General features: G+C 46.9%; 17 protein-coding genes and 1 long non-coding RNA gene across 22 annotated transcripts in view; 10 read left to right on the top strand and 8 right to left on the bottom strand.

Moving 5' to 3' along the window:
• The window catches only part of EFCAB11 (EF-hand calcium binding domain 11), a 19,679-nt gene extending 8,974 nt beyond the window's left edge, over window positions 1-10,705 (bottom strand). Inside the window, exons 1-5 of the mRNA XM_053475197.1 lie at window positions 10,592-10,705; window positions 8,532-8,627; window positions 7,543-7,585; window positions 6,961-7,062; window positions 6,563-6,653 (exon numbers count right to left, since the gene is read on the bottom strand). Of these exons, the coding sequence (XP_053331172.1) occupies window positions 6,563-6,653; window positions 6,961-7,062; window positions 7,543-7,585; window positions 8,532-8,627; window positions 10,592-10,666 (407 nt within the window). The 5' untranslated portion in view covers window positions 10,667-10,705. The remainder of the gene's footprint in view (window positions 1-6,562; window positions 6,654-6,960; window positions 7,063-7,542; window positions 7,586-8,531; window positions 8,628-10,591) is intronic.
• Window positions 10,706-10,889: 184 nt separating this feature from the next.
• Window positions 10,890-35,754, top strand: TDP1 (tyrosyl-DNA phosphodiesterase 1). The gene is made up of 16 exons (XM_053475195.1): window positions 10,890-10,943; window positions 12,732-13,249; window positions 13,680-13,723; window positions 13,950-14,005; window positions 14,411-14,507; window positions 15,064-15,098; window positions 15,416-15,508; window positions 17,976-18,146; window positions 18,737-18,815; window positions 18,901-19,074; window positions 19,265-19,313; window positions 19,502-19,568; window positions 19,747-19,854; window positions 25,779-25,881; window positions 26,699-26,813; window positions 35,537-35,754. Exons 1-16 carry the CDS (start codon window positions 10,936-10,938, stop codon window positions 35,608-35,610), a joined length of 1,791 nt encoding a protein of 596 aa, XP_053331170.1. The 5' UTR covers window positions 10,890-10,935; the 3' UTR covers window positions 35,611-35,754.
• A 6,111-nt stretch (window positions 35,755-41,865) lies between these two features.
• Window positions 41,866-57,590, top strand: KCNK13 (potassium two pore domain channel subfamily K member 13). Its single transcript, XM_053475196.1, has 2 exons — window positions 41,866-42,202; window positions 56,668-57,590. The coding sequence occupies exons 1-2, from the start codon at window positions 41,866-41,868 to the stop codon at window positions 57,558-57,560; spliced, it is 1,230 nt and encodes a 409-aa protein (XP_053331171.1). The 3' UTR covers window positions 57,561-57,590.
• A 19,221-nt stretch (window positions 57,591-76,811) lies between these two features.
• Window positions 76,812-79,302, top strand: LOC128505159 (acrosin-like). The gene is made up of 5 exons (XM_053475458.1): window positions 76,812-76,890; window positions 77,129-77,327; window positions 77,605-77,873; window positions 78,173-78,318; window positions 78,499-79,302. Exons 1-5 carry the CDS (start codon window positions 76,812-76,814, stop codon window positions 79,300-79,302), a joined length of 1,497 nt encoding a protein of 498 aa, XP_053331433.1.
• Window positions 79,303-82,319: 3,017 nt separating this feature from the next.
• LOC128505158 (acrosin-like) lies at window positions 82,320-85,276 on the top strand. The gene is made up of 5 exons (XM_053475457.1): window positions 82,320-82,398; window positions 82,637-82,835; window positions 83,146-83,414; window positions 83,714-83,859; window positions 84,419-85,276. Exons 1-5 carry the CDS (start codon window positions 82,320-82,322, stop codon window positions 85,274-85,276), a joined length of 1,551 nt encoding a protein of 516 aa, XP_053331432.1.
• Window positions 85,277-89,768: 4,492 nt separating this feature from the next.
• On the top strand, window positions 89,769-92,263 carry LOC128505157 (acrosin-like). The gene is made up of 5 exons (XM_053475456.1): window positions 89,769-89,847; window positions 90,086-90,284; window positions 90,566-90,834; window positions 91,134-91,279; window positions 91,460-92,263. The coding sequence occupies exons 1-5, from the start codon at window positions 89,769-89,771 to the stop codon at window positions 92,261-92,263; spliced, it is 1,497 nt and encodes a 498-aa protein (XP_053331431.1).
• Window positions 92,264-96,596: 4,333 nt separating this feature from the next.
• On the top strand, window positions 96,597-99,202 carry LOC128505155 (acrosin-like). The gene is made up of 5 exons (XM_053475455.1): window positions 96,597-96,675; window positions 96,914-97,112; window positions 97,451-97,719; window positions 98,019-98,164; window positions 98,345-99,202. Exons 1-5 carry the CDS (start codon window positions 96,597-96,599, stop codon window positions 99,200-99,202), a joined length of 1,551 nt encoding a protein of 516 aa, XP_053331430.1.
• Window positions 99,203-103,405: 4,203 nt separating this feature from the next.
• Window positions 103,406-107,983, top strand: PSMC1 (proteasome 26S subunit, ATPase 1). Its single transcript, XM_053474829.1, has 11 exons — window positions 103,406-103,499; window positions 104,787-104,840; window positions 105,129-105,225; window positions 105,427-105,551; window positions 105,778-105,963; window positions 106,067-106,195; window positions 106,367-106,463; window positions 106,578-106,767; window positions 106,940-107,091; window positions 107,203-107,357; window positions 107,565-107,983. The coding sequence occupies exons 1-11, from the start codon at window positions 103,497-103,499 to the stop codon at window positions 107,697-107,699; spliced, it is 1,323 nt and encodes a 440-aa protein (XP_053330804.1). The 5' UTR covers window positions 103,406-103,496; the 3' UTR covers window positions 107,700-107,983.
• An 89-nt stretch (window positions 107,984-108,072) lies between these two features.
• LOC128504681 (epithelial cell adhesion molecule-like) lies at window positions 108,073-111,493 on the bottom strand. The gene is made up of 9 exons (XM_053474830.1): window positions 111,242-111,493; window positions 110,758-110,928; window positions 110,040-110,286; window positions 109,875-109,946; window positions 109,659-109,719; window positions 109,230-109,331; window positions 108,949-109,131; window positions 108,410-108,463; window positions 108,073-108,158 (listed from the first exon to the last, which is right to left on the bottom strand). The coding sequence occupies exons 1-9, from the start codon at window positions 111,318-111,320 to the stop codon at window positions 108,096-108,098; spliced, it is 1,032 nt and encodes a 343-aa protein (XP_053330805.1). The 5' UTR covers window positions 111,321-111,493; the 3' UTR covers window positions 108,073-108,095.
• A 149-nt stretch (window positions 111,494-111,642) lies between these two features.
• Window positions 111,643-121,605, bottom strand: NRDE2 (NRDE-2, necessary for RNA interference, domain containing). The gene is made up of 14 exons (XM_053475516.1): window positions 121,475-121,605; window positions 120,345-120,447; window positions 119,560-119,763; window positions 119,131-119,274; window positions 117,845-118,301; window positions 117,232-117,637; window positions 116,510-116,643; window positions 115,737-115,860; window positions 114,878-115,053; window positions 114,272-114,658; window positions 113,101-113,981; window positions 112,762-112,900; window positions 112,194-112,265; window positions 111,643-111,853 (listed from the first exon to the last, which is right to left on the bottom strand). Exons 1-14 carry the CDS (start codon window positions 121,533-121,535, stop codon window positions 111,728-111,730), a joined length of 3,414 nt encoding a protein of 1,137 aa, XP_053331491.1. The 5' UTR covers window positions 121,536-121,605; the 3' UTR covers window positions 111,643-111,727.
• A 15,122-nt stretch (window positions 121,606-136,727) lies between these two features.
• Window positions 136,728-141,001, top strand: CALM1 (calmodulin 1). Its single transcript, XM_053475028.1, has 6 exons — window positions 136,728-136,855; window positions 138,317-138,347; window positions 138,668-138,811; window positions 139,072-139,178; window positions 139,454-139,589; window positions 140,043-141,001. Exons 1-6 carry the CDS (start codon window positions 136,853-136,855, stop codon window positions 140,069-140,071), a joined length of 450 nt encoding a protein of 149 aa, XP_053331003.1. The 5' UTR covers window positions 136,728-136,852; the 3' UTR covers window positions 140,072-141,001.
• Window positions 141,002-148,212: 7,211 nt separating this feature from the next.
• TTC7B (tetratricopeptide repeat domain 7B) lies at window positions 148,213-168,199 on the bottom strand. Of its 2 annotated transcripts, XM_053475019.1 has the most exons (21): window positions 167,888-168,199; window positions 167,073-167,227; window positions 165,189-165,357; window positions 163,697-163,827; window positions 163,365-163,486; window positions 160,977-161,055; window positions 159,846-160,018; window positions 159,162-159,225; window positions 158,374-158,511; window positions 157,270-157,353; window positions 156,920-157,024; window positions 156,485-156,602; window positions 155,989-156,046; window positions 155,200-155,272; window positions 154,962-155,122; window positions 154,381-154,497; window positions 154,128-154,225; window positions 153,369-153,518; window positions 151,858-151,998; window positions 150,528-150,730; window positions 148,213-148,446 (listed from the first exon to the last, which is right to left on the bottom strand). In XM_053475019.1, the coding sequence occupies exons 1-21, from the start codon at window positions 168,006-168,008 to the stop codon at window positions 148,225-148,227; spliced, it is 2,682 nt and encodes an 893-aa protein (XP_053330994.1). In that variant the 5' UTR covers window positions 168,009-168,199; the 3' UTR covers window positions 148,213-148,224. The 2 variants fall into 2 exon arrangements, with proteins under 2 accessions (XP_053330994.1, XP_053330995.1); XM_053475020.1 differs by lacking the exon at window positions 153,369-153,518.
• A 13,038-nt stretch (window positions 168,200-181,237) lies between these two features.
• Window positions 181,238-199,533, bottom strand: RPS6KA5 (ribosomal protein S6 kinase A5). The gene is made up of 17 exons (XM_053475022.1): window positions 199,313-199,533; window positions 192,299-192,370; window positions 190,690-190,908; window positions 188,012-188,127; window positions 187,731-187,838; window positions 186,997-187,080; window positions 186,794-186,897; window positions 186,482-186,632; window positions 186,122-186,283; window positions 185,497-185,622; window positions 185,066-185,199; window positions 184,453-184,546; window positions 184,200-184,370; window positions 183,431-183,622; window positions 182,246-182,405; window positions 181,625-181,788; window positions 181,238-181,508 (listed from the first exon to the last, which is right to left on the bottom strand). The coding sequence occupies exons 1-17, from the start codon at window positions 199,368-199,370 to the stop codon at window positions 181,275-181,277; spliced, it is 2,349 nt and encodes a 782-aa protein (XP_053330997.1). The 5' UTR covers window positions 199,371-199,533; the 3' UTR covers window positions 181,238-181,274.
• A 286-nt stretch (window positions 199,534-199,819) lies between these two features.
• Window positions 199,820-202,283, top strand: LOC128504808 (uncharacterized). The gene is made up of 3 exons (XR_008355490.1): window positions 199,820-199,857; window positions 201,554-201,685; window positions 202,232-202,283. It is a non-coding gene; the product is annotated as an uncharacterized LOC128504808 (long non-coding RNA).
• Window positions 202,284-204,631: 2,348 nt separating this feature from the next.
• DGLUCY (D-glutamate cyclase) lies at window positions 204,632-215,926 on the top strand. Its single transcript, XM_053475023.1, has 14 exons — window positions 204,632-204,676; window positions 205,496-205,560; window positions 206,492-206,603; window positions 208,403-208,556; window positions 210,013-210,211; window positions 210,619-210,769; window positions 211,149-211,271; window positions 211,405-211,602; window positions 211,941-212,201; window positions 213,017-213,116; window positions 213,407-213,555; window positions 214,062-214,181; window positions 214,510-214,661; window positions 215,329-215,926. Exons 3-14 carry the CDS (start codon window positions 206,501-206,503, stop codon window positions 215,467-215,469), a joined length of 1,851 nt encoding a protein of 616 aa, XP_053330998.1. The 5' UTR covers window positions 204,632-204,676; window positions 205,496-205,560; window positions 206,492-206,500; the 3' UTR covers window positions 215,470-215,926.
• Window positions 215,927-216,504: 578 nt separating this feature from the next.
• Window positions 216,505-217,620, bottom strand: GPR68 (G protein-coupled receptor 68). Its single transcript, XM_053475450.1, has one exon. It carries the CDS (start codon window positions 217,618-217,620, stop codon window positions 216,505-216,507), a length of 1,116 nt encoding a protein of 371 aa, XP_053331425.1.
• Window positions 217,621-232,962: 15,342 nt separating this feature from the next.
• On the bottom strand, window positions 232,963-268,770 carry CCDC88C (coiled-coil domain containing 88C). Of its 4 annotated transcripts, XM_053475013.1 has the most exons (31): window positions 268,408-268,770; window positions 264,264-264,364; window positions 262,040-262,148; window positions 250,791-250,860; window positions 250,337-250,395; window positions 249,762-249,845; window positions 249,219-249,359; window positions 247,861-248,045; window positions 247,381-247,462; window positions 247,030-247,188; window positions 245,451-245,597; window positions 244,844-244,988; window positions 243,826-244,007; window positions 243,488-243,625; window positions 242,324-243,394; window positions 241,757-241,884; window positions 241,474-241,615; window positions 240,645-240,815; window positions 240,026-240,187; window positions 239,625-239,902; window positions 239,384-239,527; window positions 239,101-239,287; window positions 238,444-238,589; window positions 238,098-238,187; window positions 237,675-237,907; window positions 235,321-235,512; window positions 235,136-235,204; window positions 234,977-235,045; window positions 234,620-234,897; window positions 234,089-234,310; window positions 232,963-233,878 (listed from the first exon to the last, which is right to left on the bottom strand). In XM_053475013.1, the coding sequence occupies exons 1-31, from the start codon at window positions 268,465-268,467 to the stop codon at window positions 232,967-232,969; spliced, it is 6,156 nt and encodes a 2,051-aa protein (XP_053330988.1). In that variant the 5' UTR covers window positions 268,468-268,770; the 3' UTR covers window positions 232,963-232,966. The 4 variants fall into 4 exon arrangements, with proteins under 4 accessions (XP_053330988.1, XP_053330989.1, XP_053330990.1 ...); XM_053475014.1 differs by lacking the exon at window positions 234,089-234,310 and having other exon boundaries at window positions 268,408-268,769; XM_053475015.1 differs by lacking the exons at window positions 232,963-233,878; window positions 234,089-234,310; window positions 234,620-234,897; ... (1 more) ...; window positions 235,136-235,204; window positions 235,321-235,512 and adding an exon at window positions 237,134-237,378 and having other exon boundaries at window positions 268,408-268,764.
• A 3,801-nt stretch (window positions 268,771-272,571) lies between these two features.
• On the bottom strand, window positions 272,572-285,537 carry PPP4R3A (protein phosphatase 4 regulatory subunit 3A). Its single transcript, XM_053475021.1, has 15 exons — window positions 284,634-285,537; window positions 280,654-280,709; window positions 280,400-280,498; window positions 279,490-280,107; window positions 278,131-278,208; window positions 277,792-277,908; window positions 277,329-277,445; window positions 277,046-277,177; window positions 276,636-276,738; window positions 276,240-276,398; window positions 275,721-275,890; window positions 275,394-275,536; window positions 274,092-274,282; window positions 273,613-273,839; window positions 272,572-273,374 (listed from the first exon to the last, which is right to left on the bottom strand). The coding sequence occupies exons 1-15, from the start codon at window positions 284,773-284,775 to the stop codon at window positions 273,258-273,260; spliced, it is 2,469 nt and encodes an 822-aa protein (XP_053330996.1). The 5' UTR covers window positions 284,776-285,537; the 3' UTR covers window positions 272,572-273,257.
• Window positions 285,538-286,419: the final 882 nt, after the last annotated feature.

The raw sequence follows: 286,419 nt of genomic DNA, 5'->3' as shown, positions 1-286,419 counted from the left end.
ACTCCTGGGTTCCAACGGCCCTTTATCACTCCCATCACTCCTGGGTTCCAACGGCCCTTTATCACTCCCATCACTCCTGGGTTCCAACGGCCCTTTATCACTCCCATCACTCCTGGGTTCCAACGGCCCTTTATCACTCCCATCACTCCTGTTTTCCAATGGCCCTTTATCACTCCCATCACTCCTGTTTTCCAATGGCCTTTTATCACTCCCATCACTCCTGTGTTCCAATGGCCCTTTATCACTCCCATCACTCCTGTGTCCCAATGGCCCTTTATCACTCCCATCACTCCTGTTTTCCAATGGCCCTTTATCACTCCCATCACTCCTGTGTTCCAATGGCCCTTTAAGTTAAGTTTGAAAGGATAATTGATGTTAGAAACACTTTTGTTATTATGTTACAGCCAGAAATGTCCTTGTTTTCATTGAAAACAGCTCAGTGACCCCAAACTTTCGGACGGCAGTATGTATTTGAAATCCGCCTTATGTGTAAATATCCAGTATTGTTAAGTTGCTGATTGTTGCTGGAGAAGGCAGAGTGATTTATATAATGCTAGTTCTGCCACATTCTGCCACAGATCTCAGCTTCCTGGAGATAAACTTTTAAAGCAAATCACTCCTAAACAATCGGAATCCAGTTTTAATATTTAAATTTGCGTTGTCCTCTTAACGCCATTAAGTAGACAGGGGCAGCAGTCCCTACATGACAACCTACATTATTTATTATATTCTTGACAGTGAGGGCAATAAAGATCTGGAATGCACTGCCTCTAGAGGTGGGGGCCACGCGTCTTAGAGGCTTACGAATGTAAATATCGGGTGATTTGTGGTTGATTGGCGGCTGATTCACGCAGCCCTTGGAGTCATAAAGGGATTTAATCCCGTAACCGGCGTGATCTTAACGCTCTGTGTTTGTCTTCGTTCTGCTATTAGGGACGCTGGGAAGATGGAACTCAAGGATCACCCATGTAACTATACACCGGGGGCAACAAGACCACAGAAACACCATTTACAACACTAACCTGCCCTACTCTGTACCCTGCAGCAAGCATGACACTTTAATGATATAGGGGAGAGTGCTGGGTCTCATAAACCGCGGGATCACCGTCTCTGAGGACGTCTCTTCTCCACAAGCAGACAGAACGCTCATAAATCCCGCCACGCTTTGCCAAGCCCAGTGTCGGTATCCCTTTAAATCGGGTATTCTTTCCATATTAACAGATACCGGTTCCGGGGCTCTCCAGGAACAGGCAGCCCTCCGTACTCCGCTCCACGGACGGATCTCTTCTCTAAACAAACTCTGCCTGTAAGAATATGTTAATTCCTCGTGACCGACGAGCAGCCTAATTTTACCCGGCAGGAATTCATTTAACGGTTTTGTAACCCGCGGGGTAATCTGCTCATCTTCACCGGAGTCCTCGTGATCTCTCCGCTGCGGGTATCGCCGGCGTAACCCCGTTAACGATGAGTTGGTGCCGCCGTCGATACGCGAGGTTATGGAAAGCAGACGGGAAGAGGCTGAGGTCAAAAACTCAGCTAAATAATTACTTTATCCCTTCACGTCTACTTCATATTTATTAAACATCAATATGTCGACGATCAGACTTCTTTACCTCTCTGCGTTAATAAAGGAGTCGGTGGAACGCGTCGGACGCAGACTGCGAAACGGAACGGATTAAGTTCTGTTTTCCAAAAACAAACAGATTCATTTGTGGGAGGGGTGTGACAAAATTGGGCGGAGCTTACCTGGGAACTGACAGACCATTAGTATGGGTGGGGTCACTATTAGGCCCCTCATTTTGCAGCACACCTAGAAATATGGAGCTCCCCAAATCTTTGAATTTTGGAATACGAATCATCAATAAAGATTACAAATAAATCTGTTCTGCTGATTGAAAACATTTTCCAACTGGCAGAAAGGGGCAGCTGTCAGAGCTACAAACACACGAGCGATATACCTCATCAGCGCTACAAACGCACGAGCGATATACCTCATCAGCGCTACAAACGCAAGAGCGATCTACCTCATCAGTGCTACAAACGCACGAGCGATCTACCTCATCAGTGCTACAACACAACACAAGAGAGATCGACATCATCAGATCTACCAACACAAGAGAGATCGACATCATCAGATCTACCAACACACGAGAGATCGACATCATCAGATCTACCAACACAAGAGAGATCGCCATTATCAGATCTACCAACACAAGGGAGATCGACATCATCAGATCTACCAACACAAGAGAGATCGACATCATCAGATCTACCAACACGCGAGATCGACATCATCAGATCTACCAACACCATCAGATCTACCAACACAAGAGAGATCGACATCATCAGATCTACCAACACAAGAGAGATCGACATCATCAGATCTACCAACAAAAGAGAGATCGCCATCATCAGATCTACCAACACAAGAGAGATCGACATCATCAGATCTACCAACACAAGAGAGATCGCCATCATCAGATCTACCAACACGCGAGATCGACATCATCAGATCTACCAACACAAGAGAGATCGACATCATCAGATCTACCAACACGCGAGATCGACATCATCAGATCTACCAACACCATCAGATCTACCAACACAAGAGAGATCGACATCATCAGATCTACCAACACAAGAGAGATCGACATCATCAGATCTACCAACAAAAGAGAGATCGCCATCATCAGATCTACCAACACAAGAGAGATCGACATCATCAGATCTACCAACACAAGAGAGATCGCCATCATCAGATCTACCAACACAAGAGAGATCGCCATCATCAGATCTACCAACACAAGAGAGATCGCCATCATCAGATCTACCAACACAAGAGAGATCGACATCATCAGATCTACCAACACAAGAGAGATCGCCATCATCAGATCTACCAACACAAGAGAGATCGCCATCATCAGATCTACCAACACAAGAGAGATCGCCATCATCAGATCTACCAACACAAGAGAGATCGACATCATCAGATCTACCAACACAAGAGAGATCGACATCATCAGATCTACCAACACAAGAGAGATCGCCATCATCAGATCTACCAACACAAGAGAGATCGACATCATCAGATCTACCAACACAAGAGAGATCGACATCATCAGATCTACCAACACAAGAGTGATCGACATCATCAGATCTACCAACACACGAGAGATCGCCATCATCGGATCTACCAACACAAGAGAGATCACCATCATCAGATCTACCAACACAAGAGAGATCGACATCATCAGATCTACCAACACAAGAGAGATCGACATCATCAGATCTACCAACACAAGAGAGATCACCATCATCAGATCTACCAACACAAGAGAGATCGCCATCATCAGCGCTCCCCCTGGTTTCTCCCCCATGATTGATGAAGGTATATCGTCTAAACGAGTTTCCAAATGGCTTCCCTATAGGAGACGTGAAAACGTGAGAAGCCGCCTCGGATGCCGTATTTTTATCTGCTGAATATTTATGAGGTTTGGGAGTCTATGAGCCGAGTTTCTATTCAACTTCCCTGGAAACACCTGGAATCGAGACCGAGCCGCTCATCGTCAGGGTTCCTCTCTATTTACACCACATAAGCAGGATTTAATATACGCTGCCGTTAAATATTTGTGACAGATCCATCGAGCCTCCACAGTTTCAATAAACATAGTCTATTGTGTGTGTGCGGGGGCTGACGTTATGCGCGTAAGCGGTAATCATCTCGAGACGCAGGTTTCCATCGCATATCTCTGCGCCTTGTCTTCTGGTAGATTAAGAATCAGCTTCTCGTTGGGAAATGAAGGTGGGACGGGGCGGAAGGAGACCAGGTGCTACCGAAACACATCGTAGCCAACCAGAGGTATAGAACCTCAGGCGTTCTTCAGTACAAGGACATCTGAATCAGGCGACATTTGGTTTATAACTGAAAGGGCTTCCCGTTCTTGTTGCCCAAAATCTGCGTGGGGCCGTCGTTCATCAAACGCTGCGCCCCGGAGCCTTCGGAAGCTCAATATCACGCAGGGAAGTTTTTCAGCCACCTGTCTTAGTAACTCTTTGGCCGAGTGTCATTTCTGCCGGACACGATGATTAGAATGGGAAAAATTTTTTGTTTGTTTTTTTAAACACGTGAATTTAGAAATCAGGCACCACAGTTCACTAAGATTAGACGCTGTACCCCTAAACTCCGCTTTGTCTTTATACCCCAGGGGGATCCGGCCGTAGCCTGGGGTGGGTAGTTAAAAGCAGATCTACAATAAATGGAATAGCAACAGGAGACAAAGACAACGGACCAAAAGACAAGAGATGAGAATACTTTTATACATATGCAGGGGTAAGGTGGACGGCCGCTGTTCTAGGTGGGTTGCCTATGGGCCAGTTTGCGTTGAGCTGGGAAGGGTTAATGGGGAACAAACTTCATTTGTGATCAGCTATGCCCTAAATGTGCTTTTATCAGATGTCTTTGACCCATTTTTGCCATTAAACGAAACTTCCTCGTTATTATAAACTGTCTTTCTTTGTCCTTTCCCTGTCTTCTTTTTTTTTTTTATGCGGAAGAGAGATTTGTGAATGCGTTATGAGAAAGATGAATTGTAAAAACTCGTAGCAATGATTAATTGTCTGGCGATGAAAGATTGCGAGACGGCTTCTTAAGAATCCAGAAACAACAAAGGAGGAGAGAGAGAAAAAAAATCAACTGCAGGAATCAGCGGAGGTGAAATGACACGGTACTGTGTATGGGGTTTCCATGGTAACTGGCGCTCGCAAGACAAATGCTTCCTATTCATTTGGATCCTCGCACAGGTTCATAAATCTAACTTGCAGAGAAAGCACAATCTCGAGGCGGCTCGGCTGCGCCCGCAGATAATTTTCTCCTGTTTCTAATTATGGCGCAGAAGCACAAAACAATGAGGTCATTATTAGCCGACGATGAACTGAAAGACTTAGGAACGCACCTGCCATGCGACCTTGTGTTTATCTAACAGAGCAGGAGCTGGCGGGGCAGCCGGCGACCGGATAATAACGCGGTGGAAATGGTTTAATGAAAGACCGCGCCGCAGCCGCCTCTGTAGGAAGCTAACGAGCGCGCGGTACAAACGCCGATGAATTTATCGGGCCGTGCATTTTCACCAAAATTCTGGACTGAACGTGTTTAAAATAAATTTTATGCGAGTTCCAATCTGGCGCCTCGAGTGCTTATCAACCGACGACTGGTTAGCGGATGATTCTGTGGCTTGGATATTTTAATTGGAGCAGAAAGAGTGAACCTCGCGTGCCGTACTTTGTCTCGCCCTGGCAGAGATCTTACGCGGCAAATTTAACCCTTTGAAGGCCGCTCAGGGGTGAATTAGACTGACTTCCAAAGGGTTAAAGTGTTTCTATGGAAATACAGCCCCCCCCCTCCAGAAAGTGCAACCTAAAGAAAGAAAAAAGCTGCTATTACCTGATTCACACATTGGCAGGAAAATGTTAATAAAACACAGCAATATAAAATATAGCTATTCTAAAAAAAAGATTTTAGTAAATAATTTAAATAAAACAAATAAATAAAACGGTAAATGAACAAAAATCATTTATAGAAAAATAATTTTTTTTCACAATCTAATAACAAGAATAGAATAATTAAATAGTAAAAAAAAATTATATATATATAAAAAAAATATATATATATATATATACATACACACACACCTTGAACGTTGAACTTATTGCCACCTGTATAGGAACAATAAAACTTTATATATATAATGCAGTGATACCTTTATTGGACTAACATGATATTTAAAAGACAAGCTTCTGAGAGTTATCCTCTTTTCTTCTGGTCTGAAGCAATACTGATCAACATGATAGAGGTTACCACTTAAAACAAGTGATGGTATAAGAGAAGGGGGGTTGAGTGGGGTGTCAGAGAAGGGGGGGGTTGAGTGGGGTGTCATAAATGATGGGCCTTGAAGTGGTTGAGAGATAACCAAAGGCCAGAACAAATAAACATAGGATAACCAATAAACACATTAACACATCCGAGACAAGTAAAAGGGCCATTGGAGCACAGGAGCGATGGGAGTGATAAAGGGCCATTGGAACACAGGAGTGATGGGAGTGATAAAGGGCCATTGGAACACAGGAGTGATGGGAGTGATAAAGGGCCATTGGAACCCAGGAGTGATGGGAGTGATAAAGGGCCCCTGTACGCCTATGAAGAGATTCCATTAAAAATCAACATTAACCCCGTCTGCACTGAATTTCTGATCCATTTTGCGTTATTTTAATGGACAAAATGTGCTTTTCTTTGAAAAACAAGGGCATTTCTAAGCGACCCCAAACCTTTGAACGGTAGTGTATATATTTATATATATATATTGGTTGCCAACTACAAAGTTGTATATCTAGTTCTATCTTACTTTACATATAAAGAATTTCTTTTTTACAGCTCACAACGTGCTTCTCTTGACCATAGTAGTCAGGGCCATGGAGGTTACCGGCGGTGTTGGTAACAAGCTGCAGACTTCATTTACTGATAAACGGGTTTGTAATCACCCAAAAGAAGAAACGGAATGAATCTTACCGGAACGCCTCCACCGCTGTCTGTTCACACATGTGTGGGCACACGTGTTTGAAGGCGCGTTTAAAATCATCCGCTGTTAGATAACCACGACCTGACCGCAGAAATTAAACCGTGATCATTATGTCAAATATTAAGTTATTTGCAGTCATTTATAGCTAACAGAAGGGGCAGTTGCAGGTTTTAATGCACCCTCAGAGTAAACATACAATAAAGTAAGCACTTTCTACAATAAAGTATAAAAGTAAAAGTTAATCTATTTAATTTAATTTATTTCGAAATATTAAACATATTTAGGGGCTCGAAGGGCATAGGGGGTCGGATGAGGGTCCTGATGTGTGGGCAACATTTTGGAAAAGGTGTTCCTTTTTTCAGAGACTCGATCAGGAATAAATACTCACAATGAGCATCAAACATCGAGAAGATCTGTCTGTGGTCTCCGATGCTTAACTGGGCTGCTTTCTTTATAGTCATCATTTTCAGAAAGTCATCAAGAGTCACCCCTAAACAAGAACAAATTGCGCATTATAAAGAGACGTGAGATAAAGAGATGTGGCAACGTGACTAGCGAGTGCGTGGCACAACAACAGAGCTCCCCAAATTCATACGTCAGGGCCATAGCTAATAGCCAACTGACTACTGGACATTTTAAATGCCTAACGGCCCTTGGGCCACTACAACAAGAAGACGAAGTAGACAGGAATGTTGGGCAGACCACGACAGAAAGCCCAAAGAGGCAAGAACGTTGGGTCAGCAGGGTTCCCTGACTAGAACTTTGGATACTTTTTAGTAACAGCACGGGCCAAGCAGCGTTCATTAATAACAACGTCTGGAACCCCATTCAAATAACAGGGTATGGCTTTTTCAGACACATTATTAATATCATCACAAACATACACATTAAGGCAAAAAGGGACCTGCTGTTAAGAGGGGAAATAGAAGTTTGTCAGGTTGAAGCATTTACTCCCGTCTCGAAGAATTACCTGCAGTGTCTGGCAGAGAAGACGTCATGGAATTCACTTCCAACTGAAATGAAAATACAGAATGTCAGCATATGGGGCCAGTAAACACAGGCTAAATGTGTCGCCCATAAGCATGACAAAGGATCCTGGGATTATTATTCTTAAAAAGGAAAGAATGTTAGAGAAAAGATCCCTTTTGGGGAGGTAAGTAAAAGAAGTAAATATAGTGCTATGGTTGAAGTGTGGTCTTATCACCATAGCAACCGGTACTGGCACCAAAAGCACCCAAACATAAGCGTCCAAAAGCAAATTACGCGCTAAATTGTTACTTCAGATGCCTTCCCTGCCAACATAAAGGATTTCCTAACTTAATTTAGGCAGAGTCATAATCATAATCCACGATCAACCCAATGACCCTGATTAAAGTCAAATAGTTGCCTCTGTCACCTAGTGTCGGTTACTGGTAAGCGAAGCAGCGGGGCATTGTGGATTAGACCAAGGGGTTCGGCTATTTCTAGCGTGAACCTAAAGGCAGTATTAGATTCAGCAACACATTCTAATCGCACCATTAAGGCTAGGTTTCCAAAACATTTTTTTCGTGATAATAAAAATATTTTATTACTGTGTTTACAAAAATATTACAAATAATAAGACAGAAACAGATCAAATCATTTGCAGAGCTCTCTGCTGACATCTTGTGGTTGAAACGCAAACAGCAACAGAAAGAAATCACTTCGGCTGAAAGAAAAACAAATCAGCTAGAAATATTTAGCATGAAGCCCCCCACGTTCCTGGAAGGGGATAAAACTCCATTGTAAACTGGATTGGGGGAGGGGCTACAGATTTTAGGATGCCTGTGAGGTCTAAGGTGTCTCGATTTATCTTTAATGGGATCTGCCTGAATCGTGAAATTAGTTAAACATCTAAAATTAAAGGTGTCGCAACTGGAATTTGTCTGCAGCAGGCATAGAAACATTTTAGAAATGGGTTATATACGCACAGAACATTACCTTGGAAGGCTTATAGCCAAACAGCATCACCACTGCCACTTTCAGATCTTCTCTGTTTAAACAGCCCTTGTTCTCGCGATCACAGGCGTGAAATACCTGCGGTAAGAGAAGAAAAAGTATTTACACAGAACCTGCTCCTCGGACTGATCCTCAGGTTTCTACGTAATAAAAAGCTTGTGTGTTATTTGGTGATCAGCCGTCGCATTCTCATGGGTTACTCTTATTAACTACTGAGGAATTCCCTGCTTGTTTTATACCTCCTGTGCTGGGTAACTGTTCCATGAACCCATTAGGTTGATGGTCATTATGGATCTGGCCTGCCTTTGCCTGCATTATCATTAGATTCTATACAATTAAAGCTACACGCTATTGATTTGGCATCCGTCACATAGACAGCAAGTCAATGGAGAGTAGGGTGGCCTGCGTTTGCCGGGTGATAACATCATCAGGATGAGCGGAAAGTGCGTCGGGAGTAAGTGAGAGGGACACAGAGGGAGCAGAGGTGTCTCGGAGAAACACAAAGCGAAAGGCAAAGAGCGGGACGGGAACATTTCTAGCTGGAGAGTGGGGAAGGGTTTTGGGGGAACACGGAGGGCTTAGTAGTCAGAAACATGGAATCTGCCGGCACTTCAGCCCCGTTCAACCCATCTAGTCTGCCTGTTTTTCCTGATGTAAGGGATTCAGACCTTGGTCTGGTCCCATAGTGAGAAAAGCTTCATGTCTATCCCATGCATGTTTAACCCCCCCCCCACACACACACTGTATTAGCCTCTACCACCGCTGCTGGGAGGGTGTTCCACTTGTCTACCACCCTCTCAGTAAAGTAAAACTTCCTTCCATTCCTCAGCCTCTGACCCTCTTGTGTTAGATTCTACTTCTTTGAAATAAACTCCCTTCTGTCCTTTATTAAACCCCTTTTATGTATTTAAATGTCTCTCTTTTCTCCCATCTCCTCCCTTTCTTCGCCCCCCTCTCCTATACCCTCTCTCTCTCTCTCTCTCTCTCTCTCTCTTCTCTCCCCCAAGCCAGAAATATTGAGGCCCCTCAGACTTTCCAGATAATTTTTTATCCTGCAAAATATTCCCCATTTTTGTCTGTCGGTCTGTCAGTCTGTCTCTGTCTCTCTCTCTCTATATACATATATATACATATATATATATATATATATATATATATATATACAGTTACTATATAGACGAATGGGCAGGGGTAGGATTTGGGGGGCAGGCATAGCATTTGGGGGTCATGGCTCTGTAGTGACAGCTTACAGGGGTGGGAAGATGTACGCTTTGAATTTTTGCCTTTCCCCTACAATTTCGGGGTAATACAAATATAGCAAGCGGTAAATCCTTATAGAGAGCTTCTCACGGGTGAGATAATATAATTTTAGATTAAGGTCATTTTTCACTTCCTATCAAACCCGATCCTCCAATAGCCCCATAAGAAATATTTCTTAATATTAATCCTCACCGTAAGTGATGTACACTGTACGACGACCATTCATTTTACACAAAAACGCATATATTATAATAAACAAGGGAAAAAAAACTTCACCTGAAACCAAATATACAGAATGAGATAAATAATTGTTAATAAACACATCGGGTGCGTTGGGGAAAAAATGAGATGAACTGAAATTCTTTATTTATAATGAAATTTTGATAAAGTTTGAAAAGCGACGCTAAGTAACCATAGTAACCGATGGAGCACCCCATTGCTTGCTATGATGAAGAGAATGCCTCAGAATTGTTTCTTTGTATTGAATTCTAAAGTTAAAATGAATGGGGGGCTAAAAAACGATGTGGTGCAAAGTTTGACAAAGTGGTTACCATAACAACCGATGGCGGGGTCCAATCGCCAGAAACAGTCTAGTGGTTGCCATAGTGACTGCATCACTTCTCGCCAGATTTTTCCCATAGTGCCTGGGTGTAGAGAGTACCCCACTGGCACATGAATGGTTACAAGCAGAAGGGTTCGTTCTGCTTCAAGTATCTTCTCTTTCTAACCCTCACTCCCCAGGGAATTACCCCTGCCCTTCTGCCCTCGCAGGGGCCACTCACTTTAATAAGCTTCTTTCGGTCATATTCAGTGACTTCCCGCTCCGGCCGGAGAGACAGACCCACCGCGCGAAACATCACAGCGAGAACCCGGTCACTGGAGTCCGGGGATGAGACCGCACAGTAGGGCCGCGTTACCATAGAAACCAAGACACATCCAAACCACCCGCCACAAAAAGAGGAGGCTCCGGATTGGTCAGGGGTGATGACGCAGTCGAAGTGTTTACATTCTACTGGCTACAGCTGACAGCAGCGGTCACCGTACCCACCTCCTTCCTTTGACGCGTTTCCCTGCGCCGACATGTGACGTCATCAGATCGCAGCCGCATGTGCAGCTGAGACGCAGAATGCACAGGTGACCGGGAAACAGAGACAGGGGGTGGGGGGAGTGTGAGCAGTGTGACAGGGGGATCATAGCTGACAGGTGTCCCATGTCCAGTTTGCCCAGTCCCTTTTTGGTCCCTATGGTCCCTTGCACGTTGTCCTTCCCCTGATGCCCCTCTTTCCTCCCCCCCTGATGCCCCTCTTTTCTAGGAGATCAGAAAACGGCTTTATAAATTAAACGGGGTAAATAAAACCCATTATTCTTGAGGTACACTAATAGCCCCGCCCCAGTCACACCTCTAACCACACCCACTAAAACAAAAGTGCCCCCTCTTGGGTGAGTGGCGTGTTGGTTGGCATGGAGAGTGGCCCCGTATATCAGATTTGGGAGCGTGTTGTGTTTGGGTCCCGACGCGTGATAACCATCTGTGTATTATTAGCAGTAAAGTAAACTTGATTATACGCGTTTTTGGCTATAACTTTTTGGTATCAGCCGTCGACGGCACAAATATCCTTGGGAAATAATTGAAGAGAATGCTATCGAGCGTAGATCACGTATAAATAAAACATTTAATGAAATAGTCCAGACCTCCTATTATCAAAGTGTCGGCATTTCTTTCAGCATTAAATGTATATCCTATTGTACAGCACTATGGAATATGATGGCGCTATATAAAACAATACATAATAATCTCCCATATGTTCGCGCTTACTTTGGCCTCGGTTGCTTATCTGTAGTCTGGACGTAAACCCGCACAGGATCCGGTACAGACTTCCGGCCGTTTGCGAACTACGACTCCCATGAACCTTTGCTGCGCAGAATCAAAAGCGCCATTTATTTGAAGATTATGGAGATTATCGGACGAGCTGTAGGTCTGCGCTTCAGGGGTCCCGGCTGTTGTGCCGTTAAAAAAACAGCCCTCAGAGGAGGGCAACTATAGTGTCGATTGGTTTGTAGGATATAAGGGATCTGTCCGGTTTGGAGGAGAGAATAAGTGGAACAGCCTCCCAGCAGAAGTGGTGAGGGTAATACAGTGATAGTCACGTTGCGTTTTTGTGGGGGGGGATTATTCTGCGCTGCGCATGCCGCTGGGACCAATTACCGATTGACGGAGTTTCTGTAAAGACGCCGGCAGATGGTGCAGCAAATCCTGAACATTATTTTGCTTCTCGGCGGAGTGAATTATGCACAGAAACAGATGCTTGTTATTAAAATGATAGTCAGGGGGAGGTTTGATGTTGTTAGTCGGGTTACTTCGGGATTTCAAATGCAAATGAAAGTTCTGATGTCAGCGATGGAGGCGATTAAAGGTGCCGTTCCACTTCGACAAAGCGTTAATTGCCTTTGCAGAGCCTGTCAAACGATTGCCTCCGCCGAAGGTTTAATCAACATAAAGCCAGCGCGGAGCATTTCAGGAGGCTTTCCTGGTTTCCGTGGCAACAACCTGTCAGTGCGTGAGTTTGTGTTACGTGATAAGTGTTCGTGGCATTAAAAAAACATGAATAAGATTATAAATGGATGAATAATTACGACATTCACAGATCTAGCGATTAGACGTCTAATGATGCGTTTAGGTATAAAAGTCTTAAATGAAGTAGAGTAGATGGAACAGCAGCTTTAGGATATTACGATGCTGATTTATCGTAACGGGTCATCACGGTGATACATTTTGGTATTTAAAGACCAGGTTTTGTGAGCAGCCGCACTCCGCATTTTATTAAACACTATTGGGTTTTATAGATATATTTTTCTTGTGAAATCCTGTATTTAGTTAATTCTCGCTGATTTACATGTGTTTATTTCTTATTATTTCGGAAGGGCTACACACTCCCAGGAGAGTAACCACGGTAAATGGACGCTGTCTAGCAGCGACGATGAACCAGAGGAAAGCGGAAAGCCGTCCCGGTCACCGACCGGAGCCAGCCTGGACCCTTTGCCCCGGTACAGCTGCTCCGAAGCCAGGAAGGCTTCCCACAAAAGAAAGGCGAACCCGGTGAGCTTCGAAGAGGAGGAACAAGGAACTCGCCAGTCGCCTGTAAAGAAACTGAAACTCGACAAAGACGACTCAGGTTGGTGCCTGTCGAGTAGCGACGACGAATCAAAGCCATCCCAGAAGATTAAAGCAGAAAGAGAGGGACCGGGGAGGAAACCAAGACCACCGCAAACTCAGGACGATGAAAGGGGGCAGAGCACGAGCGGACAGGACAAGTATAAGACCCCAAGTGACTCTCAGGATCCGTGGGACCTCCTGCATGCTGGAGAACCCTTCTGCTTCTACCTCACAAAAGTCAGGGGGATTAAACCCAAGTACAATTTTGGGGCTCTCCACATCAAAGGTAAGGAAGGTACCAGCGAAGGGTCATACGTTTATTTATTTTAATGATAATTTATTTTATATTTTTTATCTATGAGACCCTCACCTTGTTTCCAGGGAGAGAGTAAAAACATTGCGAACGCACCGCCCGTTATAAAATGCTTTCCTACGCCGGCCCTTCTGACTCCAGCTTCATGCCCCAAGCGCTGGCCGGGGGGGGGGGGTTTCACCTGACTTGTATCAAAGAGTGAAGCCGGTTAACAAATACTTATTATTCTATCAGGGGATTTTCACACTTTACAGTGAAATCATAAACGTGTCTTTTAATAAGACACAAATAAGTGAGTTTTATGGGTACCGGATCTCCAAGGGCCGTGGTTCCCGGCACGAGTGCGAGTTGTCAGTTGTTGGGGTAGAATATTTGATCCTTGGATCTCGTTTGCTCCCTACAGATATTTTATCTCCTCTCTATGGTACGTTGGAGTCCTCCGTGCAGGTGAGTGTCGCCTGCCGAGGCCTTTTTCTTGTTTCACGCGTTACCTGATTTGGACAGATATAGCACCCAGCTGTCCCGAGAATCCATGGCGTCTTGGATCGCGTATGCTCAGTCTTGCCCTGTTGTGGATGTTGGGGACCCGTGAACAGCCCTGATGTGTGTTTATAGCGAGGCGCTCCTCAGCATCGTCTCTTCACCGAGCTCTTTTTACTTTGTGTTTTAAAAGTTTAACTATTGCATAGACGTGCCGTGGCTGGTGAAGCAGTACCCCGAGGAGTTCAGGTGAGCCGCTTTCCTTTTTCATCTTATTTATATAGTTTTAGCTTTAAGCAACTTCAAAATGTTGTAACCGGCAGCAATTTGTGCCGACCTCGTGTTTCACACTGTAAGCAAAAGACGTTGTGTATATAAATACAAATTAAATAACTTTTGTTTACTTTTTTAATCGTAATACGGTCTGGAAGTGGCCTGTAATAGCGTTATCTGTGTCCGCTAGAAAAGTTGTGTTATCTCAGCCCTCTACGACTCCTTCCCTTCTGTGACCGAGCGGAAAAAGCACTGCATATTCCGAGGGGCCGCACCGGCTTCAGAAGCCACCGCGGCTCCGTAAATGCGAGGCAGGGGGGATTCTGTGTCTTAAATCCGGGTGGAGAGACCCCCAAACCCGCTCTGTCTGTTCTGTAAAAGGAAGAAGCCGTTACTCGTCGTACACGGTGAAAAACAAGAATCGAAAGCGAAGCTGCACGAGGCTGCGCACCCGTATGAACACATTCGCTTGTGCCAGGTATGATCGCGCCGCCAACTCTCTTACGTTTTTCACTAATAACCATGGGGCCCTTTTTACTAAGCTGTGCTAATCCTCCCATCAGTTCTAATCAGCTGATGACTCTTGTTATATGTTGTTCGCCTCGAGAATTTATCCGGACCGTGTCTGCTGAAAGGCTGTTCCAGGTGCCTGCCGCCTTTACTCTTCCACCTTCCAACTTTATATCGTGTCGATATTTTTCATCAGACGCTCTCTAAACTTTCTGTTTTTATAAGTTCTGTTTCCGCTGCGAGAAGATAACCAGCCAAGGGATACCTTTTAGCTACCAAGAGTTCATAGAGTTAAACGTAGGGTCGCTTCAGCTTTTAACACCTCAGGGGTCCCTTTGATTATACCCCACTCTGTGAGCCCTGCATCGCTAACAGGAATCGCTCTCCTTAGTCTTTGTAGCCTTCAATAATGTACTAAAAGCAGACCCCGCCGTCTGTCCCGTGCTGCATTATCTCAGATGACCTCTAGATGGCGATATAGTGACCTGTGATGCAAACTAATTCCTTTTATTATTCCCCCCCAGGCCAAGCTGGACATTGCGTTTGGGACTCACCACACGTAAGTTCTATTCTACGTATAGAAAAGATGTAAATACGTCTCCCGGGGGCCAGCGGAATAAAAACATGCAATCCAAAAAAATAAAAATGCTACAGAATTGCACCAAACCAAAGTTACTGCCCTGCTCTGGTCCTGGCACGAGACCTCCGGACGTTTATCATGGAACGTTAGCTCTTGTGTTCACCTACGTGTTGGATTCGATGTCATTGGGACTGCCTTAGTAGCGGTTTTAACGTATTTAACTCTTTCTAAACTGTATTCCAGTGGGAATCTGAATGCAGAATATTTTACCCAGGTTTTTTTTGGTTTTATTGAAGGAAAATGATGCTACTTCTCTATAAAGAAGGGCTCCGAGTCGTGATCCACACCAGCAACCTCATTCACGGAGACTGGGACCAGAAAACACAGGGGTACGTGGAAAAAAAAAAAACCAAAACCTTTTTTAGACAAAACCCCCTAAAAAGCAGCGTGTCCTGTCCTTTTTGGGTTTTTTTTTTAATTGTTTAGTTGTTAGAGAAGTCCAAGACGGACGTTAGTGAAGGCGATCCCTTAAAAAAATAAATTCTGGAAGCCATTGGCAATAAGTTATAAAAAATATAAAAAAATGAAAATATCCCACATTTGTGTAAATCTAAAGCGTTAAAAAATAATAAAAAAAAAAACATAGAAAAAGATAAACGATAAAATAGCGATGAGATGTCCCCGCGGCGCGCGTTGCTCCTGATAACGCTCCTGATCCATCTATAAGACGTGTAATGTCCGTGGCCGGCGCCCGGGCTGTCCGTCTCCTGGGAGCGAGCGCATTAATACACGGAGACGTGTAAAGCTTTTGTGTGGATCCTTTCATTTTATACACCGTGTTCTCGGTCTTGAGTGTTTCTTCCCCTCGGGGAGTGCGCTCTTCCTCCCCGTGAGTGTTTTGCGCTCGGATCTTCATTGTCCTGCGAGCTCTTTACCTTGATGGCTGTCGTGTCTAAAAGCTTTCTCCTCTTCTCTCTGCAAGCTGTGGCTGCGTATAAAGCCGCTCGCTGCCCTCTCCTGCCCGTCTCGTCTCTTGCTTCGTGCGCGCAGGTGCGTTCTTCCTGTACATTTGTCCTTGTGCTATAACAGCGATGCTCTGGCTTTACGTTTAACCGTTTTATCACCAGGAAGAATGAAGAACCCAAAGCAATAATTCCATTACGTTGTCCTCAGCAATACAGTGAGGGCATTAAACATGCGCGGGATAGAGATACGGCTCCTGAATCTAAGACGAGACCAACGACCGATTAAGCAGGAGAAACGTACGACTGGACGGGGGGGCCGAATGGGGCCGATCTGCCAACCAGTTCTGCATGATAGAAAAGCTTTTATATTTGGGTGCTTAGGGCCCCTTAAAAGTTTGCAGTTTAGAAGAATTGTCGTTGGCTACTAAAGTGTATCATTATTATTATTATAAACCAGAGAAAATCAGACAAAACTTCCCTAAGCGCTGCCACGCAGACCAGCCTGTATTCCTTTCAAATAAGATGTGAAATTATTGTTTATATACTAACTTGTCAGTCACTCGTATCGGGGTAAAACAAGCAAAAAAGAAAATTATCGGTTTCTGTAACAAAAATGGCATTTTCCGCTCCAGGCGTGTTATTAAATTTAAGATGGTTTGCTGATACGTTGCATTCTTCTGAATATGTAGATTATTTAATTTTCATGAGAAAAGCTTTATGATTGTCTGTCCAGATTTCCCTAGAACCCGGTTAAGTATTTAATTTCCTAAATTTAAGTTCACTATATATATTTAAATATATATATATATATATATATATATGTGTGTGTGTGTGTCTTGGGAATTGGAACACAGGAGTGATGGGAGTGATAAAGGGCCATTGGGACACAGGAGTGATGGGAGTGATAAAGGGCCATTGGGACACAGGAGTGATGGGAGTGATAAAGGGTCATTGGGACACAGGAGTGATGGGAGTGATAAAGGGCCATTGGTACACAGGAGTGATGGGAGTGATAAAGGGCCATTGGAACACAGGAGTGATGGGAGTGATAAAGGGCCGTTGGAACACGGGAGTGATGGGAGTGATAAAGGGCCATTGGAACACAGGAGTGATGGGAGTGATAAAGGGCCGTTGGAACACGGGAGTGATGGGAGTGATAAAGGGCTATTGGAACACAGGAGTGATGGGAGTGATAAAGGGCCATTGGGACACAGGAGTGATGGGAGTGATAAAGGGCCATTGGGACACAGGAGTGATGGGAGTGATAAAGGGCCATTGGGACACAGGAGTGATGGGAGTGATAAAGGGTCATTGGGACACAGGAGTGATGGGAGTGATAAAGGGCCATTGGTACACAGGAGTGATGGGAGTGATAAAGGGCCATTGGAACACAGGAGTGATGGGAGTGATAAAGGGCCGTTGGAACACGGGAGTGATGGGAGTGATAAAGGGCCGTTGGAACACGGGAGTGATGGGAGTGATAAAGGCCTCTGTACGCCTATGAAGAGATTCCATTAAAAGTCGTTTACAGCTACTATAGTCATTTACAGCATTAACCCCGTCTGAGCTGGATTTCTGATCCATTTCATGTTATTTTAATAGACAAAATGTGCTTTTCTTTCCAAAACAAGGACATTTCGAAGTGACCCCAAACTTTTGAACAGTAGTGTATATATTTTATTTTTTTATTGTGTTACGGATAAATTATTTGGGTGTTATATACACATAAATCTATTTGTAACGCAGTGCAGGAAAGATGTTCTAAGGCAGAAGTTAGTTAATCAGAACAGGAGACTAAACTCAGGCGGCTTGTTACACGGCATTAACGCAGCGAGTTGCGCCCTCGTTCTCGCCTTTGGGAAATGCGTTAACGATTGCATCTTTTCCCCAGGATTTGGCTGAGTCCTTTATATCGTCGGATACAAGAAGGAGCCTCGATTTCTGCAGGAGAATCAGCGACAAACTTCAGGGCTGATCTCATATCTTACTTGGCTTCTTACAACTCGCCAACCCTGAGAGAGTGGATGGAGATCATCAAACAGCACGACCTCTCGGAGACCAGGTCTGTGAGCGGGGGGGGGGGCGGTTGGGGGGCCGCCATCGTATTTAGTATTCACGCTGAACCGCTGCCAAAAGAAGGTAACGGGGCCTGATCACCAACGTGGCTTCCATAAGCATCGCCGGGTCACCCATATGTATAAAGCGCGTTTGTGATCTTATCGCATTAACATTGGCCCATTCCCTTGGATCATTCCCTTGGCCCAATCCATTGGATCATTCCCTTGGATCATTCCATTGGATCATTCCCTTGGATCATTCCCTTGGATCATTCCCTTGGATCATTCCCTTGGATCATTCCCTTGGATCATTCCCTTGGATCATTCCATTGGCTGCCACGGTGACCCCTTTTTAAATGTTTCACCTCGATTGCTTTGGCTCCGTAACCTGAACCGGTGGAATGTTCTGGAAGGCTGTTCGGCATTAAGTAGCGTGAGCTCGGATACCGTTTCTGATGGAAAGCGGTGCAATCGGTTCAGTCTGTCAGCTGAGTTAATAATAGATTGTAATTGAACGTTTTTTTTCACAGGCACAGAGCGTGTGAAACGTGGAGGTAAAGGAAAAACGCTAACCGCCTGTGAAATGTGATTGCAGGGCGTACCTCGTCGGCTCGACACCAGGGAGATTCCAGGGCGTCGAAAGAGAAAAATGGGGTCACTTGCGTCTGCGAAAGGTAACAAAGGATCACGTGGCGTCTGGAACGCTGAGCGTGGCCCATGGCCCCCGTTTTATTAACTAACCCTGTTTTGTTTGTGTAGCTTTTAAGAGAACACACGACGCCCGTCCCGGGGCAGCAGGACTGGCCCGTAATCGGACAGTTTTCAAGCATAGGGTCCATGGGGGCCGACAAGACCAAGTGGCTGCACTCCGAGTTCAGGGAAAGCCTCGGGACTTTGGGAAAAGGCGCGAAGGCGGATATTCCCCTCCACCTGGTAAGTCCTGCCTGGTCTATGACTTTAGGGTGAGAAATTATACCGTCTGGGGCTTAAAGGGTTTGGAAAGGAAGATTTACAGGAGGAGGTGTAAATGTAACCTTTTCACACCCGGAATCCTGGTCACCGCAGTTGATCGTTGAGTAAATCCTGGATCCCTTAATTAGTTGTCCTTTTCTTCCATCTCCAGATCTACCCGTCGGTGGATAACGTCAGAACCAGCTTGGAGGGATATCCAGGTAAGCCGATAGATCCAACTCCCAGCAGGCGCTATAACTATAGAACTCCCATGACCCTCAGCAGCAGTGGCGATATGGATGGCTACGTATAATCCGGCCCGTGTCTCTGTTTTCATGTTTCCCGTGTATGATATTAGCGTGTTGCTGAGGTCTAATCCATTATTCTCGTTACCATTTTTTTCTTCTAGCTGGTGGCTCGTTGCCATACGGTATCCAGACGGCACAGAAACAGCCGTGGCTGCACTCCTACTTCCAGTGAGTAACCCGTTTCTGGGATTATTCTGCCTGCTAGTGAAATAACTCAAATATACAAATATATATGTGTATGTGTTTATATACATATATATATATATTTATATTCATGATGTGGTAAGACGATGACAGCGGTCTCTCTTCTTTCTTCTCGCCTGGCCCATTTTAATCGTCTTTACAGCAGGTGGAAAGCAGAGACGTCCGGCCGCAGCAGCGCGATGCCTCACATCAAGACGTACATGAGGACCTCTCCCGATTTCCAGGAACTCGCCTGGTTTTTAGTAACGAGGTAAATTAAGAAACGCATGGTACGGGGTTTCCGTAATGATCGTATCTCTTGACGCGACATGCCGCCCCGTCACGGAGGATTTTGAGAGGTGGGCTGGCGTGAGCGTGCGCTGAATTACTCTTACGTTGAAAGGGCCAGTGGTGTTTATGGCGGCCGCATCCAAGCCCCTCTATTCCAGAATAGGGAGTTGCTTCAGATCTTTCAGGCAGAGGTCAGCTCATGCGGAATATATAACCACGATAAGTTTAACCCGGCTGTCCAACTAGGGCTAGCGGTTATGGCCTCATATACTACCTGACCTGATAAAACCCCCGCCAAGGCTAAAGGTCGTTAAAATTGTACAGCGGCCCCGGCTGGCAGAACTGAATCTGAGAAACAATAAAATAAAATCCATCCCAGTTGATGCGTCGGGAAAGATGAATGCGTTCCGTGGACCTTTGACGGGAGCGCTGTTTAGTATCCGCGCCCCAACCTCTGACCCGGCCCGGCGTCTGCTGCGCTAGCGACCTATGGTATGGGATACAGCATTGTTACGGCATCTTTTCTGTGCATGTAGATAGGATATTTAAGGGTTAAACGGGTTAAAGCATTCCGGGTCAGGAGCAGATTAAAACCCCCTGTTGCTAAGCTACGCCAACAGGTTTCGTCACCCAACATGGAGAATTTCCTGATGGAACCACGAGAGTTATAACATCAAACACTCTGCGGGGTTCCCGGACCGGCGTGAATGAGGCCAGCGGTGAGCTGCGAAGTAATAGCGGGGTCTGCGATCTCCGGGGCGAGGGGGTTAAAGGGTTAAGCCTTTGGAAAGAAGGCCATTTTTATCCTTCTGCAGGTAAAACGATTGAAGAGACCGTTAGACAGTCCTAGACGGTCTCGCGAACGAAGAAAGCATATTAAAGTGCCTGCCTTAACCTGCAGCCCCGCGGCCGCTCCGTGATTCCACGATCGAAGGCGGCAGCAAGCGACAGGAAAGCGCTCCCGTTAAATGAATAGGAGCCCTTCCTGCGTATGTTCCCAGGGGGTTTTAGGATTTACCCCCCACAATGTTGGCTGAGCTGGAATGTGTGAAGCCGCGCATACAGAGAATACTTAACTGTTTACTAGTTACCTCGGGCACGCTAAGCATGATGGGAGTCGTAATCCAGCCTGGTGTGCATGGGCTTAGAGCCTTTCCCCGGTACTGGATCCTCTCTACTTCCGCAGGGGCCTCTAGTGCTCTGAGGGTGATAGGAATTGCAGTCCAAACAACTGCTTAAGAACCACTATTCCCTATGCCCTTATCATAAAGACGATGTAACTGTCTACAGTAGTTTCCATGGCGATGGCTGCTGCTTGCTTTCTGTGATCTTCATTTAAAATGCCTATATTTAGTTTTTTTTCTAATTGAAAGATTTTAAAAGAAGGGAAAATAAGCCTTTTTCCCGTGAAGTGTTGTGAGCTCGTTATCGGCGCGTTGGCCGCGCAGGTTGCTAGGAGGCAGAGATTAAAGTCACTTTGTATAAATATGAAATATGCATTCGATCAACAAGCCTAAGGCTGTATGACTGGGGACGGCTGCCCACCTGGGACCCCCAGATCATCGACGCTCCTCTACCTTATTTTAGGGAACCTTTTATAAAGAGCCGTCCTAACGCCGATATAACCTCCCCCTACTTCATCCGTCCCTGACCTGCCAACAGGTGAGAAACGGACTCGCGAGTTCTAAGCACCAGACTGATCGCTTCTGCGCTCAAAGAGACCAAAAACTGTAAGCGTTTCGGGACCCTCGAGGTCGGAAATCACCCTTTTACAGCATTTCTGCCTCCCGCTGAGACAAATCGCCCTCATCTGACGGAACGTCCAACTAGTCGTAGGGTCAGGGCTTTGTTAATATGAACGTGTATGCTAGAGGCCTAGTCAAAGCGAAGTTAGTTGGGTTTCTTCAGTGGGGGGTCAAGGAGGGTATTCTGGATCTTAATAGTACGTCACAAGGCTTATAAGATGGGCTGCTTGCTGAGGAAAGGCGATTGCAGGCGCGTTCTTCTTCGACTGTTCGAAACGCGGTTAGAATGTCGGTTATATTCCGTAAACCTCACCAAGTCAGTCTGTTCTAGACCGGTGGGGATGGGGACATCTCCGGGGGGCTTTGCTGACCCCCTAGTGTTAATTGGGTTAATGAAAGCTGGTTATGGCTCTGTATGCGCTCTACTGGAAGAACGTCCGTGTCCCGCTTTCCTGCACTTTTTCCTTCTTTCCTCTGCACCCCGTCAATGCCAGCCGCGGGAAACTCTGTGACGGTTCCTTAGCAACCAGCCTGCTGACTTTATCCCTGCGGAGAGGGCTCCGGGTGGGTGGGAGTCCTCTAATTGCCGGACCACCGAGCCGGCGTCTTTTGCCGTCTTAAATCGTGGGAGTTCTCATGAGATGTGAGTAAGCGTTTGATTGGTTCGAAGTGTTAGAACTTCTAACAGTTTTACTTTTTGCGGTTCGCTGTTTCTAGTTAATAGAAATAAACAAGATATACACCTGCATTATTTGGGGGGGGGGTTGGTTTTCTTTTTGGGTTAAACCATTTATTTCCAGCGTCCTGTTACCTATCCTGCTAACGTTCCACGTCTGGAATGATTAGTATGATGATGATATATATATATTATATTATATTATATTACCCCTTGCGTGTAATACTGATGAGTACAGGGGGTTCTTGTTCTTTGATCTGTCTTTGTGACATCATCATGATACAGTAATAACATCGTCATGACATCATCACAAAGTCTTAAGACAGATGTTTTAGATGTTTTAGATATGCTTTGTGTGGATATATTGAGGTCTTCACAGCCTCGGGGACCCTACTGAGACAACTCTTCCACGTTCCGGGGTTCTTCCAGTCACTCCCCACCTTCTTTCTCTCAGATCAGACGCGGCCGAACTCTGCCTCTCGTGCTCTTGGTAAGGAAGCAGAAGATGACCCCGGCTCGGCCGAGCTTTGTTCAGCATTCCGGTCGCTCTTTTAACGTCGCGCTTGCTTTGTTTGGCTCATTGGAAAGCCGATGCCATTAGTGTGGAGTTTTCCGACCCCTGAACCCCGTTCTGCTTCGTGTCATCGATCAGGTGCTTTAAAAGCCTTCTGCAGAAGACGCTTCTTACGCTCAGCTGAATTCCTTTGAACTCTCGAGTACATCTAATGAATCGTCCACACGTAAAGCAACATGCGCAGCCTCCGCGTCTCGTGAAAGAAGTGATCCTCTGTTACAGGGAAATCATATCCAGTAACTAATGGAGGCTTTATTTACGCTGAAATTAAACAACCGCATTACTCCTTCCGAGAACCCAAACCATGCCCCCCCACACAAATATTTAGCACAAAGGTTAATGGTCCAGAGAAGATGAGACCTCTGAGGTCTTCAAAGCTTCTGTGTGTCTTAGCGATAACTTTTAGTGGAGGAACCTTTATAGAGTAGACTGCCGAGTGGAGACGTAGAACGGGCTCGGAATTCTGCCGATCCGGCCCTGAAAACAAGTAGTGGAACCCATTTATTATTCTTATTAAACATCCTCGAGGCTGGGCAGCCCTGATCTCAGCGTGACCTGCGAGGTCCCTTCTTCATGCCCAACGTTCAGAAGGTTTGGATGATCGGCACACGACGTCTACGTAAACTCTATATACGAGATATATTCCCTGTGACGCCACAGAGCCAAACAAAAGTAAATGGCTCACAATGGATCTCCCAACATGCGCGGCTGTTTGATTTATTTATCGGGGGTTCTATGTTCCCCGTGACCGGCAAACAAAACAGTAGATAATCTAGAATAAAAAAATACGGAGAAGAGCTTTGATTTTCCACCCGTTGCCAAATCAAGCAGAATCCCCCCCCCCGATACACTGGCTGGGGACCCCTCTCGGCTATCGCATGCGTTGGGTTGGGGAGCCCCTTTAAGTGTCGGTGATTTTTCTTCTCATTCCTTGTCCTGCGCGGCAGCTCCTGGCTTATCGAAGCAGTCCTGGTTTATGAGCGGCGATAGCGGGGCCGAGCGCAGCTATTTATAGGGCGTCTGCCCCGTGGTTCTCTGTCGTAAAGGCTTCGGCTGAGTTCTTAAAAGTATCGAGCGAGCTTCCATCGCTTGTCTCAGAAGGATTTAAACTTTCTGACCCCGCTCCCTGATGATTTCTTCCATCCGTTAAAGACCGTAGTGGTTACACAGCCCTCCAGCCAAGCCGAGGGTTAGTCCGGAGTTAATGCGTTGGGCAAAGTGATAATCGCCCCGGCTAGTGTCAGAGGGTTTGCTTTGTGCGTTTGCACCGGTTCTGGGTCCTTCTTCCTGTTCGTTGCTCGTCATGCTTTATGTTTCTCGCTTTCCTCTGTTCTGGCCGAACGCAGTCCACAGATCGATCTGTTTTCTCCGACTCGGATCATTGTGCGGGGGGGGGGCGCGGTGAGCGCATGCTGACTTTGTCCTGGCAGGGATGTGTTAAATGGAGACGCAGCTGGTCGGACGATCTGTTACCGGCCCCCGGGTGCCATGCTTCAAATCCGCTACGTAGTAAATATCTTAAACCTTGAACACTCGTGCGATTGTTAGATTATTATTACATGTCGTACAAAGAAGTAAATATTGGGGTGTGGGGTATCTGGCGATGGTCGAGCTACGTGCTGAGGGTGTGGGGGTTTCATGATTATTAACAGACTGGGGTCCTCGCCTTGACTGGTATATTTGGGGGTTGGTGCCCTAAACCTGACCTGGAAATTGCCCCTGGCTGCCCCCCTAGTCCTGCCCCGAGGAAGGTCTTTCACTGAGAAACGGCAAACGGGGAAACTGGTTTCCTACTGGCTGCTGCCGCGCCGAGCCGTATCCGGTCGCGTGTTTCAGCCCTGACATTGGCCGTTCCTGACGTCATCATCCCGGCCCCCCTGGACCGTCCATTTCTTTATACGTCATCATTATTATGCTTTTATGTGTGTGCTGCGTAGCGGGACCTGAGGAGAGAAGCTCCCCGTAGGCCGAGACCCTAATTCCTATAGAGAGGAAAGGCTTTTATCCCACGCCAACTGGGGAGTCGCGTGGGAGACCGCGCTGCGCATGGATCTATCGCAACATCGATGGGCTCGAGGAATTAAATAGCGCGCAGGCTGGAGCCCGTTAACCACGCGAGCCGTCGGTATCGGGTTGTGATTATAGGCCTTTCATTCGTAGATCAAACAAGCGTCTGAGCGGAGTCATGGAATCGCCGCGTGGATTAAATGGTCCCGCTGAGTAATCCCCCCAACTCCGCAACTTTAAATCCAGATTTCTGTGAACCCCCCAATGCAAACCTTAAAACCGGCATCCATCAAAATAAAGCCCTTATCGCGCACGTCCAGCGAGCGCCCGCATTAGGGCCGATAGCGGGACGTGGCTTTGTTGCCGCCCGGTATCCTCGTGTCCCGCGTGCTTTGATCAGAATGGACTTCAGGGACTGAGGGGCTTCAGAAGTGATATATTCAACATATTACATGGAACATTAAACTGATCGCGCCCCCGCAGTGACGAGCTGGTTATTGAGACGCCACTCACCAAAGGCGTTAACCCTACATAGCCAAGAAAGCTAACAATCTGTGGCTCGTAGCCCCTTCCTTTATTTCTGTAGTCCTGGGGGGCTATAGCTTTCCATGAGCCCCAAGCAGGGAGGTTTAGGGACCCCCGAAACACAGGAGATAGATTTCATCCGACAAAACTCTTTTAACCAGATCCTAAATATCGGCCAAAACTGGCATTCACCCCAAATCCTGTAAAGGGGTCCCCGTGATTCAACGTAACGTAAAAGCCCCCGCCGCGTACGCATTGTTCTGGACGTAGTTCGGTTCCGCTCCTGCGCAGAAGCGCGTGCGTTGCGGCTCTTTAGGATATAAACGTATTAAAGTTCCCTGCCGTATGTATAATATATTCACTAATATTTTTTCCAGTGCTAATCTCTCCAAGGCTGCGTGGGGCTGTTTCGAGAAGAGCGGCGCCCAGATGTTTATCCGCTCCTACGAGCTGGGAGTCCTATTCCTGCCGTCCGCTTTCGTAAGTTGAAACCTGTAGTAAATCCTGTGTGGTCCCCGTATCCGGCCCGTATCCGGCCGCTCGCTCGTTATAAGGCTTGTTACATTCTTACCTTTATTCTTATTGTACGGTTTATGCCTCGTTCCGGCATCGCAGGTTCATGCGTCGTCCGTGGCTGGCGGCCAATAATGAGGATTAAAATCATATTTTATTTCTTTTTTTTGTTAAAAACGGCTATTTACAGAAATCTAGGTTATTAGAGGTCTCTGCCCGCCGAACGTTCAGAAAATACCGTTTTCATATTATAATCGCAGCTTTTCTGTGGCTTTTATGCCGAGTCCAACCAAGGCGATTATTGCTTTGGCGGCTTCTTAACGGCAGGTAATTCCGCATAAACTCGTGCTTGGTGAAGCCGCCGCACGGAGACCCGCGGGGTCGGACCACCCACCGTGTTAATGGAGCAGCATCTGCCCCCGGAATCGCGGTCTCTGATTTCCCGGGGTCCGCGCTGAGCCGCTGGATTTATTCATCGCCTTCGCTGCTAGAAAGACCGGCTCGTCGCTGTAATTACTGGCCGGGCGGATCGCGTGCCGGCCGGTCCGGACGTTAAGGGTATTACTGGTATCCGTTGAAATTAGCAGAGAAAGCGTCCGGAATATTCTTTCTCGTTATCCCGGACCTCCGACTTTTATCTTTTCATCTTAATTCCGACGGCCGCCGCTATCCGCAGTTCCGCTTGCGATTGCAGCGTTGTTTCCCGTGGATGAGCGTTTAGGTTAGCGTCGCCGTTTATTTATTCTTTATAAATATATATTATTATTATTCCCCCCCCCCAAAGGGTTCGGAGACGGGAACGTTCAGCGTCAAAGAAAACATCTACGCTAAAAGCGAGAATCCCCAAAGCGCCTTCCCGGTTCCCTACGACTTACCTCCGGAACGTTACAGCGGCAAAGGTAAGCAAGCGCTCGGGGTGAACTAGATCGGCCCCATTCGGCCCCCGTCTAGCTTCTCCTGCTGCAACAACTCAAACATTAATCAGTCGTTGGTCTCGTCTTAGATTCAGGAGCCGTATGTCTATCCCATGCATGTTTAAGCCCCTCTACCACCTCTGCTGGGAGGCTGTTCTACTGATCTACCAACCGCCCGGTAAAGTGGAACTAATTTACATTACATTCAACCATTCTGGTAAAGTAAAAACTTCCTTCCATTCCATCACACCCGGGGGTTTTAGATCATGGCGTCTGTCTGACATCCTTCATCCTTGAATTAAAAATATTCCCCAAACGCCGCGTTGCGGGGATTTGCCGGGCGGTGCGGGCAGAAAAGAGCGAAGAAACCCCTTTCCCCGTAACTTTCTCTGTACTTGTGGTTGGCGCCGCCGCGCGGCCCTTTCTCAGACTGGGCATAAAAGGAGATCTTTAAGGGAAAAGCCGCTCGGCTACCAAGCGATAATTACAGATTTGGGTTCTTTTTTTTTATTTACTGTCACCGGCTTGGCCAAAAAACCCTGTTTTCCTCTCAGTCTGGGGTCTTTGCAACCTTTCTCGGCTGCGACGGGGAATGGGGGCTTCGAGAGCAGATACGTTATTAAAGAAAATACATTATTCCGGGCGCCAATTTTGGGAGATTGTGCGGAAATTGGATGGATTCTCATTCCGAAGTCATTATGTTTTGGTTGAGTGTTTTTCGCCTTCGCGATACATTATGTTTTATTTCGGAACGTGTTGGGGGTTTTTTGTGGGGGGGGGCTCTCCCTTTTTATTCCATAGAGGTGAAAATAGGATTTTTGACATTTTTTTGCCAATTGTCAAAAATTAAATAAACTGAGATCTCATTTTCTAGAAGTCCTACAAAAATGTAACTTAAAAAAAAAAGCAGTCAACCTTCTATGTAAAAAAACCGATAGGTACGACTCCTCCTCCTCGCTGAGCTGCCCCTCCCTTTTGGTGGAAGCAGATTGGCCACGAGAGAACCAGTGGGAGGAGTGAGGGAGAGGAGTTCAAGATATTTAATTAGCGGATGGTCCTCTTTAATTGCGTGGAAACCTTTACTACGATGCGGCGTTTGTTTTTGGCGCATGCGGGGTTAATGGCGTCACCGCTGGAAGGAGAATAATTGGCGACCGTGGGAGGTAAAACTCACTCTGCGAACGCGGGGAGCGCGGAGCTCGTCTGACGGGCTTTCAGCGCAACTGGAAAACGAATGGAAACGTTCCGCCGAGTGAAGAAAACCTTCAGCGCCGCAGCGGATCGCGTGATTCCACGTAAACGCAGCGATTCTGTATCTACGGAGTCTCTAGAAACGGGTTTCGCTGTTAAGCTGACATGGGCCTTATAAAACTAAAGTATTTTTGTTTTGCTGCTTAGCGGTTCAGGCCCAACGCACAGAAGTCTTAGAATCTCTCTGAATCCCTAATTCCTTTTTATCCCCACATTCTGTTTCTTCTTATTCTATCCCCATCACTCCTTCCCCCGTATCATTCACTTCCTTCCCCCGTATCATTCACTTCCTTCCCCCGTATCATTCACTTCCTTCACCCGTATCATTCACTTCCTTCACCCGTATCATTCACTTCCTTCCCCCGTATCATTCACTTCCTTCCCCCGTATCATTCACTTCCTTCCCCCGTATCATTCACTTGCGTATCTACGTCACGTTTCTCCTATACGATATACGACCCATATGTTACCCGTATCCCTCCTATCTAACCCCGCAAACAAGTCCCATTTTAGAATTCTCTGTTAAAATGGAAAGTCCCATGGAAAAATTATTGGGCATTAACCCCAGCGCTGTATACAGTAATATAACCCCCCAGCGCTGTATACAGTAATATAACCCCCAGCGCTGTATACAGTAATATAACCCCCCAGCACTGTATACAGTAATATAACCCCCCAGCACTGTATACAGTAATATAACCCCCAGCGCTGTATACAGTAATATAACCCCCAGCGCTGTATACAGTAATATAACCCCCCCAGTGCTGTATACAGTAATATAACCCCCAGCGCTGTATACAGTAATATAACCCCCAGCGCTGTATACAGTAATATAACCCCCAGCGCTGTATACAGTAATATAACCCCAGCGCTGTATACAGTAATATAACCCCCCCAGTGCTGTATACAGTAATATAACCCCCAGCGCTGTATACAGTAATATAACCCCCAGCGCTGTATACAGTAATATAACCCCCACCGCTGTATACAGTAATAACCCCCAGCGCTGTATACAGTAATATAACCCCCAGCACTGTATACAGTAATATAACCCCCAGCGCTGTATACAGTAATATAACCCCCAGCGCTGTATACAGTAATATAACCCCCAGCGCTGTATACAGTAATATAACCCCCCCAGCACTGTATACAGTGATATAACCCCCCAGCGCTGTATACAGTAATATAACCCCCAGCGCTGTATACAGTAATATAACCCCCCCAGTGCTGTATACAGTAATATAACCCCCAGCGCTGTATACAGTAATATAACCCCCAGCGCTGTATACAGTAATATAACCCCCAGCGCTGTATACAGTAATATAACCCCCAGTGCTGTATACAGTAATATAACCCCCCCAGTGCTGTATACAGTAATATAACCCCCCCAGTGCTGTATACAGTAATATAACCCCCCAGCGCTGTATACAGTAATATAACCCCCCAGCGCTGTATACAGTAATATAACCCCCAGCGCTGTATACAGTAATATAACCCCCAGCGCTGTATACAGTAATATAACCCCCAGCGCTGTATACAGTAATATAACCCCCCAGCGCTGTATACAGTAATATAACCCTCCAGCGCTGTATACAGTAATATAACCCCCCCCCCAGTGCTGTATACAGTTTCTCGGCTCAAACACCACACTGAGCTGATGCTTTATGGCAATGCTAATGAAGTCCGTTCCTCCATAGACTTAGATTAGACAGATAGTCCACCTGGGTAATTAGGACTGAGCCATTCTATTGTTCCCCACAGGCAGTAGGATAAGGAGTCGGGATCTTTAGTTGATCGGGGCTCAGATAACAGACCGAGAATCATACAAATGGCTGAAAACATTATATTATGGGGTAAAAACTACAACTTGGGTAAAAAAATAAAAGTGATATTTTTAAGAATATGTATATTTAAGCTGATTCGGGGAATAAAGGAGTCGGTTGGAGTTCCCTTTATAACATGAAATAACATTCTGTACAGTTGCGTTGTGATTGTTCAGCCCCAGCGCCCCTCGTGAGCGTCGGCTCGTCGGAGACGCGGTGAATTTCGATTTTCTTTATTAATAACCGGCGTGAGGGGAAGAGACTCCAGCCGGTGCTTCGACGAGGCGTCTGATGTAAACACTGATCTCTATCGCGCTGCGACCGCGTTATTACTTCTGCGTCAGAGCAGCTTTGGGAAGTTTGACTGCCGGAGGAAGCGCGGAGGCCTCGCTGCCAACGGAAAGTCTCTTCATCCGAACCGTCCAGAAGATGGAGCCCGAGTATTCACGCCACTGGCGCAAAGAGGGTTAAAGATTCCGAATGTATGATGTATAGAATGCAATATTTTGGGGTTTCTGCAGTGTTTTACTTTTTTTTTTTCCCTGAGGGATTTGTGATGATGTCATACTATGACCCCCATCCTTAAAATACCTCTGACCTTTCCTGAAAAGTAACTTCCCAATTTGCTTTAGATCGCAAGGTTTTGGGAAATATCGCGCCGCTGGCCAGCGCTGTGCTCGTTATCCCGGTAAGAGGACGTTTTTCTTGTGTTTGGTAACCCCTCTGGAACCTGAAGGGTTAAGGGAAGTAATATTAGCAGCCGACGTTTGATGTGAGTGGAAATGGCATCGTGTTTACAGACGAGCGCCCCTTACGCTTCCAGCTTCATATTATTCCTGGAAAGAAAGGATTGTTATTTGCGAACCCCGCTGGAGACAAACGGGGCTTAACGGAGTATTCCAGAGAAGTGTAAAATAAATATATCTGTATACACATAAACACACACACGTACACACGCATGTACACACGTACACACGCATGTACACACGTACACACGCATACACACGCATACACACGCTCACTTAGAAATGTCCTTGTTTTTGAAGAAAAAGCAGACTTTATCTATTAAAGCAACATGAAATGGATCAGAAATCCAGCACAGATGGGGTTAATGCTGTAAATGACTATTGTAGCTGGAAGCGGCTGATTTTGAATGGAATCTCTTCCGTACAGAGGCCCTTTATCACTCCCATCACTCCTGTGTTCCAATGGCCCTTTATCCCTCCCATCACTCCTGTGTTCCAATGGCCCTTTATCACTCCCATCACTCCTGTGTTCCAATGAACCTTTATCACTCCCATCACTCCTGTGTTCCAATGGCCCTTTATCACTCCCATCACTCCTGTGTTCCAATGGCCCTTTATCACTCCCATCACTCCTGTGTTCCAATGGCCCTTTATCACTCCCATCACTCCTGTGTTCCAATGGCCCTTTATCACTCCCATCACTCCTGGGTTTCAATGACCCTTTATCACTCCCATCACTCCTGTATTCCAATGGCCCTTTATCACTCCCATCACTCCTGTGTTACAATGGCCCTTTATCACTCCCATCACTCCTGTGTTCCAATGGCCCTTTATCACTCCCATCACTCCTGCGTTCCTATGGCCCTTTATCACTCCCATCACTCCTGTGTTCCAATGGCCCTTTATCACTCCCATCACTCCTGTGTCCCAATGGCCCTTTATCACTCCCATCACTCCTGTGTTCCAATGGCCCTTTATCACTCCCATCACTCCTGTGTTCCAATGGCCCTTTATCACTCCCATCACTCCTGTGTTCCAATGGCCCTTTATCACTCCCATCACTCCTGTGTTCCAATGGCCCTTTATCACTCCCATCACTCCTGTGTTACAATGGCCCTTTATCACTCCCATCACTCCTGTGTTCCAATGGCCCTTTATCACTCCCATCACTCTTGTGTTCCAATGGCCCTTTATCACTCCCATCACTCCTGCGTTCCTATGGCCCTTTATCACTCCCATCACTCCTGTGTTCCAATGGCCCTTTATCACTCCCATCACTCCTGTGTTCCAATGGCCCTTTATCACTGCCATCACTCCTGCGTTCCTATGGCCCTTTATCACTCCCATCACTCCTGTGTCTTCCAATGGCCCTTTATCACTCCCATCACTCCTGTGTTCCAATGGCCCTTTATCACTCCCATCACTCCTGTGTTCCAATGGCCCTTTATCACTGCCATCACTCTTATGTTCCAATGGCCCTTTATCACTCCTGTGTTCCAATGGCCCTTTATCACTCCCATCACTCCTGTGTTACAATGGCCCTTTATCACTCCCATCACTCCTGTGTCCCAATGGCCCTTTATCACTCCCATCACTCCTGTGTCCCAATGGCCCTTTATCACTCCCATCACTCCTGTGTTACAATGGCCCTTTATCACTCCCATCACTCCTGTGTTCCAATGGCCCTTTATCACTCCCATCACTCCTGCGTTCCAATGGCCCTTTATCACTCCCATCACGCCTGCGTTCCTATGGCCCTTTATCACTCCCATCACTCCTGTGTTCCAATGGCCCTTTATCACTCCCATCACTCCTGTGTTCCAATGGCCCTTTATCACTCCCATCACTCCTGTGTCCCAATGGCCCTTTATCACTCCCATCACTCCTGTGTTCCAATGGCCCTTTATCACTCCCATCACTCCTGTGTTCCAATGGCCCTTTATCACTCCCATCACTCCTGTGTTCCAATGGCCCTTTATCACTCCCATCACTCCTGCGTTCCTATGGCCCTTTATCACTCCCATCACTCCTGCGTTCCTATGGCCCTTTATCACTCCCATCACTCCTGTGTTCCAATGGCCCTTTATCACTCCCATCACTCCTGTGTCCCAATGGCCCTTTATCACTCCCATCACTCCTGTGTTCCAATGGCCCTTTATCACTCCCATCACTCCTGTGTTCCAATGGCCCTTTATCACTCCCATCACTCCTGTGTTCCAATGGCCCTTTATCACTCCCATCACTCCTGTGTTCCAATGGCCCTTTATCACTCCCATCACTCCTGTGTTACAATGGCCCTTTATCACTCCCATCACTCCTGTGTTCCAATGGCCCTTTATCACTCCCATCACTCTTGTGTTCCAATGGCCCTTTATCACTCCCATCACTCCTGCGTTCCTATGGCCCTTTATCACTCCCATCACTCCTGTGTTCCAATGGCCCTTTATCACTCCCATCACTCCTGTGTTCCAATGGCCCTTTATCACTGCCATCACTCCTGCGTTCCTATGGCCCTTTATCACTCCCATCACTCCTGTGTCTTCCAATGGCCCTTTATCACTCCCATCACTCCTGTGTTCCAATGGCCCTTTATCACTCCCATCACTCCTGTGTTCCAATGGCCCTTTATCACTGCCATCACTCCTATGTTCCAATGGCCCTTTATCACTCCTGTGTTCCAATGGCCCTTTATCACTCCCATCACTCCTGTGTTCCAATGGCCCTTTATCACTCCCATCACTCCTGTGTCCCAATGGCCCTTTATCACTCCCATCACTCCTGTGTTACAATGGCCCTTTATCACTCCCATCACTCCTGTGTTCCAATGGCCCTTTATCACTCCCATCACTCCTGTGTTACAATGGCCCTTTATCACTCCCATCACGCCTGCGTTCCTATGGCCCTTTATCACTCCCATCACTCCTGTGTTCCAATGGCCCTTTATCACTCCCATCACTCCTGTGTTCCAATGGCCCTTTATCACTCCCATCACTCCTGTGTTCCAATGGCCCTTTATCACTCCCATCACTCCTGTGTTCCAATGGCCCTTTATCACTCCCATCACTCCTGTGTTCCAATGGCCCTTTATCACTCCCATCACTCCTGCGTTCCTATGGCCCTTTATCACTCCCATCACTCCTGTGTTCCAATGGCCCTTTATCACTCCCATCACTCCTGTGTTCCAATGGCACTTTATCACTCCCATCACGCCTGCGTTCCTATGGCCCTTTATCACTCCCATCACTCCTGTGTTCCAATGGCCCTTTATCACTCCCATCACTCCTGTGTTCCAATGGCCCTTTATCACTCCCATCACTCCTGTGTTCCAATGGCCCTTTATCACTCCCATCACTCCTGTGTTCCAATGGCCCTTTATCACTCCCATCACTCCTGTGTTCCAATGGCCCTTTATCACTCCCATCACTCCTGCGTTCCTATGGCCCTTTATCACTCCCATCACTCCTGTGTTCCAATGGCCCTTTATCACTCCCATCACTCCTGCGTTCCAATGGCCCTTTATCACTGCCATCACTCCTGCGTTCCTATGGCCCTTTATCACTCCTGTGTTCCAATGGCCCTTTATCACTCCCATCACTCCTGTGTTCCAATGGCCCTTTATCACTCCCATCACTCCTGCGTTCCTATGGCCCTTTATCACTCCCATCACTCCTGTGTTCCAATGGCCCTTTATCACTCCCATCACTCCTGTGTTCCAATGGCCCTTTATCACTCCCATCACTCCTGCGTTCCTATGGCCCTTTATCACTCCCATCACTCCTGTGTTCCAATGGCCCTTTATCACTCCCATCACTCCTGTGTTCCAGTGGCCCTTTATCACTCCCTTCACTCCTGTGTTCCAATGGCCCTTTATCACTCCCATCACTCCTGCGTTCCTATGGCCCTTTATCACTCCCATCACTCCTGTGTTCCAATGGCCCTTTATCACTCCCATCACTCCTGTGTTCCAATGGCCCTTTATCACTCACTGTAAATCTCAGAGTAGACTGGCAGGGGGTTAGCCGGCGCCCGTCACTGTGATTCGTTAAAATGAGTTTGTATATAAATGGACACTCTGGGCACCAAGTGCTGAAAGACAGAATTCACAAGTTCTGGGTCATTATTTTTAGGGAATTGGACAGTAGATGCATTAAACGTTTTTCACCGGGTTGTGTTCCGTCGCACAGCCGGCTTTTCCTGCCCGTGGTTCCGGATTAATTAGTGAACCGCGTCATATCAGCGATCTCCATCAGAGCTTCCCCGTGCGCACCGTGTATCCGAACAACGAGCTGCAGGAGACGTCTCCTAGATACACGCAAAAAAAAAACAGCATGACGCTTAGTTCCTGGTCCAAAGGATGCCTTTTCTCTATAATCAATATCCTTTTTTTATCAGTTTGAGTTTTACTTTACTGAGAGGGTGGTAGATAGTGGAACAGCCTCCCAGCAGAGGCGGTAGAGGGTAATATAGTGAGGGCATTAAACACGCATGGGATAGACATACGGCTCCTGAATCTAGGACTGATTAAGGTTTGAGTCGTTACAGCAGGAGAAACGGGGGACTAGACGGGGGCCGGATGGGGCTGGGTTCTGGGTAAGTAACATTTTATTTCGTAAAAACGGTTGAAATAAAATGCATATTTTTTAATCCCGTGCTGTGTGAACATGCGTGCGGATCGCTCCGCAGCGGCCGCCTTCCTGTTTATGAGCAGAGAGTTGGAGTTTGATGAGGCCGGCGGCTCGCCCCGTTTGCGAGGTTCGCCCCGTTTGCGAGGCCGGCGGGTTTTCACCCGGTTAGCGTTCATCCGGCTTCCTCTCCGGCGCTCGCTGTTATCCCGTGAGCCTCGTGGCCGTTACGATGTGACGATGACTTGTTGTGTTTTGTGTTTCAGACAGACCCTGGGTGTGGAATATTCCCTACGTCAACGCCCCCGACACGCACGGGAACATCTGGTGTCCGTCATGAGAGCCCCCCGACCTCGGACCCCCGGAAGGTTTTCTGATGAGGCTTCGACTTTTTGTTTTTCTCGGCACCTCTTCGTTGGATCAAAAGAATGAAATAGAATTTTTTTTATGTTTTTGAATCTTCAGTAAAATACGAGAACATTTTCATTATTTCTGTTATTTGAAGGATGTCGGGGAGTCGTGGAGCGCGTCGGGTCTCGTAACCAACTCCCGGCTTCAGTAAGAAAGGACTCAGCCGTACAGAGGCCCTCTATCACTCCCATCACTCCTGTGTTCCAATGGCCCTTTATCACTCCCATCACTCCTGTGTCTTCCAATGGCCCTTTATCACTCCCATCACTCCTGTGTCTTCCAATGGCCCTTTATCACTCCCATCACTCCTGTGTTCCAACGGCCCTTTATCACTCCCATCACTCCTGTGTCTTCCAATGGCCCTTTATCACTCCCATCACTCCTGTGTTCCAATGGCCCTTTATCACTCCCATCACTCCTGTGTCTTCCAATGGCCCTTTATCACTCCCATCACTCCTGTGTTCCAATGGCCCTTTATCACTCCCATCACTCCTGTGTTCCAATGGCCCTTTATCACTCCCATCACTCCTGGGTTCTGATAAAACCTTAGAATAATTCCTTGTGTTTTTAATGATTAATCCCGGAGTTTTGGCATCGATTGCGTGGAAATAAACGATGGTATAGAGATAAGAGCAGAAGGCTGCGAGCGTTGGCTGCGCAAACTCTTTATCAGAGTAAATATTCGCCATCTGTCTGTGTCGGGAACTAAGCGGCGCTCTCTCCCTCTCCCTCTCTCCCTCTCCCCACACGGACCCTTCCCTGATCTCTTCTGTCATATGAACGGGATCAGACGGTTGGGTCGGCCATCACTTTGGTGTAGAAATGAGGGGTATGTGAGAAGAAGCCGGACTTCTCGCTATGGAAACAGCCGGTGGATCCGGTAAATACCCCAATGAGGGTAAATCGGAGGGCAGGCCGGTATCAAGCGGCGGGATTTCCTGAATCCATGTTTATGTCGCGTTTTCTTTGCCATCTTTAGACGTTTTAGTAAATTTGAAGTTTCGGACGAAGCCGTTTGGATGCAGAACGATTCCAGAAAGCGATTTCTCCGGAATGGAAGCTCCTCGTTCTCTGGGGGGTTTGGACTGAATTCCCCCCGAATAGTTCTAACGTTACATAAATCAGCCGAATAGTTCTTGTTATTTCTCGCAAGGCCAACCTGTCCTTAAGAACACAAAGTGCTACTAACATTCTGCAGAAATCACAAAGACGGGGAGCCCGGCAGACGAGCGAATGAATTCAGATTCCGGGGTGCTGAGGAAATGACCAATATGACCACATACACTATATGGACAAAAGTATTGGGACATTGGGAGCGTAGCGTTGTCTTGGTGAGATGAAGGGGGCATCTCATGACGGCGCTTGGCTTCCAGCTTTGTGGGGGCAGTTTGGAGAAGACCCTCTTATATCCCAGCATGACTGCGCCGGGCCCACAAAGCGAGCTCCATAAATACATGGCTGGATGAGTTTGGGGTGGAAGAACTTGACCGGTCGCACACAGCCCTGACCTCATCCCATCGAACACCTTCGGGATGAACGGGAACGGCGATTGTGAGCCGGGCGTCAGAAACGCCCCAAAAGAGCAGAAGCCATTATAGCTGCAAAGGGGGGATGACTTCATATTAATGTCTCTGTATTTAGAATATGATGTCATCATATGTCATCATCATTGGCCATATAGTGTATCGAAGCAAGGAGTCTGCGCATGCAAATCCTTATTTAACTCATCTCAAGTATAAATATTGGGGATTCCGTCACATTATACGGCCATTTATTGCTTTGCCCCCGCAACGTCAGGGTACCCCAAGCATGGCGAGTCCCGTCTAATCTTGCATAACGTGGAGCGGCATTACTTTGAACCACCAAGCGAGTGGCGTCCAGAGAGGGCTTTATATTCAGCGCGAGGCTCGGGGGTTAAAAGTAACGCGAGTTCCGCTGACTCGGCTCCGGTGCCACGATTGGGGTATTTGGAGCTGGCGGCCGGCTGGGCGATATATATACGGCTGCCCAGACCTCAGGGTTACAACCTCTCCAAAAATACAGCAAAATAAAAAAGGCGATTTCAATTAGAAAGCGGTTTCAATCGTTACAGAGCAGAGTTCATTTTCTTTGTCTCTTTTCTTTTTGGGGTAAATCAGTGCGATTCCTGGGTTTTGCGGATCGCGTTTCCATTTAAACAGCCGCACGACGCGCCGGAGTTTATCTCTCCGCTCCCCGTGGAGCTTTCTGTGCAGAAAACGGTGTTTTGGCCGTTCTCGGAATTAACCTCTCCATTCATCCAGTAAAAACATTCTTCCCCCTCTGTCCGCCAGGATAACCTCTTTTAATTGGAGGCTTTTGTGCGAGAAATAATACGGGGCGATCTAATTAACCGAGCCGGCGCATGCGAGCGAGACTTTCTACAAACAATTTATACAATTTATTATTTCTCCCCCAGAGTTACCAGGAAATGGCGTGCGGCTAAAGGGGAAGCGCTTCCACAAGAAATGTATTTCACACGAAGGGACGATTGAAATACCCGCTAGCCCAAAGCCCTGCGCGGCTGAGCAGTGACTACTGGCTGAAATGGCCTAAGCTGGCTCAGACTCCTTCTTGTTTTTGTAAGGTAGTGAAGTTCTACTTTACAGAGAGGGTGGAAGATAAATGGAACAGCCTCCCGGCAGAAGTGGTAAAGGGTAATACAGTGAGGGGATAGATATATGACGAACGCTTTCACACACACACATATATATATATACATAAATACATACACACACTAACACCATACACACATACACATCCAATCGAACACCATATATATATATATATATATATATATAAGCGCACTCTAACACCAATGCTTACACACACACATATATACATACACACACACACTAGCACACAGACTGCACTGGAATCCCATTGGTCAGCCCGAGCAGGTAGTTGGAAGCCGCTTCCTGTTCCCTCCCAGCAGCCCGAGCAGGAAGTTGGAAGGCGCTTCCTGTTCTCTCCCCGGGATGTTTTAGCCAGCGGCGCATGAGCCTCCAGCGCTAGAGATTGTTTCCAGCCGCGCAGGTCCCTCCGTAACGCTATTATCACAGATATCTCAGGGCAACGGGCAATTTAACCCCACAACGGGGCAGACACATGGCGGCTCATGTGTACAGCACAACGGGGAATAATAATGGGTTTTATATTTAGACATTAGTGAAAAGTAAAAGAAAGAGTAATTAGCAGGTCTCGGCTCTCGTGTAGGTGACATTAGATGCTGGAATGTGACGGTTCTTCTTTAACCAGAAGTAACGAGTATCACAGAATCACAACATCTGAATAAATCGGTATTCAGTGCGAATAAAATACCCCGTGGCAGTTACAGAACCCGCCTGTGAAAATGTGATTCAGCACCTCGGACAGCAGCACAGAGTAATCATAGTGTGATAAACGACACATGATACACACTATAATAATAATAATATAAATAATACAATACATCTATAATAATAATAATAATAAAAATAATATATAATATAATAATACAATACATCTATAATAATAATAATAATAAAAATAATATATAATATAATAATACAATACATCTATAATAATAATATATATAATATATAATAATAATACAAATAATAAGAATATATAATAAGCATAAATATATATAATAATAGTATATATAATAATAATAATATCATAATGCAAAATGCATGAATTCGGAATCCCCCCACATGCATTTGCCCCTTTGCTCATCCAAATACATCTCCCGGCACATGATTTACTTACCGCCGGTCGGCTCCAGCACCGGTTCGGAGACCGCTGCACGCGAGGGTCTGCTGAGACCCCCATACACAGGTGTAGAAAGTGCTGCCATTGATTTTAATCATAAAGCGGTCCGTTTCCCCCTCAGGGTGTTTTTTCATTTTGGAAGAATGCGTATTAACCTCTTCATGGAAGATCAGGGTTACTCGGAGTATTTTAATATGCGTTCTCTTATAATAGGGGTTAAACTGCCCCTTTATTGGGATTTCAGCACCCCGGACACCAGCGTAGGGTTACTGGCAGCGAGATTCATATTCATGGACTGTAATATCACCTTCGTATTCTGTAGCGCTGTACAGAGGTGAGATTTAGGGTTTTTTGGCGCTCCAGACTTCTGAGCACCCGGTAGGTGAGCGCTCGGCTTCGGTTACTGATACCTCCGGAGGGGGTCGATGCCGGGGTAACTTTCACAGTGTGTCGGGGGTGCAGCACCTATCACTGCCAGATACCCTGGGTAGCGGCAGCTGCAAGGGGTTATTATGTGCTCTGGGCATCTCTCTGAGCTGCAGCGCCCCTTTATCTCTTCATCCGGCTCACGGAAAACGACACATTAAAGCAACAAGTTCCTTTTGATGTCTCTGGGACTAAATATAAACTGATATCACTGCAGGACGGCGCTTCCTGACCAACGTTATAACCAACAAATTATATTCCTCCCCCCCTATCCCATGCATGTTTAATACCCTCACTGTATTAGCCTCTACCACTTCTGCTGGGAGTCTGCTCCACTTATATACCACCATCTCGGTAAAGTAAAACTCCCTTCCGTTCCATCAGAGCCTCTGACCCTCTAGTCTTAGATTCCGGTCTCTTGTTTTTTAACACTGGCCTGTTCCTAAAGGGTTAAAGGCTGCATGATCTTATTTGTGGAGGATAAACGCATTCCAGGCGTGGGATTTTATAATAAATACAGTGGGCTCTCCTTAGAGTGTTTCCTGGGTTATTAAGGAATATTCTCTTTATCTGGAAACATAAAAATGCATAAAAATCAGAAAAACAGCAAAAATGTAAAGCCACCCCTTTATTGGGTTAATAATCAGGTGCAGGAGGAGGGGGTCCTCTGCGAGGCTGCGGAACCTCCATCCACCACCAGAGGCGCTGTCCTGAGAACCGGCTCAGAAGCCACCAGGGTCTCCCGGAGCAGACATCATCTGGAGAGGAGCAGGGGCCACAGGGGCAGGAGAGGGGGCTCATCGGGGGCGGCAGCTCAGAGCCAAAGACCTGCGGAGGACACGGAAAGCTCGGGAGAGGCGGGGGAGGGGGGGCAGGTGCATGCAGGCTGCAGCAAAGCAGAGAAAGTGCAGACAGCAGAACTTACCCCTGTGCGTGTTAACAAGTGGCAGTCCGGGCAGATCTGCTGGTTGGAGAAGATTTACCCCCCCGAGGGGGGCATATTCTGCGCTTATACATCTCTCAGGGAACAAACCCCACACCCGGTGGGGGAGGGGAGGGGTGAGGTTTCTAATGCCAAACTTGTAATTAATAAGAAATGCACGATGACCCCCGGTGGGTTCCAGATCCCCCAGGGAATGACTGATCCCAGGGTCCAGAAATCCACACAGTGAAGCTGGGTGATGAAGATGAAGCTGATCGAAACAACGGCAGCAGGGAGCACACCTCCGGCTGGCAGCCTCTGTTCAAAGTTGCAGATCGGTTCCTGTCTTCTGCTTCACTACAAGTCATCGTCCTTCCCTTTCTACTAAAGATGGTGAGTCCAGAACCCAGCTCCGGATCCCTGCCCCTGCTGCTGGGGGTCGCTGATGATGCCCAGTAGATCGCAGCGTGTGGAGAAGAGGACCCCCCCCCCCCCGAGGATTGGAGCTGCTTTTCCTTGTTGGGATTTTTGTGAAACCAGGACTGATGATGTTTATGAAGCCACAGCTGCTGAGACAAGCAATTGATTTGCCCCCAAAACCCCATAGTGGGGGGTAAGTGAAACTTCACCAGGGCTTGGAGTGATAGGATTTGCACTATGATGGAAACAAATGCCCCCTGCAAGCACTGCCCATGGAGTTAAGGTACCTGATGCTTTTATCTCTGGGGCAGGTGTGAGGGGCAGGTGTGAGGGGCAGCTGGTGGGGTGGAATCCAGTGCTGGACACATGGGAAGGTATGGCTGCTACAGTTATGGAAATGAGATGGAATTATATAAACGTCACAGAATGAGGTAAAGAAAACGCAGCGTGTTATACAGAGAGGGGCATCTGTGTTCCAGATTAGGATGGAATACGGATGGAATCCTGGGCTTGGATACAACGTTACTCAGATGTCTCTGACCATGAAGGGCTGCCCCTTGGACCATCCATCATCAGACTGGGGCAGGTAAGCAGCTGCCGTTCCTTGAAACCTATGCCCCCGTCCCGGCTGCCCTGGGGCAGATAATGGCTTGTCGTGGTGGCTGCTGTTGTGGTTTTGGTCACTTGAATGAAGACAATGGTCGCTTTCTTCTGCTGGCTGTCCTGATTATTCTCTACATGCTTTGCGGAGCCGCTGTCTTCTCTGCCATCGAGGAGCCCATGGAGAGGGCAGCCAAGGAGAAGTGGCAGAGCAAACTGGACAATTTCACCCAAAAATATAATCTCAGCAAAATGGACCTTCACAACTTCCTGCGGGACTACGAGGAGGCCAACGTGGCTGGAATTCGAGTGGACGCTATAAGACCTCGGTGGGATTTCACGGGGGCTTTCTACTTTGTAGGAACAGTCGTGTCAACAATTGGTAAGTAAACAGATGGCCTTATCTCGCTCGTTGGCCTTTGGTGTTGGTGACATGAGACCCAACCTTACCCAAATGATCTAAAGGGGAGGAAGTTTTACTTTACTGAGAGGGTGGTAGATAAGTGGAGCAGCCTCACAGCAGAAGTGGTAGAGGGTAATACAGTGAGGGGTATTAAACATGCATTGGATAGACATACGGCTCCTGAATCTAAGACGAGACCAACGACTGATTAAGTTTTGAGTCTTTACAGCAGGAGAAACGGCCAACTAGACGGGGGCCGGATGGGGCCGATCTGCTGGCAGGTTCTGGGTTCCTATGCCTACAAAAGTAGTATGTTGCGTGTCGAATTCGGTCAAAAAAGATAAAATATCAGTGCTCTGCTTGTTCATTTCATTGGTTCTCCGCTTTTTTTTTAATGGTTTTCCGCCCCAAACCCCGTGGATACGGATCGTCTCTTAGTTTCAGAAGTGGCTGCCTCTGCGCATGCATTGTGCTCTGTCTTTACTGCAGCCGGCACTCTCTGTGCGAGCTGCTGAGCTGACGCTGCCCGATTACCGCAGGGTCGCGTGACACCTGTTATGTTACCCCGCCGGGTATCACGTGTTATGTTACCCCGCCGGGTTCCACATGTTATTTTACCCCGCCGGGTTCCACGTGTTATGTTACCCCGCCGGGTTCCACGTGTTATGTTACCCCGCCGGGTTCCACGTGTTATGTTACCCCGCTGGGTACCACGTGTTATGTTACCCCGCCGGGTTCCACGTGTTATGTTACCCCGCCGGGTTCCACGTGTTATGTTACCCCGCTGGGTATCACGTGTTATGTTACCCCGCCGGGTTCCACGTGTTATTTTACCCCGCCGGGTTCCACATGTTATTTTACCCCGCCGGGTTCCACGTGTTATGTTACCCCGCCGGGTTCCACGTGTTATGTTACCCCGCCGGGTTCCACGTGTTATGTTACCCCGCCGGGTTCCACGTGTTATGTTACCCCGCTGGGTACCACGTGTTATGTTACCCCGCCGGGTTCCACGTGTTATGTTACCCCGCCGGGTTCCACGTGTTATGTTACCCCGCTGGGTATCACGTGTTATGTTACCCCGCCGGGTTCCACGTGTTATTTTACCCCGCCGGGTTCCACATGTTATGTTACCCCGCCGGGTACCACGTGTTATGTTACCCCGCCGGGTTCCACGTGTTATGTTACCCTGCTGGGTATCACGTGTTATTTTACCCTGCCGGTTTCCACGTGTTATGTTACCCCGCCGGGTTCCACGTGTTATGTTACCCCGCCAGGTACCACGTGTTATGTTACCCCGCTGGGTACCACGTGTTATGTTACCCCGCCGGGTGCCACGTGTTATGTTACCCCGCCGGGTACCCGTGTTAGCCGAATGGGTCTGATCTGCCGGCAGGTTCCGGGTCTCTCCCGGTGTCTCGCTCTCTGCACTGAAACTTTCGTTATCTCTCAAATTAGAGAAATGAAAGAGGTGGAGATCAGAGAATTTCCAGTTCACTCATTGGGTAAAAATGGTGACAGCTTCCTGCAGCTGCTATGATGTCATCCGAATGCAGGCGCTGGAACTTCCCCTTAAAACGATGATTGCATTTACACCGCGGCACCCAGACAGTTAAAGCGGTAACACGGAAGTGTCACCGCGTGAATCCCGGCACATCCCGTGTGATACCTCGGAACTCGTTAACACTCCCGTGGAACACGCTTATATCTGACATCACAGGCGTGACATCGCTTCTCTTCTAAGTGATTTATCTGCAGCAGAAATATTTTCCAGAGAGACGTCCGACGTTCATCTCGAAGGCAATCCCTGTCTTTCAATTCGGAAGAACAGGAGCCCCCCTCAGACCTTGCGTGGCTGCTTTATTATTATTATTATTATTTATTCTTTTATATATCACCATCATATTCCACGGCACTGTACAACGGGCAGACGGGAGGTCACTGCGGCATTAGCCACCCCATTTATAACCTAAAACTAGAGGGTCTTCAAGCAACCAACCAGTGGCTTGAAACATCACTCCATGAAGGAGGAGATCTGCTACAGCGGTGGAGCTGCAGCTTCTCCTAAAGACAATTCATTTTGTGACGTTCTGAAGAATATAAAAAATACTCCCAAAGTGCATTAATACGGATTCTTTGATGAGCGCCCTGCCGGCACCGGCGCTTTCATTATCCGTGCACTACGTACTCCTCTGCCGGGTAGGAATCTGCGACGCATTCATTATCGCGTCAGCTTCCGTCCCGAAGTGTTTGTAATTCAGAGAATATACGCAGAAATACACGGATCTGTGCCCCGGAGAGAATGCGATGGCGTGTAATAATTCACGCGCGGAACAAACAGCAGCCCACGCCACGTGGATCACGGGGAGCCCATAATCAGGGTTTAGTGGGCCAAATGTAATTACAGGGACAGTTTAATGTCCCCGGCACCCTCACCAAAGACGGGGGAATATTTCTATATCTGCAATAAATACAGAAATATGGATTTTTACTTTAATATGCAGTCTTTAAAATGTAAAAAAAATGACTTAGCTTAAGTAGAAGCTGCAGCTCCCCACCTACTCCGCGTTCCAACAATTCTTGCCGCTGATTGGCTGCTTGAAGCAGCCAATCAGCGGCAAGAAAATACCCCCCTCGTTGAAACGAATGGCAGATCTTCAAAGATTTACGTGTCGGAAATGACTAATTTGGCTGCCGTCCTTTCAGGCGCTAAAAAGTGGGAATATTCATCGAAACCTTTTGTTTCAGCTGCAAATTTTATTAAAAAAAAAAAAAAAAAAGAAGAAAGTAAACATCGTTCCGGAGAAAAGAACAAAAGAACAAAAAAAAACCAACCCAGACTCGCTGAAAGAAGCCCTTTCAACGCCCGACGTTCTCCATGGATGGAGTGGGCTTAATTATAACGACTATAATGAACGAGACAAAACGGGAATTCAAACTAATTGGCTGTTAACCCTTTGAGTGTCACTGGGAGTGCAATGCATTCAGATTATTACTTATTGTTTGATATAGCGCCATCATATTCCGTAGCGGGTGTGTGTATATAGATATATATATAATGGGATGCAGGGAGTCCCTGTGCATTTACTGAAAGGGGAGATACCGAGGTGGGTAACAGTCCATGGGAAGGAATCATTCTTACAAAAAAGAAACAACATTTGGGGTGAAAAAGGACCTGCGCAGGCAGGGAACGGGTGCCAGATTTAGATATCAAACTTTTTGGAACAGGTATTTGGATTTATAAACCGGTCACATTATTATTATTATTTATTATTATTTATTATTATTATTATTATTTATTATTATTATTATTATTTATTATTATTATTATTATTATTTATTATTAGTATTATTGCTTTTAATTAATGCTTTTAACTTCCTAGTTTCCCAAGTTGATGAAGAATAGATAATGCGAGGCCAGTTTAACTTCCTGCTCCTTATCAAGAAACTACAACTTCCACTTTTGGTTTTATTTGCCGTTTTTCTTTGCTTTTGTTGGAAGCCAGAAATCCCTTCTCCGCACTCGCGGTCCGTCCTCGTGTTCCAGCCGCCGTGCCGTAGATGGCTCCCGCGTGCCGTATACATCTAGCTGTTCCCTTCATGCCACCCTGCGTGTCTTTGCTGTTCCAACCTATAAACGATCCGTTGAATCCCCCGGAATGCGGGGCGAAGCTTCTTTCTCGTGAGAACGGATCTGTCTGATGTCTCCACACCTGGCTGACGCTCTCTTCCGTGCGATCGATCAGCCTGTCCAGACGGCCCTGACCTTTAATGCGCGACTCCTAAAAAACCAGCCATTTCCAAGCAAATTCTCTGCTATCAACTCGGGAAATTCTGTTACTGGAACCCGAAACCTACGTTAGAACTCGGATCTGAAGCCAAGGATCCAAAGAGTCAGCCGTAAAAATAATATCCAGCGATATTCCAGAGAGATTCCCCCAATGAACCGGCATCACACCGGGCGGCCCCCGTTTCCAGTATGCACGATCAGCTTCACTTCGATATCTCCGAGCTTTAGAACTCTCTAGAAAGCTACCGGGTTAAAAAAAAAAATGCTCAGAGCTTCTAATATTGATATGAAAATGTGGTTTCATTCATAAACATCTCCAGCGTCTCCATTCCCCGCGGCTCATCTGGACGTTTATAAATCTCTGTCAGCGGATCGCGTTCTTCCTCCTTCTTCTTCTTCTTTCTTTGCGATTTTAGAGAAAATGACCGTTTCTTGCTTAAAATGAGGATCTAATCAGCTCTGGGAGCTCTTAACGCATCTCGCCACGCGGATCATCAGACAAAAACAGCTATTTCATCAAAACGATTCTCTTCGGAAACGGGTTCAAATGATCAAATATTTAATAGCTATTTTTTTCTTTTTTTTAATTATTATTATTATTATTATTAATTTCTGCTCCTTTATGTAACCGTAACTCACCTTTATTTTGTGTTACCAAATTCAGAAGGATTTAGCAGCATTTTATTGCTCGCTGGGACGCCCTGTGCAGGAAGTGATGTCACAGGATATGACATATAATGATGCTACAACCAATCAGAATGTATCACCCCGCCGTCTATCACATGGAAATACAATGTTACCAAAATGCCATAAAACACAGCTTTTCCTCCCGCCGGGGTCATCGTCTGCGGTGGATATACTTTAATACATATATTTTATATAAATACTTAGAAATTGGTGCTTAGAACTTCATTCTAGAGCAGAATTGTTATTACATAAGAAACACAGAAACTTCTGATCGGCCCCCGGCGGCCCCCGTCTGTTTCTCCTGCTGGAAAGACTCAAACCTTAATCAGTCGCTGGTCTCGTTAATCGGTGGCTTTTAGGCATATTTTGGGTTTCCCAAGCCTAGCAGGTTAGCGCAGTCGGGCTCCAAACTCCTATAAAGATGCGTCTCTGGAATGGGGGTCCGGCGCGATCTAACATGCAGGCAGCAAGGGGGCTTCCATGTAAACAATCCGGTGCAGAGAGAGACCATCTTCCCAAGATAAATAAGTTCCGATTAATCGATAGTCGGCTCCCTCGGTATACAGGGGCCGGCCGCACTTCCAAGACGATGATGAGATGGGAGAGACCTGCACGGGGTAAATTATCAGGAGGGGGCAACGGATGGGGAGAAGGGGGCAAAATTCCCCTCTATGGCCAGTGTCTGTAATCCACATCGTCATTAGATTCTACTTCCCATTAAGAGTTAAACTATCTTCCTGGGTGATTCGGACTAACGAGAGGAGGGAAGAGATTTAGTATCTGACTCATTAATTCCCTTTAATATCCGGACGGCAGGAAGTCGGCAGCTCAGACCCCGCACCACGAGCCCCCCTCGCCCCGGGATCCCGGCGCCTTTCGCCAGCTCCTCATTTTATAACATTTTATCCACATAGAAGCTTCTATTTTTTACGTTAACTGGCGGAAGGAACGAAAATATCCGCCGGGGGGGAAAAAACAGACTCAGCAGCCGAATATGCCAAGGGTTAACGATAAAAAAAAAAAAAAATCTAAAAAAGCATTCTAAAAAGAGAAAAATGTAAAATGCAAGGAAAGGCAATTATTTTCCAGTATAATTTTTGATCTTCTGCGTGAAGCTCCCGGGGGCCGCAGTAAATTTCTTCCGTTTTACATCCAAATCTTTATACTTTATTTCTTTGTTTTATGGCTGAATCTGCAGTTTTTTTTAGATGAGAAGCAGCGGAATAATTGGATTTTGTTTAATGTCGTTTTCTCGGTACAGTAACGGCGCTAAGTCAATCTGTCCTCGAAAATAACGTTAAAAAAAACGATAATTCTAACAGTTTTTGACAATTTAAAAAAAAAACACTTGTAGCAAAAGATTTGCGCTTACAAATTTCAACTCCCAGGATGCACCCGCCCCCTGCCTTCTGATTGGCTGCTTGCGTTACTGTTTGTTTCAATATTGGTGCAGGAAACAGGAAGTAGGAGGAGAGTTAGATGAGCGCCCAAAGTGTCCCAAAACACATTTTTTTTATATTTTAAATAACACCACAACTTAGAAATGTATACAATTTATATATTTATATATATGTTTATATAATTATATACATTTTGTTTTGCTTATTTTCTCATCTTTTAAACCATAAAATGAATATTGTTTCTGAATGTTTCTGTTATTTTGTTGCAGTTTTAGGATTTTTCGTGTTTTCTATTCCGTATTCGCCGCTCGCTGCACTGTTTGTAACCTTGAAACACTTTATAAATATCCCCACGTTTTACGTTTACTTTTAAAATTATTCATTTGAAGCAATTCAGCTTTTTCTGTAGAATTTCCTACTTGACCCCTTCTGAAAAAGGCGCTCACTGGCCCATTTCTAAAAAAAAAAAAGGAGGAATTTGTTCTTTTTACTCCCGAAATTCTCATGGCCAGAAATGATTTAAAGAGACAGTACGCTATTTTCCCATTGGTCCTTTAGATATACTGTAGATTTATTCATCTGTGCGAAAAAATTTCAGACAAAGACTTTAGATCGACGCTGATTTCTTACCGTAAAAAAAAAAAAAGTTCTACAATTTTACTGAAAATAAATTAAAAAAAAATATATATATAAAAAAAAATAATTTGCTGATAAAAAAAAAAAGATTCATATTTTAATGCGGCCATGCGCGGATTAGCTCCGTGTTGTTACAGTAACAGGCGAGCGCGGAGAGAATAATTCCACGACGGGAATCAGAAAACCATCAAAGGAATAAATTAGCGATGATCCTGAACGGCGACCGATTCATCACAAAACGAGCCTCAGATCAGCGGCCGCGGACGCCGTCCTTACATGATTTATGATTGGCCGATTCCTCGTTCTGCGAACGCTTAAATTATGTAACGTTTATAAAGTGGTGCTGTCGCCATAGTAACCGGGTGTTATGAGTGGTTGCTTCCCTTTTACTACTTTCCGACAGAACTACAAATTCATAATCGGAGGAGGCCGGTGGGCTTCGTTCCCTGCGTTTCTTATCAGAAATAATCCAAACCGTACAGCGACGCGCAAGAGGGGGAGACCCCCAGAGACAGAAGAACATTCTAGATTCAGAGGTCTGGAAATTATTCACTTTAACCCTCAAAGTATCTCCCTGCCCTAATTAACTCCCTAAAACCAAGTTAATTAAGAAACACAGAACCTGCCGGCAGATCGGCCCCATCCGGCCCCCGTCTAGTCCCCCATTTCTCCTGCTGTAAAGACTCAAACCTTGTATGTCTGTCCCATGCATGTTTAATCCCCTCACTGTATTACCCTCTACCACCTCTGCTGGGAGGCTGTTCCACTTATCTGCCGCCCTCTCAGTAAGACATCTCTGCCACATAGAGACAAGCTCACTGATAACCCTCAGCCAGGCTGATGGTGACTGAAGCACAAATACAACTCTGAGCCAAGATATCAACACACATTGTTCTTATTGAGATGACACGCACTCAAACATATAAGTCACGTCTCAACCACACTCACTACACCACTCACAGCACACTCCACACACCAATGCCACACTCAACCGTGTAAAAACACACTCACCACTCTCAGACATACACACAACACTCAACCACACACTCTAAACTCAGCCACACACTTCACTCTCAGCCACAGACACCACACTCAGTCGCAAAAGTACGTTACACTCAATAGCACACTCAGACGGTTTATGGGCCCCTTGGCCCTGGGTTAGAGTGCTGGGAGTTGGATTTGTCTGTTGATGGACGTGGGGTCAGAGCCGCCCCCTCCTGTTTTATTTTTTTGTGTGACTTTATTGTCTTAAATCAAACAGAAATCTCTGTCCTCAGGTATGGGGTCACCGGCTCCACATCATTTTTTTCTGCTTTTCTTCAGTTTGAGCTTTTTTCCCCCAAGATGTGATTTTGCTGATTGTATCGGAGAGAAGTATCCTGCGTCAAACCTGCAGGAGATGAGACCGTGACTCAGGAGTGCAATGAGCTCATGCGCGCCTCGTCTGACACCTGCTCTCCAAAAACAAACTCAAGGACCCCCGCTAATCCCCTTAACCCCTCAAGTGCCTCTGCCTGACGCTCACATTATCATGTCTGTCGGCACACAGCATGCAGCGTTAACGTTATGATGGAAATTGGGCGACATCTGGCCTACTGCCTCGCCCCGAATTACAAATGCCATAGCCTTCAGCTGGCTGAGGATCATGGGAGCTGGAGTTGAGTACCACTGGGGAAAAGAAGCTTTGCTTACTTTGAGAGGGTGGTAGGTAAGTGGAGCAGCCTCCCAGCAGAGGTGGTAGAGGGTAATACAGCGAGGGGATTAAACATGCATGGGATAGACATACGGCTCCTGAATCTAAGACGAGACCAACGACTGATTAAGGTCTGAGTCGTTACAGCAGGAGAAACGGGGGACTAGACGGGGGCCGGATGGGGCCGATCTGCTGAGGATTGAACCATAAACTGATAACCGTAGAAAATTCAAACAGCTCCAAAGCATCAAATGACTGAACCCCCCCAAGGTATCCGCGTCAGGAAGTCCTCCGAAGCCCAACTAAAACACTACAATCCTCCTCAGTAAAGCGCCAGGGTCGCCATAACAACAGCGCATAAAAATATCACATCCTGATCATTGTTTGGGTGGTGCGCGGGGCAGGGGGGGTAATTACAGAATAACCCTCATTGCTGTGATCGCGTGGAGGGGTTATTCCTCTCTGCCGCGGCTCGAATCGTTAGCGTGTAAACGGAGTCTCTCGTTTCTTTTCTTTTTTCTCCGTGTTTTGAAAATTCAATAACGAGGCTTTCACAAAGAACGCTTTATAAAGGCGGAGAGCGATGCAAAACACCGAGTTACACTCGGCTGGCTCAGGTGGGCCGCGGAATATTTATTCATATATTCATGGCATTAGATGTCATTCTCTCCGCCGTGAGTGCCGGGGGGGGGGGGCACCGATCCCTCGTACTCCATCAAGGGAAATAGTCCTGATTGCTCGACTCTCACTAAATTGCGGAGCTATTACCGCATCTATTACCGCATCTCGTCGTAATCTTCTCTCGATGATCAGAACAAATTATTCTTCCTCGTAATTCTCCCAACAGTCCCCCCCCCCGTTCTCTGACATGCATCGCGTTTCTTGTCTTCGTTCCCCGTTTTAATCCTGCATTGGGAGTTTAATTGGATGTAAATATTCTATACGTTTCCCCCGTAATCACTCCCAGGCTTATTCCCGTTCGTCTTCGAAGAGCTTTTCTCACCCACTTAGTGCCGCCGTTCACAGGAATAATCCTTTAATGACTTTAAATTCTGCCGTCATTTATATTTCTTCAGGGAATGCTAAATCATCATGTGACACATAGGCAGCCACTGATAGGTTGTTGCCATAGAAACTGAAAACACTTTTGTTTCTGATTCTGTGCGGTTTTTAATGCGATGAAACCGGAGGAGAGAATAAAATGACAGATCTGCTGAGGATCATTTATATTTATATGTAAGAGAACAATAAATCTGCCCGTATTAATAGAATTCTAAATAAATATTAGTCATTATAAGTAAGTTGGTAAAAACTTTTTTTTTACTACTTCACTTAAAATTAATTTCGGGGATGTTTGGGGACATTTGCCAACATTTTGCTTCAGTGTATCAGAGGACAAAAGCGTTTTCACCAATTCTGTTTTTTTTCTCACTTTTCATTAGATTTCTGCATTCAGATTCATACAAACTGCAGAATTCTGGTAAATTCGTACGAAACCACAAAAACGAGGCCAGAACTTCCTCAAAGCGGCCGAAAACGAAGCAAAAAACTCAAATTTTTAGTCCGAAATACGTGGGCCCGCATTCACCCACACTCTCACTCCCTCTCGTCCACTCTCTCTCACACTCTCTAAATGTTTCCCTGCCTTCTCTGCTGAACACTTCTTTTATCTTCTATCTGCTATTTTCATCCCATAACCCAGCGGGAACTTCCGCCAATATGGTGGCGCTTCCGGTGACGTCCTCTCCCCAACCCTTCACCCAAAGCGCCATCATTCTGCCCTGGGTTCAACTTTGGGGCACCGGGCAATGAATTCCATTCCCGAATTAAAAATGCCCCTAACTTCCGGCCGGACCAAATGGGCCAAAAAAGGATTCAGAGAAATCTTGCTCATGTCTACACGTCGTTGCTCCGTGCCAGGATTCTTTGTGGAAACGATATTGTACGTGAAATCGATACATTGTAGAAAGTTGTACGATAACATTGTCTCATGTGGTTCGTTCCAAAGATACTTTTGTAGCGCTCCAAGTGGCAAAATTTATAAAAGAAAAAAAAACCTTAACATTGTAGCATTTTTGAGCCATCGTAGTCTAGATTCTACGACTGGAAACAAAATTTCAGGGTCAATTAATCATTTTTTTCAATGTTTTTTTTGTCCCAGTTAAATCCAATTAAGAGCCAAGTCAATTGTTCCAAAAGTAACAAAACAAAGCCTAAAACTCAGAATTCTATACATTGTGTTTAATAGTACCGGTGCCAGACTCCACTTGTGCTCGGACAGGGTAAGGTTGGGGGCAGGTAAGCGGAAGGATAATCATTATGTGTTAGGAACGATTAGGAACGAATGTTAACTATAAAGATGGAGTCGGAGTGAAATGAGAGTTTGTTATTTGACTCGAGTCCCTCCGGGTTTGGAGACATGTTTTCCTTCAGGAATATCCCTGCGCAAGCAGAACATCTGCACTCGCAGAACTCCAGAACACGCTCCGGAGCGGCATATGTCTGCACGCAGGAGACACCTGGGGGAACAGGCAGAGATTCCATTAATCACGACCCCAAAAACCTTCTACTCGTTCCTCAGCAGATCCTGTAATAATTCTCCTCTTAATCATGGGGGAAGCTGGATTGGGATGCTGATTAGACAAGGAAAGGGGATTTCACGTCTAGTTCATTCATTTTATGAGCAAAAAGAAGACATAGCGTCCGTGATCGCGCATGACAACCGGCGTAGATCAATGATCGGCTCATAAAGCAGGATGGTACCTGCAGATCCAAAAATATTTTTAGGGGCCTCCAGCTAAACGGCACTGAAAGGGCCCTTTGGCTCGTCTGCCGTCCGAGTCATAGAAACTCAGAATATGGCGGCACGGTGAGCCATAATAGCAACATACATTGTTCTTATTGAGATGACACACGCTCAAACATATCACATCTCAACCACACACACACTACACCACACTCAGCCACACTCACTACACCACTCACAGTACACTACACACACAAACACCACACTCAGCCACACATATCACACTCGGCCACACTCACTACACCACTCACAGTACATTACACACACTACACCACACTCAGCCACACTCACTACACCACTCACAGTACACTACACACACAAACACCACACTCAGCCATGCAAAAACACACACTCAGCCACACACATCACTCCCAGCCACATACACTACTCGCAACATACTACACACACAGACACCACATAAACACATTATATTCAACAACTCACACACACTACACTTCAACCCCCCACTTGCTCTTATCTCATTTTTGTCCCAATAAACCCCATTTATCTGCAGATCTGGAGCCGCCGTTGCTGTCGGTCATGTGATATTTTGGGCGACTTTCCCGGCTCAATCACCACACTGAGCTGATGCTTTACGGCGATGCTAATGAAGTCCGTTCCTCCATAGACTTTCATTAGGCAGAATAATGTAAACCACAGACCTCCCGAGACCTTCTTAATCCTTTGATGGGTAATTCCGCCGTCTCGTTCTGGTTTCGTTAATAATACGCGTAGAGAGTGACGTTAATTGGCGTTCTAATTAACAGGATGCTCCGAGACCCCGTCAGTAACAGTCAGGTTTTATATCCATGTTGTTTGTGATTCGGAGGCTGACTCTTCCCCTTTTTTCTAAAAGAATTTACATCATGAAGCTCGGATGACGCTGATTGCTATTGGTTGGGGCCGGGTAATTATACGCTGGATCCCGTTAAACACAGCACTCCCTCAAAAAGAAATTATGCATTTGCCTAGATAGCTGGGTTGTAGGTGTGGTTAAATGATAGCCCCACCCATATCTGCCCACACCACACCCATTTTGCTATGCTCCACCCAATTCACCTTTACCCCACCCACAGTTTTTAAGTGGGTGTCTGTAGCAGCTTCGGGGCAGTTATCTGTACCCTGCCCTGACTGGGGGCAGATCTTTTTCGAAGGCGTCTTTCATTATATTTGTATTAATAATTAATTTTAAAATGTTAATATTTTTATGATTTTATTCTGTGTGTCGGCGATATATATATTTATATAAGGACGTTGTACGATACGAGGGACGGTATCCATAGCGCACAATGTGCTATTAATCCAAACTAATCTTTTCTCTCAATAAATGCCTCCCAGGATCCAAATCATCATTAAATATCAGTCGTTAGGGGCACTTTCTATTGTATTATAGCCGGGGGTTCAAAAGTTCCGTAAAGGTTAATTATCTATAATAACCTCGTTAGGTCTAATTATATTTGTGAAACGCACAGGACTTCCGGCTCTTCGTATAGACGCAGGGATAATAAGGTTGTGGAGGGGAGCGCAAAGCACTGTAAGCCTTCCAAAAAGTCAACATGGACCCTCCTCGGAGACCTTTATATTCGTTTGGCTAATAAGGTGTTAATTTGCCCGAAAACCACAAACCATTTTATGTTTTCTTTATACCCCTCCGATAAATCGGCACGAAATGCAGCTTGTTAAACCCACGGCTCCGGAAACCTTCTAATCCCCCCCTAAAACTCGTTAACCCCGCTTGGGTATCATGAAATAAAAAGCCGTTAATTAAAGGGACATGCAGACTAATTGACTAATTATTTACCAACATGCTGTGTATATAACGTTGCCCCCCTTGGGGAATTGAAAGGGTTAATAGCACGCTTCATTTTCTGTGGGTTCGGTGCTTTGTATATGGAGAGGACTCGGTAAAGGAGACGGGGAATTGCAGACACCTTGAGGGTGACGGACCTGTGGTCTTTGGGAGGTGAGGAGACACAGATTAACCCCTCGGGTGCCAGGTCATTAATACTCCTATGTAAAGGCACTTGGGGCTTAGGCAGGAATCTCAGTAAATGTACAGGAGGCGGGTGAATAATGTGTTAAAGTGCGTGCGTTATCAGTGCAGGGTAACGAAGGGGCGGCAATCACGGTTCGGATCGATGGTAGCAGAAACGTTACGCGATATTTAATGGGAGACCAGTAATCAGAAGCTTTCAGGACACGGAGGTCTCTAAGTTAATATGGTTACAATAGTTGAAGTTGTCTCCCTCTTTCATGCATAAAGAGCACAGAGTAGTCGTATGAAGTACACATCATGGCCCACGGGCTAGTCAAGGCCATTGGAGTGTTTAGGAGGTCACACAGCCCCGGTATAATTAGCGTTCTGGGTACAGTGCTGCGCTGCAGCTTCTTTTCTATGTTTTCGCCTTCAGTATTTTGATGTCAGAGCCGTTTTGGCTTTAGAGAAGCTATGAATTTGTGAACCAAAAAGTGTCAAAAAGATCTTTGGTTTAAATGGAATTTTGATTTTTATTTGGATTGTTATTAACCCAAGGGATTGTTGTAACGATCAAGAGTTACAGACGAGGGCATGCGAGTTCAATGAGTACTTCAATCTCCCCATCTAATCCTTGCTACCCCCTGCCCCACAATAATTTTATTCATAATAATTTATTTTATTTGTGTTTATTTTTAATTCCATAGGTGTTGTGTGAGTTAAGACGAGGACATGCAAGTTCACATTGAACTCAGATGCCCTCGCCTCTAACTCACAAAATGTGAAGTCACGTGCTCTTGCGTGATGAGTGAATCTGTGAGCTGTTTCGCGGATGTATGCAAGCGCATTAGACTGGATTCAAAAATGGTCAGTTGAGTTAACCCTTACATGTACTGATGACTCCACTTAGTCGAGTAGACCCAAAACAGTTGTTGTCTACAAACAATATATCGCGATGGGTACTTCGTCCAGTATATGGGGTCTTTTAACTTACAAGACTAAGTAACGTAACACTCACCTCGTCTCACTTCCATTTAATGCAAACAATAATTTCAACATTATTTATGGCGTTTGGCGATAAGTCTGATGTGATCATGATTTTTTTTTTGTTAAATTAGAACAACCCCAATTATAATCTTTCAAACAAATCCAAAAAGGTAGACGTTGGGCGCAGCTGGTACACTTGGCGGGCGTTCTAAATATTTTTTGATCTGTACATTGTTATAGCAGATACTAAAATCAAATTATATTTGTGCGAAATGCGCTGGCCCTTTGTCCCATTTGACATTTCTGTTTTCCATTCAGTCTGTTAACAAAAGTGGAAAATGTCATTGTTGGAAAACCCGTAGAGTCTGTCGTCCTCTGTATCAGATGAAACGCACTTTTTGATTATGGTCTCTTGTTCTGACAATTGTCTCGCCCGTCTTCTCCTAAACCAATTTCCTTTTTATACCTTCCAGGGTTTGGAATGACGACTCCCGCCACAGTAGCAGGGAAAATTTTCCTTATCTTCTACGGTCTCGTTGGATGCGCGGCCACCATATTGTTTTTTAACCTTTTTCTGGAACGCTTGATCACGGTCATCGCTTACATCATGAAGTCCTTTCACGAGAGGCAGCTAAGAAGGAAGGAAGGCCTACCTCCCGAAACGCGCCGGGGTTCTGGTAACTCAGAGGTGGACAGTCTCGCCGGGTGGAAACCTTCCGTGTATTATGTGATGGTGATTCTATGTGTGGCCTCCGTCATCATCTCCTGCTGCGCTTCCGCCATGTACTCTCCCATCGAAGCATGGAACTACTTCGATTCACTTTATTTCTGCTTTGTTGCCTTCAGCACTATAGGTTTTGGGGACATGGTCAGTAGCCAAAAAGCCAAATATGAGAGCCAGGGACTTTACCGATTGGGTAATTTTATATTCATACTCATGGGGGTCTGCTGTATGTATTCATTATTTAATGTTATCTCCATAGTGATTAAGCAATGCGTCAACTGGATACTTAGGAAACTAGAATGCAGGTGTTGCCTGAGATGCCAAAGAAAACTGTTCAGGTCCAGGAGGAACGTGGTTATGCCGGGAAATGTTCGAACTAGACGGAACATCTCCATAGAGACAGACGGCGTGTACGAGAGCGAAACGGACGGGAGGAGAATGTCTGGAGAGATGATCTCCATGAAGGACTTCCTGGCCTCCAACAAAGTCTCGTTGGCAATCATGCAGAAGCAGCTCTCGGAGACAGCCAACGGTTGCCCGAGACAAATCGGGGGGAGCTCCAGACACAATGGTTTCTCGGGTGGCGTGGGAGCATTAGCTATTATGAATAACCGGCTGGCAGAAACTAGTGTGGACCGGTGAAAATCCTTGGCCAGGAAAGATTGAAAAAAATGGTGGGTTTTTTGCAGAATGCGTGAATCCTCGTTCATCGGTGCTGGAGGGGACGGAGCGGAGGAGAATAATGTGCCGAATGTTACTCCAGGTGTAGAACCTGCTTTGCTCATTAAGTCTCTTTGCGCGTAGACTCTTTCCACCCTCGTTTCTGGGGTCTGAGGTGTTCATGGTCTGTCAGCTGGTGGTTTAAGTTGGAGACTTTGATGACATCATCATCATGTGCTCATACTCCAGCGGGTTGGTTTGATATTCACATTCTGCGGGGTCGTTCGATAAATGCCGACCGGGAAGCTGTGCGGGAAGCGGCTGAAATTTGAGGATTTTACAAATTGGGCAGATTTACACCAACAAAATAATATTAAAACACCAGAGTGGGCCCCAAATATCAAGATCCGGAAGATTTGTGTAAAGAATGAAATTAAAGGTGGGGACAGGAGGGTGCGGATTGGAGCTCCGGTGGGATTGGCCTTTTTTTTAAGACCCCCCTTGGACCCCCACGTGGCCCGTATTCTGCCACCGATGCGCTAGACGTATAAAGAAAGGCTTCCACGTATAAGTATGCAGAGAGGTTTGATACATTTTATAAAGGATTCGATACATGATGTTCTTTTTCAACAGGACTTGTCACCCATGGGGATTTCACATTAATGAGTATAGCATAAAAAATCTGTGGACATGGTTTAATTATTCATTAGAATATAAAATCATTTTAATAATTAATTTCCGTAAAACAGCTTTGGAGCGTATTACAAATAGAGATCTGATACAAGATTCATGGGATCCCCTCTCCCCCAGGCTAAAACAAAGGCCGCCGAGTCCTTGTGCACGCCGGGAACCGTTCTAAGCACAACAGCCAAGTGGTATTCGTGAACAAACTCCTAATAAAATATATTAACTATTTAAAAACTATTAAGACTATTAAAACCATTTATTATTTATTAATAAATGATTATATTATTAAATTACTTATTATTAAATCTCATAAGTCACAGAACCCCCAAGTAAAAAATATTTAAAAGCCACCCTTGGGAATCCATTTGTTATAACAAAGTAAATAAATACATCCAAATATTTCTCAAAGATAAAAAAATGATTTAAATGGCACTTAGGTCCCCAAAGAACAACTAAAGGGAGCCAAGCCTTATCCTAAATATTATATATATCGCCCTGTGCGCACCGCGGGTCAATTCCTATAAGAAAATGGAATATACAGAAAAGCAACAAAAGCATTAAATCAGGAGTTAGCTCTGGGTTGTGTGACCCTGAGAATCTACCCCTTTCCCCCCCAAGACCCTAAAACTGGGGTAATAAACCTGAGAATCTGCCCATTCACCCGGAGACCCTGAGAATCTGCCCATTCACCCGGAAACCCTGAGAATCTGCCCACTCACCCGGAGACCCTGAGAATCTGCCCAGAGACCCTGAGAATCTGCCCATTCACCCGGAGACCCTGAGAATCTGCCCATTCACCCGGAGACCCTGAGAATCTGCCCATTCACCCGGAGACCCTGAGAATCTACCCATTCATCCGGAGACCCTGTGGATCTACCCATTCACCCGGAGACCCTGAGAATCTGCCCATTCACCCGGAGACCCTGAGAATCTGCCCATTCACCCAGAGACCCTGAGAATCTGCCCATTCATCTGGAGACCCTGAGAATCTGCCCATTCACCCGGAGACCCTGAGAATCTGCCCATTCACCCCGAGACCTTGAGAATCTGCCCATTCACCCGGAGACCCTGAGAATCTGCCCATTCACCCCGAGACCCTGAGAATCTGCCTATTCACCCCGAGACCCTGAGACGGGGGTAAAAACACTGAGGCTCAGGGGCAAATCTTCTGATTTCCCCGGTATGTTTATGTCTCTGTACGATGCACGCTCTCCTGCTCAGACTAATATATAGTTTTTCCGTGGAATCCATTAAACAGAACACTCTCGCTCCAGCTGGGACGTCGCTCTAATACTGCAGAGGTCTCAAATATAGCTTCAGAAAATAGAAATACAAGCGTCGACATGCAGGAGCGTTTAGTTTCAAGAAGCAATCTCAGCTCGAGCAATTCTGTGTTCTGTTGAAGTTACGGGAGAAGCCAGAACAGGACGTTCAGCTTTAGAAAATGTTAAACATCGCCCCCCCCAAACCCTTTATCTTCCTTCGGTGCGGGGAAGCCCTATAGCTGGTGGTCTCTGGTCTCCATCTCCTATAAAGGCAGCTTTTCCCAGAGGTGAGAGGGGGCATCCTATCCAGATGGAAATTATCAGTTTAAAAAAAAATATTATTCACCTAAAAAAATAATAAACGCCCTTATTGTTCTCTCTCCTCTCCATTGGAAAGCTGGTCATGATGCCCCCTACTAAATTACCCAGAATATCAGGTCTCGGTTTGAGGGGCGCACGTCCTCCCCCTCTACCAACAAGTGGAGAAAGTATTTAACTTGACAATTATTATATAACTCGTTTAATGACAAAAACAAGTATTAGGGGCATTTAATGACCTCGAAAGCGTTCTGGATGTATTGGGCATTATATGAGCAGATCACAGAAAAGGACATATATATATATATATATATATGTATATATATATTTTGGTGGAATCTTGAGGGTCTTCTGTGTAATAAATACCAATTTCACAGCTTTGTCTCAAGAGCTTACAATCTGTTACATAGATGATGCCCCAGAAGCATTCAAAAGATTATTCAAAACTCATTTAGATTCCATCTGTAAAGTTTCAGAATCTCAATTAGTTCTTTTTTGAACTTTAATAATTAGTACAAATTAATGTTTTCTGAACACTATGATGTCACACATGTTTCCATGGCTACCGGCTGTCCAAGTCCCTCTGGCATTTAATTATAAGACAGGTGATATTTTACTTTGGAGAAACGAACAGCTCATGAACTTCCAGGGGTTGATTTCGAGCCGCGAGGGTAATAATTCCAGTGTCCCCTGCACCGTAATGCTGGGGTCATACGGATGATCCTGGGGGGGGGGTTCCGGTCCTTTCCGCTACTAACCATGGTTTGTAATGCGCAAAAAGTTGAGATGCTATTTTTCTAACCATTAAAAAAGTTCTGAAATAAAGAGCCCGCGCCTGGTGATTTCATCATAAAACACGGAGTCTCGTTAACCTTCCGAGTGTTTTAGATAAGGGGCCAATTTCATACGGGTTACATTGAGATGTTTCATAAAGAGATGGAGAGATCTCAATATCTGGAGGAAAGACGAGAGAGATGGGGAGAGAAGAGAGAGAGGGGGATGGGAGAAAAAAGAGATGGGGAGAGAAGAGAGAGCGGATGGGAGAAAAAAGAGACGGGGAGAGAGAGAGGGGATGGGAGAGAAGAGAGGGGATGGGAGAAAAAAGAGAGACGGGGAGAGAGGAGAGAGAGAGAGAGGGGATGGGAGAGAGAGGGGATGGGAGAGAAGAGAGAGATGGTGAGAGGAGAGAGAGAGGATGGGAGAAAAAAGAGACGGGGAGAGAGAGAGGGGATGGGAGAGAAGAGAGGGGATGGGAGAAAAAAGAGAGACGGGGAGAGAGGAGAGAGAGAGAGAGGGGATGGGAGAGAGAGGGGATGGGAGAGAAGAGAGAGATGGTGAGAGGAGAGAGAGAGGATGGGAGAAAAAAGAGACGGGGAGAGAGAGAGGGGATGGGAGAGAAGAGAGGGGATGGGAGAAAAAAGAGAGACGGGGAGAGAGGAGAGAGAGAGAGAGGGGATGGGAGAGAGAGGGGATGGGAGAGAAGAGAGAGATGGGGAGAGGAGAGAGAGAGGATGGGAGAGACCAAGGACTGATTAAGGTTTCAGTCTTTACAGCAGGAGAAACGGGGACTAGACGGGGGCCAGATGGGGCCGATCTGCCGACAGGCTCTGGGTTTCAATGGGATACAGAAATCACTGAGTTGTTAATGCTCTTTACTGTAGATTTACAAACATCGTTATAATCCACACTCTAATTGTGAGACTATATGTTGCTACCCGTGAAACCTCCTAGGTCTCTCTCTGACCCTGAACGGCCAGCCCGCCCCGCGGGTGAGTTTAGGTGTCGTTTATATTCACCGGTTGTACATGTACTTTTCTCAATGGTTACGTCTTCATTTCAGCGAATCATTCCACGTGGCCGTTCGCACATTCTAGATGATTAGCCGAGCGATCTATAATCTTATATGCGCGGAGGTCCACTCGTCCCTGATGAGAAGGGTCATCGAAGCGGCTTCCATCAGCGCTGTATGCGGGGGTCTCTCGCAGCCCCTATACGAGGAAGGGCGATGTATGTTTACGGAGCAGCCTCTACATCGCAAGACACTCGACGCGTCCCGAAGGACCTCATTGAAAAGCAGCGCTAAGTACGCGCCGCCTTCCCTAATTACGGACCGCCGGCGAGCCGAGAGATCCCATCTGGGCTGGTTCTTCAAGACCAAAGCGGCTGATTGAAATGGAAATTATCCGGGGGTCCGAGTCCCTCTGATTGCGGCGTATCGCGGCGTGAGAGGCTATCAGCCAGGGGGAGGTCGGCCATGACAGATGGGGACACTCACAGAACCTCAAGGATAGATGGCGAATATTAAAGCTCGCCTCGCTCAACAACTTTTTATCCAAAAAGGATTACGACGCGGCGTCAAAAAGCCGGGGGGTCCGCAGACCCCTCATTTAACCCTTTTCTAAATTAAAGGTCAAACGATCCCATGAAAGGTCCCTTTCTTACCCAACCCCTATTTTATTGGATTAAAAAAAGGACAAATTGCCCCCCCAAAAAAAAGAGAAACACTTGGGGGGAATGCAATAAATTCCAGAAGTTTTTATTATTTATTTTTTATTATATTATAAAAAATATATATATATATATATATTTATATTATATATTATATTTATATTATATATATTTTTTATATATTATTATTTTATTATTATTATTTATTATTATTTACTGATTTAAATAGCACCAACGTGTTCCGCAGCGCTGTACAAGGAAGGTCCTTCTGTGAAATGAACGTTTGCAGCCTGTGTTTGTCTGTTAAAAAGTCTATTTTTCCAGAATGTGAAAATAAATATTTCATCGCCGAATAAACCTCCTTCGCCCAGCTCTGCGGGGGTGAAATAACGGGGCGAGAGAGAAAAAAAACTACCAGCCGATAGCAAAATTCCTTTATTTTATTTCCTTCTCTCCACGTTTATTAAATGGACAAGAAAGGGGATTTTGGATAATATTCCGGGTGCTAAAAAATACGGTGTGTTAATGTGGAGCAGTTACCATGACAACCAATGGAATGTTCTCGCTAAGTGCTCTGGACTCCGCACTTTGCCTCGGATTTGCTCTTTATGCTAAGCAGTGAACGCTGGCTGTCTGGGGACGTCTGTCTCAGCTCGGGGGGGGGGACTGGACAAACATTGAAAATAAAGAGCATCGGATGTTCTTTCCGCCGCTCACTCGGGACCATCGGGGCTGTTTGTGCGAGCGAGTGACAGATGTGCGTCTTCATATAGAGCCCTGGAAACCTCATCTTAAGTGTCTGCGATGCAAAGTGAATCAATGCCGAGGAGAGCAACGTGAATAATGAACAAAAAGAACTTGTATATCTTGGTAGACAAGTGGAACAGCCTCCCAGCAGAGGTGGTAGAGGGTAATACAGCGAGGGGATTAAACATGCATGGGATAGACATCCGGCTCCTGAATCTAAGACGAGACCAACGACTGATTAAGGTTTGAGTCTTTACAGCGGGAGAAACGGCCGACTAGATGGGGGCCGGATGGGGCCACATTGTCTGCTGCACGGCTCGTGGGGTGGGACCGAGTGTCCGCTTTATTTTAAACTGATTGGAGACTCATAAATAATCGTTAGAATTCTTTTCCCAGGAAGCTCAGGAGTCGGGTTTTGGGGTCTGAAGGTTCTCAAAGGCCTCGTCTTCTGTTTAGAGAAGAATCGTTCCGATGACGGAGGTGAAGCCGCTGTTTGGTGCGACGTCGCGTTTCCTTATCGCGGTTCTCTAATCACAGAAGGAACGGGTTAATAAGACGATGTCTCTCTAAATGTTTCCAGGAATTCTAGAACAAATAATCCCGTAACGCGCCAGGAACGTTTCTAAAGGTGTTTAGAGCTTTTCGCCCGCATGTGTTCCGAAAATTTCAGGGAATTGATTGGTGTAAAAGTATCACAGAAAAGTCTGCCGGCAAATCGGCCCCATCCGGCCCCCGTCTAGTCGCCCGTTTCTCCTGCTGTTACGACTCAAACCTTAATCAGTCGTTGGTCTCGTCTTAGATTCAGGAGCCGTATGTCTATCCCATGCGTCTTTAATACCCTCACTGTGGTACCCTCTACCACTTCTGCTGGGAGGCTGTTCCACTTATCCACCACCCTCTCAGTAAAGTAAAACCTCTTTCATTTACACGTAAAATTGAAAAAAAACCACACAAATAAAATGCAATTTCCATAAAAAGCTCATCTACTTACATAGTTGGAAGAAGAGTGATGTGTTTTTAGGTTGCATTAGACAGTGAGCTTCCATGACCACTTTGGACTTTTCTTACTGTTTATTATTAATAGGGGAGAAATAACTAAATGGGGAGGAATAATTGTGAAGATCCTGGAAACAGGAAGTTCAAATGACTGCTCCCCTGGTATATAAAAAGACTGGTTTCTATTCTAGCTCATATTTATTGCTTATAACGTCGTCACCTGGGCTTATTCAGTGCTTAGAGCTGTAAAGATAATTCCTCCCCGTCTGAGGTTATGTAGGAATAATGAATTCTCCGTTCAATACAACAAAATCAATAATAACAACAATTCCAGAAACTTCTCCAACTTTTACGCGACGATCAATAATAAACTTTGAGCCTAGAACATTCCGTACGGAGAGGCGATCGAAATCTATACCCTCCAACCCCCCACTCCGGCTCTTCTTGGGTTAAATAAGTGGAGAAATGGGGGGGGGCAGATTGATCCCACCTTATGATAAAGAAAAGGAGAGCTTATAGACAAAGCAAATAAATTGACGCCGTCTGCAGAAAATGATAAAATTGTTTGTCGCCAAGGAAACGACTAAAGAGTGAAATAAGTGGAAAGACTCCCGAGATCCGCAGATTTCACTGCCTGTTATCTACTATTCCAGCCCAAATAAGTGCTTAACGATCCGCGCTTTACCTAGAAAGACTCTGGAACTTAAGGTCACTCATTACGGGTACGAATGACACAATTTTACTAGTTATACCTAGAAATGCTCTAGATTTTCACATCCCTTGTTGGGGGCGAAATAATGATAATAACTAACACTATCTGGGCGTTATCTAGAAATAATCTAGAACTTGAGATCACTTATGAAGGGTAAGAATGACATGACATTAACGAACACTATCCAGGCTTTATCTAGAATGAATCTGGAATTTGAGGGTAAGAATGATCTGATATTAACGAACACTATCCAGGCTTTATCTAGAATGAATCTGGAATTTGAGCGTAAGAATGATATGATATTAACGAACACTATCCAGGCTTTATCTAGAATGAATCTGGAATTTGAGGGTAAGAATGATCTGATATTAACGAACACTATCCAGGCTTTATCTAGAATGAATCTGGAATTTGAGCGTAAGAATGATATGATATTAACGGACACTATCCAGGCTTTATCTAGAATGAATCTGGAATTTGAGCGTAAGAATGATATGATATTAACGAACACTATCCAGGCTTTATCTAGAATGAATCTGGAATTTAAGCGTAAGAATGATATGATATTAACGAACACTATCCAGGCTTTATCTAGAATGAATCTGGAATTTGAGGGTGAGAATGATATGATATTAACGAACACTATCCAGGCTTTATCTAGAATGAATCTGGAATTTGAGGGTAAGAATGATATGATATTAACGGACACTATCCAGGCTTTATCTAGAATGAATCTGGAATTTGAGGGTAAGAATTATATGATATTAACGAACACTATCCAGGCTTTATCTAGAATGAATCTGGAATTTGAGGGTGAGAATGATATGATATTAACGAACACTATCCAGGCTTTATCTAGAATGAATCTGGAATTTGAGGGTAAGAATGATATGATATTAACGAACACTATCCAGGCTTTATCTAGAATGAATCTGGAATTTGAGCGTAAGAATGATATGATATTAACGGACACTATCCAGGCTTTATCTAGAATGAATCTGGAATTTGAGGGTGAGAATGATATGATATTAACGAACACTATCCAGGCTTTATCTAGAATGAATCTGGAATTTGAGGGTAAGAATGATATGATATTAACGGACACTATCCAGGCTTTATCTAGAATGAATCTGGAATTTGAGGGTAAGAATGATATGATATTAACGAACACTATCCAGGCTTTATCCAGAATGAATCTGGAATTTGAGCGTAAGAATGATATGATATTAACGGACACTATCCAGGCTTTATCTAGAATGAATCTGGAATTTGAGCGTAAGAATGATATGATATTAACGAACACTATCCAGGCTTTATCTAGAATGAATCTGGAATTTGAGGGTAAGAATGATATGATATTAACGAACACTATCCAGGCTTTATCTAGAATGAATCTGGAATTTGAGCGTAAGAATGATATGATATTAACGGACACTATCCAGGCTTTATCTAGAATTAATCTGGAATTTGAGGGTGAGAATGATATGATATTAACGAACACTATCCAGGCTTTATCTAGAATGAATCTGGAATTTGAGGGTGAGAATGACATGATATTAACGAACACTATCCAGGCTTTATCTAGAATGAATCTGGAATTTGAGGGTAAGAATGATATGATATTAACGAACACTATCCAGGCTTTATCTAGAATGAATCTGGAATTTGAGCGTAAGAATGATATGATATTAACGGATACTATCCAGGCTTTATCTAGAATGAATCTGGAATTTGAGCGTAAGAATGATATGATATTAACGAACACTATCCAGGCTTTATCTAGAATGAATCTGGAATTTGAGCGTAAGAATGATATGATATTAACGGACACTATCCAGGCTTTATCTAGAATGAATCTGGAATTTGAGGGTAAGAATGATATGATATTAACGAACACTATCCAGGCTTTATCTAGAATGAATCTGGAATTTGAGGGTAAGAATGATATGGTAGGGATCCTTTCCATTGAAATGACTCTTTTGGGGCATCGCTAATTTAAAGCCCCCCTTCCCAGCGTTTATTATCCACAGGGGTCCCCGTTTAATGGTTCTGTGGTCTTTGCGGCTCCGGAGCATTCGTTACAAAGTATCTAAAAGTATTTTTCCGCATTTGCCGTTAGTTTTCCATTCACAGCGAAGCGATCTGTCATTTAAAATTAAATAATTTCCCCGCAATAAACACCCGGAGCGACGTCTGCAAAATGATCCCGTTAACGCGGTGAGCGCACATTTATTTAACGTTCCTCGCGGCGACGGAGCTTTCTGGAACATGTTCCGCTCCAGGGGGGCAGTAGTTACCCCTGGGGTATTACAGTCACCAGCAAGAGAACAAAGACGTCTATATCTGCTGTGCTTTAAGAGTTAACTGGTAATCAGTATTTTAATCCAGAATATTAGTTTTATTATTATTTTTACTACTATTATTTTTATTACTATTATTATTGTTATTATTATTAAAACTTTGTTTATGGCATTTCCAAAATGTCTGGGATTGATACATCTAGAATCAGGTGAAAGCAGGACAAGTGAAGGGTTAATTTCCATCATTTATGCCCATTCTGTGTTTTTTCCCCCTTTTTCCGCGGATTTATGGCACGTCCTTAGATGATGAAACCTTTAGGTTCCGTCAGTAGCGATCGGACCTTCGCAGTCCGGTTCCCCCACTCATTGCGGGTAAGGCTGCTCCGGCACGAGGACGGCATCTGGATGCCGATAACGAAGCAGAAGAGCCCCTCGGCCGTTACCTGCAGCTTATTTCTGCTCTATTAGATAAACACAGAGAGTTATCGGAGCATCTAATAACTGCCTGCCGCCTGCACTCTAATCCCTCGCCTGGGAAATTACTGCAGTTCGGATACGCGATCGTAACCGGGGGGCTAAGCCATAAAATTAAGGATATGGGCGCTGGGGAAGCCAAAAAATTGCATGGGGGGGGGCAGTAAACTGCATGGGGGGGGCAGTAAAATGCATGGGGGTCAGTAAGATGCATGGAGGACAGTAAGATGCATGGGGGGCAGTAAAATGCATGGGGGCAGTAAAATGCATGGGGGACAGTAAAATGCATGGGGGATAGTAAGATGCATGGGGGACAGTAAGATGCATGGGGGACAGTAAGATGCATGGGGGGGACAGACAGTAAAATGCATGGGGACCCTCCCGGAGTCGAGTAGACATTTTAGCCATTCTTTCGGGTCCCACCATCTCTCGCTGACGTTCCATGCATAGTGAGCTCTGATGCTGAGGAGCACCCAGTAATCTCGAGTTGGACTACAAGGCAATGCATTGATGTCTTTCCTCTGCAACCCTTGCCAGGCTGGGTTAGGGTTGCCATATCAGCGCCCCCCCCCAGACACATCTATTCTGTACATGTTGCTGCCGACCACCTATATATATAGTCTTCTCTGCATTGAGGGGGCTGTATGAGCATGCGCAGATCCGATGTGCTGCAGTCCCACTGACTGCGATGTGTTTACCGCCTGCGCTCATTACTCCCCCTGCGTCCGCTGTTCTGCGTATCCGGGGTTGTTTTTTTTTGCAGGAATTGATTACTCGTCGCGCCTCCTGTTGGGATTTTGTTAGAAATTTTTGCTGAAGGAATAAACAATTTATTTAGCTTCTGGTTTCTGGCCTCTGCCTTTTCCTGCCTCTAATTTGCCGAAGCGGCGCGACTCTCTGCCAGCAGGAACCATTCGATTTTCCGTTAAACCTTAAACCACCAGAAAAACATTTTATTTGGGCTCATGGCAGAAATGGGCATTTAAAAGCTTAAAAAAAGGGTCATTTATATAGCGTTTGGGTTATGAAAATGCTGAACGGCTCGCAGACAAAAGTTGGAGTCCCAGATGGGAATTCAATGGGGTCCAATAGAGGGACTGTGCTGCTTACAGCAGGATACTTGGGAGGTATGTGACACATTCTGAAAAAGCATTCTGTACATGCGCAACCTGCAGAATACCCTAAAAATAAGGCTAGGATGGAAAGCTGGTCTAAAGAGCTAGCACTCTACATCAAGAAAGGGGGGTGATTGCATTAAATGTGGAGTATAGGTGCCCCTTAACGCTGCAAGGGCAAAAAAAAGACAAAAAAGAATGAAATGCTAATTGTATATTTCCGTGGCCGATAAACACAGAAGGAGTTCATCATTTTGCAATCAGATAAAAGGAGGAAAAAGTAATTGGATCGTTTGACAAAATCATCAAAATCTTATTGAAATTTTCCCCTGGATACAATCATTAAATCAGAAGGGACCGAAAATTAATATATATACACATATATACACATATATATATATATATACACACATACACATATATATATATACACACACATATATACACATATATATACACACATATACACACACACACACACATATATATATATATACACATATATATACACATATATATACACACATATACACACACACACACACATATATATATATACACATATATACACATATATACACACATATATACACATATATACACATATATACACACATATATACACATATATACACACATATATACACATATATACACACATATATACACATATATACACATATATACACATATATACACATATATACACACACATATATATACACATATATACACATATATATACACATATATACACATATATATACACATATATATATATATACGCTTCAGGCTATGTAATAGATAAAGGGATACAATGTTACATACAGCGCTGCGGAATATTTTGGCACTATATAACAAATAAATAATATTTATAATTATATCATACAGAACAATATTTTACTAGCAATTTATATATATATATACAAAATATAAATGATAAATAACTCGTTAATTCATCTGACTTTTTTACATTATTCTAAATGAAACCAGTGTCCGGCTGTGTCAAAGTTTGGCTGGTAACGAGGCGTTAGAGGCACAGAAGGGAAAAGAAATCATTTGTATTTGCAGCAGTAATTTGATTTAATTAAAAGACTAATTATAACTTGCTTATTTGGGGAAATGACGCGCATTAAGCATATTGTTAAATATAAAATGACGTTAAATTGCCCCAGAGTGTGCCAGCGACCCTCGCAGACAGGTGCTAATGATGTGCGAGTGACGTCGGCCGATCCTGGGGGGCTGCCAATTATTCTCCATGATTTGGGGATGCCAGAGTCACGTGATTTCAATATCCGAGGGGCTTCGTGCTCCTTGTCATCAAAAGAGTCCAAAATCAAGAGGAATTTACCCATAACGTATGTGCTTGGCAATGAATGGGTGTCTCCCGCTGTAAAGCGATATATATATATATATAATATGATAAGGTTTTGGTTCCCGTTGGGTTTCTATTTGGGAACTCTTGGTTGAAGTGACCGCGCTGTCTGTGGCCGTCTCTCCGGGTTCGCGTTCGGCCATCGTGAGCGAGAGCAGGGGGTGCAAACCATACGTGGTCCTCGTAGGATGGCGCAAGCGTCTGCCGCCTGACAGCTTCAAAAGGAGACATTGAAGCAGAAACCAGCGGAAGTTTCATCAGATTGGGTTCCAGAAGCTTTTAAATTACAGTAAATGGGAGACAGAAACCCACCAAAGCTAAGCGTGGCTGACCTGGGGACCCATAGGCAATGCCAACAGCTCACAGTGAATCAAAGGGAATGGAAACCATTTCCAGCAGATTGTTGGTATTCCCGTATTCCAGCCTTGAAACGCAAGGGGTCGTTACTGTGGAGAACCCCAAAGCCTACGGTGCTAGAGAAGATCTACCCCTCTGATCGGGGCAGCTCTGTTGGCAAAGTCGGCCTTCTTATAAAAACACACAGACGCTCCATACCTAGAAGCGCGATATCGATTAATTTTCCTATTTGTCCCCAAATTAAACCAACATTTTGTTTGACTAGACATGAATTGATGAAGTCCTAAACCTTTGGCCAGATGACAGTTTCCGAGGGCTGGCTCAGAAGGTCCTCGCTTAACCAATTTGTTCAGGAACAAAATCACACGGATTTGGAGTCTTTGACCGGGGCTCATGCCCTGCTTGGGGGCAATTAAGTTTAATTAGAAGCCGGCTGAAAGTAATGCTACAAGAATCCAGGGATTTGAACCAGGCGGCGACCTTCTGAAAATCCTTTGCGGGTTCTGAGCGATTCCTCTAATGAGGCTCGGAAAGTTTGCCGATAAATAAATCATTAGAAGAGCGCGAAGCTCTCAGAACCGGCGCTCACCTGCGACCCTGAGAAATACTTCCCAGCCTCGGAAGATCCTCGGCGTGGAGCGCGTATCGGGCAGGGGTAAGACCAAGACCAAGAAACGAGCTTTTACTGCAAAAACAGGGTAATAAGATGGGACCGACGGTCCGTATCTCATAAATGGTCCTCTGGAGTTATTGCCCCATCCTGCTCAGGATCCCCTGGAAGGTTTAAAGCAGGGGTTCTCAAACTGCGGCCCTCCAGCTGCTGCAGGACTACATCTCCCATACTCCTCAGCCAGCCCCTTAGCTGAAGGAGCATTATGGGAGATGTAGTCCTGCAGCAGCTGGAGGGCCGCAGTTTGAGAACCCCTGGTTTAAAGAGCAGCACAGGTGGGTCAGAGGTCCTCTAGAACTTATCAAAAGCCTTCAAGGCTGAGTTATTATCTCATAAATGGGGCATAAAGCCACGTGGAGCTAAATGCCAATACCGAGCACAAAAAGAGGAGAGCCCCAGGTGGAACCATTACACGGCCATCTCTGGTCCTCTGGAGTTATTGCCCCATCCTGCTCAGGAACCCTTGGAAGATTGAAAGAGCAGCACAGGAGGGTCAGAGGTCCTCTAGAACTTATCAAAGACCTTTGAGGTTGCGATACATTGTACCGGTTCTGTTTCTTTTCTATATGTTTTAATCAGGTGGTTTTCTCCCGACGGCCGCAGAGTTCTTGGCTGCTTCGAGGCTTCACGCCGACCCCGCGATGCGGCTGGAATCACGCATTCGGAGAGATGATTAGACCTCGCGTCAGCTTCCCTGTTATCTGCGAGAAGAAAGTTCTCACCAAAGCCTTTTCTTCATCTTATTTTTTCCGCTAAGCTTGTTAGATGGTTGTTTGCGAGAAAGCGGCGGCTCTGATTTTACGCGGACGTGTATCGCCCGATCGGAGTTTCAAGGTTAATGAGATTTGCACCTTTTTAGTAATTTCTGCTTTGGGAAAATGTGGCAAAGATTGATTCCGACTCATATATTTAATATGTTTTATTAATCTTTTAATTACAATCTTTATAGACAGAAAGCGAAACACATCACAGAAAATCTTCCATTAACGCTGGATTTTTGTCCCGGATGTGGTTAGGGCCACAAATTAATGAAACGGAGACCCCCGGGGTGGATGTTCTGTCCAGATTCTGAAATTATTATTTTTTTGATTTCTAGAAAGAAAGAAGACACTGAAGATTGACTTTAGCAGGCGAGTCTTCTTCATCAAGGACCATGGATGGAGCTCCACAGAAACTTGGGCCAGACCACCACACTAGCGAGGGCCACATCTTCTACCTTCACCGACTGGTGATGATCTTTAGCAGGGGTAGTTTCCTGGGTTTTATGGGCAACTACCGAGCCTCTGGGGCAGTTTGTGTCTCCAGCCTCCCACCCAACATGTCTCTCTGCGAATTCCAGACTTCGACCTCCTATCTACTCAACCCTTCTGTGGAGGATCTTCACCTTCACCAGCCCCTTAAGATGAAATAATCGTTGGGGGGTGGGGGCAACGGAGAAGCAACTTGGTCCACCGGTGTTCACAGTTACAATGTTCATCCAGGAACCGAGGGTGAGAGGGCAACGAGCCCGCCAGCATCCTGCCATAAATTCTTCTGCTGCTTTATGTTACCTTATATCAACTTCGTATTTCTTGGTAGGGCTTTCAATTTCTCCCAGAAACCCTCAAATTACCCTATATTAGATTTTTTCCGGGGTTCACACGTTCCGTGGGGTTTGTGTCTTCTCACCTTCTTGACGGGATCTCTCCTAAAATCTGCTCGCTCGGCTCAAACCCCTATGGACGGAGAGGCTCGTTTGTATGGAAATATGTGAATGTGCAAGAATAATAAAACAGATGGAAATGTACTTTTTTTGGTAAAACACTAACGGGTTCGATTTATTGGCCGAGACAGCGTTATTTCCGCGTCCCGCTGAGATATTTAAGGTAATTGATATGCTAAATATCTGCCTTCTGCTCTGCTGATTTCTGTTAAACAGGTTCTCGTGTTACCGACGGCAACCTTAACGATTGTAACGAGTTAAAATGATTGATCCGGATGAGACAGTAAAGCGTAATTGCCTGGAAGATTAATAAAAATCACTTTAACCCTTTGGATTCCTAATTATTGGCCTCTTTAACAAAGGGCAGGGGGGAAGTTTACTTCAAAGGAGGAGAAAAGGTACAACAAGAGACCAGAATCTAACACTAGAGGTGCAGAGGCTGAGATGGGATGGAAGGAAGTTTTACTTTACTGAGAGGGTGGTAGATACGTGGAACAGCCTCCCAGCAGAAGTGGTAGAAGGTAATACTTTAAGGGAATTTAAACATGCATGGGACGGACATATGGCTCCTGAATCTAATCTTTACAGCAGTTGAAAAGGCAGCTAGACGGGCCGTCGGGGGCCGATCCGCCGGCAGGTTCTGAGTTTTTATGTGGAATGGTCGGCGTCCGCGAGTCAGAAGACGTTTTAGCGAATTTGACACAATGACAGGTGGAAGTAATTGTCATCATTGCATTTTATGGCTTGCCAGGCATCCCCCGAATAAAGCAGCAAAAGCGAACGTCTGGCCGGTGTCTGCGGCCCCTGGGAGTGATGTTCCCTTCAGCTCCGTACTCAACGAGCCACAAGTCTGGAAACTGCCAGACGTCTCACAAATGAATTCCATCAATCTGGAAGAACAAGAAGGATGGAGAGAAAGCATCGGCTCTTTCTGTTGGGAATCATTAAATCCTCTCCTGGCTAATCGGGATTTACAGCTCTCTGGACAGCTCTATTTTCACAATTTAACCACTTGTGAGCCTTTCCAGTTTCTTTCCGGTGGTCCGGGTCACGTGGCACGTGGTGCACTCTTGGCTCAGGTGGCTTCAATCAAACATCACATCATCCAAAAGAATGTTCTTACTGGAAGTGTGAAATCCACAAATTACCAAAAAAAACACATAAAACCTAGAAAACCTAGAACCTCCCGGCAGATCAGCCCCATTCTGCCACAGTCCCTAGCTGGGGGGAGATTATTATTAATTAATAATAATATTAATAATAATAGTCTCTAGAGGCTGAGCAACTTTGTCCCTAGCTTAATTAATAAAAATAATAATAACAATAATAATATAAATCCCCAGTGGCTGAACAACTTTGTTTCTAGATGGGGGGCATAAATAATAATAATAATAATAATAATAATAATAATAATAATAGTCTCTAGTGGCTGAGCAACTAGCTAAGCTAAGGAGGATAATTAATAATAATAATAATAATAATAGTAATAATAATATAAGTCCCCAGTTGAGCAACTTGGTCTCTAGCTAGGGACGGATTAATAATAATAATAATAATAATAAATCATAATAAATCCTCAGTGGCTGGGAAACTGGAGCAGCTTGGTTTCTGGTTGGGGTAATAATAATAATAATAATAATAATGATAATAATAATGATAATAATAATAATAATGAAAATAATAATAATAATAATAATGATAATAATAATAAACAGTGCTTCCGATGCTGGGTTTAGTGGAAGTTAATGGTCTCCCCGCCATGCGATGGGCTTTGCGGATGCTCTTACTGTATACAGAAGGCTCTTTCAGTATTTAGCACTCCCTTGCGCTGCGTTTCCGTGGCACGTCGCTGGAGGAGAAGGCCCGCTGGCTTGTTGATTAAGTGGCCAGCTTTGACGTAAAGACAGTCATAACCGCAGAGTCGCGCTGGGAGACGGTAATTATCCTTCATTTCATAAGGAAAGTGTTTGGTGAATAGAGATCAGTGATGGCTGTCGCTATCCCGGGCGCCGCAGAGATCAGGAGATCTCGCTGGCCAAAGGTAATTAGTTACTTAAAACGGGGATACGCGGCCCCCTGAATCCTAAAGCGCTGGGATTATCAGCGGCCGCGCCGGGTCGGGGGCAAATAACTACAACACTGCTACGATCCCACCACCCGTCGGACCAACACCGATCAGCGCGGGGTATTTAATGATGGTTTTATAAACACGCAGGGGATACAGTGAGGCGCTTTCATCTACAACTAAACCAGCGAATCAGCAGCTTTATGATAAATATGGATGATTTTAAACCCGTCGCACATGCTGTCGGCTAATGTCAGGCGCCTGGATGCTTCTTAATCCATTTCTACTTTCTATCATTTAAGATTCTACTTAATGAGGTAATGAGGCCAGCCTGATATTTGAATTAAGCCAGGAATATAAAAAAACAAGAAAGACGGCTCCAGACAAGGATCGATTTGCGTCAAATCCAGATATTTGTGCCGCGATATCGCCCGACAGAAATAATGACAGGATTGGTCGACCGCGAGCGCGTAAAACTCAGAGAGGAAGGAACGGCACGGAAGAGGTTAATAAAACCTCCACCAGGACCAGAACTCCAGATGATCACATTTTAAAAATCTCTAAAAACTTTTAATACTTTGCCTTAAAAAAAGTCAGAATCCTCGGTATTTGGAGGAGTTTCGGAAACTGGAGTAAATCCTGAAATATGTGTCGGGGTTTTACCATTTTCAATCTTTATAAATCGTTATTAAAAATAAAATGTTTTTATTGGGCTTTTTTTGGGGGGGATTTCTTTACTAAATGACCTTTTACATGGGTGGGTTCAGAAGCCCCGCATGTCCTGAAAAAGCAATATATAATTTGTGGGTAAAATAAATCGGAGACGAGGAACATCCAGCTGATCGATACATCGCAAACGGCTCAAAACCCTTAAAGGATAAAATAGCTTTCACCCTTAAAGGGTTAACAATGCAGATATAGACCCGCTGTGTATTCTCTAAAATAACAACGAAAACCTATTATATATATTATTACTATTAATATTATTATTATTACTATTATTATTATAAGTATTCCAGTAGTATACAGCCTCCTGCTCCTTCCACCTGCTGCCTTTGTGATGTCACAATACACAGGTGACATCACAATAGGTGATGATGTCACGGAGGCTGTAAAGGGCCCTGACATTCCGGCAGTAGTTCAGTGTAGAAGTGAAGGAGCAACGATGGCTTCAAAGCAGATAAATCGCATCCAACTTCTAATGATTCTGATCCTCACCGCCCTGCATCCATCTGACTCAAACAGTAAGTACACCCATCACTCCCATCCATCACCGCCCTGCAACATCGCTGCCACTAAACCATCCTTCTATAGTGTGTAGTGCAGACAGGTGCCCTGTAACTCCCCCGAGCCCCATACCGGTTTTAACCCTTTTTTAATTTGAATGACAGCATCCTGTCTTGAATTTAATTGGGAATCTGCGTTTATTTCACCCAAATAGATAACATTATCATTAACATCCGAGTCACCTAATGACCTCACTAATCCCCCCATGTATGATGTAAGAGTGTTTATTTTAGGATTCTCATTTTATTGCTTGTTACTAAATGATCGTTATAAGGACGGTTTCAGAAGCCCTGCATGTCCTAAAAAACCTAATATATAATTTGTGGGAAAAATAAATGGGAGACGGGGAAGATCCGGCTGAAAAATCCATTGCAAGCGGATCAAAACCCTTCAACCCTAAAGGGTAAAAATAAAAAATAATAATACAGCCTCACCCTTCAAGGGTTAATTCAGCAGATATAGGCCCGCACAGGCTGTATATTCTTTAATATAACAGCGAATACCTATTATATATTATTATTAATATTATTATATATATATTATTACTATTATTAGTATAAGTATTCCAGTAGTATACAGCCTCCTGCTCCTTCCACCTGCTGCCTTTGTGATGTCACAATACACAGGTGACATCACAATAGGTGATGATGTCACGGAGGCTGTAAAGGGCCCTGACATTCCAGCAGTAGTTCAGTGTAGAAGTGAAGGAGCAACGATGGCTTCAAAGCAGATAAATCGCATCCAACTTCTAATGATTCTGATCCTCACCGCCCTGCATCCATCTGACTCAAACAGTAAGTACACCCATCACTCCCATCCATCACCGACCTGCTACATCGCTGCCACTAAACCATCCTTCTATTGTGTGTAGTGCAGACAGGTGCCCTGTAACTCCCCCGAGCCCCATACCGGTTTTAACCCTTTTTCTTCTGTCTTTATATATATATTAAACACATTGTCGTTGCCTTACATAACAGTATCTCGTCCGACGCGGTTGGTTGATTTTTGCCCCTTTTTGTCACTCTCTTTCAGGCTGCGGCAGACGCCCGCTAATGTCAGAATATGGCAGCTCGCGGATTGTTGGAGGAGTTGATGCGCAGCCTGGTGCTTGGCCATGGCTGGTCAGCATCCAAGTGCCTTCCGGAGGCGGACATCGCCACTCCTGCGGAGGGACTTTAATCGATGAGCAGTGGGTCCTAACAGCGGCTCACTGCTTCAAGACCATGAAGAGGTAAGGATGGGGGAGGGGGGTAAGAATGGTGGCTGTGCATAATGGGATTGTGAGGGGTAGAAATGTTACCATTCGCTTTACCCTCACTATTATAACCTGACAAAGCCATCACGCGTTACATTGTAAACTTCTGCCTGGTTAACGTTACATCTCCTGTTTGTATCGATTTCACATCTTTGCCTCGGAATTCCTCTTGATTAATAGAGCTCAATGTGTTTATGATAAGAATGATAATGTATGGATTCCCGCTAACGTCTGTCTGTCTGTCATCATCCAGGCTCGTTTCCAAATGGGAAATCATACTTGGAGGATTCCAACTGTCGGATCCATCGCGAAGTGACGTCCAGATCAGATCTATTGACTCGTACGTTCAGCACGAGCATTACAATCCTCGGACTGAGCGGAACGACGTGGCGCTGATCAAGCTGAACCAGACCGTGAGATTCACCGACTTCGTGCAGCCGGCCTGCCTGCCGAGCGCCACCAAGGACATTCACGCCATGGATCATTGCTACATCAGCGGCTGGGGCGTCACCAAAGATAAAAGTGAGTGTCCATTACAGGGGAGATTTCTCCTCTTGGGGTTATAAACGGGGAATAGTTTTTCCGGAAGGGGGTCGTTGCGCGTCTAGCCAAACAGATGTAAACCCAAAGACACTGAACTCACCAAAACTCACCCCACTAACTGCTCCCAGTCACACTCACCACACTCAGCTGCACACACACCACTCTTACACGGACTCCATGAATAGTTTATTTAAGTCACTCTTCTCCTATCCATCGCTGGCGTCTGTGCGTCCGGCAGCTGGTGATATTCATGAGTTTAATCTTTGATGTCTCAACAGCCATCCAAACGGCAGATATCCTCCAAGAGGCCAAAGTCAACCAGATTCCTCTGGAGAGGTGCAACGGCTCCGCGTGGTATAACGGAGAAGTCCACGACTACAATCTCTGTGCCGGCTACGAGGAGGGTGGTATCGATAGCTGCCAGGTAAGAAACCAAATCTCTATTTCTGAGGGGGTTTATAAAACCAAATCTGTCTGCTGGAGATGGTATTTTGTGCCAAAACTTCTCCGCAGAGCTTTTACTGGGGAAGCGCAGCTGAGGCTGCAGTTTGTTACAAACCAAGGAAAAGCGTCATTAACCTTCCTCTATACTTTACTCCTGTAGGGAGACAGCGGAGGACCATTTATGTGCATGGACCCGGACAGCTCCACGTATAACGTCATCGGAGTGACAAGCTGGGGTGAGGGCTGCGGAAAATCCAAAAAGCCAGGAGTGTATTCCAACACTCAGTACTACCGCGAGTGGATCCTGAAAACAATGGGAACCCCATCTCCTGCGCTGAAGGAAGCCACTGGGACCCCAAGCTTGAGTGGAAGCAAAGCTCCACTGCGGCCAAAACCAACACGGCCAGCAAGAACCATGCGACCTGCACCTCAGATACCAACCGTGGGACCCACACGCTGGAGACCAACTGTGCGACCCACACGCCGGAGACCAACTGTGCGACCCACACGCCGGAGACCAACTGTGCGACCCACACGCTGGAGACCAACTGTGCGACCCGCACGGCAGACACAGCCTGCGCAACAGGCGGCATGGACAATGCCCGGGAAGCGTAAGCCGCGGACGCGGCCTGCGCAACGGGCGACATGGGCAATGCCCGGGAAGCGTAAGCCGCGGACGCGGCCTGCGCAACGGGCGACATGGACAATGCCTGCGCAGAGAACACCTGGCACGCAGAATGCGCAACGGAAACCGCGGACGCGGCCGGCGCAGCGTGCGATTCCAATGCATCGTGAGAACCGTGCGCCTGAGACAGAGCCCGCACGTCCTGCAAAGACGGCCGCGCCACCAAACACCATTGAAAAACTGAAACAGATGTTCATAACCATGACATCTAACGGGCGGCGGACCAAAAAAGCTTTGCAGAAGATTCTCATGGCTGCTACAGAACAATCAGCTCGATAAGAGACTGCAATCAGACTGTTACAGACAGAGACTGTTCTTAGAAACTTAAGAAAGCTATTGGAATAGCTATTAAGATAGATGTTAAGTTAGTTGTTAAGTTAGTTGTTAAAAAAGCTGTTATAACAGCTGTTAAGTTAGTTGTTAAGTTAGGCGTTAAGAAAATTCCACTTCCCCTTTCCCCCCCCATAATTTTGTGTTCAGTGTGGTCATTCAGAAATGGGAAAAATACATGGGGTGGAAAATTCAACTTCTGAGATCGTTTGCGGGTTGGTTGGTTGCTTGGTTGTCCAGGGAGCGGACAATTAACATATCGATAAACGCTCAGAGCGTAAAGGGAATCGGTTACTGTCACAGGGAAGCAGGTTCCACGGGCGTTCGCGGGTCACTTGCGGTATAAATGTGTCTGAAAACGCGCGGCTTAAAAACAGATTTTTAGTTAAAGTGAAGAAGCTGAACATGCGCCGTGTTAATATGCGGCCGTCAGAGGCGACGTATTTGGGGTCTACGTTTACCGCATTTCCAGCAAAGTCGGATTAACATACGAGAATGCATCAAAATGCATCAAACGGCGCATTATCACAAAACACTGTCAATACTCCAGACGCTGCAATTCATAGCGTTCTACGATTTCCTGAGAGCACAACAGCCCGTCCCGCACTTTGCTTACAAACAGAAGCCAAGAAGAATTAAGACGAGACCGAGGACTGATTAAGGTCGGAGTCTTTAGAGGAGCTGAATCTGCCGGTGGCTTCTATGAATCCGTGTGACGTTGGAAGAACATAATGAAGTCATCAATTAAAGGAGCAACAAGACATTTAAATACCTCTAATTACACAAACACCTTCAGCTAACTTTGTAAAAGAAACATTTTTTAAATATTGAAAAAGCATTTCCTTAGGCCCCCTATCCGGGCCCTTGCATGCAATCACCCCCCACACACACACTCCAAAAAAATACTTGCCACACTAACTCTGCAGATTAGGGGCTGTGAGAGTCGGTGCAGTCTTCCCTTCTTCTGACCCCATCGTGACATTAGGAGGTCCTCAGCCCCATTCTGCCTCCGTCCCTAGCTTGGGGGAGATTATTATTATTAATAATAATAATAATAATAGTCTCTAGTGGCTGAGCAACTTTGTCCCTAGCTTAATTAATAAAATTAATAATAACAATAATAATATAAATCCCCAGTGGCTGAGCAACTTTGTTTCTAGATGAGGGGCATAAATAATAATAATAATAATAATAATAATAATAATAATAATAGTCTCTAGTGGCTGAGCAACTTGGTCTCTAGCTAAGGAGGATAATTAATAATAATAATAATAATAAATCATAATAATAAATCATAATAAATCCCCAGTGGCTGGGAAACTGGAGCAGCTTGGTTTCTGGTTGGGGTAATAATAATAATAATAATGATAATACTAATGATAATAATAATAATGATAATAATAATAATAATAATGATAATAATAAACAGTGCTTCCGATGCTGGGTTTAGTGGAAGTTAATGGTCTCCCCGCCATGCGATGGGCTTTGCGGATGCTCTTACTGTATACAGAAGGCTCTTTCAGTATTTAGCACTTCCTTGCGCTGCGTTTCCGTGGCACGTCGCTGGAGGAGAAGGCCCGCTGGCTTGTTGATTAAGTGGCCGGCTTTGACGTAAAGACAGTCATAACCGCAGAGTCGCGCTGGGAGACGGTAATTATCCTTCATTTCATAAGGAAAGTGTTTGGTGAATAGAGATCAGTGATGGCTGTCGCTATCCCGGGCGCCGCAGAGATCAGGAGATCTCGCTGGCCAAAGGTAATTAGTTACTTAAAACGGGGATACGCGGCCCCCTGAATCCTAAAGCGATGGGATTATCAGCGGCCGCGCCGGGTCGGGGGCAAATAACTACAACACTGCTGACGCCACTCGATCCCACCACCCGTCGGACCATCACCGATCAGCGCGGGGTATTTAATGATAGTTTTATAAACACGCAGGGGATACAGTGAGGTGCTTTCATCTACAAATAAACCAGCGAATCAGCAGCTTTATGATAAATATGGATGATTTTAAACCCGTCGTACATGCTGTCGGCTAATGTCAGGCGCCTGGATGCTTCTTAATCCATTTCTACTTTCTATCATTTAAGATTCTACTTAATGAGGTAATGAGGCCAGCCTGATATTTGAATTAAGCCAGGAATATAAAAAAAACAAGAAAGACAGCTCCAGACAAGGATCGATTTGCGTCAAATCCAGATATTTGTGCCGCGATATCGTCCGACAGAAACAATGACAGGATTGGTCGACCGCGAGCGCGTAAAACTCAGAGAGGAAGGAACGGCACGGAAGAGGTTAATAAAACCTCCACCAGGACCAGAACTCCAGATGATCACATTTTAAAAATCTCTAAAAACTTTTAATACTTTGCCTTAAAAAAAGTCAGAATCCTCGGTATTTGGAGGAGTTTCGGAAACTGGAGTAAATCCTGAAATATGTGTCGGGGTTTTACCATTTTCAATCGTTATAAATCGTTATTAAAAATAAAATGTGTTTCTAGTCATTTTTATTGGGCTTTTTGGGGGGGGGGATTTCTTTACTAAATGACCTTTTACATGGGTGGGTTCAGAAGCCCCGCATGTCCTGAAAAAGTAATATATAATTTCTGGGTAAAATAAATGGGAGACGAGGAACATCCAGCTGATCGATACATCGCAAACGGCTCAAAACCCTTAAAGGATAAAATAGCTTTCACCCTTAAAGGGTTAACAATGCAGATATAGACCCGCTGTGTATTCTCTAATATAACAACGAAAACCTGATATATATATTATTACTATTAATATTATTATTATTACTATTATTATTATAAGTATTCCAGTAGTATACAGCCTCCTGCTCCTTGCTCCTGCTGTCTTTGTGATGTCACAATACACAGATGACATCACAATAGGTGATGATGTCACGGAGGCTGTAAAGGGCCCTGACATTCCGGCAGTAGTTCAGTGTAGAAGTGAAGGAGCAACGATGGCTTCAAAGCAGATAAATCGCATCCAACTTCTAATGATTCTGATCCTCACCGCCCTGCATCCATCTGACTCAAACAGTAAGTACACCCATCACTCCCATCCATCACCGCCCTGCTACATCGCTGCCACTAAACCATCCTTTTATTGTGTGTAGTGCAGACAGGTGCCCTGTAACTCCCCCGAGCCCCATACCGGTTTTAACCCTTTTTCTTCTGTCTTTATATATATATTAAACACATTGTCGTTGTCTTACATAACAGTATCTCGTCCGACGCGGTTTGTTGATTTTTGCCCCTTTTTGTCACTCTCTTTCAGCCTGCGGCAGACGCCCGCTCATGTCAGAATATGGCAGCTCGCGGATTGTTGGAGGAGTTGATGCGCAGCCTGGTGCTTGGCCATGGCTGGTCAGCATCCAAGTGCCTTCCGGAGGCGGACATCGCCACTCCTGCGGAGGCACTTTAATCGATGAGCAGTGGGTCCTAACAGCGGCTCACTGCTTCAAGACCATGAAGAGGTAAGGATGGGGGAGGGGGGTAAGAATGGTGGCTGTGCATAGTGGGATTGTGAGGGGTAGAAATGTTACCATTCGCTTTACCCTCACTATTATAACCTGACAAAGCCATCACGCGTTACATTGTAAACTTCTGCCTGGTTAACGTTACATCTCCTGTTTGTATCGATTTCACATCTTTGCCCCGGAATTCCTCTTGATTAATAGAGCTCAATGTGTTTATGAAAAGAATGATAATGTATGGATTCCCGCTAACGTCTGTCTGTCTGTCTGTCATTATCTAACGTCTGTCTGTCTGTCTGTCATCATCCAGGCTCATTTCCAAATGGCAAATCATACTTGGAGGATTCCAACTGTCGGATCCATCGCGAAGTGACGTCCAGATCAGATCTATTGACTCGTACGTTCAGCACGAGCATTACAATCCTCGGACTGAGCGGAACGACGTGGCGCTGATCAAGCTGAACCAGACCGTGAGATTCACCGACTTCGTGCAGCCGGCCTGCCTGCCGAGCGCCACCAAGGACATTCACGCCATGGATCATTGCTACATCAGCGGCTGGGGCGTCACCAAAGATAAAAGTGAGTGTCCATTACAGGGGAGATTTCTCCTCTTGGGGATATAAACGGGGAATAGTTTTTCCGGAAGGGGGTCGCTGCGCGTCTAGCCAAACAGATGTAAACCCAAAGACACTGAACTCACCAAAACTCACCCCACTAACTGCTCCCAGTCACGCACGCCACACTCAGCCGCACACACACCACTCTTACATGGACTCCATGAATAGTTTATTTAAGTCACTCTTCTCCTATCCATCGCTGGCGTCTGTGCGTCCGGCAGCCGGTGATATTCATGAGTTTAATCTTTGATGTCTCAACAGCCATCCAAACGGCAGATATCCTCCAAGAGGCCAAAGTCAACCAGATTCCTCTGGAGAGGTGCAACGGCTCCGCGTGGTATAACGGAGAAGTCCACGACTACAATCTCTGTGCCGGCTACGAGGAGGGTGGTATCGATAGCTGCCAGGTAAGAAACCAAATCTCTATTTCTGAGGGGGTTTATAAAACCAAATCTGTCTGTTGGAGATGGTATTTTGTTCCAAATCTTCTCCCCGGGAACATGCGCCGCTAGGACAATAGTAAAAACTGTGCCACCAAGACGAGGAAGACCATATGTCTCTGAATGAAGATGGGTTAACCCAGTCACATGGCTCCGACAAAGAGATCCGGGGGGGGGGTTATGACCATACCCTGGGATATCGGAGCGCGCTTACACCGATTGGATACAAATATTTGTGGATTTTTTGGGCTAGAGGACGTAATAGCAAAAATTGATAAAAAGAGACAATCTGGGCCATCATGTCATGTTCTGGGGATTATTCTGGGATTCAGGCCACCGTGTCACAGAACGGTCATTATATCCAGACATCGGGTGGCTGTGGCTCCGCTTTTAGAAACTTCCCGGCCAACTCGCTCTTTAGTGAATAAACCGCAGAGCTTTTACTGGGGAAGCGCAGCTGAGGCTGCAGTTTGTTACAAACCAAGGAAAAGCGTCATTAACCTTCCTCTATACTTTACTCCTGTAGGGAGACAGCGGAGGGCCATTTATGTGCATGGACCCGGACAGCTCCACGTATAACGTCATCGGAGTGACAAGCTGGGGTGAGGGCTGCGGAAAATCCAAAAAGCCAGGAGTGTATTCCAACACTCAATACTACCGCGAGTGGATCCTGAAGACAATGGGAACCCCATCTCCTGCGCTGAACGAAGCCACTGGGACCCCAAGCTTGAGTGGAAGCAAAGCTCCACTGCGGCCAAAACCAACACGGCCAGCAAGAACCATGCGACCTGCACCTCAGATACCAACCGTGGGACCCACACGCTGGAGACCAACTGTGCGACCCACACGCTGGAGACCAACTGTGCGACCCACACGCCGGAGACCAACTGTGCGACCCACACGCCGGAGACCAACTGTGCGACCCGCACAGCAGACACAGCCTGCGCAACAGGCGGCATGGACAATGCCCGGAAAGCGTAAGCCGCGGACGCGGCCTGCGCAACAGGCGGCATTGACAATGCCCGGGAAGCGTAAGCCGCGGACGCGGCCTGCGCAACGGGCGACATGGGCAATGCCCGGGAAGCGTAAGCCGCGGACGCGGCCTGCGCAACGGGCGACATGGACAATGCCTGCGCAGAGAACACCTGGCACGCAGAATGCGCAACGGAAACCGCGGACGCGGCCGGCGCAGCATGCGATTCCAATGCATCGTGAGAACCGTGCGCCTGAGACAGAGCCCGCACGTCCTGCAAAGACGGCCGCGCCACCAAACACCATTGAAAAACTGAAACAGATGTACACAACCATGACATCTAACGGGCGGCGGACCAAAAAAGCTTTGCAGAAGATTCTCATGGCTGCTACAGAACAATCAGCTCGATAAGAGACTGCAATCAGACTGTTACAGACAGAGACTGTTCTTAGAAACTTAAGAAAGCTATTGGAATAGCTATTAAGTTAGATGTTAAGTTAGTTGTTAAGTTAGTTGTTAAGTTAGTTGTTAAAAAAGCTGTTATAACAGCTGTTAAGTTAGTTGTTAAGTTAGGCGTTAAGAAAATTCCACTTCCCCTTTCCCCCCCCATAATTTTGTGTTCAGTGTGGTCATTCAGAAATGGGAAAAATACATGGGGTGGAAAATTCAGCTTCTGAGATCGTTTGCGGGTTGGTTGCTTGGTTGTCCAGGGAGCGGACAATTAACATATCGATAAACGCTCAGAGCGTAAAGGGAATCGGTTACTGTCACAGGGAAGCAGGTTCCACGGGCGTTCGCGGGTCACTTGCGGTATAAATGTGTCTGAAAACGCGCGGCTTAAAAACAGATTTTTAGTTAAAGTGAAGAAGCTGAACATGCGCCGTGTTAATATTCGGCCGTCAGAGGCGACGTATTTGGGGTCTATGTTTACTGCATTTCCAGCAAAGTCGGATTAACATACGAGAATGCATCAAAATGCATCAAACGGCGCATTATCACAAAACACTGTCAATACTCCAGACGCTGCAATTCATAGCGTTCTACGATTTCCTGAGAGCACAACAGCCCGTCCCGCACTTTGCTTACAAACAGAAGCCAAGAAGAATTAAGACGAGACCGAGGACTGATTAAGGTCGGAGTCTTTAGATGAGCTGAATCTGCCGGTGGCTTCTATGAATCCGTGTGACGTTGGAAGAACATAATGAAGTCATCAATTAAAGGAGCAACAAGACATTTAAATACCTCTAATTACACAAACCCCTTCAGCTAACTAACTTATTTAAATATTGAAAAAGCATTTCCTTAGGCCCCCTATCCGGGCCCTTGCATGCAATCACCCCCCCCCCAACTCCAAAAAAATACTTGCCACACTACCTCTGCAGATTAGGGGCTGTGAGAGTCGGTGCAGTCTTCCCTTCTTCTGACCCCATCGTGACATTAGGAGGTCCTCAGCCCCATTCTGCCTCCGTCCCTAGCTTGGGGGAGTTTATTAATAATAATAATAATAATAATAATAATAGTCTCTAGTGGCTGAGCAACTTTGTCCCTAGCTTAATTAATAAAATTAATAATAACAATAATAATATAAATCCCCAGCGGCTGAACAACTTTGTTTCTAGATGGGGGGCATAAATAATAATAATAATAATAATAATAGTCTCTAGTGGCTGAGCAACTTGATCTCTAGCTAAGGAGGATAATTAATAATAATAATAATAATAATAGTAATAATAATATAAGTCCCCAGTTGAGCAACTTGGTCTCTAGCTGGGGGAGATTAATAATAATAATATAAATCCCCAGTGGCTGAGCAACTTGTTTTTTTAGCTGTGGGGGATTAATAATAATAATAATAATAATAATAGTCTCTAGTGGCTGAGCAACTTGATCTCTAGCTAAGGAGGATAATTAATAATAATAATAATAATAATAATAGTAATAATAATATAAGTCCCCAGTTGAGCAACTTGGTCTCTAGCTGGGGGAGATTAATAATAATAATATAAATCCCCAGTGGCTGAGCAACTTGTTTATTTAGCTGTGGGGGATTAATAATAATAATAATAATAATAATAGTCTCTAGTGGCTGAGCAACTTTGTCCCTAGCTTAATTAATAAAATTAATAATAACAATAATAATATAAATCCCCAGTGGCTGAGCAACTTTGTTTCTAGATGGGGGGCATAAATAATAATAATAATAATAATAATATAAGTCCCCAGTTGAGCAACTTGGTCTCTAGCTGGGGGAGATTAATAATAATAATATAAATCCTCAGTGGCTGAGCAACTTGTTTTTTAGCTGTGGGGGATTAATAATAATAATAATAATAATAATAATAATAGTCTCTAGTGGCTGAGCAACTTGGTCTCTAGCTAGGGACGGATTAATAATAATAATAATAATAATAATCATAATAAATCCCCAGTGGCTGGGAAACTGGAGCAGCTTGGTTTCTGGTTGGGGTAATAATAATAATAATAATAATAATAATAATAATGATAATAATAATAAACAGTGCTTCCGATGCTGGGTTTAGTGGAAGTTAATGGTCTCCCTGCCATGCGATGGGCTTTGCGGATGCTCTTACTGTATACAGAAGGCTCTTTCAGTATTTAGCACTCCCTTGCGCTGCGTTTCCGTGGCACGTCGCTGGAGGAGAAGGCCTGCTGGCTTGTTGATTAAGTGGCCAGCTTTGACGTAAAGACAGTCATAACCGCAGAGTCGTGCTGGGAGACGGTAATTATCCTTCATTTCATAAGGAAAGTGTTTGGTGAATAGAGATCAGTGATGGCTGTCGCTATCCCGGGCGCCGCAGAGATCAGGAGATCTCGCTGGCCAAAGGTAATTAGTTACTTAAAAGGGGGATCCGCGGCCCCCTGAATCCTAAAGCGCTGGGATTATCAGCGGCCGCGCCGGGTCGGGGGCAAATAACTACAACACTGCTGACGCCACTCGATCCCACCACCCGTCGGACCATCACCGATCAGCGCGGGGTATTTAATGATAGTTTTATAAACACGCAGGGGATACAATGAGGCGCTTTCATCTACAAATAAACCAGCGAATCAGCAGCTTTATGATAAATATGGATGATTTTAAACCCGTCGCACATGCTGTCGGCTAATGTCAGGCGCCTGGATGCTTCTTAATCAATTTCTACTTTCTATCATTTAAGATTCTACTTAATGAGGTAATGAGGCCAGCCTGATATTTGAATTAAGCCAGGAATATAAAAAAACAAGAAAGACAGCTCCAGACAAGGATCGATTTGCGTCAAATCCAGATATTTGTGCCGCGATATCGCCCGACAGAAATAATGACAGGATTGGTCGACCGCGAGCGCGTAAAACTCAGAGAGGAAGGAACGGCACGGAAGAGGTTAATAAAACCTCCACCAGGACCAGAACGCCAGATGATCACATTTTAAAAATCTCTAAAAACTTTTAATACTTTGCCTTAAAAAAAGTCAGAATCCTCGGTATTTGGAGGAGTTTCGGAAACTGGAGTAAATCCTGAAATATGTGTCGGGGTTTTACCATTTTCTATCGTTATAAATCGTTATTAAAAATAAAATGTTTTTATTGGGCTTTTTTTGGGGGGGGATTTCTTTACTAAATGACTTTTTACATGGGTGGGTTCAGAAGCCCCGCATGTCCTGAAAAAGTAATATATAATTTCTGGGTAAAATAAATGGGAGACGAGGAACATCCAGCTGATCGATACATCGCAAACGGCTCAAAACCCTAAAGGATAAAATAGCTTTCACCCTTAAAGGGTTAACAATGCAGATATAGACCCGCTGTGTATTCTCTAATATAACAACGAAAACCTATTATATATATTATTACTATTAATATTATTATTATTACTATTATTAGTATTAGTATTCCAGTAGTATACAGCCTCCTGCTCCTTGCTCCTGCTGTCTTTGTGATGTCACAATACACAGATGACATCACAATAGGTGATGATGTCACGGAGGCTGTAAAGGGCCCTGACATTCCGGCAGTAGTTCAGTGTAGAAGTGAAGGAGCAACGATGGCTTCAAAGCAGATAAATCGCATCCAACTTCTAATGATTCTGATCCTCACCGCCCTGCATCCATCTGACTCAAACAGTAAGTACACCCATCACTCCCATCCATCACCGCCCTGCTACTAAACCATCCTTTTACTGTGTGTAGTGCAGACAGGGGCCTGATGGGAGTATCGCCCTGTAAACCACCGCCCCCCCCCCCGCCGAGCCCCATACTGGTTTTAACCCTTTTTTAATTTGAATAACAGCATCCTGTCTTGAATTTAATTGGGAATCTGCGTTTATTTCACCCAAATAGATAACATTATCATTAACATCCGAGTCACTGGATGACCTCACTAATCCCCCCATGTATGATGTAAGAGTGTTTATTTTAGGATTCTCATTTTATTGGTTGTTACTAAATGATCGTTATAAGGACGGTTTCAGAAGCCCTGCATGTCCTAAAAAACCTAATATATAATTTGTGGGTAAAATAAATGGGAGACGGGGAAGATCCGGCTGAAAAATACATCGCAAACGGCTCAAAACCCTTCAACCCTAAAGGGTAAAAAAAAGAATAATAATACAGCCTTCACCCTTCAAGGGTTAATACAGCAGATATAGGCCCACACAGGCTGTATATTCTTTAATATAACAGTGAATACCTATTATATAAATTATTATTAATATTATTATATATATATTATTATTACTATTATTAGTATTAGTATTCCAGTAGTATACAGCCTCCTGCTCCTTGCACCTGCTGTCTTTGTGATGTCACAATACACAGGTGACATCACAATAGGTGATGATGTCACGGAGGCTGTAAAGGGCCCTGACATTCCGGCAGTAGTTCAGTGTAGAAGTGAAGGAGCAACGATGGCTTCAAAGCAGATAAATCGCATCCAACTTCTAATGATTCTGATCCTCACCGCCCTGCATCCATCTGACTCAAACAGTAAGTACACCCATCACTCCCATCCATCACCGCCCTGCTACATCGCTGCCACTAAACCATCCTTTTACTGTGTGTAGTGCAGACAGGTGCCCTGTAACTCCCCCGCGCCCTATAACGGTTTTAACCCTTTTTCTTCTGTCTTTATATATATATTAAACACATTGTCGTTGTCTTACATAACAGTATCTCGTCCGACGCGGTTTGTTGATTTTTGCCCCTTTTTGTCACTCTCTTTCAGGCTGCGGCAGACGCCCGCTAATGTCAGAATATGGCAGCTCGCGGATTGTAGGAGGAGTAGATGCGCAGCCTGGTGCTTGGCCATGGCTGGTCAGCATCCAAGTGCCTTCCGGAGGCGGACATCGCCACTCCTGCGGAGGCACTTTAATCGATGAGCAGTGGGTCCTAACAGCGGCTCACTGCTTCAAGACCATGAAGAGGTAAGGATGGGGGAGGGGGGTAAGAATGGTGGCTGTGCATAATGGGATTGCGAGGGGTAGAAATGTTACCATTCGCTTTACCCTCACTATTATAACCTGACAAAGCCATCACGCGTTACATTGTAATCCTCTGCCTGGTTAACGTTACATCTCCTGTTTGTATCGATTTCACATCTTTGCCCCGGAATTCCTCTTGATTAATAGAGCTCAATGTGTTTATGATAAGAATGATAATGTATGGATTCCCGCTAACGTCTGTCTGTCTGTCTGTCATCATCCAGGCTCGTTTCCAAATGGCAAATCATACTTGGAGGATTCCAACTGTCGGATCCATCGCGAAGTGACGTCCAGATCAGATCCATCGACTCGTACGTTCAGCACGAGCATTACAATCCTCGGACTGAGCGGAACGACGTGGCGCTGATCAAGCTGAACCAGACCGTGAGATTCACCGACTTCGTGCAGCCGGCCTGCCTGCCGAGCGCCACCAAGGACATTCACGCCATGGATCATTGCTACATCAGCGGCTGGGGCGTCACCAAAGATAAAAGTGAGTGTCCATTACAGGGGAGATTTCTCCTCTTGGGGTTATAAACGGGGAATAGTTTTTCCGGAAGGGGGTCGTCGCCCGTCTAGCCAAACAGATGTAAACCCAAAGACACTGAACTCACCAAAACTCACCCCACTAACTGCTCCCAGTCACGCCCGCCACACTCAGCCGCACACACACCACTCTTACACGGACTCCATGAATAGTTTATTTAAGTCACTCTTCTCCTATCCATCGCTGGCGTCTGTGCGTCCGGCAGCCAGTGATATTCATGAGTTTAATCTTTGATGTCTCAACAGCCATCCAAACGGCAGATATCCTCCAAGAGGCCAAAGTCAACCAGATTCCTCTGGAGAGGTGCAACGGCTCCGCGTGGTATAACGGAGAAGTCCACGACTACAATCTCTGTGCCGGCTACGAGGAGGGTGGTATCGATAGCTGCCAGGTAAGAAAACAAATCTCTATTTCTGAGGGGGTTTATAAAACCAAATCTGTCTGCTGGAGATGGTATTTTGTGCCAAAACTTCTCCGCAGAGCTTTTACTGGGGAAGCGCAGCTGAGGCTGCAGTTTGTTACAAACCAAGGAAAAGCGTCATTAACCTTCCTCTATACTTTACTCCTGTAGGGAGACAGCGGAGGACCATTTATGTGCATGGACCCGGACAGCTCCACGTATAACGTCATCGGAGTGACAAGCTGGGGTGAGGGATGCGGGAAATCCAAAAAGCCAGGAGTGTATTCCAACACTCAATACTACCGCGAGTGGATCCTGAAGACAATGGGAACCCCATCTCCTGCGCTGAACGAAGCCACTGGGACCCCAAGCTTGAGTGGAAGCAAAGCTCCACTGCGGCCAAAACCAACACGGCCAGCAAGAACCACGCGACCTGCACCTCAGATACCAACCGTGGGACCCACACGCTGGAGACCAACTGTGCGACCCACACGCTGGAGACCAACTGTGCGACCCACACGCCGGAGACCAACTGTGCGACCCACACGCCGGAGACCAACTGTGCGACCCGCACAGCAGACACAGCCTGCGCAACAGGCGGCATGGACAATGCCCGGGAAGCGTAAGCCGCGGACGCGGCCTGCGCAACGGGCGACATGGGCAATGCCCGGGAAGCGTAAGCCGCGGACGCGGCCTGCGCAACGGGCGACATGGACAATGCCTGCGCAGAGAACACCTGGCACGCAGAATGCGCAACGGAAACCGCGGACGCGGCCGGCGCAGCGTGCGATTCCAATGCACCGTGAGAACCGTGCGCCTGAGACAGAGCCCGCACGTCCTGCAAAGACGGCCGCGCCACCAAACACCATTGAAAAACTGAAACAGATGTTCATAACCATGACATCTAACGGGCGGCGGACCAAAAAAGCTTTGCAGAAGATTCTCATGGCTGCTACAGAACAATCAGCTCGATAAGAGACTGCAATCAGACTGTTACAGACAGAGACTGTTCTTAGAAACTTAAGAAAGCTATTGGAATAGCTATTAAGATAGATGTTAAGTTAGTTGTTAAGTTAGTTGTTAAGTTAGTTGTTAAAAAAGCTGTTATAACAGCTGTTAAGTTAGTTGTTAAGTTAGGCGTTAAGAAAATTCCACTTCCCCTTTCCCCCCCCCATAATTTTGTGTTCAGTGTGGTCATTCAGAAATGGGAAAAATACATGGGGTGGAAAATTCAGCTTCTGAGATCGTTTGCGGGTTGGTTGGTTGGTTGTCCAGGAAGCGGACAATTAACATATCGATAAACGCTCAGAGCGTAAAGGGAATCGGTTACTGTCACAGGGAAGCAGGTTCCACGGGCGTTCGCGGGTCACTTACGGTATAAATGTGTTCGAAAACGTACGGCTTAAAAACAGATTTTTAGTTAAAGTGAAGAAGCTGAACATGCGCCGTGTTAATATTCGGCCGTCAGAGGCGACGTATTTGGGGTCTATGTTTACTGCATTTCCAGCAAAGTCGCATTAACATACGAGAATGCATCAAAATGCATCAAACGGCGCATTATCACAAAACACTGTCAATACTCCAGACGCTGCAATTCATAGCGTTCTACGATTTCCTGAGAGCACAACAGCCCGTCCCGCACTTTGCTTACAAACAGAAGCCAAGAAGAATTAAGACGAGACCGAGGACTGATTAAGGTCGGAGTCTTTAGATGAGCTGAATCTGCCGGTGGCTTCTATGAATCCGTGTGACGTTGGAAGAACATAATGAAGTCATCAATTAAAGGAGCAACAAGACATTTAAATACCTCTAATTACACAAACCCCTTCAGCTAACTAACTTATTTAAATATTGAAAAAGCATTTCCTTAGGCCCCCTATACGGGCCCTAGCATGCAATCACCCCCCCACACACACTCCAAAAAATACTTGCCACACTAACTCTGCAGATTAGGGGCTGTGAGAGTCGGTGCAGTCTTCCCTTCTTCTGACCCCATCGTGACATTAGGAGGTCCTCAGCCCCATTCTGCCTCCGTCCCTAGCTTGGGGGAGTTTATTAATAATAATAATAATAATAATAATAATAGTCTCTAGTGGCTGAGCAACTTTGTCCCTAGCTTAATTAATAAAATTAATAATAACAATAATAATATAAATCCCCAGTGGCTGAGCAACTTTGTTTCTAGATGGGGGGCATAAATAATAATAATAATAATAATAATAATAATAATAATAATAGTCTCTAGTGGCTGAGCAACTTGATCTCTAGCTAAGGAGGATAATTAATAATAATAATAATAATAATAGTAATAATAATATAAGTCCCCAGTTGAGCAACTTGGTCTCTAGCTGGGGGAGATTAATAATAATAATATAAATCCCCAGTGGCTGAGCAACTTGTTTTTTTAGCTGTGGGGGATTAATAATAATAATAATAATAATAATAGTCTCTAGTGGCTGAGCAACTTTGTCCCTAGCTTAATTAATAAAATTAATAATAACAATAATAATATAAATCCCCAGTGGCTGAGCAACTTTGTTTCTAGATGGGGGGCATAAATAATAATAATAATAATAATAATAATAATAATAATAATAATAATAATAATATAAGTCCCCAGTTGAGCAACTTGGTCTCTAGCTGGGGGAGATTAATAATAATAATATAAATCCTCAGTGGCTGAGCAACTTGTTTTTTAGCTGTGGGGGATTAATAATAATAATAATAATAATAATAATAATAATAATAGTCTCTAGTGGCTGAGCAACTTGGTCTCTAGCTAGGGACAGATTAATAATAATAATAATAATAATAAATCATAATAAATCCCCAGTGGCTGGGAAACTGGAGCAGCTTGGTTTCTGGTTGGGGTAATAATAATAATAATAATGATAATAATAATGATAATAATAATAATAATAATGATAATAATAATAAACAGTGCTTCCGATGCTGGGTTTAGTGGAAGTTAATGGTCTCCCTGCCATGCGATGGGCTTTGCGGATGCTCTTACAGTATACAGAAGGCTCTTTCAGTATTTAGCACTTCCTTGCGCTGCGTTTCCGTGGCACGTCGCTGGAGGAGAAGGCCCGCTGGCTCGTTGATTAAGTGGCCGGCTTTGACGTAAAGACAGTCATAACCGCAGAGTCGCGCTGGGAGACGGTAATTATCCTTCATTTCATAAGGAAAGTGTTTGGTGAATAGAGATCAGTGATGGCTGTCGCTATCCCGGGCGCCGCAGAGATCAGGAGATCTCGCTGGCCAAAGGTAATTAGTTACTTAAAAAGGGGATCCGCGGCCCCCTGAATCCTAAAGCGCTGGGATTATCAGCGGCCGCGCAGCGTCGGGGGCAAATAACTACAACACTGCTGACGCCACTCGATCCCACCACCCGTCGGACCATCACCGATCAGCGCGGGGTATTTAATGATGGTTTTATAAACACGCAGGGGATACAATGAGGCGCTTTCATCTACAAATAAACCAGCGAATCAGCAGCTTTATGATAAATATGGATGATTTTAAACCCGTCGCACATGCTGTCGGCTAATGTCAGGCGCCTGGATGCTTCTTAATCAATTTCTACTTTCTATCATTTAAGATTCTACTTAATGAGGTAATGAGGCCAGCCTGATATTTGAATTAAGCCAGGAATATTAAAAAAAAGAAAGACAGCTCCAGACAAGGATCGATTTGCGTCAAATCCAGATATTTGTGCCGCGATATCGTCCGACAGAAATAATGACAGGATTGGTCGACCGCGAGCGCGTAAAACTCAGAGAGGAGGGAACGGCACGGAAGAGGTTAATAAAACCTCCACCAGGACCAGAACTCCAGATGATCACATTTTAAAAATCTCTAAAAACTTTTAATACTAAAAAAATTCAGAATCCTCGGTATTTGGAGGAGTTTCGGAAACTGGAGTAAATCCTGAAATATGTGTCGGGGTTTTACCATTTTCAATCGTTATAAATCGTTATTAAAAATAAAATGTTTTTATTGGGCTTTTTTGGGGGGGGGATTTCTTTACTAAATGACCTTTTACATGGGTGGGTTCAGAAGCCCCGCATGTCCTGAAAAAGCAATATATAATTTCTGGGTAAAGTAAATGGGAGACGAGGAACATCCAGCTGATCGATACATCGCAAACGGCTCAAAACCCTAAAGGATAAAATAGCTTTCACCCTTAAAGGGTTAACAATGCAGATATAGACCCGCTGTGTATTCTCTAATATAACAACGAAAACCTATTATATATATTATTACTATTAATATTATTATTATTACTTTTATTATTATAGTAGTATACAGTAGTATACAGCCTCCTGCTCCTTGCTCCTGCTGTCTTTGTGATGTCACAATACACAGATGACATCACAATAGGTGATGATGTCACGGAGGCTGTAAAGGGCCCTGACATTCCAGCAGTAGTTCAGTGTAGAAGTGAAGGACAAACGATGGCTTCAAAGCAGATAAATCGCATCCAACTTCTAATGATTCTGATCCTCACCGCCCTGCATCCATCTGACTCAAACAGTAAGTACACCCATCACTCACATCCATCACCGCCCTGCTACTAAACCATCCTTTTACTGTGTGTAGTGCAGACAGGCGCCTGACGGGAGTATCGCCCTGTAAACCACCGTCCCCCCCCCCCCGCCGAGCCCCATACTGGTTTTAACCCTTTTTTAATTTGAATGACAGCATCCTGTCTTGAATTTAATTGGGAATCTGCGTTTATTTCACCCAAATAGATAACATTATCATTAACATCCGAGTCACTGGATGACCTCACTAATCCCCCCATGTATGATGTAAGAGTGTTTATTTTAGGATTCTCATTTTATTGGTTGTTACTAAATGATCGTTATAAGGACGCTTTCAGAAGCCCTGCATGTCCTAAAAAACCTAATATATAATTTGTGGGTAAAATAAATGGGAGACGGGGAAGATCCGGCTGAAAAATCCATTGTAAGCATCTTAAAATCCTTCAACCCTAAAGGGTAAAAAAAAAGAATAATACAGCCTTCACCCTTCAAGGGTTAATTCAGTAGATATAGGCCCGCACAGGCTGTATATTCTTTAATATAACAGTGAATACCTATTATATAAATTATTATATATATATATATATATATATATTATTATTATAAGTATTCCAGTAGTATACGGCCTCCTGCTCCTTGCACCTGCTGCCTTTGTGATGTCACAATACACAGATAACATCATAATAGGTGATGATGTCACGGAGGCTGTAAAGGGCCCTGACATTCCAGCAGTAGTTCAGTGTAGAAGTGAAGGAGCAACGATGGCTTCAAAGCAGATAAATCGCATCCAACTTCTAATGATTCTGATCCTCACCGCCCTGCATCCATCTGACTCAAACAGTAAGTACACCCATCACTCCCATCCATCACCGCCCTGCAACATCGCTGCCACTAAACCATCCTTTTATTGTGTGTAGTGCAGACAGGTGCCCTGTAACTCCCCCGAGCCCCATACCGGTTTTAACCTTTTTTCTCCTGTCTTTATATATATATTAAACACATTGTCGTTGCCTTACATAACAGTATCTCGTCCGACGCGGTTGGTTGATTTTTGCCCCTTTTTGTCACTCTCTTTCAGGCTGCGGCAGACGCCCGCTCATGTCAGAATATGGCAGCTCGCGGATTGTTGGAGGAGTTGATGCGCAGCCTGGTGCTTGGCCATGGCTGGTCAGCATCCAAGTGCCTTCCGGAGGCGGACATCGCCACTCCTGCGGAGGCACTTTAATCGATGAGCAGTGGGTCCTAACAGCGGCTCACTGCTTCAAGACCATGAAGAGGTAAGGATGGGGGAGGGGGTAAGAATGGTGGCTGTGCATAATGGGATTGCGAGGGGTAGAAATGTTACCATTCGCTTTACCCTCACTATTATAACCTGACAAAGCCATCACGCGTTACATTGTAATCCTCTGCCTGGTTAACGTTACATCTCCTGTTTGTATCGATTTCACATCTTTGCCCCGGAATTCCTCTTGATTAATAGAGCTCAATGTGTTTCTGATAAGAATGATAATGTATGGATTCCCGCTAACGTCTGTCTGTCTGTCTGTCATTATCTAACGTCTGTCTGTCTGTCTGTATTTATCTAACGTCTGTCTGTCTGTCTGTCATCATCCAGACTCGTTTCCAAATGGCAAATCATACTTGGAGGATTCCAACTGTCGGATCCATCGCGAAGTGACGTCCAGATCAGATCTATTGACTCGTACGTTCAGCACGAGCATTACAATCCTCGGACTGAGCGGAACGACGTGGCGCTGATCAAGCTGAACCAGGTCGTGAGATTCACCGACTTCGTGCAGCCGGCCTGCCTGCCGAGCGCCACCAAGGACATTCACGCCATGGATCATTGCTACATCAGCGGCTGGGGCGTCACCAAAGATAAAAGTGAGTGTCCATTACAGGGGAGATTTCTCCTCTTGGGGTTATAAACGGGGAATAGTTTTTCCGGAAGGGGGTCGTTGCGCGTCTAGCCAAACAGATGTAAACCCAAAGACACTGAACTCACCAAAACTCACCCCGCTAACTGCTCCCAGTCACGCACGCCACACTCAGCCGCACACACACCACTCTTACACGGACTCCATGAATAGTTTATTTAAGTCACTCTTCTCCTATCCATTGCTGGCGTCTGTGCGTCCGGCAGCCGGTGATATTCATGAGTTTAATCTTTGATGTCTCAACAGCCATCCAAACGGCAGATATCCTCCAAGAGGCCAAAGTCAACCAGATTCCTCTGGAGAGGTGCAACGGCTCCGCGTGGTATAACGGAGAAGTCCACGACTACAATCTCTGTGCCGGCTACGAGGAGGGTGGTATCGATAGCTGCCAGGTAAGAAACCAAATCTCTATTTCTGAGGGGGTTTATAAAACCAAATCTGTCTGTTGGAGATGGTATTTTGTGCCAAAACTTCTCCGCAGAGCTTTTACTGGGGATGCGCAGCTGAGGCTGCAGTTTGTTACAAACCAAGGAAAAGTGTCATTAACCTTCCTCTATACTTTACTCCTGTAGGGAGACAGCGGAGGGCCATTTATGTGCATGGACCCGGACAGCTCCACGTATAACGTCATCGGAGTGACAAGCTGGGGTGAGGGCTGCGGAAAATCCAAAAAGCCAGGAGTGTATTCCAACACTCAATACTACCGCGAGTGGATCCTCAAAACAATGGGAACCCCATCTCCTGCGCTGAAGGAAGCCACTGGGACCCCAAGCTTGAGTGGAAGCAAAGCTCCACTGCGGCCAAAACCAACACGGCCAGCAAGAACCACGCGACCTGCACCTCAGATACCAACCGTGCGACCCACACGCCGGACAGCAACCGTGCGACCCACACGCCGGACAGCAACCGTGCGACCCACACGCCGGACAGCAACCGTGCGACCCACACGCTGGAGACCAACTGTGCGACCCACACGCTGGAGACCAACTGTGCGACCCACACGCCGGAGACCAACTGTGCGACCCGCACGGCAGACACAGCCTGCGCAACAGGCGGCATGGACAATGCCCGGGAAGCGTAAGCCGCGGACGCGGCCTGCGCAACGGGCGACATGGGCAATGCCCGGGAAGCGTAAGCCGCGGACGCGGCCTGCGCAACGGGCGACATGGACAATGCCTGCGCAGAGAACACCTGGCACGCAGAATGCGCAACGGAAACCGCGGACGCGGCCGGCGCAGCGTGCGATTCCAATGCAGCGTGAGAACCGTGCGCCTGAGACAGAGCCCGCACGTCCTGCAAAGACGGCCACGCCAACAAACACCATTGAAAAACTGAAACAGATGTACATAACCATGACATCTAACGGGCGGCGGACCAAAAAAGCTTTGCAGGAGATTCTCATGGCTGCTACAGAACAATCAGCTCGATAAGAGACTGCAATCAGACTGTTACAGACAGAGACTGTTCTTAGAAACTTAAGAAAGCTATTGGAATAGCTATTAAGATAGATGTTAAGTTAGTTGTTAAGTTAGTTGTTAAGTTAGTTGTTAAAAAAGTTGTTATAACAGCTGTTAAGTTAGTTGTTAAGTTAGGCGTTAAGAAAATTCCACTTCCCCTTCCCCCCCCATAATTTTGTGTTCAGTGTGGTCATTCAGAACTGGGAAAAATACATGGGGTGGAAAATTCAACTTCTGAGATCGTTTGCGGGTTGGTTGGTTGCTTGGTTGTCCAGGGAGCGGACAATTAACATATCGATAAACGCTCAGAGCGTAAAGGGAATCGGTTACTGTCACAGGGAAGCAGGTTCCACGGGCGTTCGCGGGTCACTTGCGGTATAAATGTGTCTGAAAACGCGCGGCTTAAAAACAGATTTTTAGTTAAAGTGAAGAAGCTGAACATGCGCCGTGTTAATATGCGGCCGTCAGAAGCGACGTATTTGGGGTCTATGTTTACTGCATTTCCAGCAAAGTCGGATTAACATACGAGAATGCATCAAAATGCATCAAACGGCGCATTATCACAAAACACTGTCAATACTCCAGACGCTGCAATTCATAGCGTTCTACGATTTCCTGAGAGCACAACAGCCCGTCCCGCACTTTGCTTACAAAGAGAAGCCAAGAAGAATTAAGACGAGACCGAGGACTGATTAAGGTCGGAGTCTTTAGATGAGCTGAATCTGCCGGTGGCTTCTATGAATCCGTGTGACGTTGGAAGAACATAATGAAGTCATCAATTAAAGGAGCAACAAGACATTTAAATCCCTCTAATTACACAAACACCTTCAGCTAACTTTGTAAAAGAAACATTTTTTAAATATTGAAAAAGCATTTCCTTAGGCCCCCTATCCGGGCCCTAGCATGCAATCACCCCCCCCAACTCCAAAAAAATACTTGCCACACTAACTCTGCAGATTAGGGGCTGTGAGAGTCGGTGCAGTCTTCCCTTCTTCTGAACCTATTGTGACATTAGGAGGTCCTCTCCCCCCATAATCATCCCCAGAGTCCCTTTGTCCCCCCCCCCATTCACTAAACCATACTTCTCTTTTACTTACTCCCTGTAGTTCAGGTATAGATCAAATAAACAACACATAAAACAGCGCTGCAGGTATAGATCAACAGAATAAGACATACAAACACAGCTTTGCATGCATAGATCGATTGAAAATTGCACGTGAACTCGGCATTTAAGGTATAGATCAAATAAACAGACCTACAAATCCTGTATATGCAGGTATACAATAATAATGTATGGAAACATAGCATTGCAGGTACAGATCAGCAGAATAACACACACCCAGCTTTGCAGGTATAGACCAACTGGAAATCACATGTAAACTCAGCACCAAAGGTATAGATCAAATAAACAACACATGCAAACAGCACTGCAGGTATTGATCAACTGAATAAGACATACAAACCCTGTATTTGCAGGTATATAAATAATGTAACATGTAATGGAAACATAGCATAGCAGGTATGGATCAACAGAATAACACACAAAGGTACAGATTAACTGGAAATCGCGTATAAACTCAGCATTAAAGGTATAGATAAACCTAAATTACAGGCACAGATCACAGGTCGCACACCTCAAAGGTCAGCCCTGGCGCCCCCACATAGAACCTGACCAGCACCCAGATCGTAATTACACATAAGACTTGCCGTGTTTGTCTCCAAACAGTCCAAACACCCTGCTTGTGCCATCTGTGTCTCCAAACAGCCCCCACACCCTGCTTGTGCCATCTTTGTCTCCAAACAGCCCAAACACCCTGCTTGTGCCATCTGTGGGAGCGTGAGGCCTCTGTCTCGTTGCTCTGCTGGCTTCACTGCTGAGCCGCAGGATATGATGTCATATTCCGCCACTCAGCATGAAGCACAGTGAACGAGACAGACCACCGCAGTCAGGGCAGCGGCAAGGCGGGGCTGGCAGGGAATGTTTTCATGAGCAACGCTTGGCGCCCCTTTCTCTCTTCCGCTCCCTGCTGCCTGGGTACTGTACACCCCCTGCACCCGCCTCGGCGCTGCCCTGGCCTTGGTGATGGGACGGCCTCCTGGCACCCCAGATCCCATGGCGCCCTGTGCGGCCGGACAGCTTGCAAACCCCAAAGCCGGGTTCTGGATTCAGATGGGTGATAAGCAGCCCTACAATGATAGGGGCCCTGGGCAGCCAGGGTCGCCTCCTAGTGGTGATATCAGCCACATGCATACATACTAAACAAATCTCCTTACCGCTCAAGCAAGTCCCTCGTGTCTTCCTTCCATGTGGTTGAAGCTGCCACACTAGTCGTGCGCGGCCACGTAAAGTGACCCCACTAAGCAGTCGTCTTCCAGCTTCGGTATCTTGCACAGCGCTGGCTATTACAGTCCGGTTGGTGGTTTTATGCCGGTCAGATTATCCAATAGAGCATCGGACTACCCAGAGCTGGGGTCCCCTAGGGCCACGCCACCGAGGTCATCAGATCCTGAGGTTCCAAAACAGTCACATGCCAATCGCAGTGATCGTGCTTTCTAATGGTGAATATTTTGATGGCCGCCTTGGAGGTCAGACTTAAAGTGGCTTTTCTTCTTGGGGAAGTTTTTTTCATTCAGCGTGCGGAGTAACTGAACACTCAGTACTGCCGCTTCATTTCCTAAGGCAGGACTTCGCCGGGGACTTTAGTGCGGATTATGATACCCCTCTCTCCTCCGCCGATGCCCCTCCAAAACAGTCACATGCCAATCGCAGTGATCGTGCTTGCTAATGGTGAATATATTGATGGCCGCCTTGGAGGTCAGACTTAAAGTGGCTTTTCTTCTTGGGGAAAAGTTTTTTTCATTTAGCGTGCGGAGTGACTGAACACTCAGTCCTCCCCCGATGCCCCTCTCTCCTCCCCTAATGCCCCTCTTTTCTAGGAGGTCAGAATGTTTGCTGGGTATGAGGGGATCGCAGGGTTCTACGGCCCTAAAAGCCCCGATAATGTGTATAGAAACAGCAGGAAACGGCTTTATAAATTAAACGGGGTAAATAAACCCCATTATTCTTCTAAATGTCGTAGAGAACTTTATAAATGACATCATTCCTGGCTGCTTCCCCTTTAAATGATATTAATAAACATAAATAACATTCTGTATCTACTTAGCCCTTTTTACCGCGAATTGATGTTTATGGGGATGATCTTCAACGAGGCCAAAGATAGAGGCAGCCTATGGGTTCCGAGCCGTGGAGCCATTGGGGGCCCAGACTCGCCAAATAAAAGGGATTTAAAAGGCATTACAGGATGCTGAGCGCACCATGACAGCGGGGCTCATCCCGCACACATCTCCTGTACTCAGACTGAGCAGCACTTATTGACATCATCTATGACATCATATGTCAGAAAACCATTCCCTCTACTACCAACTATGGCCCGTTTTTATCATGACATAGTTATATATTTGGAGCAACCAGGGGACTCATCTCCCTGAGTGACATCAGGAGGGAAAAGCGAGGTGCATGGATGTAGGTCTGTTGTGAGGTATACATGTGTGGGGTCACAGCATCACATGACCCGTGCACACATGATGTCAGCAGCAGAGTGATGGCGGTCCATGGATAGTAGTTTTATTGCCATAGCGACCAATAGAATGTCTCTTCTGACACCCGGAGAGTTCCCAGGTATGTAAATGAGACGCAGAAAGCGCTCCGATGGTATCACGTTAGATGCTTCAAACAGCCAATCAGTGGCAAGAATTGCAGGACTATGGAGGGGGTGGGAAACTGCAGCCCTGCAGCTTCTCCCTAAAGTACGAACGTTTTATTTTTCAACACGACAAAGTACAGTATTTTCTTATAAATGTATTGTTTGGTGGGGTCCCGGGAGCGTTCCTGTCATTTATAAAGCTGTTTCCTGCTGTTTCTATACACATTATCGGGGCTTTTAGGGCTGTAGAACTCTGCGATCCCCTCATACCCAGCAAACATTCTGACCTCCTAGAAAAGAGGGGCATCAGGGGAGGAGAGAGGGGCATCAGGGGTTTGGGGCAAAGAGGGACTGGCCGAACTAAGCCGGGGTAAGTGGCAGCTACGGTTGTCGCTCTGCTTTGACAGTCTCCAGCTGCGGCGGCCTCCCCGTTGCTATGGTAACAGCTGGCTCCCCTTGCCTTTGCCTTTCGCGGAGAAGGCGGGGCTCCGGCTTTCTGGTCCTCCTCAGGACCCGTCTTGTGACGTACTTCCGGAATCGGCAGCCGGCAGGAAGCAGCGGACATGGTGAGTGGGCATCTTTCTTAACCTGGGGTAGAACTGCTGGGCAAGGGGCAGTAATAGGGCTGGCCTCCTCGGGGGTATCCCTGTAGGGGCAGTTAGTGCGGGTCTGTTCCGGTGGGGGAGCCCGGTCTCACCGTGCTGGTGTATTTACCTCCTCTCCCGGTAGCACATACCCCCCCATGGTGCAGTAACTGACCGTTCTGTCAGTATGAGGGGGCATATGAGGATTCGGGGTCCTTCTGACCCTGTCTTTATATGCGTGGGGTGATGGAGCAGGGGTGCTGTCAGGGTTACTTCGGGGCAAAAGAAGCCCCGTGTACCCAGCAGGAAGGCCGCGCATCATCTCATGTTTACAGCTTGTAGAGACAGAAGCTCAAAGTAACACAAAGGGCCCTGCTGGTCGATATTAATATTATTATTATTATTAGTAGTATTATCTTAATAATAAAGACATTACTATTTTTATTATATCTTCTTATTATTGTCATAATCCTTTGAGGGATATTTGCCCCACACATATTGCTGGGGCATTTGCTTTCATTCTGCCCAAGGTTTTTATGTTTAGTATAAAGTTTTGTACTCCTACATTTTTCCTTGGATTTTGTAAAAATAGTTAAAACATCAGCGTCACCGCGTGGCAGGCGTGCCAGACACATATAGTACCTGTCACTAGGATGCCCCCCTATAAGCGCCCCCGGTATATAATCCCCTGCAGGGCACTGGGGGGCACATACCCACAAATGCAACTGGGGGGGGCATCGACAGCACGACGTGGGCTCAAAGCAAGCTTTTTTTTTTATTCAATAAACTTTATTTAACATTTAAATTAACCAAATATTATCATGCCAGTGTTTCCCATATTCAAGAATCGCGCCCAAGCTTATAAAGAATTACCGTTTAGGTTCCACCGGCTGTGGAAAAAAACGCCAGAGACCCGGCCTTGCGTTAAACCCGCTTAATAGGAACGTTTTTGTTTTTCCCCTGCTTGTTGTCGTTGAGTAGGAAGTCTTTTTACCAGAATAAAATTCCAGTTCATCCATTCTTCTTTCCTCACAGCCAGCAGCCTCCTGCCCCAGTCGTAGTAAATACACACTTATATGGGGCAGTTCACAGTGACAGCTTCGGAATTGGATGGGAACGTTTTAGATCCATTCTGAAGTTATTTTATGTCTGGTGGTGCTAAATAAAATGTCTAAGGGGACAATTGGTGTGAGAAGAGATGGATTGTGTCCGCTTGCACGTGCTTCGTCTGTCATTAACATTGGATTCTTTTCATTATTTTTATTTCAGGGTCAAAGTCAGAGTGGCGGACACGGGCCTGGAGGTGGCAAAAAAGATGACAAGGTATAAAAACGTGTTATTCTTTAATCGCTTGGAAAAAATGAAAGGGACCCGTTTAGTAAATACCTAGTTCTAAAAACTGTTAAGGCTCTTTATGGAAAAGAATACCTATTGTGTATTAACCGGCCTCTCTGGCTATAGTCAGCCTGAATCTAAGATATGCAAAATATTTCCCATCGCACCCGTTCTCCAAAGCTCCCTGGATTTTAAAATGCATTAAGACTATCCATTCTAATGTAGTATTTGTATTGTATATCGTACGCACTTTGACTTATCTGCATTGGATTTAAGGACAAGAAGAAGAAATATGAGCCCCCTGTACCAACCCGAGTGGGCAAGAAGAAAAAGAAGACAAAAGGTCCAGATGCTGCTAGCAAACTGCCCCTTGGTAAGTGTGACAAATAACTCTCAGGGTACTTAGAACTGTGCTTAGTGAATCGTCCCCAGATTTTGGCAGTTGAGTAATTTCAGTTACTGGTTATCTTTCAAAAGCAGTCCCTCTGTCCGCTTATTGCACCAGTTTTTAACGATATATTATTAACAATGATATCCCCTTGTTGTCTAATACATGGCCTCTCTTCTCCCACAGTGACTCCTCATACGCAGTGCCGGCTGAAGCTGTTGAAACTGGAGAGAATCAAAGATTACCTACTCATGGAGGAAGAGTTCATCAGGAACCAGGAACAGATGAAGCCCCTGGAGGAGAAGCAGGAGGTGATGCAGACAGGGGGTGCTCTCTGAGTCTGTTTCGCTGACTTGTGTGATTAGGAATTGAGCAAATCATTTGTCCTGAAGCAGCCAGGAGTTAGTGAGCGGCTTCATCTAATTGAAGTTTGTCATTTACAATGAAAAAGATAATTCTGATGAATGTATTAGGGAAGGATCCTCTCTGTTAGTAGGATAAACTATAATATATAATATGTTCTTATGACCTTTGCAGGAAGAGAGGTCAAAGGTCGATGACCTGCGAGGAACCCCCATGTCTGTTGGCACTCTGGAGGAGATCATTGATGATAATCACGCTATAGTTTCAACATCTGTAGGATCCGAGCACTATGTCAGTATCCTGTCTTTTGTAGACAAGGATCTCCTGGAACCCGGATGCTCCGTGTTACTCAACCACAAGGTGAGGGTTGGGCGATGCTAGGAATAAGTGGACATCTTCCGGTTCTCGTGCATGGAAGTGTAAACGGCAGAAATAACCTGATTAATACTGTCTTTGTTTTCAGGTTCATGCTGTGATCGGGGTTCTCATGGATGACACTGATCCCTTGGTGACAGTCATGAAGGTAGAGAAAGCACCTCAGGAAACATACGCGGATATAGGAGGACTGGATAACCAGATCCAGGAGATCAAGGTACTACAGGCTAGCGCCGTGCAGTCATTTCACACAATGCTAGGGCCTGCCGTGACACTCGGTCGGGCAGGGGTATTAGTAGCATAATCTGATGGCTTTATCATACTCATTTCACTGGGGAAGCATTGAGTATAGTACTGATGGTGATTTTCTGGGTGTTGTGTTCATTAGGAGTCTGTGGAGCTTCCCCTCACCCACCCAGAGTATTACGAGGAGATGGGCATCAAGCCACCCAAAGGTGTCATCCTCTATGGCCCTCCCGGGACAGGTACGTTGTTTGAAGGATACAGGAGATCCCTGTTTTGACGCTCTAACGTTATACTTTCTTAGTTAGTTGTAATTGATCTGCCCCCATTGATGATGCGTTTGTTTTTATCTGTAGGTAAGACCCTGCTGGCCAAAGCTGTAGCAAACCAAACATCTGCCACCTTTTTGAGGGTCGTGGGCTCGGAGCTCATTCAGAAATACCTGGGAGACGGCCCCAAGCTCGTTCGGGAGCTGTTTCGCGTGGCCGAGGAGCACGCCCCGTCCATTGTATTTATTGATGAAATCGATGCCATCGGTACAAAAAGGTGACTGGCAACTTTACTTTCCACGGGCATTGAAATGTTTGGTCTTATACCACTTTACTAGCAGATTTAGAGTAAAAATAATCTATAAATTAAGAGCGGACACGGTTAAAGGCTCTTTTTCTTGTCTTGGATCTGAATGGGTTACTGTATATTGTCCTGTCCTCTCCTATAGATACGACTCAAACTCCGGCGGAGAGCGCGAGATCCAGAGGACCATGTTGGAGCTTCTGAACCAGCTGGATGGGTTTGACTCGAGAGGAGACGTCAAAGTAATAATGGCCACAAACAGGATAGAGACTCTTGACCCGGCGCTAATCAGACCAGGTACAAACGGACCACCTAGCATTGGCAAACGGCGCCGGGTATACTTCTATCCTTCGTTTTTCATCCGCCATGTTTATACTTATTTGGTTTTCTTTGCTCCTTTTATTTCAGGACGAATTGACAGAAAAATTGAGTTTCCTCTCCCTGACGAGAAGACTAAGAAGAGAATCTTCCAGATTCACACGAGTCGCATGACCCTGGCAGACGACGTTACCTTAGATGATTTAATTATGGCAAAAGATGATCTCTCTGGGGCAGATATAAAAGTAAGACTCTTACCTTTCAATAGCAGGACGTCCCCACAAGACCCTGGCTTGATGTTTGATTTATTTATTTTTTTACCTGCCATATGAACTAAAGTTGTGTTTTTTAATCTGTGGTCTGAGGCCAGACATCAAACTCTGCTATACTAATACAGGCGGTCTATTTCTCCTCACGCGGCTGAATCTCATACCCTTGATGTCTCTTTGCAGGCCATCTGCACGGAAGCTGGCCTCATGGCCCTCAGAGAGAGGAGAATGAAAGTAACCAACGAAGATTTCAAGAAATCAAAAGAAAACGTCCTCTACAAGAAGCAGGAGGGAACCCCCGAGGGGCTTTATCTGTAAACGTTGTTTTTTTTTCTTGTATATTTTTTTATTTCATGTGAAAGGGGAAGGTTTTCTGTTAACGTGGGAAGAAAAAACATGCAGTCTCTTCCACGTCCGGTGTCACGGCTAAGCCAGGCCTACCTGTCCCCGTGGAAGCACCGTTAACGGATATTGCCCGCTGTAGAAGCGGCCGGGTGAATATTCAGCGCGTGATACCTGGCATAAGGGTGTTTCATTAAGCAAATTATCGGCTAGGACTGGTGTTAAGTATTAGCGTTTTCAAAATAAAACTATTCAATGAATCCATCTGTGTGATTACTGAGAGACTTAATGAATTAACGCATGCTTTATCAGGTAAAGCGGTTACACATCACATATACAGACGACAAGAAAAACGTAAATAATAACTTTATTTTAATCATAAAAGTAGCGCAGGCCTTCTCTGTGCGCCAGATGGTAATCGCCCAGCTCCTGGCCCTGGGGGGAAAAAAATGTATATTAATGCCAAATAAGTTTTATATGATCTCCTAACCTGCTCAGCGTGGGAAGTGTCTCAGGAGCAGGGTTCGAGTCATTAGCATTTGGAAAAAGGTGCAGAATCCTAGCCCATGTACCCCTGAGCTCTTGCCCTTCACCAAGCCAGGGACCTCTGTGTATTTATTCCATCCACCACAAGCTAAATATCCTATAACCAGCCCAAAGCCACGCATGCACCCGGAGTATCTCACCTCAATGACTTCAAACTGAATTCGCTCTTGTTCTGCTTTTCTCTGGACTACAACCTGTAAGAGAAATTAATTAAATGTGCGTAATTCGATTGTTTACGCATTAGTCCAGTTTCTGTCCCGTACGGATAAACTTCCCCGCCGCAGTACTGAATGCCTGTTTACGAGATAAGCCGGAGGGGTTTGGCTAAGGGTGACGTGAAGCACGTATCGGACCTACCTGTACGCGAAGCACGTATCGGACCTACCTGTACGCGAAGCACGTATCGGACATACCTGTACGCGAAGCACGTATCGGACATACCTGTACGCGAAGCACGTATCGGACATACCTGTACGCGAAGCACGTATCGGACATACCTGTACGCGAAGCACGTATCGGACATACCTGTACGCGAAGCACGTATCGGACATACCTCTACGCGAAGCACGTATCGGACATACCTCTACGCGAAGCACGTGTCGGAAGCACATACAGTATAGTTCCTGGCTTTAGAAGAAGGCGAGGTTTGTGTAGCTCTGCCTTTGCACCCCATACTTACAAACACTGCGATCCCTGTGAGGATGGCCAGGGCTATAATGATGATGATCGCTGCGAATCCTGGGGAGATGGTCTTCATGTTGATGCGAGGCGGCTCGTTGTCAAAGAACAGAACGCGGATGGAATCCCGATCCACCTCCAGGCTGCGGCCGCCCAGGGAAACGGAGAATTTATTCTGCTTTAGCTGCAGAGAGGAACGGCGGTTGAACTAAATCACATAATAGGGTGAAGAGGCAAGTCGGTGACCGGATAACCCAGTTGGGTCAACAACTCGATACGTACGTCTCTCTCAATGTAATAAGCGGCCGTGGCGATGTCCACCAGCTCCTTCGTTCCATTCATACAAAATAATTTCATGGTGATGTCGTGCGTGGCTTCATGAACCTGCGTCGGGAAAAGCGCATCATTTAACGGCAGTCGAGAGGCGCTCTGCACATTGACAACCATCATTATTACCCCGCGTGTCCACATTCTGCCCCTTCTTACATACAACTGTAACTTTATCTACTGAAGAGAGATGCTTGCTATGCCACGGGCGTCTAAAGAGGACACGTCGGTCTCTTTTTAAGAACAGCTTCTGCAACGACGACTGTAAACCCTCTGCGTAGATGCCGTGCGCGTTAATTTTAGACCAAAAAATGTGCCAAAGACACACAAGGGTGAGCAACACAAAAGGGTTAAAATGAGATGCGGGTGGTACTCAGTACTCACTGTTATTTGCAGGATCTGTGGGGTTTTTTGGATGAAGTGCGACACTTTACTGACCAGACTCCTGAAACAGACCAATCACGCGACCATCAGAGAAATGATAAAAGCCTCCTATGGGGTATCACACAGAGCTTTGGGGTCAATTTGGATGGAGAAGAGCAGACAGGTGGCCCGGAGCGGCCCCTGAATGGGTGCGGAGAAAGCGTTGGGCCGACTCACCTGCGCAGATCCTCCTCTCTCCCTTTGAGAAATGCAAATTCTGCTTTGAAGCCGAAATCGATCTGGATCAGACTGAAAGGTAAAAAAAACACAACCGGTAACCCTGCCTCCGCTGGGCGGTACATTGCGCAGGACACTCGGACGCGTTCTTGGCGTTATACTCACTGCACCGGGACCAGCTTGTCACACTTTGGGTCATCCCCGGTCTTATCTGTGACCCGGACGCCGGCGCTGTCCACGCACCAGCACAGGTTGGAGTCCTCGTCGCACTGCTTAGCCTTGAAGGCCCCGCTTTCTTCACATTCGGGGTCATAAACGTTGTCCACCTCCAGCCGGCCGCGTCGGGGCCGACTTTCTCCACTTCGGCTCTTGTGAAGCATCTCCAGGTGCATGAGACGACACTTTGGGGTCACTGCAGGGTGAGAGCGGACAGTTACGCAATCATCAAGCGACAGGCAACGTGATAATAAATGGGCTAAACACCCAACGCGTTTCGCAGCTCTCCTTCAGTCATAGGCGAAAGGTCAGGCCTGGGTTAAAAATGTCTCTGTCCAGCAGTTAAATAGTTCCCACGATGGACTGTAAGCCTGTAGAGCAGAGTAAGATGTAGAACACCATGTGGCGCTATCTCAGAAAGGTCTCAAAAAGACCAAAAAGAGGTTGGGGTTCTTAAGATTTCTATTTTTTATTCCATTTTGTGGGTAATATTTCTATGAACTATAAGAAAGGACAATCTAATCCCAAATGTTACAATATTCATTTGCAAAGGGAATAAGGATCAAAAGGATTATGGACTATTTAAAGGGCATTTTAAGCAATCGCCATGGGAACCTGCGCTGGGCCTGGGTTGGTCCATATGAAGCGCATTCCGCAGAACACTCACGCTGGTTACAGTCCACCGTCGCGTTGTCGTATCCGCTGTAAACGGCCTCGCAGGTCCCGCAGCGATTTAAATGGCAGGTGACGTATTCGTTATACAGACAGGACGCGTCTTCGCAGACCTCGTGGTATTCACAGTCCTCGTGAGCCGGCAGAGCGTCCGGACATTCATCGTCTGAGGGGAGAGAAACGGCGTCGGGCCGACGGCAGGAACCCTGTGACCTCACCGGCAGCGTTAGAGCCCGGCGCGCCCCGGACGACATCACTAGCAGAGATTTTCACCCTCAAACCGTATCTATTGTGCGGGAAGCCGCTTCCTATTTATATTTATGGGGTCGCATTTGTCGATGTGTTATAGACACGCGAATCATTGTTAGTCTTACATTTAGAATTTGCATGCCGGGGGGTGTTTAGCGATTACGCAGGGGGCCACTCACTCTCAAAATCTATGCAGAGTCCGCATGACACAAGAACAGACGTGTACTCACCTGGAACCGACGAGACCCTTACGAGAGACCCCACGAGCAACACGGAAAGAACGGTCGCGAGAAAAAGACTTTTATCCATGTGGATTCCCACCAAGGAGTAGAAATGCGGTCCTCGCTCGCTCCGGTCGTTCGCAGTCTGACCGTCACGGAGACTGTTCCGGCCGGGTGAAGGCCAGGTTTGCCATTATACCCAGAGGCCAAACGCCGTGAGAGCGCATATCTTACACGAGAGGGAGGCTGCTGGCGCCCAGGGCCGGGGGGCGCATTAAGAAAACTCTTACATGCATAACAATGGCCAATAATATCACCGGTGGAACCCACAGGCCAATATCAATAAAAAAAAAAAAAAAAAAACTTGTTTACATAAGAATATTTTTTATTAACAATCTAGGTCTTTTCCTGAAAAATTAAGGATCTCATAAAAAACATATATATATATATATATAAATAACATAAATTCTTTCTGAGGTCAAGGAGGTTTCCGGATTAATCCTCCAAAAGAAGATCCAGCTCCTCCAGAGGCACCCGGACCCTCAACTCCTTTTCCATCATGAGGTCAGCGATCTCGTTGAGATGGTCTGGGAAATACTCCGCGGCGTCCAGATACAGCACCTGAGAGAGCAGAGGAGCTGATAAAGTAATCGGGTGACCCCAAAAATATATCTCTAAAATAGTCCTGAGTCGCGGCAGTTATGAGGTCCCCTCAATGAGTTCAACATATCGGACTGAAAATTACCGGTGAGTTACAGCAGTCACAGAGTGGGGTCAATAAACCTCCTTCCTCCACCTATTACCCCATCCAATATCCTACCACCAGAGGGAGGCCTCATCCAGCTCCTTCTCACCCAGTCGCTGATATACAGTACAGATACATGTTAAATCGATGAAGGGGGAAGAAGGTCTCGAGCTATACGGATCACTCCTGCCGTGTAGAGAGTAACTTTGGTCTCACCTTGGCCCACGGACAGTTCTGTATCGCCTTGTAGAACAGCCCTCTGCTCCGCTCCCGATGTCCCAAAGAAACCTTCACAGAAGCAGAACAGAAAACACCGTCAGGACCCTCAGCCGCCAGGAGAACAGACATGAACAGAGAATCCGTTACGGTTATCAGGAGCACAGGGCAGAAGCAATTCTTTTCACCGCGAATCCATCTGCATTATTCTGGCCCCTCGGAGGACGTCCGCTAAAGGGCAGAGCCACAGGGACAGCCTCCCCATGTGGCCAATCAGGAGACAGGGTGTGGCCGGAGGCTCCACCCTTTTGCAGATGTGCTCTGGGAGTCCTGGTTAACAAGGCGGAGAGCAAGGAGAAGCGGATGAAGAAAGAAGACAGAAGAACAAGAAGAGATGAAAGGAGGAGAAGCGGAGTTGTGAGAGAGGAGATGGGGAAATGGAAGGTAAGGACAGATTGAGAGAGAGCATGAGAGAGAGTGCGAGAGAGTGGGAAAAAAACGAAATGCAAACGTAAATTCTGAGTTCTCTTGGGGTCTCTCCTTGTTACAGTAATGTAACCCCCCTTACCGTAAAGCACAGGTACATGCGCCACAGCAGCAGGCATCGGGAACCGTGTTCTGTGCGAAGCGAGTGTTCAAACAGGGCCTTGATGCGATTCGACAGACCGGTTTCCGGGAAGACGGAGTGAATCTCAACCAGATTTACCCTGCAAGAACAAGGCATAGCCGTGAGCGAAACGCGCCAGCCGGGTATTAATGTGTTTCAGGCAAACTGCGAGCTTGTAAAGCCCCGCACTGAGAAAAATCCATCTAAACAAACTATTGGTAGTAAAAAAACATGGGTGAAAAAAATATATAAAAAATATATATAAATATTTAAAGGAAAAAGATTATGAGTATATTTTACCGCTGTGCGGAGTCAATCAGCTCCTTCCTCTGCTGTTCGGCCCGTATGGCAAACAGGAGCGGTTCCAGCGCGTTCGTCATCCTCCGGACGCCGTCCAGGTATCGCCGGGCCCGGCTGGCAACGTGGAATTTGTTCTCAGTCTGGAGGTACATTCTCCACAGTGACGTGTTGGTGGGGCACAGCTTTAAGGCGGCCATCAGAGCCTCTCTGAGTGGGGTTAGAGGGTACACGCTGGCCCTGGTGTGGTACCGGAGCAGATTGGCGCGCATGACAGCGATATCCTGCAGAGTGCTGTGGGAGCTCTGCGCTTCTCCTTGGTGTGCAGCAGGGGGCAGACACGAGCTGGAGATTTGTACCAATAAAGCGAGAGCTGCATCAATGCCCACAGTGAGATACTGGAACAGCGTAAAACAGCCATAGAAACAGAGCGCTCCGGGCGTCTGGGGGCGTTTCAGGCAGTCTTCCAGAGCGTGATCGTAAGCCTTGCGAGCTCTCAGGATGCGAAGAGCTTGCACAGGGCCGCTGAAGGGAGCATACGGGGAACTTTCGGCAAGACTCGTCAGAACGTGGACGGCCCGAGAGCCGGCGCCTCCGTCCGGACACCCCAGCTTTTCCCCTTCCAGTTCTGCGTACAGGAGGCAGAGGCCACAGAGCTCCGGGTCTTGTAACCCTTTGCCCCCCGCTGAACCGATCGCAACATCAAACACCTTCCTGGCATCGTCCAAGTTGCCGAGAAGCCACTCCAGTAGCGCGTACTCCTTCCATAGGGCCAAGCAGTTCCGGTTCGAAGCCTCTTTCAGCAAAGCCTTGGCCAGGCGTTTGCTCCGCTTGCCCTGACACTTCAGCTTCCTTTTATTCGTTGTTTGGAGGTACGAGACCACCTGCCCACGGGAAGAAAAAAAAATGTTACAATAACATTAAATCTCACGATAAGGCACCATCTCCCTCTTTACATTTCCTAATATCTTCCTCCTGTCCAGAAAGATTGTGTGTTATCTTCTGCTATATACCATCCATCTCAGCCTCTAACACGGGAGGGTCAGAGGCTGAGATGGAACGGAAGGAAGTTTTAGCCGTAGCCGGTGTTGGCTTCTCGCTCGAGCGACGGTGCCGCAGTGTGACGCGTTCGCTTACGCCGAAGGGGTCACGTTTCGTACGAATGAACGGATACCTTGGATATTTCATACCGCAGCCAGTAGACCGACAGTTTCACCTTCTCCTCTCCTTGGAACAGTGAAAGCGCAGACTGGAAGACATTTTGTATGAAGTCTTCTCCTTCCTTGGACTGACCCACCAGTCGCCTGCCTCGGGTCATGGTGTCCAAGTGACCGACGGTGCAAACCCCTGACCCTGGCGGCTCGAATGAGGTCAGCAGCCTCTCGTAAGGAGGAATGGGGTCAAAGATGGAAGGTTCGTCCAGAAAGAGGTAGAGGCAAGACTCGGGGAGGCGAGACCCGCAGGGGACCCCAAGGAACTGCAGGAAGGAGAGGATCAGCTGGAACTGGAGACCGGGGCTGGAGATCCTAAACAGGGACGGACCGAGATCATCAAACAGCACCTGAGGACACAGCAGGAAAACTCGGTAATGAGGAGAAAACTTACCGACACTCAAATGGTTAATATGATTACTACAGAAGTACATGAAACGCCTTTTACCCGTTTTGCAAATAACCGCGGTCGGTAAAAAAACCTCCATTATCTGTATATCCGTGTTCAGATCTCGCTGTAACGTCGCGCTGACAGTAACGGCATCGGGGTGACTTCCGATAATTCTCACCTGTCTCTCTGGATCCTCACAATCCTCCTCGGTCTGCTTTTTGGCAGGATCGGGTCGCCACGGCAACCAGTGCCGAAATTCCCTCGTGCACTCTACATCCAGCCAGATCTCATGCCTGGGACGGTCTTTGTCTTTAATGTCAAATTCCTCGTCCGCTTCATCCTCGTCGTCCTCGTCTGTAGACAAAAGTAACCCAGACAGACTCACCGAGACATCAAACTTTACAACCAGTCCCAGACAGCCCTTTAAATCCCTAAAATATAGAAACCCTAAATAAAACATCAAACCCACAGGAAAAGTCCGAGAGGGGGGGAGATTACCTACAAACTGACACCGGTACTCCATACATCAATAGAATCGTTTATAAAGAAGCAATTATATATATATATTACAATGTAACCATTTTAAATGGGTTATTTTTCTAAATCACACTATATTCTGTCTTATTAAATATTATGTATTTATTATGTTAAAAATGGTTAGAAAAGAAAAAAAAACTAAATTGGTCTCTTCTAAATCTAATATTTCTTGCTGTTAAAGACACCGGGGCCATAAAAGAGTATCTTGAGGAAGAAAGACCCAAGTTTTCATTTGCATTATCCCTGCTGAGCTATATATATATATATATATATATATTATACGCAAAGAACTGTAGTCTGCCTTGCATGTCAGGGGTTAAAGATGGCGGTGAGTTTTATATCTTTTTGGCAGCTCGTGCCGGGGTGCAATGCGACAGATCGTTAGCGAAGCCGCTGCCGCAGGTAACAGGAGCTGACAGACGAGATGAATGGTCTACAGCAGCGAGCAGATAAATATATGTCTGGCCTCTCCAGGGGCCGGAACGTGCGAATAGGATTACCCAGGTTATTGATGGTGACCCAGCCGCCACGTTCCTGCTGCTTCATCCAGGAGCGCCAGCCCTTTGCACCTTTCTCACCAAAACGCGATTCCCCGCTGTCCCAAAATGGCTCAAAAAATTGCACCTGGGAATAAACGGGAGAAAAAAATAACTAAAAGAAGTCTTGATGGCAGTCACCAGCGCCCTACAGAAATTCCTACTAGGTAAGAAAGTGTTAAATACCACTTTCAGGGCTCCTGCCACAACACAGCCAGACCGTATACACGTTAGCGTCATGGCATTTAACCCTTAGCCTGCCTGGGCTTATTCACATCCGCTGCATCCAAATGTTTACAAGCCCCCAATTGATCTGTCTGCCTCTAACTGTTAGAATTCTAAGTCTGAGCGATGAAGAACGCGATAAACGTATTTAATGGACATGGCTGAGGGTCTTTGGAGTTGACGATTCACGTCATGAAGCTCGTCACCTTAACACATCTAATTCACCAATACGTCAGGGTCGGAATAAGCGGAAGAGACGCCAGCATCGCTGGTAGAGCCTTCCGCATACGTGCACACGGATCCCACCGGACCCCAGCTGGAGTGTTTGCCAAGGTGTGTTGGAGCTGGCAGGGGGCAAAAAGGGATTCTGCATATTCCACCCATGCATTTGCAAGAGGGAACAGAGACCTCTCACTTATCATATGATTTAAAGTACAGATGATGGCTGGAGTGTCCCTTTAAATAGAGTCCCAGCTCTGCCCAAAGCCAGGGGTTCCGGCCGCTGTAAATACCTGTTCTCTGCTGCTCATGTCTTTCACGCTGTCCGGCTTATAGAGCGTAAACTCAATGAGTGCCTGGAACAGAGACACAGCTTTCTCCGTATGGCCGGCCTGCCGTAGGAAATGGCATTGCTGGATAAAAATATCTGAGAGGAACGGGGGAAAGAAGAAAATGAGGCCAGATGGTTACCAAGCAACGGAAAAACTTTTTTCATTAAAAAAAAAGAATCCCAAAAACTGGAGCTTAGGAAAATTGTACACTTTTTTTTTTGTTATGCATTTATTACTGAGGGTGGTAGTAGGTAAGTGCAACAGCCTATCAGCAGAAGTGGTACAGGCTCCTGAATCTAATACGAGACCAACGACTGATTAAGGTTTGTGTCTTTACAGCAAGAAAAACAACTAGACGGGGGCCGAATGGGGCTGATGAAGGAAAGCTCTCGTGGGTGCGCTTCCCTTAATGTTACAGTAGGTGGCGCTGATGGCTGTTTTTAATTTTTATTTAAACAGGACCATTTACCATAAATCGCCCGGAATAAGGTACAGGTTTTACCTCTGGGGTAATGCTTGTTTCTGGGGGGCTGATAAAATTAAGGTTGGCAGAGCAAAAATGAGAGCTGTTTTCAAAATGCCCATTTTCTTAGGCGGTTTATGATATTAGACAATCTAGCCAGTATTTGAATGATTTGTCTGAATATCGGCACGCATGTAGCCGGCGGGGACGGGTCACTCACCGAACATGCTGCGTTCAGTGCCTGGCAGGGCTGGGTGAGACTGCATGCTGCCGTCCAGCACTGCTGCCAACGTACTGAGACACTTCCCAAAAACAGCGTTCATCTTGGACGTGGTGAAGGTGCTGAACTGGCTTTGGGAGAAGCGCAGATATTGCTGCCAGAGCTGCGGGTCATTGGGGTGCAAGAAAACCAGTTTCTGCCATTCCTTCAGCATAGCGGGCGCTTCCCAGAACTCTGCGCACACCTTCAGTCTGGCGGTCTTCAGCTCCGTGCTGCCCGGGTTGCTCTCGATGGCTCTCTCCAGGATGGACAATTTCTTCTCCAGAAGCGGCTTCACCGACATGCGGTGGCTGTCCAGCTCTCCCTCGCTGGTGGAATACATGCTCGGGTGGCTGATCAGTTCATCCTTTAAGGAGAGAGCGATGGGAATATCAAATTCAACGTTCTGAATTAGAGCAGAAAGCAGCCAATGGGAGATTAGCAGGGCAGAGATTCAATCTCTCATTGGTTGCTCACAGTTTTGTCCACTTTAAAAACTGCTTGTTTTCCCCATTTGTTTTTCAGATATAAAAAGAGAACACAACAAAGACGCATCAAGTAGGAGGAAGAGTACCTGGAAGGAGACAAAATCCATCCACGTCTGAACGTCTGTTGGGTTTTCCCGGATTCTCCTGTTGTAGTCCTCTATCCTCCCCAGAATGCCGCTGTCTCTGGGTGCCGGCTGCGGACAGTCTTCTTCTTTGCGATTCCCTTTTCCTTCCAGCCACAGGGCGGTAGATGAATCGTATACCCCGAGAGGGTTTACCCGGCTGGTGGGAACAGAGGAGGAACCGGGAGCATCCGGGTCACCGTGCGTTACGGGTATAAAATCCGGCACTTCTGATCCTGCTCCATCACGGTGGGAAGACACCAGCTCTCCGGGACACCGGAAGTCCTGCACGGCAGCTTTAGAGAAAAAGCGTACCCTTTTCACCTGTTTGGGTTGCTTCTTATCGCCTGGTGTATTCTCCCAAACTATCTGCTGCTTCTTACGGTCGATCCCAAGGCAGGAGTTCCCTTTCCGCTTGTATCTAAGCGACAAAATACACCGAGAACATTCTTAAAGGCAACATTCAGATAATAGGGATCCGAGAAAAAAACATTTGCGTATAATTTGTTACAAACTGTACATATTAAGAACCTGGATGAAACGACAGCAAGCAAAATTCTGGTACAAATCAAAGACCAAAGATTTGAAATTAATAAATAGAGTCGGGTCAGACTCTGCTTATTGAGACATTAATCAACATTATAGGAGAGCAGAAGGACTGGTGATTTATAGTCCAGCTGTTCAGGACTCACATCATTTATTGAATTAATAGTCCCCTTGTGGTGAGAGCGCAACTTAATAAAAGTTAGAAATAACACATGAGCATTTAAAGTGAGAATAACTCCAGAGTTTCGTGGCCTATGAAGCTACTTGTGTCGGTTTGTATTCCCCGGAACGCCCTATAGCTAGAATTCTTCCCGCCTATGTGTTCTCCAAACACAGGGAAATAATGTTTGGCGTTGTACGTAGATAAGCCGGGGACAGCGCATCTTCATATCATATAGAAGAACACTCTGATGCAGATTGTACATTTACTTGGGGATCGTAACCGCTGCCTCGCAATGGGGTTTGAAATCGCAGGTCTGGAAACTTGGTGGACAATTAAAGAAGCCTTTTGTACATCTTTTCAGTAGTTTATAGATCTGAACAAGTAATGAAAAAATGACGAAGGCTACAACGGCCTAAGCAGCGCTTGGCATTAACCCTAACCTGTGCAGCGTACACTCTGAGACGTGTGTCTGGCAGCTGCCCGGCCCGCTCTACCGTGGAAGTCTTTGAGGCTTATGCGCTGCCAGCGGATGCCGCCTTACCTTGCAATGTCCCCTCTGTACAGAGACTTGTACTGCCAGTTTGCAGGGTCGCCTTTCTTGTCGATGACGAACGTCTCCTCGGTCCCAGACTGGGTCTCATCCAACCATCGCCAAACTCCAGAGGCTGATATCTGAGAGTCCTGCCTGATAGAGAGTAGTCGCGTTACCACCCATAACATTACACTCGATAGAAACCTGCTGCGTTAACGGTGCATTTCTTGCAGGGGGCTTATGTTTAGTCGGGACATGGCTAGCACGGTCCATCAAGATCAGTTAGGCCCCCACTTTCCCATCAGCATAAAACTCTCTTCCCATGGTACCCTCCACAGCCTTCCATTCGATATGTCAATATGTCATTATTAAACTAGAGCTTTATAATGCTTGTTACCCTGGGACTTGTGTAATTACTGCCCCAGATCCCCCGTGTACCTCTGCGCAGGTTCACTTTCTGCCTTCTTTGTGGCTGAGACGATTTCAGAGTCGCTGCTGCTCCTACCAACATCATCTTCATCGCTGCCGTGCTTTCTCTTCTTCGAGTGGCTTTTTTTTTTCTTTTTTTTCTTCTTTTTCTTTTTCTTTGACGTCTTAGAATCCCCCTCGCTTTCCGCTGACAGCTCCGGCTCGGACGGACTCCTGCAGGGAACAATGGCCGTCACCTTAACATCCCAGCAGTAAATACTGACAAACAACTTACCTTCAGAGGGATTATATAATAATATTATATAATATATATTAATATTAATAATAATAACAATAAAAAAATAATAATTTAAAAATGCATTCCACAAAGGAAAGTCTTTTGGAATATAGAAAAGTCCTAATTATGTACCTTACAGGGATGATACATTAGTTTTATACAACAAGGATGTTTGACTAAATTCTCCTAATCAAAAAAAAAAAAAAAAAAAAACTCAACACACAACAAACTCTGACCCACCGGAGGCCAGAAAACAAGCGACAGGAAATTACTGGAGAACAGAGCGAATTAGAACAAAAATTGGAGGTTTTACAAAGAATTTCACTTCCTGACAGATTTCGAAAGGCAACCAATCACAGGACGGACGCCTTAGAAACGGACTGATTGGTGGCCTTCGGATTAGGAAACATAAAGTGGTCCAGACGTGTCAGCTGTACTTAAAACGTATCTGCATTGGGCCTTTAACATAGTTATTGGTTACACTACAGATCATCTAAACGGCTGATGGAGTAAATACCTAGATCCGCGGACCATAGGCTGGTGGTCGGCCTCCAGAGTGCGCTGGTGCAGAGACACGGCATCCTCCGTGCAGAAGCTTTTATTCGTCAGCCAGTCCAAATCTGCGGAGAGAGGAAGGTGGGAGACGATCAATAACACGAGCTATTAAAACCCACAGCTCAACGCGCGGCCCAGAACAACGTCACCGGTGTCATTACCCCTTCACAACAAAACGCTGCGTTTAACCCCTTCAACGGGGGCTCACTCCCATCACTCCTGTGTTCCAATGGCACGTTGTGTTCGCTGATCCATGTATAAATTTAAAAGGCTAAATGATGGTTAAAAAAACCCTTTTGCAATTATGTTACAGACAGAAATTTCCTTGGTTTCCATGGAAACAGCTCAGTGATCCCAAACCTTTGGACCATAGTGTGTGTATATAACATATATATTATACACACACATATGCATACATACATACATACATACATGCATGCAGGTATATATATATGTGATGAGCAGGAGATTAATAAATCCAGGAGGACAAAATAAAGAAGTTCTCAGTCAGAGGAAATAATCCCAGAAACAGCAAAATGTAAAGCAGTAAAACCCAAAACTAAAGGTGCCGTCCCATTCAGACAAGACATTGTTTATCTGTCACATTAAAGCAGATCAAGCTTTTTTTTTTTTTTTTTACTCTTTCAGCATCGTAAACACTAAGTAGCTTTTTAGTGTCTATGGCAATAACCTATAGGCGACTGCTTGTGTGTCACGTGACAATCATGAGTCCCCAATAAAAATCATTAAAAAAAAAATCAGTCAAGATTTTTTGTGATTAAACGCTTTCTGAGGAGGGTCTGAGTATTTGTTTCTGATGCTGTATTTGGTTACTAAAGTGTTAAAATCAGCAGAGTAAGTGGAGCAGCAGCTTTAGTAGCTGCCTATGGTCCGTATGATGTCACCATTATAAATTTTATTCAAACAATGACGGTTAAACGCGCATAACTGATGTCTGATGGCCAGTGAACTCACTGGGTTACCCATGAAATGTAAGACTGAGGTCCCTGAAATGTTTTTTTTTTCTGCACGATTTAAGGGTTAATCTCTCTGCCCCCCCCAGGAGCAGGGCATTCCTGGCAAGGGTCTCACCTGTGCGTGCAGGAGCCGAGCTGTCGCTGCTGCAGCCTGCAAAAGCTGGAAACAGCGCCATTTCTCCGCCGCTGTCAACGAGCGCGTCGCAGCCAATGCGCGTCACGCATACCCCACAACATCCTCCGCCGAACTACATTTCCCAGCATGCGGTTAGGCGCTATTGCTAAACTAATCTCGCGGCTAAGATGGAGTGCATGCTGGGAAATGTAGTCCGCACGTGTCCTCTGCAGCTTAATGTGGTACATACACTGTATTAACTGCATAGCAACCAAAATATCCCCTGTGGCCATTACTTTTTTATCACTTTGGCGACCATTTGCCCCTAGCTGGTGGCCACACTAAATTTCTGAAACCATCTTTTTTATTTTAAATGCCATGAAAGGTTATGATACCTTTTACCAGATATATTTTTATAGTTATATTTTGTATAGTTATTTATTTTTAGAGCCATGTCAGCTATCCAGACCTCAGCGGTCTCTTCTTCAGATGTAGTCTCAAGGGACCTGAGGTCTTCAAATCTTACGATTTTATCATTCATAATTTGGATCATTACCATAATTAACCTTATTGTAAAACGAGCTCATTTATTTATTTGGCTGCAAATTCCAGGAAAATCTCATCTATACGATTATTTTGTGTTTTATACAGAATTTTCCTGTCCTTTTTTTAATATCAGCGAACGTCAGCGCTACGGAATATGATGGCGCTACATAAAACAATAAATTATAATAATTGTCATTTTTAAAACTCCTAATAAATGATTACTATTATTTTGTCAGCTGAAATTTTTGTCTTATTGCATAAAAATGAAGGAAATATTCTACGTTTTGAGAAAGTTCTGTAGGAAATCGCAATCTTGCGGCACAAATCGTTCAGCCTGCGGCCGCGGGTTAATTATTAATGGCGAGGCAGCCTGGCCGCGCTCCAGTTAGCAGACCGGGGCCAGTATCGTCCGCAGTGCATTACGAGTCGGTTTAATCCTCCCAACTATTATTCATAGTGTCGTTTATTTAAAAGGGGTGAAAGCGAGCGGTAACCCGCGGCAACATAACGGGCTACGTCTAAAGCACAAATCTAGAGCAGAGCACTTGGAACATCCCGTTGGTTGCTATGGCGACTACACCACTTTTACTACTTTACATTTTGATGCATTGTACCCTGTAACGTCTATCCTATACCTCCCAAGAATCCCTAATTTAGGAGACAGTCCCTCTATGAGACCCTCCATCGTCCTGGTTGTGGTGTCTCTATATGCTTAGAGCTTTCGGTGTGGATGAGGGCAGGTCCATCCTTCACAGAGGGCAAATTGGGTCAGTTACCCCAGGCCTTGCGCCCCCCCCCGGTCGCCTGCCTTGCGGTTGCTGGGAAGTCTCCGTTAGGGTCTTGCGTTCTCACCATTTCTTTTGCAGCGGTCACATGACGTTGTTGCCCCACAAAAGTCGAGGCGCCTTTGCCCCTGCCCCCCACTCCCGGGGATGGCTGAGTGTATCCCGGAGCCTTAAAACCTGCGATATTTTGCTTTTAATTCCCATTAAATTCATTTTTATCAAATAAAACTCTTTCTTAGCGAAACGCACAGATCCTCGGCATTAAAAGACCCGACGTGCCGCTGTACCCCTGCGCCCCCTAAATCTATAGAGCCCCCCTTTCCCACGTGAAAGATTGCTATGAAGCCGGTCCCTTGGGATCTGAGCTTTCATGCGCGCACGTCGGCGACGGTCTACATACTGCACCATCTGTCTGCGCCATGCGCGGGCGCTCGGTATCCGCGGCGAGCCAAATCCTGCCGTTTTATTCCGATCTCCGAGGGATTTGTCACTCAGACGTGAAATAGAAAAAGCAGTTTAATTGTCGGAAGTCATTTCAGGTCATAATTATCGCTTTACTCCAAAGTCTGTATCCAACTTATTCAGTATTTGTTACCGGCAGCAGAAAATCCGCCGCTGGGCTGCTGCTCCCCGCGTGGCGGGTGGTCCCTAAGTAAATGGTGCAAATCGCGTCTGATTGTGTAGTAGTGATGCTGAGGGTCAGATACCCTCGCTGGACGCCTAGGGGTGGCTAAGGTGCAAACATTGGCATTTATTACCACTGAACGTCACTCTCTTCCTTATTTTTTTGGTCTTATTATTGAGATTAGAGGGATTGCCACCGAACGGAAGTTTATTCCAAAGGAGGAGAAGAGACCGGAATCTAACACTAGAGGGTCAGAGGCTGAGATGGAACGGAAGGAAGTTTTACTTTACGGAGAGGGTGGGAGATACGTGGAGCAGCCTCCCAGCAGAGGTGGTAGAGGGTAATACAGTGAGGGTATTAAACACGCATGGGATAGACATACGGCTCCTGAATCTAACACGAGACCAACGACTGATTAAGGTTTGAGTCTTTACAGCAGGAGAAACGGGGCGACTAGACGGGGGCCGGATGGGGCCGATCTTCATATATGTTATGAACTAGTACCCAGAAGAAGTCACCCTGGGCAGTCGTCCCCAGCAAGCCCCACAGGGCAGAACAGGGCCAATCTACCCCTGGAAGGGTTAATATTTCTGTGAATATACAGTTTTACCAATAAACGCATTAATAGAGAAAATTAATCCGCATCACAGAAAGACTAAATTAACAGAAGAGAAATAATCGTATTAAGCTTGCATGTTGGCGGCCGTCGGATCCGCCGCTCGGCAGCACTCAGAATAATAGCTTTCCGGCGTGTTTATTGATTGCTCTGCGGGAAGCCTAAAACCGGCGCTTTTCGTAAAAGGCTTTCGTGGCAAAAGTGAGTTTAATCCCCGCGTGGGGCGAACGCCTGCGACCCGAACCCGGGCTGAGCGGCCGCCACAAGCAGGAGGAAAGTCGTAATAAATCATAATAACTATGAATGTAGCTTTTAAAAAAAAAAACATTTAAAAATTGTTGATTTAAAAAAAAAAAACCTTTATTGGATATTGTGGCCAATATGAACCGACCCTCGCTTCATGCTTAGAGGTTAAAGGCAACAATATATAAATAGGAATAAAGTGGATTTTATTTTATGTCATTATAAATGTAGGAGGGTCCTTTGTGTCTGTTTTGCCCCAGGAGTGCTAGATAAGTGGAGCAGCCTCCCAGCAGAAGTGGTAGGTGGTAATACAGTGAGGGTATTAAACATGCATGGGACAGACATACGGCTCCTGAATCTAAGATGAGACCAACGACTGATTAAGGTTTGAGCCGTTACAGCAGGAAAAACCAGATGGGCCGGAAGGGGCCGATCTGCCGGCAGGTTCTATACCTCGTCTGTTCTTATTTGGTATCAATTAGCCAATTAGTCTCCTGGATGGATAATCATTTAGAAAGCCGGAGGCCGCAGCGCGAGACTCTGCCCATCGCAGTCTAATGAGACGTCCCATCATTCACAGAGATAACGGCCGTTATTAGACGCCACAAAAACATCTTTCTGGAAAAACCACAAAAGTCCAGAATAGGGAATTTCTACGCCTGTTTGCTTTTATTGGTGTTTATTGTCTTTATTATATAGAGGGTATCAGAGACGGTAATTTTAATATCATTCAGTGACCCCCGTGAAACCCCCCCAGGGAGCCATCGCCCCCCACATAGAGAGAGCGTTTTAAAGCGCGGCGGACCCTCGGCTGCACAGAAGGCTGCGTTGAGTTCGGTGCTTTTATTCTGCGCTGGAAAAAATGATATTCGCGGGGATTGTGTGTTTTGTGCGTTATACTATTTTTTGCTTCGTCTCCGTGGGCGTAATGCTTCAGCCTGAAAAGCCTTAAAAGCCGTGGTTTTTTTTTTCCTAAATCACCTTCCTTCCTTTTTATAAACCAAATATTTACGTTTAAAAGTCTAACATAGAATGCGGTTTCAACAAATAAACAAACACTCGTCTTAATTCTGCACATTCTTAAAAAAGATATAAATAAGATAAATACTTATATATTTACATACTGTATAGATATATATATTAATGTCTATAACACCATATACTGTATATATATATATATATTAATGTCTATAACACCATATACTGTATATATATATATATATTAATGTCTATAACATATACTGTATATATATATATATTAATGTATATAACACCATATACTGTATATATATATTAATGTCTATAACATATACTGTATATATATATATTAATGTCTATAACATATACTGTATATATATATATATATTAATGTATATAACACCATATACTGTATATATATATATATTAATGTCTATAACATATACTGTATATATATATTAATGTCTATAACACCATATACTGTGTATATATATATATATTAATGTCTATAACATATACTGTATATATATATATATTAATGTCTATAACATATACTGTATATATATATATATTAATGTATATAACACCATATACTGTATATATATATTAATGTCTATAACATATACTGTATATATATATATTAATGTCTATAACATATACTGTATATATATATATATATTAATGTATATAACACCATATACTGTATATATATATATATTAATGTCTATAACATATACTGTATATATATATTAATGTCTATAACACCATATACTGTGTATATATATATATATTAATGTCTATAACATATACTGTATATATATATATATTAATGTCTATAACATATACTGTATATATATATATTAATGTCTATAACATATACTGTATATATATATATATTAATGTATATAACACCATATACTGTATATATATATTAATGTCTATAACATATACTGTATATATATATATTAATGTCTATAACATATACTGTATATATATATATATATTAATGTATATAACACCATATACTGTATATATATATATATTAATGTCTATAACATATACTGTATATATATATTAATGTCTATAACACCATATACTGTGTATATATATATATATTAATGTCTATAACATATACTGTATATATATATATATTAATGTCTATAACATATACTGTATATATATATATATATTAATGTATATAACACCATATACTGTATATATATATATATTAATGTCTATAACATATACTGTATATATATATATTAATGTCTATAACACCATATACTGTGTATATATATATATATTAATGTATATAACACCATATACTGTGTATATATATATATATATTAATGTATATAACACCATATACTGTGTATATATATATATTAATGCATATAACACCATATACTGTATATATACATATTAATGTCTATAACACCATATACTGTGTATATATATATATATATTAATGTATATAACACCATATACTGTGTATATATATATATTAATGCATATAACACCATATACTGTATATATACATATTAATGTCTATAACACCATATACTGTGTATATATATATTAATGTCTATAACATCACAATGGGATAAATGCAGCTCATAGCCAATTAGTAAATTAGTATTTATTTCATTATATTTTAACACCGTCATTTCCAATTGCAAGAAAAAAAGGACAATTCTTTATTTTTTCCAGGTGACTAATGAAATGGTTTCTAAAATAAACATGGGGCATAAGGCTACATCCCGATACCCCCCCCCCCCGTTTTACTATTTGTATAGCAGAGGGTGGGAACCGAAAGCATCTGCCCCCCTCTGTTTGATTGCACGTAAACATTTACTTTTACCCCCGGGGTAGGTGCTCCCAGAGCCCACCTGATGGCACAGTCACGTTGCGTGTCGTGGGGTTTTTTCAGCTGCCCCTGGCTGCACGGTACAGCACACAGTGTGGGCCCGGAGTGGCAATCGGGTGCTATTGGCCAGCGGCCCACTGGGCATTTGCCCCACGTCCCATATAGCCAGGCCTGCCTACACCTGCCCCGGTGCAACGTTAAGAATTTAGAGGCCTCTGTGGCTTAGACAGAGTATATTAACAGGGCTTTGATTGGTTATTAGGAGTGCTGATCTAGATTGTAAGCTCTTCTGGGCAGGGCCCTCCTCGCCTTTTGTTAAAGTCTAAATTCTTATGTTACCCACTGCTTGTTATGTACAACGCTGCAGAATATGATGGCGCTATAAGAGCAATGAATAATAATACGAAGCCGAGCCTTTATAGTAATCGCGGTATGGTATTTCTTTACACGCGTTCCGAGTCCGTGGCGATCGTAGCCGAGGTCAGTGAAAGAATTTCTCGCTCCTCCCGCGGGTCGGTCAGTCATTTATCTAAATAACCTCCTGCGCTGGGCGGAAAGCGCCATTCTAGTCAGAGAAATAATTACCGCCGGTTATCGCATTGCTTTGTACTTTGGTATTTACAGCATTTTCGCGGTTAATCATTACTACTATGTCAACTTTGCACACCGTCTGATGCCAAGCCGAGCCTGCGCGTGTGTACAGTAACCAGAGACACGCCAAACACACGCAAACATGCAAGCGTTTCTCTGCTATGATGTCATCCGGATACCCCCCCGTGTCAGGATAACGGCAGCTTTTAATGCAGCAGGGCCTGGGCCGGTACTATGGAAATCTTTACACATTGCCGCGTTACGTTTGTATTCTTAGCAACAGTTGCCAGCCCCGAACAAAAGCACTTAATGAACATCCAAGGGCCGGTGAGACGTTTTCGGGGCTACGATGTTTCCGGCACACGGGTCGCTCGCGATCCTCTCGCTGCGGGCACTGAAACGGTTAAACGCGTGGGTCACGTGTCAAAGCAGGTGCAGCTACCTAATCTGATCACCAAAACGGCGCCACCTTTCCGGTTTATTGCACTAAGGGGACGCGCTGCAAAAAAAAAGCCAATGATATTCAGATTCCATTGATATTCTCTTAAATGAGTCACCTGTATTCAAGCAGGGATTTTTAACGGGCGCTCGACCCAAAGGTAGGGTCAGAATCTGCAAATATGCACAAAAATATACAGAAAGGGGAGAGCGCAGGGTGAGAGAGCCCTCCGGGGAGTCTCACTGTGTTAAGGGGCAGTGCCGGCCCACAGATCTCAGGTAAGCATTAATGCGACGCGGCATTCATCACACTTGGGGTCCGTGGACACAGTGGTGGGTTATACAATATACGGCCATATAGCGTGACGGAACCCCGATATTTACCCCTCAGATTTCGGTACGAGCCGGGCGAGCGCTGATCTCTCGCTCCGGTTACCTCTCGCTCTCCGCTAGGTGTCAGCTCTGGATATCCAGGCAGTGCCAGGCGAGGACAGCCGAGTAATAAACTACTATTCACCATTTCATGCGCGTCCCGTCGCCGCGATGAGCTTCTGCTAGTCATAAACTCCGTGACTTGGGATAAATGGGCCGTACAGAATCGCAGCGCTCCGTCTCCGGAGTCTCCTCGTTAGTAAATCTCCCTCGCCGGCTTCTACTCCAATCGATGCGACAAAGTCTTTAGACGGATCCAGCAGCACTAAAGCGTTTAAATGGAAGGGATATACCGTATATACTCTTATTTCACCCCAAATACTCCTTTAAAGGGATATTAATAGTTAACAATGGGAATAATGGAACACTAGAATGTAACGAGAGGAAAGGGGGTGATTTCCCCCGAAATACTCCTTTGTACCCCAGTCCCTTTAAAAATGTAACCCCATGGAACGGATCATTAGAGGGGTGGGGTGGGGTGAGAACGGCTCGATGTCACTGCACTGCACCGCACACACCAGGGGGAAAGGCATCTTTGGGGACTGAAGGGTTTTGGCTGAGGGTGCTGGGAGTTGTAGTTAAAGCAGGAATCACTATTGCAGCCTCTATTTTAACCCCTTAATGACAATTGCCGGTCCTGGCACGGCACGGAAAAGCATGTGCTTTACGACAATTGACGTGCCAGGACCGGCACGTCTTTAAACGGGTGTAGAAAGCGATCTACTATCGCTTTCTGCACCCAAAAAGCGTTGCTGAATGCCTCGACCTCAAGGCATTCAGCAACGCCGCGATCGGCACGAAGGGGCCATCTCTGGCCCCTCCACGGGGCGTCAACATCCGCCATACTTTGTATGGCGGCGGACGCCCGTTTTAAAAGCGTTTAGGAGGCGATCGACGATCGCCTCCTAAACTTAAATGGTGTCGCTAGAATGCCTCGATCAGGAGGCATCCAGCGACACCAAACACTAACCTTTTGATGGGCTGTGACCGCTCCGGAGAGCGGTCACAGCCGCAGCTGCCGGCAATCTTCGCCATCAAGGAAGATGGCCGCCGTCCTGTAACAGGAACCACAAAGTTTAAAAGTTCGCTAGATGGTCCAGACCATCTAGAGAACTTTGGCTCCACTTGCAGGTTGAATACAGGTACTGCATTCACCATGCAAGTCAATGGAGCCCAGCTTTCTAATCACAGTGTGATTAGTAAAAATAAATTAAAAAATAAAATAAAATTAATAATAATTAGAAAAAAATAGTAAAAAAACAGTAAAATGTAAAAATCATTTCCCACTGATGTCACTATCAGGGGTACCTCCAAGTTGAAAAAAAATGTTAAAATTTTTTTTAAAAAAAATAATAAAAAAAAATATATATATAAAAAATATATTTTTGTGAGCAAGTCCTAAAATTAGCATATTAGCTTAAAACAATTCTCGCATGGAAAGAGTTAAAATACTGGCATATTAAATGCCCGTGGGGTGTCTACTTTTAAAAAATGTATCATTTGATGGGGTAAATTGAATGGGCCAGGTTCAACAACGTCCCAATTAACACGGGGGGAAGGATGGCCACACATCTAATTTCCAATTAGAAAAATGCACACGTACCAAATGTGGCCTTTTAGTTCCCCCAAAAAATGACACACCCATGCATGTGGGGTATCACTGCACTCAGGAGATGTTGCTGAACACATTTTGGGGTGTTGTGTGACAGCGGCACATACCAGGAGCTGTAAATTCATACATAAAGTAGGTGTGTGTGGGAAAAATACACGCACAAAAATATTACTGCAAACTTTGAAAAAATGCTGGGGGTAAAATGTGTGCATGCAAAGAATTAAAATACCAGCATTTAAAATACCCTGTGGAGTCTAGTTTTGAAAAATATATGGTTTTGTTGGGCACACTGAAATGGCCTGGCTCAAAGATGTACCAAATAGGGCATGGGCAGTGGATCCCAAATGCCAAAGTTCAACATTGAAAAAAGCGCATGCCCCAAATGTGGCCCTTTTGCCCCAAAACAGCCAGGCAAAATCATTCATGTGAGGTATCGCTGTACTCAGGAGATGTTGCTGAACACATATTGGGGTGTTTTGTGATAGTGACATAAACAAGAACATTTTAATTCATACCTGAATTAAAATGTGTGTGGAAAACCAAATGCAAAAAAATGACTACCACAAAGTTTGACAAAGACTGGTGGTAGATATGGTGCATGGAAAGAGTTAAAATACTAGCATTTGAAATACCCTGGGGTGTCTAGTTTTCAAAAATATATGGGTTTATTGGGCACACTGAAATGGCCCGGCTCAAAGATGTACCAAATAGGGCATGGGCAGTGGATCCCCAAATGCCAAAGTTCAACATTGAAAAATGCGCATGCCCCAAATGTGGCCCTTTTGCCCCCAAACAGCCAGGCAAAATCATTCATGTGGGGTATCGCTGCGCTCAGGAGATGTTGCTGAACACATATTGGGGTGTTTTGTGATAGTGACATAAACGAGAACATTTTAATTCATACCTTAAGTAAAATGTGTATGACAAAACAAATGCAAAAAAATGACTACCATAAAGTTTGACAAAGACTGGTGGTAGATATGGTGCATGGAAAGAGTTAAAATACTAGCATTTGGAATACCCTGGGCTGTCTAGTTTTCAAAAATATATGACTTGATGGGGTAAATTGCATTGGCCGGGTTCAAAGATACCCGAAATGGCACAAGGGGGGAAGAATTACCAGATTTGGAAAAAATGGCTTTGAAATAGCAAAACGCTACCTGTACTTATTGCCCCATAATGGGTAGAAAAAAGCAAAAAAACATAAAAACATTGGGTATTTCTAAACTCAGGACAAATAGTAGAATCTATTTAGCAGGTTTTTTCATTACCTTTTATAGATGAGTAAAAGATTTTTCAACTAAAAGTTAGAAACAGTCATTTTTTTCTAAATTTTTCACCATATTTTATAATTTTTTTAATAGTAAATAATATGATACAATCAAAACAATGTCATCTAAAGAAAGCCCTTCTTGTCCTGAAAAAAACAATATCTAATGTGTGTGGGTTCAGTAAACGGGAAAGAAGAAAATTACAGCTAAACACAAGCAGCGCAGAAATGTTAAAAAGGCCATTGTCACAAAGGGTACAAAAAGTAAAATCAGCCTTTGTCTCGAAGGGGTTAAACCCCCCCCCGTATCACATTTAACGTGGTTTGCGCTCCGTTATTATAAATAAAGAGATGCTCCGATGCACCAGCCGTCAGAGCGAGGCACTCGGCATGTACCGTCTCTTCTATAATAGGAATTGCACCGAGCCGGCTGTTTCCGTGTGAAGGAGTATCATGCCTGCTACATGCAAATACTTCCTCGCTCGCTATTTCCCTGAATTCCTCCCGGATTATTCAGTCACCCGACCTAAAAAAAATAAAATAAAAATAAAGGTTTTCGCTTCCAGATGCGGCAGTAAAAATGCTGGTTTAACGCGTGGATTCCGGTGCATGCGCCACGCGGGCTTTAAAAGGGCGAATTGAAACATACCCTCCCGAACAGACTGGCAGCTTGCACACTAGTATAAAGGTTGACTACAGGTGGGTAATCCTGGGTTTTGGCCTCTGGTTAGGCATGATGGGAGTTGGAGTCGGCCCCTTATAATACAATGTTGCTGCACAAAGGGTCATGTTTTTTTTTAGACTGTAAACTCAGGAGCGGGGCCCCTAGGAGCCGATCATTCTTCCCAGGAGCTTTGTATGAAAAGCGCCGTAAGGCTAGATTGTAAGCTCACTGGCCAGGTCCTCACGCCCTGTTGTATGTCTGTGTAAATGTATCTTTGTAAGATATTTGTTAACCCCCGTTTAAAACGTACGGCGCTACAGACCGTGTTAGCGCTTAACGTCTACAAAGGCAAAGTAGAAAAGGACTAACTATGGAGCAATCGCCATGGAAACCACTGGAATGTTTCTGCGGAGTCCTCCCTATGCAGCAGTTTGGCCCGATATGACTCGTCAAATGTCACAGGGAAGTGACACAGGAAAGCAGCAGCTTCCTTTTCTCAGGCTCTGGGCCACGGCCTCCCGCCGAGGCTCTATTTTTAGTGGAATTTGATACTTTTGATGAATATTTGACATAAAGTCCAGCAGAGGCTCCAGGCGTTCCCTCCGCTCACTTCCTGGATGATCCTACCGCAAGGGCCAAACCTAGGGCTGGCCGATTAGCCCCGGGGGCCACCAAACCGCAGCGGCGGATGAGGAGTCAGCACGCGCCTTTACAGCCATCAGGAAATCAGAGGCTCCGCATTTAACTCTCCGGCCAAAGAGGCTCCGCAGCAGCTGGGGCAGATGTCTCACGCATGCCAGCCCTATACAGTGCAAAAATTAGAAGGGGCTCTATCACTGGCATTATTATGGCTGCCCGGTTTCGGGGGCTGCCAATTACCCCTACACCTAATTTATCTGCCCCCCAGCACCAATACAGGATGCATAATAATTAAATATGTTTATAATTAAACAGCAGCTGGTTATTACCGGGTAGTAATTATATAAACTACTGCCCGGGGGGGGGTAGTTTTTGGCCTCTATTTCTTCTTTACAGACTTTTACACTTTGGGGGCTCCTGTGCACCCCCAATATACCCCATTAACCCCTTACAGTCGGAGCCGCCTCCCTATCGTTCATAACTACCCTCTGTGTGCCAGAGTGACAGCTGTGTGACACCATTTGCTGGGCTGTTACGGCCCCGGCTGCCTGCGGTGCAAGCGGGGCCCTGCAGGCCGGGTAGGGAGGGAGGGCGCATGGAGGGATGCTCCAGCAACCGGGGCCACGCACAGCGCCCGCAGCCGCCGCCGACACCACTTGACGCATTGCAGGTATAGCGCGACCAATAACAGCGCGCGGCTCTTCCGGGCAACCATTGCAGGGTCCGGCCAGCCAATCAGAGCGCCCCTCACAAACGCATGCCGAGGACTTCCCAGCGCCAACCAAGCAACGGGTTTGTGTGCACCAGTAGAAGCCTGGTAGGGGTGTAACCCTCCGCGCTGGAATATAGTCCCTATGTGATGTGCCTGGAGAGGAGGAGGCCTGAAATCCCTGCCCAGCATCTGTCCCACTGCAGCAGTGACGCCGCGCACTGCAACCACCCCACCGGGGGCATCATCAACAATTAACCCTTTATATAGAATAACTTTTTTTTTAACTCAAATTCCTTTTTCTTGTTTTAAGGTAAAAATAATATTACAAGCTTTTGATGTGAAAATTTCAAACTGAGTTATAACTTTATTTCTAATAGTAAATAGTGTTTTAGTTAGAAAATCCACATGTTAGTAAGTTGCAAAAAAATATAATATAAATGCACTTTGTGGGACTTTATTCTGCTGGCAGTTTTATTATTATTAATTTAAATTATTTAAAAAAAAAAAAATATTATTATTAATTTATTATTATAATTTTTCTTGTTTTTTAATCCCTTTCAGGCATAAATGGACCTCATGAGCCCGGACATTAAATCCAGCAGCGGCTTCCACAAACAGGACGGGGCATTTAAATAAAATAATAATAATAATTGGTTATTTTGGGCAGATTGGTTGGGCAGCTGCAGAACCTCTTGGCGCGCGGGTATCGATTGCTCATTAAATTCTCATATGTTTTAAGAAGCTTAAAGGAACAGGCTTGGGATACGGGGAGAAGTTGCTGGTTGCAGAGCTGACACTTTTTGTGCGTTCATCGATGATGTCATCGCGCATGTTCTGACCGTCTCGTGAAGTTATCACGTCGCTACCCCTCTCCGCTCAGCGGGTCAGGTCAATCCCATGTAGTCATTCAAAGAGTTAACCGGTAACTACGGTAACCGCGTGTGGAGTTTGGCACCGAGGTGTGTCACGCGTGTTTGTTCTCTGTCGGCTTCGGCCGGCCTCCATGCAGCAACCGTTCCATTGTACAGCGCTGCGGAATATGATGGCGCCATATAAACCTACTAAATAATAATGGCCGCCAGCGACGGGCCTGGCTACGGGTATCGCGAAGCGCGGCGGGCGGCGCGGCTAATGAACCCTCTCGATTTTGCTGTCAGTCGGCGGCTCTCGCTGAGGACGATCCTTTAACCAATAATGTAACAGAACCCGCCGGCAGATCGGCCCCCAGCGGCCCCCGTCTCGTTGTCCGTTTCTCCTGCTGTAAAGACTCAAACCTTAATCAGTCGCTGGTCTCGTCTTAGATTAAGGAGCCGTATGTCTATCCCATGCGTGTTTAATCCCCTCACTGTATTACCCTCTACCACTTCTGCTGGGAGGCTGTTATCTACTACTCTCTCAAAACACAATGCATAGTTTACACACCTGGCCCGTAGAGTAAGTCCGGTACTTATATATATATGATGTTTAATATTTATATATATATCAGATTCTCTTATAGAGTTAATATGAAGTTCAGTCTCCAGAGGCTATCATTTACTGATTCGTATAGCGCCGTCATATTCCACGGCGCTGTACAGCGGGGTTACAATCAGGATCCACCAGGCTGTGATCCACCCACGGAGCTGTGATGGACGGATAGCAGGACGGGCGGCTGTGACGGATAGGGAAGGCATGATGGGAGTGGGAGTCGGGCGAAGCCTCTTCCTCTGCCGGGCACCGGGAACTCCCATTCCCATCACTCCCCAATCCGTCACAGCGAGCTCTGGCACATCCACGGACCGCATCTCCCACAAGGCTCGGCTGGCGTACTGGGAGTGGTAGTCTGCCGTGGCTGGGCTGCCCCGCGATCCGCCGCAAATACTGACAAAAAAACAAGCGTCTGATCCGAGCAAAAACACCGCAGACGAGGATCCTTCCCAAATCTACCCGTACGTGTCACGTGACTGTTAACCCTTCTGACGCCGCTCTGGGTTTTTCTAGCGGCTGCCAATAAGCGGATGGATCGGCTTCGGTGTTTGCGTTATCTGGCGGGTTTTCCGATGGCGGCCGAAGCATTTTATTTACGAAGTCATATGAGAAGAAAAAAAACGATCGCCGGCCGTCAGACGCGGCTCCGGGGGGGGGGGGGTAATCGATCGTTTCACCAGCTCACCGTGCAGAGGATCGGAGACGGACGGCCGTGAGCAGATAATGCGGGCAGAAGAGCTGTCAATCACTTTATCCTAATAGAATCCCGCCGCCTATCACTCTAAGCCGCGCCGAGCGCATGGATACACTTTTTATGATTGTTTCCAAACTGGATACATAGTTTCTGTTTATTAATAAAACATGGGGCGGCCTGAAACCGGACGCCGGGTGCGTGTAACGCGGCACTCACACGGTAACCCTAGAGGACTCTGGCTAACGGCGTGACCCTCCTCCCCAAATCCGACACCCGATCTGCCCCCGAGCGACATCTGCCTCGCGCAGGCTTTAGGAGACGGCGCGCGGGGTACAAGCCGGGGGTCCGTGAATGTATCGGGGGGCAGCGGTGGGAATTAACCCCGTGTTGTTCAGAAAGTAGTGTGTCTGACTCCTGAGCATGAAGCGGTTAAGTTACGGCCCCCGCAAGTCGCCTCTCCTAATGCCCCACCTCATACCCCAGCCTTTCTCTGCACCAAACCGGACGGAGACGTCAGAGCCGCAGCCCCAGCGGCCGAGGCATCTCCCGGGGTGTAGCCACACGAGGCCTCTCCTTGCTGCATCTCTTTAACCCCTGAGATCAGGACATGGGGGGGATTCTGAGCAGGAGACTGCAGTGATCCAAATACATGATGTACCCCCCCCCGGCACCCTGCTTCTGCTGCATGTCACGGGTCAGTGTGCCCCACCTAATCGCAGTGCAGGCGGACCGGGAGCTGCTGCTTTTACACAGGTGACACGGTGCTTAGTGAGGCACTTGTGTGAATGCAGAGCTCCGAGGGGCCACAGCCTGAGGCCTCCTCGATACTGGGCGGCACGTCAGGCGCTCTTTGGTGCGGGGCTCTCCGGGATGTTCTGCAGCAGCTGCCCCCAGATACCCCACACGTTGCCCCCCAAACAGCCCCTAATAAACTGCGAGAATGACAGCAGGAGGCGTGGTCGGATTGCCGCGGGGCGGGGCCATACTGAAGGATTGTGGGCGTGCCTGTGATGGCTGATGGGCGTGGTATTCCGCCGCAGTCCCGGCTCCCAGGCCGTTGGCGGAGGGATACGCGATTATAAATCGTTGTGGCTGCGGTTCCCACCCCCAGCACTCTGTGGAGCTCCGCTAGCAGAACAGGTCGCATTGATCCTGCACAGCGTGCCCGGCCTCCCTGCTGCTGACCTCGCCACACAGCCATGGTAGGTAGCCTGGGCACTGCGCGGGGACTCGCTGCCGTCCCTTCAGCTCCAGAGATTTCGATTATTCACGGGAGGGCAGGGGCGCGGGACTTCCGGTCAGTTTCTCTCCGCTGTGTCACAGTCTGTTTCCCGAGCCGCGGTCTCTTTGATATCTCAGTTCTTCGCTGTATGTACGAGGTGTCAGGGAGCTGCGAGAGAGAGAGAGCTAGAGAGAGCGCGCGCTGCGCGGGTGGGGGCGTGTCCGCGCTGTGAGGCAGAGCGGGCAGGGGGTGGAGTTGCCCCGTTGCGCGCGCCCAGGTGTTCTGTTCCCGCTGCGCGGGCACGTCATGGAATTTGTGGGGCAGGTGGGGTCACAAGGGCGGGGGCATTAGACGATATCGGGGGCGGCCTGGAAATACCGCTGAGTCGCCTCTGACGGGTTAGCCTTTCAGCGTGGGGTGTAGATGGTATGACTGGCGCTGATACCCCTGCTGGGGCAGTCTGTAGGGGGCTGCTGGTGTAGCTGGCGCGAAGATCTGTCCAGTGAAATGCAGTGAGCCAGGTGCTGCTGCAGAGCCTCTTGTGGTGGTTTGCTGCACCCTTTCTGCTCCGAGAGGTTATGCAGCAGAGCGAGGGTATTACTGCCCCAAGTAGTCTTAGCTGGGCGAAGCTGCCGGTCATCTGGAGCCTAGAACTCTAAAATAGTAATCTGCAGCCCTCCTCATGCCCTGGTGCAGTGTGGTGGGGGGTATAGCAGGGGGCTGTGGGGTATAGCAGGGGCTGTGCTGTTGGCTGTTATTTTATTGCTCTGCGGGTTCAGGAATCGGGCATTAATCTTCCTTCCTCGTGTGGCCCTCCCAGCTGCACCCTGGCGGAGTATTAGAGGCTCTCTGGACCGGGTATTATAGGCTATGGGGAGGATCGGTGTATCCTGGTTACAGGTGGCTGGTAAACACACGCGTGTCGGCTTATTGGCCACACGCCTGCCATGTGAGGTGTGTCCCACGCCGCGTATACTGCAGGCTTAACCCTGTGCTGTCCTCAAAATACGTTCTGTAATATGGCATCCAATAAGCTGCAGGGGTAACTCTCTGCTTTGACGTGATTGGCCGGGCTTATCTGGAACCTGATATTCAGCCTTTATGCCCCATACCTTGGGGCTGTTGGTCTCCTTTAGAGGATGCAGAATTCTAACCCCATTGCACCAATACTTCTGATGGAAAATACCCCCTGGTTGGAGGGCTTTCCATGCCCCTTTAGGGAAAGATAAATGCAGTGATGCCCCCAGGGGGCTGATAGTCTGTGGTAGTTTCAGTCTATCTGCCCCGTATTTAAATGTCCCGATGCTCTGGGGCGTCATCTGTGCCGAGGCGTGATATAAGGACAAAGAGATTTCATTCAAAAGCCCCTCTGAAGTTAAGAGGGCCGTTAACCCCCCCCTGAAACCGTCTGACATCCTAACTCTTTTCTGTTTGTTTATAGGCTGATCAACTAACTGAAGAACAGATCGCAGGTGAGCCGCTTCTCATTGGCTGATTCTTGACCCCGTTAAACTCGGCGGGCATTTAAATGTGATGTCTGCGGCCGATAATTGGGCGATTTGTCATTTGGATGAAGTAGCGTTTGTTTGGAATGACATCATACACGCAGGCATACTTCCTGTTAACCCCCTTTTTACGGTGACCATGATTAATGCACTCCCTCAAAATATGAAAGAGCCTCTTCCGAGTAAAATGTTGGGATGGCCGGATACGCGGACGGGCTGTCGCCCTGGGGCGGTCACTGATCTCTCTGCTGGGCTTCGTGGTGTTTAACATGCGCGTCTCTCAACAGAATTCAAGGAGGCCTTCTCCTTATTTGACAAAGACGGCGATGGCACCATCACGACTAAAGAGCTCGGGACGGTGATGAGGTCCCTCGGCCAGAACCCCACGGAGGCCGAGCTGCAGGACATGATCAACGAAGTAGACGCTGATGGTAAGGAGAGACCGCTGGCGGCTTTACAGACCCGTGGATTGCAGGGCAGGATACCGGCGGCAGCCCTCATCATAACCGCTGCCTGGCGCCCGACTCCTATACAGATGGCGGGGCCTGGCGTGTGCCGCAGATCCTCGCCGTTATTGTTATACGTTACATGCGATCTCTGCCTGCCAGGCCGGGCTGACTGCCATCGCTTGGTGTTTTACCGGTAAAACCTGACCCAGCGACACGCGAACCTCACGTGGCTTCTCTTTCAGGCAACGGCACCATCGACTTCCCTGAATTCCTGACCATGATGGCAAGAAAAATGAAAGACACAGACAGCGAGGAGGAGATCCGCGAAGCTTTCAGAGTCTTTGATAAGGTACAGAGTGCCCAGAGTCCCCTTTAGCTTCAGACTGAGGCATTTAGCGGCTTCGCTCCATTATCTGCCCCGGAAGATGCATTCTGGGCGACGTTCGCACAGCTCGTGCCTCTTTACTATTTATCGCCCATTGATATAGCGATACAAAGTGTCACGGGGGGGGCTTGGCGGCAGAGCAGCATGTACGGTGTATGGGGGGGGCTTCACTCTGAGTGGCGGGATGGATATTCCTGCATTGAGTGGATTCTGACGTGCCGTCTCTTTTGTTTTCACAGGATGGTAACGGGTACATCAGTGCGGCCGAGCTCCGCCACGTAATGACTAATCTAGGGGAAAAGCTAACGGACGAGGAAGTAGATGAAATGATCAGGGAAGCCGATATAGATGGCGACGGGCAGGTCAATTACGAAGGTGAGTAGTCTGCGCGCTTCCGCGGCGCCCGGAAAGTGCTTACCGCTTGATGCCTCGTTCCCGGCGCGCTGCGTAGTGGTTTTTGGCGCCACCAGCATAGCGGCAGAACTCCCCTCGCTCGCGTTGACCACCCTAACCTGCCAAACGCAGTGACCCGAGACCCCCGGCTGGGTTCCCCCTCCGAGCCTCTTTTAAATAAAGAGTTAAATATTTGAGGCTCGCAGCACAAATCATATAGCGGACGTGGCGTGTATCCCGGAGCTGAACTGGTTAACCACACGCTGCGTTTTTTTGTGCCGCTGGGGGTCAGTTGAGATAGTAAATATTACAAATTCTATGCGTTCCATGCTTTGTGTCGTTGCCTTGGTTACCGAGACGAAGTAAACTCTCGGTGGACTCTGTTTGACGTTCTGTTCCTCTGCCGCTTCCTAACGCGGATTGTTTTATTCACAGAATTCGTACAGATGATGACCGCAAAGTGAAGCCTCGTCCGTCCCCCTCTAGAAGAATCAAATTGAATCTTTTACTTACCTCTTGCAAAAATGTTAATTTACTCATTCTGTTTCTGTATAGCAAAACTGAATGTCAACAAATACCTTCTGTCCACAAAAAAAAAACTGCATGTAATGGTTGGTGGTCCCGTCCCCCCTCTCCCCTCCTCCAAAAAAAAAAAAAGATGAGTTTTACGGTATATCGAGTACTCGTACTCCCTTAACAACAACGAGGAAGCACTTAGTGGACTCCTTAAGCTCCGTTTGCTAATGATTAACCCCGTTTGGGCTGGCCGCTTTTACATGCATGCAGCTTGACAATTGAGCGCAGTCAGATCTTTGTATTTAAAAACAAGGCAAAAAAAATATATATAGAATAAAAAAAAAAATCCACTTTTGTCGGGTGGGTTCGGTTTGAGTCCGTAGCGTAAATTGTCATCGCTGGTTTTGACGTAAAGTTGGTTGATACCTCAGGAGGGTACGCAGCGTGGCGGCTGGGGGGGTGCAAATGTCGAGGAAAGTCCCTGGTGATCTGAACGCTGTGTTTTTACCTTTTTATTGTTTTTTTCTCTTTATTTTGTACTCGGTGTGCTCCGAAATCTTACCCGAAGATGGCATGTCTTTCTAATTGGTTTTAACACTTTGTTTGCCTTGCACTAAAAGCGGAACGGGTGTCGGGCTGTTAACCGTTCACCAAATTTTTAGAGGATAAAAAAAAACCTTTCACCGCGGGGAGCATCTTTTGGACTCTCGTGGGTTTTTAAGACTGTACCGGACTTTGAGCCGCCGGAGACCACCTTCGTAGGACGTCGGCGCCGACCGACGCGGCTGCGGGAGAAAGTTCATTCTGTCCATTCCAAGTTGTAAATGCTAGTCATTTTTTTTTGTTTTTTTTTTTCTCAATAAAAGACCATTAACATTTTTGTTGTAAACACTTTAATTTATTCATCCATGTACAGATTGCTTTTCACCGCTTTACTCGTTACCGCGGAAACCGGCCGTGTTCTTTATTCTGTCCCCTTTTTCGTTAAGTGGATGGGTTGGCTCGTTATTTCTGGACTGGCTGCTTGGCTGTAGGATTGTTGGGTGGGATTGGCGGTGTTTGGGGGGTCTTCACGGAATGCTTTGTTCTCGGTGTCACTTTGTATCTGTATTTATGACGCGTGGCTCGTCGCGGGGGAAACCTGCATGCGCGATCTACAGAAACAGGTTGTTGAGCTGTAAATAGGCGCGGCGGTGGCGGGGGATCCTCGCTGTTCTCCGTGCCGCCGTCGCGCATGTAATAACTTTGCATATTAAAGCGGCTATTCCGGTTCTGCGAGCTCAGCGGGTCCGGGCTGCTGAGATTTCGTTATTCTGCTATTTCCTGTAATTGCTCCCCCGGGGGGCTCTTCATGACTTAAAGGAGTATTTTTTTTGTAAAAAAACAAACTTGGGGGCCACGGCGTGTACTATGTAGGAGTTGCTGCCCCCTTGTGTTGCTATGTGTATGTAATCTGCCCCCTAGGTGCGAAGCGGTAACGGCGGGGGAGGGGGGTCCGTGTGCGATTGGGGGAATTTACCCCTTTTTTGTATATTATAACGTTGGAAACGTCAGATTTTGCTTGGGAAGAGTTATTGATTTTGGCGCGGGAGGGCGTTTAACCCCTTGCGGTTGTGCCGCTGGCGGGGGGGTGCATGCAGTCTCCGTGGTATTAAGTCGTGGTGGATACGATGTTTATTCCCGCCGTGATGTCGGCTGCTCTCTCCCTTCCGCTGACCCCGTCCGCTGGGACTCGGGTTTAATGGCGGAATCCCCCCGAATCCCCCCAACGTGATGCCGGAGTTCTGTGGGCGATGAATGTGTATGACCTGTGTATGTACAGCTCCCGGCGTAACGACACTTCAATAAAAACAGCTTGAAAACGGTGGCCTCGCTCTGCGTGTGATGTACGGCGCGCCGGCGGAGGGGGCCGCAGCGTTATTACCCCGTCCTGGAGGGGTATATGGGGGGGGGGTATTGCTTCAGTGCTAAACGCATTAAAAGGTCAAACAGTTTATGGTGAAAGGGCCAAGATTTGCCCCTCGTGGCATCATGTGACTAGACTGCCCCCCAGCTGCACCCTTTTGGGGGGGGCACTTGTGGCACTTACACTTGGAAATCATTGAGCCGTATAGGCTGACTCTGGGGGGGGGGCAGCAAGGGCTGAGCCCCGTATAATGTATGTTTAATAAGGGGAGCTTTGTTATTATTTGACGTGCAGTCAGGTCTCTTCCCTTTACAGGTAACCCGTGATTCTCCTGTGAGGTGTATTTCTCCATCGTGCCCCCCGGGCAGCGCTTTACGGGGGCAACAGCGGGCGAAGTGCTGCAGAAATCAGTAAAGTAATCCTTGTTTCTGGGTCTCAGACGCTGGGAGTTCGTTAAGTGGATTCCCGTAACCCGCCATCTACCCCAAGCAAGTGTGCGGTGCTAAAAAGCTATTCTGGCTGTGAAATGAGTCCATACGCGGTACTCAGAGGCTCCAGATGCACCCGGAACGCACTCGCATCGCCTGCTGCTGATACCCCGGCCGCTTCGTCTCTTGCCCCCGGGCGGAGGTCGAGTTATTTATTGGAAGCTGCCTGATCTTTTAACCAAGTGCCCTTTGAGCTGGAGATAAAGCGCCTTCCGTGTCATTATCGCCCAGTTAGTGAACACGTTACACGGATGGGATTAACACGTCCGCGGTGACCTCCGGGGAGGGCCGGTCACAGACGCAGAGGACACGCGAGGCTTGTCTTCACATTCCAACAAATTAAAGTCCGGGGTTTGGGGATTTCATCCCCTCGGCTTCCTGCAGACAGAAGCCATCTGTCAGGGATAACGAGCCTCAGACGGGGACCGCAGCGCGTCACGGGGGCCGCAGCGCGTCACGGGGGGGGGGGGGGACTTCGTTCTCATCAAATACAGTTTAACGGTTTTCTGGAACGAAAGGGTCAGCGATTTAACAGCGCCAGGGAGTATGACAGCGATATATAAATAATAACGCATTGTACAGCGCTGCGGAGTATGACGGCGATATATAAATAATAACACACATTGTACAGCGCCACGGCATATGACAGCGATATATATAAATAACACATTGTACAGCGCCACGGAATATGACAGCGATATATATAAATAACACATTGTACTGCGCCACGGAATATGACAGCGATATATATAAATAACACATTGTACTGCGCCACGGCATATGACAGCGATATATAAATAATAAAGCATTGTACAGCGCCACAGAATATGACAGCGATATATAAATAATAACACATTGTACAGCGCCAGGGAGTATGACAGCGATATATAAATAATAACGCATTGTACAGCGCCACGGACTATGACAGCGATATATAAATAACACATTGTACTGCGCCACGGCATATGACAGCGATATATAAATAATAACAACACATTGTACAGCGCCACGGACTATGACAGCGATATATAAATAATAACACATTGTACAGTGCTGCGGACTATGACAGCGATATATAAATAATAACACATTGTACAGCGCCACGGAGTATGACAGCGATATATAAATAATAACGCATTGTACAGCGCCACGGACTATTACAGCGATATATAAATAATAACGCATTGTACAGCGCCACAGAATATGACAGCGATATATATAAATAACACATTGTACAGCGCCACGGAATATGACAGCGATATATAAATAATAAAGCATTGTACAGCGCCACAGAATATGACAGCGATATATAAATAATAACACATTATACAGCGCCACAGACTATGACAGCGATATATAAATAATAACGCATTGTGCAGCGCCACGGAATATGACAGCGATATATAAATAATAACACATTGTACAGCGCCAGGGAGTATGACAGCGATATATAAATAATAACGCATTGTACAGCGCCACGGAGTATGACAGCGATATATAAATAATAACACATTGTACAGCGCCACGGACTATGACAGCGATATATAAATAATAACACATTGTACTGCGCCACGGCATATGACAGCGATATATAAATAATAACAACACATTGTACAGCGACACGGACCATGACAGCGATATATAAATAATAACGCATTGTACAGCGCCAGGGAGTATGACAGCGATATATAAATAATAACACATTGTACAGCGCCACGGAGTATGACAGCGATATATAAATAATAACACATTGTACAGCGCTGCGGAATATCACAGCGATATATAAATAATAACACATTGTACTGCGCCACGGACTATGACAGCGATATATAAATAATAACATTGTACAGCGCCACGGACTATGACAGCGATATATAAATAATAACACATTGTACAGCGCTGCGGAGTATGACAGCGATATATAAATAATAACACATTGTACAGCGCCACGGACTATGACAGCGATATATAAATAATAACACATTGTACAGCGCCACGGACTATGACAGCGATATATAAATAATAACACATTGTACAGCGCTGCGGAGTATGACGGCGATATATAAATAATAACACATTGTACAGCGCTGCGGAGTATGACAGCGATATATAAATAATAACACATTGTACAGCGCCACGGAATATGACAGCGATATATAAATAATAACACATTGTACAGCGCTGCGGACTATGACAGCGATATATAAATAATAACACGCATTGTACAGCGCCACGGACTATGACAGCGATATATAAATAATAACACATTGTACAGCGCTGCGGAGTATGACGGCGATATATAAATAATAACACATTGTACAGCGCCAGGGAGTATGACAGCGATATATAAATAATAACACATTGTACTGCGCCACGGCATATAACAGTGATATATAAATAATAACACATTGTACAGCGCCACGGACTATGAGGCGCTATATAAATTAATAACACCGTGTGTGAGCCGGCCCCCTGCACAATGTATAGTTAAATCAGTGACTGTATGGTGTTAGCGTGTGTGTGAGTTACTGCATGGTGTTAGCGTGTGTGTGTGTGTGTTAGTGCATGGTGTTAGCGTGTGTGTGAGTTACTGCATGGTGTTAGCATGTGTGTGAGTTACTGCATGGTGTTAGCGTGTGAGTTACTGCATGATTTTAGCGTGTGTGTCTGTTACTGTATGGTGTTAGCGTGTGAGTTACTGCATGGTGTTAGCGTGTGTGTGAGTTACTGCATGGTGTTAGCGTGTGTGTATGTGTTACTGTATGGTGTTAGCGTGTGAGTTACTGCATGGTGTTAGCGTGTGTGTGTTACTGCATGGTGTTAGCGTGTGTGTGTGTTACTGCATGGTGTTAGCATGTGAGTTACTGCATGGTGTTAGCGTGTGTGAGTTACTGCATGGTGTTAGCATGTGAGTTACTGCATGGTGTTAGCGTGTGTATGTTACTGCATGGTGTTAGCGTGTGTGTGTGTTACTGCATGATGTTAGCGTGTGTGTTACTGCATGGTGTTAGCGTGTGAGTTACTGCATGACGTTAGCGTGTGTGTGTGTTAATTCATGGTGTTAGCGTGTGTGTGTTACTGCATGGTGTTAGCGTGTGTGTGTTACTGCATGGTGTTAGCATGTGAGTTACTGCATGGTGTTAGCGTGTGTGTGTTACTGCATGGTGTTAGCGTGTGTTATACTGTATGGTGTTACCCCCTCCCCTGCGCTGCGGTTGCGCTCTGGACGGGGTAACAGGAGAATATTTGCCCCGCGGATGTTTCTAGAATCCCGGCGGATCCAACCGGTTTGGCGTCTGGAGATTTGTGTGAAAACGTGATCTGTGGAGACTTCATGAAATGGGACCGGAGGCAGTTTGGATAATTGCCCCACCTGGCCGGGCACTTTGCATACCGACCAGCCTGTAACTGGGAGCCCAGTCCTTCCAGCTGTGCCGGTCCTGATTGGACCTTTATTGGCCCCAAAATCGTTGAAGCCCACGGTAGGGACGCTGGGAGGGCCACACGTCGGGGGCAGGGAAATCCTGAAGGGTGGGCAGAAGAGGCAATAAAGCACCGCCGGGGCTCGAGGGGCTGATGTTGGGGCATTTATGCTCGGGTCGCCGTCTATGCAAATAACGCAGAGCATCGCGTCTCTTTATTTAAATCTGTTGGCGATGACATCACACGGGGGGGCTGACCTGCCCCTAGGAAATGCAGCTTAACTCTTCGAGAGCCAGAGAGATGCTTCTACTAAACAGCAATGGCTTTGGGGCGGGGGGCAGGATCTCAGCCGTTTGCCCCGCAGCCGCGTTTCTCGGCGCGTCTTTTCCCTGCGCGGCTCTGACTCATTTCTTTTGCCCCAATAATTTCCTGGCTGCTCCTTTTGTTTGGTGAGTGGCCCCCAGCGGCCCTCGAACCCTCGAGTCCGGACCTGCGTGTCTGATACACGGAGGAAGCAGCTGCGCCCACGAACCTCTGAGATCCCAGCGCATGTCCGCCTCGGTCCTACGGAAATGTAGGTCGCATTTAAGCCCTGCAGGGAGACGGCGCGGATCCCCTCCCCCGACCCCTGCCCGCGTAACACCCCCGGTTTGTCTTCCGATATCTGCCCCGTTGTACAGCGCTGCGGAGTATGACGGCGCTATAGAGATCAGTAAATAACAACGGCTTGCCCTTCCCATCGAGCCATTATGTTGACATGTTAAAAGTTAAAGGGTTAATTAAAAAAGCAATTGAGCCGTAAAGGTTCCGCGAGTCCTCCGGGGCGATCCACCTCCGGGCAGAAGCTGCCGGGGGGGGGGGCGAGGCTTCACGCCGAAACCGCGGAGAGCTGCCGGGGGCCACACCGCTAATTTACTAACGAGTGAGGAGCCACTAACTTGGTGATGAAATAAAGGGGACCAAGTTAGATATAGGGGGTGAGAGATCATTATGGGGGGGCCGGTGAGATATAGGGGGTGAGAGATCATTATGGGGGGGCCGGTGAGATATAGGGGGTGAGAGATCATTATGGGGGTGCGGTTAGCTATAGGGATTTGAGATAATTAAGGGGGGGTTAGATATAGGGGGTGAGAGACGATCACGCTGGAGTCCGTGTTGTGAATTAGAACAGCGAGTAGCCAATGGGAGGTAAGCAGGGCGCAGACTCCATCTCCCATTGGCTGCACACGGTTATTGCCATTGCCTCACGTCATCGTATAGGGAATATTCACCGGCTGGGGATGATACGTCGCTCCGTCCTCATCGTGCAGAGAACTCCTTCGCCGCGAGCTTCAGACCCCAACGTCTTCGGACCCCCCATTTCTTCTGATCCTTACCGGTGATGGTTCCGCTCGCCCCCCCGCCCCGGTTTCGGATGTTATTATCGGAATAATAAAGGAGAAACGAACGCGGCCCCCGGGGGCCACCAGCTCGCGTTTCTTTAATAAAGCCTTTTATTGTCAGATGACGTATATCCACGGAACCCGTTTATACATATTATTATTATTATTATAATTATCGGATAAATAAACTCTGAATCCACATAAAAAATTAAATACAACATCCCGGCCGCGGCTCGCGGGTAACGGCCGCTCCGGACGCAAAATAGAGTTCTGGCCCGGTGCCTTTTCTTTGTGATTTTCGTTGGCTTTTTTGTGGATTACGAGGCTCATGAAGCTCAGCCGACACATTCGCTGGGGGGGGGGGATGTAGGCAAGGAAGGGGTTAATGTCGGAATCTTAACCGTGATACAAAAATACAGCATATTGAGCTCTGCGAGCGAGGAGGAGGAGATCCAGCATATGGTTTCCAGCACGTGGTCCCGTTTCAGTGATTCCGCCCCGATTCATCCTCCCGATCGCCCCAAACATGCCCCGGAACCGGCATCTCTGGGGCAATCAGGGGCCCGGCGCCAATCAGGTCGGCCGTCACACCCAGATCACCGGGAATTACAACTCCTACGACGCTCAGCAGGCCTGATCATCACGGAGTTGGAATGCCACATCGGGGGGCTTCGCGGGCTTAAACGGGGTGGGCAGAGATTGTGGGCGAAGCATTCGGCCCCCCGCGGGGGTAACGTGCAGCCCCTCTCTCTTTACCCAGACTGTTTTACACCTGAGTAGAGTCCTTGCTGCCCCGCGGACAGACCGTTACCCGCCACCTCTCAGTTTAACCCCGCGAGTGCCGCAGGCCTGGGCTAGACATTGGCTTCCCGCCGGCACTCCGAGGGTTAAAGCGCCGGCCCTCACAGCGCCCGGGGGATGATGGTGAAGGGCACGACGGGGCTGCTGGCCTCCAGCTCCAGGGCCGTCAGGAAGCACTCGGTGGCCGCGTCGTCGTGGCCCTGGGCTTGGAGGACTTCCCCGAGACCGTTCCACACCTCGTGCGCCGCCGAGTTCACCTGCACCGCGTCGCGCAGGATCTTCTCCGCCAGACTGTAGCGGCCCAGATGGTGGAGAATCAGACTCTGCAACACAGAAGAAACGGATCGTCAGTAACTGGGGGCAAAGAAACAAATCACCCCCCCCATACTAACAATTACCAGCAGTTATTCCGCCCCAGACACCCGCAACGTCCTCCCGACCCCGACCCTCTAGAGTTACATTCCGGCCGCTTCACTCCTCCTGTACTTTGTAATAAAATCCCCTCCTGTACTTTGTTAGATCCCTCTATGTATTTAAGTGTCTCCCCCTGATCTCTTTCTCCCCTCCATCTCTCCCCCCCGTCTCTCTCCTCTCCCCCGTCCCTCTCCTCTCCCCCCCCCGTCTCTCTCTCTTCTCTCCCCCCTCCGTCTCTCTCTCTTCTCTCCCCCCTCCGTGTCTCTCTCTCTTCTCCCCCCCCCCTCCGTCTCTCTCTCTCTTCTCTCCCCCCCTCCGTCTCTCTCTCTCTCTTCTCTCCCCCCTCCGTCTCTCTCTCTCTCTTCTCTCCCCCCTCCGTCTCTCTCTCTCTCTTCTCTCCCCCCCTCCGTCTCTCTCTCTCTTCTAGCAGGACATATTGAGACCCCTGTCTTTCCTGATGGATATTAGCGTGTTTAAGGTACCGTGGAGAGGGGGGTGCAGGGAGAGAGACGTTTCTCGGCACACGCGTGTAAACAGTGGAGGTAAATTTATGTTTCGTTTACAGATCATCGGCTCCTCGAACCTCGCGCAGGAACATAAATCCTCCAACGCAGGAGGCGTGTGACGGGGGACACGCGTACCTCACCTACCGGACTCTCCACCACGCGCATACTACTACTATATAGCGCCGTCATATCCCGTAGCGCTGTACAGCGGGCATTTAAAGCTTTTATTATATAAATGTGTGATTCCGCCCCGCGTCGCCGATCCCCCTGGGGAACTTTAACCCCTGATGTCATAGGAAGGGAGAATCTGACACGGATGAACACGGGGTTATAAATAGGTCCCGTGAATGTGCAGAGTCAGTGGGTCCGTGTAACGGTCATATAACTCACACGCTTCCTACGGGGGGGCGTCAGGACAGCTTATATATATTATTATAATGTGCGGAGACCCCCGTTCTGATTGAGCCCCCGCATGCACACAGGGGATTTAGAGGGCCGGCTCGGAGGGGAGGGCCAGGGACATTCGTGGTTAAACCGGCCAACCTCGGCCCCTGCAATTTAACAATACGGAGGGGATTTTTCCCATTTTTTCATTTATTTTGATAAAGTTGTCGTTTTTTATGTTAGATTTTAGAATTAAGGTGAACTCCACGGACTTTACTGCTTCAGGCGAGCAGCTCCGGTGTCACCGCGCATGACTGTGCCGGAACAGCGAGGGTCAGATGGTCAGCCCTGTGCTCATGCAGAGCTTGCCGGTCACTATTTGGTTAAGAGGGCCGGTAGAGACAGCCCCCGCTCAGCATTTTACCCCCCCTCGGCTGACATCCCGGCTCTCCCGCTGCATATCTGGAATAACCGGTGCAGCCAGTCACTGCAAACCCCGATCAGATTGCAAGCTCCCCGGGCAAAAAATATTTTACCCTGGAGGAAAGTTACGTTCCCCCTGCCGTGAGTGATGTGAGTTGCCGCGCATGAGTTACATTTCGGTCGGATTAACCCGTTAGGTGCTAGAGGGGAGGCTCAGAACTTAAAGGATGGGCACAGAGGCGGAGGAGCGGCCGGCACCGGCTATTTATTACCCCAAGGAGCAGATTAACGCAAACCCGATTGCCCTAAAACCACCCACCTGGGCGTGAAGGCAGGGCTCCCACTCCCTGCACCAACCACTATCCGAAATCAAACGGTGAAAATAGGGCGACCCCTTCAATGAGCCAAGTGTCTCGATCGATCAGCTCTGACGTCTCTGCCCAGAGAACCCGCCGCGGATCTACTGTCTTTTTAAATCTTTCAAACAACAGACGAAACCTCTGACTTGATGGCGGATCGGCCCCCGTCCGGCCCTCATCTAGTCGCCCGAGAAATCGGGGTTGGGTGCGTGGTCCGTGAGCCCCGACGGGCCCGCTTGTACATCGCGCTGCCGCGTGAGCGATACAGACCCGCGATGGAGACGGGTGACAGGTCACAGAGGTCTCGCGCTCACTCACCAGCCGCTGCATGCTCTTCACGTGAGTGGGGCTGATGGACAGAGCCTCCTCGTACCAGCGCTTGGCTTCGTCCACGTTGCCCCGCAGCTCGGCCACTTGGCCCCTCATGTACAGAACGTTGTGGGACACGGGGAAGAGGTTGGCCGCCTCCTGGATACACGCGGAGGCCTCGGCGGGCTTCCCGATCCCGATGTACACCTCGGCTGGGGAGGAATAACAAAGCCAATGAAGAGATAGCTGCCAGGAGCACAAATACTTATTACATATCAGATAAACAGCATGTCGGGTGCAGACGTGGAGGAGGAGTGCGGGGTCAGGCCGGCCGGGTAATCTCCGGGGGCCATCGGATCCCGCGGCGGTCTGTAGATATCCGGTGCGAGGCGCGGCACTCGGATAACCCGCCGGCCCCCGACAGCCTCATGTTATCAGGGAGGTCACATGAAGCCCTTAATCATTTAAAGGGACGGTAAGCGGATCCCAAGCTGGGGATTAAATCTCCCGAGTAACCCCCCCCAGGATCTGTCGCACCGGCAGAGGGGGGTCCATCGAGATATGAGAAGACCCCCCGCAAAACCATCCTATCCACAAATACGCCCGTAACGGCCGCGTCACACGGCTGTAATTCCACCGATAACCCGGGGGCCGGGAGGTCAGGAGACCGCCGAGTCCTTCATACTCAGGAGCTGAAATTTCACACCAATCATTGTTCCTGCAGATCCCTGGCGGCCTCAGGACACCCAATCCGACAGCCGCTTCCTCGCTGCCCTCCTGTTAGCTCCACGTCAGTCAGAAACCCAGAACCCCCTGGCAGATCGGCCCCATCCGGCCCCCGTCTAGTCCCCCGTTTCTCCTGCTGTAACGACTCAAACCTTAATCAGCCGCTGGTCTCGTCTTAGATTCAGGAGCCGTATGTCTATCCCATGCATGTTTAATACCCTCACTGTATTACCCTCTACCACCTCTGCTGGGAGGCTGTTCTACTGATCTACCCCCTCTCAGTAAAGTAAAACTTCCGTTCCATCTCAGTCTCTGATCCTCTAGTGTTAGATTCCGGTCTCTTGTTGTAACTTTTCCTGTTCTTTGACATACAGAGGGCCCCCGCGGCATACAGAGGGCCCCCGCGGCATACAGAGGGCCCCCGCGCCGTCTGTCTGCGCTTGCTATTATTTGATATTATCCGCATGGCCCGTTGTACAGCGCTCCACAAGTTGTTGGTGCCATAGCAATGAACAATAAGATCAAGATGCCGCCCGTGTATGTAATGAAGGTGAGCTTTGCCTCCATGCCCCCCCCCGGGGTAATTAAAGACCCCCCCGCCCGGGTCACTCACCTGCGTGGAGCCAGATCTGGGCCAGCGTCATCCAGGGGTGGAGAGGACCCTGCTTGGGGGCGCTGCTCTGCAGAGAGGACGCCACCTCGGACAGCGCCTGCTCCACGCGGGACGCAGCGATGGACGTCGCGTGCACGGAACCTGCGGAAACACGCAACACGTCAAGAGGGACACGGGAGAGAATACACGCAGCCGCCACAAAGCCCCCCCCCCCGTGGAGAGCGCCGCGCGCTACACATCCCGGGACGTGCGGAGCGTGACGCTGATCGCCACGGAATTATGTGAGTGAGCGTCACCCGGGGGGGGGGGAGGAATAACGTTTCCGAGAACAAAGCGAGAATACGAAGGAAGCTCCGATATCCCGAGCCTTAAAGAGACCGCCCGGGAAATGAGACGGCAACCAGACGGCAACCAGGCGGCAACGAGACAGATACGAGACAGCAACGAGACGGCAACGAGAACCCCTTCCTCCCCAAGCAATCTGCTGCGGGCGCTGGGATCAGAGCCGGGGAGACGGCGAGCGTCAGCGAGTTCTGCCAAAACATAACAATCCATACGCAGTGGCGGTGTACAAAATAACCAGGCTTTAAACCAGGGGGCAATTCCTATGCATCTTAACCCACGGCTACCGGCAGCTACAGGGTTAATGCAGCACGATACGGATGTTAATGCAAGAAATCACTAACTTAACATATAGCGATTTAACCCGTTCAGCACCGGACAGCTGCACCTTCTAACAAGCGGTGGGTTAGGTTACCGTATAACAAGAGTAAATAAATTTAACCCGTTCAGCACCGGACAGCCGCACCTTCTAACAAGCGGTGGGTTAGGTTACCGTATAACGAAAGAGTAAATGCATTTAACCCGTTCAGCACCGGACAGCTGCACATTCTAACAAGCGGTGGGTTAGGTTACCGTACGCATCTGGAAGGCGCAGGAGATTGGACGGGCTATTCTCCCGCAAAGCCTGGATCTGCTCACCCCAGTGGCACCAGACGGCCCTAAACTACGGCCCCTGAGCAGAAGAAAGGCACGGGTGACACAATGTATCCAACGCCCATTACATATATTCTGATCCGGACAGAGTAGCGCACTCTCTAATGGGTTAATTTGGGTGTTTGATGCTAATCTTTGTTTCTACCCCGACTGCTGCTTTGCCAAAGGATTTAGTGATGGGAGTTGGAGGCATCCAGGCGCAAGTCACGCACCCCCCCTTACATATTATGCAGCAAAAGCCGCAGCGCAGCCCCAAAAATAATGTATTTAGCACAAATTGTAACTAAAGCTAAGAAAAACGGAAGCAAACGCAAGCCACGGCAAACACAAGAACCCCCAAAACTCTGATAATCCGCAGAACGACCGGCAAAGCTTTTTACTTAAACGACGATAAAACGTTACTGGTATTTAGGTTTGTGTGAATGAATGAGCGTTAAATCGGCCAATCAGGAGTCTCTGAGGATTATCAGAGGACGGGAGGAAGCCCCCCCATTCACGGCAGAAAACCACGTTACAGTAAAGGAGTTGGGACGGCCCGCCGGAGGGCTCGGGGTCCGCGGAGGCCTTTAGCGGGTGCTCGGGTTTGGGAGAAGACAGAGGAAGATGGGTAGAGACATAAAGGTGGAGAGGTGAGTCTGGTCTCGAGAGGGAAGAGGAATCAGACGCTAAAAGAAAAAAAAAAGGAGAAAATAAAACCTAAAGAAGCGGGATTATCAGGAGCCCCTCGCCGGGAGCGCGGCCCTCCATCCAGGCGTCAGGGCCGGAGACAATGAAAGTATTAGCCAGGGTCTCCGCAACGTGAGCCGTTCACACGCGGTGTATTCTGCATTGGGGAGACCCCAAGCCTCACTGGGTAACGAGGGTCCGCTAGGCGACACACAATGGGCAGGAAAGGGGGGATTCATTAAGAACGAGCTTCCGTTGGACTGGATGGACAGTCAGCCGAGCAGCGGGACGGACGCAGTATATACCGGTATTTATATATATATATAGTTATTAGTTTATCTGATAATATCAGTGAATTAGGCTGGGGGATTCACGTGTATTTTAGGTATCGTGGAGGTGCAGATCCGCAGAAGATCACAACTCACATAACGCGCAGCCATTTGCAGCCGCTGGATGTCAGCTCCCCTGCTTGGCGAACATCGCTAGACGTCCGGATGGTCGGCGAGCGGCCGCGTGCCTCAGGGTGAAGGTGCGCTGGCGGAGCTCACACCTGCCTCCCCGGGCTTTACGCGGAGCGGGCCGGGGGGGGGGAGCCGCGGGGGTCTCACCTGTGTCCGGGTCGCTGAAGTCCGGCAGGCTCATGGTGTTCAGCTGCCGTCTCTCCGCAATCGCCCTGTCCAGCAGGCTGCTGCCACGTCCCGAATCACTGCCACACAACACGGGACAATGAATGCCACAAACACGCCAGGACCCGGCCCCCGAGCGCCAAGACCCGGCCCCCGAGCGCCAAGACCCGGCCCCCGAGCGCCACGACCCGCTGTATCGCAGCAAAAATACCCGGAAAAACAAAAGCAGCTTTACCTGGGGTTGGTCAGGTTGTAGCAGGACTTCCAGATCTGAAGCATGTGTTTGCAGGTGAGGAGGGCCTCGTCCGGCCCCCGGCATAACGATTCCAGCTTGGCTTTTGAAAACAACAAACTGCCGCGTAACAAAAACAACAACAATTAGCCGGATTCAGGCCAACGGAAAAAAAACCAAGATTTCCTCACAAAACATCCAGACGAAAAACATCCTGCTTAAATCAAACATACTTATGACATCACACTCACTCTATTACATCACACTCCCTTATTTATCATATCCCAACTCATCTTGCCCCGACAGCCGCCGCATCCCCCCGACAGCCGCCACATCCCCCCCGACAGCCGCCACATCCCACCCCGACAGCCGCCACATCCCGCCCCGACAGCCGCCACATCCCGCCCCGACAGCCGCCACATCCCGCCCCGACAGCCGCCACATCCCGCCCCGACAGCCGCCACATCCCGCCCCGACAGCCGCCACATCCCGCCCCGACAGCCGCCACATCCCGCCCCGACAGCCGCCACATCCCGCCCCGACAGGCGGCCATACCCCTTTGCCTCCCTCCCCGACGTACTCACGTGAAGTTCTCGGGGTATTCGCTCAGCGCCATGTCGATGATGTTCAGGGCGTCGTGGTAGTGTTTCTGCGCGGACAGTAAGAGCGCCAGCAGATGGAGGGAGTTGGCGTCGTCGCCCTGCAGCTGCAGCGCCTGCCGTACGTACCCCAGAGCTTCTGGAATCTAAACGGCATGCCCGGTTAACCCCTCGTGCCGCCGGCGTTACGCCACTGGCCGATACGTACGGACACTTTACTCACCTGTCTGGATATGGCCAGCTGCAGAGCCAGGTAAAACACGGCCAGGTGATCGGTGGGAGAGAGACTGTGCGCCCTAAACAGAGCAAAACGTTCACAAATGAAAGGAGCGCGCGGGCGAGAGATCGCGGGAGTCTGTGTTTGGCGCTGAGATCCGTGCAAATTACCCACGGAAACCGCCGAAACATGTCATTTACACGTCAAACTGCGTGTTTAAGCAGCAATCAAAAACCCGTCTGACTCCCGGAAGATACGGAAACCGGTAATAAGAGATTTCCGGATTCCAGGCAGAGAAACGACGCACCCGCCAGCCCCCCCCGTCTCTCCAGCTCTCGGGGTCTACCTGTGCCCACCCGCCAGTCCCCCGTCTCTCCAGCTCCTGGGGTCTCCCTCTCCCCACCCGTCAGTCCCCCGTCTCTCCAGCTCCTGGGGTCTCTCTCTCCCCACCCATCAGTCCCCCGTCTCTCCAGCTCCTGGGGTCTCCCGGTGCCCACCCGCCAGTCCCCCGTCTCTCCAGCTCCTGGGGTCTCCCGGTGCCCACCCGCCAGTCCCCCGTCTCTCCAGCTCTCGGGGTCTCCCGGTGCCCACCAGCCAGTCCCCCGTCTCTTCAGCTCTCGCGGTCCCCCTGTGCCCACCCGCCAGTCCCCCGTCTCTCCAGCTCTCGTGGGTCCCCCTGTGCCCACCCGCCAGTCCCCGGTCTCTCCAGCTCTCGGGGTCTCCCTGTGCCCACCCGCCAGTCCCCGTCTCTTTAGCTCTCGGGGTCCCCCTGTGCCCACCCGCCACTCAACTCACCGCTGAAACGCAAGAAGAGCTTTCCTCTGCAGATCCTCCTCCACCCCTCGCAGCGAGGCTGCAAAACAGAGACACTGCGATTACAGACTCCCAGCGAGCGATAAATAATCCGACAGCGATACTCCGCAGCCGCGTGTGTGCGGGATGTGAACGGGGGGCCGCGCGGGATCTGAACGGGGGGCCGCGCGGGATGTGAACGGGGGGCCGCGCGGGATGTGAACGGGGGGCCGCGCGGGATGTGAACGGGGGGCCGCGCGGGATGTGAACGGGGCCCTCAGGGGCCACATGCCCTTTAGCTCACAGACTTGCATAGCCATTGCTTGTACCCCTCAGCTCTCAAACAGTTAAATGCCAATGGAGAGACAAAGCAAAATTAGTAAAGCGGGGACCACTGACATTTGAATTTGGGGGTCCATCAACCGGCGCCGGACCTGGAATACAAAGCTAACACCCCGCCGTTGGCGTCCGGCCGCCCCCACCCCGCATGATAACTCACCGTCCGAAGCCTGCAGACTGTAGGTGAGCCCCAGGGCCAGGAAGCCTTTGGCCCGAAACTCGGAGCTTTTGTCGCCGCAATCAACGACCATTTTGGCGAAACGTTCGGCTTCATCCAGCTAAAGAAAAAAATATTAAAGTCTAATTCATTAAACGGACCCTCGGTACCGGGCGGCCGAGTCTGGAAACTTCCTCCCGGCTCCAAGGCTCCTTCTCTCAGAAGACATGGGTCGATTGTAAGCTCTTTGGTCAACACTCTCATTCCACATCCCCAGAAACTTGCCTGAGCCGAACACATGATATACTTATCCTCAGGTGCAATAAGAGTCATTTCTAGAACACGGCAGCCGGGATTAACCCCTTTCATGCTGCGTGTGCTCACCGGCTCCGAGCAGCTGCCGGCCGGCGGAGAATCGCCGCGTCTCGTTGAACTCACCCAGTGCAGCGAGCCCATGCAGAGTTTGGCCGCTAGGAGCGGTATGGTGGCGTCCTCGGGCTTCAAGCGTATGCATTCCTGTAAAACCTTCACGGCTCGCGCGGACTGGACGGGCCAACCGAGGGAAAGAAACAAGACGGGGAATCATTTAGCGAAAGGAGAAGCCCCCCCCCACCTACGACCGGGCATTTAACGGACGTCATTAACCCCCCGCAGGTAGACAGGAGGCTGAACTCCGTTTGAACGAACCCCGCAGATACACGCAGGCAGAATAAAGTCGGGGAATTCAAACTGCAGCTCCCCTGCAGACTCCTGATTTAACAAAGAGACAGACGGAGCGTCGCCGTTACCTTTCCTGCGGCCATCAGCGAGAGAGCAAACTGATACCAGAGGTGGAACTCTTCAAACGCAAACTTCATGGCTCTCTCCAAACACTGCGAAAAAGAACAAAATCAGGAAAAAAAACACGGAGTTCGGTCTGCAGATAAACTCTAGAACATCACAGCACACGCACGCGCATGACACAGACACACATACACACGCACGCAGACACACACATACACACGCACGCAGACACGCTGCTACTACAGAGAGCACAGCCATTAAAGCTCGGCCATTAGAACTGTTCCCAGCTGGGCATTATTAACTAAACGGGGCTTGATGGTTTCTCTTGCTGTCCGGGATTGTATCTGATTGGAACCGGAGCTTTAGATTAATTTGCCGCGGCTTCATTTCCGATCCCAACATAACCACGAAGGCTTTCTGTATTTTAGTATTCAGTTCCCGGCTCCGATAAACTCCGCGGCCGGCCGTCCAATAAAACCACAAAGAAAAGCTATCCAGGTGAACTTTGTATCACGGAAACTTCCCGACACGAGCGAGAAAACGCGTCTCCCGGCGCTCTGCGCTGTCACCGATACCCCCCGGGGGGTAAACGCGCGCTCCTTCCGACCGTCAGTCTGGAACTCTATATTGTGACGGCTGCCCCCCCACCCCCCGGAGTTTAATCTCTCCGTCACTCATTGCTTGGACTTTCCGAAGGAGGTTAATTGTTTTTGGGCACTGTCCATATTCAGACCAAGGCGATTTTTAAACGATACCTAAAATATCCATATATTAACCCAAAAGGTAACGTGCTCAAACAAAACATTACCTGGACTCTCCATTGAGATAAGCAAATAAACACAATCGTGTCCTTTAAACGATGCACCTCACTACGGCAGCAGCCTATCAGTGCCTGTTTTAGTGTCACATGAATATTAAGCCCCCCCCCCAATATTTTACGTGATTAAAGGATTATTTCTGGGAGGGTTTGGCGTTCAGCGGCGCGAGGAACGATGTTTGTGACGCTGTAACTGGCGGCGTGCCGGATTCAGCAGAGTCGGTGGAACGGCACCTTTAATCTTTTAAGCTCTTTATCCCGCGGAGGGGCGGGGGCCGGCGGCCGGACGTACCTCGGAGAGCATCTCGTACTGCCCCCGGCGGCCCAGGGCGATGGTCAGCAGGTCGTACACCACGGACGCGCTCTGCAGGCTGATGATGCGATCGTTCTTGTGCTCGGGGATGCGGCTCAGGACCGCGTCTCTGTTTGCCTAAAACCGGAACAAACAACATAAACAATTCCAGAAATCCTATTTTTTCACACCATTTTTACACCGGTGACACTCGGACCCTCCGTCAGCCCCGAGACGGAGCCGGCCTGAGATGTTAACCCATCGGTGCCAGGAGATCAGTCGCCCGGCCCGCTCGTGAACACCGGCCGCCGTCATCCCGTCAGACGGATAATAACTGCCAGGGAATAGAAGTGCATCTGCCTCGGCTCAATGCCCCGGCCCCCCGGAGCATCAAATCTCTGTAAAGCCCCGTAAAGGGGCGAGCGAGCCGGCGAGGGACCGGGTAACAGATGCGCCGACAGCTGCCGAGCGCCATGAACGGGCCAAGTTCTGCAGGAGAGCGTCAAGCCCCCGGCCGAGGGTGGAAATCTGCCTCCTCCTTGGGGATGGGATAACGTGGCGGACTATGGGGTACCGGCGGGCTCATCCCACGCTACCCCTTATCACGACAATAACAGGGTGATCGGCAATATCTGCCAATATACTGCACACCCACCTCTGCTGGGCGCAGGACCCCTATCGATAAACACACCTCATCCACACATAGCAATGCTGCAATGGCCGTGACTGATCCCGTCAGGGTGTCAGGGGCCAGTAACCGAGAGCAGGGGCCCGGATGAACGACTTACCATGGACTCGCTGATCAGGAGCAGCAGAAGAGCCTCCTCCGTGTTTTCCTGGGGGCAGAAAATGCTGAACAGGCGGAGATAAAACGAAAGACGAATTACTACATCACATAACAAAGGACATTTAAATAACCGCTTCATGCCGAAGCCCCCGCCGGCACAGAAAGGGTCTCCCGGCGTCTACTCCTTCCAGAGCAGGCGATAAACGCCGTTTAATTATTCTGTGCAGAATCTGATTACGGGGGAAACGCGCTGGGGATGAATTGCAGGAAGGAAGCGCGTTTCACGGGGACAGAAGCGCCCGAGTAAATGCCCCGGCACAGGGGAATCCCGCGGAAACCCCCGGCGGGTCATTTCCCAGCCGCCAAACAATCACAAGGAAAACGGGGCCAAACTTAACTATTTTATTATTAAAGAGCATTTTACAGCCTTTCCATGCGCAGACACGCAGTCAGAGGGCACTTCCATCCAGCGGGGAGGGGGAGGAGGTATTAAGGGAACAGTGCCATCAAATAAATATATTTCTGAACCCCATCTGCCTCTCAGGGCAACAAGCTGGGTGCTTATACCCCAAAAGCACCTACTTTTACCCCAAAGCACCTACTTTTACCCCAAAAGCACCTACTTTTACCCCAAAAGCACCTACTTTTACCCCAAAGCACCTACTTTTACCCCCAAAGCACCTACTTTTCTCCGGCGTACACGCGGGGTCTCCGGCTCAGCGTGTAGCTCTTGGTGTTCAGCCCCTGGCGCAGCGGGTCATCCAAGGGGCATTGGCTCGGCGGATCCTCCAGGGGGTTCCAGTAACTCTGCTCGCACATCCCACGTAGCAAGATCTCGGCCAGCTGCCGGGCGATCGTCTGAAACGGGCCGAAGGGGCCGAGCGTTACACAAAGCCTTTCATTAACATCTGTGGCCAATACCAGGGGGATTTACAACATTTACCCCCCAGAGGGGGCATCTGAAATAATCAGAGATTTCTACCGCGGCCAAAAAAACAAACTCAACAGAAACTGAATCTCTGATAACGTGCATTGTGTAAAGCATTCTGATTGGCTTTCCTGTTGACGGCGGACCAGGGGCTACCTGCGGCCCCCAATCTGGGCAAGCAGTTACTGCCAGGACGCCGAGACCAGGGAAGACGCAAAAGCATATGGGGGATTCTGACGGGGACGAGAACAATGATTTAAAGGGGCACTCGGGTATCACGTGCATCAAAGTGCATACGGCGGATGTCCCTTTAAATACAGGGCTGTCCAAGCGGCCAGTGACTCGGGGGCGAGGACTCGATGGTCGGTATGAGGCCGGCCGGTGACTCGGGGGCGAGGACTCGATGGTCGGTATGATGCCGGCCAGTGACTCGGGGTGAGGACTCGATGGTCGGTATGATACCGGCCGGTGACTCGGGGGTGAGGACTCGATGGTCGGTATGATGCCGGCCAGTGACTCGGGGTGAGAACTCGATGGTCGGTATGATACTGGCCGGTGACTCGGGGTGAGGACTCGATGGTCGGTATGATGCCGGTTAGTGACTCGGGGGTGAGGACTCGATGGTCGGTATGAGGCCGGCCGGTGACTCGGGGGCGAGGACTCGATGGTCGGTATGATGCCGGCCGGTGACTCGGACTCGGGGGTGAGGACTCGATGGTCGGTATGATGCCGGTTAGTGACTCGGGGGTGAGGACTCGATGGTCGGTATGATGCCGGCCAGTGACTCGGACTCGGGGGTGAGGACTCGATGGTCGGTATGATACCGGCCGGTGACTCGGGGGCGAGGACTCGATGGTCGGTAGTGACTTGGTGGTGTGGCAGCTTTACCATTCTCAGGTTCTGGGTGGTCCGGGTCTCCACGGCCCGCAGGATCTCGCGGAATCGGCCAACGCCTCTGGTCAGGTTCCTGGGAACACAGAGGAGACGGGGGTTATCTCGGACAGGTCGGATTTTGCTCAGGGCTCCTTCATTGACAATAAAAACTTCGAGGGGGGGGTCCGGGGGCAACAAACGGATGAGAGCTTCGTGCTGCCAAACCACGCGAGATCGGCTCACGGGGCAGCAGCAAGACGCTCAGCATCGGGGCCGGAGCTAGATCCATACGACTTACACAGCACAAGGTAGAGCTACGGCAGAACCGGCGCTCGTCGACTAAACGCAGCGTCATTAAGTGTACAGTTTAAGACCTAGGATCGAGCAGGACAGGGTTAAACAGCAGGGTATTCATTCTGCATCGCTCTATCAAATGAGCTTTAATGTAAATGTTGCCAGCAAACATGAGAACCTCTGCCCCCCGCAGGCGACCCGTCCGAAGGGCTCTGCTCCCCGCTGTACTACTCCTTTAAACAGACTAGGAAAGCTGACGGCTGGCGGAGGAATAACGGGCGCGCGGGATCGAGTCTCCATGACTTTCCACGCAATCCGTCGGCCGAGGAGTTGGGGGCTCCCGGTTACACGAGAGGTTTATCGATCTGATCTTTCATCCCACCCGGGAAGCGGTGAAATGACTGAGAAAGCCCCTGCGGCCCCCGGGGACGGGGTGAGTGCATTTATCTGCTCTCAATCCATCGACGCGAGCCATTAGTGACCGCAGGCGATCACAGCGAGCTTCCCATAGAACGCGTTCAGATGAGACCGCCGCGCTTCACGGCCCCCCCCCCCGGTACGAGAGAATCCCCTCCGCAGCCCCGGCTTGGATTTGGATTAAATTGTTACACAAAGCTAAGTTGCCATAGCAGCAGAAAAATGTTCATTAACCTTTCCGTGTTGTTTTTAGACAACCACAAGCTTTGACGATGAAGCTTGTTTTAGTTCAGATATCACCGACCTCCGCGCTCCGCGGCAGATATGTTATATGATCGTTATTAACCGGCAGTATACCCCAGCTTCGAATCCGCTTAAAGGAACGCCGTCACTTTTTTTGGGTTGGTTTGTCTGATTGATGTTAAGCTCGGCCCAGGACTTTAACACAAACGGCCTCTTGTGTGTCAGGCGGAAGGGTCGTTGTACAGCGCTGCGGAATACGAGGGCGCTATACGGAACAATAAGTAATAGTAATTACGGATAATATAGACGCGGGGATCTCTGCCGAGATGGCGTTCGTTACGAGTTTAGCAAACGCTCTCGTCTCCCAGTCCTCAAAATTTGCTTAGCAAATGAATGCGCGCTGCTTAACCCCTTCACTGCTCATCCCGGTCTTCAAAGCCAATGGGCACAGCAGGCACCCTTTCCCCATTACGGGGGTCGCTCGGTGCCCTTCTCGTGCATGCGCGCAAATCTCCATGAACGCGGTTGGATAAGCACCTACACAACAGGATCGGCCCTATGAATCCGAGCCTCGGAGCCGGCAGGCGGGGGGGGGGGCTGAGAATTTGGAAAGTTTGTCAATATGAAAAACTACAATGAATGAAAAAAGCCTGCCGTGAAAGCAAACTCCCATCACGCCCAGCGTATAGACACGGCGTGGCCCCCGGACGGCTAAACACGCGGAAGGCACCGGTTTCCACCAATCCCAGCGGCTCCCAGGTTTGAACGTTCATTAAATGAATACAGAAATCCATTCTCTATTCATTTCAACAAAAAATGGTTTATTCCAGATTCTGCCGGAAGGTTTTGACTATTTTGTTTGTTTTTTAGGGGTTTTTTTTGGCTAAAAAACCCCAAAACAAACATTAGCAGGAAGAAAGGGTTAAAGATGGTCTTGTGCAAAGAGCTAACGGTTCTCTACATGGTGGGTGCGGGGGGGGGGGTACAGGGAATACATACTGTTCATCTCCGTGAATATGTATCCTGCAGCAGAACGTTATAAATACAGACAGGTCAATAAACAGAACACGCGTGACATCATAACCACACAGATACACGGATGCCGGCTGGCCGCAGGGAATCCCATCACTCCCAGGCATCGGATGGCATCAGGGGCATGTTTAGGGAGCCCAGACATTTAAATTATGTGCCTGTTACATGCAGAAGGTACATGTAACATGTAACTTGTATGTATTAACAGCGGACTCTTTAATAATGTTTTTGGGGGGAGACGCAGTATTTTTGATCTGTTGCCCCTCATATCACATCGAGCGAGTCTGAACATTTACCCTTAAACTGTGCCTGTGGCCCCTGCTGGTCCCCCACCGACGGGGGGGTGGGGGTTGTTAGGCCATTTAGTCCCATCAGAGCCTAACACACGGCATGCGGGATCACGAAGAGCCGGCTTACCCGTTCTTGAAGTAAATGACATGCGCGCGCTGCAGCCCAGTCTCCAGGAAGAAGTTCAGCTCCTGGTCGGGGGCCACGGGTCCCGGCTTAGGGCTCCTGTTCTGGATATTGGCTGCTTGGACCTGAACAAGAACCAGAATCACTGCGTTAATAACGACGAACACCAATCAGGGCATCCCCTATACGGCCCTTACCTCCCCTGCCGGGCGGCCGCGCACCAGCCTCGATCCAGGGGGTTCATTATGGGGTTCCCTATTTTTCTCTGACTTCCATTAACGCTCGGCCAGGCTGCGGAGAAGTGCGGTTATTTCACCCCGGCGCACGCCACTCACCCGCTCGATCTCTTGCAGGTAGAGGAGGGCGATGTCGCCCGCTTTCTCGTAGCAGGTGATGATCTCCTGGTCGCGGTCGACGTGCAGGCTGTTGGTAGAAGAAGAATTTGGCAGCTTTTCCAAACACAGCCCTGGAAGGGAAGGACAGAGAGAGACTCGTTATTACTCTGCGCGCGGACGGCGGGCTCTATTCACTAAACGGAGAGCTTCAACACCCAGCACAGGCAGGTTACTCCGGCAACAAACAAAAACAGCTGAGCTGGCCCTGCACAATGTATAATGTATAATCCAACGGGTAAAGAGACTGGGAGTCTTGCGCGGGGGTCTCGGAGGCGGCCGGAGGCTTAATGCTTTACGGAGTCAGCCTCTAATGCCCTGGATTAGCAGGGGGGAGGTTTAGGTTGAGCGCTCGGCGGGTGCCAGGCAGGGGAAAGTACAGAGACCCCCCAGAGCGAATCCTTCGGCCCCTGAGGGCCACACGTTAACCCTTCCGCTAGCAGGACGGCGTCTCCGATCGCAGTCACCGCGGCCCCCAATCTGTCAGCTTTTAGTCATCATGAAAATGGAAGGAATTAGGGAAGCGGCGGCATTCAGATAAACGGCGGATTAGGACCTAAAACCAGGTAAATATCCGATAACGCGGAAAAAAAATGCAAAAAACCCCCAAAATTCCCAAAAGACTGAAGAGAAAAAAATGCAAAAAAACCCCAAAACCCCCCAAAAGACTGAAGAGAAATGACTATTTATGAAGAGGAATTCTGGTGCATGTGGCTTAGTTGAGTAGGAATTGGTTGCTATGGTGATTGTTTCTCATTTGCCCCGGGAATTAGATTGTAAATATAGACAAAAACATCCTAAAATATTATAAAAAAATGAAGAGATTCCACGTGAAAGGAAGCAGGGGGTCCCGTGTACGGACCCCCCATGTGCCGACAGCCAGCTTCCGACGGACTGAATGACCAAAACCCAGCACCCCCCGATAAACGGCCAATAATACTAATAATGTGATCCAAAAAGTGCAACTAAAAGGTTTTTCCAGCCGAATTAAACGAGGGTCTCCTCGCTGTCAGGGGGCGACATTAAACCTGCGCGTCTCCTGACTGCAGCCCCCGGCACAACCTTTCCTTCCTATTTACTAACGCAGTCTGCTGGGAGTTGAAGTCCCTGGCGCCGGGCGGAGGGTAAATAAAAGCCGCGGACTGAACGCCTCTCATTATAAACGTAATCCGTCCGGCAATTACTTACCCGGCGGCATTAATGCGGTAATAGTATTAACGGCCCCGAGAGGACAGGCCCCGGGTCACAGCACCGAGGGTAGAGACACGGCGCCCCCTGCTGCCCAGACTCACAACCTACTGGACTCCAGTCTGTCAGCCCCCCCCCCGTATCCCAGGGGACGCCGGCAGATCAGACCCCTCCGGCCCGTCTCATCGGCCCCCCGGCGGAGGCTCTGAGGGCTGCGTGCGCTGTATATACCCCCCCCGGTCCCTACCTCTGATGGCGAAGGCTTCCGCTATCATCCTCAGCTTATACGGCGCGCAGGCCACGAGCTGCAGGTCGTCCAGCCCCATCCTGCCGTAGGTGGCCAGCGCGTCCCGGTACTCGCCCTCCACGTAGTTCAGTTTGGCCATTAGCATGTTGGCTTCTTGCATTAGATCTGCCTGTTAACAAAAAGCAACACAATACTGTTAAAATACCACAGCTGCCGGGCTGCCGCGCACCGCCTCCACCTCGGCCCGTGCTGGGTACCGGCTCTGGCAGCGTGAAACCGAAGTGCTAGCGATCAGTGGGCGGAGGAGCGGGTCGGCGGAGAGTTTCCGGTGCATGCGCAGCGCAGAGCCGGAGATGGGCTCACCGGAAGATAATATCCTATAAGGGAAATAACCGGGGGGCCGGAAAGACGAGACCCCCATAAACACGCAGCAGAGGTATCTGTCTAAAAAGAGACCGCCGTGCGGAACAGAAGAGGGGTCTTCTGGCTTAGAACATATACAGACGCACAACGTTTCTAAACATAACGTTTCTGGAGCGATAAATATTTACCCCAGAGAGGAGCATTTTGTAAAGAAATGTATTATTTCAAGTAGAGATCGGCCCCCATCCGGCCCCCGTCTAGTCGCCCGTCTCTCCTGCTGTAACGACTCAAACCTTAATCGGTCATTGGTCTCGTCTTAGATTCAGGAGCCGTATGTCTATCCCATGCATGGTTAATACCCTCACTGTATTACCCTCTACCACCTCTGCTGGGCAGCTGCTCTATTTATCAACCCAAAAAGTCGAAGGATGCTAAAAACATTTTTAGAATTCGTCTTTGTGGAAGAGGTAAAAGATGAAACGGTTACAGAGACGGTCCTGGGGCGTTTATCCGGCACACGGAAGAGACGCCAAAACAAGCAGGACACGCTACAGACATGTTCCACGCCACAGGCTGTACATATTAACCCTTCGCTGCAGGGCCGGAGTATGCCACGGAGAAAATAAACAACAAATACAAAATATTATTATTATTACTATTTTCTAATCTATATTTATTATTAAAAATAATGTTATAAATAATAGTAATAATAATAATAATAATAGTATAGATTATTATTATTATTATTATTATTATAAATAACAGCAGATACAGTATAGATTATTATTATTATTATTATTATTATAAATAACAGCAGATACAGTATAGATTATTATTATTATTATAAATAACAGCAGATACAGTATAGATTATTATTATTATTATTATTATTATTATTATAAATAACAGCAGATACAGTATAGATTATTATTATTATTATTATTATTATTATAAATAACAGCAGATACAGTATAGATTATTATTATTATTATAAATAACAGCAGATACAGTATAGATTATTATTATTATTATAAATAACAGCAGATACAGTATAGATTATTATTATTATTATTATTATTATTATAAATAACAGCAGATACAGTATAGATTATTATTATTATTATTATTATTATTATAAATAACAGCAGATACAGTATAGATTATTATTATTATTATTATAAATAACAGCAGATACAGTATAGATTATTATTATTATTATTATTATTATAAATAACAGCAGATACAGTATAGATTATTATTATTATTATTATTATTATTATTATAAATAACAGCAGATACAGTATAGATGATTATTATTATTATTATTATTATAAATAACAGCAGATACAGTATAGATTATTATTATTATTATTATTATTATTATAAATAACAGCAGATACAGTATAGATTATTATTATTATAAATAACAGCAGATACAGTACAAAATATAGATTATTATTAATATTAACAGCAGCGTTCTGAATATTAATAATAATATCAGCGAGCACCCCCCCCCCGTACCTTCAGGTTCCCCCTGTCCAGGACGGCCGTCAGGTGCTTGCGGACGTCGATGAGTTTGGGCCGGGGCCCCCGGGGGCCGACTCCTTGTTTGAAGGGATTGTCCTTGAGGTGCTGCTCCAGCTTGGCCTCCCCCGTCAGCAGCTCGGCCATGTCATCTGCACACAGAGAGCCCCCCGTTACACACAATACGACAAAAAGCAGTGACAGCCCCCATTATCTCAGGTGTAGCAGTGACAGCCCCCATTATCTCAGGTGTAGCAGTGACAGCCCCCATTATCTCAGGTGTAGCAGTGACAGCCCCCCATTATCTCAGGTGCAGCAATGACAGCCCCCATTATCTCAGGTGTAGCAGTGACAGGCCCCATTATCTCAGGTGTAGCAGTGACAGGCCCCATTATCTCAGGTGTAGCAGTGACAGCCCCCTTTATCTCAGGTGTAGCAGTGACAGCCCCCATTATCTCAGGTGTAGCAGTGACAGCCCCCATTATCTCAGGTGTAGCAGTGACAGCCCCCATTATCTCAGGTGTAGCAGTGACAGCCCCCATTATCTCAGGTGTAGCAGTGACAGCCCCCATTATCTCAGGTGTAGCAGTGAAAGTGTCCCCCTGCATTATTTCAGGTGTAGCAATGACAGTGTCCCCCTGCATTATTTCAGGTGTAGCAATGACAGTGTCCCCCTGCATTATTTCAGGTGTAGCAATGACAGTGTCCCCCTACATTATCTCAGGTGTAGCGGTGTCTTTTGTGCAACAGCGTTTGCCTTCCCCGGTTCCAGGCCGCAGTCCGGGGGCTGTAGTTACCAGTCCTGACCGTACCGTTGGAGATGAGCTTGGCGGAGAGCTGCCGGACCAGCTCGTGGATCCGCTCCCAGTTGGCTTCAGAGCGGCAGCGCTCGATCTCCAGCTCCAGCCGGGTGCCGGCCTTCCGGGCCGCCATGGGGGTAGAGGGGACACGGAGGCCGGGGTCGCTGGGAGGCCTCGGTGCAGGGGAAGGCCTCGGAGCGGGGGCAGGCCGGGGGACGCGGTCACTGGGAGGGCTCGGAGCAGGGAACAGGAAGAGGACACAGAGTCAGGAGGCTGGCGCAGGGATCCCGGTCCCCGGAGCGGAACGTCTGCAGTGTCCGGCCGGCGGAGCTCACAGCGAGGAGACAGGAAGCAGCGCCACCGGGCGGCCGCATGCAGAACCGCAGCACAAATCCCAACACTCCCAGCAGCACAAATCCCAACACTCCCAGCAGCACAAATCCCAACACTCCCAGCAGCACAAATCCCAACACTCCCAGCAGCACTCCCAGCACTCCCAGCAGCACAAATCCCAACACTCCCAGCAGCACAAATCCCAACACTCCCAGCAGCACTCCCAGCACTCCCAGCAGCACAAATCCCAACACTCCCAGCAGCACAAATCCCAACACTCCCAGCACGACAGGGGCAGCCGGCCACTTCACACAGGGCACCAGTAAACCAGTAGAATTCCTGACCTCATCCGTATGTAATAAAGCAAAATAACCAGAAGACCCTAAATGACCCCGAATACCGGCCATTCCCAGCATAACCCGCTCATTATTCTGGGGCTTTGCTGTCAGTAGGTTGCCTGGTAGCCATCGTGACCAAGGCAGCAGAGCCATAACTAGGGATTTTGGCGCCCGGGGCTGTTGAAGAAGAAACACCAGTTACTGCAGAGCCATAGAACCCGTTATATCCCATATTATATATTATATATTATATACTCTCCAGCCGTATAACTAATCCCGTCCTTATAACCCGTTATATCCTGTATATTCCTCATATTATATATTATATACTCTCCCCCCGTATAACTAATCCCGTCCTTATAACCCGTTATATCCCTGTATATTCCTCATATTATATATTATATACTCTCCCCCCCATATAACTAATCCCGTCCTTATAACCCGTTATATCCTGTATATTCCTCATATTATATATTATATACTCTCCCCCCGTATAACTAATCCCGTCCTTATAACCCGTTATATCCTGTATATTCCTCATATTATATATTATACACTCTCCCCCCGTATAACTAATCCCCTCCTTATAACCCGTTATATCCTGTATATTCCTCATATTATATATTATATACTCTCCCCCCGTATAACTAATCCCGTCCTTATAACCCGGTATATCCCTGTATATTCCTCATATTATATATTATATACTCTCCGGCCGTATAACTAACCCCGTCCTTATAACCCGTTATATCCTGTATATTCCTCATATTATATATTATATACTCTCCGGCCGTATAACTAATCCCGTCCTTATAACCCGTTATATCCCTGTATATTCCTCATATTATATATTATATACTCTCCGGCCGTATAACTAATCCCGTCCTTATAACCCGTTATATCTCTTTATATTCCTCATATTATATATTATATACTCTCCCCCCGTATAACTAATCCCGTCCTTATAACCCGTTATATCCCTGTATATTCCTCATATTATATATTATATCCTCTCCGGCCGTATAACTAATCCCGTCCTTATAACTCGTTATATCCCTGTATATTCCTCATATTATATATTATATACTCTCCATCCCGTATAACTAATCCCGTCCTTATAACCCGTTATATCCTGTATATTCCTCATATTATATATTATATACTCTCCGGCCGTATAACTAATCCCGTCCTTATAACCCGTTATATCCCTGTATAATCCTCATATTATATATTATATACTCTCCCCCCGTATAACTAATCCCGTCCTTATAACCCGTTATATCCTGTATATTCCTCATATTATATATTATATACTCTCCGGCCGTATAACTAATCCCGTCCTTACAACCCGTTACATCCCTGTATATTCCTCATATTATATTATTTTTTATTCTTTCCCCCTTCCGTATAACTAATCCCGTCCTTATAACCCGTTATATCCCTGTATATTCCTTATATTATATATTATATACTCTCCGGCCGTATAACTAATCCCGTCCTTATAACCCGTTATATCCTGTATATTCCTCATATTATATATTATATACTCTCCGGCCGTATAACTAATCCCGTCCTTATAACCCGTTATATCCTGTATATTCCCCATATTATATATTATATACTCTCCCCCCGTATAACTAATCCCGTCCTTATAACCCGTTATATCCTGTATATTCCTTATATTATATATTATATACTCTCCGGCCGTATAACTAATCCCGTCCTTATAACCCGTTATATCGCTGTATATTCCTCATATTATATATTATATATTATATACTCTCCGGCCGTATAACTAATCCCGTCCTTATAACCCGTTACATCCCTGTATATTCCTCATATTATATATTATATACTCTCCAGCCGTATAACTAATCCCGTCCTTATAGCCCGTTATATCCCTGTATATTCCTCATATTATATATTATTTACTCTCCCTCCGTATAACTAATCCCGTCCTTATAACCCGTTATATCCTGTATATTCCTCATATTATATATTATATACTCTCCCCCGTATAACTAATCCCGTCCTTATAACCCGTTATATCCCTGTATATTCCTCATATTATATATTATATACTCTCCCCCCGTATAACTAATCCCGTCCTTATAACCCGTTATATCCTGTATATTCCTCATATTATATATTATATACTCTCCGGCCGTATAACTAATCCCGTCCTTATAACCCGTTATATCCTGTATATTCCTCATATTATATATTATATACTCTCCGGCCGTATAACTAATCCCGTCCTTATAACCCGTTATATCCTGTATATTCCTCATATTATATATTATATACTCTCCGGCCGTATAACTAATCCTATCCTTATAACCCGTTATATCCTGTATATTCCTCATATTATATATTATATACTCTCCGGCCGTATAACTAATCCCGTCCTTATAACCCGTTATATCCCTGTATATTCCTCATATTATATATTATATACTCTCCGGCCGTATAACTAATCCCGTCCTTATAACCCGTTATATCCCTGTATATTCCTCATATTATATATTATATACTCTCCGGCCGTATAACTAATCCCGTCCTTATAACCCGTTATATCCCTGTATATTCCTCATATTATATATTATATACTCTCCAGCCGTATAGCTAATCCCGTCCTTATAACCCGTTATATCCTGTATATTCCTCATATTATATATTATATACTCTCCCCCCGTATAACTAATCCCGTCCTTATAACCCGTTATATCCTGTATATTCCTCATATTATATATTATATACTCTCCGGCCGTATAACTAATCCCGTCCTTATAACCCGTTATATCCTGTATATTCCTCATATTATATATTATATCCTCTCCGGCCGTATAACTAATCCCATCCTTATAACCCGTTATATCCTGTATATTCCTCATATTATATATTATATACTCTCCAGCCGTATAACTAATCCCGTCCTTATAGCCCGTTATATCCCTGTATATTCCTCATATTATATATTATTTACTCTCCCTCCGTATAACTAATCCCGTCCTTATAACCCGTTATATCCTGTATATTCCTCATATTATATATTATATACTCTCCCACCGTATAACTAATCCCGTCCTTATAACCCGTTATATCCTGTATATTCCTCATATTATATATTATATACTCTCCGGCCGTATAACTAATCCCGTCCTTATAACCCGTTATATCCTGTATATTCCTCATATTATATATTATATACTCTCCGGCCGTATAACTAATCCCGTCCTTATAACCCGTTATATCCTGTATATTCCTCATATTATATATTATATACTCTCCGGCCGTATAACTAATCCCGTCCTTATAACCCGTTATATCCTGTATATTCCTCATATTATATATTATATACTCTCCGGCCGTATAACTAATCCCGTCCTTATAACCCGTTATATCCTGTATATTCCTCATATTATATATTATATACTCTCCGGCCGTATAACTAATCCCGTCCTTATAACCCGTTATATCCTGTATATTCCTTATATTATATATTATATACTCTCCGGCCGTATAACTAATCCCGTCCTTATAACCCGTTATATCGCTGTATATTCCTCATATTATATATTATATACTCTCCGGCCGTATAACTAATCCCGTCCTTATAACCCGTTACATCCCTGTATATTCCTCATATTATATATTATATACTCTCCGGCCGTATAACTAATCCCGTCCTTATAACCCGTTATATCCCTGTATATTCCTCATATATTATATACTCTCCGGCCGTATAACTAATCCCGTCCTTATAACCCGTTATATCCCTGTATATTCCTTATATTATATATTATATACTCTCCAGCCGTATAACTAATCCCGTCCTTATAGCCCGTTATATCCCTGTATATTCCTTATATTATATATTATATACTCTCCCTCCGTATAACTAATCCCGTCCTTATAACCCGTTATATCCCTGTATATTCCTCATATTATATATTATATACTCTCCGGCCGTATAACTAATCCCGTCCTTATAACCCGTTATATCCTGTATATTCCTCATATTATATATTATATACCCTCCGGCCGTAGAACTAATCCCGTCCTTATAACCCGTTATATCCCCGTATATTCCTCATATTATATATTATATACTCTCTGGCCTATAACTAATCCCGTCCTTATAACCTGTTATATCCTGTATATTCCTCATATTATATATTATATACTCTCTGGCCTATAACTAATCCCGTCCTTATAACCTGTTATATCCTGTATATTCCTCCTATTATATATTATATACTCTCCGGTCGTATAACTAATCCCGTCCTTATAACCAGTTATATCCTGTATATTCCTCATATTATATATTATATACTCTCCAGCCGTATAACTAATCCCGTCCTTATAGCCCGTTATATCCCTGTATATTCCTCATATTATATATTATTTACTCTCCCTCCGTATAACTAATCCCGTCCTTATAACCCGTTATATCCTGTATATTCCTCATATTATATATTATATACTCTCCCACCGTATAACTAATCCCGTCCTTATAACCCGTTATATCCTGTATATTCCTCATATTATATATTATATACTCTCCGGCCGTATAACTAATCCCGTCCTTATAACCCGTTATATCCTGTATATTCCTCATATTATATATTATATACTCTCCGGCCGTATAACTAATCCCGTCCTTATAACCCGTTATATCCTGTATATTCCTCATATTATATATTATATACTCTCCGGCCGTATAACTAATCCCGTCCTTATAACCCGTTATATCCTGTATATTCCTCATATTATATATTATATACTCTCCGGCCGTATAACTAATCCCGTCCTTATAACCCGTTATATCCTGTATATTCCTCATATTATATATTATATACTCTCCGGCCGTATAACTAATCCCGTCCTTATAACCCGTTATATCCTGTATATTCCTTATATTATATATTATATACTCTCCGGCCGTATAACTAATCCCGTCCTTATAACCCGTTATATCGCTGTATATTCCTCATATTATATATTATATACTCTCCGGCCGTATAACTAATCCCGTCCTTATAACCCGTTACATCCCTGTATATTCCTCATATTATATATTATATACTCTCCGGCCGTATAACTAATCCCGTCCTTATAACCCGTTATATCCCTGTATATTCCTCATATATTATATACTCTCCGGCCGTATAACTAATCCCGTCCTTATAACCCGTTATATCCCTGTATATTCCTTATATTATATATTATATACTCTCCAGCCGTATAACTAATCCCGTCCTTATAGCCCGTTATATCCCTGTATATTCCTTATATTATATATTATATACTCTCCCTCCGTATAACTAATCCCGTCCTTATAACCCGTTATATCCCTGTATATTCCTCATATTATATATTATATACTCTCCGGCCGTATAACTAATCCCGTCCTTATAACCCGTTATATCCTGTATATTCCTCATATTATATATTATATACCCTCCGGCCGTAGAACTAATCCCGTCCTTATAACCCGTTATATCCCCGTATATTCCTCATATTATATATTATATACTCTCTGGCCTATAACTAATCCCGTCCTTATAACCTGTTATATCCTGTATATTCCTCCTATTATATATTATATACTCTCCGGTCGTATAACTAATCCCGTCCTTATAACCAGTTATATCCTGTATATTCCTCATATTATATATTATATACTCTCCCTCGTATAACTAATCCCGTCCTTATAACCCGTTATATCCCTGTATATTCCTCATATTATATATTATATACTCTCGGGCCGCATAACTAATCCCGTCCTTATAACCCGTTATATCCCTGTATATTCCTCATATTATATATTATGTACTCTCCGGCCGCATAACTAATCCCGTCCTTATAACCCGTTATATCCTGTATATTCCCCATATTATATATTATATACTCTCCGGCCGTATAACTAATCCCGTCCTTATAACCCGTTATATCCTGTATATTCCCCATATTATATATTATATACTCTCCCCCCGTATAACTAATCCCGTCCTTATAACCCATTATATCCCTGTATATTCCTCATATTATATATTATATACTCTCCGGCCGTATAACTAATCCCGTCCTTATAACCCGTTATATCCTGTATATTCCTCATATTATATACTCTCCCCCCGTATAACTAATCCCCTCCTTATAACCCGTTATATCCCTGTATATTCCTCATATTATATATTATATACTCTCGGGCCGCATAACTAATCCCGTCCTTATAACCCGTTATATCCCTGTATATTCCTCATATTATATATTATATACTCTCCGGCCGCATAACTAATCCCGTCCTTATAACCCGTTATATCCTGTATATTCCCCATATTATATATTATATACTCTCCGGCCGTATAACTAATCCCGTCCTTATAACCCGTTATATCCTGTATATTCCCCATATTATATATTATATACTCTCCCCCCGTATAACTAATCCCGTCCTTATAACCCATTATATCCCTGTATATTCCTCATATTATATATTATATACTCTCCGGCCGTATAACTAATCCCGTCCTTATAACCCGTTATATCCTGTATATTCCTCATATTATATACTCTCCCCCCGTATAACTAATCCCGTCCTTATAACCCGTTATATCTCTTTATATTCCTCATATTATATATTATATACTCTCCCCCCGTATAACTAATCCCGTCCTTATAACCCGTTATATCCCTGTATATTCCTCATATTATATATTATATACTCTCCAGCCGTATAAATAATCCTGTCCTTATAACCCGTTATATCCTGTATATTCCTCATATTATATATTATACACTCTCCGGCCGTATGACTAATCCCGTCCTTATAACCCGTTATATCCCTGTATATTCCTCATATTATATATTATATCCTCTCCGGCCGTATAACTAATCCTGTCCTTATAACCCGTTATATCCCTGTATATTCCTCATATTATATATTATATACTCTCCGGCCGTATAACTAATCCCGTCCTTATAACCCGTAATATTCCTGTATATTCATATTATATATTATACACTCTCCCCCCGTATAACTAATCCCGTCCTTATAACCCGTAATATTCCTGTATATTCCTCATATTATATACTCTCCCCCCGTATAACTAATCCTGTCCTTATAACCCGTTATATCCTGTATATTCCTCATATTATATATTATATACTCTCCCCCCGTATAACTAATCCCGTCCTTATAACCCGTTATATCCTGTATATGCCTCATATTACGGTATATATTTTCTGTCCTGTATATAACGGCTTCTGTTGGATCTGATAGCGCAGTCTCTGTACGGATTCCACATCTTTACGGCTCTTGCTGTAAATAGCCCTTTTTAGCCTCTTTACGTCTGAAGAAAGAGGAGTTATTGTTTGTGCTGGAAATAAATACAGATCATCAGACGTGGCTTGGTGAAGTTTTTATTTGAATATGTATTACATTTGTTCACACAAAGCTTTGCACAATATAATCCATTTCCATGAAATCTCTTACCCAGCTAATAAATCTCCATGCACCTTATAGAGAACTTTAAAATCACCCATTTAAGAATCTGTCCCCAAAAAAACCCTTTTTTCCCCCAACATTTTTTTCCCTTCTGGGTTTACAAGTTGATGCAACTCATTCAATAAATTCCCTTAACAAAAAAAAGGGACGTGAAAAACCTTAGAATTTTGGTATAAACATCGTAGATTTTTTATTTTTAATGCATAAAATCTTTACGACCTCAATAAATATTCTCTATAAATTCCCTTGTCTTAATAATTATTTCTGACGGCCCTTTTTTTGAAAGAGTTCTTCTTAAAAACACGAATCCGAGAGACACGTATGGCTCGTCGCTTTATAAAAATTCCGTCTACTGGATCCTTCCACCAAAAGGGATCCGATGAAATCAAAGACCCTACAATAAGTTACCAATGGTTTATTCTGCGGTCCCGCAAAAAAAAAAAAGAAAAGAAAAAAAAGGGCCAGGGCAATGGAACGGCGCTTCGGGGTGATAGAAGAAAGCAGAGGACGGAAGGACGGCGGACAGCCGAGTTTGTATTATTGCTGCAGTTACCAGTATACGTTCCTCGTATAGCGCTGACAGATGCTGCGGCGCTGCATACACGCTGTTGTAGTAAAGCGGTTATGTATAAAAGAATGGGATTCTGGTGCAAAGCTTTGAAAGCGGTCCGATCTCCGTGGCAACCAAAGGAATGGTCCTATCGGCAGGGACTTCCCGCTCGTTGCCCTGGCGATAAGATCACTGCACCGGAATCATACATTATATATTGTATTTATTTCCAAAGAAAGCGACGTATAAAGAGGGTAAAACCGGCAACGCGGGGTGGGCGATTTTGCTTGCAGCGAGGGGGGTTCCTCGCCCTAAAAACCAGGAACAAATCCCCCTTTTTTGGGTGGTAGGGTCGCTGTAGCACCCCTGCTCAATAGTCCGGTTCAAGGAGAGATCCCTGTGTGACCCGACGCCTTAACAGCCCCCTTTGCCCCCCCAGGCTTGTTACAGAAGCAGGACACAGAATGTCCGCTCGCTGTATAAACCATGCATTGTGCGGGGCTGGCAGCCCTTCCGCAGGAGAAGCCCTCCATGTACGACCCTGCATGGTGCAGCGAGATGAAACGTCCCATGTGACCTCGGGGGGGGGGACACCGCGAGGGCCGCCGCACCGCAGACGGACACAGCTTTACTTTTTAAATAAACAGGCAACATGGCCCTAAACGCGGGGGTGTGGGGGGGTATTACGAGGCTTTGATGGCACTCCAAGGCTAAGCCTTTACCCCATATCGAAAGAAGAATAAAACAATCTGAAGGCTGTCCTGCGGCCACAGAGGGTCAGGAACCCTAAAAAGGATCCGGCGTGCAGAGGCAAGAAAGCTTCGGTTACTATGCCAGGCGCTGCAGCCGAGTTAAAGCTGCTGTTCCGCTTAGACATTAAACATTAAAGGGACAGTCACACAAATGATCGCCGCACATTAAAGTACTAAAGTAACTACAGTAATTACCACCTCCCTCTGTGCTCTGCAGTCAATCGCTGGCCGGAACGTTTATACAACAGGCGGAGCGTACCTTTATGTGCATGTCCAGCAATTCAACCCTGGCAGATCCGCCTTTTTAAAATGTTTTTTTTTTTTTTAATTATTATTATTATTATTATATTATAAAACGTCGCAGAAAGTAAAAAAAAAAAATTCTACGGCAACAACCTATCAGCGCCTGCTTTAGCGTCACGTGTCCATTAAGCGTTCCCGGCAAAATCTACAGACAACATCATTTTACAAGAATAAATAGCTATTTCTGTGAACAGTTTGGGCCAGTAGATATTATGTAGACATTACGTTTCTAATAATGCGTTTCGTTACAAGTGTCAGATACAGCAGCAGCTTTAAGCCCCGTACACAGGCTCTCATTTAGTAAACGCACCCCTAGCGGCCCGTCGGACAGGACCAGGGGGTACTTTATAAACCTTATTTGGCTGGAAATCCCAGCCGAGGTTCACTCACAGCTTTAATGTTACCACCGAGTGCTGCCCTTCACGAAGCAAAAGCATTAACCTTAAATCTGAATTAAATATTAAAAAAAAAACATTCTACAGAGGTCACATCATTCCAATTATCAAAAAAAGTTTGTTCTCAAACTGCCAGCAGCCCAAGTATCCGATCGCCTCGGTGTATAACGGCTCTTCACGTCAGCCCACCTTACCCAAAACGCCTCTCCGAGAACGGATCAGATCCCCGTTTCATCAACGGTGCCCACAATCAGCGGTGAAAGGGTTAAAATCCCACAATACTTCATACCCTACAAATTGTACGTGCGCGGCGGAGGCCGGCAAACATCTACCGACTAATGAAGCGTAACGACCGGCGACGTGAAAGGATCTAAGGTCCCGTTATACGAAGGTCTATTCACGAACCTCCGAGTTGTTAATTGTGTTACGGGGGGTCTCAAGCAGAAGCCCACCTTCTCATCGAGCGTTCGGATGCTGTCGCGCCCCAACGCTTTACACGAGGAGTCTCTCATCGCACGGTTCAGGTTCTACAGAAACCAGTCCGCCAGCGCTTGCCTAATTCCTGCGGATTTTCACCATTTCTGGGTCAACTGGACCCAACCCAGGGAGCTGAAATCATGGAACCCGACCCCCTCTTCCACTCGACTGCCGACTCAACTCAGCTTTGAGGGAACGCGTGAGGCAACACAACAAAAGATGGGAGTTGGGTTGGCTTTTGATGAAACCTGTGAGTGGTCCCATTGAAGCCCACTCGATAAAATTCAGCCTTTAGTGACCCCACATACTGAAGACGTCCCAGGAGGGTCCTCAGGTACCAGGTTGGTGGGGGCGCCATTCATTTATTATAAAACCCACGGGATCTCCACGCGGTTGGGACCTTCTGGACAACAACAACAACGACAACGACAACAACGACAACAACGACAACATTCCACATTCTATCTGCAAGATCCGCTCCTAGTTTGCCTTCATCTAAAGGTTCGATCCTCATCCAATTACTAAAAGAACGCATTCCACACGGAACGGGAATTATCTGAAAGCGTAAAAATTCCCCAAGAAATTACGCATCAGCAAAGTTCATAAAAAACGTCATAAAAAAAATAAAAAATCCCCTTTTAAAGCCAGCGGCACGCGAATAAAATCTTTGCGTTCCGCGGCTGTTCTCGGTTTATAGACTTCCAGCCATACCCAGGACTTTTCAAAATGCCCCCCCCAAAAAACGTGTTTCTTTAAAGGGTGCGACTGGTAATCCCTTCCCCTCCTTCTAGACCGGCGGTTCCGGATACTTTTAAAGAGGAGGCCCGGCGTACGTGGAACCAGCCAAGCACTGCTGTGAGTAGTGGGAGTTTTATTTTTTGAGCAGGCACCTGTGTGGAATATTAAAATAAATAAAACCGGCTGAATTAGAGGGTAACCGGAAGGCTGCCGCTACTCTCACAGACCGGCTGCGGGACCGCCGCGGCTCCGGCCGCCGCCTTATAGCGTGTACATTTAAAAGGGAATTTTTGGGGCTCATCCACACGTTTCCATCCCTTTTGCGCCCCCGGTTTCTTCTGCCTCCCGAATGCTTTAAATATACATTTATGCCCCCGCTCCAAAGACACGCCGGACGCGGACCTCCGACTCTTCATTCTTAAACAGGATAGGCTCGGCTTAAGGCCGTTTAAACTGTACAACGCGGTCCGAAAGAATACCTACAGAGCCCGTTTAATGAGAAAAACAATCACTTTGCGCAGGCCAGACGTTTACGCCACGGCGAAGCGACCCCCGAGGCCGCGAAAGCACTAATTAACCCTGGAATCACAGACATAAAATGAATCGTTATTATTATTATTCGCACAAATATACAAGAAAGGGGGTCTCGGACGTCACTTGAAACGATGGTGGCGGATGCCTCGTTCGTTCTCCGGTCCGTGAAGCGGCTCTGCTTGCCAAGTGGTAGATGGGATGTCCACGAGGGCCATACGTTACAGCAGGGGCCGGTAAGGTTGTTAGACCGGTATATGTTACCGTTACAGCAGAGGCAAGGGAGGTCCAGCGGACCCCCAATAACTTTCCACCGGCCCGAGACAAAAAAACCTCCTTTTTGCGGACACAAAAAATCCCAAACCTTTCTCTCTGCCGACGATGAATCCTCAGTCATCCCCATCGGCGACAATAAACGTGACATCATTCGTTCACAGAGATGACATCAGCCAACCTGTCCTCAACAAAGCAACAAAATCAGCAAACGCGACCTCAACGACAAACCCCGCGCTGGCAGCCGATCGCTTTCTGGACACGCGGAGATCCCCATCCTTCGGTCCCACTCCCCGAAAACGAGAGATTTTATTAAAATTCACCATTTCTTCTTTTTTTTTTTACAGCAAATAACACTTTACGGGTATTCTGTACAAACGAAGCAGGCGCGGGATAAGCTCGAGAAGAAGCGCGCCCTTCATTCCTAAAGTAAAGCATCGGGCGCTCACAGTGCAGGTTGTATAAAACCACGTTTACCACGGGGGGGGGTTGGGGTTAAAACGCTCGCCCGGTTAAAATAGCACAAAAGATGGGAATTTCAAAGAGATCTCGTCCCGTTACAATGTAAAATTCATAAATGGACCAAAAAAACTCCATTTCTACTTTTTTAAACAGCGCTAGGTTATTGCTTACTAAAAAAAATAACATATTTTGGGGAACAGCAGGACTTAAAAACAAGCCGAGAAAGCGGGGCGCCGGGTCGGGGAGACTCAACACGAAACGAAGGACAATTGCGACAGCTTCCGAGGCGCAAGCTGAAAATCTCTAAAATATGACGTTGCTGCCCTTTTTTAGTAAATTCCGGAGCGTTTCCTCGAAACACACAAAGAACGGTAAGGAAACCGCGCGGCCCGAGCACGGCGTGCACACGGAAAGCAGCGAGCGGGAAAGAAACGACAGCAGCCCTTAGTGATCAAGGCCTTAAAAACCTCTCTGCGCCGCAGCGGCAAAGAGAAAGGGGAAGGGGTTAATCAGCTAAACCGCCAACAGCAAGAGGTCAACTCCGACACTCTCAGCCAGCCAATCAGGAATGCAGCAGCTGGTGTGTTTTTTTTTTGGCGGGCCCGTATCCTGCAGCACCAGAAAAGGTTCGACTGAAACGGAGCGGCGGATGGGAGGCCGCTCGGGAAACCCGCGGCGCGAGGATCAGGAGCGCAGGTTTTTGGTTGGTTAGAAGCGGCGGCCCGGCGGCTCGTCTACTCGGTGAACTGGAAGATGGCGTCGGGGTTATTGCTCTCGGTGGGGTTGGCCGGGTGCAGGTTCTTTGAGGGGGACGTTTTACCATGCGAGTGGGAAGAGTGGGAGCTCTCGCTGGAGCTGCTCCGCGTCTCGGTGCTCGTGCTGGTCTTCTTCATCTTCCTGCGCTTGGCCAGCGGCGCTTTGTCCACGTTCTGAAGCAGAAAACCCTCCCGCTTGAACTTATTGAAGGCCTGCAGAGATAAAATACGTCATGGGGGGGGGTCTTGGTGGGTACAATGTTGCTGACACATGCGCGACAAGTCTGTAAATCTAGGGAAGCCTTTAAAACCAAATGAAATATTCTTACGTGAAACGTGGCTTTCACATGCGTGTTTACGGTGGCCCCCGCGGAGCCCAGAATGTCGGGGGTCATCAGAGGGTTGGAAGACAGCTGGCTGCCGTTCTGAAGCCATTCGTTGTATCGTAACGTGGACATCTTGATTCTTTTGTTTGGGTCCACTGTGAGAAGCCCTGAAGGGAGACAGCGTTATCAGGTGCATTGGACCCTCCGCGCAGCCATCGCGCAAACCCCCCCCCCCCAAATCCACCAGAATCCCACCAACACAACCTCGGCGGTTTCCACCCGAAGCTTGAGAAGCCCAGCGCTGTATGTATGGGGGTCACTAACGTAAGCTTTACCCGAGGCGGCCATCCCCGGCTGCCCCACAGGATCTACCCCAAGGACAGCGAGGACACGACATCATATTCTGGGGCTTTGTGACATAGGGGAGATACCACGGAGGGTGCGCTGGTTAGACACGGACCACCATGGTGTAAATGGGCCGGTTGAACAAATGGAGATCTGCACCCAGTGACGCGGAGCATGACCCGCTATCTCTCCAGACCCGCCACCCGGACCCGCAGTACCCCGTCGGGAAAAACCCACCAACTACGGCGCCCGGCTCTCATTCTGAACGTATTATTTTACCTTGTATCAAATCTTTGGCCTCCTGAGACACGTTTTTCCAGGCTTCGCCTTCGAAAGAGAAGTCTCCCTGTTTTATCTTCCTCATGATGTCCTCAGCGCTGGCATACAGCACAGTCTTCTCCTGGCACTGGAACGGCACCTGCCCCGACAGCATGGTGTACTGGCAAAGCAGAGACGACACCCTGAGTACAGCCGACTCTCCCCCGAGAGACGTAATAATCACATATAACGCGGCCTAATAAATGCTAAACGGCTGCTTTACAGTCCTGTCCCGGGGGGGGGTTAAAGCCCCCAACGTCCTGGTGACATGGAAGGCATCTACCTACACAATCAGGTATTTGTGGAAGCTACAAGGCAAAGCACGGGGTATATCTACGGCAAGCGGAATTCATTCAGCGGCTGCTTTCGTAAACGAGGCAGTAAACACAGCGTTTGCTGGCAGCGGCCCAGCGTCGGCATCTGGTGTCCTCTGAGCTTTTTGGGACGAGAGGGGTTAAAAGGCCGGCGGTTACTACCGTTTCCTGAAATGCAAATCCCCCCCACACACCCCCATCGAAAAGGAGAAAAGGACCAGCTGTACAGCATTCACAACGCGATCCGACGCTCAGCGAAACCAGAGACTTCCCCAAAACCAGCCGGAGAAGATTAACCAAAAAAAACGAAGAATGGGACATAAGCTTAAATTCAAAGCTGCCATCTCTCGCCTTGTCGTGCATTTATTATTGATTTATATATCGCCGTCATACTCCGCAGCGCTGTACAATGTGTGTTATTATTATTTATATATCGCCGTCATACTCCGCAGCGCTGTACAATGTGTTATTATTATTTATATATCGCCGTCATACTCTGCAACGCTGTACAATGTGTGTTATTATTATTTATATATCGCTGTCATACTCCGCAGCACTGTACAATGTGTATTATTATTGCTTTACATAGCGCCGTCATACTCCGCAGCGCTGTACAATGTGTTATTATTATTATTTATATAGCGCCGTCATACTCCGCAGCGCTGTACAATGTGTATTATTATTTATATATCGCCGTCATGCTCCGCAGCGCTGTCCAAAGGGTTATAAGTTATCCATTTGACTGACGGACGGGAGAGGATTGTGTTGAAGTGTGTGGACCGATACATATTATCTACATAACAAGAATGGAAAAGCCCCCCCCTTTACTCACCAGAATGACCCCCAGGCTCCACAGGTCACATGATTCATCGTAGCCGCTGGCAGTCAGCAGCTCGGGGGCCGCGTAATGGAGGGTAAAGCAGGGGGTTTTAAGGGGCTGGTTGTCAGGTGGCTTTAAACGAGCAAACCCAAAATCGATAATTTTTATTTCGGAGTTCTCACTTTCATCCGTGAAAAGGAAATTCTAGAAGGAGAAAAAAAAAAAAACGGGTAAGATCAGCGAGCGGATTTCTCCGGAATTTGTCTTAATAACAGTGGTTTCGGGACATTCTTTACTGAAACAAACAGAATTTGTATCGGCGTTAAACAAAACAACAGCTTCCTGTTTATGGAATTCCTAAACATTGTGAAAAACGGGGGTGCCACGGCAGGCCCTCCACCGGGCCCCACGGCAGGCCCTCCACCGGGCCCCACGGCAGGCCCTCCACCGGGCCCCACGGCAGGCCCTCCACCGGGCCCCAGGGGTCGCCACCACAGGCTCTCCACCAGGCCCCACGGCAAGCTCTCCCCCGGGCCCCACGGCAGGCTCTCCCTCGGGCCCCACGGCAGGCTCTCCCCCGGGCCCCACGGCAGGCTCTCCACCGGGCCCCAGGGGTCACCACGGAAGACTCTCCACCGGGCCCCACGGCAGGCTCTCCCCCGGGCCCCAGGGGTCGCCACGGCAGACTCTCCACCGGGCCCCACGGCAGGCTCTCCCCAGGGCCCCAGGGGTAGCCACGGCAGGCCCTCCACCGGAGTGAGATAAGGGTTTGCGGAGATACCTCCGGCTTCAGATCTCTGTGAACGACCCCCACGTCGTGCATGTGGCTGACGGCGGACACCATCCTGCGCATGATGTGACTGGCTTCAGACTCGCTGAACAGCTTCTTTTTCTTGATTCTTTCAAACAGCTCTCCTCCTTTCAGTAATTCCATCACTAGAAACGTGTGAAGCTGCAAAGAAACGTTCCACGAATAAATCCGGGATATAAATGAACCCGCGAGCCCCCCCGGAACCATGCAGACGAGGGGGTACCTGGTCATGGTAAACATCGTATAACTTCACTATGTTGGGGTGTCCTTCACAAAGCTTTAGGGCCGTTATCTCTTTCTGGGTGTTGCTTTCCAACCTAAAACAAATAACAAGAACAACGGCGATGTTTTAAGCTAAAAGAGTGGGTTTTTGGGTATTTTTGGTTATTAACAGCCTATGGATTGCTACATTGTTACACGTTAAATGTTCCAATACCGACACGGAGGTCATCAATGATGGCGTGAGACCCCCTTAGGCGGACACTGAGTTGAGACACCGGTTCCATTACCGGAATCGTTCCTGCAGCGGATGATTTATTTCTCATTTGTTTTAAGAGATCTCGATAAGTCCGGCTCGGAGGAAAGACGCGAGAGACGGGATGGGAGACATTTAACTACATAAAGGGAGGGAAGTTTATCTTAAAGGAGGAGAAAAGTTACAACAAGAGGTCATAACCCAACACTAGAGGATCAGAGACTGAGATGGAACGGAAGGAAGTTCTATTTTACTGAGAGGGTGGGAGATAAGTGAAACAGCCTCCCAGCAGAGGTGGTAGAGGGTAATACCCACACCCTCGGGGTAACATCCCGATACGCACACCCTCGGGGTAACATACCGCTTGCTGATGATCTTTACGGCAAACTCCTGGTTTGTTTTTTTGTGCAAGCATTTTCGACAGATAGAGAAGCTTCCTTCGCCCAGCGGCTGTTCTTTCAGATCCAGCTCGTAGTGCTGATAAAACGGGGAGTCCTGCCAGGAAGCGCAGAGTATTAGATGAACGGGTAACCGAGGAACACATTTATACACGTAAAGGAACTTAAAAGTACACAAGGGACATTTTACTTTACTTAGAGCGTGGTAGGTAAGTGGAGCAGCCTCCCAGCAGAAGTGGTAGAGGGTAATACAGTGAGGGTATTAAACATGCATGGGATAGACATACGGCTCCTGAATCTAAGACGAGACCAACGACTGATTAAGAAAAAAACCAGGCGTAATGGTTTGTATTTTCTTTCTATGAATGGCGATTCTTTTGCTGAATATAAGAACCTTCATCATTGCGCTCCTGGCGATGGTGGTGACCCCGGGACGCTCCACGCCGAGGTGATACTGGATGGGGTCGGCTATAGCGGCGTTCGGCTTGAACAGGATGGAAGGCGCCACGAAGGAATATCCCTGCGACAGAAACACAATCCCGACATCACAATCTTACGGGATTCCGGAAACATCAAAATATATCATTATAGTGAAAGATGCCCCTAGAGGAGGCAAGCAGTGATTACTCGGACCCCCACTACTCTCAGCCGTCTCGTCGAGTTGTTGAGTTATCAGACCGTCCGGTTTAATACAGATTGAACGGACCCCCACCGCAGCCGCCTGCCCTGGAGGAGCCCGGAGGATATAATAAATAAGGGACCCCCAACCATGAATACGCCAAGCCGGGCTGGAAGGAGGTGCAGCAGCATGGAGATCGGGTACGGCTGGCGAGGGGCGACACCAAGATCCCAACACACCGATCCCAGCCGCCAGTAACACAAATGTCTGCTACGGGGTCTGTCAGGACCCCCGGCGTGATGCGGAAGGTCACGACCCCGTGAAGCCCGGTTACTGTCCAGAGACTCTGATCATGTTCCCTTAAAATGTCGATGTTGCTACATTTTTTTTTGCCAAGTACCTGAAATATGCGGTCGGCGTTCATCGGCAGGGCGGCGGGAGAATACGTGGGGTCCATGTCCGTAAACTCCTCGGAAAAATTCCCCACATCCAGCTCATCCTTAATCACCGGCCGGAACGGGGCCGGAACCTTTTTAGCAGCCAGATCGTCCCAGTTAATGCTCTGCGAAACCAGCAACAACAAAAAAAACTGAAATAAAAAAAGGTTGCAAACCAAATTCTTTTCTAATACCGGCAATAAATCACGCGATGTCTGGAAATAACCGGCAATGATTCACGGATCCCAAACACAATGCGTCGACCCGGACAGAATGCGTATAACAGGAACCGCCTCGGACTGAAACTCCAGCCGCGTACCCACCTCAAAGAAACAGTGCTTTTTGATTTCCCCGGACCCCTCCGGCCCGCAGCCCAGCCGCTTCTTTGGATCTTTCCGTAAAAGACGCTGAATCAGATCTCTCACCGCGTCGCTCATTTCTTCAGGGTAAGGAGGGTCGCTCTTTAATATCCTCCTTAATAAAACCAGCACACAAACGTATATGAAGTCGCCGTTCCCGCTGCTTTGCCCAATTTAACACTTTTTATCACTAAACACAGCGGAAGCCGCTCTGTAAGCGCGCCGGCCGTTTGTCTTTCGGGGGGAGATCCTCGTCGGACGGACAGCGCGGTTTACCTGGAGATTTCGGCCTGAGAGTTCTTCTCCCCGTCCACCGTGAAAGGTGAGGCTCCGGTGAGCAGCTCGTACGCCAGAACGCCTAAACTCCACCAGTCCACGGCCTGAAAGAGACCGAGTGCCCTGCCGGTCACCGCGCATGCTCACTACACACCGTCATACCGTTCTGACGCTTTAAAAGGCGGCGCGGGCGAAAGCGGTACCTTATAATGGCCGGAGTCCCCTCCTCGGACTATCTCCGGCGCCATGTATTCTATCGTCCCGCAGAAGGAGTACGTTCTTTCATTCTAAAAGCAAAGAAACGGTTCATTTCCTCTAAAAACAAATAAGAAACATAACAAAAAGAAAAATCTGAGTGCGGAGAAGCTGTAACCGCGACTATAACACAAAAAACACTAACTGCAAAAATAATGCACAGAAACAGCAAAACAAAAAACAGCCCGACCGTCACCAGTCCGGCACTGATATCCACGACAGTCCTTGTGCATCTCCCATGTTTAAATTCCCAAGTAGATTAACCTCTACCACTGCTGCTGGGGGGCTGCTCCCTTTATTTCCCACCCTCTCAGTAAAGTAAAACTCCCTTCCGTTCCATCTCAGTCTCTGATCCTCTAGTGTTAGATTCCGGTCTCCTGTTGTAGCGTTCTCTCCCGTCGCCCCCCCCTCTCTTCTCTCTCCCGTCCCCCTCTCTCTTCTCTCCCCCGGGCCGGACATGCGGAGTGTCTTTAATTAACATCCCCAAGTCATTACATGAAACGTCTCGATGTCACGCTAACATTTTCTGAACGCTTCCCACACTTGGATTATCCCGGTCTCTCTGGGGCGGAAAAAGCAGCGTTCGGCTCTGAAATATTCCGACGGTTGCTACAAACGTATCCGTAAAATCTGAGACTCCGGATTGCTCCTGGAGACCCCGCCGCGCGTCCCGCCATCTTACCTCATCCGTCAGAAACTCTTTACTGAGTCCGAAGTCCGTGAGAACCACGTGGCCGCTGGAATCCAACAGAATATTTTCAAGTTTTATATCCCGATAAATGATCCCGAGCTGGAGAAAAAAAAAAGCATAAAACATACAGCTTCGGGGGCTTATGTTTAAAGGGGAGGAATAATGCCAAAGAAACATATGTTCATGTATCCAGTAGAGCACTCAACGCTAACGCCACAAGAGCTTACAGTCTAATCAATAGAAATAAGAAGGGAGAGGAGAAACAGTCTGACCTTGTGCAGATGATCGAGCGCCAGCACGATCTCCCCGATATATATCCGCACCTCCTCCTCGGTGAACTTCTCGCGCTGGGAGAGATGGGTGAAGAGCTCCCCTCCGTTAATATAATCTGCAAGGAGTTAAAGGGACAGGCTCAGTGCGAAGCATGCGCGATGCACACACCGCACGATCAACACGGAAACCATAACACGCGTTCCCACGGCGCAGGCATGCGGAGAACGTTAGCCGGCGGCTCCCGGCGCCCCCGGCAGCAAACATCATTCCCGGAAAGAGAGGGAAGAGAAGACGCGGCTCATCTGGAAAGGGAAGACATTTTCCCGGGGGGATCTTTTGCCCGGGCAGTTACTGTCCACTGAAATTTAGACCCTGCCGGCAGATCGGCCCCCATCCGGCCCCCGTCTAGTCGGCCGTTTCTCCTGCTGTAACGACTCAAACCTTAATCAGTCAATCAATAAGATTGGCTACTTCTGTACTTTTACTGAAACAAATGAACCCAAATGAATAAATCACAAAGTGTCAGTAAATACACAGAGAACGAAAAAAGGAATCCGGAGCTAAAATCTGACCAATAAAACTATTTCTGCGCGATACGAGGGTCCCAAGTCCCCTTTACCAGACGCTTTCTGTGCTCGGAAAGACATGCATTTTATTCAAAGTATGACCAGACCACGTAGTCACTCGCTACCCTCCGGACCCCAAAACATCTTCATATCCCCCCCATCCCGTGATATCCCCCCCCAAAAAAAATATTCCGCCTTGGCCGGCGTCTGACGTTTTTTGGCGTTTCCATTAAAGACAGAACGGAGCGATCCCGGGCCTCGCAGTAAATGTTACACCGAGTTAGTAAATGAGCTCATTAACTGGCACGAGTCCTTTGGCTTTTAGCCCACGGCTACGGATAAACACTCGTGCCGAGACCTTCCAGGCGGCTTAAAATACCAGGAGAGCGGAATCGTGATGTGGCGGAAAGTTCTCTTAGTCTGCAGAACGGCAGAAAAGTACTAAAGAGTAAAAAAAACCTTAAACAAGTAAACTAAAGAGACCCCACGGGCAAGAGGCAAACAATACGGGTAACTCGGGAATAATGTCCTCTTTATATATATTTTTTTTTAATTATTATATTTTTTTATTATTATTATATTTTTTTATTATTATAATATATATATATATATATATATATATAGAGAGAGAGAGAGAGAGAGAGAGAGATATTTATATGTATTATTAAATATATTTTATTATTATTATACATATATATTTTTTTTTATTATTATATTTTTTTATTATAATATATATATATAGATATTTATATTTATTATTATATATATTTTATTATTATTATACATATATTTTTTATTATTATAATATATATATATATATAGAGAGAGAGATTTATATTTATTATTATTATATATATTATTATTATTATACATATATATTTTTTTATTATTATAATATATATATATATAGAGAGAGAGAGAGATTTATATTTATTATTATATATATATTATTATACACATATATATATATATATATATATATATATTTTATTATTATAATATAGAGAGAGAGAGAGAGAGATTTATATTTATTATATATATTATTATTATACATATATATATATATATTTATATATATATATATATATATATATATATATATATATATATATATATATATATATAGCCTTAAAACACAATAGGCAGACAAGCAGGTGGAGAGCGTGCAAAGCTACTAAATGAGAAGGGACCCACATGTTTACGGCTCTATAAATGGGGTTTCTGTTATATTTATTGATATTTAGACCACGGGGCTTTAGGGCAGCTTCGCCACAGACACTGAAAGCAGAAGAATGTCCCACAGAGCGAGGCTGCGCATGTCTTCGTGTAGCTATTCAAATTTGTAAAACAATAATTAATAAGAGGGGAACCAGGGAAATAATACGCAAAGATAAAAGGTGACTGTGCCGCCGTACGTGCAGCCGGTCCCCGCGTGTCCACCCGCCGCTGAAAACCCCAGGCTAATCTCCGCTTAACCCTCTACATCCCAGAGAGGGCAGAAAACACAGCAAAGCTCTTCCTCGCGCACAAACCCACCTCGTCGGGTACCCACGCTCTATAGGGACGCTGCAAGGTTTGGGGGTCGAATATCTCGGCCCCCAGTACAGCAGCCAGAGGCAGAGTCTTTGTTTCTGAAGCTTTTACCGTCGCATTTACCGGTCTAGATGATCAGATTCGGTAACACACAAAATGTATCATTTCTTTATCTTTTACGTTTCCTCTATACGGCGATAAATCAGTTGGGGAGGAAACATCCGCAACAGAGGCTGAAAAAGCAATAATATATATATATATATATATATAAAATCCACACACTCACTCACTCACTCACTCACACTCATGTTAGGTACTATCCTCGCGTGGCTCCGGGGATATCCTGCACCGATTATCACCCCCCCCCCGGTGATATCCCGCACCGATTATCAGCCCCCCCCCGGTGATATCCCGCACCGATTATCAGCCCCCCCCCGGTGATATCCCGCACCGATTATCAGCCCCCCCCCCGGTGATATCCCGCACCGATTATCAGCCCCCCCCCCGGTGATATCCCGCACCGATTATCAGCCCCCAGGCCGCTGCATTAACACTTTGTTCCGCGATAAGCTCCTTACCCAGTATGAGATGGAGTTTTGTGTCTGTCTGGAAGGCGTAATGGAGCGTGACCAGGAAAGGAGACTGTCTAATATGCTCCAGGACTTGCCTCTCGGTCCTGGTGTGCTCGGCGGTCTTGGCTTTCTGCACGATGGTCGCCTTCTTCAACACCTTCATAGCATAAAGCTTCCCGGAGTCGTGGCCGCTGACCTTCCGCACCAGGAACACTTTGCCGTAAGCTGCCGCCGAGACAAGAAGAAGGGTTTTTATCGTCACCCAGAAACCAGCCACAGAGCTTAATAATAAATCAGGAGCAGGTTATACGGCAAGCCATGAATTCGATTTTATTTTAAATCAGAAACGATTAAATGGTTCAGATCACGGTGGGTTAACCCCTTAATGACAAAGCCTGTACATGTACGGGCATAAAATGCATTGTTTTCAATGGGTTTAGGGACTGCCCATTGTCCTTAGGGGGTTAAAAAGTGACCAAAGCACCCTCCTCTGCTCTGACCGGCTTTATACATCCCTGCCCTGTTATTTTTGCTGATTTCGCTGGATATTTTAGTTTAAAACTCCTAAAAAAACCCTAACATTTCAAACTGCTGGAGAGGAAGTACAGGCCGTGCGTCTGAAACCCCCGTACACGAGCAGGGAGAACAGGAGAAACGTTAGAACAAGAAGTTTTACTTTACTGAGAGGGTGGTGGATAAGTGGAACAGCCTCCCAGCAGAAGTGGTAGAGGGTAATACAGTGAGGGTATTAAACATGCATGGGATAGACATACGGCTCCTGAATCTAAGACGAGACCAACGACTGATTAAGGTTGGTAGGAGAAATGGGTGACTAGGCGGGGGCCGAATGGGGCCGATCTGCCGGCACAGTTTCTATCCTGTCTTGCAGATAACCGAAGCGGGAAGTTCCGCGCTGGGGATTGTGTAACGCCGCTCAGCCGCAGCGACTTTACCTTTTCGAGTTCCCTAAACGAAGCCCCGAGATCCTAAACCCAAAACCAGTTTCCACCAGTATAAAGCGCTATCTCAGCGGGGGAGCCGTAAGCCAATCAGCACGGCTTTATGAGAAGTGAATCCACGGGTCGCCCCAGTATCCTGACCCCTAATCCAACAATATACCCCGAAACCCACGGCAACCCTTCCTATACCAGAGGGGAGCGGAGAGAACCCATTCTACATTCACTTCCGGGTCCAACGTTCTTCTCGTTAACAGCTCTCCCTGCAGCCGGTTTCTTAGAAAGGCTCCTCGCGTTCTGAAAGCCCTCCTGTTATTAATACCTCGTAACGTAACCCTGAAAACGTTCTTTTTTTAGTAACAAAAACAGAAGATTCCAGGAAATAAATCCAGAGCTTTCTCTGAAGCTGCGTGTATAGGTCCAACATACATCCGTGTCCTACATACATCAGTGCCCTACATACATCAGTGTCCAACATACATCCGTGTCCTACATACATCAGTGCCCTACATACATCCGTGTCCTACATACATCCGTGTCCTACATACATCCCACGAAGGCCGTTTTATCTGAGAACGCGCGGCTCTTTGACCAAAATTCGTATAAATAACATATAAATATAGAATGCCGACGCTTCACAACTCATACAAAGATCGTACCTCCTGTTCCGAGAACCTTCAAGAGCTCAAAGTTTTCAATTCCCACCTTTTCTGCGTGTCCGGTCAAGTTCGCTGTAAAAAAAAAAAAAAAAAAAGAATGCAGTCGTGCGGTTACTTCATCACATATACTTCAAATCAGAGACAAAAAAAAAGTCAAATACATCTAATCCATAAAAATAAAAAAAACATAAAAAAAGGAAATCAATCCCCGGAATGCTAATCAGTTTTAATGGTGCTTTTTGTATTTGTGTGTTTTTGTGCTTTTCCCGGGGCGCCGGGGGGGGGACGATGCTTATTAGGTACGCGTTTTGTCTTTAGATAATAGGAAAGCTCTGCCGTTCAGCGCGTACCAGGCGGCTCATTAAATAAAAATGCTAAAATATCAGCATTCGCCGACAAAAGGGTGAGACGGGTACAGGGTGTTCTAACACAGAATGTGCGATGAGCAGGAAAACAAGGCTGCGATCCAGGCTCCGGAAACGCAGAAAACGGCCCGAATTACTGACGCTCTGTAAAAAAATAAAATAAAAAAAAACCTTAAAAAAAATCAATAAAAAAACCTGAGAGATTCTCTGGTTAACACGCGTTTATATTCTAAAATATGCAATATCCAAAAAGCTGAACATGCGCGGGGCGTGAGAGCCCAGCTTGCAGCAGTAACGCTCGCCGGGGGGGGGGGGGCTGCGCTTTGGGCCGGTGTATAGAGAATAAAACAAAGTCCCCGCATCATGCTAGGGAAATCTCAGGAACATATAGAGATGGGGAGGAAAAAATATCCATCAGCCTCTTCCCCCTGTGACGTCATTACATTACATCATTACAATTTGCCCAATATGCAAATTAACTACTTCCAGGCAGAATCCTTTTCTTTTTACTGGCAATACTGGGAGGAACCCTGATTTATATCTGGATATTCTGTGTCCTATTTATATGTTATGGATACAAAGTATTTTATTTTAAGGATACTTCCTTACTTTCTGAGCGGCCTGACGCGCCCTTCATTCGTATCCAAGTCCGTTCAGTGGTTATTAATTGAAACGGTGTTACCTTTAGGAGAAGCTGCAGCTTCCTGGCTTCTCCACAGTCCCTTTTTTGTCCTCCCAATGAAGTTAACAGGAGGGCTTTCTGAACATGCGCACGGGGGTCTCGCTAGACCCCCTGAAACCGGTGTGCGAGGCAGTCCCAGGGCTTGCTATAGTCTGCGTATACAAGCCTAGGGGTAGGGGGGGGAGGGGCAAAAGCTTGGGGGGCTTCTGTAGAATCGCTCCATGCATCAGAAATCTGCCCATAGATCATTTAAAGGGAAACGTCCGTCACACGCATTAAATCGCCTCCGAAGGATTTCATAAGCGCAGGAGGAACGTCAGGTTCATCTCACCGAGGTAACTTCCCGGCCGCTCTCTGAAGTTATAAATAGGCAGATACGTGGGGTAATTATACGTTTCTGAACGCCCTGGTAGGCAGTAGAACGGCTCGTCTCCCTCCCTCCCTGAACCCGCTGCCCTGGAAATGCACCCATACGTTAAAAGGTGCGGCAGCCACCGAGCCACGCTGGAGGCCGGCAACCTGCGCGGAAAAACGGCCAGCGAGCCCACCTTACAGCAGCCGCAGGGTAAAAGCAGGGCGAGCGAGCCGAAGCGCTGAGCGTTGGCTGAAGGTGATGGTAGTTGTACAGCTAGTTGGTCCCAAGTTGACGAACTAGGGGTACTTTATCTTAAAGGGGTGTGGTTAGGGGTGTGGCTGGGGGTGGGGTCTACTGAGACTTTGTACGTGACTTTGTGCCCTGTTGCGGGGTATTTGTGTAACTCAGTGGGGCATTTAGAGGAAGAATAATGGGGTTTATTTCCCCCGTTTAATTTATAAAGCTGTTCCCTGCTGTTTCTATACACATTATCGGGGCTTTTAGGGCCGTAGAACCCTGCAATACCCTCATACCCAGCAAACATTCTCACCTCCTAGAAAAGAGGGGCATCTGGGGAGGAGAGAGGGGCATCGGGGGGGGGGATTCTAATCAGAGACACCAAATCAGAGGCAGGGGGGGGCTTTCCTTTGTTGGCAAAAATCACTGAATGGTTGAAATATCGTTAAAAATTTCATTCTTTCGCCTACACCGGCCAGAAACCGAAGCAAGTGGGACGAATGCCCTTTCAGAGTGGCAGATTCAAGGCAAGCTCTGTGCGCGGGCCTCGGGAATAGATCTGTTTCCTCCCCGATTTCACGATAAAAGCTCCTTTAACAACTTCCTTTTCTTCTGCTACAAACAGATCGGCTCGCTCTTTCTTGCAGAGATTGCACAAGAATTTGTCTGCAGAGCGAGGCTTATCACGCGGGGGAAACGAAACAGGCGAAAAACCCAGTCCGCGCTGCGGCCAAGCGTGATGAGAGTTGTAGAGTCCGCAGTTTCCAACCCTTAAGCCCTCGATACGGCCCATGGGGCTATTTTTTTTTGAGCCTCTTCCAAGACAGCAAACTCTCGAAGCAGATTCCTCTATAAACAACTGTATATTTTCCGAAATCCTGAATGCCTTTCCATACATTCTGCCCAAATTCCACAGATTCCTTACCCAAAGTTCATTGGATAGGGACTGATTTAAAGGGACACTGGAGACATCGCATGTACACGTGGGCTTCCTTAAGTTTTGGTGGTTTGTTGTCTACGGAATCCCCCCCCCCAAGGAATTTGCCCCTCTCCCTCCCTATATGCCACACAGGAGATGCTTCAAGCATCCAATCAGTGATAAGAACTGTCAGAAGGGCAGCTGTAGCTGCAGCGCTGCAGCTTCTACCTCAGACGTGTGATTTTTCATCTTTGAAGAAATACTCCGACGGTTAGGGTTCATTATAAAGCATTCTGTGCAGTCATCGGTCCGCTCGCCGGCTAACACACCCCATTTAATCTCCGCTTCTCTGGCCACGGTTTATGAATAAGCTCCCTACGAGCAAAACACGTCAGGCAGGTTTCTATCATTCGGCTTTTTTTTTTTTTTTTTTTTTACTGTACTTGGAACTTTTTAGTGTTCTAAATAAAACTGGATTTTGACTTGTCGTGCGCTGGTCGATTTATGCGTTTCCGGAGATTTTAACAATGGCTAAAATAAATAAAATAAAAAAAAAAAAAAAAGATATCCATTAACACGAACGTTCAGATGTTTGCGGTCACAGAGAAATGTCCTTGTTTTTGAAAGAAAAGCACATTTTGTCCATTAAAAAAAAAAAAAAAACATGAAATGGATAAGAAATCCAGAGCAGACGGGGTTAATGTTGTAAATGACTATTGTAGCCGGAAATAGCTGATTTCTAATGGAATCTCTTCATAGGCGTACAGAGGCCCTTTACTCCCATCACTCCTGTGTTCCAATGGCCCTTTATCACTCCCATCACTCCTGTGTTCCAATGGCCCTTTATCACTCCCATCACTCCTGTGTTCCAATGGCCCTTTATCACTCCCATCACTCCTGTGTTCCAATGGTCCTTTATCACTCCCATCACTCCTGTGTTCCAATGGTCCTTTATCACTCCCATCACTCCTGTGTTCCAATGGCCCTTTATCACTCCCATCACTCCTGTGTTCCAATGGCCCTTTATCACTCCCATCACTCCTGGGTTCCAATGGCCCTTTATCACTCCCATCACTCCTGTGTTCCAATGGTCCTTTATCACTCCCATCACTCCTGTGTTCCAATGGCCCTTTATCACTCCCATCACTCCTGTGTTCCAACGGCCCTTTATCACTCCCATCACTCCTGTGTTCCAATGGCACGTTGTGTTCGTTGATCCAAGTCTGTGAAAACAGCTCATTGACCCCAAGCTTTTCAACAGTGGTGTATATAATATATTATTGCTCTGGAGGATAAGGAGGCTCCAGATTATTATGAAACCCGGTTATAATTTAACAATCATCCAGATTTACTGATTTGCAGATGTCGGGGGTGACAGTGAAGTATCTGAAAACGGCCAACATTATTCTAAAAAAATAAATAAATAAAATAATAATAAAAAAAGAGTGAAGAGAGAGTGAGATTCGGAGACGGCAGAACGTCTGAAAATGGTATTGGATCCTCAGTATGGCGGGAACATGAATTATCATCACGTTCATCCCCTCTGGTGAATTCCATAATAATTCAGCCAGCAGAGCTTAAAACATGGGAAAAATATGTGTAAAAAGCGCAGGCGGCGACGCGTTTCAACCCCCCCCCCCGGGGGCTCCGACGAGCTCGTAAATTAAAATGAATCTCTTCTGCCCGGTTTAAACGTTCTGCTAAACCGGGAACGTTCCGTGCCCACAGCGCTTCCCTAAACGGCCCCCGGTATCTGCGCACCGATGGCCCCCTACGGCCCTTCCGCAGCGAATAACCCCGCGTTACCGTCCAGATCGCTAATCCCTCACAGACACTCCGCTCCCCCAAACCGATACTTCTGGGAAGACGGAGAACAAAAGCGGATCCTCTTAAATCTTTTAAATCCTCCCCAGACGTGAAGATAGATTCCTATTTATAAAAAGCATGAATATGCAGCTTATTCACCCAAAAGCAACGCAGGCGACAAATAGACGGACGTCAGGCCGGCCGGTTTAAAGGGACACTCCAGCCATCATACGCACGTTAATGCACATGGCAGCCGAGGGGTCCCTTTAACTCTTCATGGTGCCCCCCCCGTTCAAATTCTGAATCCCCCCTACATGCATTTGCCCCTTTGCCCAACCCCAGCTCTTTCAAGTACAGTCATGCATCCACGCTGCTCTCTGTGGATTTATCCCAAATAATTTACATTTTCATTTAAATAAAATAATAAAAGGGAAAAGAAAGCAAATAAAGTTTCCCGGCTGTTTCGGCTAAACGCGCCCCGTTTACCCCGCGACACCTTATTTATAAGACGTTAATTCCTCCCCATCTGAGTTTGCGTATTGTTTGAAAACCCGATTAATTACGGCATTCCAGAACATACAAGAAGGAAACAAATACCAAAGTGAGGCTTCCTGTACTGAAGATACAGTCCGAAGCTGCAGCTCTGCTGATAGGGGTCATTAAGTCTTCTAGAGAGGGTGGGTGCTGATGCTTGGGGGCAAACAGATGTTTTGGGAGCGACAGTGCTATCTCTATACATGGGAGAAGGAGCGGGTGAGGGAAGTGTGGTGGATAAGTGGAACAGCCTCCAGGCAGGGGTGGTAGAGGGTAATACAGTGAGAGGATTTAAACACGCATGGGGTAGACATACGGCTCCTGAATCTAAGACGAGACCAACGACTGATTAAGGAAAAAAGGACCACTTTTGCCACGTAACACCCCCCCCCAGCCGTTAGATTCACAAAAGAAAAAAATGTTAGAAAAAAAGTCACGAAGCGCGTAATAGAGGAGAAAGCGCGGCGGCTGCACGCGGCGGATGAAGTAACCGCTGACGACGACGCCTTTTGTATGATCGGCCCGCTTTTTGTAGGTCAGTGAAGCGAGGAGCCGGCTACGAGCGGCAATCGCCTGTTCAGACGGCCGGAGAAAACGGGGCGCCCGACGGTGCCAAGCGGCACAATGAGAGATTCCTGGCACTTGCCGGAAGGACAGGACAGGCGCCCCCCGGAGGCACACGGCCCGCCACATGCTGACCTGAATATAAGAGACCGGGGTATTAATCTACAGCCTGGAGCTTTACCTGACAAAAGAAATAAGTACCTAAAGTGCCCTGCCCTGGTGTGATAAGGGGATGCTGCCCGATGTTGGGGGGCAGTCGGTGCTGGGAGTAGGGAGTGGAATGCAATGGTACCATGCACTGGGCAGGGGGTAGAAGCGGTACTGGGAAGGGGCAGCAGCAGCGGTACTGGGAAGAGGGGGCAGGGAGTAGAAGCGGTTCTGGGCAGACAACAGCGGTACTGGGCAGGGGCGGCAGCAGCGGTACTGGGCAGGGGCGGCAGCAGCGGTACTGGGCAGTGGCGGCAGCAGCGGTTCTGGGCAGGGGCGGCAGCAGCGGCTCTGGGCAGGGGCGGCAGCAGCGGAACTGGGCAGGGGCGGCAGCAGCGGTTCTGGGCAGGGGCGGCAGCAGCGGTTCTGGGCAGGGGCGGCAGCAGCGGTTCTGGGCAGGGGCGGCAGCAGCGGTTCTGGGCAGGGGCGGCAGCAGCGGTTCTGGGCAGGGGCGGCAGCAGCGGTTCTGGGCAGGGGCGGCAGCAGCGGTTCTGGGCAGGGGCGGCAGCAGCGGTACTGGGCAGGGGTGGCAGCAGCGGTACTGGGCAGGGGCGGCAGCAGCGGTACTGGGCAGAGGGGGCAGGGGTACAATTATATAATTGTATTACAGCTTTGCAAGCAACAGGCCAACCAGAGGTCCACCTGTGAAGTACTCTGCGGCCCTAAACCTGTTTTTACCCCGGGACGGCCGCGGCTGGAGACGTCTCCTATTTTAGAATTATTGCAAACGCAGGATTCCACTCAGTAAATGACATTAAAATAGAAAGCGGCCGCTGGCTACGGAACAGCACGGACGGCAGGAACGCTGAGCAGGCGCAATTTCTAACAAGCAGGCAGTTTGGTGGGCATCGGATACAGGCAGGTAGATCACAGGCAATCAGGTAGGTTCCTGGCACATGGGTGCAGGTGGCACGGGGTACAGGCAGCTATGTAGCTAGCGCAGGGTAGAAAGCAAGCAGGTAGGTGGTTGGTACTGGGCACAAATGCCACCGGGTACAGGCAGGCAGTAGTCACTGGGTACGGGTGAGCAGGTGGCTGGCACTAGGACAGGGAAGTAGGTGGCACTGGGCACAGGCGGGTAGGTGGCCGGCACTGGGCACAGGCGGGTAGGCGGCCGGACCTTGGTACAGGCGGGTAGGCGGCCGGTACTGGGTACAGGCGGGTTGGTGGTCGGCCCTGGGTACAGGCGGGTTGGTGGTCGGCCCTGGGTACAGGCGGGTAGGTGGCCGGCACTGGGTACAGGAGGGTAGGCGGCCGGCACTGGGTACAGGAGGGTAGGCGGCCGGCACTGGGTACAGGCGGGTAGGTGGCTGGCACTGGGTACTAGCAGGTAGGTTTCACTCACCCGTTCTCAGCTCATGCTTCACAGTGAGCAGGTCACCTTCCCCGGAGGGCCCCTCCATGCCCTGACAGGCGGAAGCCTGGCGACTGTGTACCGTAGCTCGTAAGGGGTGTGGGTGAGGACTTCCGTTCTGCCCGGGCACTGCCCAATCCCTCCTCCGCCGCCGCCGGACCCAAGCACCACGGCACGGCGCAACCCAGCACCCAGAGAACAGGCACAACCTAATCTGTCACCACACACACAGCGCGCCCATTGGCTACAGCTCGGTGGGGGGCGGGGCCAGACGCACCCTCGCCCCGGAGATTCCCTGGACTGCAACCTCCAAGGTTGCGAGAAGGGGCGGGGCTATGCAAACGTCAACAGAGCACGGCTGCCTTTCATTGCTCAAAGTCATCCAGGCTCCCTTCGCATGCCAGCTACTGATTGGTCTATCGAAGCAGTGTCTGCGCGATTATTGGCTAGTAATGTTTGCTATCTATATATATATTTATATAACAAATTCCCGCCTTTTGTCAGTGCTGTTTTTTTGCAGACTCGCTGCGTGAGGGGTATGTTAAACAGTGCTGTATACAGTAATATAACCCCGAGCCCTGTATACAGTAATATAACCCCCAGCGCTGTATACAGTAATATAACCCCCCAGCGCTGTATACAGTAATATAACCCACAGCGCTGTATACAGTAATATAACCTCCCAGCGCTGTATACAGTAATATAACCCCCAGCGCTGTATACAGTAATATAACCCCCAACACTGTATACAGTAATGTAACCCCCCCAGCGCTGTATACAGTAATATAACCCCCCAGCGCTGTATACAGTAATATAACTCCCAGCGCTGTATACAGTAATATAACCCCCAGCGCTGTATACAGTAATATAACCCCCAGCGCTGTATACAGTAATATAACCCCGAGCCCTGTATACAGTAAGATAACCCCCAGCGCTGTATACAGTAATATAACCCCCCAGCGCTGTATACAGTAATATAACCCCTAGCCCTGTATACAGTAATATAACCCCCAGCGCTGTATACAGTGATATAACCCCGAGCCCTGTATAGAGTAATATAACCCCCAGCGCTGTATACAGTAATATAACCCCCCAGCGCTGAATACAGTAAGATAACCCCCAGTGCTGTATACAGTAATATAACCCCCAGCGCTGTATACAGTAATATAACCCCCAGCGCTGTATACAGTAATATAACCCCGAGCCCTGTATACAGTAATATAACCCCCCAGCGCTGTATACAGTAATATAACCCCCCAGCGCTGTATACAGTAATATAACCCCACGCGCTGTATACAGTAATATACCCCCCCAGCGCTGTATACAGTAATATAACCCCCCAGCACTGTATACAGTAATATCCCCCCAGTGCTGTATACAGTAATATAACCCCCAGCGCTGTATACAGTAATATAACCCCCAGTGCTGTATACAGTAATATAACCCCCAGTGCTGTATACAGTAATATATCCCCTAGCGCTGTATACAATAATATAATCCCCCAGCGCTGTATACAGTAATATAACCCCCAGTGCTGTATACAGTAATATATCCCCTAGCGCTGTATACAGTAATATAACCCCCAGCGCTGTATACAGTAATATAACCCCCAGCACTGTATACAATAATATAATCCCCCAGTGCTGTATACAGTAATATATCCCCTAGCGCTGTATACAATAATATAATCCCCCAGCGCTGTATACAGTAATATAACCCCCAGTGCTGTATACAGTAATATAACCCCCAGTGCTGTATACAATAATATAATCCCCCAGCGCTGTATACAGTAATATATCCCCTAGCGCTGTATACAATAATATAATCCCCCAGCGCTGTATACAGTAATGTCTGGTTTTATGTCATTTTGTCCCAATAAACTCTCTTTATCTGTAGATCTGGAGCCGCCTTTGCTGTCAGTCATGTGATATTTTGGGTGACTTTCCCGGCTCAAGCACCACACTGAGCTGATGCTTTATGGCGATGCTAATGAAGTCCGTCCCTCTATAGACTTTCTTAAGTCAGAGTGTCTGGCTGGGTGATTAAGACCGAGTCATTCTATTGTTTCAGTATGTTAAGGAGTCGGGGTGTTTAGTAGATCGGGGCTCAGATAACAGAGTGAGAACTCATACAAATGGCTGAAAACAATATATTTTTTGGGGCAAAAACTACAGCTGGCTTCTAAAAAAAAATCACAATATTTTTTAAAACTTATTTTTACTCTGATACTAGGAATAAAAAACGGTGGGAAATCCGCTTTAATGTCAAGGCCACCCCCTCCTGCAGCAGGACAGAATGGCAACAAGAAGGGCCTAGAATCATTCCCGTAATAAAGCCCTAAAATGAATCCATTTGCGTAGAATGGTAAGTGTGTCCTTATTTTATCATTTATTATTCATATGCTGGAGACTGAAATGCAATGAAAATAAACACGAAACTGAATTTAAAAAAAATGATAATTTAAAAGTAATATTTTTAATAGTGGATCTGTCTTTTAAAAGTGAGTTTTCAGTTATTTCAGATGTTTTTCTAAATATATTTGACACATCGGTCTCTTCTTCATGGAGTATATATCCCTGCTGGCGCCTACAGCTGATTATTTTAATGAAGAAGATTATGATTTCAGCAGACTTATATTATTTTCTATTTTTTTCAGTATTAAACACTTTCATTTAATTTCACTTTTTTAATTTGCCCGAGAGATTTTGCCTTTAACTCCTGTAGTTCTAGTGGTAGGCTGTCGCTGGCTCACAGTGGGTTAAACACGTGGTTTAGGTTTGAGTTTCAAAAAACCTAAATTTAGACATCTTTTTTTTTTTTTTTGCCGGTTTAAGTGATAATTTATGGCAGCGTGCAGAGAACTGGAGGCCGAACCTCCCTAAACTTTTTTTTTTTTTTTTTCCTTTCTAGAATTGTCTGTGGAAGAACGAGAAACATAATTTCAATTTATAATAAATTACAAAAATATACGGTGAAAAATAAATGAACGTCTCTATTACGAGGTAAGAAGTTTTTTAATGGACGTCGGCACCGGGCAGCTGATGTATTTTTCTACATAACGAATGAAAAATAAGATTAAGTATAATACAAAGGGGTTAGGAATAAAATGACATTCTAGCGCAAAGGGTGGTGCGGTCACCATAGCAACTAACAAGACTTTTCCCACTGATTCCACCACTTTGTGCCAAATATTTTTCCCTATACCCAAAACCCATGGTTTCTGCTCAAAAGAAATGTACCAACACCTGCTCCACGACATCACCCCCTGCCGCCAAGGGGGTCACTTTTAGCTGTAGAACCCTGTGATGCCCTCATACCCAGCAAGAAAACGGGCATCAAGGAGGAAAGAGGGGTATCAGGGGAGGACACACACGTGTGAGTGGATAGTGAATAGGGCATCGTGACACTTGGTGGGATGCAAAGCAAAAGCTGGGTCCTAAGGGGCATCTCAAACCAATCCGTTGAGCTCCTATCACCCTCAGCCAGTGTGGCTGGTTCTGTTTTCATATAACACCCGGCACGCTGTAGGCATTTAGAGCTTTCTTTTTTGTTGCACGACGACATCAAGACACAATTTAAAAGTCTTGTGCGGAGACAGATAGAGTCACGCGTTTCTCGCCCCGGCGCGTGTTTGTCAGACAGGAGCTCTGGACGTTCACGCGTCGCTCGTAGAAGGGATAAGCGCCGAAGATAACCCGATACATCTTGGCTAAAGAGCCAGGATCAAAATTCCGCACCGTGACCAGCAAACAGCGTTCATTTCATTCTCTATTTTAAACGGTTACACAGTGAGCTCCGTCCAGCCCCGTCCCCTCTAAAAAAAAAACCACCAGATCCCTTCAAATATAAATGAACTAAAATTGTGCTTTATTCTGAAAATACGCAGGGCAAAGAAAACCTGAAAAAGGAATAAATGAAAGAGTGTTTAACATGTCAGGAGTGTGTAATGATTTCGCAATAGTCTGTGCTGCTTTCAGGTAGTTGGGGGAAGAAAATTCACTTTGCGCTCTTCACTTCCTGTTGAGTATTAATGCAGCTTCCTGTTCACAACCTACTCGTTACGGTCATTATTCCAAAGATCCAAAGGTTTAAACGGAAACGTTTATATACGCTGAACAGAACACCGCACTGCGTCATGGCACGCCGCGAATTACATGTTACACCTTCTACCCCCGGCCAATCGGCACACCGGGGGGCGGGGCTCGGGAAGTAGCGCGTCACTCAAACGTGTTCTCGGGTGTCTCAGACACCGGAGGATGAGATTGGGACGGCGGGATTCGGAACAGCAATTCCCTACCCCTGTCTCGAAAAGCGTGATAGAGTGGCAACGTCGGGACTGTCTCGAACGAATTGAGACAGTTGAGAGGCATGAAATCATAAAAATAAAACATTGAAATTCCCCCATGGAATTTTTTAATGTTATTTTTAATTTAGGTCGCCAAATTAAAGACAAGGATTTCTGATCCGCATTAATATTTAGTTTCCCCTGTAATAATCTATACATTGTCCTGGGCCGTGGCACCTGTAATGATTGAATGGATATAGCCTCTGCGATCATCGGCGCCCGCTCTCCTGCTGCGGCTGGCTTTGTCTATACAAATTGCGCCTCGCGGTTAATAATATAGGACAGTCCTTCGTTTCATTGGCCTAATTTCCAGCCCCGCAAGGGATTTGGCAGCATGCGCGTCTCCCATCCGCAGCTCCGGCTTTACGGGGATCAGTTACGGCTCACGCTGGGCTCGGAGAAACAGCTTGTTAGTGGAGATTTTTTTAAGTTAAAAAACTATTTTTTTGTGGTCTCGATGCCTGCGCTGTGATAGAAGAAAAAAAAAATACATTTTCAGCTCCCTTTTTGCTGGTTTCAGGCTTCCCAACAAGGGAAGAACAAGGAATTTCACAGCCCCCTGGCATTAGATTAGACTCTGCGGGCAGATCGGCCCCATTCGGCCCCCTTCTAGTCGCCTGTTTCTCCTGCTTGGTCGTTGGTCTCTTCTTAGATTCAGGAGCCGTATGTCTATCCCATGCATGTTTAATACCCTCACTGTATTACCCTCTACCACTTCTGCTGGGAGGCTGTTCCACTTATCGACCACCTGCTCAGTGAAATCAAACTTTCCTCCATTGCATCTAAGCCTCTGACCCTCCAGTTTTAGACTTAGATAAGTGGTGTCAAGTTAAACCCAAAAAAACCCGTTTCCAGAGTCTCGCTGGCTGAATATTATATGGAGTTCGTTCAGCAGAGGGCACCAGGAGCGCAGAATTAAACAGCTCCCAGGGGGTGATGGGAAATGTAGTTTTTGCCCACTGTCAGGCTTATTGGTGCAAGATGTCTGCCTCCTGAGGTCAGCAGGGCTGGTATGGAACTGTATGTGACTTGTTACTTCTTGCGGTCTGTGTCTGCCTTATATTAATAATAGTCTGGATGAACAGCCTTTAATGAGTTACATATCTGCCGTGTATTGGGCACAGGATAATCCCCGTTTCTTTACAAAATACTTAAATTCCATTTAACGATCAGCAGCAGGGCGACCTTTACCCCCCAGCTCATTAGTCCTAGAGTTCTAAACTGTATCCAAACTGTATCCAAATACCTATAAAGGTTACAATCATAGAGTAATACAAAGTATCTTCATGGATACGTTTGTTTTAAACGATATAAAACTTAGTATTTTCTGTGTTTATAAAACTAGAATCCGATTGTCTGAGATTTAAGCCTTTATTACTAAAGCCTGGATTTTATTGCGATATGTGGCTTTGCGTCATGGGAGTTGGAGTGCCCGGCCGTGACATCACAGGATTTCAAGCAGTTCATGTTTTCATTCGTTTGCGAAGTGCTTACATATTCCGTGGCGCTGTACAAAAGGGAGACATCGCTTGTGGGACAAAATGCATGTTTTTTTTGTATTGTCTGTAAGTGAGAATGACTTTATTATCATAATATTTAAGGATTGTTACCTTTTATGTGTTAAGCGCCAACAAATTACGCGGCACTGTACAATTTATACATATGGTATTTTTACCCAGAATTTTGGGCAGGAATGGTGGACTTTTCAGCTCATCCAAAAGGGCCGCTCAGTAAGAATTTCTAGTTTCGGTCTGCTTGACAGAAGCGGCTGGTTGGGAATCGAGTATCTGTATCGAGTATCTGAGTTCTGATGTCACTGCGTGTTTCAGGAGCGGCGAGAACACGGATGACGCAGTGAACGGACCAGGTACGCAGCCAATCGCACGCCTCTCAGGTACGTTAGCGCCGCTTCCAGCCTTGCATGTGAATGGGGTGTTTGACGTTGAAATAACGTTGTATCCAGTGTCATGATGCTAAATTACAATGAAGGAAAGCCTTGGAAAGCGTCACGAGATGTGGTCGAAGGTTCTTCCGGTTCGGAGGAAACCGGGTGACATCACAAACACCGTCCCGACTTCAGGAGGCAAGAACATTATGAGGGCATTTAAGTCCCTTTAAGGACTGGCTTTGGGAACCTTTCCTCCGGAAATTACACTTTCTGGACAGTGGTCTTCTACTATCTCTGCGACTTTAGGACACAAAGTGACCCGTTAGTTAAGTGAATGAGAATCTCCATTTAAATGTTTAACCAGCCGGTTAACAATTGACATTTTAAAGCCCCGATCCCTGCCCTGTTAGTTGAGGTAGATGTCGTTGGGCAGAGACATATCTGACGGGGCATGATGGAGTCCCTCTCGGACGTGGAGGTAAAACAGCCGGGTGCCAGCGGACATTTCTGCCCTTCTACCCCCTCGCCGCTGAGGGACAGAGCTGACGCTCCATTGGGAGTCTGACAGGGACCTGTGTGAGACCCCAACTTCTGCATAGTCCCTCATAGTCCTGCATGTGAATAACGGCAGACAAGTCAGACATGTTGGGCTCACGGCGAGTCTGTTTAACTGTATGACATAATCTCAGAGTGAATAAATTACCCTTTAATGGAAAAAACCATCCACTGTTCCGATAATCTAATCGCGTTTTATTTCATGTCTTCTTAGCAATGTTTGTTTATTTTAAGAATATTCTCAAAGTATGTTAATATTTAATACAGAAGTATTTTTAACGTAAAATGATTATAAATAATGTGCGTGGAATAATGTATTCCCTCCAGGAGTGTGAAAGGTGATTTTTAATTTGCAGGAGTTTACGTCTCTGTTTCCCCGCAGGTCGATGGTATGCTTTCCCTTCAGAGACTCAGATACCTTATGCCAGCGGCCGTGCGAGGGTTAATCCGATACAACAAAGTTAACCTGACAAATACATCGGGGATGTCTTCAGGTGATGGTCACTTTATTAAATTCATGGTTACGTGCCATGTTTATCTTAATAATTAGCTTTTTCACCAAACATGCGATATTTCCATGTTAATCCAATATGAAAATGTTATTTGTTTTTCTGATTTGTGTGCATGTGATATATATATATATACAATGTGTGTGTGTGTGTGTGTATATATATACCGTATTGGCTCGGATATAGGCCGCCCCCGTATATAGGCCGCACCCTAAAAGTTTGGTGCTTTTTTAAAGAAAAAGTTTTTTTTCTTTAAAAAAGCACCAAAAAAAACATGCTGCCACTCTGTCCCCCCCCCCCGAGATATGCTGTCACTGTCCTCTCCCCCCGCGATACGCTGCCGCTGTCCTCCCTCCCCGAGATCCGCTGCCGCTGTCCTCCCTCCCCGAGATACGCTGCCGCTGTCCTCCCTCCCCGCGATACGCTGCCGCTGTCCTCCCTCCCCGAGATACGCTGCCGCTGTCCTCCCTCCCCGCGATACGCTGCCGCTGTCCTCCTCTGCCCCCCCCTCCTCGACTTACCGGAGCAGACTCCCGGGTGTCTTGCGGGGCCGGCGAGGGACATCTATGCAATACGCGTATGCAACTTCCGGTACCGGTACCGGAAGTTGCATGCGCGTATTGCGTAGATGTCTCCCGCCGGCCCCGCAAGACACCCGGGAGTCTGCTCCGGTAAGTCGAGGAGGGGGGGGCAGAGGAGGACAGCGGCAGCGTATCGCGGGGAGGGAGGACAGCGGCAGCGTATCTCGGGGAGGGAGGACAGCGGCAGCGTATCGCGGGGAGGGAGGACAGCGGCAGCGTATCTCGGGGAGGGAGGACAGCGGCAGCGGATCTCGGGGAGGGAGGACAGCGGCAACACCCGGGAGTCTGCTCCGGTAAGTCGGGGGTGGGCAGAGGTAAAACGCTTAGATAACCTCCCGTGCCGGCACCCCCCCCCCGTGGGAAGTGCTGGCAGGGGAGGCTGTCTGAGCGTATCGGGGAGAAGGATGCAGGTCCCCTGCACCGCTGCGGGGGATCTGTATCTTAACCCCGCTGCCTGCCCGGCGCCCGGGACTGCATGTCCCGGGCGTCGGGCGCTAGACCCCGAATATAGGCCGCACCCCCACTTTAAAAACTTAAAGTGGGGGAAAAAAGTGCGGCCTATATTCGAGCCAATACGGTATATATGTATATGTGTGTGTATATATATATATGTATATGTGTGTGTATATATATATATATATATATATATATGTATATGTGTGTATATATATATATGTATATGTGTGTGTGTTTATATATATATATATATAGGGTATAATATCGAGTAAATTTTCTCATGCGGATGATACCAGCATTAAAATGTAGTTTTGGATGGTTTCGGACGCGTATTTATCAGCATTCCTCCCTCGTTCGCAGTGCTGGAGGTGAAGCGCTCCTTGGTCTGGGGTCCAAACTCCTCATAACGTAACAATAATTAAAGAAGGAATGTATAAGTAAGGCACTGCTGAGGCTCCTGGGATATAAACCAGTGAGTCAGTAAAACGTCAGAAAACGGGATTTAAATGTGAACGGAAATCAGCGTTTCTTAAACTTGACCGATGCTCCTAGAATTTGACTCTTTTGGTTGAGTGAAGGTGCTTTTTGCTGGGGTGCCAAGTATGGTGGGCTTCCAGCCTCCACTCCGCAATCTGTAGAGAGTCACAGAGCGGGGGGATTACCGACAAGACGGCGGGGAGGGTCATGTGAGTTTAGTTACAGAGAGAATCACAACCAACCCGACTGTTTTTTTTCGTTCCGTTGAAGGCTACACTCAAGCCAACGTGGTGATCATACACAAATCCCTCGCGGACGACTTTGAGAAATTCTGCCAGGCCAATCATGGCCCCCTCCCGTTATTATACCGGAGTGCTCCAGGGGAGTGGAAGTGCCCTCCGCTGAGCAAGGACTCCGATATACGGTAAGCATCTGCCGTCTGCATTGGCGTTAATGTTGTTAAAGGTCAGAGATGACCCAAGGAATACGCGTGGCCCCCGGACCAATGTTTTTTGCCAACAGTCTAGATTTTTTTTTGAGGATTTCGGACAAATCTGTTCCCCCCAGGTAGCTTCCAAAAAAGGACTCCGATATCAAACCTTTTCAGTTATTTGCCCGAAAACCTGAAAAAATCATCGAGACGGCAGAGTTTACGAGGCATGATTTAACGATTGTTTTTGAGTTTTTAAAATATTAAATTTTTTGGCAAAAAAACTAATGTCCGCTGTCAGGTTTTCAGCCAATCATCTCCTGCGTGTAACTTCCAGGCCTTCCAGACAACTCCATTTACCTGGCATGTCACTTGGGTTTTGAGGAAGAATGATTTTCTGAAGTTTTTAAGTATTTCAAACATTTTTAATTTTTTGGGGGATAGTATAGATTTTATTGGCAAAAACGCGAGGTCCGTGGTCGTAGATTTTATTGGATTTTCTACTAATTTGTCTCCTGCATATAGCTTCCAAATCACACCTTCCATATCACATATCAGGAATGATTTTCTAAAGGTTTTTAGTTTCATTAACCCCTTAAGGACAATGGGCGGTCCCTAAACCCATTGAAAACAATGCGTTTTGAGCCCGTACATGTATGGGCTTTGTCATTAAGGGGTTAAAAATGTTTCGTTTTTTGGTGGCAAAAGCTTAAGGTCTGCGGACTAGATTTCTTCAGGTTTTCAGCCAAATGTTCTCCTGCATATAGCATCTGAATCGATATTTCCATGCCGCTAATTTTAATTGGAATATTATTTGGGGCGTAGAAGGAATGATTTCATAAATGTTTGAGCGCTTATATATTTTTAGGGTTTTTTTAGGTTGCTTTTGATTTTACACTCCACACTAGAGGACAGCATCAGGATGCCGGTCCCGTGGGACTCGTCAAAAAAACTTGGGGTGCCGGTGGTTTTTCGGGAGTTGTGGGCGGGAGCCGGTGGTCAGACAATGTACATGGAGGTCCCGGTGATCCCGCGCAGTCCCGCATGGCTGCCTTCGCGTTGCTCCCTCACAGCGTCTCTTCTCTTGTTCCCGCCCACGAACCCAGCAGAGTCACGTGAATTTACGTCACGTCACATGACTCTGCTCCGTTCCGGTGGGACGAGGGAAGAGACGCTGTGTGCGAAGGCAGCCCTGCGGGAGTGCGCGGGAAATCTGCAGATAAGGTACGGGGGTGGGGGAGTTTGTATGAATGAGAATGCGTGATCGAGGAAATGAATGAGTATCTGTGAAGAGGGAATGAATGAGTGAATTAATGGGCGGGAGTGGAAGACACACATTGCGGGAGGTAATGGTCAGAGATTTAGCGGGATTAAGAAAACAGTCCACATTGTATAATAATTTTCGTTGTATCTGAATGTAGTGTTTATGGTCACTTGCTTTACTTTGTAGCACAGACTGTCTGCAGTACAGGAGGTACCTACACGGAGTCTTCTCCGGGAGCCTGAACACCCTGGAGAGTTATTCTGAGCAGCTGAAGGACATGGTGACCTTCTACCTGGGCTGCAGCTTCTCCTTCGAGAGCGCAGTAGAGAGATTTGGAGTCCCGGTGAGGAACGTAGAGCAGCAGCGCAACGTCAGCATGTATTCGGTAGGTGTCTGAGGCTAGAGCTGGTTGACAAATGGCATTTAGTCCGTGGGACATTCTGCAAAAGCAGGAGCCTGTGAAGGGGCAGAAATTCCAGCGCTGGATTGCACCATTTTTATTGGCAAAAGATTTTGCCCACCTGTAATGATATCCTCAGGGTATAAATAGAATGTAGTTGGTACCAATGGATCAGGTCTACTTGGGCATCGATATCCTTCTTCTTTAAAGCACACTGGGTGGTTTGTGTTGCGTGTGCATGCAGCCCACTTGAGATGTGGACCCTGAGTGGGGTACGGATAGATAATTTATCTAGACATAGCCCACTTTATTTATCTAGCTGTGTCATAAGAATCATTTTATAGACTATACCTGCTTTTTTCTAACTTCCGGTACTTTTCCTCTTCCCGTAGACAGACGTCCGCTGCTCGTCCGTTGGCGACTTCTCTTGCAATCTTGTGGTCACCATGAGACCGATTCCACTGGACAAACTGGATGCGGCGGTAAAGGCAACCCAACCGCTGACACATTGCCACGGAGCCCCTGTTCACATCGGCTGCCCAGGTCTGTCAGTGAATTAAAGGCACGAGATGCCTGTGACTTTTATTGTCTTTGTTTTGCTTATATATATATATATATACTGCTTGACTTAAGGTGCCTCTTCCAAGACCTATAGTATTTACGTACACATATGAAATGTGTAACTAGAAGTTTAGGCTGGTGCATAGGTAAAAATAGGTGAGATATCACATTAAAGTGCAATTATTCGAACGGTTAAATTGCTAATTTATATGTTCCTTGCTGTTGCATTGGGCTCTTCCCACCATCGCTTACATGTATAAAGCATCTGTCATACAACAAATTAAAAAAGAGATATTCCCCTGCCTCCCCGTCCTCTAATAATGTATCACCGAAATAATTAGTAACTTTCTGTCCTTATTAGGCTTTCTCGGGATACGTGATCTCCAGAAAACAGATTTTGGGGACCCGGTACGGTTTCATCCGGACGATGTCCCTGTGTTCTGGGCGTGCGGCGTCACCGGCGTGGAGGCTGTTAGTAGCTGCAGTACGTATAACCTCACAGCCAATCGAAACCCGATCAACAAGTTGGAATTTTAATTAAAAACAGGGAATATTTACTTTTTTCAGATTTCAATATTACATTTTCCATGTAAAACGTCTTTGTGGTCTTCACTCAGAGTCGCCCCTGGCCTTCACTCACTCTCCCGGCTGCATGTTTGTCACGGATGTGAAAAGCGAGGGCGCTCCGGTTACTCGGCCCGAGGAAGTCCCGGAGGTTTTCCGGATCTCCTGTGACCCCGCGCACTTCAGCTTGGTATCGCAGCGGGCAGCGCAGAGAATCCGGGCCTTGGAGGGAATCATCGGCGTAGATCCAGGTAACACAAAAATAATAATAATAATCCCAAAAATGGGTCCTTCTCATGCTGCGGATCCTCCTGGGATTTTATATCGCGCTAACACGCAGCGAGGGAATAGCCCCTCGGTATCGGTGTACTCACTCTTTCTCGTAAGCACAACTGTCTCTTTTTTATTTTATTATTAATTATCTTTTTTTTTTTACTTGCTAAGAAACCTTTGGCGTTTAATGCATTTTTAATCATAAAGTGGTAGTTAAGTAAGCTGTAAAAACGCTATTAAACCGCATGAAATGCCATAAAGGACCGTAGAGAGACTTAACCCTCACCGATTGCTAAAACAATTTTCTGTTTTCCAGGCGATCGGGGGATAAAGCATCTTCTGATCCCGGAGGAGCTGCTGAAGTCCAGCCTCTCGCTGTCTCACGCCAAATCCGTCCTTATAACCACCGGGTTTCCCACTCACTTTCAGCACGACCCGCCGGAGGAAACCGACGGCCCTCCCGGCGCCATCGCTATGGCCGCCATGCTGCAGGCCCTGGGGAAACGCGTTGCCATTGTGACAGATGAGCGTGCCATTGATCTGAACAAAAACATTCTCGACCGTGCGGTTCAGCAGGGTAATGTATATGTGTGTTGCTTATAATATATATGTAATGATTTATTGCTCCAGTTTGTCAGACCCTTTTGAATGCAGGAACTGTAAGAAGCGCTGCGGAAATTGTTGGCGCTATTTAAATAAATAAAGAATAATAATAATAATTGTTTAGGCAGCTTTTAAAGTACAGAAGGATTTCTGTCCAGCGAAGAATGTGTATTAAAGGTCTTTCTAAGAACGTTAAAGTACTTTAATATTTCTTATTTAGCGGAAAGAAAAAAATAAGAAATCGCTACCCTATAGAACAGGGGTGTCCAACCTGTGGCCCTCCAGTTGCTACAGGACTACATCTCCCATACTCCTCAGCTCGCCCCTTAGCTGAAAGAGCATTATGGGAGATGTAGTCCTGCAGCAGCTGGAGGGCCGCAGGTTGGACGCCCTGCTATAGAAGATTCTCATGAATCTTACATTCGTATAAAGGTGACGTACGACTCCCAGAGCGTCCCTTTAATAGCCCACCGACAATCACTAAAACTTTACCGTGTCAGAAAACAGAATTGTGGTTTTTTTATGAGTAACAGCCTGTTTTATTATTTATTTGGTAACCGTTCTTTTCATTTTTACAACAGAACTTGGACTACATAAAAACCTCTCCTTACTGAATATTTTTTTTATGTGTAATTATCTACTTGTGATTAATTAGACAACTTTTGTATTTTCTTTTGAGCTCGCGCATGGATTTTATATGAAGCAGATGGGAGAGCCGTGCCGGCCTATAACGCCTGAAGGCAGTGGGCTTTGTGCTAAGTTTCTTTGTGTGTTTTTTTGTTGCCCTAGGAGTGTTACAATCCCCGGTGCCTCTGTTATGTTACAAAGAGGAGTCTGCGGAGTCGCCTGTGAGATTCCTGTGCGAGGACGGAGATCCCGAGAAGCCGAGGTCAGTGACCGCCACTTATAAATGTATAAATTTAAACCAATAAGTAATAATGGTATAATGAGAACATCCCGCCTCTATGGTACGTTGCGTGTCTCAGTGATTTATAGGGATTTATGGGATATCTGGGTGTAGCTTTGTATCCAATGGGAGATGGGAATTCTTAGTATCTCCCGTCGGCTGCTCGCTGTTTGAATTCAGAATCCCGGCCTAGAGGTACGCTGTCGGCTTGGCTATGATCATTTCTCCCCATCGTTAACGCGTGTTTCTTTGGCCTGTCTGCATCCTGGAAGGTACGATCACCTGGTGGCTATTGAACGGGCAGGACGGGCAAGCGACGGTAACTATTACAACGCCAGGAAAATTAACATCAAGCATTTGGTGGATCCCATTGATAATCTGTTCCTGGCTGCCCAGCGTATCCGAGGCATCGCGACAACAGGTAGGTCAGTGCAAGCCCGATTAGAGGTAATATCGAATTAAGTGTAATTAACCAATTAACAGACAGCTTAAATGTCCTAAATATGTAAGGAGATGTATATTTAAATATGGATAAGCTATTTAAAATATATAAACTATTAAAACGCCGTTTCATCCGCTGCCAGGTCTGGGAGTGAAATTTACTAAAAAAATTTATATTTATATATTTTTTTCTTCAATGAGGATCTGGGATCTTCTCTTTTTCCAGTGAATCGCGTTCTCTCGCCCCTGTGCGGTTTGCGTTAGAGCTCCATCTGAGACTTTCTGAACATTTATGTTTGTACAGCGCTACAGAATATGATGGGGCCATATAAATAGCATTTTCTTCTTTGTACGGCGCTGCAGAATCTGTCGGCGCTTTTTAAATAAAGTATAATAATAATAAAATAAATCAACAAACAATAATTCTCCGGCGGCTTTCCCTCGGACTCGCAGACTTACGAAACTTTTTTTTTTTGTATCGGAAAGGTATCGGAGACGGTGGGAATGAACTGGGGATGGGCAAAGTAAAAGAAGCGGTGAAGGAACACATTACAAATGGCGACACCATCGCCTGCGACGTGGCTGCAGACTTTGCAATTATTGCAGGTGAGTCTCACGCATTGCATCCCTTTGTTGCGTTTAAATCGGCTGTGTTATTGATATACACTGAATTAACCCCGTGTAATGGATACATTATATATGTATTAGAACCCGCCTTATGTGAATACCACATGAGCAGCCTGCTCTCAGGATCTGCATGATTATTCCTCCCCATTAAGTTATCGGTTCTCTATTGTTAAGTCGCTCACCAGTGCAAAAGGGGTAAATATTTTGGGAATCACAGCTCTGTATTTTTAAATTGTTCCTTTACGTGAATCCGGCTGCACTCAGTAATTTTCTATATTAATCTATGTGGCCGCCACTCTTTTCCTAGGGGTCTCTAACTGGGGAGGATACGCCGTATCGTGTGCTTTGTACCTCCTAAATACCTGTGGGATTCACGAGCGCTATCTGAGGAAGGCAGTGGGATTCCCCAGGACTGCAGGGGCCGAGGTCTGGACTGCTGCGCTTCCTACCATCGATAAGGTAACAAGCAATGTCAGCAAATTGTTATATTCGTCCTTTATGAGTTTAACAAGAAGACTTCACTTCAAAAGTGTATTATACATGGAACAGCCTCCCAGCAGAGGTGGTAGAGGGTAATACAGTGAGGGTATTAAACATGCATGGGATAGACATACGGCTCCTGAATCTAAGACGAGACCAACGACTGATTAAGGTTTGACTCTTTACAGCAGGAGAAACGGGCGACTAGACGGGGGCCGGATGGGGGCTGATCTGCTGGGGGGTTCTATGGTTTTCATGTTAGTAAAAGCATAAAGTTTATATTTTGTTCCACATAAATATGTTAAGAGATTCGCGTTTCTGCCGTTCCTTTGAAACATCGTAATATGAGTTGTTGCAGTTGAGATAAAATCGTTTTATTCAAGGAATGGCTGTCGTATTTTTGGAAAACGTACAAAATACATATTTTTTTATTCAGTGAATTTATGGGTTTACAATATCTTAAAGACGCAGTGAAAATACATTAAAGCTTCTTAACCAATAATATGTGCCGCGCGCCATCGACAAAACCCCGCGTGCAGCTTTTATACCACGATTCTGCGCATGTTACACGGAAAGCTAGTCCTTAACGCACGCCGTAAATCCACGTGTTACTCGTTTCAACATGCCACTTATTTAATGCAAACAGGAAGAGAAGCTGCTGAAAGTCCTCGTGGATCAGGGAGTGCGCAGCGGGAAGACCGGGAACCTCGCCATGGAAGTCGACGGGCTTCCGTTTCATAACACGCATTCCGAGATGATCCAGAAACTTCTCGAGGTCACGATGTAACGCCATTCCTGCCCGGAAATTCTGCGCATCGGCGTCCCAAATTACCGTGTGATTCAATGAAAATCATAAAAAAAAATGAATATAATCAAGCGAAAGGGCTGGCCGCACGTAACAATTATTTACTGATTCACAACCCCGTCTGTATAATCAGCTGAAAATAATATATATCACAGTTTTGGGGTCCATAGCATAAAAAAGGCTATTTATCTGAAATCGATTGCTTTGTCCTGAGACTCGTAGAAAGATGATATCCCTGGCTCGACAGAATATACAGATTTTCTTGCCGGATGGGGCCCTGCTACACTTGCTAATAACCCCCCTGGGCTGCTCTGGTTTCAACAATATCGCCCCATTCCCTCACCTGCTTTTCCACAGATGGGCTCTACAGACTAAAGCAGAGCCTGGCCGGGTTCGATTGGTGCTCTATGGGATAGATATCCAGATGCCCCGGATCCTTCCTTAGGGCAAAAACACATCAGCATCTATTACTGAGACATTTATCCAGGCTGGATGTTGCCTCCTTGATGCAGAGACCGATGTGGCTTATTTCATTAAGCACTTTATTTTTACCGCGGATGTTAGACGAGGCTCTAATTCGCCGTATTTTCTCTCTGTGGGCGCATTAAACGTCCGCTTTTCCGCGGCCGGAATATTATAGCCTAAAAGCGCCTGCCTTGGGGCCTTTTAACCACAGCTATCGTTAGAACCACCTTTTTCCTGGGGAAAAAAAAAAACAACAGTTTGTGGAAACTGTAAATAACGCATTTTAAGAAGCAAAATAAATATTTTTTGCGGAAATAAAAGAAGATGATCGTTGATTTGATTGGTTAGCGAAATGCGTCGGCGGATACAGAAGATATGCCGCTGCTTTTGGCTGAGGTTTGTTAGTAAAACTCTATGTTGGAACCTTAAGGAAAAAAGGACAGAAAATGAATTGTTTTCCACCAAATGTGTTACAGAATATTCACAAAACCCCTGTTCTGATACCAGCGATATATATACCGCGGGGTCTGCTCGCCTGAGGTCGCCGTCTCATTAACAGTCAGACCTTTGTCCGTGGACAGCTCCGGTTCCACGTGACTCGGTAACAGAAACTTTGTTCTCGCACAGCACAGAAGTCTCGCTCTTAGACGGCGCGGGCTTTGACCTGCAGATGTCTTCGCTAGTCGTCTCCACGCGATTCAGTTCGTAGGAGCCCTTCGCTGCCTTCTGGCACCGCGACAGAGCCAAGCAAGAACCTTTCAGCCTGACGAAGTCTTTGTACGTGTTCTCGTTGGCGAAGCAGTACAGCACCGGATCCGCCGCGCAGTTGAAGGTGGTGAGCAGCAAAGAAATGTGGTAAAAGTTGAATATGCTCGCGGCGAACCCGCAGTCTTTCTCGAACAAGCTTCTGATGACCACCAAGACGTGGTACGGCCCAAAACAGACCACGAAGATGAGGACGGTGCTGAGAACCAAGTGCTTGATCTGGAGTTTCTTCTTGGTCTGAGTTCCTTGGCTCTTCCGGACCACCTTAAAGATGCAGCAGTAGGAAAAGAGCAGCAGGAAGAGGGGGAGAAGGAATCCGGCGAGGAAGCGATAGTAATTAATGCTGTGCTCCCATGTTTTCATGGGGTAATGCTCAAAGCACACGACGTGGCTGTCGGGATCTTTACTGAACTCTCCGTGCTTGAAGAAGAAGTAGCTGGTCATGATCTCCTTGAGCCAAATGACGGAGCTGGCCACGGCGGCCGCCTTCATCGTCCGGAGATGAAGGAACCTGAAGGGATGGACCAGCGCCAGGTAGCGGTCCACCGAGATGCAGCAAAGGAATCCGATGCTGATGTAAATGTTCTCGTACAGGAGGATGCCGCAGATCCGGCACATCGCCTCGTTGTACGTCCAGTTGTCGTGCTGCAGGACGTACTGGATCCAGAAGGGCAGAGAGAAGATGTAGAGGAGGTCGGCCGCTGTTAGGTTGCACAGGTATATCCCCAGCTCGTTCCTGGCCTTGATCTGCAGGACGCCGTAGTACAGGGACAAGCAGTTGGCTGGAAGGCCGACGACGAAGACGGTGATGTACACCACGGGGAACAGCGTCTGGTGTATGGTGTGGTCGATGGTACAGCCGGTGACGTTGGACTCGACGGGGTCCTCTGTGATGTTTCCCATGTCGGAGAAAAGCCGGGAAGGCGCGTGCATCTCAGCCAGCTGCCATTCCCTCCCCGCGCCCCCAACGTTGGCCTGGATGTCACTGGAAATGAATAAAAAGGTGTTCAAAATTAGTCAGACATTTATTGCAGTTGTAAGAGATTTTTGGGGTGCCCAACGCATTTCACCGCTAAAGCATTTGAAGACCCTGTATGTTCCCTGCGATTATGCCCCAAAAAATAAAACTGTTGCCAACATCTTGGACACATTGCGTGTTTTACGTAACGGCGCGGGAGTCCGAGATCCCAATCGGTTCCTGATATAAAGCAGCGTTAGTAACATTGTATAGAATATAGAATATAACGTCTGCACTTCAGGGTTCCGTATCTAAATCGATGCCGAGGCTTTCACGCAGGACGCGTCGTATGGAACATGTGAATAGATGGGGGGAGGGGGGGGGGTAAATGTTAGATTGTAAGCTCTCTGGAAATTATTGCGCATTCCTCCCCTTAAAGAGTAACTTCCTTTTTCAGATTAAAAAAAAGGGTTTGGATCTTAAAAAGGTATTTTTTACTTTAATAAATTAATTTAAATGATATAATTTAAATCTAAATGAAACAATTACATTGTAACGCTGCGGGTTAATGCCTTGCGTATGCACGGTATATACAGACTATATAAGTAGCACCGACCCCACTTACCCCTAATCCATTCTCAATTTCCTTTTTCAATAAGGATCGACCCGGAATGTTCTCTCTGACCGACGGCCAGCTGTAGGAAAATCGGTTTAAATCAGGACCTTTTCTGCCGGTCGCCTCTTTAGATCTCGCCCTGTCCGTCTTCCCATCTTCCCATCTTGCTATTTCTCATTATTGCGTTTTTTTTCCGCTGGCGTAAATGTTTCCTGCGTTTTATTAACGAACGTCTCCACCCGCCTCGGACAAAGCTTACAAATAATGACACACATCCTCCGCACAAAACAAAAAGACGCTTTCCTCTGTTACAAAGGGAATTAAAAGCCGCTGCGGTCCCATCCCTGGCCCCATTTATTACCGGCTCGCTCGCTGTTATCAGAGGGGGGGCAGCCGTTGTGGTCTCTGCGGATCTCCTGGAGCGAGAACCCGGGAGATGGGGGTCTCTAAATTCAAATGGGACCCCCATTTCCATACTTGTCTTGGGGGGTAGTTTTGGCATCACTAGTGGTGTAGGGGTCAGAGGGTCTATGGCTGACCCATTTGGCCCGGCCCGTCCCGTCCCGTCCCATCGGCCCTTTGTTGTCTGCAATAAAGACTCAAACCTTGGCCCTTAGTCCTTTCTTGTTAAGGGTAGCCTTCAGCTTTGCGGTATTCTGTTGGCCGACTTTGAGAAGATTTTACCCCAAAGCTTGCTGGACCTGCTATGAACCTCCACAGGTGAAGACCTCTCCCTCTCCCTCTTCTCCGCCTCGCCTCTCCCTCTTCTCCTTCTCGCCTCTCCCTCTTCTCCTTCTCGCCTCTCCCTCTTCTCCTTCTCGCCTCTCCCTCTTCTCCGTCTCGCCTCTCCCTCTTCTCCTTCTCGCCTCTCCCTCTTCTCCTTCTCGCCTCTCCCTCTTCTCCTTCTCGCCTCTCCCTCTTCTCTGTCTCCTCTCTCCCTCTTCTCTGTCTCCTCTCTCCCTCTTCTCCGTCTCGCCTCTCCCTCTTCTCCGTCTCGCCTCTCCCTCTTCTCCGTCTCGCCTCTCCCTCTTCTCCGTCTCGCCTCTCCCTCTTCCCCGTCTCGCCTCTCCCTCTTCCCCGTCTCGCCTCTCCCTCTTCCCCGTCTCGCCTCTCCCTCTTCTCCGCCTCGCCTCTCCCTCTTCTCCGTCTCGCCTCACCCTCCATCTTTTCATCCTGCTTTATTTTTTCTATTTTCCCTTTTTTTCTATGAGTCTACCGGGAGGGAAAGAAGCTGAAGGATTGCCGTGTGAGCACGTTTTACGGATTAATTGCTGATGACGCGAGGATAGATTGGAGAGCTCCCTGTACGTGTCAGGTAATCCCCAGAGGGTCCGTAATGAACGTACGTCAAGAGGCCGCTAATGAATGCGAATCGATGCGGACGCTCGGTAAGCGGCTCATACACTTGGTTTACGCGGATCAGGGAGGTAGAAGGGAGAATCCCAGGGAAACGGCCTTGTTAAAGGAGCGAAATTCTGCGTAATTATCAGGCATATGTATGTAGGGGTCTTAGGGGTCTCGCCGTGACAACGGGGTTCCATAAGGTCTAAATACACGGCTTCTGCTACCAACTGCTATTTACCAAAATGGATGAATAGACGAGCTGCCCCCACGAGGGAAAACGGTTTATGGTGTGAATAAATAAATAAATAGTATCCGACCGATGGACCCGTTATTTTTAAAATGCCCCGCGTCCTATTCCCACATTCTCCGTCACATGGTACAGAAAGCGACAGGTGATTGGACGAGGGCAGCCCCAGACACATTGGGCGAAAAGTGTGAAACTGGTGATGTAGGATAGACCCCTTGAGGATAAGTAAGTAATTATTATATTATCGTTATATTATTGTTATATTATTATTGTTATATTATTATTATTATTGTTATATTATTATTATTATCATTATATTATTATTGTTATATTATTATTATTATCATTATATTATTATTGTTGTTACCTTTTATTTATATAGCGCCAACAATTTACAAGTAAATTATATATATTATATATTTCCTTAAAACCTTTTTAGACTTTGAACCAGAATAACATTTTAACCATAAACCAAATGTAATCGTGAAATGATGATCATTTTCATCGGTGAAGCACCCAGTTATTCCACCTTATAGGTCCATCCTCCAAAATGAACAAATATAAAGTACTAGAATATGGAGTATTGTGATGCCGTGCGTTCTAAATATGTCATTGTTACATGCAGCCTGGTTGTACAGCGCTGCGGCATCAGTAGGTGCTATAGAAATAATAACCCAGGTGTTTAATAAAACTATTACTGCATCTGACATGGTTCTATAGAATTTACTCTGGATGTAGAGGGTTAAATACATCATTTTAGGATAATACTAATTTAGTCAAAAATGTAATTCGCTGTTTTTTTGCTCTTTGCTCAGTGGGGTGAGAAGCCCCTGCGGGTTACCCTGGGGGGGGATACCTGTACCCTGGGGGGGGGTTTAGGATACAACCAGGTAACAAACCTTCTAGAACTGAGATAAGTGATGCAGTAACTCACATGAATTTTACTGAATAACCCGATATCCCTGGGAGAGCCGGCTCCGCTCACCCCAATACCATCCAGTAAAGGGGGTCCGGGGCACTCACCTCGGGGTCCATGGTGGGTCAAATGTCAGCAGGGGGTGAATGAATTCATCTCCAGCAGAACTTCCCAGGCAAAGGGGGATCCCTTCATCCGATTATCCCCCCGACCCAAACCTAGATGTGCGGTCGTCTCCCCGACGCAGCCCCGGTTCTGCCCCTGTGCTCCTGACGCAGCCCGGATTCTGCCCCTGTGCTCCTGACGCAGCCCGGATTCTGCCCCTGTGCTCCTGACGCAGCCCGGATTCTGCCCCTGTGCTCCTGACGCAGCCCGGATTCTGCCCCTGTGCTCCTGATGCAGACCCAGATCTGCCCCTATCCTCTGCTTCTCCTGTACTCTCCCTCCTCTCCGGCTCCTCTCCTCCCACATGGGTCCCCCCCGTCCAGTGTTTCGTGTGTGTATGGATTGGTGAGTAATAGTTTTCCTGCGAGTCAATTTACAGTAAAATAAACCTATATGCTTTCCATAAGCGTATATGTATATGTGTGCGAGTATACATACCGTGTATTATATATGGGTTTCGCATATATGTTCTCTTCACATATGTGTTTCTTTAAATGGCATAAATTGCTTTCTCTACCTGCCAGGTGTCTTTTAAAATAACCCAATAAATAAATGACATTTCTGGCAGCGTGCGCGATGCATTATTGCGCGGATTTATCAGGCACTCCCTGCTTAAGAGCTGATAATTTAAACACAGACATCCTCGGAGTGTTTACTCCACCGCCGGCCCCTCCGGACACTGAATCACGGCGGATTATGGAGGAGGCTGGCGGGACGGCGGCCAAAATGCAGAAAAGATAAATTCCAGGTTTTGCAATAACGAGTGAGGACTCAATGATCCCCAGTGATTACTCACCATGTGGGGGCAGATCACTGGGGCAGAAACTGTGTTGGGTGATGGTGGATGGGCCACCGGCGGCCGGCTGCATGGATCTCCCAACAAATTAATACTTTCCTAAACTCCTGTGCTTTATTGAAAGTTTTTGCCCCATAATATGTTTTCAGGCAGCTGCATATTATACGAGTTCTCACTCTATCTCATCCCCAATCTACTAACCCCCGACTTATCATACCGCCTGTGGGGAACAATAGAATGGCTCGGTCTTAATCATCCAGTCGGACTAATGAAATGATAGCGATGAACAGGCTTCATTTGCATTATTGTATACAGCGCTCATGGGTTATTACTGTATATAGCGCTGGGGGTTAAATTACTGTATACAGCGCTGGGGGTTATATTACTGTATACAGCGCTCATGGGTTATTACTGTATATAGCGCTGGGGGTTAAATTACTGTATACAGCGCTGGGGGTTATATTACTGTATACAGTGCTGGGGGTTATATTACTGTATAGAGCGCTGGGGGGTTATATTACTGTATACAGTGCTGGGGGTTATATTACTGTATACAGCGCTGGGGGGGTTATATTACTGTATACAGTGCTGGGGGTTATATTACTGTATATAGCGCTGGGGGGTTATATTACTGTATACAGCGCTGGGGGTTATATTACTGTATACAGTGCTGGGGGGTTATATTACTGTATACAGCGCTGGGGGTTATATTACTGTATACAGCGCTGGGGGTTATATTACTGTATACAGCGCTGGGGGTTATATTACTGTATACAGCGCTGGGGGGTTATATTACTGTATACAGCGCTGGGGGTTATATTACTGTATACAGCGCTGGGGGGTTATATTACTGTATACAGCGCTGGGGGTTATATTACTGTATACAGCGCTGGGGGGTTATATTACTGTATACAGCGCTGGGGGGTTATATTACTGTATACAGTGCTGGGGGTTATATTACTGTATACAGTGCTGGGGGTTATATTACTGTATACAGCGCTGGGGGGTTATATTACTGTATACAGCGCTGGGGGTTATATTACTGTATACAGTGCTGGGGGTTATATTACTGTATACAGTGCTGGGGGTTATATTACTGTATACAGTGCTGGGGGTTATATTACTGTATACAGCGCTGGGGGTTATATTACTGTATACAGCACAGGGGGTTATATTACTGTATACAGCGTTGGGGGGTTATATTACTGTATACAGCGCTGGGGGGTTATATTACTGTATACAGTGCTGGGGGGGTATATTACTGTATACAGTGCTGGGGGTTATATTACTGTATACAGCGCTGGGGGGGTATATTACTGTATACAGCGCTGGGGTTATATTACTGTATACAGCGCTGGGGTTATATTACTGTATACAGCGCTGGGGGGGTATATTACTGTATACAGCGCTGGGGTTATATTACTGTATACAGCGCTGGGGTTATATTACTGTATACAGCGCTGGGGGTTATATTACTGTATACAGCGCTGGGGGGTTATATTACTGTATACAGCGCTGGGGGTTATATTACTGTATACAGCGCTCATGGGTTATTACTGTATACAGTGCTGGGGTTATATTACTGTATACAGCGCTGGGGGGGTTATATTACTGTATACAGCGCTGGGGGGTTATATTACTGTATACAGCGCTGGGGGTTATATTACTGTATACAGCGCTGGGGGTTATTACTGTATACAGCGCTGGGGGGTTATATTACTGTATACAGCGCTGGGGGTTATATTACTGTATACAGCGCTGGGGGTTATTACTGTATACAGCGCTGGGGGTATATTACTGTACACAGCGCTGGGGGGGTTATATTACTGTATACAGTGCTGGGGGTTATATTACTGTATACAGCGCTGGGGGGTTATATTACTGTATACAGCGCTGGGGGTTATATTACTGTATACAGCGCTGGGGGTTATATTACTGTATACAGCGCTGGGGGTTATATTACTGTATACAGCGCTGGGGGGGTTATATTACTGTATACAGTGCTGGGGGTTATATTACTGTATACAGCGCTGGGGGGTTATATTACTGTATACAGCGCTGGGGGTTATATTACTGTATACAGCGCTGGGGGGTTATATTACTGTATACAGCGCTGGGGGGTTATATTACTGTATACAGTGCTGGGGGTTATATTACTGTATACAGTGCTGGGGGTTATATTACTGTATACAGCGCTGGGGGTTATATTACTGTATACAGCGCTGGGGGTTATATTACTGTATACAGCGCTGGGGGGTTATATTACTGTATACAGCGCTGGGGGGTTATATTACTGTATACAGCGCTGGGGGGTTATATTACTGTATACAGTGCTGGGGGTTATATTACTGTATACAGCGCTGGGGGTTATATTACTGTATACAGCGCTGGGGGTTATATTACTGTATACAGCGCTGGGGGGTTATATTACTGTATACAGCGCTGGGGGTTATATTACTGTATATAGTGCTGGGGGTTATATTACTGTATACAGCGCTGGGGGTTATATTACTGTATACAGCGCTGGGGGTTATATTACTGTATACAGCGCTGGGGGGTTATATTACTGTATACAGCGCTGGGGGTTATATTACTGTATACAGAGGTAGGGGGTTATATTACTGTATACAGCGCTGGGGGTTATATTACTGTATACAGCGCTGGGGGTTATATTACTGTATACAGAGGTAGGGGGTTATATTACTGTATACAGCGCTGGGGGTTATATTACTGTATACAGCGCTGGGGGTTATATTACTGTATACAGCGGTAGGGGGTTATATTACTGTATACAGCGGTAGGGGGTTATATTACTGTATACAGCGCTGGGGGTTATATTACTGTATACAGCGCTGGGGGTTATATTACTGTATACAGAGGTAGGGGGTTATATTACTGTATACAGCGCTGGGGGTTATATTACTGTATACAGCGCTGGGGGTTATATTACTGTATACAGAGGTAGGGGGTTATATTACTGTATACAGCGCTGGGGGTTATATTACTGTATACAGCGCTGGGGGGGTTATATTACTGTATACAGCGCTGGGGGTTATATTACTGTATACAGCGCTGGGGGTTATATTACTGTATACAGCGCTGGGGGTTATATTACTGTATACAGCGCTGGGGGTTATATTACTGTATACAGAGGTAGGGGGTTATATTACTGTATACAGCGCTGGGGGTTATATTACTGTATACAGAGGTAGGGGGTTATATTACTGTATACAGCGCTGGGGGGGTTATATTACTGTATACAGCGCTGGGGGTTATATTACTGTATACAGCGCTGGGGGTTATATTACTGTATACAGCGCTGGGGGGTTATATTACTGTATACAGCGCTGGGGGGTTATATTACTGTATACAGCGCTGGGGGTTATATCACTGTATACAGCGCTGGGGGGTTATATTACTGTATACAGCGCTGGGGGGTTATATTACTGCTCCTGACGCAGCCCGGATTCTGCCCCTGTGCTCCTGACGCAGCCCGGATTCTGCCCCTGTGCTCCTGACGCAGCCCGGATTCTGCCCCTGTGCTCCTGACGCAGCCCGGATTCTGCCCCTGTGCTCCTGATGCAGACCCAGATCTGCCCCTATCCTCTGCTTCTCCTGTACTCTCCCTCCTCTCCGGCTCCTCTCCTCCCACATGGGTCCCCCCCGTCCAGTGTTTCGTGTGTGTATGGATTGGTGAGTAATAGTTTTCCTGCGAGTCAATTTACAGTAAAATAAACCTATATGCTTTCCATAAGCGTATATGTATATGTGTGCGAGTATACATACCGTGTATTATATATGGGTTTCACATGTATGTTCTCTTCACATATGTGTTTATTTAAATGGCATAAATTGCTTTCTCTACCTGCCAGGTGTCTTTTAAAATAACCCAATAAATAAATGACATTTCTGGCAGCGTGCGCGATGCATTATTGCGCGGATTTATCAGGCACTCCCTGCTTAAGAGCTGATAATTTAAACACAGACATCCTCGGAGTGTTTACTCCACCGCCGGCCCCTCCGGACACTGAATCACGGCGGATTATGGAGGAGGCTGGCGGGACGGCGGCCAAAATGCAGAAAAGATAAATTCCAGGTTTTGCAATAACGAGTGAGGACTCAATGATCCCCAGTGATTACTCACCATGTGGGGGCAGATCACTGGGGCAGAAACTGTGTTGGGTGATGGTGGATGGGCCACCGGCGGCCGGCTGCATGGATCTCCCAACAAATTAATACTTTCCTAAACTCCTGTGCTTTATTGAAAGTTTTTGCCCCATAATATGTTTTCAGGCAGCTGCATATTATACGAGTTCTCACTCTATCTCATCCCCAATCTACTAACCCCCGACTTATCATACCGCCTGTGGGGAACAATAGAATGGCTCGGTCTTAATCATCCAGTCGGACTAATGAAATGATAGCGATGAACAGGCTTCATTTGCATTATTGTATACAGCGCTCATGGGTTATTACTGTATATAGCGCTGGGGGTTAAATTACTGTATACAGCGCTGGGGGTTATATTACTGTATACAGCGCTCATGGGTTATTACTGTATATAGCGCTGGGGGTTAAATTACTGTATACAGCGCTGGGGGTTATATTACTGTATACAGTGCTGGGGGTTATATTACTGTATAGAGCGCTGGGGGGTTATATTACTGTATACAGTGCTGGGGGTTATATTACTGTATACAGCGCTGGGGGGGTTATATTACTGTATACAGTGCTGGGGGTTATATTACTGTATATAGCGCTGGGGGGTTATATTACTGTATACAGCGCTGGGGGTTATATTACTGTATACAGTGCTGGGGGGTTATATTACTGTATACAGCGCTGGGGGTTATATTACTGTATACAGCGCTGGGGGTTATATTACTGTATACAGCGCTGGGGGTTATATTACTGTATACAGCGCTGGGGGGTTATATTACTGTATACAGCGCTGGGGGTTATATTACTGTATACAGCGCTGGGGGGTTATATTACTGTATACAGCGCTGGGGGTTATATTACTGTATACAGCGCTGGGGGGTTATATTACTGTATACAGCGCTGGGGGGTTATATTACTGTATACAGTGCTGGGGGTTATATTACTGTATACAGTGCTGGGGGTTATATTACTGTATACAGCGCTGGGGGGTTATATTACTGTATACAGCGCTGGGGGTTATATTACTGTATACAGTGCTGGGGGTTATATTACTGTATACAGTGCTGGGGGTTATATTACTGTATACAGTGCTGGGGGTTATATTACTGTATACAGCGCTGGGGGTTATATTACTGTATACAGCGTTGGGGGGTTATATTACTGTATACAGCGCTGGGGGGTTATATTACTGTATACAGTGCTGGGGGGGTATATTACTGTATACAGTGCTGGGGGTTATATTACTGTATACAGCGCTGGGGGGGTATATTACTGTATACAGCGCTGGGGTTATATTACTGTATACAGCGCTGGGGTTATATTACTGTATACAGCGCTGGGGGGGTATATTACTGTATACAGCGCTGGGGTTATATTACTGTATACAGCGCTGGGGTTATATTACTGTATACAGCGCTGGGGGTTATATTACTGTATACAGCGCTGGGGGGTTATATTACTGTATACAGCGCTGGGGGTTATATTACTGTATACAGCGCTCATGGGTTATTACTGTATACAGTGCTGGGGTTATATTACTGTATACAGCGCTGGGGGGGTTATATTACTGTATACAGCGCTGGGGGGTTATATTACTGTATACAGCGCTGGGGGTTATATTACTGTATACAGCGCTGGGGGTTATTACTGTATACAGCGCTGGGGGGTTATATTACTGTATACAGCGCTGGGGGTTATATTACTGTATACAGCACTGGGGGTTATATTACTGTATACAGCGCTGGGGGTTATATTACTGTATACAGTGCTGGGGGTTATATTACTGTATACAGCGCTGGGGGGTTATATTACTGTATACAGCGCTGGGGGTATATTACTGTACACAGCGCTGGGGGGGTTATATTACTGTATACAGTGCTGGGGGTTATATTACTGTATACAGCGCTGGGGGGTTATATTACTGTATACAGCGCTGGGGGTTATATTACTGTATACAGCGCTGGGGGTTATATTACTGTATACAGCGCTGGGGGTTATATTACTGTATACAGCGCTGGGGGGGTTATATTACTGTATACAGTGCTGGGGGTTATATTACTGTATACAGCGCTGGGGGGTTATATTACTGTATACAGCGCTGGGGGTTATATTACTGTATACAGCGCTGGGGGGTTATATTACTGTATACAGCGCTGGGGGGTTATATTACTGTATACAGTGCTGGGGGTTATATTACTGTATACAGTGCTGGGGGTTATATTACTGTATACAGCGCTGGGGGTTATATTACTGTATACAGCGCTGGGGGTTATATTACTGTATACAGCGCTGGGGGGTTATATTACTGTATACAGCGCTGGGGGGTTATATTACTGTATACAGTGCTGGGGGTTATATTACTGTATACAGCGCTGGGGGTTATATTACTGTATACAGCGCTGGGGGTTATATTACTGTATACAGCGCTGGGGGGTTATATTACTGTATACAGCGCTGGGGGTTATATTACTGTATATAGTGCTGGGGGTTATATTACTGTATACAGCGCTGGGGGTTATATTACTGTATACAGCGCTGGGGGTTATATTACTGTATACAGCGCTGGGGGGTTATATTACTGTATACAGCGCTGGGGGTTATATTACTGTATACAGAGGTAGGGGGTTATATTACTGTATACAGCGCTGGGGGTTATATTACTGTATACAGCGCTGGGGGTTATATTACTGTATACAGAGGTAGGGGGTTATATTACTGTATACAGCGCTGGGGGTTATATTACTGTATACAGCGCTGGGGGTTATATTACTGTATACAGCGGTAGGGGGTTATATTACTGTATACAGCGGTAGGGGGTTATATTACTGTATACAGCGCTGGGGGTTATATTACTGTATACAGCGCTGGGGGTTATATTACTGTATACAGAGGTAGGGGGTTATATTACTGTATACAGCGCTGGGGGTTATATTACTGTATACAGCGCTGGGGGTTATATTACTGTATACAGAGGTAGGGGGTTATATTACTGTATACAGCGCTGGGGGTTATATTACTGTATACAGCGCTGGGGGGGTTATATTACTGTATACAGCGCTGGGGGTTATATTACTGTATACAGCGCTGGGGGTTATATTACTGTATACAGCGCTGGGGGTTATATTACTGTATACAGCGCTGGGGGTTATATTACTGTATACAGAGGTAGGGGGTTATATTACTGTATACAGCGCTGGGGGTTATATTACTGTATACAGAGGTAGGGGGTTATATTACTGTATACAGCGCTGGGGGGGTTATATTACTGTATACAGCGCTGGGGGTTATATTACTGTATACAGCGCTGGGGGTTATATTACTGTATACAGCGCTGGGGGGTTATATTACTGTATACAGCGCTGGGGGGTTATATTACTGTATACAGCGCTGGGGGTTATATTACTGTATACAGCGCTGGGGGGTTATATTACTGTATACAGCGCTGGGGGGTTATATTACTGTATACAGTGCTGGGGGTTATATTACTGTATACAGCGCTGGGGGTTATATTACTGTATACAGTGCTGGGGGTTATATGACTGTATACAGAGGTAGGGGGTTATATTACTGTATACAGCGCTGGGGGTTATATTACTGTATACAGCGCTGGGGGGTTATATTACTGTATACAGCGCTGGGGGTTATATTACTGTATACAGCGCTGGGGGTTATATTACTGTATACAGCGCTGGGGGGTTATATTACTGTATACAGCGCTGGGGGGTTATATTACTGTATACAGCGCTGGGGGTTATATTACTGTATACAGCGCTGGGGGGTTATATTACTGTATACAGCGCTGGGGGGTTATATTACTGTATACAGTGCTGGGGGTTATATTACTGTATACAGCGCTGGGGCTTATATTACTGTATACAGTGCTGGGGGTTATATGACTGTATACAGAGGTAGGGGGTTATATTACTGTATACAGCGCTGGGGGTTATATTACTGTATACAGCGCTGGGGGGTTATATTACTGTATACAGCGCTGGGGGTTATATTACTGTATACAGCGCTGGGGGTTATATTACTGTATACAGCGCTGGGGGGTTATATTACTGTATACAGCGCTGGGGGGTTATATTACTGTATACAGCGCTGGGGGTTATATTACTGTATACAGCGCTGGGGGGTTATATTACTGTATACAGCGCTGGGGGGTTATATTACTGTATACAGTGCTGGGGGTTATATTACTGTATACAGCGCTGGGGGTTATATTACTGTATACAGTGCTGGGGGTTATATGACTGTATACAGAGGTAGGGGGTTATATTACTGTATACAGCGCTGGGGGTTATATTACTGTATACAGCGCTGGGGGTTATATTACTGTATACAGCACTGGGGGGTTATATTACTGTATACAGCGCTTGGGGTTATATTACTGTATACAGCGCTGGGGGTTATATTACTGTATACAGCGCTGGGGGGGGGTTATTACTCATAATATGTCACACATGGGACTTTATCTTTTATGATGCCATACTTGCGCTGGGTGGTCGGGGTAAACGCACCTGGACTGGGTCTCATTAAACGTCTGGCACAGAGGCGAAACGCTTAACGCATTAATTACAAAAAAAAGGAATAAAACTGTTAATTTTTTGAATGCCCCATAAATTACCTGAAATCGCTTATTTATTATCACGCAGCTGTGAGATTCTGATAAGGATTTTATGCAGTCAGACTTTTTATTGTTTATTAGATTTTGGGGTAAATTTGCTTTGAATAGGGCGACTGGCAGAGGTTCTTCTCAGCTGTCGGAGCCACGAGGGGTGGGGAACGAGCCCCCCCGCAACCAACAGGAGTCCCGGAGGAGAAGTCACGGGCTGCGCACGCAGGTGAGAGTCAGGTACCGGTCACATATTTGTGTGTGGGGGGGCCGCCGGTTGCGGAGGCTTTGTTTATATTACAGGGAGGGCGGTTGCTGGGGTATTAATCTGTCTGCTTATTTACTCTCATCCAGGGCTGGGCATTATGTCAGACAGCTGCGCGCATGGATGACTCCTCCAGCCCTTAATGGGTTAAATGGTATGTCATATAAACACCAGATTACTAAGATTCCGGTAAAATCCCTGTTTAATACCCCGCGCCTCTCAACGGGTCCAGGCTGCAGACCCACATATAATGGGAACATCACACGTATGGGGCTCTGCCTATGACCCTCAGCCAGCCAGACACATAAGAATAATACGGTTTCTATAAAGGGGGGTTAAAGTGGAGCAGTCACTCAGAACATTCTATTAGTTACTATGGCGATTACTTCTGTTACCATTCGATTTCAGAGGCAGAACCTTAATTAGTTCTGACTTATAACGTTAGAATATTAAATCATATGACCCGCAGACGCGCTCACGCTGAAGCAATGAAACACACGGAACTGCGTGATGTCATAATTTATTTGTATAACCCAAGGAATTTCCAAACAAGGAATAGTAAATCACAAAACAAAACAAAAAAAAAAGATGGAATATAACCAAATTTCATATCTAGAACGATAGACAGGCAAATGGACTTTACGCGTAGCTTGTTGTCATGGAAACGCACCAATTATGATAGAAAACAGTAAAAAGGTTGCACCGTAGGGACGACGAATCGAAACTTTGGCTGAAGTCCAAAAATAAAGACAAAATCCGGGATAACGGATCGGCGTTCCGCGGGGCGGCTGCTAAACGGGCAATGTCAGGAAATTAATTTAATCACAAAACGGTATTTACAAAGTCCGAGCGTCACAATAAAGTCATTTACATCGTATGTACATACCCCACAAATACAGCGTAAAACCGCGAGCCAATCAGAATACAGGATCCTAAAGAACTCCATAAATTCCATGATTTCACCTTAAAAGTGTTCTTTAAGACTTTGTAACTAAACGCAGCATTAGAATCGTCACTTGAGGAACCATCTTTAAAGTGAAAGAAATATAATATATGTTCCAGGGAATCATTTAATTGTCACGTGACTTCAAAGCAGGCACTGATAGGCTGCCCTCGAAGCTGAAAACTAGAGCCCTAAAAGTTTAATTGTTAAGCGTTTAGTGTAACAAATACGTGGAAAAGGACCCTTAATTTATTAACCCTTCCTTAGGGGCAATTCTGGGGCGTTTATTGGATGACGGCGGCTTTGGACACATTCCTATCAATAAATATCAGTAGTCGAGGATTGAAGTTCAGTAGTCACGCGGCCCATTGCTCCCAAACACCATTTTATTCAGGACTTTGTAGGAAAAGCACCCTAGTAGTGAGCGGAATCTCTAGAGATATATTTATAAATATTTAGAATTATTATTTTTATGCCAGAAAAAAAACCACGAGAAATCGGAACGGGGAAGCGGACAATAGCAGCCATTGTTAAAAGCAGCAGTCGTTACCGGGGGGGGGGAGGGGTATTAAGGCGACGGCGTTAATTTCCACCAATAACCCGACAGCGTTGGGGCCGCATCCTCAACGTGGAATGAAAAACACAATCGATGATGGCGTTAAACTGTAAATAATCATTAAGACAAAAAAAAAATGTGGATGGAGGAAGCCAAATGAGGAAGGACGTTGAGGATTTGGGAGAAAGCGATGCGGAGAAAGTTTATTAACACGCAAGAAAATCGTTAAATCAGAGGCGGGAGACAGTATTGGGAAACCTCGGTAACAGCGTCTTTTGCACGGTAACCGGCGGTACTTCTCGCCAACACGGAGGCAGCGCCAGCGGCTGGTAATAAGCAGGAAAGGAGGCTGCGATATCAACTTAACTTTACTTTTCTCCGGATGATGGGAGTTTTAGTCTCCCGGAACCTGGAATGTTCATACACCGATGGCGATGGTACGGATGAGACTGAACCAGGGATTCATTTTTTTTGGATTCTCTGGCGGAACCAACAGAGTTCAACCAAGAAGCAAAGAAGGGCAGAGCAGCGACGAAGCGTAAAGTAGCCGGGGATATGGATCTGCGGTGCCGGCGCCGGAGACCGGGGCGATCTATTCAGCCTGCAGCTTCCGAGGAAGTCTTTTCCAGAACCGGGAGAGAGGAAAGTCGTCTTCTGACCGCCGGAGTCAGACACATCCATACTCGTACCAGACGGACTGCGGGTCGGTGCTGGGGTCTGGGGACGCTGGCGTACTTTTGGAGGAACCTCTTTTGTTGGGTTCTTCCTCGACGTTTGGTGTAGAGTGACCTTCGGCGCTTGCGGCCTTCGCAGATTCGCCAGAAACCAAACCCTGCGAGACTTCCACCTCTGGGATGGTGGGGACGGGCCTGACGGGGGTCGCCACTTCTCCGGAGCGAGGGATCGGTCTGGTCTTGGTCCTGGTGGAGCCGAGGACCGGCGCGTGATGTTGCTGCAAGCCGGCAGATGATGGAACGGAATGCATCCTCTGGTCTTCTTTAGGAACGGCCAAGGACAGGCGCCGGGTATCTAAAGGCCGGCAGCGGGATTCATCGCCGCGTGGAGCGCCGTCCACCCTTGCAGACGCTGGACGTTCCCTAAGGGAGGTCTGGGAGCCCAGAGGAGTAGACGATCTCAGCAGGTGACTGCTGAACTCCTTTCCCACCGGCGTCTCCACCTCCGGTTTCTCCAGTCTGCCCGGGTCTGGGCCGTTGGCTTTTAGGAGGTCAGCGGTGGCCACACTGAACGACCTGCTCAGAGGGCTACCCCTGCTGGAGGGAGACGCCGGGCGCTGCGGCTCGGGAGTCTGCTTGGACAACGCGACGGACTGATGCGCAAGTCCGCGGTGATGAAGGCTCAGGGGGCTGGTCTGAGCACCCAGCTGCCGGAGGTTTGGCTTCGCGTGCGCGCCTGGCTTTACGCCCCGGCCGTCGGAGGAATCCAGAGTTAAGCTGACGGAAGTCGTCATGCGGCTCGCAGGCTGCGGGTCTCTGTAGCCGGACTGGCTACCAAAATCTGGAGCTTCGCCTGCCTTCTTAAAGTAATCCCCCAGCATGTCCTCCTTACAGCCAGACGCATCCTGCGCAGGAAAAAGGGAAAATGCCATAAATTAACAAATTACTTCAAAAAAAGGCTATTTTCCTGTTGACAACATTCTTGCAACATTAGCCTGCTGGCCGCTGGAGAGTTAGGAAGGTGTTAGTGCTCATGCTCAGCGAGTGGAGGTGAGTGTGAGTGGATGGGGGTGAGTGCAGGGATGAGTTTGGGGGGGTGGAAAGTGAAACAATACCCTGGGAATATACAGAGATGCGGCTCTCCTGCTGGCCCTGTCTGAGCTGCTCCTCCACACACAGGATCCCGGGGACGGCGAGTGGTGTCGGGGGGCAGTCTGCGGAGATTCCTTGGGGTTTAGGTTGGGGGATGGGGGCTGGGAGGAGGGATGGAGGGTCTCAGCCTCTAACAGAAACTGATGCAGGGTGATGAGCTCGTTGTCATTTAGACTGTGCCTGCGCTGTAAGGGAAGCGGTGGGGCGAGGAAGAGAAACAGGATGAGCAAAGCAGGCAGCAAAGACCCCCCAGACACACAAACTGTAGGAAGATCGTTATTCTTTTCCACCACCGGAGGGCAGCAAAGTTCTGCACCCAACCCAATGCATCAGCCCCCCCGCAACGGACAAACTCAAAGAAAAACATTATCGACGATGCGGACGGATATATACGTCGTTCATTTGCCTCTGTATCTGCCCCACGGGACGCTTTAAATGGCTATATGGCACGGATCTAGAGCATTTCTTCCACCCCGTTTAGAAAGGCAACTTACTGAGGGGGGAGACAGCTGGTTACCCTCGTTCAGAAACTCTTCTAAGGTCACCATCTCGCTTCCGGGGGACCCCGATCGGGGCCGGACGTGAGCACGACTCGGTGGTCTTTTCTCGGGATTGTTGTAAGAGGCCAGGCTGTTTCTGCCGAGTGACGACTCTGGTTTGTTGACGGAGCGGCACAGGTGGTGGTCTCGGGGTAATGTCGCCACATCTTTGGTTGGGATCATGTCTTCGCTGCTCATACTCTCTGTTCTGCCTGGCAGATGCCCAGAAGATCCTAAAAATATGGACATTCAGCACATAATCGCCCCAAAACGCGCTTACAATATAACGAGTACATGTTATGCGGCTCGTACCTTTCAGGGTGAGGGGCGAGATGCTGTTCAAAGTACTTCTGTTACTGCCTATAGAACTCAGCCGGGGCTCTGAAATGAGGAAAATCACAATAAATTCCCGGCAGATATTTACAGAAAGATGGCCGACCACCAGCAGAGGACAGAATAACGGAAAGTTACCCCGGGGTCCGGCGCTGCCGGGTTCAGCCTCCTGCGCTGGGTCATGGAGGTTATCATCTGAGGGGAATCCTAGGGAAGGATTTAAAACAAGAAGAACGTCGTCAACAAGACCAACGAGACCACAATATCCCCACCGAAGACCAAACGATCTAACGTTCCCCGTGAGCGAGGTCTGGCTCAGTCACCTCTGGGTCCCGCCGGCTGCTGGGTTTTGCCGCCGGGTCCCGCGCACGGCAGGTGGACGGCAGACGCGGAGAAAGCTCTGGACGCGGCCTCCATCCTCCTGGAGCGGGAGAGACTTCCCAGTCCTTCCGCTTCGTCCTGGTCTCCCGCGTGGTAGGACATCCGGTGGTGCTTGTGGCCGGCGTCGGTGGGAACTGACGGAGGCGAAAGGACAGCTTAGTGAGATGGGGGGAGCGGCGTGAACCAGGAGGGGCCCGAAACGCGCCAGAGCGGGGGGCGCAGCCACAAAATGGGAACAGCTGGAGGGGAACGGCTTAAAGATACAAAGTATCCACCGCGAGATTAACGAAAGACACAATCGCAGGTAACCTGCGGAGCCTCAGCTGGACTAGGAATCCCCATCGGCCTCTTCGAGCGCCTGGGGCGGAATTCTACTACTAGAGTAATAATATCCAACTAATTTATATCTATCTATCTATATATAATATCTATATCTATCTATATATATATAATATTTCCTCCAAGGCCAGGAAGAGTTCCTGAACACAGAAACTCTCCCCCCCCCGCATCCTCCTTTGTGGCTACGGCCGTTCTGTAACGTTTCAGGCGAGGTAAGGGTTAATACATTAAACGAAAGCAACAACAAAAAACAGCAAGGAACGCAACGCAAAATCCTGGCCAAAAGCGGCAGACACGAGGAACGTGGTGACCACGGGGGCCGGCGGGCCCTGAATCTAATCGCCTCTCAACCGTGACGATACGCGACGATCCGGTGCAAGTGCGGAATGTGGAGCTGTTACTATGGAAACCAATGTTCCAGCGGATTACTTTTACCTTTTAATTGCTCTTTATACACCCCGGTACTGCTCTGCCCCGGACATACAGTATAAACCCCCACCCCCCCCACGGACCCCCACGAAAACCTCCGGTCTGCGTTCCATCTCTGTGCCGACGGAAAGGAGAACTTCGCGCCTCGCTTGGTAAACCGCCTTCCTTACACAGATTGGGGGAAATCCCGCCTGATTGCGCCAGAAACGAATGGCAGAGCGTTTTAGCCGCTTTTCCAAAAAACATAGAAACAAGCTTTTTTTTTTTTCATTTTAAGGAAGTTAAACCATAAGGAATCCCCGTCACAAAGGGGGTTTTTTTTTTGGGGGGGGGTTGCATTGAAAACATCATCTAAGAGATGCAAAGAGATGAAACGGAAGCAGCCGGAAACCGTACGAGGGTAAAAGGTTTTACTGTCGTGATGGATGAGCGTGATAAGATTTATATCTATCCCTATATATCTATCCCTATATATCTATCTATAGATTTCTAATCTACGGTACGACTCGCCTAAAATCTACCCGATGAGAACTTCACCCCCCAGCCCGAGGAGATACGAGGTCCGTGCAGCGCGTTCTGGGGTATTTGGGACGGAATCACGGCAAATGACGCGTTAGACAAGAAAGCAGGGGGGGGGGGTAGATGTTAGACAGAGAGGGCATGCGAGCGGCTTCCGGAAGCGTATGGAAAACGGCCAAATTGCCTTAAAACGCACACACAGGGCAAACCGGCTGTATCTGCACACAAACAGGGAAGCGAGACGGGGGCTTTAACGCCCCCCGCGGACGCACATACAACGTGCCCGAGCTCGGGGCCACACAACTTACAGTTTGCTTGGCGATTGTGAAACGCGTGGGGGTTTTACATAAATGGCTTAATTTCAATTAACAGAAGCGCTCTCCATCTCGTTCAGCGGTTTGCTCGATGACACGTGGCCGGTTTTACAGATTACGTGCGTGCAAAAAAAGTCCTGGGGGAATATATATATTTTTTTTTGGAGGGGGGTTTTTAATATTTTTTTTTTTTTCCATAGCCCTGGAAAGCCCGGCGGAGAAGAAGTGAGCGTTAGAAGTCATTGATTTCCGGGAGAGAGACAGAGCCGTTACGAGACGATGGGATATCGAGAGACGACCAGAAGCGCAGACGCTTGGAGAAACGCCGCTGGCCCTGCGCGGACTTCTCCTTGTCCTGACTTTTGCTTTTCAAGAACGGAAACTTTTTGCGTGGAGCTGCTGAAGGCAAACAGATCACCGGGGTGAGAAAAGAACAGAGCGTGACAGGCGGCTATTAAACACCTCGAGTCCGGACCACCGCTGGCCACCAGAAGACTCGCGTCGAGGGGCATCTTCCCAATACATGAACGTTACAAGCGCTTACGCTGGCATGGATATCCATTGTACAGCGCCGCGGTATGTGGTAGCTCTATATAAAACAATAATAATAATCTCTAGAAGTTATTTTTTTCTGCTCTATATTTTTATGAGATTTGCTGATTTCAGCAACTTTTTGAAAGCAGACGACCTCTTACCTTTGGTTAATAACACCCTGGAGCCGTCTTTCTCCTCCGAGCCCAGAGAAGAATTGTCCAAGTTGTCCTGCTGCACCCGGAGGGGCCGGGAAGTGGACGGCGAGGCGGCCACGTTCGGGGTATCGGCAGCTTGGGTCAGACCCTCCGCGCAGGACTTGGATCGTTCCCTCGAATGCTCTTTCCTGGGTTTAATCAGTCTGGCGAGAGCTCGGGCGCCCGACCAGTGGTTTTTCCTGACAAAAGAAAAAAAAAATCATATTAAAAAAAGTCAAACCAGAACGAACAGAGAGAGAAGCAGCGACGGATACAGCGGAGTCCGCGGCCGGCCCACGAACTGCTTATCATGCGACAGCGACAGCCCACAGGGGGCTACGGAACGGTGCGTTTGGGGGGAAATGAAGCATAATGAATTAAGGGGCTCACTTTTTGGGCGCTGGATCGTAGAATTTATACTGGTCCATGATTTTCTCCTCTAATTTCTCCTTCTGTCTTCTTAAATCATTCAATTTGTCGCTGCAGAGAAAAAGAACTTTAATAATCCAACATTTCAGATATATGTTATTCTATGTTATTCTATACGGAATATTCATCGGCTGCAGTCTATAGGTCAGGGTTCTAAATTGGAACAGTCACCAGCCAATGGGAGATAAGCAGGGCAAAGATTCCAATCTCCCATTGGTTGCATGGGGTACCAGTCTAAAACTATGTGCATATAATTATTTTTGTTTGTTCGTATGTAACACGCGTGTATGCGCTCCGGCTCACATACATGTACTGCTTCTGCTCCTCGTGGTAATGCTCCTTGCTCTCCATGCTCTGCTCCAGTAGCATCTGATTCTGCTGGCTCAGCATCTGGATCTGGCTGAGGAGGTGATGGTTTTCCTCCTCCAGGTTACTCTTCAGACGGGACAGAAGCTGTGAAGCAAGCACCGGGAACATGTAACGAGGTCACGGCAGGAACGCACGCCAAGGCGCCAGACACCGGTCACAACACTCACCGCGTGGGTTACTTTTAAGTCATTTTTACGAAAAGATCCACTAAATTTGCGGTTTAAGTTATTTAAGAAAGGATCTTATGGAGAGATAAGAGATACTTTATTACTCCCACTGAGTTTTACTTTACTGAGAGGGTGGTAGATAAGTGGAACAGCCTCCCAGCAGAGGTGGTAGAGGGTAATACAGTGAGGGGATTAAACATGCATGGGATAGACATACGGCTCCTGAATCTAAGACGAGACCAACGACTGATTAAGGTTTGAGTCTTTACAGCAGGAGAAACGGGCGACTAGACAGGGGCCGGATGGGGCCGATCTGCCGGCGGGTTCTACGTTGTGTATTTTTGGAATTGTATCAGGGCATCTTATTTGCCCGGGGTGGGGCTCGCTCTGCTGGATGGGGTAATAGGGGTGCCGTTTGCCCCGGGTACCTCACAGTGGTTGTCCAGCTTGGTCAGGGTGATATCCATGGTCTGGTGCTGCTCCTTTAGCTCGTCGAATCGCGCCTGCCAGCGGTTCAGCTCCATCTGCGCGTTGTTCAGGGCGGTTTTCATGTCCTTGGTGTGTTTGTGTAAACTCGTATATTCCTTCTGCAGCTCCCCGTGCAAGAAATTCAACCTGCAACATACAATACACGCGAATAAACACGTCCGCCTCCCCCCAGCGCCCCTCCATATCTCCACCACACACGGAAGGGGCAGCGAGGGACCCCACCTGTCCAATTCCTCCTTAAGCTTCTGCTTCTCGTCGGAGGCGGCCAGGTGATTCCTCTTCTCCTGCCGCAGGGCTTCGCATTCAGCTCTTCCGATCTTCTCTCGCTCTTCCAGCTCGCTTCTCTGTCTCAGCGAGACGTTATAACTGCAAACAGAAAAGGAGTGGCGTCTGCAGCGTGACGAGGAGCCGCCGAGCGGCGTTACCCCCTGTGCCTGCGCCGCCGGGGCTTCCGTCCACTCACCTCTCCTCCAGGCGGCGGTGGCTCTGCTCCAAAGCTTTGTGCTGGGTTTTCAGAGCGCCGTGCTGGCCAATCAGAGCCTCGTATTCGGCAGACTGGCGCTCGTACAGGGAGCCCAGGTGGTTGTGGTCGTAGAGCAGGGACTCGTGGGCTGCTTTTAGACCCTCCGCCTGCCGCGCGAGGCCCTCGTTCTCGCTCTCTAGAGCGGACAGCTGGTTCTGGAGCTGCGAGACTTGAGACTTCAGAGCGGATCGCTCGGACGCGGCGGCAGAATTCTCCACCTGAAATACGCCAGCGAGACGCGTGTTAAAGCAGCGCAACACATGCATGCACTCCGACGAGGGGACCTCTGAGGCATCGCTAGTTTCCGTGGACACTCCAGTAGACATAAGATGAGCCCCCACCTGCAGGCTGGCCGTCTGCGTGTGCAGGCCCGTGTTATGTTCCTGCAGGAAGGCCAGCTGTTTCTGTAAGGTCCTCATCTGGTCGTCCAGAGACGCGTTCTGACACTCCAGGTGCTTGAGCTGCTCTCGGAACAGCTGCTTCTCGGCTTGCAGGGCTGCGTTCTGCGGACGGCGATCCAGAGAGAAAACAAAACGTGAAAGAGAGTCTGCGGAACATCTACAGGTCTTCTGAGTCTCAACCGGGGCCACCCATGTTTATTCATATCCCTTGGCTGAAATGTTCATGGACCAGCGAAGTCCATACAAAGCAATGAAGGGACTATTTATATATATATATATAAGGCTATCGGTGGGACACACGCATGCAACATGTCCAAGCTAAGCACATGGAAGACGTCATACAAGGACGCCTCTCTTCAGATGACCATCGTGTCAATTCCAAACAACGTCTTTAAAACCACGGACCGCATTGAGCCCAAAACCCTGAAATATCTTAAAACTAGCTTTCTGGGGCGCTCTGTAACCCACGGCTGCTTTCTAACCACCCCTTCCGGGAGGCAGATATCACACAGACCGGGCAGGACACCAACGCTGCTGTCCTTCTGGTCAATGAACCTACATTCCTCTCGAGTTCGATGGCTCGGTCTTTGACCTTCAGCAGCTCCCGGGTGGCCTCCCTCTCGCCGTTCTGCGCCTGGCTCTTATACTCTGGGTTTTCTCTGGGGTTTTTACCCAAATTCTGAAGCTTTTCCATTTGAGTCCGGCTGCGGACTCCGACATCTTGTTTTATCTGCAACACAGGAGCGCTCGGTTATTTCTACGCAACTTCTCAACGGTTCCTATTATCGAGAGACGGGAAAGATCCGGCGCGGCGACATCATGGCTACGTCTGACCAGATTATTTATTTATATATATATACATGCTTTGGGTGTCAGAAGTACAATTCTAAGACTAACATTCGCCCACGGCTCTAGATTTAGTGTGGGGGGGTATAGTATACCCCCCCCCCGGGACAGTCTGCCCTACCCACCATTCAGCGAAAGGATGTTAATTAATTATGCAGTATTTTAAATATTGTTTTCCGGGGGGGGGTTGTAGTTACCGGAGACGTGGAACAGCTGGGAATCGTTCAGCTGTCCCCTCGGCCATTCACAATCCATCAGCCGTCAACGAGACAGCTGCCGGCTCGACAGCTGAAACCAAACCGCTCGCTTCGTACGAAAGCGAGCCCTCTGCACGAGGCCGAGTCGTTCTATAATAGGCATGCTTGGCAACACGGAAATTCTTAACGCAAACTTCTAAACTCTAAATCTTTTGCCGAATAATACACAGATTCCATTCCCTGAGGTTAGCGGTGGGTACGACATCATGGCAAGAAATGTGGATACCAAGCAGCTTCCTTGCCCCACACTTTTTTCCTGTAACAAATAAATTTAGGGCTTCGTACCAAATTCAGCTCGTTTTGGAGCTGCTGGTTGAGCCCGCGAGCCTCCTCCACCTGCGCCTCCAGCGCCAAGATCTTGCTCTCCTTCACGGCCAGCGTGGTCTTCATGGTGGACTCCATCTTGCTTTCCAGAATCTTATATTTCCTGTAACCGTTACACGGATATCGCGGTCAGGTCTGACAGTTCGCTAAAGAACAACAATAAGAAATGAACCCCCCACCAGGGACCGCTCTGCATGTCGGGTACCCATAGGCGCAGCGCCCCCCCCCCTCGTCAGCCGCTCACCTCTCTGCGTTGCTGTTTTCGTCCTGCAGCATCAGCTCCTTGTTCAAACCGATCTTCTCCAGTTCCAAGGTTAGCTTGTCCAGTTCGCTGGACATTTGTTGGGTTTTTAGTTTCTCCAAAACCAAATCCTGCAAAACAAAACCAAATTGACACAGTTATAAAGAAAACCCGAGATCCCGCCGTACAGAAACATGTGAATAACGTGTATTTCAGTCGCTTCGTCGGATACCTGATATCACGTTGCTGACAGCTACCGAGAACCCATAGATAATAAAAATAAAAATAAACTTCACAATTTATATTAAAAAAATTTAATATTACGCCCTATTTTAAGAAAACATAATGATGATGAATACATGGCAGGGCCCCGCGCATGTGCACGTACTCGTGTTACTAACATGCTCCATGGAGGGTGCCTTCACCCCACCGCTGAGATGTGTGCGAGAATCAGGGGCCCTGGGCCTACAGCAACATACTTAGTAGTTACTATGTTACTGTAAAAAGATACTTAACGCTTGTAATAAACGCGTGACAATATGAATTCTCGTTTACGGTTGAAGCTCGTACCTCTCTTAGCGTCGCTAGCGTCCTCTTGTCGACGGTTAATTGTTGAAGAAGGTTCTTATTTTCCTTCTCCAGCTCCCGTATTTTAGCGGCCGATTCTCTCAGCTTTGATACTTCCTTGTCGAGCGTTCGGCTCTCTTTCTCCAAGTCCGCTATCTTGACCGCGTTGTCATCCAAGATGGCGTCCTTCAGCTCCACTTGGTGCCACAGTCGCTTTGATTCCTTTTCTAGAGTTTTCATATGTTTCTCCAACTGCGACATCTCCTCTTCCATAGTCATCTTCTCATTCTCCAGCCTCTCCAGCCTTTTGTTGGACAGCCTCATTTCCTCCAAGTTCCTCTGCAGTTCCTTGTTCTCCTTCTCGGCCTCCTGAATCTCTGCTTCCAGTTCCTGGACCTTCCTGGTCTCAGCCTCCAACATATGTTGCAGCTTCCTATTCTCATCGGTAAGGCCCTGATAACTGATTTCTAGGCGCTCTGACTTCTTCCCCAACGCTTTTAGGACCTCTACGTTCTTTTGGAGCTCTTCTTTCTCCTTCTGAAGGTCGCCGTTCTCTCTTTCAATCTGCGTCATCTTCGTGCAAGAGAACCTCATGGATTCCACTGCTCTCCTGAGTTCCAAGTTCTCTTCGTCGATCTGTTTGTTTTCCTTCTCCAACACCTCCAACTTAATGGCGACATTTTGCAAGGTGTCTAAAGACTTCTTCAGCATTCTATTATCTCCTTCCAACCTCCCGTTTTCTTTCTCCAAAGCGTCCACTTTTTCCTCGATGATTTTCACAGACGCCACTTTCTTTGTCAGCCTCTCGTTCTGCTTCTCCAGCCGATGGACCTCTTTCTCCATTTCTTCTACTCTCTCGACTTTTTCCTTGACCTGGTCCATCGTTTTCTGCAGTTGCTTCTTCTCGTATTCCACCTCGCTTAGTTTGCCGCTGGTGTCCGTGATGGCCTCGTGAAGAATTTTGTTCTCCATCTCGATTTCTTTCACCCTGGCCTCGGCATTCACCTGGGACCTTTCCCGAAGAGTGGACAAAGCCTGCGAGAGGTGTTGCTTTTCCTGTTCCAGATCCCTGATCTACTCGAGAAAAAAAAAAAAGATCTCATTGTATCGCTGGAGATTATTCCTGGACGTTCTAAGCATTAGAGAAACGAACGAGAATTCCATTACCTGCCTGTCCTTCTCAGATTTTACATTCTCCAAGGCCCGTGAGAGATGTTCCTTGTCCTTCAAAAGATCTTCGCTCAGACTTTCAAGGTCTAAGGTGCTCTGTCTCTCTTTCTCGAGTTGCTCGTAGACGCTTTCAATCTTCAGGAATATTGGTGATTGGAGGAAAACAAACAATTAAGGAAAGAATATTGGAACCTCATAGTTAATTTGACCTCAGGACATATGGAGGACACCTTGAACCAATGCCAAGAAGCCAACGCCACACGCATGAGATGCTCCCATTACGGCTGTAGTTGGGGTAAAGGCATAAAATATGGAAGGACCAGACTGGTTCTCACCTTCTTGCTGAGCTGCTGGTTTTCTTTCTCCAGTTCCTGCCCTTTGAGGCTGCTCTCCTCCAGGGACAGCGAGGTCTCCCGTAACTCCTGGATGACGTTCTGCAGACTTTGGTTCTCTTTTTCCAGCTTCAGGATCCGACTGGACGCGGATTCGTTCATCTCGAACACAAACGACTTCCTAGCTGATGAGAACAATAGGACGGAAATAAAGAACGGTTCCTTGGTTGGATACCGGAGACAAATCTGAAGCTAAACGCGCAGCCTTGTTATCTAGAGAAGAGTTGGCCAACGGGTAGACCTCCAGCTATAGAGAAACCGAGATGGGCAAATGGGGGCCATGTAGCCGGTCGAGTCTGTGGCTTCTGTGACCATCAAGTCCATGAAAGTGCATGTGGCTATTAACGCAGCAGACATTTTCTTATAGAAGTAGGAATACAGAGCTAGAAATAAAACGATGAACTGATTTGATCGAGAACGAGAGAGGCGGGAGATTTACAAAAAACCCGTTCTTCATTTATATCATCGGACAAACAAAGACTACTCCGTAATCCGGAGCGCCTCACACCACGGTAAATATTTATTTATAATAATGGATGAAATGTGTAGGGATTACGGAGCTTTAAACAGCGTGCGGCGTTACATCGGCACAGGAATCATCGGGGCCTTATGCACTAAGCAGCGCTCCAAAGAGTTACCATCAGGAGCTTCGAGGCGTGGTGGTCTAGAGCCAAAAATCCGTACAGGTAGTCGACTGCCCCCCCCCGACTCAGTAAAATGTAAATAATCTGCCCAAAGGAGGATCATTTTTAGAGTTACACTAAAAAGTGAGGCTGTGCCTTATTGGCTGAGATGGCAGGAGACACAATGTAACTTATTGCATTCTTTTACTGAAGAGCTTGCAATCTAGGGCCATATTTCATGATGTATGAAGCACTACAAACTTTTTCAGCGCAGTAAAGCAGGAGCACCGAGGAGTTTATCGCTTTGCCCCGCCCCCCTGGATAACGCCCCCGCTTACCGTCTGACAGGTCGGTGCTCTTGGACAGCTGCTCCAGCTCCCAGCCCAGCTGCACGGACTCGTTCATACTCTGCTTCTGCGCCATCTCCAGCACCATGTTTTCTTCCAGGAGCTCCTCGATCCGGTTTTTGTCCGAGTAACGATCCTAGAAACGGGCAGGGGGCGGAAACGATTTTATTTCTGTCACATTAACAAAAAACGAAGAGTTCTTACATCGATGACATTCCGGATTCCGCATAAAACGGGAAGAAGAAGAACGAGCGCAGAGTCCGGCGCAGCGACCACGGAGAGTTACAACGCTTCATAAACGGCCGGATTACGGGAGACGCCGACGCTTAAAATCCAGAATTTATTTATTTATTAGACCTGACTTCTCCGTCCCATTACCAGGGGTATTATTTTTCTCCTAACAATTTGGAATTTTGGTTTTTTTTCCATCTAAATTCAAATGAAATCCACTGAACAGAGACGGATATTTTCTGGCGTCGGTTGTGTTTTTTCCTAAAGCGTGGAATAAACTTTGATACCCCCCGGGACGGGGGAAGCTCTGCGGGGGGTATAATAATAATAATAATAATAATAATAATACGGCGCGCGGGGCTCTCACCAGCTCCATGTCGTGAAGTTTGGATTTCAGCTGCAGATTTTCCTTCTCCAGGTCGTGCAGTTTGTCTGTTCGCGCACGCGCGGCCGCCAGCTGCTCCTCCAGCATGCTTTTGGTCTCGATGAGAATCAGATTATCCTCCCTCAGCTCCTGCAGAAGACACGGCGGTCGGTGAGTCGCGCGTGCACAAAAACCGCAGCAAACATTTATATATATATATACACACACACACATCTACTACGCATACCCCAATATCCCCAGCAAAAAGGGTAAATTAATAACTCCGGGACTGTGCGGTGGCATTTCCTAATATTTACTACGGACGGCCAAAGAGGGGCACTTTTGTGTTAGTGGGTGTGGTTAGAGGCTCGACTGGGGCGGGCTATTTGTGTAAGTGGGTGGAGCATTTTGAAGAATAATGGGGTTTATTTACCCCGTTTAATTTATAAAGCCGTTCCCTGCTGTTTCTATACACATTATCGGGGCTTTTAGGGCCGTAGAACCCTGCGATCCCCTCATACCCAGCAAACATTCTGACCTCCTAGAAAAGAGGGGCATCGGCGGAGGCATTAGAGGAGAGAGACACGGGGAGGAAAGAGGGGCATCTGGGATTTGGGGATCCAAAGAGGGACAGAACAAATGTTTGGGACAACAGCAGGAAGGCTTTACCGCAAATCAAATAAAAGAAAATTAAAATATCCGCCACCTGCTACTTTATACTTTTTTTTTTTTTTTTTTTTTTACATGTTTTTGACAGTTTGTGACCGGACTGGTCAGTAAAATAATTTAACTGGAAACATTAGGAAGCCGCTGGGAGATTATCTGGGAGACCCCCCTGCGTTCTGCAGGACGTGCCCCCCCCCCGTTACCCCAAGAGGTGTAACCGGATCATAGTGCGGAGCGTTCAGGGTTAACGAGCTCGTGTTTCTCCTGCCCTCCGGCTCCAAAGGAGTCAGGAAACTTAATCTTCCACCAAAAAGAGAGTTTCGACAAAACGCATTCCCTGGCAAGCGGTAATCGCTCGCTGCCCTCCGGAATTCCAGCACCGGACCCAAAACTCACATTAAACCTCGTTATGGAAAAAAAAAAACTCTCTGCGTTAATTATTTCTACTGATTAAAAAATATTTACTCTAATGTGGGGTTTTCTCATACATTTAGAGCGCACACCCCAACCTTCTCTAATCCAGAGTCCTGCACCAGTTACAAAACTAATTCTAAGCACAGCATATAATTACAATAAATCTGTTCTACTAAACTGTAGTTAAAAATATAAAATAAAAAAAGCGTTTTTTTCCCATTTTTTTCGGCGTTTATGTGGAGCGGTGTGTAATATTTTCAGTTTTGTAATATCGGGGTTTTTTTCCAGATTATTTATTGTTTTTTTTTTGTCTCCAGGAAAAGTATTTCTTCCTGCGCGAGATTCACCTCGGCAACAATAAAAGCCATTTGGGCCTAAATTACACAAAACGCGTCGGCGAGGCTTCGTTAACCGCTCCAGCTCCAGGAATTAAGGGGCCGGGGACCATGTATAAAGAAGCGCTCGCCGTATCCAGGGAAACGGGAGACATGTTTTCACGTACGTCCATGCGCGCCCGGTAAAAGTCCACGTCGTGCAGCTTCTCTTTGCAGCGGGAGAGCTCCGTCTCCAGCCGGTCCAGCTTGCCGGCTTTCTCTTTGAGGGAGTCGATCTCATCTCTGTAGGTGCGGGCGCTGCGGGCCTCGGCGGCCAGCTGGATATTCTGCAGAAACACCCCAAAAACACGTTAATTTCCCCCAAACGCCGCCTTCCCCAGGGCACACGTACCACAGAAACTACCCCAACCTGCCCAAAAACATATTCAGAGGCACCGCAGGCGGGGCAGGTGGAGGAACGGCGCTTCCAACTTTGTACAGCGCTGCAGCATAGGATGGCGCCATACACAACAACGTACCTCCTGCTTCAGCTTCTGTAACTCCAGACCGAGTCGCTCCACTTCGTGTTTGGTGTCCAGAAGTAACTCGGATTTCTCTTCTCTGTAAATACAGAGATTTATTCCTTAATGCCGATCATTCCTGGAATTTGTCTTATCCAAGTAAAAGCGTCGCTATTTACTCCGGAAACCCTGAATCGGCCCCATCCGGCCCCCATCTCAAACCTTAATCAGTCGTTGGTCTTGTCTTAGATTCAGGAGCCGTATGTCTATCCCATGCATGTTTAATACCCTCACTGTATTACCCTCTACCACCTCTGCTGGGAGGCTGTTCCACTTATCTACCACCCTCTCAGTGAAGCACAACTTCAGAGGAAGTCCATGCATGGGTCACAGAGAACCACTGGGGCAATGAACAATCTAACAGGCAGCTTTCCATTGGCTGCGGTGAAACCGGTTTGTGACCAATAGGAGCCGCAGCGTCGGCGTCTCGGCACTCACAGTTCCTGCCTCATCCGCCGGAGTTTTGCTTTGCCGTCGGCCAGCTCCACGGCCAGGTGCTGCCGGTCCTCGCTCGGCGGGTGCTTGGCGGCGTTTGCCGAGTTTTCGGGGCTGGATGATTTTACCGGGCTGGGGGGGCTGAGAGACTGCAGATAATCCCTCTCCTGGGTCAGATCCACGATCGCCTGCAATCCACACACAGAGAGATCGGGGGGTTACACACGGGGGGCATTTAACCCTTCGCACAACAGAAGCGAAAAGTAACTCCCTGCCCCGGACATTCGGGATGCCTGGGGGGGAATAACTTATTCAGGTCCACAGAACAAATCACAGGAATCTAAACCAAAACAGAAAAACCGGCCCTTTTCTAACGTTATTATTTTATATAGCACCATCCTATTCCGTGGCGCTGTACAATAGGACCTTCTTTGTAAACGTATTCAGCTTTATTGTGTTTCAGGCAATTCTGTGTTTATTTAGAGAAAACATAAAAGCCGCGTTTTGGGGGTCCGTCGAACATCGCATCTGGGCGGAATTTCCTGTAAAAAAATGTCCACTTTTTCATGAAACCTCCCAGATCCCCCGCTTCGGGGAGACATTTTTTTGCTCAGATCTGGGACCGTTCTGTTTGTACAAAGGAATGAACTTTAACACGGTGACAGGGGTCAGAGATACGAGGGGAAGAGGGGCCGGCGCGGCCCTTCCTGTCCCTTCCAAACCCGCCGGTGGAAAAACTGCAATTATCACGCCAATAAAAATGCAGTTATAGCAAAAAAATCCAACCCTTTAAAGACGGAGCACTATCTGCCCCGGTGCAATTAAGATTTGAATTCAGATTCTCATTCCATAAGATTTTTTATATTATGTTAAAGATCCAGGAGAAAAACCCTCCCAAAGCATCAAAAATACGGAGATAATGTTTAAAAAGCCGGATTTAATTATGTAATTGAAGTAATCAGTTAGATCGCCTCAGTTAAGATGAAGTCTGTAAACGTATGATTCTCGCTCTGTTATCTGAGCCCCGATCTACTAGACACCCCGACTCCTTATCATACTGCCTGTGGGGAAATATAGAATGGCTCAGTCTCAATCTCCCAGTCGGACTCTCCGACTAATGAAAGTCTATGGAAGAACGGACTTCATTAGCATCGCCATAAAGCATCAGCTCAGTGCGGTGTTTGAGCGGGGAAAGTCACCCAAAATATCACATGACTGACAGCGGCTCCAGGTCTGCAGATAAAGGGGGTTTATTGGGGCAAAATGAGCTAAAAACAAGAAAATCAGAAGTCCAGGTCTGGACGAGGACTTCGCTGGAGAGCAGATCCAAGATCACAAACCCACATACGACGTTCACTCACCTCCCTGCATTCATCTCTCTCATCCACCAGCTTGCGCAGGCTCAGGACCATGCTTCTGGACAGCGAGTCCATCTCTTCGGGAGCCACGTCGGGAAGGTCCAGCCACTGCAGGTCAAACACGTTCTCCTGATTATGCGTCACCTGCCAGAAACAAACAGGGGATTACTTTATTCAGCCTTCAGCCAATCACAAGGAGACCCCCTCCAGTCCTAGTATCACTGGGGGGGGGCAGCATCACCCATCGGCCCAACAGGGGCAGAACAGACCGGGGGTTAAAATCAACGAGGCTGCGGCTCCTACAGAACCTCTTGGCAAAAGAAAAATACCCAACATCGGATATCCAGAAACTGCGGAATTCCAACTCCCATGACGCTCAGTCCGCCCCGGTCTGGTGGGTTTATACAGCGGAAGATTGACAAGCCGTGAATCCATATCGTGGCTAGTGACGGGGCTACCGCCTGCCACCGAGAGGCGGCTCTGGGGGGGGAGGGGGTCCGCTTTATCTCTAATAATAAATGATTCAGGGGCCGTGACTGGAAATACCTCCTGGATGTGAGACACGATTCCCGCCTGAGTCTCAATATCCAGCTGCTTGATCCTCACGATGTACTCTTCCTTCCTTTCACACTGAAAACACAAGCAGAATAAAGCGAAAAACACAAAAAATACGAATAATCGATAATAGAAAAAATCCATCGGGACTTCGGGCCACGGAGATTCCGCCTTAAATATCCGCAAAACGGCAAAAATCCCTGAATTCCAGCAAGAATAAAATATCCCGATTACAGAAACATCGTAATTAGAAACACTTTGTGTGCGAAGGGATAATCTGGATTAAAACCCCCAAATTATTAAAGAGTTACAATAAACTGGATTAAAAAATGTTTAAATAATAAAAAAAATAAAAAATGAAGTTAAATGAATAATTAAAACGTTACTTCTGTCCCCGAACGCCCCGGGCGCTGAGCCGTTACGATGGAACATAAGATAAAGCCGGTATTAGCGGCTCATAAATTATCCGTACCGGAAACCATTGCCGTTAAAGATGTATATCGTTAATCCTCGGAGGAACAGGTGAGCCCCCGAGCCCCCGCTATAAAACCCGGGGGGGATTTTACCTGCACGGCGCAGCCCAACATCAGCAGCAAGATCTTCTTCATCTCCTCCATGCTTTTACCTGCACAAAACCAGACAAAAAAGGGATTTTCCAACCCAAATCCCGCATCTTCAGTCACTCATTTATTTATTTATAGTTTTTTTACTGATATTGATTGATTTAAAGCCGTTTTATATTGTAGCCAATCAAAAAAAAGGCATTTAATTACTTTACATTTTTTTTTGTGCATTGCTGTTTTTATATTAGATTTTTTACTTGCCAAAAAAATCATTATTGCCAAAAAAAAATAATTAAAAATGAATTCCAGAGAAGGACATAGAGTCAGCCGGGCGATGGAAACTGGATTAATAGGAATAAAACAAAAAACACTATTTTATATAAAAATACAGGAGCATAATAAAAAAAAACCTTTATCGTGTTAATGCCCCAGCCGAGGGCAACAACACGACACCCACCGCTGAGAGGGTCTTTACTGATCATCAAAACATTCGGCAGGTTCATGACAATCAGCTGCTGCAGAACCTCCTGAAACGACACGCAAGAAACAGAGCATTTCACTCAGTGTGCGAAACATTTACAGGGTTAAAAAAAATAAAAATACATTTAAAAAAAAAAAAAAGTATTTTTTTTTACAATAAATTATAAAGAGAAATGATGTGCAGATGGGTTAATTAACCCTTAAAATCCCATAAATCTATACTTTCCACTGGTGACATAAACATCACTTTAACTTTACTCAAAACAAGGCCTCAGAGGTCTCTTCTTCGGATGGGTTGACGATGGGTTTCCCAATGATGAAAACTTCGAATTTCCCCGTATTTTCACCAAAAAACACAAAATTAACCTTTTAACCACCGCAGAGGAGGCGCAATCCCTGCACATCATAAGAGACATTAAACGGTCAAAGATACAACGTTTCATGTGACGTCAGACTGCGACGATGCCGCTTGCTGCCCCACGACCCCAGCGCTTGGTACGGCCCGGCCGATTTAACGCGGGAACGCCAAATAATTCAATTCATGGAAATCTCGTAAAAAGATCCTTCTTCTCATAAAACCGAACCCGCCGGGGAAACGCAGCGACGGCCCGTAACACACAACGGCGCGATGGCATTTATACGGGGTACTAATCGCTAGCATTTGCCACAAGTGCCCCCCCGCGGCGGGTGACTCGAGAGACATTCCTAGATTCTGCATGCTGTAGATTGTAAGCTCCTTTGCGCAGAGCCCTCATTACTGATTATTATGGGATGCGCTACTTGCTACACTGGTTGTTGTACAACACTGCGGAATATGTTGGTGCTTTTAAAATACCGATGATAACTCCGAAGTGTTAATAAATCCAGATATTGTAAAAAAAAAAAAAAACCCATAAAAGCCCCCGGCCCCCCGGAGTAACGATTCCTTATATTCTTTCTATCCTCCGTATAACGCGTTTTCCGCTCGTGAGACGAAAAGTAAACATTTTTCTTTCATTTATTCTCTGATTTCGTGACTATAACATGAACCCCCCCCCGCAGCATCCTCTGCACCCCCGGGTGCCCCTGAATCGGGGAGGAATTAGTCACAGCTCCTGCCGCCGAAAACAAAAACCCGAGAAGAAAAGAAAAAGTGAATAGGACACAAAATACTCCGCAGCCTGAAAGGATCTGGGGGGGGGGGGGGGGACGCAATGAGCTCATCTCTCCCTAATTAACCCTTCACGGAACGTGGATTTCTTTCTGGTCCAAGGAATTCATATATCCTTCAGTGGCAATCAAGGGGTTAAACAGTGGTTTGCAAGCCCTGTGCCTGCGAGTGTTGGGGGTCCGTGCGATAAAATACATTTAATAATAATAAATAATAATAATAATAATAATTACTGCAACAATCCTAACAATCAGGTGAACGGAGCGTGATGTCATCACCAGTACATATAACCCCCCAGCGCTGTATACAGTAATATAACCCCCCAGCGCTGTATACATTAATATAACCCCCAGCGCTGTATACAGTAATATATCCCCCAGCACTGTATACAGTAATATAACCCCCCAGCGCTGTATACAGTAATATAACCCCCAGCGCTGTATACAGTAATATAACCCCCAGCGCTGTATACAGTAATATAACCCCCAGCACTGTATACAGTAATATAACCCCCAGCGCTGTATACAGTAATATAACCCCCCCAGCGCTGTATACAGTAATATAACCCCCCAGCGCTGTATACAGTAATATAACCCCCAGCGCTGTATACAGTAATATAACCCCCACTCTGTATACAGTAATATAACCCCCAGCGCTGTATACAGTAATATAACCCCCAGCGCTGTATACAGTAATATAACCCCCAGCACTGTATACAGTAATATAACCCCCAGCGCTGTATACAGTAATATAACCCCCCAGCGCTGTATACAGTAATATAACCCCCAGCGCTGTATACAGTAATATAACCCCCACTCTGTATACAGTAATATAACCCCCAGCGCTGTATACAGTAATATAACCCCCCAGCGCTGTATACAGTAATATAACCCCCAGCGCTGTATACAGTAATATAACCCCCAGCACTGTATACAGTAATATAACCCCCAGCGCTGTATACAGTAATATAACCCCCCAGCGCTGTATACAGTAATATAACCCCCAGCACTGTATACAGTAATATAACCCCCAGCGCTGTATACAGTAATACCGTATTGGCTCGGATATAGGCCGCCCCCGTATATAGGCCGCACCCTAAAAGTTTGGTGCTTTTTTAAAGAAAAAGTTTTTCTTTAAAAAAGCACCAAAAAAAAAAAAACATTCTGCCACTCTGTCCTCCCCCCCGAGATATGCTGCCACTGTCCTCCCCCCCCTCGAGATATGCTGCCACTGTCCTCCCCCCCCCCTCGAGATATGCTGCCACTGTCCTCCCCCCCCTCGAGATATGCTGCCACTGCCCTCCTCTGCCCCCGATATGCTGCCACTGTCCTCCTACTCCCCCCCCCCCGAGATATGCTACCACTGTCCTCCTCTGCCCCCCCCCCCCCCCGACTTACCGGAGCAGACTCCCGGGTGTCTTGCGGGGCCGGCGGGGGGCATCTACGCAATACGCGTATACAACCGGAAGTTGTATACGCGTATTGCGTAGATGTCCCCCGCCGGCGCCCCGCAAGACACCCGGAAGTCTGCTCCGGTAAGTCTTGGGGGCAGAGGTAAAACGCATCGTGTGGACGGTCACCGGCTGCGGCGATGCGGGTAAACAACCCGGAGGCTGTTTATCCGCATCGCTGCAGCCGGTGACCGTCCAGACGATGCGCTTAGACAACCTCCCGTGCCGGCACCCCCCCCCGTGGAAAGTGCTGGCAGGGGAGGCTGTCTGAGGACATCCGAGAGTAGGATGCAGGTCCCCTGCACCGCTGCGGGGGATCTGTATCCTGACCCCGCCGCCTGCCCGGCGCCCGGGACTGCATGTCCCGGGCGTCGGGCACTAGACCCCGAATATAGGCCGCACCCCCACTTTAAAGTCTTAAAGTGGGGGAAAAAAGTGCGGCCTATATTCGAGCCAATACGGTATAACCCCCCAGCGCTGTATACAGTAATATAACCCCCAGCGCTGTATACAGTAATATAACCCCCAGCTCTGTATACAGTAATATAACCCCCCAGCGCTGTATACAGTAATATAACCCCCAGCGCTGTATACAGTAATATAACCCCCAGCGCTGTATACAGTAATATAACCCCCAGCGCTGTATACAGTAATATAACCCCCAGCACTGTATACAATAATATAACCCCCAGCGCTGTATACAGTAATATAACCCCCAGCGCTGTATATAGTAATATAACCCCCAGCACTGTATACAGTAATATAACCCCCAGCGCTGTATACAGTAATATAACCCCCAGCGCTGTATACAGTAATATAACCCCCCAGCGCTGTATACAGTAATATACCACCCCAGCACTGTATACAGTAATATAACCCCCAGCACTGTATACAGTAATATAACCCCCAGCACTGTATACAGTAATATACCACCCCAGCACTGTATACAGTAATATAACCCCCAGCGCTGTATACAGTAATATAACCCCCAGCGCTGTATACAGTAATATAACCCCCAGCGCTGTATACAGTAATATAACCCCCAGCGCTGTATACAGTAATATAACCCCCAGCGCTGTATACAGTAATATAACCCCCAGCGCTGTATACAGTAATATACCACCCCAGCACTGTATACAGTAATATAACCCCCAGCACTGTATACAGTAATATAACCCCCAGCACTGTATACAGTAATATACCACCCCAGCACTGTATACAGTAATATAACCCCCAGCGCTGTATACAGTAATATAACCCCCAGCGCTGTATACAGTAATATAACCCCCAGCGCTGTATACAGTAATATAACCCCCAGCGCTGTATACAGTAATATAACCCCCTGGCGCTGTATACAGTAATATAACCCCCCAGCGCTGTATACAGTAATATAACCCCCAGCGCTGTATACAGTAATATAACCCCCAGCGCTGTATACAGTAATATAACCCCCAGCGCTGTATACAGTAATATAACCCCCCAGCGCTGTATACAGTAATATAACCCCCAGCGCTGTATACAGTAATATAACCCCCCAGCACTGTATACAGTAATATAACCCCCAGCACTGTATACAGTAATATACCACCCCAGCGCTGTATACAGTAATATAACCCCCCAGCGCTGTATACAGTAATATAACCCCCAGCGCTGTATACAGTAATATAACCCCCAGCGCTGTATACAGTAATATAACCCCCAGCACTGTATACAGTAATATACCACCCCAGCACTGTATACAGTAATATAACCCCCAGCACTGTATACAGTAATATAACCCTCAGCACTGTATACAGTAATATAACCCCCCCAGCGCTGTATACAGTAATATAACCCCCCAGCGCTGTATACAGTAATATAACCCCCAGCGCTGTATACAGTAATATAACCCCCAGCGCTGTATACAGTAATATAACCCCCAGCGCTGTATACAGTAATATAACCCCCTGGCGCTGTATACAGTAATATAACCCCCAGCGCTGTATACAGTAATATAACTCCCAGCGCTGTATACAGTAATATAACCCCCAGCGCTGTATACAGTAATATAACCCCCTGGCGCTGTATACAGTAATATAACCCCCAGCGCTGTATACAGTAATATAACCCCCAGCGCTGTATACAGTAATATAACCCCCCAGCGCTGTATACAGTAATATAACCCCCAGCGCTGTATACAGTAATATAACCCCCCAGCGCTGTATACAGTAATATAACCCCCAGCGCTGTATACAGTAATATAACCCCCCAGCGCTGTATACAGTAATATAACCCCCAGCGCTGTATACAGTAATATAACCCCCAGCGCTGTATACAGTAATATAACCCCCAGCGCTGTATACAGTAATATAACCCCCCAGCGCTGTATACAGTAATATAACCCCCCAGCGCTGTATACAGTAATATAACCCCCAGCGCTGTATACAGTAATATAACCCCCCCAGCGCTGTATACAGTAATATAACCCCCCAGCACTGTATACAGTAATATAACCCCCAGCGCTGTATACAGTAATATAACCCCCAGCGCTGTATACAGTAATATAATCCCCCTTTATCTGCAGCCCTGGAGGCCGCCGTCGCTGTCAGTCATGTGATATTTTGGGTGACTTTCCTGCCTCAAACCCCACACTGAGCTGATGCTTTATGGCGATGCCAATGAAGTCCATTCCTCCATAGGCTTCCATTAGTCAGAGAGTCTAGCTGGGTGATTAAGACTGAGGCATTCTATTGTTCCCCACAGGCAGTATGATAAGGAGTCGGGGGGTTTAGTAGATCGGGGGTCAGATAACAGAGCGGGAACACATCATGAAAACATTTTATTGTGGGGGGGGGACTGCAAATGGGGTAAAAATTCTTTTTTTTTTGATACTGCGAGATTTTCCCCTTTATTGGCCAAATGTCCAAGGGGCCCCCCAAACAGGACCCGGGGCTCTCGCCGAGACGGCGCGCAGTCAGTAATCTCCGTAAACAATCCGGATGAAACGCGATCGCCGATTGAAGTCCTTTGCAGACGGGAACCTGTTTTACCGCATCCATCGCAGCTTTTATTCCCGGCTTCTTGCGCAACGAAAAACCTGCCGGCCGATCCCCTTTATATAAACAGAGGGCCGGCGGGGGCCAGAGAGTCCAGCTCCGTGCCACGGGGGTGAGGGGCAGAATTACATGGTAACGGGGCAAAATCAGTACAAAAGGACTATTAATACAATAATTATTATTGCCGTCCCTTTTTAGCATCACTAAAACATTCGTTTTCATAAACATTTTAATATTAAAAAGCCAAATTTATAACCGGAGCAGGACTCGGACGACAGCTTGGGATGCGAGTGCCTGAAGTGCCCCCGGCAGAAGGTAATCTCAGTTAAAGCCCGGGGGGGGGCAGATTCTGTATATTCAGGCTGTGTTTTTAATATAAATCCAGAAGGTTCTACCGGGGAGCGTTAATTATACGACGTTCCCCTAAAACAGCGAATATTGTCAGATTTCCCCCGTTTCAGTGTCGGGGGAGCGCGGGGGGCAGCGAGGCTGGTGCATGGCGACGATCCCTGCCTCCGGGGTATTACAGGGGTAAGAACGCGTTAACAATTTTGTTACCACTGGCGACAAAACCAACAGGAGGTCGAAAATCTCTCACCAGCGCCTGCCGGTTCCCACGGACCCCCCGGCGCTCACAGGATGGTGGGCAGACGGCTGGTAATGACCCCAACGTGACGCGAAAGGGTTAACACCCGACATGCTTTACCTCCAGACCCAATCCGGGAATAATTACAATAACGAGCCAGAGGGGGTCCTCCGCCGACAATCAGAACCAAAGGGGGTCCCGGCTGGAAACCAACACGGGGCAATCAGGGTGGGAGTAAGGGGCAGATGGGGGGGGTGGTTGATCTCCTGCAGAGGGACGGCCGAGGACAGCAACCCCCCCAGCCCAAAAAACAACACAATGACATTCACCAAATGTGACAAATGGCATTAGGGACGGGCTGTGGGGCATTTTTAACCCGTTCACTGCCACAGGGGCTAATACACTCACTTTGGAGAGGGCAGATTCCGGATCCTGGGTAGGGCTAATAGGGTATACTGGGGGGGGCTTTATTTCTTTGCACCCCTGTCCCCTCTCTGTCCCCTCTCACGACTCTCATCAGACTGCGCTGCCGGGGGGGGCAAACGCCGAGGGTTAAATCCGCTGTCCTAATTGAATGCAGTGGAAATATGGATTAAATGCCAAACGGAAAGCGGGGGTTATTGACGCCCAGAGAGACGGTCGGGGGGGGGGGGCATTTGTTTAACGTCCTAACAATCCAGGTCCAAAAATATACAGAAGATACAGACAGCGGCGAAGCCCTTAATGCCCCTTCCCTTCCCCTAATGCCCCTTCGCCAGTGGCTTAACTCCGTTTAACCCTTTCATCTCCCCTCTGTGTTAAATACATTGTGATGAGAAAGTGGATATTGTTCTAGATTTACCTTTTATTGGGCGAATATAGAAAAAAAAAATACAACACTGAAAAGGTTTTCAGGACCGGAGATGGTTTCCGTCTGAAGAAGAGACCTCTGAGGTCTCAAAAGCTTTTTGTAATTTTATACCTTTTTCTATATCGGCCCAAAAAACAGAAAACACAACGGAGCTGAGCACCTGATTGTAACTGAAGCCGCGTCTCTTTTATCGGAGGATTGTTTAAGCTGCGATGACGCATCGAGAGACGCTAAACCCCAACTATCCGCACTCATCCGGGGAACTGCCACCCTGCGCAGGTCCGGCTCCGACCCGGGGGGCTCCGACATAATCAACCATCAAGAAATATGGTGGACGGCAGCTGTACCTGCGCAGCCTCACAGCAGGAATATTTCGGGGGCTCCTGTGATTGGATGTGACGGGGGGGGGCGGATTGTTTGAGGGTCTTGCATCCTGGACCCCCAGACTGATGGACAGAACCAGGACGTGGGCTTCGGGCCGTTAAATAAGAACGGACCAATGAGTGGGTGGAAAGTATGAAGCATCTAGAAAGCCTAGAACTCCCGGGAGTCCCCCGTCTGTCTGTCCGTCCGTCCGTCCGTCCGTCGTTACCCTCTCTCATGGGCCGGCGGGAAAACGTTTAATGTCGTTCGGCTTTCCGCGAAGATCTTCTGCCAACGAGTTTCTCGCGTCGGGTGAAGCCAACGACGGCCCTTTGCAGACGGCCATCTGTCACGGAGACAGCTGCGAGCCACGAGCGATTAACCGGCTAACGCTGCCACGCCAATTATCATTCGGCCCTTCAAACAGGGCTCCGGGTGCCAGGGGACACGGCGGGACAGCGGGGGCAACAACCCCCCCCCGGCCGGGTATTTAAAATGATCGATGACACTCAAATTAAAAGTGACACATCGGGCATTGCGGGGGTTAAAAGCTTCAATTAACCTCTTAAGTCCTGTGCAACTGTAATTGCGGTATTTTCCATAAATCCCCCCAAAATCCCTACCTTTGCCACATATTTTTTTGGGGGGGGCATTAAATATAAATAAAGCTCCAAAGGGCCGCACACAAAGCTGAGATCATAGAAATAAATCCCGCCGTGGAATTAAAACCCGTTTATTTACAAATTAATATCTAAAAACAGTAACAACTACGCTATTATGCTACTTTTTTATAATTTTCTTTAGTTTTTACGAGTTTTCCAGGAGATCGGTTAAAATCTAGACGTAAATTTATCACCGGGCGGAGCGGGTATTCGGATTGGTTCCAGCTCTGTAAGGGTTAAAGGCTCTAGCAACTGTTCCTTAAGACTGAAAACAAACTTTGGGACACAAACAGAAGGAGACTCGGCAGCCGCCGCATGCGCCGAGCGGCTCCTGTGTACCGCGGCCTCTGGTTTCTATAGGTACCGGGTGCCAATAAACTGCCCCCCCCAAATCTGCCCCAACGGAATGACTGACTTTAATCCGGGGTAATTATTCAGGGAAACGACAGGGCAGCGGATTCACTGTCTAAGGATACGGATCGTTTGCAGGGCCGGACGCCGAGCTGTAATTAGAGGATCCCTGAGTGACAGGGGAGAGTGACAGACGCTCGTTAACCTCGGAACGCAAAGGGTTAAATCAATAAAGGCCATACAGAAGCACAGAATCTGCCTGCAGATCGGCCCCATCCGGCCCCGGCTTGTCTGCCTTAATCAGTCGTTGGTCTTGTTTTAGATTCAGGAGCCGTATGTCTATCCCGTGAACTGTATTACCCTCTACCACTTCTGCTGGGAGGCTGCTCCACTTATCTACCCCCCCCCCCAAAGCTTTATATGATAAGGTGAGGACCAACATCCAAACTCTCCTTGGGATTTCACGAATATTCGTGTCACTTAAATATGTCGCATGATGTCACAAAAATAAATTAATTCCAAAAAAAGTCCAAATATCCCCCCCAAAAAACCTACAAATTATAAAAAATCTGGATTCTCTAGACCCCCGAGCCGAGCCGGTGTCGGCCCCACCGCATGGAGCTCGCATTTATACGCATGCGCAGCATTCGCTCAGTCCCGGGAGATCGGTATTAATAATAAATGCTGCCCACCTGCGGCTTATATATTTAATATTAACCCCTTGCGGCCCTTCTCTCATTTACATAAAAGACACAGAATGAGTGGGGTGTTAACCCCCCGCTAGCCGGTTTCCCCATTACATTTATTTATAAAGCGCCAGCAGAGGCCGTAGCGCCGTTACAATCGGGGACGATGAAAATAATGAATAATGACATCATTAATACATAATAAGACTGCTACAGAAGCAGAGGCGGAGCCTGCGCTTGTGAGCTTACAATCTATTTAACAGAAGCCTTTGCTTATATCATATTATGCTGCCGTAGGGGCCCGGCTCAGAGTGATGTCATACCTCGAGGCATGGAATGCATGACCTCACATCTGACTATTTATAAGCCGCACCATAAGATGTCAGTTATTTAACGCGGGACATCTGTGGCTCCTTTTAGCCGACCAGCGTTCACCATCTAAAAAAAAAAAAAGTCCATGCAAAGGAGGGACCTCTGAGGTTTCTAAAGCCGATGTCACTCCGTATCGCCGCATCACTCCAGGAGTTTTGACCCAGTAAACCAGGTCGGCTTCACGTAGATTCTGTGAGTCAGACCTGGCTGAGGATGATAGGAGTTTAATCTACAAACAGATGGAATCAATGATCCTGGACTTTTCTGGGTCCCCCCCGGGGCGGGTTCTGGATTCCCCCCCCCCAGGGACGCGTTCTGGATCCCCCCCCGAGGGACGGGTTCTGGATCCCCCCCCCAGATGTGACTCTTGTAGTTTAGAAGGAAACGGGTTGGAATCCGACACTTTCCAAAACCTTTGGCTCTAATTCCTGGCAGAAGTTTGGCAAAGGACAGGACCTGATTATCACGCGGGGCAATAAATCCCCTCCCTTAGCGAGTTACACAAGCCGTGGGGATTCCTGCAGCAAGGCCGACGGATACCGCTGCCCAGACGGAGCTCATTCCTAATCCTTTATACAAACTTCCTCCTGAGTCCTGCACCAGTCGCAACTATTTACACATAAACGGCCAGCCAGGAGGAGGAGGTCTGGTACTACATAAAATGAGATGTATTATAAGAATATATACCGTATATATATATATAGTGCCTGAGCCCACGCAGCTCATACATCAGGCCGTGATTAGATAGTCAGCTCATTGATCCAGGACAGCCGGGCCGACTAACACTGTCCAAAAATTATCTGTTCTGGGAACCCCCAGACAACAATCCACAAAAATAATGTAATTCTCCCCGGCAGGGAAGGAGTTAATATGGTGATCGACGGATCTCAGGCCGATCTCCCGGGAATCCTCACAACACTTTGTTTACTACAGAGAGGATCCCAGGGGGTTAAAAGCCCAGAGGACATGCGCTGGGGACGCATCCTCACAGCCTTTACTTTACTAGAAATGATGTGTTAGCTACAACCTAGCCCACTGAGCTTACAATCTAGCAGCTTCAATAAATCCCTTTACAGAACGTCAAGATAAACCAGTGTGACATACAGCGTTATGAAAGGGTTAACTATAATATATACACATTTAACAATAACAATATACACACACAACGTAACAATACATATACAATGTAACAATATACACACACATCGCTCTATACACAATGTAACAATAATCACACACACTACGCATCGCTCTATACACAATGTAACAATAATCACACACATCGCTCTATACACAATGTAACAATAATCACACAACGCCTCGCTCTATAGAATATGAATCAGTGTATACAATGTATCAGAGCTGCGTCCCATTATGTATTAATAATATAGCGCCATCATATTCCGCAGCGCTGTACAACGGGGGAAGTGATTTATGACATTAGAATCCGATTGTCCCGAACACACAACGAGCTGCCTGCGCGACGCAGGAAACGGTAACCACGGAAACTTCCTGTTATTGCTTTCTTAAAAAATAAAGCCATTAACAATATGGAAACGCTTCACCGAGTCGGAAAACAGAACGCGGAGCGGCACCGGAGGACCCCAAAACTATAACCTCATTCACAACAGGGAGAGGGACTGCGGAGGGGGTCCCGTGACAGACTGCGCACGCTGGCCGGGGGGAGGGGGCTGGAGAGCATGCGCAGGACGGTGCCTCACCTGGTAGTAGGCCTTCACGTGTCTCACCAGGATGGTCAGGTTCTGAACACGCAGGATGACATCATTATTCACGTGTTTGTTAACGCGCTGGTTGGACGGTCGGGGGTCTCTGCGGGAAACAAAGCCAGTTTAAAAAAACTACTAAAGACCCCCCAGAGCTATAAAAGAACCAAAAACTGCGCTCTTACAATTCTGGTGTGAAGTGGAGCAGTCGCCATGGCAACCGATGGAATGTTTCTGGGGATTGCTCCACTTTCACTATTTTGCTCCAAGATTCTTTCGGGGGGCATTATTATTCCATATTAATACACGAAGTAACTACGATGCCCCCCGGATTAAAGTGACGCAGTCGCTACGTTTTACTTTTTCGCCGTATTTTAAAGCTGCTGCGAATTACCCCGCGTCCCGCCGGACTCCCAACCCCCCCCGCAACCCCCTCCCAGAAATAATTCCTTTCATTATATACATTTTTTTTTTTACTCATTTCTCATTTTTGCAGGGAATGCTTGTCATGTGACACAAAGGCAGACACTGATAGGATGTCGCCATAGAAACCAAAAACACACAAACAACAGGAAACAAATAACGTCTCCAAATAACGAATACGGTGATCTCAGAGGACTCACGACGTACAAAGTGAGATTTCTGCCTCTCGCATTATTTATTTGGCGCCATCATATTCCGCGGCGATGTACAACGGGATTTTTTTTCTCGGTCTAGGTTTTTGCCCCTTTGCTCCGTGGAATTCACTAATCCCCCTAACTAGCTGCTTGTGGCTCGCAGATTATCGAGGGCCGGGGCATTTCACGCTCAGCTGTTCAGGAATCTCTGTAAGGAGACCCCCGAGAGACGTTACAACAGCTCAGTCAACAATGGGATTTACGGCCGGTGCCTCCCCCCAAACACGCAGCTGCTCGCTAAACCCCTAAAGGTCATCGGAAGCCCCCCCAAAAAAGGTGAATTAAAGCCAAGGAGGTCACTCCTTCAGAGGGAGGAGCGAAGGTCAAACCCAGACATGGGATAGCAGTCCAGCCGAGACGGCATCGTCCAAAAATACTCAGCTGGAAGGAGGATATATCTAGAGGCTACTCCACCCCCCCCCCCCGTCTACTGCCCCCCCATCTGAAATTAGAGAGCCAATCATTCCCCTCCTCGCTACAGCGAGCCGCGATTCGCCAATTCATGCGGAAACCTTAACAGGTCTCTGAAACACTAACTGGGAGCGACCAGTTCATCCAGTAACAGGTTAATGCAGCAGATCGGCCCCATCTGGCCCCCGTCTAGTCGCCCGTTTTTCCTTTAATCAGTCGTTGGTCTCGTCTTAGATGTCTATCCCATGCATGTTTAATACCCTCACTGTATTACCCTCTACCACTTCTGCTGGGAGGCTGTTCCCCTTATCTACCACCATCTCAGTAAAGAAACATCGTTCCTAGTCCAGTTGGCAAACCTTTCCCAGAAACAACCTGTTAACCAAGTAAAGTTTCGCTTTGTTGATAGTTGTTGCCGGAAAGACTTAATTGTCACGGGCCACAAAGTTCATTTTCATGAGTTACCCTTCCCCCGCTTTATTGTGGCTGCGGTCCTGCCCCGGGGCTTCACCCCCCCCCCCCAGTCTGTGGGCAATTGTTTTAGTTCCAAGGACCTTAAAGGGACAGTCTACTGCCCGGCCCGACGGGCCTCAGAGCGGACACAATGTACCATGATTTTATTCCGCACCTAAAATGCCACCGGCGACCGGGTATCCACGCCCTGTATCCACAACGTGATCAACCCCAATCAGCCTAATACCCCTGCTTGTTTTTAAAGATAATTCACTCATAACATACCCCGGGGGGGGGTAATTATCTCCATGGCGATGCCGCAGGAACTGCATTATTCCCACGAGGGACGCGCCAGCTGCGAATCGCACAATTAAGAAGATCACAGGCTGCTTAACCACAGGTGACTCAGAATCATCGCTATAGCACCGTCATATTCTGTAACAATGTACAAAACGACAGATTGCATACTGTCAGAAGAGCCCCTGGGTGCGAGCGAATACCCCGGGGGGCGGCGCACGGCGCGTTCCTCACGCGGAGAGGATGTGGTTAACAGATAAAAATATACCTTTACCACGTGGTGTACGGGCCGAGTCATATTGTACTGCGCTGCAGCGTGTGATGGCGCTACAGAAACATGCGAGTTTACACGCTAATAACACGCGACACGGCTCGGTACTCACATCTGCAGCATGATTTTATTCAGGAACACCCCGTCCACCAGCTCCATGTACGTGTCCAGCTTCGTGTCATTCTCCCCGCCGCAGGGGCCGAACGTCTTCACCTGCGGAAACAGAGACCCCGTCAGAGCGGCGAGCGAAGGGTCCTCCCAATAATCACCATTCTATACACCGCGTACAGCGCCGCGGCCTCTGCCGGCACTATATATACCAATAACAATCATTCTATACACCACGTACAGCACCGCGGCCTCTGCCGGCGCTATATACACCAATAATCACCATTCTATACACCGCGTACAGCACCGTGGCCTCTGCCGGCGCTATATATACCAATAATAACCATTCTATACACCGAGTACAGCACCGCGGCCTCTGCCGGCGCTATATACACCAATAATAACCATTCTATACACCGCGTACAGCACCGTGGCCTCTGCCGGCGCTATATATACCAATAATCACCATTCTATACACCGAGTACAGCACCGCGGCCTCTGCCGGCGCTATATATACCAATAATCACCATTCTATACACCGCGTACAGCACCGTGGCCTCTGCCGGCGCTATATATACCAATAATCACCATTCTATACACCGAGTACAGCACCGCGGCCTCTGCCGGCGCTATATATACCAATAATAACCATTCTATACACCGCGTACAGCACCGCGGCCTCTGCCGGCGCTATATATACCAATAATAACCATTCTATACACCGAGTACAGCACCGCGGCCTCTGCCGGCGCTATATACACCAATAATAACCATTCTATACACCGCGTACAGCACCGCGGCCTCTGCCGGCGCTATATATACCAATAATCACCATTCTATACACCGCGTACAGCACCGCGGCCTCTGCCGGCGCTTTATATACCAATAATCACCATTCTATACACTGCGTACAGCACCGCGGCCTCTGCCGGCGCTTTATATACCAATAATCACCATTCTATACACCGCGTACAGCACCGCGGCCTCTGCCGGCGCTACATATACCAATAATAACCATTCTATACACCGCGTACAGCACCGCGGCCTCTGCCGGCGCTATATACACCAACAATAACCATTCTATACACCGCGTACAGCACCGCGGCCTCTGCCGGCGCTATATATACCAATCACAATCATTCTATACACCGCGTACAGCACCGCGGCCTCTGCCGGCGCTATATATACACCAACAATAACCATTCTATACACCGCGTACAGCACCGCGGCCTCTGCCGGCGCTATATATACCAATAATCATTCTATACACTGCGTACAGCACCGCGGCCTCTGCCGGCGCTATATACACCAATAATAACCATTCTATACACCGCGTACAGCACCGCGGCCTCTGCCGGCGCTATATATACCAACAATAACCATTCTATACACCGCGTACAGCACCGCGGCCTCTGCCGGCGCTATATATACCAATAATCACCATTCTATACACTGCGTACAGCACCGCGGCCTCTGCCGGCGCTATATATACCAATAATCACCATTCTATACACCGAGTACAGCACCGCGGCCTCTGCCGGCACTATATATACCAATAATAACCATTCTATACACCGCGTACAGCACCGCGGCCTCTGCCGGCGCTATATATACCAACAATAACCATTCTATACACCGCGTACAGCACCGCGGCCTCTGCCGGCGCTATATATACCAATAATCACCATTCTATACACCGAGTACAGCACCGCGGCATCTGCCAGCACTATATATACCAATAATAACCATTCTATACACCGCGTACAGCACCGCGGCCTCTGCCAGCACTATATATACCAATAATCACCATTCTATACACTGCGTACAGCACCGCGGCCTCTGCCGGCGCTACACATACCAATAATAACCATTCTATACACCGCGTACAGCACCGCGGCCTCTGCCGGCGCTATATACACCAACAATAACCATTCTATACACCGCGTACAGCACCGCGGCCTCTGCCGGCGCTATATATACCAATCACAATCATTCTATACACCGCGTACAGCACCGCGGCCTCTGCCGGCGCTATATATACACCAACAATAACCATTCTATACACCGCGTACAGCACCGCGGCCTCTGCCGGCGCTATATATACCAATAATCATTCTATACACTGCGTACAGCACCGCGGCCTCTGCCGGCGCTATATACACCAATAATAACCATTCTATACACCGCGTACAGCACCGCGGCCTCTGCCGGCGCTATATATACCAACAATAACCATTCTATACACCGCGTACAGCACCGCGGCCTCTGCCGGCGCTATATATACCAATAATCACCATTCTATACACTGCGTACAGCACCGCGGCCTCTGCCGGCGCTATATATACCAATAATCATTCTATACACCGAGTACAGCACCGCGGCCTCTGCCGGCGCTATATATACCAATAATCACCATTCTATACACCGAGTACAGCACCGCGGCCTCTGCCGGCACTATATATACCAATAATAACCATTCTATACACCGCGTACATCACCGCGGCCTCTGCCGGCGCTATATATACCAACAATAACCATTCTATACACCGCGTACAGCACCGCGGCCTCTGCCGGCGCTATATATACCAATAATCACCATTCTATACACCGAGTACAGCACCGCGGCCTCTGCCGGCGCTATATATACCAATAATAATCATTCTATACACCGCGGCCCTTCAGACGTTTAGGGCCACGTCGGTATTCTGTCACCGTCTCCCTCCATGTGTCCAGCAGCGCTTTTCATCCCATCCGAAGAAGAGACCTCCGAGCTCTCAAACTTTTATGTAACTTTATGTTTTGTTTTCTTTTTTGGCTCGGTTTTGAGACCCGACCCGTGGCCCCCCTGGGTTTATACTGGGGGCCAGGACTGAAGACGAGGAGTAACGACGGGGCAAAAAAATGTTAAAAAAGAGACTGTGAAGATTTGAGTAAAATGTATATAATATGACTGCCCCCCCCGTAAACGCACTTCGGACGGGTTGATTTAACTCTTGTGATGCCAGCTCACATTATTAAGGCCCAAAAAAAAGCGTCAGCATTAAAGAAACCTCATAAAGCCGGCGTACAAACGATCAACGATCGCTTCCTTCCTGGGGGGGGTTTATGAAACCTCAGAAAAGCTCGACTCCTGATTATGGGATATATGGGACACGGGGGGGTATATGGGACACAGGGGGGGAGTATATGGGACACGGGGGGGAAGTATATGGGACACGGGGGGGAATATATGGGACACGGGGGGGAATATATGGGACACGGGGGGGAATATATGGGACACAGGGGGGAATATATGGGACACGGGGGGGAAGTATATGGGACACGGGGGGGAAGTATATGGGACACGGGGGGGAAGTATATGGGACACGGGGGGGGATATATGGGACACGGGGGGAAGTATATGGGACACGGGGGGGGGAGTATATGGGACACGGGGGGAAGTATATGGGACACGGGGGGGGAAGTATATGGGACACGGATATATGGGACACGGGGGGAGGGAATATATGGGACACGGGGGGAGGGAATATATGGGACACGGGGGGGGAATATATGGGACACGGGGGGATATATGGGACACGGGGGGGGATATATGGGACACGGGGGGGGGATATATGGGACACGGGGGGGGGAATATATGGGACACGGGGGGGGGAATATATGGGACACGGGGGGGGGAATATATGGGACACGGGGGGGGAATATATGGGACACGGGGGGGGTAGAGCCTTTAGTTCTAAGAGCAGAAGCAACAAAAAGTTTTATTCAAGTAAAAAAACAAAAAACTAAAAGCAGGATTTGAAGTCATTAATTACCCCAAGCGGGGGGCGGGGGGGCAAAAAGAGTCTCCTTCATTTAAATAACAAACAGTGGGCGCAGCAGGTGGTCTGGCGGGAGATGGGGGGGGGGAGTCTCTGAGGGGCAGGTTACTGGGGGGGGGTCTATGAGGGCGGGTTACTGGGGGGGGGTTATGAGGGGCAGGTTACTGGAGGGGGTCTTGCAGTTTTAACCCTTTGAGTTCTGTAAGGGGTGTAAAGAAAGCGCAGGTTTGGCTTCCGGGAAGGGGTAGACGCACCAGCCTCTACTACCCCGAGTACCGCGTACCGAGTACCGGGACCCCAAACCCCTCCCCCTCACTCGGGACTCACCCAGGTCACCAGGGGGCTGTCTAGGAACAGGTCCAGGAGCTGGGACGCGGTGATATCCATTGTGTCCCGGGGGCTGCTGGCTGAGAGTGCTCAGAGTGCCATAGTGTGCGCTGCGCTGTGCGAGGCTCTCGGTTCGCTACGAGCTGAACAATGAGGCAGATCTCTGCGGGGGGGGGGGGGGCAGGGGCAAACCTTCACCCCTCCTCCTCTCACCCAGACTCCCCTCTAACTCCTCAGGGAAGTGAAGCACATGGGAAGAGATGCATGGATCAGCCTCCTGGGGTGGGTGGTAATGCACAGGGTTTGCTGCAGGCCTCAGCTCAGGGGCCCCCGCGCTCACTACAGGTAGCTGAAAATGAGCCAGCGGCCCCTGGGGACACAACGGGTACAGCTGGCAGCCAATGGGAGGGTCGGAGAGGCGGGGAGGGTACGGCATGCACCAATCAGAGGCAGGGACTGGCTGGGCTGGGCTGTGCCGGGGGGTACTGTCCGCTGCACCTGTCCCCAGCAAGTCCACGTGCCCGAGAGGGGTGACCCAGGGCGACCCCACCAGCCCATTATTATTATTATTATTATTATTATTTATTACTATTATATTTATTATTATTAGATTTATTATTAGATGTATTTATTAACTATTATATTTATTATTATATTTATTAGACATACGGCTCCTGAATCTAAGACGAGACCAACGACTGATTAAGGAGAAGAAGGCAGATTAGGCGGGGGGCCGGCTGGGGCCGATCCGGCTGTAACTTGAAATTAGGAAGAGATCGTACATTTTCTCTGAAGCAGTAATTATCGCCGCTGCGTGGGAGAGAACGGCGGGGATTATACGTCCGCTCAGAACGGCATCCGAGTATAACCGAGTTACCCGGCCTGGAAACGGGGGGCAGAGGGGCACGATTGGGGGGGTAAGGGGGCATCTACCACCAAAACATAATGTCTTTCTAGGTCGGGGTATGCGATGCTGCACCAGTGATGCCTTATTACCCCCCTGTTATAAACCCACCGAGTTGCACCGTGTTAAGGAAGTCTCTGGCACACACAGGGTTAAGGAGGGATGGAGGGAATTCCTCGTGACGGGACCGGCAGCCGTCGCATTGTTTGCCCTCGTGCTCCGGGGCTATTGTTTGCGGCCGATCTGTGGGGTCGGGGGGGTAATTCCAGCTGCAGCCCATTCAGCCATCGCCATCCCAGAAGCCTTTGCCCCCGGCCCGCACGGCATGTGGGAATTCCTCGCGGGGGTCACCGGAACGGCTGCCGTTGTTACCGAAACTTTGTGCGATTCCAAAAATATCAACGCTTGGAAATCAGGTCCCGAATTCTCATTAAACGGCCCATAAAACCGGGCGGCCAGCAACTGAGACGTCTGCACTGCGTACAAACAAATAACAACAATAAAAATAATAACGCTAATAACAGCAAAAACAACAATAACAATAATATTAATCGTAAAGGGCAGGCAGGACGCTTCCAATAAGATACATCCGGGGGGGGGGCCTCATCGCAGGATAAGGATATCGCGTTAAAGCCTCCAGCGAGTGAAACTTTATACCCCGCGTGGAGTTCACTCCGGCGCTTCAACGATAACCGCAGCGGAAGGAGGACGAGACGGTCTGCTTAACACATTTAATAGAGCAGGAGAGAACCCCCAGCAGATCGGCCCCATCCGGCCCCCGTCTAGTCGCCCGTTTCTCCCGCTGTAACGACTCAAACCTTAATCAGTCGTTGGCCTCGTCTTAGATTCAGGAGCCGTATGTCTATCCCATGCATGTTTAATACCCTCACTGTATTACCCGCTACCACCTCTGCTGGGAGGCTGTTGCACTTATCGACTACCACCTCAGTGCACTCCAGAACATATTCAAGGCTAAATTGAAGAAACACTTAACAGATAAATCGGCTGATTTTAAGATAAAGATATCCTTTCGGTTGACGTTGATTTTAATGTTTCTGCTGTGGGACTCAATGTAACAATCAGCCATTGTTTGAACTCCATTGAGAAAGCTCTGGCGCCATCTAGCGGCCACATTAAGGATTCACAGAGCATGTGGAGCTGCTATAGTTTTAAAGGTTTTAACTTATAAGAGCTGAAAAGCGTCACCCTCATCGCTGGTATTTTGCTCAATAGAGAATTTAACATCTGCCAGAGACAAAAACCCGCTGCCGGATCGGCTCCCATCCGGCCCCCGTCTAGTCACCCGTTCCTCCTGCTGTAAAGACTCAATCCTTAATCAGTCGTTGGTCTCGTCTTAGATTCAGGAGCCGTATGCCTATCCCATGCATGCTTAATACCCTCACTGTATTACCCTCTACCACCACTGCCAGGTGGCTGTTCCATTTATCAACCACCCTCTACAGTTAGAGACAGCCAACTTTAATCTAGAAACCACCGCCCAATAATCTGCCTACAAACTCACAACACATCTCCCAAGATAGGGAATCACCTCCTGGAGGTCAGGGGCAGGTGACTTTAATCCAAATTTGAAACTTTAAAATGTATATTTGTTGCGGCTTAAACCCGTATTCTGCCGGCATGTCCATAAAGTATGGATTGTAACATTTTTTTTCTGGTTTGCGTGCCCAGAATCCTCTGCATTGACCCGGAACGCCGTGAGACGCAGAATAAAATACTTCAAAGCGATTGGACGCTTCAAAACTAAATTTGGAGGGTTTCTCGTTTTAAGTTAAAATGACATCAGACAGAGCAGCGCAACGCGGGAAAAAAAAAACAGACAACAAACCAGACGCCGCGAAGAGGTTTCTATCTCTTCTCTAGAAGTTTGCATAAGAAATAAAAGTCGCCGAGTGTTTTTTTTTCCGTTGGCCGGTTGAGTGAATAATTCACGTCTCCCAAGCCTTCTCCTAGCAACCCCTACAAACAGCTCCCTGAAGACAATGCGGAGGGGGAGGCCAGACGCCTTTCTTATTTACAGTCCATGCGCGGGGAAGCGCGGCCGACGGGCAGGAGAGTACCGGCCTCCTCGACGCACGGAAGAGGCTGTGAGTTCACGGCTGGTTCATCAGCCCCCCAAACCGCTTAACGCAGCCATTCACCACTTTTATTTCCCCATACAGAGCCTCTCCGGAGCGGATCGTACGCGGAATCGCGGGATAGACATCTGACGAACGCGGCAGGAAAGTACTCGATCCGGACCGGCCGCAGCTCCCCGACGACTAACGCTTTACGTACAGCCCCATTTATTTATAAATTTGTGCTTTTTCTTCAAAGGAACCTTAAATACTTCTGTTTTTTGTGCAAATGCGTAGAATCGTTTTTATTTAATAGTAACAAAACACATAAAACACTCGTCAGCTGCACAGCGGCAAAAAATAATGAGAAACCCTTCACATTCTAGATTGCCCGTCTAGACTCAGGACTTCGCCGGTTTGTTTTTTTTTTTTTCTTCTTAACGTAACTAAATTTGGAGAGTTTTGTGGTTTACAAACCTCGTATTTGGGACCCAGGCAGGTCGCGGTCGTTATACGCGTCGGCCTAATTAAAAGCAAAAGAAAATCTTACATCGATCAACGGACCGTTAACATTTCTGCAAAGGGATCAATAAATATTTTAGCACCATGTTCGCCCCTCTAATAAGACGTCTTGTTTCTAGAACACATTTCCCGACTGATTCCGTACCTATTTTGGGATAATTTAAAGATTTATTTTAATACTGAAAGCTGCGGCTCTTAACTCTTCTGCGGTGATTTTAGGATGTTGTACTTCTAAACTTTTTGGGGGAGATAAAGACCAAATGTAACACCTGGGCACATGCCATAACGTATTCCTACAAGGAGGAATTCTAGGCCAGTAAGAAAATATTTTAATAAAAAGCTTAAACCTGACACATCGAGAAAGGCCCATAACAGAAAATGACATTTTTTTTTTTTTTAAATAGTTTTGTAATTTCAGAATTTTACATTTCCTAATAGAACCTTCAACACTAAACAACAAATCCAACTAAAAAAAAGAAGTGAGAATTCCGACACTGGGAGCTAGAAACACAAAGCAGGTAACCATCACAACAGTTATTATATTACATGGAAAAAAATTTAATGGTCCCAAATATATCCAACGACTCAGCATACACTCGGGGCAGACAGAAATAATAATTAAAAAAAATTATTGTAAAAATCATGACACCAAATGACCAGATCTAGAATTCCACTCAATCTTTAATTAAGGGGGGCTGGAGAATTACCCCGACACCTCCAAAAGAAATCTGCAGTTTTAAGGGCGTGAGGGAGACAATTTTTTATTAAAAAAAAAAAAAAAAGAAAAACCCAAAAACATAAAGGGGGCAAAAAACGTTCTAATTGTCCCTCCCCAGCGAGGATTTTAAAACGTGTTGTGGCAATGAGAAAATGTTCAGGATGTGTGAATCCCCAAAGGCAGAAATATTCCACCCAAAGAGAAGTGCTGGCATCCACCGTAGCTGCACAAAAATCCTCTTCTGAATGGCGTTCCGGAACCTCTCCTCTGTTACGCATCATCTGATTGGAGCACCCGACCAGCCAATCCAGAGTTCACTGACAAACTCCTGCCCCGTTGGCTTTTTTTTTGTTTTTTATTATTATTTATTTACGTTTTTTTTTTTTTTTTCCTTCCCTGAGAAAAGGGCAAAGTGTGGTCTAAACCGGGAGAGTACAAAGGCTTCGGTCCTTTCGTTCGATACCTCCCTCTCTCCTCGTGCTCCTTGGAATTGGCACTTGATGAGCAGAAATCTACGCGTTGGTTTGTGTCAAATTTGCTCGCAGAACTGGGGTGAGATCTGTGTGTTTTCGGTGTTTGCCGGAGATCGGACAGCGAGTCTCGACGGGAGTTGTCAGAGCTGTTGCTGGTATTAAGAGCCAAGCCTTGCCTTCTTTGCGATCGGTAGAGTCTCTTCCTTCTCCTCTTCGTCCGTATCGTCATCTTCCTCGTCATCGTCTGGATAATCCACGAGTCCTACGAGACCTCCCTGAGAACAAAGACGGCATGAGTGCCCCGCGCATGCCCAACCCCTGGCAGTCTGCAGCTGAATTACAGACAAGGGGGATTAAAACGTCTTTTACCACCAAGCCCGTTCCCAGTGAATTTTTAGTGTAGGGAGCTGCACATTTCTTCTAGTTTAAATCAACGTATATCTAGATGATAATATACCCCCCCCACCTGGTTCCGAACCCCCCCCCCTAGAGTCGGCTTGTGGGAATAGTTACCTTTGTGGTAATAGCTGTCGTCTGAGATGTGCTTTTGGAAATAGACCCTGGAGATCCGGGAGAACCTGGGGATCCGGGGGACGTGGGAGACCCGGGCAGGGCGCTCGCTGCTGATTGGCTGGTGAGGTTCGTCTTGGCTGCCCCGGAAAACGAAAGCTTAAAGCTTGGATTCTGGCGGCCGGAGAGGTTGGTCTTCAGAATGACCTCTTTCTCTTCAGTCTCTTTTACTGAAAGTCACAAGAAGAGAACGTCGGTGACCTGCGCCTTGCTTTATATCATCGCACCGCGCGGACATCGCACGGATCTCACCCGGCCAACAAAATACCCGCAACGTGAGCCAGCGATCCCAGCTTCTGCTTCCCAACCCAGGCTGTTCCGTTAAACCATACTTATTTCGTATTTAGGAAAATATAATCTAAACCGAAAAAGAAGCGGCTGATGTACGCACTGACTGCCTGGCCCTGCATCTCTAGACTTACATTTCTTTCTTTCCATGAATTTGCTTATAGGATCCATCAGATCATCGTTATTCTTTATTTTGTCTGAGGGAAGCACCACTGGTTCTGTATCTTCTAAATCATCCTCATCCGTGTTAAACCACATCTCTTCTTCGTCTTCCAAAGAACGAGCGTCTCTTCGGTACCTGTGATTCCGGAGGATGGATCTCATGCTGCAGAGGAAGAGATTGATCGTCACGTCAGTAATATTTCCAACTGGCTGGCATTCTACTTGCAGTTCACTCTAAATAATTTTCCAGTAATAACCAGGGATTTTTTTTTTTTTATTTTTCTACAAAAGGAGTAACAGGAGATGAGATAACGCCCGACGGGCTCGGGAGACGAGATAACGCCCGATGGGCTTGGGAGACGAGATAACGCCCGACGGGCTCAGGAGACGAGGGAACGCCCGACGGGCTCAGGAGACGAGATAACGCCCGACGGGCTCGGGAGACGAGATAACGCCCGATGGGCTTGGGAGACGAGATAACGCCCGACGGGCTCAGGAGACGAGGGAACGCCCGACGGGCTCAGGAGACGAGATAACGCCCGACGGGCTCGGGAGACGAGATAACGCCCGCCGGGCTCGGGAGACGAGATAACACCCGACAGGTTCGGGAGACGAGATAACACCCGACGGGCTCAGGAGACGAGATAACGCCCGACGGGCTCGGGAGACGAGATAACGCCCGGCGGGCTCGGGAGACGAGATAACGCCCGCCGGGCTCAGGAGACGAGATAACACCCGACGGGCTCGGGAGACGAGATAACACCCGACGGGCTCGGGAGACGAGATAACACCCAACAGGTTCACGGAACAAGAACCATGAGCGTGGGTAAACTCTTAAAGCCCCTGCAACTACAGGTCCTGGTAAAACATTGAAACCACAGTCTGTGAAACCACCAAGTGCTGATATCATCGTTTCCACCGAATGAGGTCCGCTAAAAGACCAAACTGCTGCCTGGAACGGGATAATTCACTAGTAATAAATCACTAGTAGTAGTAAATCACTAGTAGTAATAAATCACTAGTAGTAATAAATCACTAGTAGTAATAAATCACTAGTAGTAATAAATCAATAGTATCTGACCATTCCCAGCACCGAGGTCTACAGTCTGGGCATAAACAAAACCACTGACAGGCAAGGAGGAAGACAAGAAGGTTATCCCAGGCTTTAAAGAGCTGTCCTAGAACAAGTCATTGCTTAAAGGAGTCGGAATATGACGAGATGCGCTGAGAAGGGCAGGCGGGGAGAACACAGGGACCGACGGAGGTTTATTTACCTGTCAAGTTTAGGATTATCTTGTCTCTCCCTTTGCTGATCGTAGCGTAGTTTAAGTCCTTTGAAAGTCTGCACGTAATCGATGTCCTCCAGAGCTTTCCAGTAATTTTCGATGATGTGGGATGTTAATGATTTTATATCTTCCTGTCAGGAAAAAAAAAAAGGCAAAAGGTACGCGTTACATCCGGGTTTGGTTTACGGAACTTCGACAATTAGAATGAACAGCGCTGCGCATGCCCCAAGCGTCCACGGGATTTAAAGAGAGGGTAGAGGGGGGTTTTAAACGCCCTTTGGAAGCAAATAATCAAATGCAAGAGACCACACTCACCACGCGGACATATTCAAAGATTTCTATGATGGCGGAGTTCAGGAGATTGTATCGGGAGCCGTTGTTGAGAAAGGCCTTGACCACAGGTTCAAACAAGAAACTCTTCACAATGTACCGATTGTAGAATTCGTCCTTCAGGCCCACGATCTTCCTCATAAATCGAAGAGCACCTAGAAGCATTCACAATAAATAAATTAAACCCTCAACAACTGAATTTAAGAGTTTATTTTGCACTTTTATAGAAAGGTCACATGGCATCAGTTAGAAAAGTACAATTTTCCATAGGAAACGGAAGGTTTCACAGTACATTCGCTATTAAAAGGTGTCGGAATTTGTCTTTAGAAATATATTAACCATTTAATAAAACCCCAGACTGGATTTACAAGATTTTATAAGGAAAACCCACAATCCCATGACGGCTCGGGCTGTACAGAGTCCGGTGGAAAGGCTGCGGAAAGCTGGCACTTCATCGTAATCGCCCCAGACGTTTAATATGAATTAGGCAGCTGTTTTACTCACATAAGGCCAGGAAAGAATGCACGGAAGACATGAGAACGAGCACTCTGCGCAAGATGTCCTTGTTGATGATGTAATTTTTTATATGGTAGGTATGATGCTCCACACAGAAGGTCAGCAGTTCCAAGATCAACGCCAGCAGCTGGGCTGTCTGAAAATCATCTGCCACGAAAGACGACGAGTTATTATACAGAGAAGACTCAAAAGGGTTCGAGCTTTGCCCAAAGACAAAGCATCGCTTCCTCTGGGTAACGGAAGTCGAGTCCACACTCACACCTCACGGCATTCCGGTCGCAAACAAACAATTTGCCAAAAAACAAGATAAAATAAACCACCGGCGCCCAGACACGGCGTGAATACCCCAAAAACAGTTAAACTGACAGGAGCCTCCATGCTAACCTTTGCTGGGCTTCTCCTCCGTGGTGTTGGCCAGTAACGGCGCGGTGAGCACGTGCATGCAGTGTTTGTAGAAGAAACCCAGGAACTCCGTCTTCTCCGTTTTCTAATAAAATACGATCGTTTTGGTTAATTAACTCGTTCAAAAGATTGACAGACGTATTCAAAATGACTCGAAAGAACTTTATGGCACAAAGAAAGCCTTATATAATTGCCAAAGAAAAGCATTAGCGATTATGGGTATGAGGAGATACAATGTACGGTGCTGTGTGGTAATTAAGTATATTCCGAAAGGATACAATGTTACACTGCGACATCACAAGGCATGTTTAGAGACCAGCACAGTATAGAGAGAGGCAAAACACATAATCCACGTGGCTTTCAGCGATAGACAGTCTGAAGGGGTCACTCACACTGGTTGTCGCCAGCATGTTCTCCGGGTCAACCAGCGTTCGGAGAAGTCCTGTGAGTTGTACAGCACCACCGAGTTCAGGATCCGTGTCACAAATCATATGTTCTATGATGAGATTTATCAGCAATATATCCTGTGGACGGGACAAACCGGCTCGGTTACATACGAGTATGAGAAAAAGAACACAAAAAGGGAGCAGGCCACCAGCAGACGTTTAATACGATAAAAAGAAGTCAAGTCCGGCGAAAGCGGGGGCAGCGATTACCGGGAGGATCGTAACTTACATCATCGTTCTGCTGAGACTCCTGCATGACAAACTCTCGCACCATGGAGGGATTATATTCAACCAAGTAAGAAAAAATATCCGTGGCTGCACTTCGGACCTGCGTGTCATCCATGCCCTGAAAGCAACAAACAGGGACCGTATAGCATTATTCATCCAGAGCTGCCCACAAAGCGTTTACCCCTCATCCTGTAGGACGCCTATGGCCCATTATATACATTTGGTGGGATGTACAGCGTGCATATTAAGGTAGTCACAAAGTACGACGATACGCATTCTTCATTGGTGACGGTTTATGGGGCTCGGAGGGTCCCTTTAAGCTGCTGTTTTCCCCAGACGAGGATACGATGAATTTGTTACCGAACCACAAGCTGAATAACAGTCCCAATAAAACAATAAAACCCAAATCACCGGATTACTTATTAAATAGCGGGAAAAAAAAACAAACCAGGATTCCAACTCACTAAAATCACTTCCAGCGCTGGCAAAATGCCCATATTGGACAAGGTCTTGAAGAACGTGTCTCTGTTTTGAGGTTGTAACGTCTGGGAGAACGCACAGAACTCCTTCAGAAAATTTACCTGAAAAGGGGACACAGATTAGGCAATTCTACGCATCACAGCAGCCAAAATGACCTGCAAAGGTGGGGAGCACCAGAAACGTACACAATTTATATAATTAATGTAAAACAGACACAGCAGTCTCCCTAGCGTAGCGATCATGTAGCTCTGAGGCCGTTCGGTAAATCCCACCCTTGCACAGTAGCCCCCTCTAGTGGTAAAGCGAATACTTTGGCGTCTTACCAGCTCCTGCCTCTTCTCGTCAACCGTAGCTTCGTCTGTGAGGTGTGCAAATAACTCTGTTAAAAATTTCTCATCTTCCTAGAATAGGAAGAAAGGCAAACGATCAGCATTTTAAACGCCCACAACGCAATCGATCTCACGTTTAGGCCATCGGAACAGATAGAGAAATACTTATTGCAGAGCTTTGATTTGGTCCCAATAACCAGTTACCTGTGGGAAATCCGTTTATATTATTTTATATATATATTATATATTATTTATATTATATGAAGACGTCACTACAGCGGCCCGCGAACGTCAAAGCACCCACCAAAAACATTTCACTTAAATATTGGCAACCACGTCTACTTGTGTCTAATGAACAAATATAAAATACTAATATGCATATAATATATATATATATATACACACACAAAAAATATAACCCAAAACAAGAAAATAAAATGTCACCGCTAACAGTCCAAGGTCGGAATAAAACAAACACAGAAAAGTTGTTTTTTTTTTTGCTTTGGATTTAGTGCGCTCGACACCCAGAAGTACGTCGGCCTCTACGGCTTTTAAACGCTTAAATAATAAATCCACGTTTAAGGGCCACTGAGAACCCGATTCAATCCCTGTATGTACAGCGTATACATTAACGTCCTCACAGGTATTTCTTCCGCTGGAGATAACGAACAGCTCCGCGTTCACAACAAAAGCGATACCTCATACACGATACAATTCCGCAAAGTTTGTAAACCGACCTAAAAAGGTCATTGAAAAAGCCACACACATTTAGCCGTGTACAGAAACCGAAGGCAGGTTGGCCCCCGATCGGCCCATCTAGTTTGCCAGTGTTTCCTTCTTTAAATACTCAAACCTTGATTAGTCTCTTGTCTCGTCTTGGACCCCAAGCGGGTTTAAATCCCCTCCCTCACTTCTGCCGGAAGTCTGCGCTACTTACTTACCATCCACTCAGCAAAGTAAAACATCCTTCCCACCATGAACACCTACGAAGAGTATACATGTTCCATGGCTGCCGTCTGCAACCATGATTACTGTATAAGCCATCATTTAGCGTCAGCGAAATCGAGACATAGAAAGGAAGCCTTGCGTTCGTAAAGTGTTTGTCCTGACGTTGGCATCACTTCATATAACTAATATTTTAATCTATATTGGTTTTATTACCACTATGGATAAAAATAATTAGGTATATAGCCAAGACTTGCACACATTCTTCACCCTGTGACGGTAACTTTTACAGCGGTCACAGAACCCAAAATTAAAAATACATATACGTTTTTGGGAGCCGCAGCGCAGCGTCTTTTGCCCGTTAACAGAGGGCTCTGATGCGACATCGCGCCCCTTTCCTCCACATACCTGTAACATGCCAACTATCTCCACTTTGTTAAAAAATATGAAGGAGTGAAGCGTTGACAACATATTCTCTTCAAACACAGAAGGGGTCGGCAAGACGACATCTTGAATATACTGAACTCTGTAGGTCTGGTGGATTTTTTGTTTGAGTTCCGAGTCGGAGATGGGAATCACCTCTTTGAACTTCGCAGTCTTTGTGAGAAACTCCCTGTGCTTTCTCTGCACGGACAGAGACGGGTCGTACTCCAAGCACCCGATAACGTCCATGATGCAGTCTTCAGAAAACATGACCTCAAACAGCGCAGTTCGGTTTAACAGGAAGATGCCCTTGATGATTTCGTACAAGTGGTGTAACCCTTCGACGTTTTCCAAGTCTTCGCAAACGTGGAAAAGTTCAAGGAGCTTTTTGATGTAGCCCTCGTTCTCCAGGGCCAGCGAAAGCTTCTCCCGGCGGAGCGGAGAGGGTAGAGAAGAAGCCACAACCTCGGCGATCTCTTCAAGACGACTTAATTCACAAGGCGGTAACTCCAAGCCGGGAGAGGACATGTCATCGAAGCGCTCCTCTTCCGACTCATCCACCAGGTCTTGGGTGATGTCCACAGAAGGGTCCTTCCCCTGAACCTTAAGATAAACACGAAAGCATCGGGGTCATCGAAGGGAAACGAAAGCCTGTGTTTATTCATTCAGTTACGGACATCAAGGGGTCCGTCCAGCCTTAAAAAAAGGCCTTTAACCCCTTCATGACAAAGGCCGTACACGCACGGGCTCACAATGCATTGTTTTTAATGGGTTTAAGGACAACCCATTGACCTTTGGGGGTTAAAACTAACAATTACAATGTGGTTTACTTGTCAACCCCCCAAAGAAAAGATCTGCAAGTGAAACATTAAATAAACATCGAGCGTCGCAGTACCTGACATATCTTCTCCCAAATCTCATCACAGCCAGCCTTTTCCTGAAAGCTAAGAGCCAGGTCATAATTTTCAGCTTCCGACCACACAATCAACGTGTCCTGGGAAGAAAACAGAGCGTTTCCCCTCAGATTATCTGCAGTACTTCGCTGCCGGGGGTTATAAAGGCACCCGAGTGACGAGGCGGCTGTATCGGGATTCGGCTTCCACCGCCGGGGGTCAGATACAAGGTAACGGGTATACGGGAAACGCTTACCTGCTGCTTCTGGTAGGCAGTGTTGGGGTTAATCTTGGACTCCAACAGGAGAGAGCCTGAGAATAAAAAATACAGAATAAGATTAAAGGTGCGTTTTATCGCAGACAGGAGGAAATTACCATTCAGTTTATTGGTGGTATATATAAAGCTATCGTTATCTTTCATAAGAAGACCAGGGGCCAGAATTAGCTTGTCCGGGGCCGCTCGCGGGACGGAAATCTCTCAGATGCTGCGGCACTCTCCTGACTGCCGAGCAAGAGCTTCTGCAGCAGCTGCGGCTTTCACGGCCCTTGACAATGTATAAACTATCATCAGAGAAAAGTAAAGGCAACGCTCGACCGTTCCGTGAATAAATCCAGAGATATTGGGAGAAATTGGGAAAAAAGTTCCAAAAATTAAATGTAAAAATAAACTGTAAGAGTTAAATGAATAAAAGTGCCGTTAAATCGGGAATATGTAGAAAAAAAAAAACCAAACGGCTCCCTTGGGTTTGCGACATTTGGAACGTTTGTAAACGCGCATGTGTTTGTTTCTAATGCTAAATTATTTCAACATTACAAAAAAAATAATAAACGTCAATATTTGTACGAGAGACGCTCCAAACAAAGTCGCCCTCGGGAGACTCTCGAGGTTTCATGCTGATCGGCGGATAAATTCACGGCACTGATAAGGCCTGGAGATAGCGGGAAAGCCTGCCTTTATTTACAACATCGAGAGCAAAGTTCACACAATAAATACCGCAACAAACACCAGTAATACAGCCTTCTACCCGGCTTCCACAATTACACCGACGTTCAAAAGTTTGGGGTCACTGAGCTGTTTCCATGGAAACCAAGGGACTCTCTGGCTGTAATATAATTGCAAAAGGGTCTTCTAAACTTAAACTTGGACCAGTGAGTGATGGGAGTGATAAAGGGCCATTGGAGCACAGGAGTGATGGGAGTGATAAAGGGCCATTGGGACACAGGAGTGATGGGAGTGATAAAGGGCCACTGGAACACAGGAGTGATGGGAGTGATAAAGGGCCATTGGAACACAGGAGTGATGGGAGTGATAAAGGGCCACTGGAACACAGGAGTGATGGGAGGGATAAAGGGCCATTGGAACACAGGAGTGATGGGAGTGATAAAGGTCCATTGGAACACAGGAGTGATAAAGGGCCATTGGAACACAGGAGTGATGGGAGTGATAAAGGGCCATTGGAACACAGGAGTGATGGGAGTGATAAAGGGCCATTGGAACACAGGAGTGATGGGAGTGATAAAGGGCCACTGGAACACAGGAGTGATGGGAGTGATAAAGGGCCACTGGAACACAGGAGTGATGGGAGTGATAAAGGGCCATTGGAACACAGGAGTGATGGGAGTGATAAAGGGCCATTGGAACACAGGAGTGATGGGAGTGATAAAGGGCCATTGGAACACAGGAGTGATGGGAGTGATAAAGGGCCATTGGAACCCAGGAGTGATGGGAGTGATAAAGGGCCTCTGTACGCCTATGAAGAGATTCTTCTTCCCAAAGCAATGACCCCAAACTTTTGACCAGTCGTGTGTTTATACGGAGTGTAACGAGGGGGATAAACGACTTTCCGTATGTTAGGTGCGATTTTCCGTGAATAACATTTGAATTTCAGAGCAGGTATTCACGGGTTCCGCGTTTATGACGTTACATCGAATAGTGTTTTTTTGTGCGTAAGTCACATGAAATCAGGCGAGAGATGAATATTTGGGGTAAAAATACTGGGGTTGGGGCTCATTTTAGACGAATTTTGTGAATTAAGTCAGGAAATATGTATATTTCTAGAGATATCGAGAAGGAGCTTCCTGGAGTCATTTATAATATGATATATTAGATAAAATAAGAAAATATATAATATTTTAAATAATGTTACCTTCCCGCTGATATTTCTGTTATCCTGGCCAATGAGAACTGCCCGCCATTAGCAATAATGAAAACAAATGCAAAAACCTAAACATCAAATACCCTAAATAAGATGATTTAAGCGTGAGATATACTCTAAATGCCTGTCGCTGGGCCGTTGTCACGGAGACGGCATATAAACCTCCGAGGCTTGTTTTATAAGCATTAAACGTTTCTAATTTTATTACACCTTAGGCCGTGGCGTCGTTGGTTTATTAGAATCATATCGCTCTTCTTAAAGAAGGAAATAAAAGTGAAATAATTATCAGCGTCGTGACGACCGCTAAATAGAATATTAATTGCTTTTTGCGAGCCCCGTGGTGTCAGCGAGTTCCCGGATAATCGTCTCGTACGACGAGCGCGCGGCAGCCCCGTCACATCACCCAAAAATAACCCACCGTGGGCCCGCGTCACCCGCACGCTGGTACTCCGTACCCAAACGCACCGCCGGCGGCTCCCGGCGTCCAAACAATTACTACCGATCGCCGAAATCATTAAATACCACCCAAAAAACAGAGCATCGCCTGAATTTTACACATCGGCATAAGAACGGCAGCATTTACTGGATGAAGCTGAAGAAGAAATGATAAATCGCCCTAAATGTCATCTTTATTCCAGTTTATTGTGAAGCTATCGCCATGGAAACCGGTCTCCACACATAACACTTCCCACCAGAACCGCTCTTTCTAAAGACCTTTGGGGTTCATTTACTAAACGGCGAGTTGTGGTTATTTTGAAACCCAGAACCTGTGGGCAGATCGGCCCCCATCCGGTCCCCGTCTAGTCCCCCGTTTCTCCTGCTGTAAAGACTCAAACCTTAATCAGCCGTTGGTCTCCTCTTAGATTCAGGAGCCGTATGTCCATCCCATGCATGTTTAATACCCTCACTGTATTACCCTCTACCACTTCTGCTGGGAGGCTGCTCCACTTACCTACTTATCTACCACCCTCTCAATGACTATCATTTACAAAGAGCCAATTGAGGGGTCAATGTGAAAACAATGTATCGCTCCGTATAAGTGATGTGGATACCCGCGGAGACCCAAGCAGCGGAATGGGGGAATTCGTGTGCATCAATGTAACAAACGGGTAACATTATCGATTAGTGCCGGGTTAGTAAATACTTCGCACTCTCTGGACGCGTCCCTCCTGTTTAGGGGTTTCCGTCTCCCTTCTAATATTAATTACACTTCCTAAGTTACTATTAATAACCAATATTCTGCAATTATCGTGCTGTTTATACCCTGCCCTGAGTATATATTAAGAGATCAGTATTACGGTGTGTGGCCCCCAGATAATGTGTTGGGGGTATACGTACACAATTTCAATTGTCATGGAGTGACCCCAGGCGTATGAACCCCATTAATAATAATTACCCTGTAGCCCAAGGCTGGGTAAATCCATTAAATACAATTATTACTGCACTCTATGGCCCCTGGCGTGGGGTATTTACAGGTTATATTAATATCATATTACTCCCAGGCTGGGTATTTACAGCCAGAGAATGATAAATACCCGGATAAGTACCCAGACAGGGGCAACAGCACAAGAAAAGTGTTATATTATCTGTATATGAGTCCAGGGTATGGGGTATAATAATAATATTATATATATATATATATATATATATATATATATATATATATATATATATACACATTGTATACGAGTCCAGGGTATGGGGTATAATAATTATATTACATATATACATTGTATACGAGTCCAGGGTATGGGGTACAATAATTGTATTATATATATACACATTGTATACGAGTCCAGCGTATAGGGTATAATAATATATATATATATATATATAGTATACGAGTCCAGTGTATGGGGGTATAATAATTATATTATATATATATATATATACATTGTATAGGAGTCCAGGGTACGGTAATTATATTATAGAGCTATGGAGGTTATGGAGAGCACAGTAATAATACCCAGATCATATCATTCTCACCCCGGTTATTACTCTGCTGTTGCCCCAGGCTTGGGGTTCGTACCCCGGTTATTACCCGCAGTAATGTTCTCATTAACCCCGTCCCGGTACTCACCGTCGCTCTCGGCCCGCACCAGCAGGGACATGCCCTTCAGCCTCTCCACGTAGCCGGAGGACACATGGCCGGTGCCCCGGTCGTCCCACTGCCGCTCCTCGTTTAAGGTGTAGACCTTGACCCGCCGCCGGGTGTCGGTCATGGTGCCGCCCCGGGATATACTCGGTCCGGTACCGGGTTCCGCTGACACGAGTGACCCAGTACACGGGCCCCTTCTCTGGGCTCTGCTCTCAACCGCAGTGCGAAGGCCCCAGTTCCCGCTCACACTAGTACCGCCGAAGGCCCAACCCCTGGCCTTGCCTCAGACACCTAGTCCTGCGGACAAGACTTAACCTCCGACCTTTCCCCAGAGACCTGGGCCTAATTCCTAGTCTCCTCACACGTTACCACGTAGGGCAGGGCCTAGTCCCCGAACTCTCCTTACACACTATCCCGTACAGCAGGGCCTAGTCCCCGCGTTCCCCTCACACGTTACACCGTACGGCAGGGCCTAGTCCCAGGGATCTCCTCTCACGTTACACCCTACTGTAGGCCCTAGTCCCCAGGCTTTCCTGTCACTAGTAGCCGGTGCAAAAGGGCCTAGTCCCCAGGCTCTCCCGTTCCCCCCCGATATGACAGGCCCCAATCCTCGGGCTCTCCTGACTCGTGCGGCCGGACAGGCTCCGCCTCCAGGCCCCGGACCCCCGGCCTTTCCTGCTGCACACGCCGCGTGTCCCCTGGCTCAATGGGTGTCCCCTCCCGGCTGGCGCCAAGTGCTGGTGCCGGGCCCCGGGGCCCCCTTCGTGTTGGCGGGAAGCCTTGGGTTCAGTGATCCCGACTCTCCGCTGCTACCGCCGTCGCCCGGTGTCTCCGCCCTCCGTGCCCGGGCCCAGTGTGTCAGTCACAGCGCCGCCATCTTGCCTCCTCCTACCCCACACTCCGCCGAGGGAGGGGGGCAGCACTGAGTACCCCAAAACACACAGGAGGGGGGGCAGGGAAAGCCCCACCCCCGGGGCAAACACCCCCATCCTCCAGGGGGTATTGGTATGTATAATAATAATAATTATTACTATTATTATTCCAGAACAAAAATCTAATAATAACTATTATTATTACAATTCAAAAAAATTAATGTCATTATAACCAATAATATTCCTCAGAATTGAATGTCTAAACTATAAATTGGGGGAAATACTGCGTTTCAGTCACATATGAGGCCGACCGACCCATATATTATAAATAATGATATATATATTAAATATCACTGAAGTGTATATAATATTCTATAAATAATAATATATATTAAATGTCACTGAACAAACTATTCAATAAGTAATGATATATATTAAATATCACTGAATGGTATATAATATTATATAAATAATGACTTATATTAAATGTCACTGAATGGTATATAATATTGTATAAATAATGACTTATATTAAATGTCACTGAATGGTATATAATATTGTATAAATAATAATATATATTAAATGTCACTGAACGAACTATTCAATAAATAATTATATATATTAAACATCACTGAATGGTATATAATATTATATAAATAATGACTTATATTAAATGTCACTGAATGATATATAATATATATATTGTATAAGTAATTAAACGTGTTGGTGATCAGAGCCTGTTGCACCTACACTATCCACACTCTATAGGGCCATTGTTCAGATGGGGCAAAAGGGGCAGTTGCTCCAGGCTTAAAAAACTCCACGCAGCGGCTCCTTCTACCCGTTGGCGAAAGGAAGGGAAAGAAAACACGGAGGGAAACTGGAATAACATTGAG

The sequence above is a fragment of the Spea bombifrons genome, chromosome 9 (assembly GCF_027358695.1).
Source record: "Spea bombifrons isolate aSpeBom1 chromosome 9, aSpeBom1.2.pri, whole genome shotgun sequence".
NCBI classification, from domain to species: Eukaryota; Metazoa; Chordata; class Amphibia; order Anura; family Pelobatidae; genus Spea; species Spea bombifrons.
Note: the sequence above shows the minus strand (reverse complement) of the source record. Positions and strands in the feature narration are given on the sequence as shown.

Excerpts from the sequence above, each read along its gene's own strand:
- NRDE2 (XM_053475516.1), bottom strand. The coding sequence starts at position 121,535 with ATGGCGCTGTTTCCAGCTTTTGCAGGCTGCAGCAGCGACAGCTCGGCT. Across the intron at positions 120,448-121,474 it reads CTCGGCTCCTGCACGCACAG|ATTTGGACTGGCTGACGAAT; the intron begins GTGAGACCCTTG and ends CTCTCTCCGCAG. Across the intron at positions 112,901-113,100 it reads CTGATTGACTCCGCACAGCG|GGTAAATCTGGTTGAGATTC; the intron begins GTAAAATATACT and ends TTGTTCTTGCAG.
- CCDC88C (XM_053475013.1), bottom strand. The coding sequence starts at position 268,467 with ATGGATATCACCGCGTCCCAGCTCCTGGACCTGTTCCTAGACAGCCCC. Across the intron at positions 239,528-239,624 it reads CACCGCCGCCTGGAGGAGAG|TTATAACGTCTCGCTGAGAC; the intron begins GTGAGTGGACGG and ends TTCTGTTTGCAG. Across the intron at positions 237,908-238,097 it reads TACGATCCAGCGCCCAAAAA|GAAAAACCACTGGTCGGGCG; the intron begins GTGAGCCCCTTA and ends TTCTTTTGTCAG.
- LOC128505155 (XM_053475455.1), top strand. The coding sequence starts at position 96,597 with ATGGCTTCAAAGCAGATAAATCGCATCCAACTTCTAATGATTCTGATC. Across the intron at positions 97,113-97,450 it reads TGCTTCAAGACCATGAAGAG|ACTCGTTTCCAAATGGCAAA; the intron begins GTAAGGATGGGG and ends GTCATCATCCAG. Across the intron at positions 98,165-98,344 it reads GTGGTATCGATAGCTGCCAG|GGAGACAGCGGAGGGCCATT; the intron begins GTAAGAAACCAA and ends TTACTCCTGTAG.
- LOC128505157 (XM_053475456.1), top strand. The coding sequence starts at position 89,769 with ATGGCTTCAAAGCAGATAAATCGCATCCAACTTCTAATGATTCTGATC. Across the intron at positions 90,285-90,565 it reads TGCTTCAAGACCATGAAGAG|GCTCGTTTCCAAATGGCAAA; the intron begins GTAAGGATGGGG and ends GTCATCATCCAG. Across the intron at positions 90,835-91,133 it reads GGGCGTCACCAAAGATAAAA|CCATCCAAACGGCAGATATC; the intron begins GTGAGTGTCCAT and ends ATGTCTCAACAG.
- TDP1 (XM_053475195.1), top strand. Across the intron at positions 13,250-13,679 it reads TGGGGCTCTCCACATCAAAG|ATATTTTATCTCCTCTCTAT; the intron begins GTAAGGAAGGTA and ends TGCTCCCTACAG. Across the intron at positions 15,099-15,415 it reads GCGTTTGGGACTCACCACAC|GAAAATGATGCTACTTCTCT; the intron begins GTAAGTTCTATT and ends GTTTTATTGAAG.
- LOC128505159 (XM_053475458.1), top strand. The coding sequence starts at position 76,812 with ATGGCTTCAAAGCAGATAAATCGCATCCAACTTCTAATGATTCTGATC. Across the intron at positions 77,328-77,604 it reads TGCTTCAAGACCATGAAGAG|GCTCGTTTCCAAATGGGAAA; the intron begins GTAAGGATGGGG and ends GTCATCATCCAG. Across the intron at positions 77,874-78,172 it reads GGGCGTCACCAAAGATAAAA|CCATCCAAACGGCAGATATC; the intron begins GTGAGTGTCCAT and ends ATGTCTCAACAG.
- GPR68 (XM_053475450.1), bottom strand. The coding sequence starts at position 217,620 with ATGGGAAACATCACAGAGGACCCCGTCGAGTCCAACGTCACCGGCTGT.
- CALM1 (XM_053475028.1), top strand. Across the intron at positions 138,812-139,071 it reads CAACGAAGTAGACGCTGATG|GCAACGGCACCATCGACTTC; the intron begins GTAAGGAGAGAC and ends CTTCTCTTTCAG. Across the intron at positions 139,179-139,453 it reads CTTTCAGAGTCTTTGATAAG|GATGGTAACGGGTACATCAG; the intron begins GTACAGAGTGCC and ends TTGTTTTCACAG.
- LOC128505158 (XM_053475457.1), top strand. The coding sequence starts at position 82,320 with ATGGCTTCAAAGCAGATAAATCGCATCCAACTTCTAATGATTCTGATC. Across the intron at positions 82,399-82,636 it reads GCATCCATCTGACTCAAACA|CCTGCGGCAGACGCCCGCTC; the intron begins GTAAGTACACCC and ends ACTCTCTTTCAG. Across the intron at positions 83,860-84,418 it reads GTGGTATCGATAGCTGCCAG|GGAGACAGCGGAGGGCCATT; the intron begins GTAAGAAACCAA and ends TTACTCCTGTAG.
- RPS6KA5 (XM_053475022.1), bottom strand. The coding sequence starts at position 199,370 with ATGGAGGGGCCCTCCGGGGAAGGTGACCTGCTCACTGTGAAGCATGAG. Across the intron at positions 187,839-188,011 it reads CGCTCGATCATCTGCACAAG|CTCGGGATCATTTATCGGGA; the intron begins GTCAGACTGTTT and ends TTTTTTCTCCAG. Across the intron at positions 186,284-186,481 it reads AAAAGCACTGTTTCTTTGAG|AGCATTAACTGGGACGATCT; the intron begins GTGGGTACGCGG and ends CTGGTTTCGCAG.
- PPP4R3A (XM_053475021.1), bottom strand. The coding sequence starts at position 284,775 with ATGACCGACACCCGGCGGCGGGTCAAGGTCTACACCTTAAACGAGGAG. Across the intron at positions 277,446-277,791 it reads CAGCGCTGGAAGTGATTTTA|GGCATGGATGACACGCAGGT; the intron begins GTGAGTTGGAAT and ends TGTTGCTTTCAG. Across the intron at positions 273,375-273,612 it reads CGACAGCTATTACCACAAAG|GGAGGTCTCGTAGGACTCGT; the intron begins GTAACTATTCCC and ends CTTTGTTCTCAG.
- LOC128504681 (XM_053474830.1), bottom strand. The coding sequence starts at position 111,320 with ATGGATAAAAGTCTTTTTCTCGCGACCGTTCTTTCCGTGTTGCTCGTG. Across the intron at positions 110,929-111,241 it reads AAGGGTCTCGTCGGTTCCAG|ACGATGAATGTCCGGACGCT; the intron begins GTGAGTACACGT and ends CTCTCCCCTCAG. Across the intron at positions 109,132-109,229 it reads CTTATTACATTGAGAGAGAC|CTAAAGCAGAATAAATTCTC; the intron begins GTACGTATCGAG and ends TCCTCTCTGCAG.
- KCNK13 (XM_053475196.1), top strand. The coding sequence starts at position 41,866 with ATGGCTTGTCGTGGTGGCTGCTGTTGTGGTTTTGGTCACTTGAATGAA. Across the intron at positions 42,203-56,667 it reads AACAGTCGTGTCAACAATTG|GGTTTGGAATGACGACTCCC; the intron begins GTAAGTAAACAG and ends TATACCTTCCAG.
- PSMC1 (XM_053474829.1), top strand. Across the intron at positions 105,226-105,426 it reads TGCTAGCAAACTGCCCCTTG|TGACTCCTCATACGCAGTGC; the intron begins GTAAGTGTGACA and ends CTTCTCCCACAG. Across the intron at positions 107,092-107,202 it reads CCCGGCGCTAATCAGACCAG|GACGAATTGACAGAAAAATT; the intron begins GTACAAACGGAC and ends CTTTTATTTCAG.
- TTC7B (XM_053475019.1), bottom strand. The coding sequence starts at position 168,008 with ATGGCGGCCCGGAAGGCCGGCACCCGGCTGGAGCTGGAGATCGAGCGC. Across the intron at positions 161,056-163,364 it reads GTCATTTACTTCAAGAACGG|GAACCTGACCAGAGGCGTTG; the intron begins GTAAGCCGGCTC and ends CTGTGTTCCCAG. Across the intron at positions 157,354-158,373 it reads AGTACGAGATGCTCTCCGAG|TGTTTGGAGAGAGCCATGAA; the intron begins GTACGTCCGGCC and ends TCTTTTTCGCAG.
- DGLUCY (XM_053475023.1), top strand. The coding sequence starts at position 206,501 with ATGCTTTCCCTTCAGAGACTCAGATACCTTATGCCAGCGGCCGTGCGA. Across the intron at positions 210,770-211,148 it reads TGTTCACATCGGCTGCCCAG|GCTTTCTCGGGATACGTGAT; the intron begins GTCTGTCAGTGA and ends TGTCCTTATTAG. Across the intron at positions 211,272-211,404 it reads GGAGGCTGTTAGTAGCTGCA|AGTCGCCCCTGGCCTTCACT; the intron begins GTACGTATAACC and ends GTCTTCACTCAG.